Genomic DNA, 226,537 nt, shown 5'->3' with positions numbered 1-226,537 from the left:
TACATATATATATATATGTTATATATATTTACTTGCCTGAGTGACCAAGTATTTACTATAATTCGGACTTCCTGTAAGGACACGCACGTATGTACAGCGAAGTGTGCTATGTGGCTAGACGTTATAATGTGCATTATAATTATGTACACATTTATGTCCCTATAATTGCATTTATGTATAAGCCAAGTACATGCAGTTCGTCTCTGTATGTGCGTTTGCTTGAGTGGAGCAGGTTTGTTGGTTTTGGCTCATAAATAGTCAAGTCAACACCAACACATACACACACACATGCACATTCCTGCAAATTAGGCCAGCACACTGCGTATTTAAATGATAATGAGCTGCATTCAGCTGCATTTATGCCGTTTGCCGGCCTCCCGCCAGCGGGCTCCATAAGTAGGTACTTAGTTATAAATGGGCATGTGCATCTCCGAAGAGGAGGGAATGGGTGATCAACACGTACACAAGCACATACGGGTGAGCACATGGTATATGCTTTGCAATCATGTACGGAAGTACATATTTTGTCGTAAATAATCATAACCTTGAACCTCAAATGAGGATGTTACACATTCAGTGGCGTCAACGGCCGTAGTTCAAGGCCATTGAAACGATTTAAGGAGCACTTTTTCGCAACAGGTTTGATTTGGCAAAAAAGAAATATTAACTTATGGGATAAAGAAACTTGTTAAGTGGTTAAGTTGTGGTTTAGTTGGCATTTTGGTGAGGCTAAGCCATTTATATGTGCTAATATATATTCCATGAGTATCTGCTTTACATACATTTGAATAAAAACGAGGGATAATGCAGTATAGGAGATAGATTAGATGAAAGTCAATAATAACAATGTATTAGGAAGTCAATTACCGAATCCTCTAGGCTAACGAGTCGTATACGTGATTTTTAAGTAAGCGTAATTGTAACTTGTTTCCACTTTTGCTAAATATTTTAAAGATTAAATTTTTAAATTCTCTTTTTCTGCTTTTCTAGAAAATGTATTTACCGATACTAAAAGTGTCACACCTTATACAGTGCGTATACGCAATATTTCTTACGGAACAATAACGTAACGCCATAACGTAAGCAAATAACTTACAATCAATGCCTAATTAGTTATTATTCTTTGAAATTCACCTCTAAAAAGCAAAGAAAACAAAATATTTTTAAGTTTACAACTACAAAAGTTTTTCCTATATTATTTCTTGCTATTAATAAGTTAGTTTTGGTAATTTTTTAAGATTTTAGTAAAATGCATTCAGAGAGTTGATATTCGTTGATAAGAAAAGTGATCATGAACAGAAAAGTGATTCCGTTCAATTAGCTTTAAATTAACAACACAATAAGCTAATAATAAATCTACTACCAGCATTAACAGCCGATCAAAGAGATTATTACGTTAAGGTAATACACCTAACTATCCAAGTCATTGGGTGTCAAGCTCGTAAATATATGTAAATACGGTCATCTTGTGTGTAAAAACCATCATAAAATTGTTACGTCAGCTCTCGAAGTATTCGATTTTTTTTGGATGCGAAGGGTTCGCCTTGCTGACGGAAATGTTATAACCTTGTGACGTTTTAGGGCGATTTGTTCGACCTTTAAGAATCGATAAAAGAAATACATAAAAAGCCAAAATCTGTTGCTTTTTGTTGTCTGAGTTTCTATATAATATAGAGATACCTTCTTAAAGGTTTAATAATGCAGATATGTGCTGTATATGTTGTACCTTTAAGACTCAATCGTTATTTGGTTATTGATAACCTTGTTATGGAAGTCTGAAGGAACTCTTTGAGCTCCAACGCCTTTCCTTTGTCCCTGCGTCTTGGTAATTACCACCAGCAACCTAAGCAAAATAGAATTTGATGCACCATTATGCATCTTGCAGCTGGAGAAATAACGCATACTGAAATTAATTGAGGATTCGGGCAACCACAAGGAGAAGGTACATTAGACTAATTACAAACGTATTACAGATGCAAGGCAACTGGATGGGCTGGATGGATGTCCTGACCTGCAGGATTGCAAGATTGCAAGATGGCAAAGATGCGGCTGACTTCAAGCAGGCGACGTCTGCCCAAAATCTTAAATATACAACAATCAGAAAATATTAAAACTGTTCATAAGCTTGATACTGGTTGGATATATACACTCATATATATATATATATATATGTGCGGTTGGATGTGTATCGCAGTGTTCTTGCTGGCAAATTAATGTCTAAGCAAAATTTGGATATTTTATACATAGCCGAAAGGCAGAAGTAGCATCTACAACCTACTTATATACAAGATTCCAAACTTTCACAGAGCCAAACCCAAAAATACATATACATATGCGAAGAACCCTCACACTCACGTATATTGTTCACAGGTCTGTGTACATACAAACGAATACATGCATATACACATTCTTAAATTTAAGCAATAGATGACCGGACATGTGTGTTAGTGTGTGTATTTGTGTGGGAGTGTGTGCTTGTGTGTTTGTATCCCAGTAAACGTCTAATTCTCTAAAATGTGAAATTTTACAATCGCCTAGCGTACATCTTTGCGTCGTCCACTCACCACCAACCCAATCCACCCACTACCCACTGGGCAGTCAAGCATCCAAGCATCCAATCCCCCCCCCGTTCCCATCCTCTATCCACTCCGCCAAAAGCAGCTCGAGAACCGTAGCCGTTGCTCTGGAAAACCTTCGCCTCCTCCTCATCTAAACATCTCCATGCCACTCCACTCCATCTCCATTCGAACCATCAAGTCGTCTATCCCAGCCGCGTGGCTTGACCAGGCCCAATCCGCACCATCATTCTGGACTACTCTTACTCTGGCCCACCCTACATCACCGCCACCCACTCCGGTGGTCGTGGCAATTGCCCACGACGAGTCCGAGGTCCCCAAACGCGCCGTACTCCCACTCACGTATTTGCCGCCAACGTCCGCTTTCCCGTCCATCTAAATGCACGTATACATACACCGAATAGCCAACCTACCACCCACTCACACACACACACAATCTCATACACCTCCTTCCCAACACACGCATACACACCCACACACATTTACTCTTATCCTTTTCACATGTCGCAAGTCGTATGCAAACAACATTTTGCAGAAACAGTTCGTTCCTTGGTCTTCGTTTTATCTTCATGGCAGACCCTTACTTATTGTGGGGCCGGCTGACCAGCACGGTTGCTTTTGCCGTTGCTGTTGCCGTTGCCCATGCCAACCCAGTAGGCCACCCACCCATCAGCTCACCAATCCACCCAGCCCCTTTCCATCCGCTCCACTTGCCTGCCTGCCCGTCCCCGTACCAATCCCTGATAGCCATAGCCTGATGTCCATGCTGGCCAGGACCGTTGACGTAGATGCTGCATACAGTCAAGGTCGGCTTAGTAGTTCTAAGAAGGATGGATTTGATAGATTGGAATGATTAGAATGGTAAAACATTATTATATCGCTGGGAACCAACCGGTCTAGATTGAGTAAAAAACCTCACTTTATTAATCTCAAACTACCTTAATTTTGATAAAAATCTCAAACATTTACTCTAAGAAACTTAAAAATATCTTTGAATTTAGACTCAAAGTCTTTCACACTTCTAGCCATCCATCTCAGTGCTATTTATGTGGCCGCTACTGTTCGTGTGTGCTACTAGAAAGCTTGGCTCTGCCTTCAGCTCGCTGCTGTAACGTCTAAGAGAGTGTGCCAGTATGTGTGCCGGTGGGCGAATGTACGGTGGGTGGTGGAACGATGGAGTAGCGGTGGTGAGGCAGTAAGGCAGTGAGGTGGTGCGGTGGCCAAAGGATGGCTCCGTCCGCTGGCCATGTGTTTGTGTAGATGTCCGCTTCAAAATTCGCATACACAGCAGTGGTCAACTATGGAAATTATCGATCGACTTGCCTTTGGCGCCAGGTGGTTGGGTGCTATGATGGAAAAGTGGTGACGAAGGCAGCGGCAGCGCCAGCAGAAGCAATCTCCGCTGCTCTGCGCCTTCGTAGTCGTAGTCGTAGTCCGGCGATTTGCGCCGTAACGAGGGAAGGAGATGAAGAAGTTGGAGGCCACATGCCCGTACTCGTATTCGATGGCCAGTCTAAATGGCAAGAACGCAGCGGCAGCTAAGAGATGCCCAAAAAGAAATTGCGGACATTTACATTATGTGTCCATGTATGAGTATGCCCACCGACTCCAAGTGTGTCCGGGGTTTTTGGGTCTGGGCATAACAAGGATAAGGGGAAGGGAGCATCGTGTGGAGGGATTGGGGACCGGAGCCAGGAGCCCGGAGGATGGTATGTGCCGTAGAAACACACATGCAAACGGCATGCGGCGGAATATACGTGAGCTTAGGAGTTGTCGTCGTCGAGATGTCCTATGGTTGCTAGTCCAGACGTCGAGGTCCAAGCGAAGGACCTCCGCCAGCCCAGCAACCTCCTCCCGGGCAGCTTCTGCATCAAAGTGAAACGGGCTAATGGGACGGGCCCAAATTCGCAGAACAGAAACGGTGGGAGCCATAACAACAAGGCAGAGATGTGAGATGCGAGGAAACGAATGACTAACGAAGGAAATTGCTGATATTGTATGGAGCGAAAGTTGTGCATGTCTGGACGCAGGACTCAGGATTCAGAAACGCAGGACTCTGGTCTATGGTCTGTGGACTGAGGACTGAGGGCCCTGGTCTCTGGTCTCTGGCAGCGGCGCGTTTTAGTTTTGACAGGACCTGGAATGGCAGCAAGACGGAGTCGACTGACCCCACTCACTGGGATATATGCCATATATGCCCAGCGCCAGGAGAAAATTCAAATATACTCGAATATACAGAAACGCACAGGCTCACACATACACACACACACACACACTTGCGAACAATGCCAGATGTCCTGCCGTGTCCGGCATCTTTCCTTACTTCAGATTTCTATTTCCAGCTCACCATCTCATTCCGCCAGCAGGCTGCACCGTAAGCAATTATGCATCCACAGCGGTTGGAAATGAAGGAGCAGCCGGCCATCCATGTACAAGAATGTGAATGTGCGAATGTGGATGTGGATATGGCCAGGATGAAGGAAGATGCAGCATGAAGATGAAGGACCTGCGGATGCAGGTCTTTTGAGAAAATGCATTCGCAATACATGCACAACGTCTCTTTCCAATTAACACGCAGCACTTTCAAGACAATAGATAAGCTATATCACAGAATATAATAATAGTGCAGATTTGGCAAAAAACAATAAAACTTGCTATATTGCAAAAACCTGTAATTGCTATCTTATGAATATCAAATTTCACATTTGGAAACCGTTTACTCTGTCTTATATAAATGGTTAGAGTCATCAAAAATGTTGAAATTATTCATCAATAATGATTGAAACATTTCCAAATGCCCTGAAGCTCACTACCTAGATGGTAGATGTTCGGGATTCGAATTATTATTTTGTCAAGAAGATTTGAAGAAAACAAGTTATACTATTTGTCTTGAAATTTCATGTATGAAAGAACTTAAATGTGAGACGTAACTTGACTTATTATAGATCGTTCTTAAGGGCAGATTGTAATCTACATATTTATATAATCATAATCAGTAACTTTATGAAGGAAAGTACTAGGGGCAGATAATCATATTCTTAGCTAGTCAAGTTATAGTCACTTCAGTTTTTCTAGGGAAATTATGGTTTTCATAGATCAGAAAAGTAGACTGAAGCTAAGATGAATGACTGCGTGTGTTTATTAACGATTTTTGCAGCATAAGTTCTTTGTAAGTAAGTATAAGTAGGAAAACTTCACTAAGGAAAGTGAGTATTTACCAAGGCCTTTTCCATATATGTTTTACAGGAACTTGCAGGTTATCTATTTGTATATCATAAAGTTAATAAGCAAGAAAAGTAAACCTAAAGTTCAATCCTGACTTTGTATCCACATCTAATCCCTGACATTTGCCAACTAATTTCTAAAACCAGCAATCACATTTAATAAACCATTCCAAAACGACTTGTTATGACTAGTTTGTTGTTTATTTATGTCCCTCACATGAATGGAGTGTTAGGACACAATGTTCGCCAATTAAGCCATCAGAGTGCAGAAAAAGTGACCGAAAAATTGAGGTCGCGTTGGCTGGCATAAGGCAGAGCGCGAAAAAAACGCAAGCCTTGTGGAAAAAATGCGCTTTTTACGCTGCGCGTCAAAAACCAACAAACATCGAAAACACACTCCCAAAACACTTTTCCCGTCTATAGCCGCCTAATCGGCGACAGTATCGCATGGCATAGTCATGGCCATGGATGGGGATCTCCATCCCGGCGCCTTTCTACGCATCCACACAGCCAGAGGGCATAAAGAACTGCACGCCATAGTCCGAGGTTCTACATGAAGAAGTTTTGTGGCAAAAAAAACGGTCAAGTGCATCAAGCTGCATGCCACCGGGCAAACAAGCAAGCGGTTTCCAACTGACTGCCTAATCCCCTTAAACGGTGCGCGTTTTTTTCGCCGAATCACTCGGAATTCTGCACTCTGTGGAGCCTGGCCTGCACTTTGTGAGGCTTTTTGTTTTCACCGCAATTTTTGGCGCATCGTCGAAAGGTAACGCGACTAGAAACTGAAACGGTAGGTGAAAATGGCCAGGAAATGGCAGTGAAATGCCACTGGCTGACTTGACCTTTGCACACTCCGTTGCAGATTGCTTTTTTGCGCGACTTCTCGTATCTCGCAGCTCGTATCAGTGGCGTCAACGGTATCACGGCAGTTGCCAACTTAATTTCCATATGGTGCAATTTTGATGGCTCCGACCGTAATTCAATGCCGTCCGCTTTTTTTCCCGTTGTTTGCAGCTCCTCCCTTGCAACAAAAACCGGTGAAAAAATGAAACAGAAGAAACTGGTGGCCGCTAACAGCTGCCAACAACAGGAACAGCGATTTGGCCAACATCAGCACCTGCCATTCAGTCAAGATGGTCAATAAAGGAGGGTAAAGGGAGTCAGTTTTAAGGGATTTTTTTGGCAGGGATTTTCTAGAATTAAGTAAATATTTTAAATGCACTTTTATGGTTTTTTGACTTTTATATTATTATTCTTCTTATTTTATGTATTAAATTCCAAGTTTTGAATTAAAAACTCAAATTATAGACACATTTTTATTACATTTCTTTTATTTTTCTATCAACTAGGATATCATAATAAGATTAAGTGGCTTTGTTAAGCATTCCATTTAATTTTATTAACATTTCTAATCAAATTTATAAAACAAGAAGAGCTTTATCGATTGCCAGAAGGAAGGGAATAGCAAACTCCTTTTATTTCAGATAAATATTGATAATCCCTTAACTAAAACTTTCACTATATAATTGATTTTAATAAACCAATAATGAGGATAATTAAAATTAATAATTTCTTTTAACTTCCTTGCCAATTTGCCAACTCGAGGAAATCTTTTCGAGTATGCAATTGTAATGACAGGTCAAATTGACTCTTTGTCCCACTTGTTAGCCAAAGTTCTTGGCTAGACTCCTTGGCTCAATGATACTAAACTAAAGTAAAACTTTCCTCAAACGTCTGGCATCAGTTAAATTCTTTTTTAAGACCAAAGTTCACAAGGTCGCACACAAATTTCGTGACTTGGAAATTTTCTTTATGCAAGTGTTATTAAATTTGCCACCAGACAGGAAGCTATATATGTACGCTTTTCTTTTATTGAAAACAAATCGGTAAAGGAAATCAAATGTGGAATGTAGTGCAAACTGGGGGTTGTCCTTTGACTGAAATAAAGAGAGAGAACAGAAAAAACAATGGCGGAGCTATATAGATCCACATCGGACTTATATGGCCACGTGTAAGCTGTAAAATGTATAAGTATGTCAATTTTTAATTCGCCACTGAGCACTTTACGGGTAACACTACTAGCCCGATTTCGTTCTGTACGGGTACGGAGGTAACTAAACAAAAAGGTTTTTGTGGCCGGGGTAAATGGACTCACGCCTTTATCACCGGCCTCTGGTGTCCTCCGTAATAACCTTATTTTAGGACATTCGTAGGCTTGGCCAGGCATCACAAATCTGTTGACCACTACCCGGGCCGGAATATATATACAAATACAAACATATATATATATATAATAAGCAGCCATGTGTCCTGAAACTATGTAACATATATAATTTTGAATATATAACCACGATATATACGTATGTATGTACAAAAAGTAAAAGTTTACTTATATATGTAGGCTTGACTGTCGGTTGTATGTGCGCATAATATATTCGTAATAACATTTTCGAAACCCGGCGTAAGCATTTTTCAGCCGTTTCATCCCTTTTCTGGACACTTAGGGGTTAAGGCTACAAAAGGTCCTGTCCACTCGGTATAAATATCTATGTGTGTGTGTGTGTGTGTGTGTCCATGTGTTTGTGCCACACCTCGCGCCCCATCGCCCAGCCTCCGTAAACCGCATCTATCACAAATTTCAACTGCCAGCGGTCCCGGGAAGGTCCTGAATGTAAGGTCCGGTATGGTACGGTACGGTACGGGTTTCGTCCTGTCCTGTTTTAACATACCCTGTCCAGTTTTTGGGTCCGGTTAAGTCCAAAGTCCAAAGTCCGAAGTCCGTTACGGGCCTGTCCCGTACGACAGGCCTAGCGACACGGTTGACGTAGACCCATTTCGACCCCCCATCCTGCGCCCAAACCGCACGCACTCTGAGCAATTATTAAACGAGTCTCTGGAACGTTAAATTCTGTCCACTTTGGAGGCGGACTAGAGCCATCTGCGGCACCACTCGAGTAGTGAGAGTGACCGGGCCGGCGATGAAAAATAGAAATCGCAAGAGTTTGTTTAACAACAAGTGAAGGGGTTTGTTTTTTATGCCTCCGCCACCTCTTTCTCACTCCCCCCACTTATTTAGTATGCCATATAAGCCCGAAAATATATATATATAGGCTAATACATGGACCAGATATATATACTTATCCGTTTGCACATAGGTGTTTGTTTGTCTAAGTGTCTGTGTGTGTGTGTTTCGTTATTATAATAATGAATGTGGTGGAATACTATGTCGGTCGTTAAAAAGTGCCAAAACTCATTAGGTATTTCAGTTTCCTATGGACAGCGCCGAAAACTAACCCTTGAAGTGCGTTTACGTGGGTTTTATACCCTTGGATTTGTCACAGATTCCGGGAGAATCTCACTAAGGATGAACTAAGATTTTTCTGCTAGAAAATCAAAAGAAAAATATATTTTTATGAATCAGTATTCTCATCGATTTTAAGTTTATTATTTCCCTTGCAAAGTCAACTTCGTGGATATTATTTCAAACGAAAACTCAGCTAGTACCTTTAAGCAAATATCTGAAGTTAAAAACTGTTTTCCTAAACTTTATTTAACGGATACCTATCCTGACTTTTCAAGGTAGCAAACCAGAAGCGCTGCAAATTGGTCCTAGTATTAGCCAACCTGGACGGCATGTGTCATTTGTCAATGCTGCGGACCGAAAAGTTTGACACTAATACCCGCCAGATAAATACCTCTGCGTAAAAACTTTATTTGCATGTCCTGCACGGTTAACAGCGGTGACGAAGACATCAAGTCATTTGTTAAGATTAGATAAATACCCACACGGCTGCTTAATATTCATATCCGGATATCCGTGCAACGCAGCGGCGCTGGGAACCCGTTCCTCGGAACTGTTTTTTGGTCCGGACCAAGTAATTGCAGATGACGGTGTAAGACGTTGGGTATAACCGGTATTTTGATTAGAATTCCGTTGTCCTATATGTTTATGTCATTTAACCGGACATCGGGTTAGTTGGAAAAAATGGAAAAACAGCAACGCTTTGGGATATTATACGACGTTTTCTCACGAATCTGGTAGTGTCCTGTAACGGAATTTTCATCTGCCTGATTTATTGACGATGGAAGGAACGTTGACAGGACCTGAAGTCCGGCGACCTTTAATCCAGTTTTTCCCATTGAGGCGCCGCGATAAGTTCCTACTCTTACCACAGACAAGAATAAGGGTTACATAAACATAACAAATCGGACCTTGTTTTCCATTCCCAATGATTTGAATACTAAATAAAGAGTTTGCTTTCTATATACAAACACTAAATGTTTTATGCGATATATACGGGTTTTATTTTATTGTTTGTTAAAGTAAATAAGGTCAGGGTCAGCTTGTTAAGACTTTTCTGGTTACACAGCTTGCGAAGGCTTTCTTTTATTCTTTAAAATTGTAGAATGGCTTTGAGAAAATAGCAAAGTATAAATATTTTGAAGGTAACAATGATCCGTTTTGATAAAGGAATATCTAATTAATGATATATAAAAACCATAAATTTATAGAACTAATATTTTGTTGATACATTGATCTTCTTACACCTTTTAGAAAGAATCTTTTACTCATTTTCTACCTTAAACTTAAAAGATATTTAAAACCTGATCGATCTGAAGCTGATTCTTTTTGCGGTCATGGTTTGCCTTTAGGTCTTGTTCAGAGGAGAACAAAAAACCTTTGCGTGTCAGAATGTAGGCAACATAATAAGCCTCGAAAGCCAAACTGAAATCCGGTTTGAGTTTTTGAAATCAAGTAGCTGGATGTCCCTTGAAAACAATGCGAATGCCAATTCTCCTGTCTTGGGAATCCCTTTGGCCCTCTCGCCTAAGCCTCTTATCACCGCACATTCCACGTTTTGATCAACTCAACTCGTGTTAATAACGAGACAATTCTGACAATAAAGTGAAAACTTTATCGCGCACACTGACATATTCATTAGGATGTCCTTTCTCAGGATGACATCGGTCTACAGAATACAGCAAAACAGAACAGAACAGAACATCATCCTTTTTCTTACTATACACGCGCTAATCAAAGGGGATGAATGTCCTTCCGGCCTTCTATATCGTGGTTGCGATAAGTTGCTGTGGTAAATGCAGTGGCATTTCTGAAAATGCTTTCACAACATCCTTCAGGTAGCAATCAAAATATTGTCCTAATCATGATAATTTGTTAAGCAAACGAGTTGGCAAAACTTTTGCCTCATTTCGAATTTCACAGCTGACCAACGTAATCTAGATTGACGATATTGGTGGGGAAGGTTGTTTTTATTCAGTAAATTTAGTAAATAAACTTAAACTTAAAATCCTTTAATAGAAGTTTAAAATTAACGAATGCTTATAATTTTCTGATAAATCATTGCTTAAGCCTTCAGTAAGTTCTTAATTTGAACAGCTTTATCCATAGAAAACATCTTAAATAAATTCTTAATATTTCTAACTTTCCTCTATGCCAACTTTTTAAATCAGAAGAATATCGCCAGGACGCGAACCGGTTAGGAAAAACAAAAAGGCAAAGAGAAGGCTGATGACAAAGTCTCTGGTTCAGCTTTGATGTTCGCAAGGACAAAAGAGAAACAATGCAGACTAAAGGGAGCAAAAAATAACTATTGTAACGTAGAAAAAAGAAACACTTTTTTCACCAAAAGACACAATAAATTGCAATTTATATCAAAAGTTGTATTCATCATCATCAGCCCAAGCCAAAATTATGCAGTATCTGTGAAGCGCAATACTAGTACAAAAGTACACAAATCTTTGTTAGTTATCTACTCGGGTATATATTTATATATATATATGAGTATTTATATATACATATATATCATCGGAATGAAAGGACAAAAGTAATTTTTGCTGTAGAGCCTACATTTTATTCTGCGACGTAAATTAAGGGCCAAACCAATATGTACTTGACTGGACTGCAAGTTGCACTTAATAAGACGATAAGAAAGGATTAAATTTTCAATAAAAATGCAAGGTTAAGGATATGTAGAAATATTTCATTAATTATGTAGATGCAAATATAAATGTTAAGAAGTGTACTTTCCCTATGCAGCTCTTTTATAAGCATAATTGCTTGCTTTCTTTTTCAAATGCAAATTTCATATTCCAAATTATTAAAACGGATATTTCCACTCATTAACGTACTTGGGTAATTGAATTGCCAACAAATTCAATTTTCCAAAAATATGAATTATTCGAATCCAAAGATGATGACCTATAATCTAGGTAAAAGTCATTATGATTTCTGAGCCACAAAAAAACAAATAAACATCCGCATCGCGTTTTTCCATAAGCCTTTTTCGTGGTTAAATTGGGGGCAGAATTTTAATGGATCTCCAATGCATAGTGAGTCGCCTGGCCAGTCCAGTCACTACAATTGATCCCCTGGACAGTGGACGCCAATATTCGTGCGACTGAGTGCAGCCGGATGGCTGGAAAAGAATGGCCAGTCCACCGTTCAGTTCAGTTCGCGACTTAATCTGGCGCGATCGTTTTCCATCAAAGGGTTCCTGCTCACATGCAACTAATCTGATTGTAATTGAGGCATGCTAGAGAACGTGGATGTGGATGCGGATGCCAAGGAGGCTGGACACGCAAAACGCAGGAGTTTCGCTTCGATCTCGTAAAGGTAACTTGGTAGCCAATTATTCAAACGCGAGGATAAGAAACCAAATAAATTGACTTCAGCCAACATGGGCTTTAGGCGAGAATCAAAAAATCCATATGCACTCTACCCATATATGTTGATCACTTTGCTTCTGTAAAGGTTAAAGCATTATGTTTATCTTTACATCAAACAGAAGAGCCTTGCCTTAACCAGGCCCAAAAATGCTGAATGAGATCCGCATTAAGTTCACGCAAATTCCTCGCCATTTTTATGAACGCCCCAGCCATCCGCCACCGGTGCGGATGTGGTATCGATATTAGCAGCTCGATCGTTCCTTTCGTTGGCCAATTTCAGAGCCCTTTCCATTGTCAATCATATGCTTGAGGAATGTCAATCATTCGGTGTCTCATTTTGGGCTATTGAACTGGTACATTGAACTTTAGTTTGCATAAAGGGTTTAGGTTTATTATTTGGAAATACAACTTTTTGATAGAAGTTAACACTTGAATGTAATGAAGAATCTATAAAAGTTGTTTGTTTTAGTTCATGGAATCCATAAGCCATATGTACATACCCTTAGAAAGTTCACCAATGAAACCAATGATGCATATAGCAAACTCTACATCTCCTAAAGGAACACTACAACCATTCGCATAGCCACTTATTTTGGGCACTTGTATGGTGTGCCTGGTCTTAGTACCGCGCGATCTCGGCATCGATCGTGCGGGTTACGAGGCGACACAATATTGACAGCGGCTGGATCCGTCGATATGCCCAGGGGATTGGTTTTAAGTAATTTAATCCTCGCCCAGAACCAGAATGCCACGAAGATGTCCACAAAACGCTGCGCAGAATACAACGCCACACATGCAATGGCTAAAATGCGAACTGCGAAATGCGAAAATACGAAATGCGAAACATGCATACAGATCACGGCTGGCAGGCCGGATGGTCGACATGGATGCCGATGCCTGGGAGCACTGTCAGTCGCCTAATCATCGTAATAATTCGCCTCAACTTCAGCCGATGGCAGCGGCAATGGGAAGCCAAGCGGAAATTACCAACACGCGATATTTAATTTTTCCAAAAGGCGAACCAATAATTCGTCTTCATGCCGCTGCCGCTGCCGCTATTGCTGTTGTTGCCACTGCCTTGGCGGTTACTCTTTCGGTGACTGGTGCTGCTCCGGCTCCTGCTCCTACTCCAGCTCCTAGTGCTGGTGCCATTTTTTCGTGTTCAGCTTGACCGATGCCTTTGAAAAGGCTTTCCAAGGGAAAGGCAGGAGAGACTCATTAACGCTTAGCCCTGCTGCCAGGACTCCAATTCCGTCTACTGACCTCCATACACGCCAATAACAATGATCTTGGCCAGTGGCCATCTCGATGGTGTCTTCTCTTTATTTTTCTTAACAATCTGGCCAGCATAGTAATTGCTTCCAAAAATACAGATCTCAAATTTTGAATTATTCAAAAACGATTTTTTGGTAAAAATGCCCAACATTTTTGATAGTTTTTATGGTTTACCTAAAATAATTTTCCTCTTTTAAAATCGAAACGTTTCAGTGTACTTTTACGAAAAGGAATTTTTAGTAATTAAAAACTTATTTAATGTTTTTGTATCTAAGAAAGTTATGACATTCAAATATTTCTAAAATGTGGTTTCTAACTTTTTGTCAATTTGTCAAAAATGGCTTGAGAAGATTTTAAACTAAATTCTTCATAATTCAAAGAATATCCCAAAAATAGTATAAAAGAGAGTATTTTAGGATCAGTTGAGTTCAGCCAGAGTTCTATTTGTAAAACTTTTTATGGTAATCTATTACAAAATTAAAATATATTTACCATAAGTAAAAAATCAAATTTGAATTAATGAATTTAATTCATAAATTTTTTTGATAAATATCTCAAAGCCATAAACCAATACAGAACGAATTTAATGTTGTGATTCTCTCGCAAACTCGATTCTGTTTTCTCGGTGTAGAAAATCACCCCATTTCGAAATCACTGAAAATTAAAAACCCATTAAATAAGAAAATGCTGATTTTTGAATCTTGAGAGATTGACGCTTTAATTGTATTTTTGTTTTGTTAATAAATATTTTATTCGTTTCATTAGTAATTAGTTTATATGCTTATTAAGAGTTACGGAGATTACAGCAGTACGAAAACAAATCGATTGGAATGGCCGGCGAACGTGCCAAATAATTAAGCTACTTAACACAATTAGTATCTTGTTATTATTAAGTGTAGATGAATTGAGTTTGGTTTTGAAACAAGTTAGTAGTCACACAGTCGATATACCTAGTTAATACTAGCTATAGTATGCTGATACTAGATATTAATACCTGTTGCGGTGATATTAATACGTTAATTGATAAGTACAAATGGCATTTGCATTGCGAAATGATTCGTGTCTCGTAATTACTAAAGGTGGCTATTAACAATTAATTAAAAAAGTGGAGGTATTTACACTATCAACTAGAAACTAAGAACTAGAAACTAGATGGTATCTACTGCTCGGCATCGCTGGAACCAATGCTCTTGTCGGGAGTGTGGGATCTGCTGGAGGCCTTGGAGGCGCAGGATCGCACCGAAAGATCCTCCGGCTCGCTGTCACAGTAGCTTTCGTTGGAGGCCTCACTGTGGGCCAAGGGACTGAGGCGTTTCATTAGCGCCTCGTTGAAAGGATATGTCTCGAGATCGGGTTCCGAACCACCGTTGGCTATTTGGTTGGGATTGTAGGTGGGTGCACTGGGTCCACCACCACCGCCGGGTTGCATGGATGCTGCGGCCGCTGCAAAGGCCAGGAAATTCAAGCTGGCATTGAAGAGTTTGCACCAATCCAGCAGAGCTGCTCCCTGGTTATCGGTTCCGTTGGGAGTGGAACTGCTATTGGAGTTTGCTGGAGTTAGTGGTGCTATCACAGACGCCAGATCCGCAGGATTCGGGAAGGGAGCTGGCAGTAGGGGTATTGTTGTGTCCGGGAACATGGGTGTCTTCGTCTGCTCCGTGGCCAGAACTTGTTGTCCGGAACCATTGGCCTCCAGAGCATTATTGTTCTTATCATTGACTTGCTCCGGCTGATTGGATAGGGTGGCACGCTTGGCCGGATCTTTGGCCCAGTTCTTAACACTCAGCAAGGGATAATTGTTTTTGCTATAATCCTCTGATGCTGCGGGCGAATCAACCACTTTGTTGTCCTCCGATTTGGGTGCATCCACCGGAAGGACTTCGGCAGTCTGAGGGGTTAATTTGGAGTTGAGCAAGGCCAGTAAATTCAGCTGATGTAGCATGTTGTTGGAGTAATCCACCACGCCCGATTGACTTGGGTGCACTGCCTCGGGATGCAATCCGCCATTCTTTTTCACAAATTCCACTAGGCTTAGTTTTTCCAGCAGGGACTCGCCCTGCACTGGATAATCTCCGGGGGAGTAGGGCAGTGATCCAAAGCCCAGTTCTTCGTAATTTGGAGGCAGTGCCACAAATTTTGGGGGCAACTGAAGCTGCAATTCGAACTTGGCGCGTTTTTCCGGTGGACTATCGAGTCCCATGTGATCGGGACCCAACTGGCGGCACATGAAGCGCAGCTTCTGTTCATTCTTGCACCAACCACGCAACGTGGACTCTGGTACTCCGATATCCCGCGAAACACTGGCCTTTGTTTCACCATTATGGATGCGCTGAATGGCGCGCACCTTATCGTTGGGCGTGAGGTTCCTCAGCGGACGCTTGCCACGCGTGCTCATCCGGATGTTCATGTGCTGGTAGGCGGAGATATCCATGGTTCTATCGGTTTCAGTTTCGGTTACGGCAGCGACTACGATTTGAAGCGCGAACTTTACGGATGCGACCACCGGTGTGCACACCTCGAACTCGCAGAAGGATGTGATTGTGATTGCGATTCCGCGAAAGGCGAGCTGCGAAAGGCGACCGCCGATGATGAGCCGACGTTTTTGCGGCGAAGAGAACGGCGGACCGTTGGCTCGACCAATGGAGAACGGCGAGGCGCCACTCTCTCCTTTCTCTCTCTCTGTCTCTCTGCCACCACCACCAGCGCAACAACTTGTTACTCATGTCCCGCTCGCGCCTGATCTCTCTCTTGCGGATTTGCTATGCTCTGCAGGATATCGTGGCTCTCTTAACGGGACAGAGATAGTGAGAGAGAGCGATAGCATTGTCTTGGCCATCCTCCTTGGCTGCCCTCTTCACGAATTGCATGTGTGGTGGTGGTGCGGATATGCTGATATGTGCATGTGGCTTTCGATGTGGATGCACATTTCCAAATTGTCTCCTGCACGTGGCTGTGTGTATGTGTGTGTGTGTGTGTGATATTGTTCTCTTGTGTTTATATAAAAACCAGTTATTTACCTCCCATAAACATTCTCCACTGCGAGAGTGTGTTTGGCCAACCTTCTACCATCCGCATCCGCCTTCGCATGTGCGTGAACGGATCTGATACGGACGTGAACCTGGTTGCACTTTTGGGTCGCGAATCTTCCAAGAATAACACAATTTCACTCTGTTGTATTTGTTTTGGCCATCTGTGTGTTTGTACTAATTTTGTTAGTACTTTTTGCACGTTATTTATGGTAAATGTTTTTAGAGCAAAGAATTTTGCCCTCTTTGGATGAACCGCATTAGCCGTGCATAAAATATGTACAGCGTACTAACACACCTTCTAAACTTAATATAATCTTCAAATTACAAAAGTCAGCCTCGAACTGACAGAATCCGTTTGATGATACGTTAAAGAAAACTAAACAGTTTTCTAGTTTGAAAATACAAGTTTGCTAAACATATTTTGCAAGCACTGTAAATGAAATCAATAAAGAAAACAAACTAATTTTCTGCTTTGAGAAGGTAACTAAACTACTAGAGTACTATAATATATTTATACTCTATTAAAAAAAAAAAGATAGAAATCTTTATTATTATAAAATTTTGTTAGACAAACTTACCGATTACACATTTTACAAGAGGTGGAAGTTATACACTAAAAACTGTATCTTATTATAGCCCACACTCCATTTTGTGTTATTTTTTAAATCAATTAAAGATTTCTTGTATTGATAGCTTTATCACTGCACTCTTAGAGGTTGAATAAATAATTAACACTTACACAAAAATGGACTTATGATTTTGAAACACAAATAATCAAAGTCATAAATCAATTTTAATATTATCATTTCGATTAAAATTGAAGACATTTCCACAACTAATCATTTCACTGCAACTTTATGAAGAATACGTAACCCTTTGTTATAATCCAATTCTTCCAATGTGTTTATCTTATTCCAGAATAAATGATTTATTAATTAAGTTATTATTATTATATTTAATATTTTCTGTCGTGTTAACGAGTTGTCTTGTAAATTCTTTTAATTAATAAAGCGTCTGCGTGGGCAACTTATATTTGCTATTAGAAAACTAAAAAAAGCTTTTTATCTTGAGAAAAAATTGCAACAGCTGTGAGCCAAGAGGAAGAACTGCAATAAAAAGCTTTTCCCTAGATAAATATACCAAAATGTATCTAAGCTTATAAATGAATATTTTTTAGATTTTTAAGAAAAGCTGTTTTTGAAGTAAAAAATCCTTCACCAGTTAATGATAGAAAAGCGAAACACCATATCTAGTGATAAAAATATTGGTAATTTTTTTATTTAAGAAAATTGTTTTTCGTTATTGTTAACTAAACATATATAATCTTGTTCAAGCTCCAAAAAACTAAAATACTGTAAATATGTTTATGCCAAACTATGAAGCATAATTGTATTGCCTACTTTTTGGCGATCAGAACGTACAAAGATGAGTGGTAAGAAAATATATTTTGTTCATCTTCGTACACCTTTCAAAATAATTAATAAATATAATAATAATAATTAATGAATAGTAATAAATAAATAGTAAATAGTAAAATAATAATAATATTGATAAAAATATTAATTATTAAATACAAATTAATATAAATACATTGATATATCCAGAAAGTTTACCCTACTTACCACCCTATGTTATATCAAAGAGGAATCTTGTTTTTAAAAATGATTTATTCCGAGAATAAAGAAGACAACTTTTTAATTACTTTTTAATACTTTTTTTATTGTGTTATTAAAAGACACATTTTAGAAAGTAAGTAGCGTTTAGTATTTATGTTTGATTTACACATATTTAAATAAATTTTCTATTAACTATAATTTATTAGATTACACCTACATGTATTGATTAATTTTCGTGTCGCTGTATATTATAACTATATCATTATTTATTATTATTAAACAATTTTTATTTCATTTTTATTTGTCACAAAAATGTACTTTCAAATAAAATTTATAAAAAATAAAGAAAACTACCAAAGAAATTAAATTTTAGTAAAGATTTGGAAGCGGATTAAAAGGGAATCATTATTAAATAATAAATACCGCTTTTGGAATGTCTTTGCGATACACTAAATAAATATTTAAAGAAAAACATAAAATTTAGTGCAGTTAAAAGACGAAAATAAAATTTGTGTAATTTGATAATTACTTGCTGTATAAATATGAGGAAACGGTATTTATTTTAAGTCTCAATTTATACATACATACAAATTTAAATATATATACATAACCTATGTTGGCAGTCAGCCCTTACATTTTGTACATACACCTCTTTTATTGTTATTATATACATAATTTGTTTCAGTCGAAGGCTTATTAAACTAATTCTGAACGCATACGTCAAATGCACATACCCATAAATGTATATATCTTATTATATACTACATGCCTTACCTTACAGGTAAATAAAATGAGATAACTATTCGGGGGCATTATTTGTTAATTATTAATTGCTTTAACTGTAAACAATTTAATTTGAATATTTATGAGTGATCTTGTATTAAAAACAAAAACAATTTTATTGAGCAAAAAATAAATATTGGTTGGGTGCAGATTAAAATGGAATCTTGGCTTGTCATCGAATTGTATTTTAAAATTAATCACTAATTATTGGTAATCCTTTAACTTATTGTACTTGTCATGGAAATTCGAGTATTGCACTTCAATAAAATTATAAAACAAACATTAATCGTAGTAAAAGACTTAAGGTAAGATGACTGTGAATATGTTGATTCCGTTTTGCTAAAATCTGATCTGTGAGTATATTTATGGGAATTTATCAACAATCGTGAATATATGCGTGAACTTTTATTTAACACCCCTTAACTTAAATTTATTTTATCGTTAGTAACAAATGTTAATAGCTTATAGATAATGATCCCATTTGCCCAATGCAACGACCGCCCTCCTCATCGAAGGTGGCCAACGTTAATCGCGATAGCTTATTGCATAAGACTCCATTTCCATTATTTTGAATAGGATTTGGCTCTGAAATAAATAGTATTAATAAAAATTGTTAATAAACTAAGTTACCTAACAACTAACCATCATGAAAAGGTTCTTGGGTATTGCCCTCTTGCTTTTTGTTCCTTATTTGATCCGTAAAATGTGATATAAGTGCGTCTATCATGGCAGCTTGCTTGGAAAATATTTGCATCAGCTTCGATACTTGTATTCCATTCTCAACAGCATCGAACTGTAAGATAAATATTTATATACACTTGTTTATATAACAGGAAAAATCCCAAATACCTGCAAGAATATACAAGTGAGGCATTCGGGATCATCACTGGCACTTGGCTTTGCGTAATCCCAAGACAAATCCTCATAACGCAGTCCCAGGAGGAGAGTCTTTGGGAAAAATTAGTTATTCATTAGAACAAGGTGTTTTAGAAATTTAAGAAACCTATTTAAAACTTACACATTCATATGGATCTATTACAAAAACTCCCCTTTCATTAACTGCTACTAAAACTTCCATGTCCTTCTGGTTCACCAATGCCATAATTCCTCGAACAGGCTGCTCTATTTGACCATGGAAATAAGCGGCTCTGTAAGAATATATTTTTAATTAATTTTTATAAAACATCAACCTAAATTTAGAAATAAATACCCATAGAATGGTAAGGCCCAGCAAAATTCCAGGTACTTTCTCATCAACTTTCGGGTGGTAGCTGTCTGGGGAACTCTCTTGAACTGTTCCAAAAGCTTAACCTCCGCTGAGTTCTTCTGACTTATTGGTAGCCACAACCAAGTGGAGCTCTTGGCAACGTGTGGAGGCAAAAACCTAGCTTGGTTTTCCCTGAAAATTATAAATTTAAAGTTAATACTTAACTTGTTATATATATGAGATAAATGACTTACCGAAAGAATCCTATTGTATGGGTGTGGGAATTATAAGGACCCAATTCGATGCGGGCTTGAATGCCACCCAGCATGAGGGAATGTACTGGCTCCATAATATATCTACCAGTCAGCACATTATTTCTGGCCTCTTCATAAAGGAGCTCTAAGATTCGATGATCCCTGAAAGTAATTTAGTTTTTTATAAATTATATTTTAAAAGTATTTCCAAAAATTACTTTATTTTCTCTTCATCCCGCTTAGAGAAGAAAACGTTTCGTTTCAAAACTATCATCGGTTCGTCGAACTTTCGATCACTGGGACTGCTATTGCTGAACTTCTGGAGCAAGTTCGGCCACGCTACTCTCACTATATAGGGGCAGTGATGGGCCTTTAGCTGCATCTCCAGTAAAGCGCTTGTCATCCATAATCCGAAAACACTCTGGGCCAGCAATTTATTGGATATGCCAAGCTCTTCGCACCCCAAGGCAGCTGCCAACATCACTTGAGACGGACACTGGGCTGTGCCCTCGATCTCCATGTGAACCGCCACCCGAGACATAAGATATACGCATGTGGGGATTACCTAAAATTGAGGGATATCTTAAATATGTTTAAATCTTAAAGGATGTGTTAGTATTTTACATTTTGGAGAGCACGGGTTAGATTGGAAGCTGCTTTGCCAGCATTTGAGAAATTCGAAGTTGAGCTTGTGGCCATTATACGTTTTTGGATTGCGGGATTGGATTGGGTATCGTTGCCATTGTTACACTTGTGGTGTTGTGGCATGAATGAGGAATTGGTGAGCACTCCTAAAAGATTGAAAAATGTTTTGAAATTAAGAATATTTCGAAAAATTCAATTCAAATCAATTCAAACTTTTATAACAACAATCAAATTTTCAGATTGATAGAAACTAGGTTAGGAATGATCAAGCTAGCTCTTACCGGATGGGCTTCTCAGGTCGGAAAGGGGACAAAGTGCACTTGCGTTGTTCATCATGTTGGCGCCCATGTCGGAGAGTCCACCAAGGCAAGGGGCATTCCCGGAAGCGGCCATGGCTGAGGAGACCTGAGCCGGCGACAGGCAGTCGCCCTCATTCTGACCCGTGCTCACCACACTGGAAACACTGGCCGAGGAGGCAAAGGTACTGCCCACCGCCGTTTGGATTTGGGCAGTGGTGACCACTCGGTGTACGGTATACATGATCGGGGGAACGGGCATATTCACAGAGCCCAACGATACGGGAACCTGCTGGTCACACGTGACCACACTGGAGCTATTCTGATGGGTTTGAGTGGCTGCCACGCGTCCACTTCCGTTGCCATTGCCTCCGGCGTTGGGGAAGATCGCACAGTTGTCAAAGGCATCTGGTGGATCGGCCACCGAGCTCTGTAATTGGGGTAGCTGATGGATTGGTTCTGGGTGGTTTAGTTGGTGGTTATGTTGGAGCGATTGCTGAATGTGGAGAAAGTTGGCCTGTTGTTGCTGCTGCTGCTGTTGGTGCAGATGTTGTTGATGTTGCTGATGTTGTTGGTGTTGCTGATGTTGTTGGTGTTGCTGATGTTGTTGGTGTTGCTGATGCTGCTGATGTTGCTGTTGCTGTTGCTGTTGTTGTTGGTGTTGATGCTGCTGCTGGTGCAGGTGCTGCTGTTGCGGTTGATGAGCTTGGTGCTGCGGTAGTGCTGCTGTGGCATTATTGGCTATATAGTAATCATCGCGACACTTGACATCCGTGGTATTGTAATATAAATGCGATCTGAAAGATACATTTGTAAAACTAATTATATATAATTTTTAAATTAAAGTGATAATTGCACTCACTCGTAGTCTTGAGTAGATAGCTTTTTTCGATTATACTGCAAAGTTCCCAATGGAACAGTCATTATGTTGATATAGTTCCCAGCATTGGCAGTATTCTTGCTGCATTGGCCACTGTTGCTGCAGACAGATCCTCCATATGGACTTCCCATATTGCCATTGCCTCCGAGCGACTTATTGTTCCCAGTGCGTGGCACGAGATCTTTAGAGTTGTAACCCGATTGAGCTTGGCCGGAGCTACATGTCACATAATCCTGGCCAGCATTCATCCCATAGTTGAGCTTGTTCGACGAATGTTGTGGTATGGAAGTCGAGGAGTTCTGCTGCATGGCGCTCCGGCAGTAATAATGATTTGGCTCCATATTCTTTGAATACAAAGTAAGAAAAAGTAAAGAAAGTTAAGTTGTGTAAATAAATATGCTTGAAAATTAATTGTTCTTCTCGGACGTTTTGAAAGGACAAATTTGAAAGAGTCCTTAAACAAATATTAGTTTTAAACTTTTAAATATTTGAGTTTATTTACCGTTATTATAAATAGATCTGCTGCTAACAAATATGATTAATAGCTGTCGACGCCTTTTCGGGGTTCGCTTGAGCAATCAGGATGGCCCTCATTTTATCTGGCAGTTGTGAAAATTTCACAAAACTCCATCATTAACAATGTTTTAACTTTCGATTTGCATTTCTGGAATGTAAAAATAGTTAATTTAGGTTTTATTATAACCAAAACGGAAACTATTAGTCTACTGTTTACGAGTACATTAGAAGTATTAAACTAGTTTAATAATATATTTAGAACACAGAGCTAGTGGTTGATAAAAATATTTATAAATAAGAAAACAAACTTCTAAATGTTCGCTTTTTTCTTGGTTTGTATCTTCTAAAAAATCATTTAAAATAACAAACTGTTCCTTAGGCCTGATATTTGATTTTTCGAGCAGGTGCAATAGAGGGTATGCTGTATACACACATGTCCGTACATACCGACACGAACATCTGTAGGTACGGATATATGTAAATCTATGTACGTCATGCTAATTCTAGTGCAAGGAAGTATGTCAGCACGGGCATAACTTTAATTTTATAATTGGAGGCACGTAAACACTATATGTTAATTCAGTTTCACATGGCTAAGAGAGAAAAAAAAAGTGCCTCGTTCTTAATCAATACATGCCTTCATATGTATGCATATACACACACACACTTACAGACACACACGCACATATCCTTCTAACTGGGTGGGACTTTGAAGGCCATAGTTTTTCACCGAACCATCTCGCCTTTCCAATTTAATTTTATTCCTTTCAAATGGTTTCTTTCGCTCGCGAAGCACTCCGTAACTTGTTAAATGTATCTACATATCTGAGAGATCTTAGAACGCACATAGATGGATGGCTTTGAAAAAATGTGTTACACGGATTTCGTCCGAAAGATACATTTTCCGCTGTATTGTCTTTTGAAGCGGGGAGCTGCGTGATTTGCAAGCTTCGAGCTTGTTTGCTTTGGGATTAGTTTATTTTTTCATTTTCATTATTGGCCTGGCGAATGTAGATTTTTTTACTCAAGCGATTCCATGTATATCGAACGATGACGAGAAGTTCCCGAACTTTTTAGTACACAAAATGCCAAAACAGGCGACTTAGCACCAAAATATCTACTTATACAACACCACTTTTGAACACAGCCAACCGAAGTAAACAAACACATGCAAACTCGGGCTCCATATGAGGCGCATGCGCCCCACGAAATCCTGCTTAAAATTTGCCCAGCAACAAGACTATCGATAAAAAGGCAGTTTCAACCTTTAGTAAAATCAATATCTACGGCCTTTTGATAAGGAACCAAGCCAATCTGTATACATTCTCTTTTATTTAATAAACTTGCATTTCTTTTAAAAGCATTTTAAACACTTCTTATAATTATGGCTCAAAATTTTGTATACATTTTGATTTATTTATTTATTTGTGAAACTTTTGAAGTTGCGGGGCCGACAGCTTAACCTTTCCTGGAATATTTCTAGCCAGCGATTCCTCCTTTATACTTTTCAGTAAATCCTTCTCGCGAGTATTGCAGCCTTTTTCCTTTGCAAAGATATTGAGAGCTAATTTGGCAGCCTTTCCTCTTTTACCAGTTCCTGGTGTGAGCTTCACTTTGAATCTGAAAATTAAGTTTAATTTTAGTTTAAAATATAATCTATGCTAAATAATATTACTAGAACTTACTTGTAATTCTGTAAAGCCTGATATGGAGCCACCACTGGAATCGCGAAGAGCAGCTCATCTCCTTCGTGCGGCTGTCCAGTTAAACTGTTGAGAATGTCCACATCCCCACCGACAGGCACTTCATCGGCATCATCCAAGTCCACTGGGTTTTTAGGATCTGCACTTTTTTCTGGTTTCACATATTTTTTAGTGGTCTCAGTCTTCTCCACTTCTTTCTCAGTACTTGGCTGTGGTTTCTCCTTGCCAGAAGACTTGAGAATCATCATTCGAATTTCCCGCTCCTCGTCATCTTGGTCCTTGTATTTTTGTTTAATTTTCTTCAATTTTCCCTTCTGACCCCTCTTAACCTGGGATGGATTCTTGGGCTCCGTATTTACAGGAGCAATATCCTGTTTGGCGGCTTCCTGCCTTGCTCGAGCTTTGTCTTCTTTAGTCTTTTTAGCACTAACTTGCTTTTTGCGACTCGGAGCAGCCAGAATAATGGTCGTTTCCTCATCTGCGGGCTTGCTAGAAGTTTTTTCGATAACCTCTTCATTGTCATCAGTTGGCTCGTTCTCTGGGTTTAAGGAGTCGGATCGAACTGTTATGCGACCCGTATCGTGTTCAATTTTTACTTCCGTATTGGGAAAAGAATTAATTTCGGTATTGGAACTCTGTTCTGATACATTTGCATTGGGAGTGGATTCAGTATCTTCACTATCGGACAAAAGGTCATGCTCAACTTCGGGTTCTTTAACATTTTGATCTATAGCATCATCATCCAAGCTTCTAACCTTACGCTCGCCCAAATGACGTTCTATAAAACTGTCCTCCAACTTGAAAAGTAAACTCAGGCCCATGGTAAGGTGGCAGGACGGTAGGAAGTTCTTCTTTCCTCTGATCATAAAACTACCAGTTGCCAAGTACTCTCCCGTGGGTGCGGTTTTACTGACTTGATCGCTTGTCACCCAATACGAGTTTGTTACTACCTTAGCATCCCAAGCCACACTGTATGATATAGCCATAGATCCCGCCTCCAGCAACGTTTTTGGAGGTATTTCTTCGCCTGTGGGATTTTGAATAATAACACTCGAAGCACCTTGAATCTCAGCATGCACGTAAATGTCCTTTGGACGCATGTATCTAAAATAAAACTATTTAAAAAGGCAAAACTATACATTATTTTTATTTCACGTACCTTTTAACTATAAGCTCGTTCTGTTGCGCATCTCTTCCTCCAATAACCAAATAATTCTCAGAGCTTATAAACCAGTAAAACTTTTCAAACCAAAAGACTTTCCTAGCCTTTACTATGTTTGAAATGGTTCTTACTTCCTTGAGAGTTTGTTGGGTTTTGCGCTCTGCAGACTTAAGAGCTTTCTGAGAAGCATCCACCGTTTTCTTTTCCTTTTGAGCAGCCGAACGTTTCATGTCGTAATAACGGCGGGCATTGGCCCAAGCAGAGAGCGCTAAGTCGACATCCACAACGGTCACCTCCGGAGTTTTAGTATTTTCTTCATCTTCGTCATAATTATCATAAGGATCACTCAGCATAAGGGATATGTGATTTGTTTCTAGCTTTAGCTGCTTTATACAACTGGCAACCGCATCGCCATTTGCCTGTGCCTCCTTCACCAGCTCATGGATATCTGGCCAAGATAATTGACTAGCAATAGCCGACTGAACTGCACGAATGGCATTATCCACTAGACTTTGATTGGACGTTATAAGCTCTGCCTTCTTCCTGTCTACGTCCTGAACCTTTGTCAACTCCTCTAGACGCTTGGCGTGGTCATTTTTAACGTTGGACAGCTTTTTCAAAGCCTCACGCTCTTGATGGAGCGTTTTCATGTCAATCTTCTGCGATTCTTGTGTCGAGTAAAATTCATCGACAGCTTCCATAAAGGTTTCGAAAGTTGCTTTCTCAAAGTCTTTGAATTGGGCAAAAAGGTAGGGATGGAATTCAATGTTTCTGAAGAAAAATTCTACTTTTCCATTCTCGACTGGCTTCTCTTCTTTCACCTGAATTATGTATCCTTTGGTTTTTCCACTGTTTCCCTCGGTTATAAGATCTTGAGCGCACTGAAAGATTAAAGAAACAGTTTACGTTGAAAATGCTTTTATAAGGAGGTACTCACCTTTACAGCATCTTTAAGAATTGGCAGGTCATTAACCATATCAAATGGCTTTTGGTTCAGTTTAGCACCCTGCTGCTTTTTTCGTTGTTTCTTGCCACCTTTCTCTTGTTTTTCATCTGCCTCCGGAGTTTCTTCCCCTCCTTCCTTTTTTATTACGTGATTATCCAAGCCGTGTGATACGAGAATATGCTCTATAACGGCCGGACCGCAGTCCAAGTTAGGAGTTAGAATCTGACGCAAATAGTCTCCGTTCTTGGCATTTTCTAACAATTTCTCTAAAGCTTCCGGCTGCAAGGCCTCCGTTGCCTGTTTAGCTCTTTCCACTGGATATTTTTCGCGCATGGCGAAACGCAGATTCTCGCCCTCCGTATGCGGACGCAGAATATACAACGTGGTCAACTCGTAGTCGGTTAGAATCACGTTACCGCGATCGTAGAGCTCCAAAATAACATGGTAGGCGGCATCGCCGGTACCAAACTGGAAGTCCACAATACGATCGGTACCCAATTGCTGGACCTTCTCCAGACGCTTGTTCTTCAAGTGCTTCCTTAGCTTCATGCTGAATCCAGACGGGGCCATATTCTTTGGCCATTCGAACCGGGTGGTATGGAATCGAGTACCGGATTCTAACAGCAGAGTTACTTTCTCAACCGCACCGGTCCCCTGCATCCGGAAGAGATAAGTTTTGTTATCAACGTCATAGATCTGATTCACTCGCCACCCGACCAACCTGAAAGAGAAATATTACTTTGCTATTATCCCAAGTCTGGATTATAAGAACGGTTACATACTTTTGCAGCTCGGCCACTCCGCAGATTATATCAAAAGTATTGAAACGTGTCTTCATGGTTCCAAATCGAAAGTTGACGATGTCAACACGTAAAACAATAGAAATTGAATATATTTAACGATCTAACTTATCATTAAATATTCACAAGTTCGCTATCTATGCTAGATAGGTAAGAAACCTAAAACGAATTGGAATAAAAACAATTTTATTCCCTGGCGAAATTAAATATCGGTGTAAATAGTGATGGATGGAGCTCGATTAATATATTTCGATTATTTTTGACACGATGATTGGACAATTTCAATATAGGTCTCAACGAATATATTTTAATTACTATTTGATTATTCTAAACTTTATTTTAAATGTAGACTTTATTTTGATTTGAATATGTATATAATTTTAATCAGCTGTTTTTTATCCGTATGTTCCATATGTTCCATTCATTCCGTTTCAATTAAAATATCGAATGGCTAATCGAAATGTGCAACCGGACTGACATCTCCAATCTTCATTTGTAAATATGAGTGCGGATGGACCTGTTGTCAACGTACACGTGCTGTTCTTTGCTAAATCCCGTGAATTAGCAAATACTCCTCGTTCTAAAGTGGATGTACCGACCGAAGTTACTGCCTCTGATTTACTAGATCAACTAGTGTCCAGATTTGGACTGACATCTATTCGGGATAACTTGATTTTGGCCCACAACGAATCATACATTGAGAACCTGAGTGACAAGATTCTGTTTAAAGAGGGAGACGAACTGGCCGTCATTCCTCCCCTAAGTGGAGGCTAATTAATCCGCCATGGATCACGTTAAATTGGTTAATGATCCCATTGACATCGCCCATATCCATCAATTACTAGCTGACGAAGGCTGCGGAGCTTCGTCGGTTTTCGTGGGCACCACGCGCGATAATTTTCAGGGAAAAAAGGTGCGTTTGCTATCTCAATCAATTAGTGTCATTGATTCATTTGTACTTTGTGACCTTCCAGGTAGTGTCATTGGCATACGAGGCCTATGATAACATGGCCCTCAAGGAAATGAAAAAAATCTGCTCCGATCTTAGATCAAAATGGTCTGAGCTGAAGCACATAGTTATATATCACCGATTAGGAACTGTGCCCGTCTGCGAGGCCAGTGTAGTTATAGCCGCCACGTCGCCACATCGATCAGAGGCCTTAGAATCAGTATCTTTTGCAATAGACCAGCTTAAAACTCGGGTCCCCATCTGGAAAAAGGAAATATACGACGGTGATCACAACAGCGAATGGAAGGAAAACAAAGAGTCCTTCAGGCCCAGTAAGAACTTATGATTAACCACCTTGAAATGTATTCTTTTTATTTGTACACTTGTAAATATAATTAACAAACGAGCAATTACTATTCTGTGCATGTACATTGCAGAGAAGTCTCTTAGTGCCTTTAACTATGCAGCTTGTCCCTGCAAAGTTGAGGAGTCACATGACGTCCCACAAACTCTAGTGCAAATTAGAGTTAATGACTCCGAGTTAGCCAAGCGTTTAGAATGTTTTGTCAACAGAAAACGAGAAGAAATCAACTCACAAAATGTAATTGACTTCAAATCGTCTTTTGTTGACTCAGACAATGACTTGAGCGATTCCTGCGCTCGAACGCAGAGCACAATTATAAAGCAGGAGCAGTCAAATTGTCATTTAAAAGGTGGGTAAACTAATTATAATAATAGCCACTTTATTCAACAAACAACTTATCACAGTTCGCCGGGTAAACAATCGCTCTGGACCCCAGCAAATGGAGTTGCGACCCAACTACGAACTTGAACTGAATAAACTAATGGGATCGCGTGACGGCCAAACTGACCCATCCAAAGAAATGAGAAAATCGCTGCCCAATTCACGTCTACAGGCAATTGAATCATACATGGGTTTAAGTACTGATAATGAGGAAAACATTTTTAGTAGAATTAAAAAGGTGGAAAATAGAATGCTGCACCTCGAGTCGATTTCGCCAGAGTATAGACATTTTGTAGGTTCCTAACATATTCTCATTTTTCAGTTCTATAAATAATTAATGTATTTCCAGACGAACCTCCAGCCGTCTTTTATGGAACCCCCTCCGCCGAAAAAAATAAGAAAGAAATCATATTCTGCACACGAACTAAGCATGTTCATTCAAAAGATCAAGGATGGTAGCGAAATCAACGAATAATAAATCAATATTTTCAAATGAAATGAGAGCTATTATTGTTATTCCTTGGTTTATAAATGAAGTAAATTTATTTCAACATTCCAACTATTTGTAATAGTTATTTTAAATGCGTAAATGATGAGAGTGAAAAAATCAAAAATTTTTGTTTACAACTAAGGAATATGGATAAGCGTGGCTGATTTGTTTCTGTTTGTTAATCGGTCGTCAAGCTTCATAGATTACGCCCGAAAATCTAATGGTTATTCGTTAACCAAAGGAGCAGCTTACTAATTATGTAATACGTGAAATTGTTAAACCTTATTGTTGTTCTCAGCTCCTAGCACAGAGTAGGAAATTGAGCTTCATCGTCTACCTTCAAGGGCTTCTGGGCGGAGCGGCGTTTCTCCCCGAATCTGTTGTTTTCCTGTCTATTTTCATATCCATTGCTGGCTCCGTTATTAAAACGCGGGCCACGGAATCCCTCACCGCGAGGAGCGTCGTTGCGGAAGCCTTCGGCACGAGGCCCCTCGTTGCGATAGCCTTCCCCACGAGGTCCTTCATTGCGGTTACCCTCTCCGCGAGGTCCATCGTTGCGATATCCACCTTCTCCACGCGGTCCGTCATTGCGGTAGCCACCCTCACGGAATCCTTCGCCACGAGGACCAGCTCCTGGGCGAGGTCCCTTGCGGAAACCACCCTTGCGTCCATCATTGAAGTTGAACTGGATGTCTACGATGCGCTGAAGGCGGCCCACTCGCTGAGGATACAGCGAAGGATCGTACTCCAATTCGTCCTCGCTGTTGCTCTCCTTTTTCTTGCTCAAGACCACCATTTTCTTCCACTCGGCGTTGTCAGCAGCACCTTCACCAGCCTTACGCAAGTTGTAGTTGGGCTTGGCACGTTGATCCCTAAGAGCCTTCCACTCATCTAGGGTCATCTGTTTGGATTCATCCTCCTCAGCGGGGATCGCGGGATCAGCCGACTGTTCATTGGCCGAGTCCTCTTTTTCCGCCTGCGGTGACGACTCTCCAGTCTTTAAGTCTTCAATGTCCTGCTTCGGGGATCCCCAGTTATGGGCACCGCCGCCTTCGCGCTTGTCAATTGACTTGACGCCTGTAATAAGTGAATTCAGGATTAATGAATGAATTTTGTAAATTAAAATAAGAAAAAAAGGATTACAAAAAAAACTTAAAGGATACATTTCCTTGTAATCGGATAAGAAAATTTGACACTTAATATCAAATAATTGGAAATTATTAAAATTCCCAACACTCTGAGCAAATTGCGTTGTTTCGCAATAAACATGTGTTTACAAAACTCAATGTGAAACGGAGATAATAAAAAAATGTGTACTGAATATGCTTAACAGCGTTCTGACTTAATTTTAGACCATAAAATTACAAATAGAGAATTTGTAAATATTTACAAACACGTTTCGGATTGTTTTTCGTATTACTAATCCGAAAAGAATTCGTAAACATGCATATTTACAAAATACTTAAAAACACGTGAGAGACTTGCGTTGTAGTAAGCGATATGTAATCTTGTTGCCAAGGGTTTTTTTTTCTCTATTTATTTTTCAGCATGCCGCCATTGCAGGTTACCATTTTCTTCTAAGATAATCGAAAGTTTTCTTCTCTTTAGCCGACTTAAATACTAAATAGTAACGAGAACAAAGAAAATAATCTTGGTAGAATTACCGGTTTTATCGGATCCAGATTGGCGATCGAACTCGCGCTTTCCAAATTTCTCGCCGGTACGGGCGCGTGGTGGACCCCTGTTATCACGATTGTTGAACTGACGCTGCGGCAGCTCGTTTCCGAATTCTCCGGTTGATTCCTTGTTTCCGTAGCGCTGGTTGTTGTTGTAGGTCCTGCCCTGGTTACCGACTCCATTTGTGGTTGCGTTCCTTTGACGGCTCACATCTCCGCCAGCCGTTACTTTGCCTCCTTTCACAGGACTTGAGTTCTTCGCCGCAGGATTGTTGGCCTTACGGGCCGTCACAACCGGCTTATTTTCCTTTTCCTGCTTGCTCTTCGGGGCTTTTGCCGGTTCCGGTTTCTTGGTCGGCGCGATTACGGCGGGAATCTGTGGTTGGGCAGGCGCGGAAGAATCATCGTCGTCCATGAACAACAGCTCGTAGCGGTTATTTCCAGAATTGTCCATGATGTAAAATGTCTACGAATTACAAGTGAACCAGATTTTGGGATTACTTTGGTTTCGGTGGCAACAACTTGCTTTGCAGTCAACTTATTGGCACATGGCCGGCCGAGTGCTCAGTCGGTGATAATCAGTTAAAATTGCGAAAACGCGGAGCAAATTACGCACCTCGCCGGAAACGAAAGTGAAGGTAGAAACACCGATGTTTGCGCGGATGCACCGATGGTTCCTTTTCAATTGTTTTCCTCGACTATCGATTACTGTCAATGTAGTAGATACCAAAATGGTGTTTCAAGTATTTAAGTATTTAATTAAATATTACAAATAAGTAGTTTTTGTTATATCATATAAGAAGGGCAGACAACAAGAACGTTAAAATAAAATGGGAAAACATTGTAACAGTGCATACAAAGATGTAATATTAATAAGAAGATTAATATATATTTACAGTTTACATACGTACACTAAATAGCGATACATTCTAAACCTAAAATAAAATACAGCCTCACTAATATTTATATCGGTTGTGTGATTATCGATGTTTGTTTTATACATATATTTTAATTATATCGCATAAATAAAATCATTCAATATTATTTGTATTTTTAGTAACGGTTTTTCAATACTAAAACTGTTTTCTGGATACCTCTTAGTTATTTTATATCTGAAAATGTGAAACGATGGAAGAAGAAAAAAACTATAAACGTCGAAACAATTATCGATTCATAAACAAGTTTTAAACATAGTGACGTATTGATATCCCCAATGGGGTTCTGCCACCTCTAGCAGTCGGCCCATCACCAAACCTAGAATAACTTTTGGGCCCGTAGAGACAAATGTGACATTTGTTTCTTTGATGCGTTGCCATCGAAATTCTCTGTCCTCTTCGGCCTGATGCAAGTTATAAATTCAAGTAAACGCAAATTATCCTTGTAATCGTAAGAGAGTCCATCGTGAATTGTGGCTTTTGCGTGCCGAACCGCGTGAAACGCGACCAGCCCACTGAATTGGAAAATTGGTAGCAAAGAAGGAAGAGAGGAGAGGGAACTCGATCACCCTGAAAAATTTCCCATCCACAACCCACGGGCCCCAAATAAAAGCAAGTGTAACAGGGCCGCGTTTGCGTTTTGCCGGTGAGTCCAAAAAATGATAATACAATCAATTCGTATCTGTATACTGATACCCGTAAGTTATCCATAAGTTTAGGCTAAGTTCGTGTGTTTGAGTTGGTTTCCCCATTTCCTCGTGTAAAGACGGGACATGCATAAACAAAAAAATCAATACCCTGTTCGCCTGCTATATATGCATTTTTTTATTCGTGCAGCTCGGTGTTTTACGATTCTCTGTATGAATTTTACCTTGACCTCTTCAACTGCAGAGCTTCTATTGCTTTTTTCGGCATTATAAATATTTAACCCCCAAAATATATGACCAACGAAAGGTAGCAGATTGCTTTAAAAAAAAAACTGGCAATAGAAAATGTGATGTCATTTTTTAAGCCTTTTTTGGATTTTTGTCGCTTGGAAATCGAATACATTAAAATATTCGGGTCATGCAATGGGACTCCCATTCCTTTTATGCATATGTCGGCTCTTGATTTCTATCCGAGTTTATTTGGGGGTGGTTATACCCCTGCTCACAGACAATTTTGGCTCAAACTGTTGTTTTTACACCCTTAACGGGTCTGTTCCTCTAATGCAGGATATCCAAAGGAGCGAATCAAGTGATACACAACATTTTATACTCATATGTAGTCAAAATGTTAACCTGATCTTGAATTTTCCAATCAGAAGAGTGACAATGTATGCACATAATAAAAATATGTGAGTACAAATCCGTCTGGTCAGCAAAAAATGCAGATAAACACAAGTTGTTTAAAATTATTTGCGATGCGATTGTAACTGCTTGCATTTTGTCTCCTACGATGTTCTGTATTCTGTGAAAACACTTTTTAGGGACTAATGGTAGTTCAGATAAAACCTATAAGAATATCTGCAAAAAATCTACTGACGTCTTAAAGATAATTAAATGATCTTGGAATTAACATACAAAAAGTTACAGTTTTTCGTATAATATTTTACGAAATCTGGAAATGTGGTCTTAACTACGTTAATTTCGGAATAACCAAGAGCCTATTAAAATATATTCCCAATCTCAGTTATCAGTGTGAGTTTGCGAATTCCACTGTAACTATCTATCACTAAAAGCTATTGACAATTTTTAATTGTTATCAAAGTGGACGCGTTGTGCCAAGCATAATAATCAAAAATATCAATATTCACAAAAATTGGCCACTTCCGGCCATAATTCCTCTTTCAACCAATTTATTTCGTAGAAACTACTCTGCCAGTAAGCTAGATATATTCTACTTAAAACCTTAAGGGTTTCTTTAAGGAATATTCTAACATTAAGAACATTTTAGAAAGCGTGAGTATTTCCTTTGCACTTCCACTTTGTTTACGTAATTCCAGCAATTACCCCCACATCCCGCCCAGTGACTATATATATATGTATACAATGCTTCAATTAAGTCGACTGCTTTTTATATCCACATTACGGAGTGGACCTTGTTGTTTTCCAATAGTTCAGATTTAAAGCTGTATTGCTAGCTTATGATTTTAGTGCATGTGGTTCTGGAATTATATTGCTAAATTGATACAATATTATACAATTGCCAAGATGATACTGTGATGAAATTGTTGTGGCTATTAAAATGTTCGTCTTTAATTTCCATAACATATTGATACCTGTAAACGATATTTTTGGCAAATATAGCTATTTATATATAGCTAATAAGCTTAAGAAATGTAGTAATTAATAACGGTTATTAGATTAATAGAAAGACTGACTTAGTATTTTAAGAGTAATATTTGGTTATAAATAAATTAAAAATTTGATATAAAATCATTTTTTCCTTCAATTTTATAGCATCTCAATATCTCAAATCAAAAACAAAATCAAATTCCTCTCGGTTGATAACCCATAATCAAACCGAAATAACAAGTTACTTTCCGGCGAGCCACATGAACCTATAATTGATGTTTAAAGGTATTACAAACACAAGATGAATACCAAAAACATGCAAAACGCACCCATAGATGGGAAAACATTTCTCGAGTTGTTGTCAACAATATCATTGGAAAAGGTGTTACAATCTGAGTTTCGTCTCAATCCATCAAATAGGTGGGAAATGTTGATAACCCCAACCGATCCCCTTTGGAAGTATCACTGCAATATTTGCCATGTTGTTCAGTACGGCGACAAGAATTTGTTTAGCCACCTTAGTGGTAAAAAACATGGCGTAGCAATGATGGCTTCACCACAATTGCAAATAAGATTAAAACCCACAGGTGGTCCTTCACAAAAAAGCTTTAAGAACTCTGATACTACTAAAATGGGATCCAACACAAATTCAAATATTGCTAGGAACAGCCAATCCCCTGTTACAAAAAATGCCGCTGCTTTCAACCAAAATGCTGCAAACAAAAATAATATTTCTAATAATACGGCCAAACAAGCAGGTGAAAATTCGGCTGTAAAATCTAGCCCTATTCAAAAGAAAAGTCCAGCCGTTGGCGTGAACTCACAAAAAAATTTTAGTCCCAAAACGGGAGTAAATACACCCAATCAGAAGAATGTTCCAGGAAATAATTCATCCATTCCAAGGGGCGTACAGGGTACTAATCAAAGCAATCAAAGGAGTATTTCAGGAAATAATCAAACCCCTCAAAAAATTATTCCAACAAATAGTCAGCCTGTTCAAAAAAGTATTCAACGAAATAACAATAAAAATATTCCAGCAAGCAGTGACCCTGTTCAAAAGAGCAATCAGGGAAATAATAATCAAATGAATCAAAAGACAATTTCAGAAAACAATCAGAAAAATATGCAAGAAAATAATAATCAGACCAATCAGAAGAATATTCAGGGAAATAATCAAACCACTCAAAAGAATATCCCAGTAAAAAGTCCAGCAATGCAAAAGAATAATACAGGTACTACTACACTCACTCAGAACAAACCCGGGGGAAATACTGCTCCCGTTCAAAAGAATATTCCAATTATTGGTTCGAATGTACCGAAAAAGCCTCTACTGAACTTGGCCAATAATCAATTTAAAAAACCAGTTGCAAACGTGGCCAGCGCAACTATCTCTGGTATCAAAAAGGGATCACAGACTGCGGCACCAAGCACACCAGCTCCTTCTAACACTTCGAAGAGTACAGAAGGAACTGATGCTGAAAAAACTGAAAACAATGCTAACTCTCAGTCCAAACCCACAATTAAACCTGCACAAAATTCACAGACACCAGCAAGCGGTCAGAATCAAACAAAATCACCATCACAAGCAAAAGCACCAACTAAACCGCAATCACAGTCTCAAGAAAAGCCACAGACACAGCCACAGCCACAGACACAGCCAGACAAATCTGCGCAGAATGCAAAGGTCGATACTGTGGACTTGACTCGAAACAAGAGCACTAATCCAGATATAGTGAAGAATCCGCTGGCGAAAATCTCTTGTGTTCCGCTTGCCTCGCTTATCAGCACCAATAAAGAACCCGAGTCGGAACCCGATGTTATAATTATTGATGAACAACCGAATGAGATTGCCAAACTACCAAAAACTCCTTTACTCTCAATACCAGTTCAAGCAAGCAATTCAAACACCTCAAGTGGAGCCGAAAAGCCGACTCCTCCTCCTAAAAAAATGTACACTTTGCCTCCGAGGGATCATTCTCCCGTTAAATCCGCTAGTGGCACATTCGAGTCAAGAAGTCAGAGTCATGTAATGGGTCTCGTTGGAGTTGAATACGTTTTGAAAATAGTAAGGAGCTTGCACGATAAGTACGCCAGATATCAATGTTGCTTATGCGACATCGGTACTGGTGAACAGTCTATGCACAACCATTTGCTGGGTTATAACCATCGTCTTAAGTATTTTGACAAGCATTTTCCGACTGCGATGCGTCATTTCCGTCAGTATGTGTCCGAAGTGCCCGAGAGCGAGGTATGCAAAATAATGATGCCCGTATTCGATAAGCTTGCAACTGCCATTGAAACCCATCATGGTCGAAAATCACCTCATTTGTGCTACGAACATCTCTATAAAAAAGATCGCGAGGATTTGTACACTTTGGTGTTCAATAGGAAGCATTCATCCGAAAAGGTTGGACCTTCGTTCACTCATGTCGTTGACTCAAAAGAAATTAATGAGTTGATCAATAAAGCTAGAAACGGCAGTCACTCCTCGATGACCGTGGATAATCCGAATCCAATTCCGAGTTCGAATCCAATTCCAAGTTCAAATCCTCCATATGGTCTACCATATGCACCTCACGGTAATAATTATATGGGCTACCGAAATGAGCCTCAAAAAAATACATCTCAGATGATTGATGATGAAACCCATAAGAGAATGGTTGATAACTTCCTCAGGGGCAATAGACACAATTCTGGAGATAACCAGAGGTCCCGAAACCTGAAGCGACACCGTTCAAGATCGAAGTCACCGGATCAGAGGAAAAGATCTACACACAAAAGGCATTGGGATGTAGAACGCAGGTCAGTATCTCCATTGCGTGATGGGGATATTTGGCAGGCATACCGCCACATGGTTGATCTGAAGGTACGTGAGCTAAACGTGTCCTTCGACGCATACAGATCTGACCCCGAACAGCATCCGAGCTATCAGGCAGAGTGGCAAATGTTCTGGAAGCGTCGCAAGGATGAGCTTATACAGGCTGGCATCAATCATCGTTCTTATAACTTCCAGAACGAATGGATTCATTTCTTTAATGCCCGTATCGAAGAATTGTACAAGCAAGATATTGAAAATATCAAGATAAAATGCCGCGAAAGGCTGTGCCTTCCAATGACTAATAGTCATTTGGCCAATGAAAAGTATCACGTTAATTTGCCTGGAACTGCTGATGGTCCTGGTATTAACAAACTTAAAAATAATAATGGCCCAGAGAAAATGTCTGTAGATCCAGAACCACTGACTGAGGCCCCGCCGAATGTGATTCATGTCCTTCGTCTGCTAACTGCTTTGGAGGATTACCTTGGAAGCCTGGGTCCTTTTATTACCGACATGTTAGTAAAAGCCTTGCAAGCTCAGAAAATTTCCCCAGAATCAGTCCAAACACTAATTTTGAGTGATGAAAACTGTGCTCTGTTAGAGACTGTTAAAGAAAAGTTTACCGGTCTCTTGATTACCGAAATATATGATCCTGCTAAGGAAAGGGCTTTGAAAAGAGCGATTAATGACACAGAACTTTTACTTCAAGAGGCCAGTAAAATGAAGAATCTTAAAGATACCGCTCAGCGTCCTGAGCAGCCAGAACTTCAGATGGGTAACAAAAATCTGTGTAACCCTGAACCCCCATATGATAAAACTGTCCTTGCAGCTAAGCTGGCTTCTTCTTTGGTATCCCAAGGCAAGACATCTATTAACAAGGAAGAACTTCAGAAAATACTTCAAGTATATACCATGATTGAGCAGAAGAAAAGGCAGGAAATGCCCTCTGCCACATCTTTTAATTCTGGCCCCAGCTCTACCACTAATTTGATCTCGAACTCAAATAACAATGGCAACTTGTTGACACAACAATCGAATAGAAATGCAAACTTTGCAAACAACTCTTACAATGCGACCAGTATGTATACTGATCAAAGTTACTCCGGAAGTGTGGCTCGCTACAACCAACCAAACACTAACACGGCTAATACCTTAACCTCGAACGCGTATTCGACTGAACGTGGATATGGCGGAACCGGCGGATCAGGCGGTTATCAAACCGGCACCAATCAATTTGGCAACAACCAACCGGCGATCAATCCAAGCAGCGTTCTGCTAAACGACCTAACTTCGTCATCACTTTTCAACTTTAACACCAACTTGAACCCAACTTACAAGAACATTACCGCCAGGAGGAACACTAATTTTTAATATTTGTTAGTAAATAATGCAATGAATTAGACTTTTAAACGAATCTTACATGAAATCCTTATTAATGTAATCACATCATTGTCAAATTAGCTACATTCATCGAAAATATGTACGACATTTGAACAAATTAATGTAAATAAACCGATTTTACAATGGAAAAACTGATTCTTAATTATAGTAAACAAAAAAGGAAAAAAAAATTAAAGCCATATACGCTTAAAATATGTTTTCCTTTAATAACAATTTCATTGTATATTTTTTTATAAACGATAATTATAAGTAATCCAGAAACCTGTATGATTTTTAATTACATTTACTATATTGTATTGTACTTAAAATAGTTTTTTTGTAAAAATAAAACACACTTTTGTTTGTGCCATTGCAATATAAAGGATTGTCCTTTGTTTAATAGTATAATCGGAGTGGTGAATAATTCTATTCTAAAAGTAGAACTGTAAGCTAACACACAGCGCACGGATCACCTTTATTCTATTAGTCAGCATATCCAGGAGGTATGATATACCGGCATACCATGGACCATGAAGCCTACGCTTTATTAAGTTCTTGGTCTATCGTTGGGAGAACTTTGACTGGAGAGAACCGTTTCTAAGGCTATATCCAACCCTACATGGAGTTATTAGATGAAAATTAGGACTGATGACTAAGCCTCTTTGGAGCTACTCCTTTTATTACTTTTTTAATACCAATAACTTCACACACTCGACGCTGGAAAATTGCGAATAGCTGGAAAACCTTCCAAGTCTTTTGACTGACTGTGAAACTCTTTCGATACTTAATATGTACTTTTAGATCAATCTTCATTGAATGCGCCGAAAACCCTTGCGATGGGTTGGTCTACATTGTAGAAAAAGGTACGAACTAGAAAATTTATTTTAAAACATGAAAATAGTAAAACATATACTTAACCCTAAAACAGAAAAACATGAAACACTTGACACACAATTATGTTTACTTTCTTACTGAAAATCGTGAAATTTACCGTGAAAATGAGTAATCAATTTATAAACCATTCCAAAGAATTCATTTATAATGTTTCTTTTTAAAATTTTTGTTATCCATCCCCGTGCTGAGAAAATTATAATATTAGTTTGCCCTAGCACTTTTGTTATGTTTATTTAAACAAAAAACAATAATAACAACGATTTATGATGACTCAAAAATTATCATGAGGGACTTTGTCATGCTGATTCGGAAGGACTTCCTTAATACTCCCCTTATTGCGCCGAAGGATTAATATCGAAATCTTGCAAATAGGAATGATCAAAGAAATTTTTAATAAATTTCTGAAGATTTTTTCCTAATGCTAATGCGTTTGTCTGTCTGACCTTCTATCCAGAATGTTTTTGTTTTATAATTTGTTTTATTGAAACAAATTTGATAGTTTAAATACAGTTTAATCAAAACTTTATTAGCTGATCCTTAAAAAATAATAATTACTTTAGTAGTTACTTATTTTTATAAATTCTACCATTTCAGGAATCGTTATGCCTTCTTCTTTGTGTGAACCTCTCACGAACTCTTCGTAAGTCTTAAGTTTTAAAAATTATTTCAATGTCCTTAATTTTCTTAATTATTTTACAATTTGTTTTGTAGAATCAATTTTGAATATCAAAAAAATGATGATTGGATTACGAGTGGAAAGCTGGGTTCACGCGAGGCAGTTTTGGTTTTCAGGACGAATATTCTTAATCCGAAAATCCGTAAGACCTTGTCTGAGAAGTCCTCTGCACAAGCGTTATCGGAAGCAAAGGATAACGAGGAGGAGCAATCCGTTGAATGCCAAAAAGAAGTGGAGCAAAAGGAATCAACTTCTTCAACTTCGGAACCAAGTAATAAGGAAGCTGTAAGCGGTTCAACGCAGCAAAAGATTTATTTATTGAAAAACCCGCAACAATGTGATAAATCGGATAAATTAACTTTTTCTAATCCTTTTAATAAGATAGTTAACCGATATTCCTCGAGTGATACGTCCATTTCAAGTGAAGGCGAAGAGCCTGCACATAGTAGTGAAAGCAAATTGCGCGTACTTAAGACCAGTCAAAATGCCATTAATATTAAATTAGCTGCAGATATATCAAAGGAAAGTGGTTACGAATCAACAGCACCTGCCAAATCAATTTCATGTACTGAAGTAAGTGAAGAGGATCCGGAGGTGACGAGCGAGGACGATGATGAATGTGGTATCCACATGCCTGCCTTTAAACTCAAAATTACCTATAAATTCCATCAAACGGAAACCAAGTTGCTGCGAAAGCTGTTCAATGTCCATGGCCTTACAGAAATCCAGGGTGAAAATAATAACTTTAATTTACTCTGGACTGGTGTTCATATGAAATTAGATATTGTTAGAAATTTGGCGCCCTATCAAAGGGTCAATCATTTTCCAAGGTAATTTAAATAATTTTATATTTAAGTGCATATAATAATTAGATTTTATTTATTAAAGATCTTACGAGATGACCCGAAAGGATAGGTTATATAAGAACATTGAACGCATGCAACATCTTCGGGGTATGAAACACTTCGATATTGTGCCACAAACATTTGTTCTGCCAATAGAATCCCGAGACTTAGTAGTGGCCCATAACAAGCATCGCGGACCATGGATAGTCAAGCCAGCGGCATCCAGTCGAGGAAGGGGCATATTCATAGTGAATTCGGTAATGATAAATAATATTCTACGATAACGAATTATTAATTTTGTGTATCCTTTTTAGCCCGATCAAATACCTCAAGATGAGCAGGCGGTAGTATCAAAGTACATAGTGGATCCCCTATGCATTGATGGTCACAAATGTGATTTAAGGGTATATGTCCTAGTGACATCCTTTGATCCACTGATTATTTACCTATTCGAAGAGGGCATCGTGCGGTTGGCCACAGTCAAGTACGACAGGCATGCAGATAACCTGTGGAACCCGTGCATGCACCTCTGCAATTACAGCATTAACAAATACCATTCTGATTACATAAGGAGCTCCGATGCTCAGGATGAGGATGTTGGCCATAAGTGGACCTTGTCCGCTCTTTTAAGGCACCTGAAACTCCAGAGTTGTGATACAAGGCAGCTAATGCTAAATATAGAAGATTTAATTATTAAGGCAGTACTAGCCTGTGCTCAATCCATTATTTCGGCGTGCAGAATGTTTGTTCCCAATGGAAACAACTGCTTTGAGCTGTATGGATTTGATATATTAATAGACAATGCACTAAAGCCCTGGCTACTGGAAGTCAATCTATCGCCGTCAATGGGTGTAGATAGTCCGTTGGACACAAAAGTCAAGTCATGCCTAATGGCAGACCTGTTGACGTGCGTGGGTATACCAGCGTATAGTCCAGAAATGAGATCTCATTATGACCAGAAATGGTCGCGATTCCGCAGTTCAAGCTGCCAAAGGCTGGCCACCTATTCCAGTGTCTCACAAAAGACAAAGAAATCGAAGAAAAAAGGTGCTCCCATTAATCTTAATTTAACCGGGGAAGAGCAGCGCATTTTACGCAATGCCCGCCTACAGTATTCTCGTCGTGGCGGATTCGTACGAATCTTTCCCACTGATGACTCGATGCAGCGATATGGTAATTTCCTTGATTCTGCTAATGGCATTCCAATTTCAACGCCGACTGTGCAAAGTCAAACATTCCAAACGCCGATTTTGCAACACAACTACAACCAGATGCTTCACCAAAATTTATACTGCAAGGATGGCCGGCAAAAGCTGGATGATAATTCGGAAGCTGATCGTATTTGGCAATATGAAAGAGCCTTAGAGACCGATTCGGAAATTCCATTTGTCAAGAAGCCTGCGGTTGAGAAGTGCGAAGTGGAGGGCAGAAGGTTGCGGAAGGTGATGCTTAAGAAAATTTCCAATGGTTCCGAATTGACGCCGTTTCAAGCGCGTCAAACTTTCAGTATATACTTGGAATCGGTTCTACGGCGCTTAACAGAAGATCCGAAAGACAATCACGAGAAAATAATACTCAAGTTTTTAAACAAATTCGGTGGATCGGTGAAACCACCTGTGTTGTTCCGAAATATGCAAACCATTAAGGTGGCTAGCAAAGCCCGATCGGCAATGGTGGCGAAGCTGCTGGGCGACTTTCTGGAGAACTACAAACGGGACACTGAGGCCTATGTGGACTCTTTCGATCACTTTGGTATGATACCATCCAGTGCCTACAATCAGTTCTTAATGCACGCCCAGGAGTCCGATTTGGAGGCAGTGCTGACACTTCACACCAATGTTACCGGGATCATGCCCTTCCTGTACAACCGATGTGGACTGTCAGTGCCACCTACACCCCCGATTCCATCTGGTTTGCATGGCTTTCTCAGAGCCCTCCCATCCATGGTGACTTCCTCCGGTATGGCCAGGGAGCTCAGCAAGTACGATGGTTATTTTAAGAGCTACGATAAGGAGAAGATATTTCTATGAAGCCCGAAATCGCTGGGAGATTTAAAACTAAATAGCTAATTTGTCAAGCTTTTGTCCAGTCATCCTATTGTAGTAAGTCTAATTATTTTTGTATTCAAATTTTCGCATTAAGGCAGAGGCTTAAAACCAACAAAAATAAATATTTATCGATAAACAACGATTACTTAAATGTAATTTTTGAAACGCTTTATTAAAAACGAAATAGCTTTTATATATATTAATAAAAAAAAAGGTCAAATTTTTCTGCCTACACAAACTCATAGCTTTAAAAATATAATATACTTTCTACGCCAAAGATATATATGAAATCGATACTTCGAAAATATATGTGAAATGCACAAAACTATAAAATAATGGTAGTTTGTCTTTAAGGTGGGTTATTTTATGAAGTTAATATTACATTATTATCGAAAATTTGGATTCTTTATACTGCCTTGCGAATGAGTTGCGGAAAATGGCCAACAGGTGGCGATGGGGAGACTGCTGTGTAGCAATAACTTATTTTTTTTGTTTGATAAAAGAGACTTAATAGAAAGGATAATTTGAATTATTTTTAAAAGGTAAAAGTTATTAAGGATAAACTTTTGAGAATTTCGGGGTAGGGTATATGTTTTTGTGTAGGCTAATGTATTATTTTTCTTGGAGTACTTTTCCCCCACTCCTTAGTGCTCAATAATGCAAAATGGACGTAGAAATATGGGAAAGCTTTTACAGGAACCAGACATCCAACTAAAGCTTTTCCCAGAGCTTTTAAGAGAACAGCCGAGTGTTGCCAGTGGTCATTTCCTTTTTTGGCAAAAAAGTGAATTTTCTGTTCAATTAACTTAAAGGCATAAAATTTATTAATTTCCTTTGATTCTTCGACTACCTAAGGCTATTGACCATTTAAACGAGTATATAGGTCATCCGTGTACATAGATCTCTGGAGATAAATGTGAGGTGAGCAAACAATTGATATTGATTATTAACCCGTCAATAAATAAATATATATATTTTCCCAAAATCAGTGGCAGTGCATTATCTGGAAACCCCGAACACCCGCAGTACAACAAAAATATATGTAAATGCGTGATAACTTATGCCTATGAACGGGTCGCCAGAAAGTAATAAAATTTTCAGAAACAAAACCAAACAATGACAGCTGATTCCAGTGCACGTAATGTTTTTCGAAAGAACGGCGTTGCCGGCTTGGGCAACAACGGTCATGGTCGAAATCTTATTACGACCGCGAATCCATCCGGCGGGAGTAGCGCTTCCCTCCTCCAGAAGCAGTTGTCCTTTAAAACGCCCGTGGGTTCCAAGCAACTGGGCAAGTCCGATGAAATCGAAATGATTGACAGTGCTAACATCGAAAATTTCAATACCCGATATAATAAGGTGAGGATTGGCTTAGTTGAGGTATTTCGACTAGTATTTACCGCTTATTACCCGAATATGAGTTTTAGATTTATGTTAAATTTAAGGTGTAAGAATTGTTAATCCCAACGCAAGACAACACTGCGTATGAGTGATATTTAAGTATTCATTTTTCATAATGAAAACTTTTTTCTGGAAATAATATGAATATTAGCTTTAGTTTTTTGTTTAATTTAAGGTGTAACAATTGTTAAACCTTAAAATAAGGCAACACTGCGTATGAATGACATTTATATTTCATCATTATCCACAATGAAAACTTATTTCTGGTATCATAAAGACTATATTATATATTTTTAAATTTCAATTACAGAACAGCATTATAGGATGGATTTGCTGTGCCCCCTGCATTTGGCTGCGAACATCAGCGGCGGTGCACAAAATGGCCATCACATCGGCAACTTTATTGGTAACCACATTGCTGGTGGCATCACCCATCTTGTTTCTGATCAGCACGGCACCCTCTCCATTGCCCAGAGATTGTTATATGGATGGAGATCGATGTTCGCCCGCCGTTTCAACTCCACCAGAATGCTCGGATCCCATTTGCGAGGCAGTGGCAAGCAGCATCCAGGCCAGGCTCAATTGGAACAAGGATCCATGCACAGAGTTTAAGAAGTTCAGTTGTTGGCGCAACACTCGGAATAAAAATATAACAAACCTTATTGAAATGGGAAACTCCCAGAAAAGTGTCGATTCACAAATGCTGTGTAAGATTCTTGAAGAACTTCTCATATTTCATGAACTAAATCTTTGTTTCTAAACAGATCTGTTCCAGAACAAGATCATGAACGGCAGCTATAGTATATTGCACAATTTGTTCGAAAGCTGCCTGCAGCAGACAACTAACTCAACTATCATGCACAAGATATTCGATTCCTTAGGAGGATATCTACCTGTTGGTTCAGTGGGACCCTCGAGTATAGCACCTTTGATAGCTAAGATTTATGATCTCGGTCCAAGCCCGTTAGTAGACTTATATTATGACCTTAGCTATGGAAGAAGACCGCACATTCTTCTTATTATTAGTGGACCTAGCACATCCTCAACTATTTTAGAGGTATGTCTTATTCCTATATGGAAAATATAATAATTTAAACTTTTTTTATTTAGCGTAAAATACGTTGGATGAGCCCCAAAGCACCGCCCAGTCGTATTCGACAAGGGCTGCCTAAACTTTTAGCCGATCTAATCGAGAATTTTCTACCGTATTTTGTGTCATATGCTCAAAGAGTATCTGAAAAGGATACTATTTTTGAATTCATTAAGGATCTAAATAAGGTTAGTTTTTTAATTTTACAAAATATTAGGATTTTGAAAGCTTAAATCTTTTTATTTCAGCTTCAAGTCGAGCATTCTCGCCGAGGATTCTGGGACAGTACTGTTTTATATAATGTATCCAGTCTACAAGACTTGTACCCAGTTGTAGGTGTTATGGAAATATCTAATATTTATTTCTGATATAAATAAGGATATATGTTTCTATTTCTTAGCTAAATTGGACATTGTTAATCCCACAGAACTGGAGCGGACCCATCGTTGTCAGAAATAGTGATTATCTGAAAGCCTTAGAATATTTTCTTACAAAATACCCAACTAGAGTTGCACATAATTCCCTGCTATTGCTGAGCGCTTTAGAGATATTGCCAAGGGATTATCCCAGTCCCGAGGTTTGCACCCGATCTACCATGTGGGCTTTACCCGAACTGTCATCATCCTTATATATTGCTCAACACTCATCGGAAGATCTAAAGGATACCACGAAAAGAGTAAATATAAGACCAGCATAGGTAAAACCAAAGTTTAATCCTTTATATATCTTAGGCGGAGATAATTTTTAAGTCTCTGAAAGCACACTTGAAGAGAGCACCTTCCTTAAAAGGAGCTGCCCTAGTGAAATTATCAGCATTGAAGATCCAATCACAGACTTGGGAAGGATTCTCCAACACAACGGACTTATTGAAGACTCTTCAAACTTTGGATATTACGGCAGAATGCTGGTTTCAAAATATTTTGGAAATTTACAAAAAGAACAAGCTGGAACCGAATGATATAAGCTTAAACGGGGGCTCCCATGATGCGTAGGTTTCTGTACTATAAATTTGTAATCAAGTTTTTAATCTTTATTACCAAATCTCTTGCAGTTGGGCTTATCCAATCGTTTCCACCATATTCTATGACACACTGAGCCATTCAATCGGTCTGTATATTAATTAATTAAAAATTTTCAATATAAACTATAATATCTTCGTAAATACTTGCAGTTGTCCCATTATCTGTCATACTCATACCGTACTTTAATGCCGTATTGCCACCATATTTACATTATGCTTCTGTTGGTGTTTCCATTGCCAAAGAGATTTTGAGATCAATCACAAAATCGTTTGACGAAAAGGCAATGCGTTGTGTTCCACATTCTGTAAATATATTCTCGAACTATAGCCGTATGGATATACTGATACATTCGGGAGGAATGCAGATATCATACCACTCAATGCTTTCGTTAACTGGTCCTATTAAGGGAATGGCCAGACTACCTGGCCTAAATCTAACGCCGACACAAATCTTCTTTTTAGTTTCTGCTCAGGAACTATGTGCTGAGTCCAACTACTTGGGCATCGATACCAATGCTCCCGAGTTTGATAATATGTAAGTTATAGAAATTCTTTTCTATTTTTTGATTCTAATGATTTCAATTTCAGTTTGGGTTGGCTCGTTGCCCAAGGTGGGAGTGCGACTGAAGTTTTCAAATGTCCATCGGGATCTATGATCAATATACAAAAAACCTGCAATGTGCTTTAAATATTATTTGAATCGATCGTCACCTTCGACTATCTACTTTGTCTACGACCTGGAACGAGTTTAAACTGTAGTAGCTTTAGAGACCCTACCTTCTAGTATTGTTTTTTATTTGAAATGTAAAGTGTATATTTTAAATAAATATACTGTTAATAAATTGTTGGTTTATATTTAAATCATGGACTTTCAAATTGTACTAACAAAAAGGGATCAACATAGCCTGCCAAGAAGTTTCCAAAATACAAATAAAAACATATAAAATTTCTAGAAAATGCTAAAGGTAATCTTTACTTATGGATTTCTTATAAATCTTGTAGCTTCTTTAGCAGAAACTGACTTACCAGATAATATGAATGCAATTCTCATCAAATGCCCTAAAAATAATTTAAATCTAACTTGCGAAACCCACTTAATTGTTAATATCCATATGAACCCAAGCTTTGACTTGGAGAAATCGGAAAAGTTTTGGGTGGTCGATAAAGTTTTCGATCCATCTAAAGGAACAACATCAAAGATAATATCTCCTTATTTACTAGTGGTCGGCAGGGGCGAACCGGTTGTGATGTATCCTCTGCAGTTTTTTAAAGTTAGTTTATAACATTTAAATTTAATAACATTATAATTAATTAACATTAAACATAGACAATTAATCAAAATAAAATCAGCAAGAAGCCCTTAGAAAAAGAGGATAGTACTTCGGATATTGGAGTCTCTGCATCTTGTGCTAATAATGAGCAAAATCTTGAAACAAATATGAAAGGAGTTGAGCTGGAGATGAATTCATCAAGATGTAAGTAATTTATTTTTATATATTTTTATCTTATTTTTAATTTGAATTTTATTTCAGTAAAGAGAAATCAGCTTTCAGCTTTTCCCCAAAGAAAATCGTTTCTATCAAACTTATTCGGTAAGGAAAGGCTAGAAATGCCCCGCCAAATTTGGAATATGAATACGAAAAATAAAGATAATCCAAATGATATATCAAGCCTAGGACTTGTTCAAGTTATGGATACGGCTTCTACAAAAAGTAATTTAAATTTTTATTTAAATTATTTGATATTAATATTACTATTATTTATTATACAGATCCCCTAGAAATTCCTGGGGATATCTTTCAGTTACAAAAAGATTATCAGTTACTAAAGTCGATTCCAGATTTTAATCAAAAACCGAAATTCGAAGATCGCTCAAAACATAATGGAATTGAAAGCAAGCCAAGGTTCGACATTAAGAATATTAACACTCAAGACAATAGTGATATACGATATTTTAGTGAGGTAATCTAAGTTTTAGGTACTTTTCAGTTGTTATGTAAAAGTATATTTCAGGACTTGAAGCATCATGATCATCATTATACTGAGGGGAACCTTAAAAGACAGCATCACAATTTCAAGACCCCTGAAGAAGAGTCTGCCCTGGATTTAAAAAAACATGATCCACAAAATAATGAAGCCAAACCTGAGAAAGAGTATACAAATAACAAAACTCCTGAAGATGAATCAGAACCGGATTTAAATAACCAAAATCCGGAACATATTGAAAGGCATTATGAGAAAGGGTATACAAATTTCAAAACTCCTAAGGATGAATCTGGCCCAGAACATATTGAACAGCACCATGAGAAAGGGTACACAAATTTCAAAACTCATCAGGATGAATCTATGCCAGAATATATTAAAGAGCATCATGAGAAAGGGTATACAAATTTCAAAACTCCTGAGGATGAATCTGGCCCAGAACATATTGAAGGGCACCTTGGGAAAGGGTATACAAAATGCAAAACACCTGAGGATGAATCTTTGCCAGAACATATTGAACAGCACCATGAGAAAGGGTATACAAATTTCAAAACTCCTCAGGATGAATCTATGCCAGAACATATTGAAGAGCACCATGAAAAAACTCCTGAGGATGAATCTGGACCAAAACATATTGAAGGGCACCATGAGAAAGGGTATCCAAATTTCAAAAGACCTGAGGATGAATCTGTGCCTGATTTTCTCCTGTAAGTTTATAACTTTCTGTTAAAATAACCAAATGAAAATATTTCATGATTAGATTTGATCGATTCAGAGAGGAAGCTAGAAGGAAAAAAATTCAAAAAACATTTGAAAATGATTATGTGCCACCTGGTAAAACTCAGATGAAGGCAGATAATTTGTCCCATAAAAAGGAATCTGAAAGCAAGAAATTTGAAAATCCAACTAAAAGTCTATCTCATGAAAGTAAAAACGAAGACTTGAATTTGAAATCATGTTCCAATAAGAATAGTTTACCAAATGAAATAGAAAATGAAAAATATCAAAATAATTATCCACTTGAAAGTGAGAAGGAAAATAATTATATGAAAGCGCCAAGTAAGAAATTTTCCCATGCAAATGATTTTTCACGAGGACATAAGAAACAGCTTCGTAAATATAAACCACAATCGGTTAAGGAAGAAAATAATTTTGAAAATAATTTCAAAAGCCATTCTAATGTACAAGATTTAACACAGGACAGTGAAATAGACTTATATAATTTAAGGACTCCTATGGATGACCTCTACAATTTAAACCATTATGGAACTGTAAAAGAAAATAATTATTTTAAAACTTCCGATTATACTTTTCCTGACTTAGACGGAATTGATAACAATTACTTAAATTCTAAGGCAGAAGATCCTTATAAACATGACCATTATCTATCCAACGATAATGCTTTTTCAACAGATAATATTAAGCCCCATTTTGATGCTCCTATGAAAAGTCTATATAGCGAAGAGTTTTTAATGGGTACAAAATACGATTACACAAATTTACCTTCAGATAATACAAAGGACTTTTCGTGGACTCAGGGAACTATTGGTGACGAAACCTTAGATTTTATTATAAACCAACACATGAACCAAAAACTGCCAAGTAAGTTAAGAAAATATTTCATAAATATATATGTAATTTCTAATTTGAATTTTAGAAAATTTTGATTTTAATACTTTGAATACCCTAAATGATTTGACTTCAGAATATTCTATGCCAGATAATATCCTTAAATATTTAGATTTCGACTCCAACTATAAGATCAACCCATACTCAACTTACCCAAAGAAAGATTTTGCCAGATCGGTACCCTCCTTACCAAGATCTCGAAAAAGGAGTAAGCGAAGTAAAACTCCAGAGGAAGATATAGAAAATAGTGATGATTCTCAATCAGAATCTCTGGATCAGAATGAAGCTAGCGATTCTGATTCTATGAAATCTATAGAGGATAATGGTGACATTCCATGCGATACTTGTGGGGGTAAAAATAAAAAGAAAGGAGAGAAGAACCCATCAAGATATTGCAGTGCTGCTGCAGAACCAAAAAGCCAAGAAACTAAAATGGAGGATGTTATTCCCAAACTTAATGATGTCGTGCCATGCGATACTTGTGGTGGCAAAAATAAGAAACCTGATGGAAAACCAATACCACCAGACATGCCATCTGAAAGTAAGCTAAGAAAACCTAAAAACGAAGAGAACAGGCTTCCGGACGATATGATACCATGTGAAGATTGCAAGAAGGACAGTAAATGTAGAGATGGAAACCTAAAGTCTGCATCCTGTGGCTGTATAAGCAATCCAAGTGTATGTGATTGTCAGTCCTCTAAGACATCAAGAGCCTCGAATTCTAAGTAATATTGGTAATATTTTCTATATTTTTAAACAACTTTAACTTTCAGTGCAAACGACAAGGGCTATACAGTTTTTAGTTTAGAAAATCCTGTTCCATTTTTAACGACTAAACTGCGTGTTTTTAGAAGACGCCACAATACTTGGTGGAGAGTCCTTCCAATAGTTAAGTAAGTAAGATGTAGCTTTATTAGGAAAACTTACTTGATTTTAATATTCCCCCAGTCTCGATACTGTATCAGGAATATATGCAAATAAAGATCTATCTGCTGTACTAATTTCTCATGTTGATATGATAAGCTTGGAGAAATCAACAGGTTTTTCAAATCGAAAACTTGTGGTACCCAAAATAATTGATAGAACGATTGCTAAGAAAAGACATCTTAGTGTCTTGAAAGAATTGCACAATAGCATTGGCAATAGTTTTCTGCTTGATATATCCAGTAAGGATAAGGACATATCCATTGAGGATATTAAGAACTATATCAATTTAAATAGAGAAAAAGAGAAGAAAAAGGGAGGCTTAACAACAAGAAGTATCAAAGGATTGGGAAACTTTCCAGTTTCCATGAATGCCTTGGAGAATTGTCCTCATAAAGACAAGCACCTTTGCCTAAATATTCTGGAAGAAAAAGTTCCAGGTAAGAGTATTTAGGTTATCGTATATAGTTTCTATGTTTTTCCCATTAAGAATTCAGTATAAAAGTCAAGATTCCCTTTCGGGAAAATGCTCTTGTCATGCGAAACAAGCATTTTGTTAAGATATCAAGAATCATTACGGATGCCACCACAAAAGATGCTCTTCAGATTTCTATAGATGTTATAAACAAAGGATTTGAAGCTCAGGAATTTTCCATATATGTTAGTAATTGTAAACTTTCGAGTAGTACCCCAACAACAACAAGTGCCCTGAGGTTACTACAACCGGATATTAGCCAAACTGTAACCTTATTAATGCCTTTAATATTAGCATCGAAAAAGAACAAACAATTTAAGTGCGATGGTGAGTTAGATTGTAAGTTTTCTTTTACTTTTCCTTAGTTTACACCAAATTTTCCAGTGCTGGTTAAGCCCAGTGAATCGAAAGGTGATGATGAACCACCGATATATAAAGATGATCCAAAAGTTGGAGTTATTGCAAAAAGGACTATGGCGATTAAGCCCCATTCGAGGTGCTTTTGTGTTTGGCGCTGTCGCTGCCATTGCATTGGCAAGTTGGAAACTTTCATTAACTATAATGCCTGTGAGAGAATGGATGAAAAGTCGGAGAAAGAAGCTGGTCTTATATACAATTGTCCTGGTATTGAGCATAACGATGTGTGTATTAGGGACATTGACTGCGATAGAGTCGAAGAGGTTACTTGCAATCTTACTTGCCAAATCATAACCATTACAGTACTTCTCTTAATTTTACTGCTTTTGTTGGGTATAAAATATCATACTGCTGATCAAGAATTAAGATCATATAATTTCCTTATTCTACAGGAATTTTAAAAGCAATTTTCGGGATCTGCATTCAATGCATAGGTCGTTGTGGTTTCGATACTGTGCAACCTGGAAGAACATATGAATGCTCTTCCTGTATAAGGATATTCTTAGTTAACTGCTTTTTCTTCATCATATATCCCTTTGCCTGTTGGTGTAAGTTCTTCCGACCCAAGACTAAGGACTTGATGGAAGCTAGCTATGATTGGGATTGTACTTCCCAAACTGAGGCAACTCCTGAATGTTCCTGTGATGTAAATATAATAAGATATAGACTTTGATACATCATTAATAATTTATCTTTTAGACAAAGGAGTCCCACTCAAGTTGCCGACTTCATGGTGGCCAGGATCAGAATCTTAACAATAACTTGGTGCTAGCCTTTGCTCCACTCCATGAAAATGGCTTGTTTAAAGATGAGAAATCCGATGACGAGGAGAGTCATTTATTTATTTTAGAAGTTTTGGAGGAAAGCAAAAGTTCACTAACTAAAATGGTAAACTTTTAATGTAAATTTTAATCTTAAATATTAAACTATTATTTCCAGATGAGTCAAGTTTTGGTTACAGACCAGAAAGTTGAGCAATGTGAGGAAGGTGGTGCCCATGAAATAGCCGCTGAAGAACTAGTGGAAAGTCTTAAGAATTCACAGGTTGCCTACAGGACAATGAGTTCTCCAGTTGGCGGAGTAATTGACATTCCAGAGAACTGTCAATATTGTGTGAAAGGTTTCTTCTTGCAAACCCTGAACTCGACCTATGAATTCATGAGCTATCAGCCTTTAACACAGTTCGTAGGAATCTCAGAAGAGGTATTTATGAATATTCCAAAAACTATCATTCTTAGCTTTAAACATATTAAAATAATTGCTTAGAATGAAGTTAGGAAGCTTCCTCAACCTAAATATATCCACTCGAATGAGTTCTCTAAGATATACAATGATAAAATGGATGTCTACAAGGCAGCTGATCTCTCAGTGGTGCCTCCTTTGAATGTTCCTTGTATAAACATCGACCATGGAAACCATTTGGAAAACTCTTTTGTCAAACTGGCAAAGCAACAGGAACTGATAAAAGCTAATCAACCTTAAGCCTTATAATATTTATAATTTATGTTTATTAATTTTTAAATTTAATAATTTACATTCTTAAGTTATAGCTGTTTCCTAATTTAATGGGACATTGTAGGCGGAGTGTTCATTATTAGGATTGCTATCCTTAACTTGACTATCCAGAAGTATTTCTTCAATGCCCGATCTTATGTCTATTAAGCCACTGCCATCCGTAATCTCATTTGAAGAATCTTTAGGTTTCTGTGTATCAGGTGAAATTGTAGTTTTGTTATTTGCATTGCCATAATATTTAATAAAGTACACTTCCGGTGGATTTGGGCTGACTGCATCCACTTGCTGGCTTGGAACTGGTTCCCTTGTAATCATTTCCATATTTGTTTTAACTGTAGCCGCTTGTATTGGATTTTCTTCTGGCGTTATCTCGAATCCCGGATCTCTCAATTGGTAAACCGAAGTATTCTCAGATGCTTGACCCTGGTGCTCGTCCGCGGAATCGTAAAGATATTCACCATTGCCCACAGCTGAGTACAGAGGGTTGACTTGGTTTACTTCTCGATGGGCAGACTGGAGATTATTTCCATTGAAATTCGATGGTTGCAAGTCAACGGATGAATGTTTGTTTTCTGAATTAACATTATAGGCGTTGGTCTGGGATTGGGATACATAATTTATTTGTGGCTTCGGAGAAGTATTCGGTACAAGGTAATGGTAATGAATGTGCTGAACTGGTCGTGTATTCTGTATTTGCAATTGAAAATCCGTGGAATATGTTGAATGAGTGTTTACATGGGAACTGAACTGTGTTTGGGTAACTGATGGGTTTCCATTAATCTTTGGTTCTTGAGCAGCATTAATCTGAGGTATATCAGATGACGCATGTAGACAAGGGTTTCCCGGATCAACAGAGGAAGTTCGTGTAATGTCACCTACATAGGTTGATGGTGGCAAGTCAAACTGGTTACTTTCCTTGTGACTTATGCGATTTACTATGCGCGCCATTGATTGCGATTCAATGAGTGAATCATCATCTGATGAATGAAATTTATGATCTATGACAGCACAATCTCCAAGCAAATTTCCGATTATAAGTATAATAACCACAAATAGCACTCTTAGCATTAGCATTTTTTGGACAAGTGGACAAATGTATTCACAAGAGACAATCAACAACTGTCTCCGATCGGCTTGGCATTCGGACTTTATATGGATTCCCAGATTACGTAAATACTTACTGAATTGCTTGGATAATACGAATGAAACCCCAACTATGGGCTTAATCCCAAAAACCAAAGCACTCTGAATTTATTTATGTTTTTTTTTGGTGAAAGGCAAAGCGAATGCAATTATGGTGGCAACGTTAATTTGCGTGGGCTGCTTGGTTGCTCTAACTTTTAATGTCTACCAAATTGTTAAAATCATAAAACATATCTGATAATAAAAAGCTAGCTTCTGTGTTTCTCGAAACTTAAATACTCTCTGTTAGGGTATAAATTATGTAACTTTAGTGAAAGTTTTGCGGAATTTCATTACAAACTGAAGAGTATTAAAAAACACCATAAAACAAGCCATTCAATAATTATTTTCATTTAGCTCTTTATAAAGATTTTATTACTATAAAATGTATTACAACAAATATGTAAAATGACAATAAAATGAGGAAAAAATACACTATTACACACATATATATGCTTGCGAATGTAGTTAAGCCTAGAACTCAGCCCCAATGTTGGCCGGGCATTATCGTGTTACTTAATATAAATGCAAAATCACTGTAAAAATTTCAAACTTAAAGTACTACTAAAAATAGTTTTATTACTTGTTTTTTTTTATGTATTATTATTATTCATATTTAGATTCGATTGATATATAAGACATATATGTTTTTTGTGGTTTTATATTATGTTTTTTTTCTCTTTTTTTTTGTTGTATATTTTCATGACCTATGAATGAGCTATGCAGAGACACTTTAATATCGGCTTTCGGCTTCCTAGCGAATGGTTTTTAACAGGTGGTTTCTAAAAGTGGATCAGGCTTATAAGTACTCGTAAAGGGGTTTACATTATTAACAGTTGTGGTGGAATCTTTGGGGACTCGTTTTAGGGAGATGAAGTCTTCCAGGTGACTGGTACTCTGCACTGCGGCATCTCGACTCACATGAAGTTTCTCTTGTGCTTTGTGAGGGCCAACCAAATGAGTCTCAACCATGCCATCGGTTGATGGAATTTTACTAACGTTACGATCGCTGAGAGACAAAGAGATGTTTTTCTCCAAAGGCGGTTCACGGATCTGCTCAGACAGGCGTCGTATATTCAGAGGCAGTTCCTCTCTCGATTGAGTGGGAATCGATAGAGAGCTATGTCTAGAATGCAATTTTTCTACTTGAAGCAAAGATCTTGCTTGATCGTTTGGACAAAGCAAGTTACTATTGTTTTGATATACAGATTTTCTAACATGGTTCGGCAATGGACTGGAAATCTCCTTTACTTTATCCGGTAAAAAACTAGCGGACTTGCTTTGAATATTTCCTTTTAGATCGTTTGAAGGTTGATCGAGCGACCAGATCTTATGCGATGTATTACGATATTGTGGAGAAAATGGAGCAAAAAGTAGACCTGGCTCATTTAAGAATACTTGATCATCGTCCATCTCAGTTTTTGAATGCTTTAATTGCGGTTTAGCCCACTTTGATTTCTCAGTTCTTGTCGAAATTAGTTTATTGTTTATGGAAGAAAGGGATTTTTCACGATAGATATTTTTCTTGGGAAGCCGGGAAACTTCAACAGTGACATCCGTTTGTCGCTTGACCCACGGATCGTGATTGTGATGCATATTTAAATACTTTTCCGCTTTCGGTGACAAGCTATTCTTAATGTGCGAATTCTTAATCCACGGATCCGAGGGATACACTAAACAGCCCGTACTCCTGTTGTTGGTATCATAAAGAAAGTTAGCTTTATCTATCTCCACATTGTTGGGGGAAGTTTGCTCGGATTTGCTAATTTTATGAGTTAGCTGTCGATAAAATTGATTGTCTGAATTACTGGAAAGCTGTCTCGCTTTTTGGGAATCTTGTCGCGGTGATTTGGTAACTTCACTTTCGTCTGATATTATGATGGCCTGTTGAAAGCCACTCTTATGCAATGTCAGTCTCGGAGACAGGGCTCTTTTATCCTTTCCAATCGCAGTTTTTAATTGCAAGCACCCCTTGTTTGAATTATCTAATGCATTCTTCTCCGTTGTTATAGATAGTTTCGGGTCTTTGATTTTACTTATTGTGGCTAGCTTGTTACCAGTTTCTGTAATCAATTTGATTTTGATTTCCTCGTTTGTTTCCGAGTCTGACCCATTCGGCTTATGGGCCTTCTCACAGTTGCATATTATAGATGATGAAATGGATAAGACGTTTTGACTGTCCTTCAGAGATCTGTTAGATGCCACTCTTTTTATACTATCAGTATCGATTTGTTGGGACACTTTGTTATTTAAATATCGACCGGAAAGTTGGGTATGCTGGCTATTAAGATATAAGTTAGCATTCAATGGTGAATGTGGAGAGAGTACTGGAAGTGTTGGAGCAATATTTGGTTGTTTTAATCGAGAAACAAAAAAGCCATTTGACTTCATATCGGTTAATGGTGGGTCGTCTTTCCTATTTTGTTTGTTATGTCTGTTTCCGCACGATTTGCTTGATAGTTCCCTGTTTGGGAACTGTGGTGAGAAGGGTTGGGCTTTAGAATACGAGCCCGACTGTTTTTGCTAAAGAAACTTCTGCTCGAGAGCTTTAGTAGAACTCTGGCTGGAATTTGAGGCACCTGTAAAAAGACCGAACACACACACATTAGATGTAATCAAGTCAAGTGTGGGAGGCACAATTAGAGAAAAAGTTGAAAATTATGAATCGTAAAAAGTTGCATTCTTATTCCGAAAAAAGCAATTGTAGCAATAGAAAAAGGTTCACTTTCAAAGTATCAAAAAATTGCTTTATTCAAACTTTTTTTTTTTGTCCTTACATTATTAAAACCATATTACTGAAGCATATTGCTATAAGTTCATTTTTGAACTCAAATTAATTGGTTATTTGTTTGATTTTTCTACGAATATTATTAATAATTAGATGATATGACCTATGCTTATTTAATTAATACGGGGACCAGGATCACAATGCTGTAAATATGGGGGATCTTGGTGTAAAACTCCTGACAACTAACTGGTATTATATAATCTTTAAAAATGCAATTCTCGAATGTATTGATGTGAGCTATATAAATAATTACATTGCAATATTTATGATCTATTACAAACCATCGTTTTCATTCCGTTTGTTATTTGTTTCCACATTTTTTTTACTTGTTTCGCTTCCTGCTGCTGGGGCAGGATTCGGGTGCTTTGAACTTAGGGACGCACTACCGGCGGCAGGGTTTGAATTGGATATTATGCCAGATGTAGTGTCACTAACTCCTCCGTCGACATTATTCTTTAATTGTCATTTAACGAGCTCCACCGAAAGAAACTTGCGCAGTCGCTCGTAATAATGCGGATGCAGTTCAACGTCATTGTGCCCAGCACCCTGAAAATAAATACCATGAATTAGAGAACTGAACTCATGTAACATTGATATGACTGTAAATCCGATTAAAGCTAAGTTTATTATTGCAATGATGAGATCTTCCATTACTGCTTTCAATGCTTATGAAAAGCATTGAACTCGATACGAGACACTCAATCGATTTCAGTGGAAATGCTAGACTATTATAATTAATAGCGATTATTATTCTGGTTATAGAGTCGAATAACGTATGCAACAACCGGCTGTAAGCAGGTAATCAATCAAGAATAGTTAAATACAGGTAATTACCTCCACCCAAAACGGTTCGACAGTCTTAGGACACCTCTCGTAGATTCCGATGCCATGAGAAAAGTCAATGACCTCGTCGTCAGTGCCATGGATAACCAGAACGGGAGCCTTCACCTTAGCCACCTTATCAATACTGCAGGGAAATCCGATAAGATCAGAATTGGGGTTGATCGCAAATCAACAAATCAACTTACCTGGGGAAGGCATCAAAGAACCAGGTTCTCTTTGTGTTTCTAAAGACGACCCTTAGACCGGACATCAGAGGCGAGTGGAGTATCACAGCGCCGACTTCGTGTCGCGAAGCCAGGTCAACAGTGGGCACAGTGCCAATGCTCTGGCCATACAAGATGATTGTCTCCGGGCTGATGTTGAATCTGGGTGAAGGGTATCAATGGGTTAGAAAAGAGACAACAAGGAGGTAACATATAATATTATTACTCACCTGGTTCTCATCGCCTGCCAAGCTGCTTCTATATCAGCATAAAGATTCTTTTCGGAAGGTTTGCCACCGCTCATTCCATACCCGGAATAGTCGTAGCCAAAGATGTTGCAATTAATCTGTGATCCCAGGGTCAAGTAGAAGCTGCTCATCTGGCCCAGATCGACAGCGTTTCCATGGGAGAAGAGAAGCGTGTACTTGGCGTTCTTGCTGCACCTGACATAGATGCAGGTGATCAGGTTGCCACGCGATGTGCGCGTGAAAAAGGCCTCCACTTTCGATTTCTCTCGTTCGGAATACTGCCACTCAGCCCGATCGAACAACTGCAAATTGTACCGGATGTTGGTGTCATCCGCCGGAGTTAATTTGTACGTAGGTTCCGGTGGCTGGAAGGCCAACTTGGCCGCAATGGGACCCGGACATGGTGGGCAGCAAAACATGCAACAGAGCTCGCTGATACTGAACATGCTCGCTCCGTGCCTCGTATAATGCCTCTACGGAATGCTAACGATTTCTTTTCTAATGCACGATTACCATCAACAAAGGACTAACGGAGCTTTGGGTTCAGAGAGACTTCGGGGCTATTCGCATCTATATCATCAATCCGTGGTACTTGCAACTGTTCAATGGGCTAGGCGTCGGGGGTGACGAGACAAACATAACATTTTTGGATTCAGTTCGCACACAATATTCAACATAATCGAACGGAACGGTTAATGGCTAAATTGTCTTACTGAAATTTGGTACACTCACATTTACAAAATGGCAATGTAGATAGGCAAACAACCACAAAGAAGTAAGGTGGCTAAAACGCCCTAAAAAACAACGGCACTTTCGGTATTTTAAGTGTGACTGTATGTGTGACGACCACAAAATGCCAGGGAATCAACAGTCTATTTTCAGGGAACGAAATGGAATAGAAACGAAAGAAATGTTGGCAAGTTTAAATTTGAAAGATAACTTTGAGCTCTGTAATGGTTAAATATAGATATTAATGTTTCCTTCTTTTGTTTATTGAACTGTTTCACTTTTTGTAATGTTTAATCAAAGTAAAGCCTAAATTTAAACTTTATCATTAGGTGTTTTATTTTTGTGAAATACTTTTAAGTAATCGTTAAATATTATTCCTATTTTAAAATTTGTTTGTGGTATAATTTTAAAAAAAATTTTACACAACTAAAAATGTAACATATGTTTATTTTATTAACAGTAAGAGAGCTCAAAGATAAATAAGAGTAAAATATTTTTATATTGACGAACTTTTCTTTTTATTAAAACATGACTTTTAAATAGATGAAATTACAATTTTTGTTTGTAATATTTTTTGTTTCATTTCGAATAATTATTAGTAAGAACTTTAAGATCAGATCTAAAGCTCAAAAATATGTTTAATGTTATAAGACACAAACCCATAACCCATTACTTAACTCATAAAATGTCTGTCATGTCATGCACAAATGTTATATAAATAACGTTTTTACTAAAATACATTTTAACGTAAAAGTACGAAATCGTCCAACAAAATAATGCAATATAAGCCTTAAACTGCCCTCAACTTATGGATCTTTAATAACAAGACTTTTAATAACAAGACCTTGTTTAGTCGGATCTTCGAGCAAAGGAAGAGCTATGTAAATTACATCCTTTTATGCAATTAATACACGTTTCTAGCAATGAAGCATATGAATTTTAATATAAGATTCGTCCTTTAACTAGTACAAGACCTACAAATTATTTCCAAGGCAAAAACCTAGTGAAACAAATTTGTTTTCCCAAGGACTACGTTAAACAAATTTTGGACTCAAACGAGATCGTATAAATTCTCTGCCCATTAATAATGTTTTTCATTTCATTTTTAATTCATTAACATTTAAAAAAATCAGTACTTTATATCTAGTGAAAATTGTTTATAAATGAATTCCAACATCTTCTTTCTTTAGAAGTAACTTTTCTTTATTCGGATAATAGTCAGATTATAGGAGTATGATTAATAAAGGTAAAATAAAAGAAACTCCAAATTATTATTTGAAAATCTTATAGAGTAGATATAGAAAATTATATTCAGAGAAGTCTAGTATTCGAGAGTATTTTTAAAATCGGCTTACAAGTCCAACCTGCCTTCCTTGTAAGACATAACAAACTACATTCCTCGCCGTATCGACCGATAACCCCGCTGCTCCTTCCTCCGGAGGAGCATGGTTTATGTATGTGGATAGACGGATGGATGGTAACGAGAGCGAAGTATCCAACTAGGGTGGAAGTCAAACATATGTAAGGATGATTGACAGCTAATGGAAACAAAGGCAATTCGAATACGTGTGGTGTGCATGTGTAAGATGCAAATGATTTGCAAAACAAGGTAGGAAGGCAGTTAACCATTGCGGCCCTATTTTCGACCTGTAATCGAATTAATCGAGGTCTATTTATGTATTTACAACCTGTAGTTTGTTTTCGGGCTATAATCATCTAAGGAAACAAACAATAGATTAGATGTTAGACAGCGGTATTACCTTCATGTGGAAAAGCCAAAGAGTTTACTGAGATAACTATTATTATTTTTGTAGGCATTCCTCTGACGGCAAACTTAAAATAATGAATATATAAGAGAAAATCTTCATTTTCTTTCTTTCTATTTGTTAATATAATATAGCAATTAGTTAACAAATATTAGATATAGTATGGGCAGTTCTTTATTGACTTTAGAGATCTTCCAAACTCAACTGTTTACAATACGGTTTTTGTTTAAATAAAATGAGTACACAAGTAAATAACATAAAATTATAATAATAATAGGACCACTAATGAGTATGCTTCAGATACGAGTATATAGTATTATTTAACTCTAGGGATAACTATAACTTTTCAGAATCAAAAGACCGGCAGCGGGCCGTTATGAAAAAGCGGCGGTGTTTTCTGGTAGCAAGGTATGTTGCCATATTGGCCGTTGTACAAAAAACTTGGAAAGTACATGTGGTACTGCGCGGCAAGTTCGTGAAAATTGAATGGCAAATTGAACGGCGGCTTTTTCAACGCGTCGGCTTCTGGAGGACTAGCGTAATCCATATGCACTAATCCCTCACTAGCCGTATTCGTTGGATCCGGAGCAATAAGACTCTCGATGGTAAAAGCACGCTTTGGCCGCACCGGAAGTTGAGTTATAGTTGATGGAAGGATCGGCGGAATGCCTTTATAAGGCGATATCTGAGCAGCTGATGGATTTCCAAGATCAAAGTTGGTGGGGATACCATGACCATTCCGCGCTGGATCAGCAAAGGCCATCTGCGTTAGCTGGTCGTCCAGGTAATGGGAGACGGCCATCTCTGTATTGGCGGCGGCTAATTTCCAGTTTGATATATCCTTTTCCAGTTGTTTGACACGGAAACGCTTCCTCCTTCTCAGTAAACTGCCATTTTCAAACATATCAAAGGCCATCGGATGGAGAGTCCAATATGATCCCTTGCCGGCTTTAGTCACATTCCGTGGCACTTTGATGAAACAATCGTTGAAACTCAGATTGTGCCGCAATGAGTTTTGCCATTTTTGCGTGTTTTTCCGGTAATACGGAAACTGCTCCATAATAAATCGATATATCTCACTGAGCGGCAGCAATCGTTGCGGCGAATGTATAATGGCCATGGCCGTTAATGATATGTACGAGTAGGGGGGCTTCTGATCACCGTAGCTCATTTTCAATGGGCGTGGCATTGCGAAGTTGTTTTCAAAATTTCACACAGTCGGTCCGCACACAGTTGGTTTTCTTTTTTGGTTTTTTGTTTTTTTCTAGAGCGATGTTTTCTCGGCGGCAGCAGCGTTAAGACTAATACGAGGGGCAGCCAAACTTCATGTTTTATGGTAGTGTGGCGGCATATAGCACAGAGCTGGAAAAGAGCAAGACCGGATCGGAGAGTTGGTTCTCTCGCGCATACATACCCGGGTGGCATATCCAGTATACCGAGGGAGAAGTTGCCCCCGAAAAACTGGTTGCAGATCTGGTTGTCCTTGTCTGATTGGCTTACCAATGGGAAGCGAAGGTGTTGTTTACAGCAAATTTTGGAATGGGTAGCTCAGGAAGTTTGGACCAATCATCGGATCTGGGATTACCTATACAACATAGCTCAACACCGGGAGCGTGGCGGAAAAGCGTTTTGTCCCAGCGACAAGGCAACGAGGCCCCATTTTTACCCTTCGCCATTTTCAATTTTCTGGCAAAAGATAGTGCATGCGTGTTGTATAAAAGCACAATTGAAGGGTTGGGGGCGATGGTGGGGAAAAGCCCTTGATTTGCAAGCTTTTGTCAATACCTGTTTATTTTATATATGAATTGTGGGCGTGCCATAACATGAAATAATAAAGGAAACGCTCGTATTTCACTTCCCATCGCATTACTCCCCTTCACAAAATGATTTAAATTGTTTTGGCTTTCGCAAGGAATTGAAAAATAAATTATAAGCACAGCGGTATTTGCTTTATGATATACGTTTACCAGCTCTTGTTAAGCATATTAGTATAAATGACTTAGGGGTGATTTCCTTAAGACTAAAAATGATGTCTATGTAGAGATAACCTGGGTTTTAAAAACATTAATTTTGAAATTGGTTGTTAGGTGGCTCTGTAAAATGAAAATGAAAATGAAATGAAATAATATAGACTACAATCGTCAATTATGGTATTGTAAATAAGTAGGGAAAAAGTTAATGGGAGCTTTTAATGTAGGTAAGTGGATTTATATTCCATTCTTAAATAAAAATGATATTCATTTAATTTCTTCAGAAACTATAGAAACTATATAGTTTAAAGATGTTTCATCCATTTTCGAAAACATCGAACCCTTTTGCCCTGTGAAGTGCTGCGCTTACGTCGTAAAATCTGTCACATTCATGCCCTGAACTTGCTTGGGATTATTTGTGTTTATTAGTTATTATTATCATTATTAATTTAGCAAAACAAAAAGAAAAATGTAATAAAAATAATGATTAACATTGGCGGTCAGCTCGGACAGAAAATGTTTGTTCCTACAATTACAATTTTTTTTACACAGAAAACGTTTAATAAATGTTAGGAAACTTATTTTAATTTTAAATTTACTTTAATTGGGACATAGAGTTTTCAACATCAATTGCACACATTATTTGTGTTAAAACAATTTTTAAAAATATTTTTTTTACTTTTGAAAATGTGTAATTTCAGAAAATATATAATACAAAATATTTTCGATAGCGAAGTACTGCGAAGTACTATTTATCAAAATTAATATTAAGACCTTTAAATTCTTAAAATAACTTAACAAAATAATGATATCATTACATTTAAGTGATCAACAATAAAAAGAGGCAAACCTACTTATATGCAAATATGGGAAAAAAAACAAAAACAAATTAATTTCCAAGCAACGCGCTACTAGCTCAAAGATCCCGACAGACTGCTAACGAGATAATAGAGGTGTGCGCATAGAGAAGAAAGGAAAAACGTTTTTCTTTCTTTCTTTTCCCTCTTTTGTTAAGTACTAAAGGTAAGTTATTAACTAGTTTCTTTGGTTAACAGCAGCGTTCAAATGTACATTTTAATTAGAATGAGCACCAAGAGCCTAAAATCTTAATTAATTTTCAAGTAATGAGATAATTTTGGTTTGGTAATGATATTAATATCTTCAAAAAATATATCTTTATCTTTAGTTTAATAAACTAATAATATTACTAGTGCACTTTATTACTTTCCCTACACTACTACAACTCGATAAAATCGCATTTCCATAAATTTAAAATGGCATAAACATAAAATTATATTTTTATTTCCAAACTCCTGGCCGGAAGAGGGCGGGCCAAAAGTTTGAAACACATAATGCCCGAGTGAATAAGTATCAGTGATAAATTGAAGCACACATACATGCATAGGAATTCCATAAAATAAACAATAAATGCACTTTAAAAAATGTTAATGATGTGTAATGACTTTTTATTGATCCTCATTGCGAGGCAGTGGTAAGAATGTGAACTAAACACGATCTTTGTGGTCTTTTTAGTGTCAAGGATGCCAGCATTTAAGCCAAGACAGATGGCCAAGATGGGCCGTTAAAGCCAACTGAAAAAATAAAGAAGAAGTTCTGAGCCATTAACGCAAAGTTGTTGAAATCGTTGTATGTGCAAAACCTTTCAGTCAAACCAACTACTCGGTAATCACCGATCGATAAGTTTTTCTCCTCTTTTTCCCTGTCGACTCTTTTTTCTTTTATTTTTTATTTAGCACACCGAAACTCGGAGCGCTAAGATGAAAGCTCTTCGACCCATAAACTAAATCAATTTAGTTATTTCCGTCTTACCACTGCTGCTCACTCGCCTTGTTAATGAAGATTAGCGCTGATGAAGATAGGGAGAGAGTTTCCAATATAACGAGATCTTTTATAGGACTATACGATGGTAGCAAGTTTAATGCGTTTAATTCCCATCAAATGTTTCCGTGGACCAAATAACATATTTAGGAATATTATATCGATTTAAAACACTGTTTCGTTCTTACAAAAAATAAAGTTAAAAAAAAAAAAAAAGGAGATCCCAAGCGAAGACAAGATCTCTGTTGGTGTCGAGGATAATAACCGTCAGTATTTATTTTTTCCTATGTGTTGGGGATTTTGCCTGCTTTGTATTGCTTTATACTCGTAAGAAATAAATGTTTGAACACAACAGGCCGCCAATTTATTGAAGGCTAACACACTAATTTGAGGAGTTGAGTTGTGTTTACCCCGAGGATGTATGCTTGTATGCCCGGCATATCTCCATGTATGTACGTATGTTCGAATGAATCTTCCCGACAAAGCTTAAGTGCAGTGTTCATGCTTCTACCTGCAATATAGGAAAGCTAAGGAGTCCTGCCCAGTTGGAATTTGGCTGGTGCTGCGTTTTTTTATTGCGGCTAATTTAGTTTTTTTTTATTATATTTTATATATATGCTGGCCATATTATAGGCTATCAGAAATGAATCTAGAAATATGTGGAATATTTTTCTGGATTTATTAAACTGCATTTAATATCAAAATAGAAATTAAAGAATATAAACACAAGACCTCTTAGTAAGAGAAACCAATATAAAATCCTACCTTGGAAGAGTTTCCTTTTTATTAAGTTTTTCTTTTATAAAAATCTCTTCTTTTTTCCTCAAACATTAATTAGTTTAATAGTAATTTAATTTGAACATACCCATTTTATAAAAACGCATATAAGCCAAGCTAATGACATTACTATTATACCTCTAATAAAGAATGTAAAACCCCAACGACAGATTAGAATACCAATAAAACTCATATTAATTTTTATAGAATTTCTTTAGCTTAATCATCTCTTAGAAAAAATGAAACCCATAAGCGGATGATTAGTTTTTCATTCCTGAGATAAAAATTTGCAAAAACATTCGACCTCAAGATGGTATGGATAGTGCACCCAGCAGCCCAGAGGCGGATTTCCTACTGCCCCTATTAAATGGGCATCGGTCGGCTCAATCGTTAGTGTCGACGAGGTGAGAATGAACATCGTCAGCTCTTTCGCTTGGGTTATATCATTCACACAACACCCATCGCTGTGAATTTAAATCATAACCTTATTCATGACAGAGGGGCTTGGACTCTAGATGGCTGGATGCTCGATATAGAGCTGGGATGGATGTGGGTAAATGATTAGGCCGCCTGGCAGGCCAGAGATTCCAGATTCCCGTGGCCGATTCCTGCTTCCTCCGCTGAAGCGTTGAATCGAAATCAAATTAAACTCGGTGGTGTTTCTCCCAGTTGCGTGTGTGTGTTTCACTGGAGCTGAGGAACTGTAGGAACTGGAGGACTGGAGGAGGAACGCATTGTATATTTTGCAATTTGAACAGCCGCTAGTTGCCGGCACACAGACGTTTATAATTCGCCGAGGTGTGCGTGGTGTGGTGGTGTGGTAAGTATAATAAGAGGTGTGCTCAGACATCAGGCTAACAAACAGGCCGCGCACAAGCAGCCACAGTAAAAATCACTTCGATGGAAGCCATAATGGGCCCGGGCCCGAGCTCCTTTCTACGAACCGAGAAACTGAGATCTGACTACCAATTTAAAAATGCCGCTTTTGACTTTGCGAGACAGAGTGGCGGTGCGGTATTCTCCCTCTGCCGGTCTTTTAGGACGGTCTTTCATTCGGTCGGTCGGTCGATCAAGAAATACCTTTAGATGATGCTGATGGTGCGATGGTAGGTTGGTGCTTTTCGCACAGTTCGTGCTTAAATACAAAGTAAGCTGTTAGAACCATTTGCTTTTCGGCTGCTCCTTATTTCCCTTTTTTTTTTTAATTTTTTGTAGCCCCCTTTTAGTTAATACAATTCTATATTTAAACACCATATAATATGGGGTTTAGGGGTCTTAGATAGTCCAGGGAGAGCGTCCTGTCATCGAAGCTTAAATTTTAATCGATCTTCTAAGGCGGAAAAGCCATCTGCTATCTAAAATCGACAATTACTTGGCCTATTTTGATATCGTGTAACCCCGTCGAGGGTATCTCCAAATTGGTCAACACTTTGCCGGCCACTTAAAAACCCTTTTCAATTTTTTAAGTATAAATATGGTTAATCAGCATCAACACCCGAGTCGAGCTCGAGTGCAAACTAGTCTGTGTGTGAAACTAGTTTTCGGTGTTGAAGCTACTTAGCCGATGCTTTGCCCACACTCCTCTCAGCTCGTGTGTTTTGCTCCACTGACGGATAAGTCGGTGCCGCAGGGGCAAGATACTTCAACATATGCCTGCCTGCAACGAGACTTGCCTGCCAGTCGACCAGATCGATCGCATGGGAATTTCAGACGATCAAAGCGGTCTGTAGGATTGCTCTAATAAAGTCAGATAAAGCCTACTTTATACATTTTCATCATGCCGCGACTCTGTTAAGCTAAAAAGGGAAAATTAAAGCTTTGGTTGTTGGGTTGTTGGGCATTTTCCTTAAAGTTTATTTTGCATTTCATTTTATTTTCACAACTCAGCCTACTGCAATTGGTAATTTTAAAATTATTATTCCCCTTAAATTGTTTTATTAAGCGTGGCCGTTGAAAAGTTGCCATGAAACGCTTTATCCGTGCTCAGCATTTTATTGCATAATAATTCAAACTCATACAAATAAGTCGGCTGTTGGTAACTCTTTATACAAAAGGAAATAGCAAATAATGCTACTAACTAAATTGCCTCAATCAAGTGGACACGTGACACTTGCGGTAATAATAAATACAAAGGCGATGGGCGCTGTTGCTCAAGTGCCATTGCGGCTCATTAGCTTTCCATGGCAAGTGGGTGCCATAAAACCAAAACCCTCTCTCTCTCTCTAGCTGTGGGCATAAGATTATCCGAAGGAATCCTTCACCATCAGGCATACCTTCCTGATTCCTGATTTCCAGCATCCCTTATCCTTAAACATTGCAGTCATTTTGTTAATGCTGGCCTACAACACCATGACGATCCTTTTAGGAAGTGATGTTTTACGCTCTGTGTTGATTTATTGTATCATTACTGTTTATGAGTTCGTGCCCCTTTCAACCGGCGATGACTTGGCCGTATTTGTGTGTGCCTTTAATGAAATCAAAATTAGTTCTAATAAATAATATATTTGTTGTGATATTTCAGATTTTTCTTGTGGGTTTAAAAATAGAGCAAAGATTGGTTATCGAAATGGTAAATGTATGTACTTAAAGGAGGTAAGGGAAGAAGGGAACTAACTTTTATATATTCTTCTGCAATATTGTGTGTTTAAAGGAATCAAAATTATTTGTAAAAAGGTACATATTTGTACTTTACTTATAGATTTAAAAATTCAACAAAATTTGGCAATCTATAAATGGTAGATGTATGTTCTTAGCGAAGGTAAACGGAAAATGAACAGCACTTCTTCTTCTGTAACATTGTGTGTTGAAAAAAGATACCAAAATAGTTTAAATAAATTAAATATTTATTAACATATTTAAAATTTTAATTGTAGATTTAAAAATCCCCAAAAAAATTGGCAATCTAAATGGTAGATGTACAAGCCTAACAGAGCTAAATGTCATAAGTTTAAAGGAAAGTCTCAAGTTTCTGGCATATATTAAGTATAGTTGTTAGTACACTTAATAAACTAACTATAGATTGTTATATTACACATTATATTTATTAAATTACAAACCTAACTTTACCATACCTACCTTAAAAACTCCACAAAGCACATGCATTCCAAGTGTTAAATGTTAATCTTTAACACAGACAAACGAAACATTAAGAAAGTCCATAACCTCTGGCATCCCCCTTAAAAAAAAAATACAAAACCATCTTTCTTTTGAAGTCCGTTGCGCTGTTTAATAATTATGTTTTACCCTTTTATTTGAAGAAACAAATTAATATCCGCTTAAATGCTACAAATATCATTAAGCATCTTGTGCACACAAAAACACACTCGTAACAACACTAATTTGAATCGACCGAAATACAGATGGGCTCGTGACAAAGTACCGATTACTATTCGTTCCGATCACTCTAAGTATTCACAGCCTTTGCGATGCGTCTTTGATGTGCCGGCAATAACAAAAAACATGATGGTTTTGTTAATGGATTTCTATAAAGGCTTCCGACTGTTAAAAGACCCGACTGTAGGAACACCCGTGGCGATAATTTAAAGCCACTGTCTAAGCCAGCATACCTTTTTATACCCTTGCGTGGGGTATGCCACTTTTGGCCTTTTCAACTGCAAACGGTGTTAAGAAAAGTCATTTCAACTTGGGAAAGCTTATGGTTCGATTGGAATTAGCTTAGGGGGATCGTTTTTTTTTTTTTAATTTCAAGTAGGCCTAACTAACTTTTCATCATTAAAATTTAGTACTTCGTTACCACTTATGGCTACTATTTTCTTTAACGAGTTAAGGTTTAGTTGTGTTTACAAATTCCATAAGTATATATGAATATATATGCATGTGAGGACCTTATGAAAGCAAATTATGTGTATCGAATTTTATGATTTCAACGCAGAGCCTTCGTTGTACCTGTAATTTTGGTCCCAGCTTCGATCTCTTTTAGCTCGTTGAAAAATTTCAACTTCTTCAAGGGTCCCAAGCGATTATGCAAATGATTTTGGCTGGGCTCCAAACTACAAAGGATTATGAATACAAATTTTGCTGGGCCATAAAGTAAACAACCGATATTTAATCGCTGGTTAATAGGATTAGCTTTGGGAAACAAGAAAATGGTTGAGTGAGGATGGAATATAAGGTAACTGGGGTACAATTTTTGTATGCACAAAATGTTGCCTACTTATTGGCGCAAAAGTTTTCTTTAAATTTTTGGTTTATATTAACATATTTTGCACATTTTTTCTTAATATGGAATAAATACTTTTCGTGAAGATTTTCTCTATTTTTAGAGAGCTGAATGGAAGTGGCTTTATTAAAATAATATCAAATATTAAATAATTTGTGTTAATTTAAAAGGGAAAATAAACTCAAGATTGTTGAACTTAATAAGAAGACACATCATCAAAAATTTATACTCGTATACTTTCCCATACTTACTTTTCACTTTTTAAATAATATTTTTATACCATTTTTTCTAATCCACCTATACACCATAAAACATATATAAAATCCTTCATTGTGATTAAAAACAAGTATCAATTTGACCAATACCGACACTACAATTCAAAATACATTTTGCAGTAATGAAAATCTGATCTAAAAAATAACAATAACATGTCGTGTTGCCTCTGTAATTACACCAAGTTAAATATTTACATGGAATTCCCCGAACCTTCGTTTAGTTTGTGTTTATCAAAAAAAAAGGCTAAAAATCAAAATTAAAGTACAATGTTTTATGTTCAAATATTTTTAATTTCACGGTAAATATTTAGGTAAACAATAATGACAGAGCCAAGAAGTCATTTGTTACATTGAGGCATGGTGTTTTGTTTGTAACTAATTATTACAGCATAATTCTTCTCGCAGCTGGAGTTGAAAGTAAAGATTGGACTGGGCCTTTCATCTTGCCGCTAATATTCCGTTTCTACTAATTTGACTAAAGCAAATATAATTAAATCGGCTAAAACCGCTGGTTTTGTATTCACCGACGGGCGGGTACCACCATAAAGATTTGGTTTTCTGTTTATTAGTAAATGATTTGAAATTTGAAGTTCAAGAGTGAAGGGAACTGCAGATGACATACTTTTGAAGCCTTTTTAAAAAATGGCGATTAATTGAACAAAAAATTTAGTTTATTTTCTTAACTTATGGTATGTTTTTCCAAGATCTATCAAGAACAATTTTAGATATGAAGTTCAAGAGTGAAGGGAACTGCTGATGACATACTTTTAAAGCCTTTTTTAAAATCCGTCACTTTTTAAACACAAAATGTAGTGTATTTGCTTATCTCTTGGTATGTTATTTTAAGACCTATCAAGAACATTTTTTAATAAAAAATAAAAACAAATTCCTTTGTTAGCTTGGCATCTGTAATACTTATAGTTAATATAAATTACCGACCTTACTTAGCCAATTAGAATCTACTTATGGGTTCGAACTGATCGCGTTTTGAAAATGGTTTGATAAGTTAGTGTCTCGCTTAACTGACTCGGGTAAATATGTACATAATATTCGCTCAGCCTTAAGATTTTGTCACATTTAGTAAATTATTTTTTCAAAGATAAATTATATTTGTTTAAATATGTGAATTTATAAAATATAAACCTGAATACCTTAACTTAAGCAGTAATGCAATATAATAATTTAGTAATAAGTTATAGTTTGAAAATAGGAAAAGAATGAGTCAAGTCCTAAAGCTCGTTTAATTACTAATATAATTTTTAATTTAATATCAACTAAAAATTGAAACAAAATTGAACGATTACTAATTTATCTTGGCAGGTATGTAATCCTTAAACAATCGAAAAACTTTCTCCAAAAACTGACTGAATTTTGCCTTTTAAACAAGCAAGAAGATGACTTAAAAGTAGTGCCATTTCTGAAACTTAAACTACTACTACTACTATGATCTCTCAAAATGGCAATCATTTTCACATTTAAAAGGTATGGTTAAGTTAAGATTAAGTAAAATTAAGAGTATAAAATAGTTTTTACTACAATTAACTCTGTTATCCTGCAATATCACTAAGAAAAAACTCAGAACGAATGTAGATTATAGTTCGGACAAATAAGAAGGATAAAAAGGAGACTAAGAAATATTAAATAGCTTCAAGCGTTCGAGGACTTGTATCCATGTGTTTATGGCCAAATAACTCAGCTGTTGTATTCATTAGGCCTTGTTCTCTCTCCCTCTCCTTATTATTATTGCTGCCTTTATGTTAATAACCTGAAAGTGTTTTAAATTTCACGCGTCTTGCTTGTTAAATACAGACATGTGTTTATTCCAACCAGAAACAAAGGACCGACGCGTTCCGAAAAATTATTCACAAGTCCAAATTACTTTAGTGGTGATATTTTTTACATAATTAGGGTGATCTGTTAGTTAAGAGAGGCTAATAAGGGGATCTAAGAGATAGGATATGCACGATAAGTGAGGGCAGTGATCCTATTGCAGTCAATGTTGTTATTTCTATTATTGTTGTTATTATTTTACTTTAACCTTTTTTATGACAAAACAATAGTTTTGATAGGGAAAAGTTTACAACCCAAACTAAACTTTCTATATTTATTTATAAAACGGATATAAAACTTACTTTTTAACTATAGTTTTTTGAAAAAGATCGTTGAGTTGTATTGACTGGAAGGAAAGTATAACCGAACCGAAATTCGAGAATTTAAACTTCCTATCGGAAGACTTCTAAGCTTTATTTTCAATTCGCCTTTTATTTTCCGAAAAATTACTGACAAGTTGAAATACATTTTTTATATCCTGCTTCCCAAGAACTCAATTAGTACAATTTTTGCCTAATTAGAAATATATTTTATAAATTGTATAAACATTAGTTATTAACAATTTTTGTAGCAGGAAATTTTGAATGATTTTTTTAGCTTAAAATTCTTCTAAAATTCATAATCACTATACTTTTCAGATCTGTGATTATTTCACTTTTTGTATTCTATTTAATTGGAGCGATTTTAATGCGTGTTTACATATTGAAAAAAATCAGAATATGACACCTTAAAAAAATAAAATTTAAATACGAGAACAATGTTTTTATTTTTATTTTTCACATTGAAAAAACTGCTTTCTAGTATTTGGATTTGCAGTGTAGCTTTTTTGTTTTATGCTTATTATTATTACTAATCACGTTGTTGATTTAATTTCCTAAAGTTCAATATAGTTTTTATCAATTTAATTACCTCATAAACCAAATCAGATTTTTAGACTGAATATAGTAGAGCTTGTGCGCTATTTCTCTCTTAAAACTTTTCTGACTTTTACTAATTATTATAAACCATACTTTATAAGGTCGAAAAAATAACAAAAACCTCGCAAAAATATGTTTTTCTTATTGAACACACTTCATATTTTACCTAGAAATTGACACACAAAGCTAATAAGTCTGATCCTGCAGTTAGAAAAACTGGAAAACTAAGGTAAATATCGGTGATCACTGAACCTTACTTACGCTCATGATCTCAGTCATTGCCCAGTGCTAACTTTTGTAGATTTGAAAACACTTTTTTTGTTCAGTTATTTAAATGTTTATATTCTTCACAAAATGATCGATTTATGCACTAAGTTTGATACAAATAAAATAAATAATTTACTAGTACGGATATGTAATACAAGCTAATCAAATTTGTATAACAAGCTTCTATGTACATGCCATCTATGCCTAGGAAAGTATACCATATACTCGTCTATATATATATATGTTTTGGTCCTATTACAATTAATCTTAATACAAAAGGAACTACGTTTGGATGGATATACATATATCGTTCATAAATAATGCTATACATAGGTGTGTGCGTGTCTCTGGATCCGGCTATATCATATATCTATATCGTACGCATGTCGTTGTCTATTCTATTCTGGACCTCGGGTGTCCGATATTGCTGAGCCGGGGCGACGAGGGTTACGTTATTGTAGTATATATTATGCATATTGGCAATGGGCGCCGCCATCATGAAGAGCGGATGCGAGATGGCCAGTTCGTAGGTGGTGGGACTGCTGGGTATCCCCGAGGCCTGCAAACCGGCCACACTGGCACCCGTGGCGTAGTGCAGGAAGGGCACATGGGCACCGGCGTTTATTGTGTGCATCGGCGGCAGGGGATCTTCGGTCCGGCTGGATCGACTGGCGGACAAATATTCCTCCGAGGCGGCGGGCGTTGTGGGATACCGACTGATACCACTACACTCCACCACATCAATATCCACACGGTCATCCTCATCATCCTCGTCCTCCGAAGGATGTTCCGGTTTGTCCGGCGTAATCAGACTCTCTATCGTGAAGGATCTTTTAGGTCGCAGGCTCAATGGTCCCTCGATATCGGAACTGGTTAGCGCGGGCAGATTGGACAGACCCATGTCCGAGAGATTTGTGTGTTCCGCACTGGACATGGAGCCGGGCATTACGTGCGGCATAGGCACACCTTGACCCAGGGAGTTGGGCATATGATTCGTAGCCCTGGGCAAGGGATCCATTCTCATTGCGGGACTATTCATGTCCAGCGGTGACATATGCGACGCACTGCCTCCATTCCGGGTGGTAAAGAAGAATCTATTGAGGTTTGCCAGGGCAGTCAGCTCTTCGTTGAGCAGATCCTTGTCGTTCTTGTGCAACTTGAAGCGTTTCCTCCGCCGGAGCAGACTCCCGTTTTCGAACATATCAAAGGCCTGCGGATGAAGGGCCCAGTAGGCTCCTTTTCCCGGTCTGTCCGGCCGTCGGGGTACCTTTATGAAGCAATCATTGAAGCTGAGGTTGTGCCTTAGCGAATTCTGCCATCGCTGAGTGTTCTTGCGGTAATACGGAAATCGGTCTGTGATAAACTTGTATATATCGCTGAGCGGTAGCATTTTCTCCGGGGAACTCCAGATGGCCATGGCCGTTAGCGAAATGTACGAATACGGGGGCTTCTGTTCGCCGTAGGATTCTCGCGAGGGCCTGGGCATTATTACACAATAATTGGTTTTGTTTTGCTTAACACATCACAGTGTTACATATTTGTTTATGGTAAGTTATTGATTCACTATCCTTTAATACTATTCATAAGCTTATTTTCTTCACAAAAATCCTAAATGAATTTCCTTAATGAGGAGTATTTAGTAAGAGTGTGCCGAGTACCGTCGCAGGAACAGGAACAGGAACTGTAACTAAACACCCAATGGGGGCACGGTGGCGATACGACATGACGATATGATACGGGCCGAGATAGCGACGCGAAGCGACGGCAAACAAGATCGCGCCAACTGTCGGCAATAAACTCTGCGCAAGAACTACGCTCGTTATAAGCTCCGGCGACGACACTGGCTTTAACACTGGCACTGGATGTAAAAGCACTCTCACTGAGGTTTCCCCGTGCCTGCTTGCCTTCTCCAGCACCTCCTCGTACTCCACCTCGTTCCCTGGCAAATTACCATCAAAAGCTGAATACGAATACGTGAGTGGTAGTAGTAGTGGCCATAGTGGCCTATACGGGGGGGAGGTGTGGGCTATAAAGCCAGAGCGAACTTGGGGCGAAGATAGCGATAGAGCGGGAACAAAACAAACGACAACAAACGAAGAACACGGCACACAAAAAATTACTGTTTCAGCAGACTGGCAGACGACGTGCCGGTTATTGTACTAAGTGAGCAATGCCCTCCCCTTGTTGTCCGTGGGCCCGTGGCCCGGTCTCCTCCAGTGTGTTCGGTGTTCGGTCCTCAGTCCTCAGTCCTCAGTCCTCCGTTCGTACAACCAACCACAGTGAGCAATGCAATCAAAATATAATCACTCACATCATTGCCCCCGTGCTCTCTCCCAATCACCGCGATGCGAACATGCATCATCCCTCCGCCACGGCGAAACTTCAAAGCGGCGAGGAGAGCCAAAGCAAAGAGTCTGAGATTTACTAAACGAATAAACCAGTCTGACCAGACCGCACTACGCCGCTCTGGCGAAGAGCTAATGCCCCGCCGGTGGTTGCGACGGCTACACTTGGAGAAAACTACCCCCTTAAACTTGAAAAGACTTTGAAGTTTTAACGAGGGAAAGTGGGCTGAATGGTCATAAGGTAATATGAATCCCTATACCTTATGGGTTAGAAAGAGTAACCTTGTTGTCCAATCTTTCCCGTAAAGTTATGAACTATTTTTATAGCATACTTTCCGTCGGCTAATCGTGCCTATAATGAGTCAATTTCGAAAGCTATTAATATGGATTTATTTATTTGATAGATTTAATCTATTAAAAGAAATATTGAAGTACTTCTTATAGCTTAAATTCAGTTTTTTATTAAAAATTAAATTAAAAGTTTAAATATAAATTTCAGATATATTTCTTCCTGTGAGCTTTTGATAGATTCAACCCACACTCGATTTCTTTTCGTGTAAGAGGGGAGTATCTCGTCGGTTTTATTTAGCTTTGCCTTTGCCTTTGCCGTTGCCCCAGCTCAGCTCCGCTCCACTCTGCTCCGGACAAAAGAGCAGCCGCCCCGGCAGCTGGTTCTGGCCATGGCCGGGACTCTGGCCGCGACTGGGACTCTGGCTAACGGCCCAATGCGAGAGAGGTGTTGAAAAAGAAAATTACAACCACTTTACCGATTTACTGATTTTACGTTTTCATAATCTTGTTAGTTAATTTGCCTGCTTGGGACTCGGCCATGATTCCACAGAACGTAAAAGCCAAAGCACATTGCCACCGCATTCGGCGAACGTGTGGGTTTGAGCCTGGTTTTTATTTCTTGTGTTTTCTTTTTTTTTTTTTTTTGTAGTTGGCTTTTTTTTTAGGCCATGGGCTGCATCGGCTGCGATTTCGCGAGAGTCGATTTAACACTAGGATGGATAATTGTCTTTAATAGTGCGCCTGATAGACCAGCAAATCGCAAAACCCGCTGGATGGGTGTATTAAATCGCATTAGCTATTAATGAGTCTTGCATTCTTCCCATTTTCGGAGTGTAAATTAATGATATCTGGCTAACACACGAAAACTAATGAGTAGTTAAGCAATGGTAACCAAATGCTTGGGGGTTTAATTGAATTTTAATCACTTGAACTATTTAAGATCTGTTTTATACTATTTTTTTGGATATTAAACAGGGTAAAAAGATAAGAGCTGATGTTGAATTAAGAAAAATACCTTAAACTAATTACTATCTAATTTATAAATATTTTATTTCAATTATTTATTAAGTAGTTTCCTGGAGTTTAAAGTTTTTATAGAACATATTTCCTTCTAAAGCTTTCAAGTAATTAATCCCCCTTACATATACTCGACTTAATTAAGAATTTATTTATCTGTTTTTAAATAACAATCGCATTTGGCCATAATTGTGCCGTTCATAGCGATAATTAGGTGCTCGGTGAGCGAAGGTTAACAGCGATGTGCCGCACTTGAAGGGAGGCAAGCTGGCTGAAAGAGAGCGAATGGATATGGGATGTAGGTTTGGGTATGGTTCGAGTAAAGCTATATGGCTATATGACATGGAATTCCGAATGGAGTGAGCTTCTCTCGTCGGAGAGTACCGCCAAAGAGGGATGGCAAGATATGGACGTTATCTGGCATCTCGCTCGCTGGCTTTGTCTATATGAACAGAGAACAGAGAAATAAAAAAAACATAAAACCTAGGACGGGATTGGCCATTGGCTGAAATCCATTTGTTGGGGCGGAGCCATATGGGCATTGTAATAAAATTGTATATTTTAATTTAAGTGGACATATGAATATGGCCACGGTAGCACTTCTGATTAACCATTAACGAGTTTTAAATATCTACAGAAATTCAATCAGCCCGTTAAATTACATGCTATAAATAATTAAATTACCTCGACTCACATTGTCAGGCAGTTTTACAACGAAATTATATATAAATATGTGCTTTACATAATTTATATAATTATGAATACACATATTGCTAGCAATAATGGGTTTATCATTTCATTCATATTGGATTTCCTCTTTTTTTTTTTTTTGCTCATGCATGTGTGACATTAATTGAGACCACGCGGCCATACTTTATTATAATAATGGAGTGTCCTCCATTGCAGTTTCTCCTTCATGTTGGACTAAACTTCATCCCTAGTGACTAAAATAGTAAAGACATAATTTTATGAGTTTTGGCAAGCACTCTCAGCTTGGTTTTACCCAATCTTTTTCCCTTTCATTAAATTAGAATTTATTTTTCCTTTAAACCTTGAAAAATAAATCATTTTTGTGTTTGTACAAAAACAGTTTTTTAACAGTATATTAACACCTAGAACGTACTTGAACTTGAAATGGCAAATAAGAAGTGCAAGTTCTGTACTTCCATAGCTCAAAGTCTTCATAACTCAACTTTTTTTGTGACCAATGGAGGTTCTGAAGCGATTCTTGGCACTTGCAGAGTAGCAACCTAACGTCTAACTAAGATAAAGTTCTGGTCAGTTTTCATTTTCACATAGGAAAAAATCAGCTTTTTTCAAAATGCTTACTTTAACATAAATAGTTTTAAGTTTAAGCGAGTTAACAAGCTTAAATGCGAATAAATATTATGTTTTTAAACCCATGCTTATATTTAAAAAAACAAAAACTATTAAAAATTACTAAATATTTGATTTTAATTATTTATTTATCTAAGGCTAACAATTAGTTAAAACTAAGAGCTAACATTTGGCTAGGAGCAAAAACAGCTAAGGCCTTTAGCTCGGCTAAAATTAGAATATGGCTTAAATAGATTTAACTTATGCAAAATATTACTGAGGCTTATTATTTACATTATATTTAAAAAGAAATTGTGATTTACTTAAATTTGGGAGGTGATTCAAGAGATGTCTAGGAACTTAAGAATCTTTAAGGAGTTTGTTCTTTATAATCTTATTGTTTTTATGCGTATTTGTATATCAAATTTGGTTTAAAAACATGTATTTTTATTATCCTCCTTATATCAAAAGTGTTTCCACTTCTTTCTACTTAACAATGTTATTTAAACTGATCAACTGTATCTAGAAATTCATTTAATTTTAATATTTTTAAGACTGATCTATTTATATCGCCTGGCAATGCGTATAATCCTAGAAGTAAGAGTGTTCCTTAAGGGGTCTTAAATGTACATACAGGATTATCTCGCAGCGCGATTAAGTTAAATATAAAGAAAATTATTAATTAAAATTGTAATAAAGAAGTTGATAATATATATATGATAAATATGATTATTGCTTAGAAAATTCATTAAACTTCTTCTTTTAAAAAACCCAAAATTCCAAGATATGTAGATGGATTTCCTACATGAATCTTCAGAAATCTAGGACCTTTAAACCCATTTACCTATGCCCAAAACATAATATATGGTTTCTTAAATAGATCAAATTAATTCTGTACAAAAAACCTGATATTATTAAAATCAAAAACATGCTTAACAGTCTTGTTTGATTAAATTAAAATATTAAGTTTTCAAAATGCTAATTACCTTTAGTTTGTGATAAACTGAAATCATAAATCTCCTTTATTAATATAATTGCTATTCATTTTTCTAGTTGTGTTTGCCTGAGAACCAACACCTTTTCTCACAGCCCATAACATCCTTCTGCCCCAATTTGGTCCTGCAACACCCAATCTATTCATTTTAAGCGTGAATATAATTTAAAATTTATTTAAAAACCATTTGCTGAAACATGAATAGGCGTTGAAAATGTGCTAGCGTGACGAACGCTGAACATAAATTTACATTTTAGGCAGAACCATATTTTTAATAAAATTATAGCCGCCGAGGTTTGCTCAATCAAATGGGCAAACGTACACACACCGAGGCATGTAATGTAACAATATAACAACAGATACAATCACAACAAATTTCACGCCAAACAATTACAACGCATTATAAGAATTTTGTTGGCAGAGGGATGGTCAAGGTATTTAACCCGCAACCATAAATCTTTTCATACTCAGTTTGTGGTTGTGTTGCTTTTACTGTTGGCTACTTGGATTCAGATTCAGATACAGTCTGAGAGTCAGACTGAGAGTCAGTACCCACCCAGTGGGCTTGACATTTGCCTTGTAAATGCGTAATAATCAGGACATCCGACAAACACAAAGTTACGCTTTAACTCCATTCGCTTCGGTATACGGTTAACAGTTGTTACAATCATCCATTTAATGTCGTACAACACCGAAACGGAAACCAATGAAAATAAACACAAAAATCCGTAAAAGCAAAATATACCCTCTACCCTCTTCTGTGGTAACCCAAATTAAAAATCTATTTTTCGCCATAGCTGACAAAAATTGCTTTTACATAATCGACAATTTGGCCTGATATCTTTGCCAGCTGCACAGTGATTTTCATAATGGACTTCCAACCGATTCATTGTCAGTCTATATATTGCAAATCTCGTTTTCTCTCTCTTTATAAAGACTATTATTAAAAAGTCTGCTAGCGCTTAGGTGGGCCTTCTCCATCTTTAAACAATTAAAAGACCCAAATTGGCAAATGATTATTAATATCACACAATTTTGAAAGAAATACAATCATTAGTCGGAAATCGCAAAGATAGAACAATCATAATTTTGAAAACTTCAAGTTTATTATTAATATTGATGGATGGAACGAATCAATTTGCCTATAAGTTAGTTTTACAATTTTTTTTCCGTGTCTAAGAGAGAATTTAAATTAATTTATTGTCTATTGTTTGGAATCACCCACGAAGTTCTGAGCGCAAACTGTGGCTTAAGATTAATCTTTTAAAATTTTGGCTAAAATGAAGCTAAAAATCTGGCCTAAATAGATAAAACAAGAGATTTTTATCTTAAATGTTAAAATAAATATCCTGATTATTATTTATATCTTTTGATTCAAAAATTTCAAGTTTATTATTAATATTGATGGATGGAACTAATCATTTAGTCTATAAGTTAGTTAACATTTTGTTTTCCGTGTCTAAAAGGGAATTAAAATTAATATATTGTCTAATATTTAGGATTACCTTTCAAAATATAAACCCAAAGTCTTTTTTAAGATTAATGTTGTTGTTTTTTGTTGTTAAAACAAAAGATCTTAGTGAAAACGAATAGATTTTTAAACCATAATATTTTAAATAATATATCAATATATTTTATAATATTTGTAAAACAATTTCAATTGCAGCCCAGGATTCCAAAGAATAAGAATGGTTTTGTATTTGGCTTAAACCTTAAACCAAAAACAGAATTGATCAATAAGACCGCTTAACAATAAAGAAGTCTATAAACTCCTGTTTATTTATTTATTGAGCATCTTTTACAAATAATAAAGTATAATACTGGATCAAATTGTGTTTAATAGCGAACGTTAGGCGGCTAATGCACCACCTGTCCAACAAAGCGTAACAATGGCTTAAGAAGTAGTTTACATTAAATGAAAGCCATAAATTAAAAAAGGAAACTGCTGGGCTATGTGTCAGAACCGTAATTAGAGATATTGGCTTTAAATAATCGAGCGGCACTCATTTGTTCACTTTTTACTCGCCGACAACGCAGCGGCACGCCTGTGTTTAAGATCGAACCACAGAAAAGGTGTTAGAAAAGGGCGATCGGTAAAAAGGTAAAAAGGCACACACGAATTCTCGTTTTCTCACATGTGGATATATATATGTATATATAGGTATCTGTGTATGTCCGAGTGCTCATCCCCTTTATTGTTTCATGGGACTGGTACTGCGACTGGGATCAAGTTGTATGTGGTCCAAACGGAGCGAAATCGTATATTAGTGGACGTGGAGTTTCCATGCTCCGGCCTGCTGATCATCGGCATTACCAGTAATAGGCTGCCAGGTCTAACAGCCTGTGCAGGGCAGGCTATTTAGGAGAATGCGTTCCATCATTAACATCAGACAGCTGTTAAATGATAGACAGAATTAGTATAAACACATTTAATTATATGGTTGGTGTTGTCAGGTGTTTTACACCTTATTAGATCGTGTTAACCTTTGATCTAACTAACTGATATGGAACACCGGATGCAACTCAAAGCGTTTGTCTTAGCCGTTAACAATAGGACAATTTAGCCGTCACATTAATAATTGAAATTTGTATTTTATGAATTTTAAATTTTGGAAAATCCAATATTTTTATTATTTGAAAAATGCCTTAACCTTCAACGATAATTTAAGAATCGTTAAATCCGTACATGTCGCTTTAAAAATTAAATTTAAATAAAATACCAAAATGATCACTATTTTTATGAAGAATATTTAACAATAACAAATTCTCAAACATTTTTTTCAATTTAATCTTGAAGAATTTTATTGAGCATCCAAACTAAACTGCCACTAAAATTCGTAATCTGAAAGAGCATAAGAGGGCGTGCCCAAGACTTAAGCTTGCTGCAAGATTTTTAAAAGAATTCGTCTGTCGTTTCTCTGAGGGTATAAATTCCTTAAGAACTAGGCGGTATTCCAAAATTCTTCAGACCATTTCTTATTAAGAGCATATTTTATAAGTTGGGAAACATTTTATATCTTATATTTATTATTTAATATAACATTTTTCGCTTTCCCCGCTTTAAAAATAATCTGTGCAGTGTATCGGCAAAAGACAAGAACACGACATTTGAAATTACGTTTTACTTTAAAATTGAAAACTCCCTCTTTAAAAATGATTAATAACAGTATAAAATCATAGTTTAAAAATACAACTCTTTTATTTTTCTTAAACTTCATGGTGCCCTATTTATGTCTCATACAAAGATTCTATTCGTCAGTTTCCTTATTGATTATTCCAGGATCATTTGAGAATATAAGCCTTTTCTGCGAGGTGTTCATATACGGACGGTTGATCCATTCAGTGTCAGCTGCTTTTATGTTCTCCAACGTTCCAAGTTTAATTTGATACAACTTCAAGGCAAACCTTGGCCCCACTTCACTGAGCTCCAGTTCCTTGTTCACATATTTGTACTGATGATGTCTAAATATAATCGAATCATTGTGGTTTAAGAAGGACATTACTCTTTGCGAGTTCTCCTTCGGCACGGGAAACAAGTGTTTCAGTATCTTAACAGTTCTCAAACCAATGGGTGTTTTGAAATTATTAAAAATTAAATGCGGCTTCTGCTCGCTCATGTGTCCAATGTCGGGAATATCATGTCGCATAACCACATCGGATATGTTGAAGAAGGCAGTTGGGCCATACGGAAGATGACAGACCACAAGGCTGTCCGGAATACCACGATGCTCATGGACAATTAGGAAATCGGTTACATTATTTGCACGACAGGCATGCATTAGTGTTGTCAGCTGGTAGTTTCCTCTGTTCATCTGTTGGGCATTTGGAATGATCAGCCGAAGTTCCTTCATAAACATTTTCAATCTGGACGAGGGATTGTGCGAGGTGGTCAGCATGATTTTAGGATCCTCACATCCGGCATAATGGTATTCATCATTAACTATGCGATCGTCAACACCTGAAATAAAAATAAGTTTATTATTAGTGAATATTTTAATCAATTCAAGGATGGATAATGAAATGTATTTTTCAAAGTATAGAATTATAGATAATGTACATAACAGTACATTTTAATAATAACGTACATAGATAGAAAGCTTTTCTCTAACTTAATATAAAACACTAGTGGTCAGTTACCTATCATTATTTAGAATTTTCTTTGCTATGAAGACTGAGTATCGCCATTCAAATTATACAAATTTAAACTATGGATAATTGCAATAAAATCAACATTAAATGTTTGCTATCGCAGTCTGCCGTCTAAACACGCATAGGAAATTACTATATGATACTTGTTAGTTCTAAACAGCCATTAAAATCGCAACTTGATAATTAAGAGTCACGAATGCTCCTTGCAGTTCTTTTAAAAATACCCGCCATTGAGCTATTCCAATTGCTGTTTTTATTTGTCCCAATTTATCTATAAACATGAAGGTACACTTTTTAAATTATAAAAACACCTAAATTAACTAAACATAAGTTTTAAATATTTGATAATAATATTTACCATCATCAACATATTTCAGCGACTTGTAGGCTGTGAGACTTTTCTTCACGTTTTTGGAGCCGATCGACTTGTTTTCATTAATGGCCTGGACAACGGTCTCCTGGATTTTTTGCTTGGCTTTTAGGCGCTCGGTAAGGGCTTTATTATATAGATATTCCCTTCGTTGTCTGGCTTGTTTTCGCAACATTTTTATTTGTTATTATTTCTGCTTGCACGTGTACGGTAGAAAATAAATGAAAACAAAACTCACACCACTTAAGCAGTGCCGATAACTTATCGCCAGCTGCTGCTGGAATGGGCGGAATAGAAACACGGTGAGGAAATGTATACCTAACTTTTTTTGTATTATCAATTTTTAATATTTCATCTTTTAATATCACTGTCGATGTTTTATAGGAGTTGTAAAAAGTTTATTTAAAGAATTGACATTACTGTTAGTTAACTACCTACTTTGCACCTTCAACTGTTTTTAAGCCGCTCTTTACCTCGTTGTTATCTTGACGCACACAAAAATATTTACGACTGTTTATAAGACGTGCTTGTGCACATTGTTTGTGCAAATTATTTAAGTAAAATGCATTTACCAAGAGTTTAAATGTAGCAGAATCGCAGGACAAAGCAATATCAATTGCTTTAATGACTTAACTTAAGGGTTGTACTTAAAACTTCGCGTTGCTGTGGAAAACTATGGCATCGTCAACACAGAAGACTTAAACAAATGCGGCAAAAACGTTGCTTAAGCAAAATCTTAAAATGGTAAATAAAAAAGTCGGTAGTTTGGTCAGAAATACATTTTAACGTAAATATTCATTTTTGTAATACTTTTAGCAACATCTTCATATGTGTCTGCTTTGCTTAATTGCATTAGCGATACTTTCATATTTCGTCCATCAGCGACCTTCCTGGGTAACTGATTACAAGGGAAAGGTGTCAGTTAGCTATGAAGCGTAAGTATAAATCCATAATATTAGATCAAGATAGGTTTCTTTATATAGTTTCAGCATTTCAAAAGATTTAAGTCTTTTGCTTTCTCTTAGTGTTTTTATGACTTCTTTTATTTTGGTCATTCCGGTTGTTATAGTTCCCGCTTTGCCAAACAAAAAGTCATTTTGGTAAAACAAATATAGCTTGTTTACTTAAAAAACAGTCATAACTGAGGCACATCATTTAAAGTCTCTTACCCACATATTAAGTAGGCCGACCACTCTTGCTTTCAAATGAGTTCAACCTCATTTGAATGATTCACATTAACTTTCTCAGTTCCGACTAATCAAATAATTTTACTTTGCAGACAATCTTGGAAAACCCCGCTTTATATTGTGGTGGTCTGCTGTGGTCAAAGAGTCCAGGAGACTCTTGTTATGATCAAATCGGCCATTCTATTTAACTATGACGAAGAGTATCTTAAGTTTGTGATATTCACAGAAGATGGAAAGGGTGATGAGTTTAGAGAAAAGTTGACAGACTGGCGGGACATTAAACCATTCACATTTGACTTTGAAATTTTGCCATTAAAGTTTCCAAGTGGCAACGAAGTCGAATGGAAAAATCTCTTCAAGCCCTGTGCAGCTCAACGTTTATTTCTGCCGGTAAGTGTAAAGAAAAAATAATAAATATTTGAATTACTAATAAGCACCTTTTTTCGTAGTCATTGCTAACAAATGTGGACTCATTGCTGTACGTTGACACGGACATATTGTTTTTGTCACCCATCTCCGATATTTGGCAATTCTTTAAGAAGTTCAATGAGACTCAAATGTCCGCTTTGACGCCAGAACATGAGAACGAGAACATCGGATGGTACAATCGATTTGCACGGCATCCGTTTTACGGCCGGTTGGGTGTTAACTCCGGTGTGATGCTAATGAATCTCACACGGATGAGAGAAATGAAATGGGAACAACATATCTTGTCAATTCATAAGGAGTACAAGCTACGTATTATATGGGGGGATCAAGACATTATCAACATACTATTTTATTACCATCCCGATAAGCTGTACATCATGCCATGCGAATATAATTACCGTCCAGATCACTGCATGTATATGAGCATTTGCAATATGTCTCATGCAGGCGTCAAAGTAATCCACGGCAATCGTGGCTATTTCCACTCAGACAGGCAACCGCTGTTTAAGTCTATTTACGAGGCTATGGAAAATTATCAACTAGGATATAATGCCAACACCGATTTCTTAATGCCCTTACATGCGACATTAAGTATACCATCCGTCAACGAATCAAGCTGTGGAAAAATATCAAATGAAGTATTAAAAGTGGCGAATACAGTTTTAAGTAAAAGGTACAGGGAAGTTTAGAATTAGAATAGGTATATTTGTAATATACTACACTAGACTATTATTAGGAAATGTAGCAGTATCATCTATATCGAAATATAAACGTGTAAGTCATAGGTTTTAATGAATTTTCATGTTTTATATATATGCAATAAAAATGTATATGTTGAAAGATCAAGAAGTACTTACGCAGATAGGTTTAAGATCTAAAAAGTACTTTTAAATGAAACTTGAATTTTTATTTGTATTAAAACGGTCTTAGCTAGGCAATAAATATTCGTTTGTGTATTTGCATACAACATTGACTATGAACACAGGCATGTATTTTCTAAATTAGATTTGATCCATGGAATGAATTTGCTCACTCTTGAGTAAACACCTGGATATCCTTCGCGGCCGCATCCGACGCCCCAGGAAACAATTCCGACGATAAAATACTTAACTCCATTAGATAACAACAGCGGTCCTCCACTATCGCCTTGGCATGAGTCCATAGATGGCCTGCCGGCGCACAACATCGATGAGGTAATTCGAGTACTTTTGTATTTTTGATTACGGCATTCCGTGATGGACATAATTGGAACCTTCACTTGATTAACAATGGATGGTAGTTCTCCACCTTCGGACGTGCGTCCCCATCCCACAACAGTTCCAATTCGACCTAGAAAGATTTAAAATTCATTTTTCAATTATAATCCCCTGAGAATTCTTAAGTGAAAGTTAAGAAATAATTACCAGCGGGATCGTAGTTAAAGCGGGGCAGACAAACAGGCTTTATGATTTTTGAAAACGAAATAGGCTTGCGAAGTCTCAACAGAGCAATGTCGTTGTTGTAGGTATCTGGGTCAAAGCTTTTGTGTTTTATCACGGCTGTAACAGCCCGCTGAATGGCCTGGGACTCCGAGGTAATCTCTTGGTCATGGTCTCCGAAAATAATTCTGATTTTAGATTTTCTCAATTTTTTAACACAATGAGCGGCGGACAGGACATAATCCTTGGTCAGTAACGAGCCACCACAATGAAATTTTCCATCATAAACGATTCTAAAATAATATTAAATATAAATTAATGTTTAATTTCACTTTTTTTTAAATAAAATTTTTAACAAACCTTGCCATCCAAGGATACTGATTCACACCGGTTGGTTTGCCTCCCACAATTCGTATTTCTTCATTTGAAAATCCACAATCTATGGAAAGTAAAAGTAAAGTTAAATAGGTTAAACACATGGATTTAATTTATACAGAAATTTCTACTTTACCACAATCACAATTCTTCAGGCTGGAATTCTCTGCATATTCAACCTCGTCTTCGGTATCCGAAAGTCCAAAAGCATTTGATACACCCGAACTTATGCGAAAAATAGTGTCAAATAGAAATTTACTGGTTCGTTTACTTTGGCCCGTATGAATCGTGTTTATAACTGCGGACTCGTTAAAACCTTTTGAATATTCCAAGCACATGAGACTGGAATAATTCATCGTCAACATCCAAAATGAGAATATATATTTAAAATTCATTTTCACGAATTAGTTATCATTGTTACAATGGGTTATTTTTTTGTTTTTATGCGAAGTTGATCAAAAATTAAAAAAATTAATGCATTTTGTTTTAAATAACAAAAAATTGCAATGATTAACAAAAACAATCAACAAAGTTTCTGTAAATACGGCCTAAGAATAAATAAAACTGTGTAACTAATTAATGTAACATAAAATATGTACTAAGTCTGAGTATTATGTGGCGTACGAATCGCTTAACGTTAATACAAAATGTGGGAATTAGTCATAGTGTGGCCACATATTCAAATTTTTACCTGGTCGCTTCATTGGTCCACTTCATGGTCACCGTTGGTCAGCTGTTTTATAGAAATTTTCACTTTTAGAAAGTAAAAATACCTTTTTCGGCTTTTAACCCAGCTAAAAAAATTGTGTATGGATCGGATAAATATTTACTACACCACACAATTTATATTTTATTCACGTTCAAAAAATGTATTTTAGTTTTTATATTATATTGGTAAATTTTGTTTACGTTGGTCCTAGTAAGACTAATTTTCAAAGTGTAAAACAATATTCAAGATGCCTTTGAGGTAATTTCCTTATTATTATATTACATTTTTTATAATTTTCGTTTGTTGTATTATTAATTATTAAAACATAAAAAATACAATTTTATTTGTTTTAACAGAAACATTTTAATATAAAACGTTTTATCTATGCAAGGTTTTTGTTCTCCAGTCGAACAAATCATCCACACTGCAGTCTTCCTCACTTGAACTTAATTCCGGATCCACTTCCACTTTAGGATTAACTTTCCTTTTTTTATTCAAGAGCAGAGTTTTCTGATCATTGATTTTTATAAATCTTTTCCAATTATCAATTTGTTCGTCTATTTCTTTGATGTGCCTCTTGAGATTGATATCTTCCTGCTCGTCGGCTACTATAACACTGGATTCCGTGTCAGCCCTCTTGATCTCCTGTTGGAAACGCTGCCATTCTTCGTCTTGGAGGCGGGCTGCTTCAGATTTATTAGTCTTATCATCGTCGAAGAATTTATCCGGCAGTTTTTCGGAAATAGATTCATTGGCAGTCTTGTTACTTGGAATTGGCTGATGAGTTTTATCTTGAACAATTGGAAGACTCTTCTCTTGGGTGTTTTTGGGGATTTTCTCAGGATGTTCACTAGATTTGACTATCGGAGAAGGAACTACTGATGAAGGTGCTGATGACTCCTTTGGAGCAGTTACAGTGGAACTGGCCGGCTTATCTATCTTATTCTGCTTAGCTTGGTCCACATTCACTTTGTGTTGCTTGGAGTTGATGTGCACCTTCCAGACGTTGGGCTTGATGGGAATCCTGCAAATTATACAGGTCAAGGTTCCTGACGAGTCATACGTGTTAAAAATTTTAGTTAAGGAAACCTTGTTGAAATTTATTGAAAAACTTTATAGATAAATATTGAGACCTAAAATGTGAACATTACGTTCTTCAAACAATTAGAGCTACTATAAAAAAAATAGCAAGATTCAAAAACATATAAATAATGCTCCTAATTGATAAAAAAGAACATATTTATATATTAGACAACACAAATTGTAAATAACTTAGTTTGAAAAACGCCGGCTGAAAATATTATTCTGTGTTACTGATCTTTGAATTTGAAAAGGATATTTTGCTAATGGTGAATCCACTGTGACTGCTGGCTTTTTAGAAACGCTAAGTTTCTTTTGAAGTCGTTTAATATTTCCATTATTCATGTTAATTCTTAATATTGTTTTAATTTGTTTAGAGCATCAGATGGAAACAAGTTCACTCAACTAGTTCTTTTTATAAATATTGATTCTTTTCCTATTTAGAGATGAGCGGTGCGACGATGATTTGAAAATAATTGTTATATAGGGAATTGGAACAGAGCAATACTAAAAGAGTCAACACAATTTATAATAATAATAAGTTCGCCATTATATATATATATATCTAAAAGAACTTAATAAAACATATTGAAAAAAAATGTTGAAATGATCAATTGTTACAGTTGTATTGCCTTTACCAGTTTAAAATGCTTGTGGTCAATAAAGAACTGATAAACTTAAATATGAAAAAACTAAAATCAATCGACATATAAAAATAAAACTATAATATGACTCAAAATAAAAAATATAACATGAACAAAAAACAAACATCTTTATAACATCTCGAAAGTGATATAACTGGTCCTTCTTATCGATTGTACTATCGATAACAAACCTCCGTGCGAGTTGGCAGTCAACCCGGCAATTTTTTTAGACTACGTGTCTAAGCGAAGAATGTGTCGTTGCATTTCAGAACGGTTTTAATTTTCAAGTTAGTGGCTGGAATAAGGACATGAATCGGACGCCGAAGATGCTGAACAGCAAGGTGGCTGGCTACAGCAGCCTCATTACATTCGCCATCCTGTTAATTGCCTGGCTGGCCGGATTTTCCTCTCGCCTCTTCGCCGTAATCCGCTTCGAGTCGATTATCCATGAGTTTGATCCGTGGTTTAACTACCGGGCCACCGCCTACATGGTGCAGAATGGTTGGTACAACTTCCTTAACTGGTTCGATGAGCGGGCCTGGTATCCCCTAGGCAGAATTGTGGGTGGTACAGTATACCCCGGTCTAATGATCACCTCCGGTGGAATCCACTGGCTGCTGCATGTACTCAACATTCCGGTCCACATCCGCGACATTTGCGTGTTCTTGGCACCAGTATTCAGTGGACTGACTTCCATCTCCACCTACCTCCTGACCAAGGAACTGTGGTCCGCTGGAGCCGGCCTCTTCGCCGCCAGTTTCATCGCCATCGTGCCCGGCTATATCAGCAGATCGGTGGCTGGATCATACGATAATGAGGGCATTGCCATATTCGCACTGCAGTTTACCTACTTCCTGTGGGTGCGCTCCGTAAAGACTGGATCCGTGTTCTGGTCCGCCGCAGCTGCTTTGTCTTACTTCTACATGGTGTCCGCCTGGGGAGGCTACGTGTTCATTATCAACCTGATTCCCCTGCATGTCTTCGTGCTGCTCATCATGGGCAGGTACTCGCCCCGTCTGCTGACCAGCTACAGCACCTTCTACATCCTGGGTCTGCTGTTTTCGATGCAGATCCCCTTCGTGGGATTCCAGCCGATTCGTACCAGTGAACACATGGCTGCCTTAGGAGTGTTTGTGCTGCTGATGGCCGTGGCCACTTTGCGCCATCTCCAATCCGTACTGTCGCGTAATGAGTTCCGGAAGCTGTTCATCGTCGGCGGTTTGCTGGTGGGCGTTGGCGTCTTTGTGGCCGTTGTGGTGCTTACCATGCTGGGCGTTGTGGCACCGTGGAGCGGACGTTTCTACTCGCTGTGGGATACTGGCTACGCCAAGATACACATTCCCATCATTGCCTCCGTGTCGGAGCATCAACCCACCACTTGGTTTTCGTTCTTCTTCGATCTGCACATTCTTGTTTGCGCCTTCCCAGTTGGAGTGTGGTACTGCATTAAGCAGATCAACGACGAGCGTGTTTTTGTGGTGCTGTACGCCATCAGTGCGGTATACTTTGCCGGAGTGATGGTGCGTTTGATGCTGACACTTACACCCGTGGTGTGCATGCTGGCTGGAGTGGCATTCTCGGGATTGTTGGATGTATTCCTGCAAGAGGATTCATCGAAGCGAATGGGCACAGCCGTAACCGCAGCCGCAGAAGTTGATGAAGCGGAGGATTCCATTGAGAAGAAGACCTTATACGATAAGGTAAGTCACTATTATAGCAGACCATTTCGAAGTGGTTTTATAATCCCCAATTTGCAGGCTGGTAAACTGAAGCACCGCACTAAACATGATGCCCAGCAGGACACTGGCATCAGTTCGAACCTGAAAAGTATTGTTATTTTGGCCGTTCTAATGCTGTTGATGATGTTCGCTGTTCACTGCACCTGGGTAACCAGCAATGCCTACTCTAGCCCCTCCATTGTGCTGGCTTTCCACAACAGCCAAGATGGGTAAGCTACACATTACCTAATATTATATAGTTATATATTTAACCATTTTTACTTCTGCAGATCCCGAAACATTTTGGACGATTTCAGGGAGGCTTACTTCTGGCTTTCGCAGAACACTGCTGATGACGCTCGCGTTATGTCTTGGTGGGATTACGGGTACCAGATAGCAGGAATGGCAAACAGAACCACACTAGTGGACAATAATACGTGGAACAATAGTCACATAGCACTCGTTGGCAAGGCAATGTCTTCGACCGAGGAGAAATCCTACGAAATTATGACATCTCTTGACGTGGACTACGTTCTGGTAATCTTTGGCGGCGTGATCGGCTACTCTGGCGATGACATCAACAAGTTCCTCTGGATGGTCCGAATTGCCGAGGGCGAGCATCCCAAAGATATCAAGGAAAGTGATTACTTTACTGACCGCGGTGAATTCAGGGTGGATGCCGAAGGTGCTCCGGCTCTACTTAACTGCCTTATGTACAAATTAAGTTACTACAGATTCGGGGAATTGAAATTGGACTACAGGTAGGCGGACAAATGCATTCCAGGTAAAATGGTTTACTAATTACCCTTTTCAGAGGACCCTCGGGATACGATCGCACTCGTAACGCAGTCATTGGAAACAAGGACTTCGATCTGACCTATCTGGAAGAGGCCTATACAACAGAACACTGGCTTGTTCGTATCTATAGGGTTAAGAAACCGCACGAGTTTAACAGACCATCTCTGAAAACCAAGGAGAGAACGATTCCCTCAGCAAACTTTATCTCTAGAAAGGTAGTGTACTTTATGGTTTTAAGTAAACATCAATAACAATTTTATCTTTTTTTCAGAACTCCAAACGTCGTAAGGGCTACATAAGAAACCGACCGGTTGTTGTTAAAGGAAAACGAACCTTGAAATAAGCGCAAATAATAATTGTATTGATCTTTCACCACTATATAAAAACCTTGGTTAAACACTTTACACATAGCACGTGGTTTGGTGAAAGTGTTTCCGCCGCATCCTCATGTTGAGGGCTTGAATTGCCGCCTCAAAATCAAATTCAACATATTTCCAAACTCGTGTGACACCATTTTTATCGAGTTGCTTATTTAATGAAATCCCCGGTTCCTTCGATTTAAACAGTTTCGCGGCTCCACCATTCATTGTCTTAAGCTAGCAATTCAATAAAGCAGAGTGTACATTTTTAAACCTTAATTTTTTGTGTATATTAAAAATCATAGAATTTCCTTACTCGGAGCGCAATATTTCAGTTTAATTACGCTGCTAATTATCATTACGACGTCGTCGTTGAAGTTTTCGATCCAAGTCTCTTGACTTTTGCTTCTTGGGAGGTACGTAAACAGATGAACTGAATGCATTTTCAGGTTCACTGGGTTCATTCAGACCAGAAGACTTGGGCAGGACCAAGTTGGTGGTGTCGAAAGTGAACTCGTCATTGGAATTGGCCAGTTGCCTGCGAAATACGGCGGCACTGTTTGTAATCCGGGCTTTCGGATGGGCTGGTGGTAACCACGAAACGGTTTGAGTGGTCGAATTGTAAAAATAATATGCCTTGCAGCCCTTATCGTAAACATCTTTCCATCCCGTCTCCAAGGGATACTTCCGGAGCAGTCTCTTGTAGCGCTTCATATACTTATGACTCGGATGCGAATGCGGAGAGCTGTTGAACTTATTCACGCAGTATAAGGAGCACTTATGGTATATGTTATACTTGTTGGGACATAGCTTATATCCATGATACGACTCATTCACGCCGATTCGTTCCTTGATACGGTGCGACCAGAATTGTTCTTCATTGTTTCTACGCTTTGGTTCCGGTAATATATCCTCTTTGTATGGGTATGGACCGCTTTTGTCATCGTCGTCGTAGTTTTCGGCAATAATTTCTTCTATAGCTTCTGAAATCGGTGTGGTTCCTGACGGAAAAAAGTTGATTAGTTTACATATCCGATGTAACGTAATTACTATATTATGTTACTTACCCGTTTGTTTAGTAACAAGTCCACGTTTTTTTAAGCGTTGTAGTAATGCAGCCGGTAGGCTCATCTTGATTATTTACCAAGTATTGTTTACGTTTTGGTAAATCAAACCTAGAAAATAAACTTCATATATTATAATATGACCATAGATATATTTATGATATAATGCCTAACACAGATGATGTTTAAGTAGCGTTTTCAGAGGAAAGGGCTTTACGGTCACATTATTTTCAGCACCTCAAATAATATTTCAGGTCAGGTTATTTTAGCTGGATATACTTAAATTCTAGACAAATATGGCCGATAACGCAGAACCACTAACTTTGTCAAGAGGTAGGGATTAATAGGTACATTACTCAGATCAAGGAATCTTACTCAAATCCCTAACTTACAGATGTCAAAAGATCGATAGAGCTCTTGGAAAAGCTGCAAGCTAGTGGAGATTTCCCCACAACAAAACTGGCAGCCCTACAAAAGGTATTAAACTCCGACTTCATGACGTCCGTCCGGGAAGTATACGAACATGTTTACGAAACGGTGGATATCCAGGGATCCCACGACGTCAGGGCTTCCGCAACTGCCAAGGCCACAGTGGCTGCCTTCGCTGCCAGTGAGGGTCACGCACATCCCCGAGTGGTCGAACTGCCCAAAACGGAGGAGGGTAAGCCACGCCCTTATAATATACAAAACCTTTAAATGAAAGTTTTAATGGGATATAATGAACTACAACTAATTATAAATTCTTACATGAGAAGCTTATATTATTTAAAAATATTGCTTTCTTTAAAAATTTAAAGCACCATTAATTAGATCATAACAGAATACAGATCTTGTACTAAGCATCTTATTAAAATCCCTTAATAATTTTTTATTTTTCAGGCCTAGGTTTCAACGTAATGGGAGGCAAGGAGCAAAATTCACCCATCTATATATCCCGTATAATTCCTGGAGGAGTTGCAGACAGGCATGGAGGGCTGAAACGAGGCGATCAACTTCTCTCTGTAAATGGTGTGGTAAGTCATTACATTATTACTAAACTAATATTCGTGATTACAAATAACTTCTTGTATTTCAGTCTGTTGAAGGAGAAAATCACGAAAAGGCCGTTGAGCTGCTTAAACAGGCTGTTGGATCTGTAAAGCTGGTAGTACGCTACACTCCAAAGGTTCTTGAAGAAATGGAAATGCGTTTCGATAAACAACGCAACACACGTCGCCGCCAATAAAGCACTTGGGCAAACAACTTAAGCCATAGTAGTTTTTTGCCACTAGATCATACTATTATTCACGTGTGCGTAAATCAAACCCTATGCGAATAATATAATTTAATAGGTATACCATTTAATTATTATTTATTACAAACGATAAACTCCGAAAATAACTCTTAAATCGTAAAAAGTGAGTGTTATGTATTTTTACCTAAAGTACTGTGTTGGTTTCTGTTCCAATAAAAGTAAAAGAAAATAATTGTCAAGCAAATGTGTACTTTTTGCCTTTTTTCCCAAATTAAACACTTTTTCTTTGATTTTTAGTACGACCGCCGTAGAAAATATAAAAATTAATTTTTATTGCTTTCTTTTACAACGTAGTATTCCGATTACGTTTCACAACTTAAGAAAAGGATCGGTTTTTCAATTTTTTAAGGAAATCCTTGGCCTGTTTATCACCTAATCTGTATTCCAGGGCTCGAAGCGAATCGGAATCTAAAAATATATACATTCATTGTTTATTTGATTCTTTGGAAAACTAATAAACATACCTGTATATTCTGGTCTGGATAAATTCATCATAATTTGTTCACCTGGTGGTGTAGCCTCGAGATCTCCGAAAGATATATAGCTCTCAGCTATATACTGGCTCGACATTCCGAATAAATCTTTATCTTTGATACTGAATACAATAAGACTATTTTTTTCACTCCGCTGTTGCTCACTTAAGTTTCTGTTAAAGAAAATGATCAATACATATTTAAAAAATATTAGCATTCTGATTACTTACATACGAAACTCCTGATCGTAAAGTGGAAAACAACTTTTATTGTGGACGTTAGTCTTCACTGTTGATAGATCATTGAATCTGCTTGTGGGCATGAAACTAGCTTTAACAAATGAGTCCACTGAGCCATTCGAATCCATTGGCAGTAGGTTACGTGCGTTTAAAATAGTTAACTATAAAATATATGTATAACTTAAGCAAACAGTAAACAAGTTTGTAATGGTTTAAGACCCACCAATAATCCGGAATCAGTTAATTGAGCCGTAACAGTGAGTTGTCCGTAGGGAGATGACTCTTGACTCTTTTGGTTTTCCAGACGTTCCAGGTAATACTGATGAATAAGATCTGCCGTTTCCAGGGAATACAGTCTTAGTCTACTTTGAATTGAAGACAAAATCTTAACGTCCGAAGTTTGAATGTTTCCCATTTTAAAACAATCCATCATCGTCTGTAGAGTGTTGTTAAGGTTTTGGAAGAAAGCTGGCGGTCGGCGTTTCTGAAAGGAAAATTTCGTTTTTTTTTTAAACTGTCAGGCACTTAATAACAATTAACTTACGTCAAGGTTTGATTGAATCAAGTCATACATTATAATTGACAGCTCAGACCAAATGCCATCCAATATTCTTTGGAAGTTAATTTCGTTAAGAGTATCATAAAGTGTGGTCAACGAGGCTTCCAAGTACATCATTAATTGGTCCATGGAGTTGGAATCCTTGGCGAGCACCTCAGCCCCTTCGGCCAAATATCTTTTGATTGGCGGTGCCATTTTCCGAGCCACAATCTCTATAAGCTCAACAATCTGATTGCGTTCGGTGTCCAAAGCATTTTCAATTACCGTTTTTATGGTGCTCGCGCATCGTTCTGCCTCTAGATTTGTTCGATACTCTCCCAATTTCTTAATTATATCATCAATGCTGAGTTCCTATAATAAATTAATGATCTTAGGTTGTGTTTCATATATGTAAGTTATGAAAATATTACCTTTATAAATGAGGGTAAGGTTTGGCGAATGTAATCCATGTTGTTAATGGCTATGCACCACTCTTCCGACAAAGCTAAAAAATAGATAAGTAAATATAAAAGCAGTGGGTAAAATATATTCTATAAATTAACTTACTGAAATTCTTATTATTATCATCAGCTAGAAATATGTTTTCGACTCTGCGGGACATCTGTTGGGCATAAAATACGCAGCACCGACAAAGATCCTGTACAAAAATATAATTAGCCTCAGCAAACGCGTATTACAGTCTATCAAAAACTTACATTAACAATTTTGGCTACAAATATGTAGGAACCCTCGACTTCTGGCCAGTCAAGTTGTTGCCAAAATATCTTAATTTGATAGAATATAGAAAGTGTATCCACTGCTGAAGAACTATATTTCACAGTTTCGTCAACAGCTTTTAACTGATCTAAGTCAATCGCCTTCTGGATACGACTTAAAGCCTTAATTATTGAAATATCAAGCCAGTGAGTAACTCCTCTTTCGAACCAGGGATAGAAATTCGACAGTTCCAGGCTCTCGGAGCAAAGAGATTCTCCTAAAAACAAAATATACAATTGCTTTAATGGAATTAAAACTAAAACCCTTGAAATACTTTACCCAATTGGACGTATCGCTTGAGTATTAAGTAGACTTCGAATAATGTTGTTCCCATGTTTACATTCTCAAGGTTGGGTAAATATAAGAATTGATCGTCTGGCACATCCAATCTCTTAATGTTATTGCACACTTCTATAATAATGGATTTACAAATTTCAGCAAGTTTCGAGTCATAGAATAAATAGAGGATTGCGGAATAGTTAATCTGAATTTTGCTGAAAAAAATAATTTAGAAATTAATATTTAATTTCCTAATTATTATAAAAATTGTAAAACTTACTGGTAAAAAATTTTATCAAAGTATTCCATTGCACGTTGAAGGTCAGCGCGAACCATTTGTATGAGTTTGATAATGTATTGTAGCTTCTCATCATCTGTTTCTGTGTTTTTGGATTGCCTGCTGCCCTCCACTATATGCTCCAGCCATTCCTTTGTTCCGGTATTGATGGCATCCACTATGGCAGTGTCAATATTGCACGTTTCATCGGTGTCGTTTGTGTGAATCCAACCGTAAACTGATTTGGGGAAAATGTCCACACTTTCTGGAACTTCCAGTTCCTTGATTTTCTTTAGAATATCTAGCACTTCATTGAGTGCCCTCACTATATTTTTATCACTAGTGTTTTTGGATCTTAATTTCCGTAAGACTGCGAAGCACGAGGGAAGAAGCCGCCTCACTCCATCCCAGAATGTTTTAACATCTTCTGAATCATTCTGCATATAACTAATGACTGGCACTACTACGTCCAGAATAGAATTGAAAAGTGTGAAATTGAGTTTGTGTGTTTCATGGATGGTGCTGTAGGCATGCCATTGACTAAGGGCGCATTCGAAGGGACTAAGGCCACTCTGGGCAGCATGTTGGGATCGAATAAGTTCGGCATTTGGACTGAACTTTCCACTCCACCAGTAATTGGCCACCTGCGACGTTTCTAGCTCGTACATCAGCAAAAGTTTTAGCAAATTCTTGTGCTCCTGGACAGCTACACTTTTGTTCTTCTCTGCACTTAAAGCTAAGTTCACCAAAAGTGAACCTCGACTCCGGCCCTTGCTTCCCTTTTCCAGGTTATACCAAACGGTTAGGCCAGAAACTGGAATAGACTGAAGTTTGTATTAGAAAGGTATGTTCTTGGGAATTTTAAATGCACTTTCTTACCTTCAAAGTAATGGCAGCTCTTCCAATTAACTCATTGTCATGTTTTCCAGATGAAGCGGTAACAGCTATTTCTTTCATTAACTTACTAAGACCCTTTACACCTTTCACATCCAGGATTTTGTTGACTTTTTCTTTAACCGTCTCCGCGGCATCAAAGTCCCTGAAATTAACAAAATATTAACAAAAACCTCAAACTATTATTATAACAACTACTCTACAAAACTGCATAACCAAATAGTAAATAATACTCGTATGCCAATACAGATGTGTTTTTCAGATGCCATACCTTCTTGTTAGTTCGAGTCACACCATTTATAAATATATTTATCCGTGATAAGTGCATTTTAGAATTCAAGAAGCGTTATCAACTAGGTAACTTGAGTTTGATGAGTGCGTTTTATTGAGCAAAGGCAAACATAATTCCACTTACCAGACTTCAACGATAAGAACTTCGTCACGAGCATTATCAGTAATGGGCCTAAAATTAAACAAATTATTATTACATAGATAGAGTTATATAGCAATATAAATACTTACAGCGAGAAGTGCTCCTCCCATATAGGATTTAATGTGGCAGGCTTAACTGATGAGTTGTATCGATGGGATCCATTAGATTCTAAGTAGAGGGTTACAAATGGGTCAGACAAGCCATTAGAATCCTTAGACATTAAGTTCTCGGCCTTTATAATCTCGACATTTAATCTAACATTGGGCGGTTCCTTTAGTCGCGCCGCCTCACAAATTTCCACATGAGTTGCGTTAGGAATTTTGAATGCATCCTGAACAAACTCAATTAAACCGTTTGTGCACTCTTCGTTGTTTTCACAGCCGATATTGTTGAAAATTTCAAATAAGATCTCTTCATACAGATCTGTAACCTGCAAATAAAAAAAAGAGTAGACAATCAGTTTTATCTCAATAGCAGCTAATTAAATGCATGCGACATTTGTAAACTTCCTATTCAGTGAAGTATTTTAATTGTATTGAAATAAAAATAGAAAGAAATCAATTTTCTAAAGGTCAAAGCTAAAGAAAATATCGACAAATTCCAGAAAACGGAAATATAAACAAAAGCGTCACAATGAAATTGAAAAACCAGATCCAGCTGATGTCATTAATGGTTAGATACATTCTAGATAAATATCTAGAATAAAAGCTCTTAGTTCTAACCATAAATTAATGCAGAAGCATAAATATCGCCATAACTTAAGATACGAATCAATCAACCTATTTACTTTCTTTGTAGAAATTCCTAAAACGTATTCTTCTTAGTATGATTTTCCTTAGCTAAATTCTATACAATTCTGAAACAATTGTTCAGTTTTTGCCAAACAACAAGTACATAAATATATCCAAAAACTGAAATACTCGATACACTTATCTCGAATGACTCAACAATAATCTCAAATCAATGAACTTATACAATCGCTTTTGTTTACCGAAACGCTGTGAATAAACACATAGAACTCGAAAATTATGAATCGTTTTCCTTGGATATTCTTTTGAAAAGTATATAATAGAGGGCAGGTGCTGATAACACCTGACCCTATCCAAACTTTAAGTTCTACTTACTGTCATCGAATGGCAAACCGCCTTCGCATGGGAGTCGAGTAAATGCTTATGTACTCCCCGAAAGTGTCGACTAGATATGCTTCCATTACGATTCAATATGCTCATCCGTCGCTCAATTGGCTCTTTGAGTGACTGGGTGGAGGATGCTTTTCTCGAGAGTCTGATATCGTCGCATCCGATACGCGTACTGGATCGGGTAAGGCTATTGGTTTTTGATTTTTGGTTAGACGGGTTGTGATTTTGGGATCCGAACTTGCTCAGAACACGTGGTAACGATAGGTAACTCATGTTTAATATTCTCTAATGGATAAGTCCACTATTTTATGTTTATGTTTAGATGCAAGCGTAATTTTTGGCAAATACTTTCTTGCAAATATACAATTCAAAATAGACGCACATATTATCGGGGGTCGGTTGCGGTGGGAAAAATCACGAAAACTCTATGGACTTAAGAACACCGACTAGACCCAACCGCTTCGTAGAAGAGTCTGTATCTAAGTACAATAGCGTCCGGTCTCGAAAATCTTAGCGATATCCGAAATATCTTGACGTTGACCATGAGATAAAAAGTGTATGCGCTCAATTCGATTCAGTTTGTTTACTGTATTTGTGCATATGTACACGGCGATTTTAAAGTGTTTGTGAGCAATAATAAAGCAATCCTAAGAGAAAATGTTTTATTTTTGGATACAAAAAGGAAAAGCTCAAGGTGGTAATGAAAAGTGTATTTTATAAAGTACATTAAGCTTTTCTCTCGTTCAAAATTGACCATAGCCTGTATGTTTGCATGTTTCTCTAGTGCTTGTTTATGTTGTCAGTATACATTATTCAGTTTGTTTATACAGTCTTCGGAATATATAGGTACATAGCCCTCTGGCAAGTTCATTTGTTTATTGTTCAAACGTTTCTATGGACACGACTTAATTTTTTCTGTTCAATTAAACTACACCTTCCCAGACGGCAAACATGCGAACAGCAAAATGTTGGTATAAGATAAAACATTGCACGGACATTAAATCGTTGCGATCGTTAAGCTCTGCTGCAAACTGGAAAACTGACCTATGTCGACATTTCCTCTGCATTCAGGTCTAGGAATTATGAAATGAATGTGACCAGGCTTAAAAGGCCTCCATATTCACCAATACAAGCCATGGTGGATTGCTAGTTTGTGAGCCATGAGATTACAAAAAGTTTATGTACTGATGAAATATCAGTATCAAAAATCTACTAAATCTAAACCTATAGGTCTTTAAAACAAAAAAAGTACGTATATTTAATCCTGTAATATATTTTCTTATTTTAAATGTTGTTTAGCTTTCAGCATTTATAAGTGTCATTTTGCGTGAAACTTTCACCTTGTTGTTAATTAGGGAAACGTAATAAAACGAAGGCGAGCCCTCATAAAAACAAAAACGAATTATCCTCAAGATGAGTAACACAAATTACCGCGTAATAAAATAAAACATTAAAATACTATAAGAACAAATTATTCTAGGAAACACTTGATAAACACCTTCACATACATCTTATCACATTAATTCGGTAAACTCTTAAAACACTCTATGATGTATGGCCTACCTGATAAGACTGTTATGGTAGTAATGCTTTGAGACAGTTAGACTATTTGAAATTAGATACCAGATGGAATGTTGATTAATTATCAACATCCGTTTTGACCTTTTGTCACAATGATTCATAGCTTGGAAAACTATAAGCCTATGTGCTCTATCTCATAGTTTGCAGTTTTCCAAAGCAAACTTACATTCATTACAGGGGCCGAATCCAGAACTGCTGTACTGATATCATTTTCAGATGTCGATGCTAGGGTACTTTCTGTGGCAAAGGTATCGATACTGATGCACTCCGGATCCTGACTACATTGCAGAGTGCCATCTGGTGTTTCATCTGATTCCTCTGTCTCGGCACTACCATTTTCCTCAAACGGAGCCAGTGAACTTTTCAGGACGCATTCATCAATTTGTGATTTTTGCCGCAAAAGCGATCCAAACTTTTCGAAAAATCCATCATCGCCATCTTGTAATCTGAAGGGAAAAGTTATATTAGTTAACAATATACAAGTATTCTTAATTAGTCATCATTATAAATGCGGATTTATCTTATAAGTGTGAAAAATAATGGAGAAAGTCATTATTATTGGATTTTACATTTATGCATATGTATATTGAAAGACTGGTGGTTCCCTAAAACTGAGTCATGCTTACATTAGCGAGTAGGTAGTAAAATCGATCTGTGACTTGAATTCCCTTACATCACTTTTGTTGTCTCACGCACACACTATAAATCATCCACTTGATAATCTTTAATTTATCTGATGACACAGTTCCAGTTCTCAAAAATGTTCATATTTGTCTAAAGAAACACACATGTCTGCTAACAAATGTTCAAATGCTCATACATCCGCGAGTTTTTAGTTTTTCTACAGGTGTGCGTGAGTCTGTTTTTCGGATCGATTTATTTATTAAACTTACTGGTGTTCATGCTCTGTGGGTGGATTCATTTTCATTTCTTGCAGTTTGAAGAAAAATCCCTTCCACATTTGCTCCTCGTCCATTTTGAATATGCTGTTTATATTTATATGGAGCAGAAGCACTGAATCAGAATCCAACAAGTGTCACCGGAGTGTAAAAACATACTAACGGCTTATTTGCACCGAACAAACGATGTGATTCATTGCCAAAGCTGCTCTCCGGCGTAGATTTTTCTCAGCAGTATTCACACGCTCTTCCGTACACTATCACACATTTTAATTAGGTATGAATGTTTGTAAACCAACATTAGGCGAAAGTAAGGAAATGGGGAAGAGTATAAAAGATACACACATACCATCACTCGTTACCATGGTGATCGCTCAGTTTATCAGGCATTTTTGTTTATAATTTTAAAATCAAGAATAGACATCTTTACCATCTAAATATTTCAATTCATTAACTAAATGGTCTCTATTGAATGGTTGTAATGGCGTTATTGCCACACACACAAACACAACTACATCAGGTAGGGCTAGGCTGTTCTTGTAACCACCTTTGCAGACTTGCTCCATGGTCAACTACGCACTTCAATACACCATTTTTTAAGATGATGTAAAGAGCCAATAGGAATTTATTAATTTATCATATAATTTACCTTATTTTGTTAAAAATCCTTGCTTCTGAACGCCGGAAATAACTCTTCATCATTATTAAGTCCTTTACAAGGTTAAAATGTTGGTATTCATTAGATGGAATTAGGCAATAGGGGATTTAAATCAATTAGCTAGTTAAATTCATTACTTTAATAGCAAATTAAATTAACCAAAACGTGATAGTTATTTGCACAATTTTTAATTCTAATTATAGATTGTAAAATAAATTAAGATTAGATTAGATTTGTTTACTTTATTTGTTTGGTATTAAAAATCCCTACTAAACTACCGAATACCGCCTTTCGATAATTTACAGAATGGCAACCCTGCAGCCCGATAAACAAAACAAAGCCACGGATATAACAACAATCTGTTCGTAACTCTTGGTTTTAGCTGAAATTATTAATTAAAAAGCCATGAACTTAAAATATAAACGGCGGTATGAGAGTTTAAAACGATCCGTGAAGAGTTATCTACTGGTATGATATTATTAACATAACTAAAAATCCGTAACCACTTGTACATATACATGTATATGGTTGGAAAACGTACGACTCATATATATATATACATATTTCTATATGCTTACATTGTTTCGTAAACCATTTATCTTGATTTACTACACCTCTATTCAAATATGAATCTATTCTAGGAGAACGCAGCCCTTACAGATGAGATCTGCCGCCTTCAGGCAGAGTTATCTGTCACCAGATCTCAGAGGCTATACCTTATAGAGAGGCTTATGTTCCATGAGGGTCTGGAGAAATCCAATAATGGGCGTCCAAATGTTTCGAATGGAAAAGTAGACCCCACTGATTCCCCTGGAGGCCCGAAGAAAAACAAACCAGTTGTTTTGTCAAAGAAACCAAGCGAAGACAAACCAAAAAATGTGACTATTATACGAAAAAAGAAGCCCACGTTTCCGATGAACTTAAATAATGTATTACTGCACTCACTGGGTGAGATTATATCAGTGAATCCGAATTTCCACACCGATAGTTGGATCTATCCAGTGGGATACGTTGCCACTCGAATTTATGCACATCCCAAGGATCCGCGTAAAAAATGTGTATTCACCTGCAAAATTTTGAATAACGCTGGGATTCCCCAATTTCAAATAATACCGGACAATGATCTGGATGGAGTGTTCTTCGGAGAAAGCGCCAATACTTGTCACATGGAACTATTAAACTCCATTCAGAGATCTCCCAGTGTAAAGGTTAAAATACCCTTCGACGTGCAGGGTGAGGTCTTTTTCGGATTGTCAAACCAGAAAACCCAATCGCTTCTTATGATGGACCCGGGGTACCATCTATGTACAAATTTCAAAGGGTTCGCAGTGCAAAATGTTCAGTCATTAAATAGTGCATCATTATCGTACGAGACACTCCAAGGGTTTTTGTCTTGATATTAGTTTTACTGTAACTTAAGTATAAGATTATAAAATGATAAGAATAAAAATTATAATAAAACCTTTTTCACACATACATATATAAAGATTACATGTGTATATATTAAATATTAGGTGTCTTTTAAAATAAAGTTTGTAAGTTCCCATAAAAAAACTGCTTTAATTTCTTGACAGTTAAAATGTTTTTTTTATGTTCTGATTCCGTTTGGTTCAATACATTTACAATAATATATATTTCTTAAATGAAACTGTGTGCATTCGCGGTCAATTCGAATGGAACAAAAAGTGCAGTTAGTTTGTTGTGGTCAACTATCGACTTTTCTATAAGGGATCCAAAAACAAGTTGGCAACCTGCTACGGTAATCGGAAATACAACCCTTAGTCAGAAACATATGTACACAACACCTATCTGAAAAGTATTAATACAATATTTTTGGAAAGTTGTTTTGATTGGCTTTAACTTAATCGGCATTGCAGTAGCAGCTGAATATACAAAAAACCAACAAAATCAGTTGAGATGGGAAGCATCGAAAAGGCGTGTATATCTGGATTCCTGTGCCGACTATGTTCCGAAATGCATCGAACAGTAATACATATTTATAGTGATCATGGCCAACGTTTGTGTCTTGTAGAGAAAATCAACGGCTACCTACCAATAACAGTAAGTACTACCCGGTGCTCAGCAAAAGGAATATGCTAGGCTTTATATAAATGCGGTCATACATCATTAACCATGTTTGTATGTACATGAAAACAGCCACAGAAATATAGGTTTGCGCAAACAATTGTTTTCTCGATAGGTCAATCTATAAGCATCTAAACAGGTATATTTATTGATTTATCATGTATTTTCGTATTTCCCCAGATTTCTCCGACTGATCCCTTGCCTAAGACCATATGTAAAACGTGTCTACACCGAGTGGAACAGCATTATTCGTTACTTATGCGACTGACACGAATGCGGGAAGAGCGCAAATTTAAGTCAATCGAGTGCAAGCCTCGAAGAGAAGTAGTGAGTATTAAAATTCTACCTAAAAAAAAATGCACTATGATTATTTTATTGATTTTTCAGAGAAATCCCTCGATATCCAGCGTGGAATCGGAAGAGGAAGTGGTGAGTTTTATAGTTTTATGTTGAAAGATTCTGCATCATCTTACCCTGTACTGCTTTTCAGATAAATCAACCCTCGATTCACGAATTATTAGATGATGATGAACAAGGAGCACGAAGCAACGAGACCGGAAGAACCGTATCCGAAACTGTTCAACAACAGACCCAGGAATCCCAATCCCCCAAGTCAGCAGAGACTGTAGTGCCCACACCAAACAGCAGAGAAAGCCACGATGATAGTGGTGCTGGCCCCAGCAATAGAGATCCAATAGAGACTGGCTCCTCCACAGGCGTAGGTAGCACCACCCAGCAGAGAACCCATTTAGATTAAGGACTGCTAACCTCACTCTGGTCGGTGGAACTATATATACGAGTACTTGACTATGTATATATAGACGCGTTTGTGTGTACGTACGTTTAGATTGGAATAAAATAAGCATTTTATTTAATTATCTAGTTAATTTCGAATACAGAAGATAAGTGAACCATATGAAAAGGCCGTCTTACTTACCAGGGACTTACACTGGCAAGTTTTAGGGGTAACTGCCATTATATAGAGTATCTACATAGTTGACATCGTTTTGTCCAAAACATTTTCTGGCCCATCGGGCAACGTGGCATATCCACTTTGTTTACCCTAATCTTATCGTAATACAACTTTAGTGGCTACATTCTTTTGGCATGATAGCAGAAAGTTCTTTGTTTACCTGGGCATACAACGCTCATGTTTTCAGTTTAATATTGCTTCTCTTGCTACATATTGTATTCCCCTTAGGGTTATCGATTGAAATGGTCCAACCTCCACCGCAGAGTTGCAAGCAAAGGTCAAATATAATACAAATATACCTACGTATCTTCTTGGAATGTAGTTGGCAACGTTCAACGCACAATGCTATTTTACAGGTAATGAACGACTCTTTTGAAGTAGAAAGAAGAAGTAGTTAAACTCTTTTTACCACACCGTTCAAGTCGATCCATGTAAACTTACTTTCAACACATTACAAATAGAGTTTTTGCAGTTCAGTAAATTAAAACAAATCTTTAATTGTAATTGATTGATATGTTAACATAGGAAGTTCTTGCAACGTATTCAAAAATTAAGCAATTACATATATTTGCATTATAGACTTTAATACCAAACAGGTAATATTTAAAAATTGTTTTTTAATTTTCTTTTTTTTTATATGATAAATGTAAACCCCGTGACTCTAGTTAAAAACTCATTTAAAACCTTGTTTGTCTTATGAAATGTTCTTTTTATTGAGCCTAACAATACGCACGAATCGCTGAATACTTAAAATTGTCAATCAGAATGGTATTATGATAACTTAGTTTATCTTGCTTTTCCTATCACTAATGGTTCCCTGCCATATATATACGCAACACTGATCGAGTACGTATATAATGGGGAAAACACTTGTGCTTGCAATCGTCGTTACATCTTAAGTTAGTAAACGTATATTGTTTTAAGTTGCGGCTTCAATTCTGGAGGTATCACTGGAGTGTGTTCCACTTTTCGAGTAACTAAGCGCTTAAACCGTCCACTAAATTGCTTGCGAAATCCTTTAAAGCTGCTTTTATCACTTGAGGCCATCATGTCCTGGAAAAGGGAAAAGTAAATGATATTTAAAAACTCTAGTAAACATAATTACACACAAGGGCTTTTTTAAGATTAAGCCTGCGGCTTTTCGGTTACTCTTTTTCTCTCTCCATGTGAACCGCATTCCAATTTCGGCTTATCGCAAAAATATGTTTTAAATACTCAATATTACCAGAATGTATTGCAATGCTATTTATATAGATTAATCAACACAAAGCGTTCCTGGAATTAAGTACTCTAATTGTTTGATGGAAAGGCCCTTGCACGCGTTACAAATTTTCTTGGTAAACAACGAAGGAGAAAGTGAAAACCGGAAATGAAAAACAAAAGTAATTTAACCCTTCCTTACGGTATTTCCTCACATAACATCTCAACGATTTATTAACCCAAGCTGACCTGCGCATGTACATCACATACAGTGATGGAAAAAATAATAGAAACGATTTTTCAATTTTGGTTTGAATACGTATTTTTAATAAGGAACGTGGTGATGAGTGGATATTTTTATTTTTTTTTTGATTTATATACATCTAGCTTACATACTAAAAAACAAAAATGCATTTAACTTTATTCATTTAGCTAAAAAAATATATTTAAGTCAAATTTTATGGTTTTGACTTGAAAAAAATAAAACGAAGTGACTTATCGCCATCCAAATTGACTAGCTTAGCAAAATTAACCATGAAATGTTTCAGGTTTAATATATTGTTGTATTACCATGATTTTTCAAAAATTCCGGGACACCTACAGGCATAGACTCCACAGGATTGGAGCATATTGCTGGCTTAATGGAGTACCACCTCCTGGACTTTCTCCGACAAATGCCCTTAGTTTTTGGCCTAAAACCACTCAAACGCTTTTTAAGAATGCCCCTCAAATGCTCAATATGGTTTAAGTCGGGTGACTAAGCTGGCCAATCCATAACGCCGACTTTATTGTCCAGGATCCCCTTTTTTAGCAAGCTACGATGTATCATTGGGATCGTTATCCTTAATAATATCCCAATTCAAAGGCATTTCATCTTCAGCATATGTTAACATAACGTCCATCATTATGTTTAAAAAGTCTGTATCACAGATATTGCCCTGTATCCAAAATAATGGACCAACACCTGAAGCAGAGAAACATCCCCATAGCATTATATTGCCACCAAAAACCAAGAGACCCTCCAACTGGAAAAATCTCCTTTGGTCCGATGAGACAAAGATTGATTTGTTTGTATCTGATGGTAGACTCCATGTTAGATGCCCAAAAAACACAGTATTCGATCCCAAATACACCAAAAGGACGATCAAACATGGAGGTGGCAATATAATGCTATGGGGATGTTTCTCTGCTTCAGGTGTTGGTCCATTATTTTGGATACAGGGCAATATCTGTGATACAGACTTTTTAAACATAATGATGGACGTTATGTTAACATATGCTGAAGATGAAATGCCTTTGAATTGGGATATTATTAAGGATAACGATCCCAATGATACATCGTAGCTTGCTAAAAAAGGGGATCCTGGACAATAAAGTCGGCGTTATGGATTGGCCAGCTTAGTCACCCGACTTAAACCATATTGAGCATTTGAGGGGCATTCTTAAAAAACGTTTGAGTGGTTTTAGGCCAAAAACTAAGGAGCATTTGTCGGAGAAAGTCCAGGAGGAGTGGTACTCCATTAAGCCAGCAATATGCTCCAATCCTGTGGAGTCTATGCCTCGTAGGTGTCCCGGAATTTTTGAAAAATCATGGTAATACAACAATATATTAAACCTGAAAACATTTCATGGTTAATTTTGCTAAGCTAGTCAATTTGGATGGCGATAAGTCACTTCGTTTCTATTTTTTTTTCCAAGTCAAAACCATAAAATTTGACTTAAATATATTTTTTTAGCTAAATGAATAAAGTTAAATGGATTTTTGTTTTTTAGTATGTAAGCTAGATGTATATAAATCAAAAAAAAAATAAAAATATCCACTCATCACCACGTTCCTTATTAAAAATACGTATTCAAACCAAAATTGAAAAATCGTTTCTATTATTTTTTCCATCACTGTATATTATATGTGCGATCTCCAATCTTATCGCAAAAATGATTTCTTAAAATAGATCTATTTAATGCTGAATGCCACCAGTAAATTCCTATAATATATGACCAAATGTCGGTATGTCTGTTCATACTCCATACATACTAATGATTTAAACGCCAATTGTTGAAGTGCAAATAATTTGTTTCCTCTTTATCTTCCGCCAACACACGAGCACACAAAGACTAGGAACTATGCATACTATATATGTATATATAAACGGTCACCCGTGGAGTATCTAATAAACGTTACGTCATAATAATCTGCACCGAGAAGCAAACATGTGCGAATTGTAAAAGAACAGGAAAGGGAAACTACTTTTCAAAGAGATAGTTCCATTATTTATATCAGTTCAATAATCGTAAACTTTCTTTTTTAATTATCTACATAAGAATTAAACATATAATCTTTAATCCTATATGCTTTTTCTTTCAGTGCACACTTACGGGACTCAGGCAATTGTAGATATGCGGAGTGGGCGCTTTTGGGGGAAATGTCCACTCCGTTGGAGTCGAGTTCCCATTCCCGTTGGCGTCACAAACAGCTGGTGCATTATTGGTCCTCACGAATGTAACGCTCTGGGTTTGTTTGGCAGGTGGTGGTGGTGTTAAAGATGATGATTGGGATGAGCTCTTGCCCCTGGACTTTTCCTCGCTTGATTCCTTCATTTTTATGTGGTCGTCCCAGTAGCGCGTAAATATATTTTTGGTGTGGACTTCGGTGTTTGTGGACGATGGATGAGGGGTGTTCAAATAGTCGGATACATCACGTTGACAGCATTTACTGCGGACAAGACGCATTGTTAATTTCCCAGTGAGATACCCTCGATCGTTGCTAAGTTAGTTCATTTTGCAAAACTGTTTATTTTTTTTAGGTACACGCGTATCACAGATGGTTTGTTTTGTTTTTTTTTTTGCGGATGCTATAGCTATATCGGCATGATATGTATAGGCATTTGCTATATTAGCTAGATATGTAGACCATTAGCGGAAGAGGTTTTTCGGTATACTAATGTCTCGCCTGTCTGGGGTTTTTTTTCAGGTAGGCGCTACCCAGCGTTACAGCGTTACAGCGCGACTAGAATATCGATTTTCTGTACATGGGCTGGCGTTTTGGGTGGTGAGTTAGTCATGATGATGTGATGATGGCTGCGCACTATACTTTTTAGCTCAGCCCTACTCCAAAGTCTGGCGTTTTCGCTTGACGCCGTTCCTTTGTGGTTGTTTTGTGTGCCTTTATCTAATGCGACTTCCTTTGCCGAGGAAGTGTATTTATAGGAATGACACTTTTCATCTTTTCAATGCTAGATATAACTTACACAACAATATCAATTTTGCTTTTCACTAGGCCAAACAGAAACGGAAACAGACACAGACAAACGTGTCGAGTATTTTCTAGTCGTCGTGCAAGGGAAAAATGCGATTAATGCTAGCACTCTTCACTACATCCACACACATATATGTGTTGCTGTATGTTTGCACATTTTCCTTAACTGCTTCACACGTAAGTACGCACATTAGAGTTTAACTTATTAGGGCGAGTATCTGAATTGAACTGAACTGCATGAACAAAAGCAAAATATTAATCTGACTCATGTGCCAACCCGCAGCCAAAAAATATCAATCGAAAGTCGATGTGCTGATCTCTATATATATAAATTTATATATAGAGGTTTCGACCACCGCTAAGCTTCTAGCAAAGTTATCAACCAATTTGGTTGTGGTATATTTTTTTGCATTTCCGATCTCTCTGGTATTTACATTAGCTGTTATTATTTTTAATTAAAAAACTAATTTAGGGTAAATAATCAGTGAAGACCTTCTGACGACACCAGACCTATTTTATATATTAAGCTGTATAAAAATAGGGTATTCACCTAATATAGAATAAGTAATTTTCCTAATACGATTTCTATTTCGAAAACTGTCAAAACAATTGTGAACAATTCATGAACTGAAACGTTGTTTAAAATAATAATTTCCACACAAAACTATTATCTCACTTTATTAATTGGTTAGATTGCTGGCTGAGTTAGCCTCTGAACCCAGATGTTAAGCACACACCAGTCTCGCTCTAAATATTTGTGTTTGTTTGCACGCTAATTAATTGAAACCAATTAAGGAGTAGAATTTGTTTGCTATACAAATAAACAATAGATCTTTTCCGACATGAAGTATCTGCATGTTTCGATTCTACTATTCCTCTGAAGAGCTGCCAGCTTGTTTTGTGGCGTTAGGAATTGCAGTAGTTTAATTTTCGCGCTCACTTGTTCATGTATTTAATGATTTGAATAGTTTTTTTTTCAGATTTAAGAAACTTTTTTTTTTTAGTAAAAATATTAGTTTTATTTCGATTTGTTTTTCGTTTTCACTGGGTCTGATTTTAATATTTTGGCCACCTTTTTTGTAATAAATATGACGGCAACCAAAGCAACAATACCCAAAGTCGCCAGCGAGCTTATGTTTTCAGATTTGAAATAACCTTGCAGTGGTCCCAAAAATTCGTTTCTGAAAATTACGAAAGAATACGAGTAATTATTTATTTCTTTATAGTATAGGAAGTGTCTTATAGTTTTAAATTCGATCTTCTCAAACCAGGAACTTTTTAAACCGGGGTAATATTGATTATTATGTTTATGTACAAACTATTCACTTATGGATATTATACAACGGTTATGATTAATATTTGGTTTTATATCAATCAACAGAGTATTAACAATTTAATGCACAATGGTAAGATCATGTTGTGTTGAATACCCTCAAATCTGACGTTATTTGCAACCTTGTACCGGGTACTAATATTCATTATAGGTTAAGTTGAATAAATATAAGTATATAAACCATTAGTTTGAACTCATTAATATGTTTAAAAGATTCTCATTGGCTCACTTACTAAAGACATGTTTCAGTTTCTCACAAATCCCTATAAAAAGGTCATAATCGGACTTTGAGTTATATATTTGATCGAAGGAGATCTTGTTTTTCTTATCTTCTTATATTGTCTTTGAAGAAGATACTTACACGGCACTGGGTATTTCTGGTACTGGCTGAGGATGGCTCTGAGTTAGATAGCCCTTCTCAGCAAAATTAACAAAGGCCTCCGGAGTGTATTGCTTGGCCAAGTACTTGTACATTTTCCCCTGGCGCAAACTGTAATGATTTAAATTAGTATATATAATTTAGTAGCTCAAAGAGTACGTACAAAACAAATGCCGGCGATTCCAAAGCTCCCAGCCTCTTAGCCGTCGAGATGCCAGACTCCAAGCTGTTCATTCGGGCAATATTCAACTTTCGCTTCAGCTTTCCGCCCACAGATTCCCAGACGGCATAAAGTCGCTGACAGACGGTACACTCGGCGGAAGAACTAGATGTGGGTGTACATATATACATGTTTTATGACGTCGACCTCAACGGATGACTAATATGGCTTACAAGAAGATAAACCAGTCCCCGGTGGTGGCCCCCGATGAGGCTTGAGTCAGGTGCTCAAAGTTGTCGTCCGAAAGCTCTTTGACCGCTGGCTCCAAATTGTCATTGAAGAAGTCTAGGATTTCGTCATCGTTTATCTCGCCATGGTACAGAATGGGTATTCCTCGCCTGAAGAAGACGAGAGCCGGTTCTTTGCTTGGATCGTAGATAGAAACTAGATTACTATCCACCGACTGGACAACAATGGCCGACAAAGTGTCCTCCAGTTGGGGATGTATCTTCGTGACTACATTTTCATACTCCAAACAACGCTGGCAATTGTTTTTGTCTGCAATTAAATGAGTTTGTTAGCCAGTAACCGGTGTTCAATAGTCCATATGTACATCTTTTGTACACGTAAGCTGGATTTCTTTTTCTTTATGTGTACTATACTTACTGAATAGGACAACCACATTGCTGCTGCCGGTTAGGAGTTGAATCAACTCCGTGTCATCCACACGGCGCAACTCCTGGGCTGCCGCATTTTCCAAACTTAGGCTTATAATTGCTAAGAGCACAAGCTTCAGCATTTTGTGCTTGTGGAAGAGCTGAGTTGATCACTGGCAAATAAATCTGATCGGAACTTTCAATGCCCACTGAATGAGCCCGGCTATCGATAGTTTATTAAATGTATCGGCAATAGTGATGAGAATGATACCTTTTGGGTACGTAGGTCTGCAGGAAGGTACGAACAAGTAAGTACCTAAGTAAAGTACTAAGTAATCCAAAAAAAAATTTTGTAAGCTTTACCAGTTAATTCAATTAACCGTCCATTTTATCAAATAGCATAAAATAAAAATCTGTTTATAAATTTGTTGATATTCAAAGTCGGTTATTTAAATGAATTCCCTCTTATATTATTATCTTATTAATCTAAAATATTTAGACAGCAAGCTGTTATCTTTAAGACGAGTAGGCCAATTAATATATTATAATAATCCCAGAAGCATGATAATTAGTTTAAAATCCTAATAACTTTATCTATATTTTTAATAAAATAAATAATGAAAAGGGTTAACTTACAAAAATTCATTTACCTTAACCATTTTATAAGACAAGAACACTTTTAAGAAATAAATTTTTTTTTATTTTTAAGACAAATTTTAACAAATAAATAATAAAATGTAATACAATAAGTAACAATACATTTTAAACTACATTTGGTATAGATCTATGAGCTTCTTCCTTCGAAATTTTCTATCGAATTTATAACAAAATCGTAAAGATCTTCAATTTGTTGGGCTAATTTATCTGTAAAAAGAAAGAAATTATTATCATAGATTAACAATTTCTATTTAATATCGTTACCCTTATCTGTTTCTACAAATTTACTCTCCATTCCATCGCTCTCACCAGATCCAGACATCATATCATCCTTGAAAATATTTTTCAGCTTTGGCAAAACCAAAAGTAAGAATATTAATCCAATGAACTTGACAATTTTCTTGAATATCAAGAGCTTAAGCAATATCTTTCCAAGGGTATATAAGTTGATCTTGGACTTCAGTTTTTCTAAAAAGGAATCGTGCGAATGATAGGGCATGGGCGGAGCTGGCTTATAAAAGGGAGGAGGTGGTGGACCATAGGACGGATAACCAGGAGGTGGTCCATATTCAGGAGGAGGAGGTAGGTAGTTGTTGTTAGGGGGTGGCAGATAGTTGTTGTTTGGAGGTGGATTATATTGGTATCCATTGTTTGGCGGAGGAAGGTACTCTGGGGCAGGAGTGGCTGGAGGTAGGTAGTTGTTGTTCGGCGGTGAGCTATAGCTATAGCCTCCATTGTCATTGCCTAAGAAATACAAATTAAATGATAAACAATTTAATTTTTTTTGAGAAGTGGGTCTTATGTCTATTAAATGAATTACGCATGTACGCATTAAGAATTGTTCAATTCAAAAATATCCTTTCTTGCTTTTGTCATTTTATAGCACTTAACGACTTTTATTTCAAACACACTTTATTCATATTGTGTTAGAATATTAGGATTCTAAAGTTTATTTAACACATATTATTCCTTAAATCCTTTTTAAAAGTTCACGCACCGAAATCCAATGAATTCGAGTTTTGGATATCCCCGGAATAGCTATCCGGCACAGCGGCACATGCACAAATGCAGGAAGCGCATATCAGAACGACAAAGTATTTATTACGCATTTTTTTCGATCGCGGCGAGATATGAATTAAACGGTTCCTAAAAGTACAATAAACGGTTTTCTGGCGGTCCGGCTCTTTATAAATTTTGAGCCGCAAAACTTTGTTGCAAAGAAAATATCTGACGGACGTATGTGCAAGTATTTATAACTGCCATTGCTTTTCCCCCGAAAGGTTTGGCCCCTACTTATAGGGCATATATGCAGGTTGAAGTTGGAAGCACTTGTGTATTCTTGCAAGAAATGTAGCTACCGTCTCACGTGCTGTTCAGTATTCATGCTACGTGCAATCGCTTGGATTGTGTTGGGGATTTCGAAAGAGACGCAAAAAGTTCAATACAACTTTCACTACCCAACTTTCAAAAAGCCTGGAAATAGCAACCGCCTATACAGTATTTGCGAGTTTCAGTTCGGTTTTGGGGTTTCGACTGTTTTTTTGACATATTGTTAAACTCGTTTTGTGGGAATTAACGATTTGCATAAGTGACACAAATTGATGACATTTTAGACAAGTGTTACGAATGTTACAATTTTGTTGAATTTAATTTGAAGTCTTTAACGGTCTAGTTTTAAAAATAACTTTGACTTGGACATATTCAATTGGAAATAGGGTATATAGTGAGTATTCACCGTAGTAATTAATAGTTTTACATCGCCGGATATGCTCATAATATAGACGATGGACCTTTAATTTGGTTAATGGGCCAACACACAGCTTGAATTGTTAATTCCGGAATGCAATTATTGGTATTAAATTGTAGTCACATTGAAAAACTATTGACTAACTAAAAACTATTAATAAAGATATGTAATTATGTTTTCTGATTATTATTTTAATCTTAATCAGTTCCGGAAGTGACCTGATTTTGATTTCCAACAGATGGCTGTTGTTATTTTAAAATTTCAAATCCCTAAAGATAGGAAAATGCAAATAGAAATCAAGCTAAAAGGGAAAAATATGTTTTCCATTCGTTATCAAAAATATCAGTTTTTGAAAGTTAATATTGTAAAAAATATATTTAAATTTGAAACATTAGTTAAACGGTCACTTAAAAGCTGATAAACGAAATGGCCTAGTTTTCTACAAGCAGTACGGTCACACTGCGCCCCTTGACTCAATTAGTATTTACAAATTGGAACGCTGATAAAAAAGTGAATAAAATTGTTGCATCGCAGGCGAAAGTGTCATCAAATGGACTCAGCACAGGAAGACGGGTCCTGTACGGATATATTTCTGGTCACGGCAAACGTTGGCAGCTTGTTCGAGGACGTACGTAGAACCGTGGAGTTGATACGATGGCCATAGGGCTATAGGAAGTATACATGTTTACGTACGGCCCATACATACACGATGCGTAAATCGGATATTTATGTATGGACCCACTGACATAAATATGTATATCCGAATCCGTGTTCCCAAACAAATTGGTATTGTCTACACCCGCCCCCCAGTAATCGAATTTCCAATAAACTTTGCAGCCGGAGAGGCTTCTTCAGCTATGGCTAAACGAATTCCTCGCCAAAATATCCCACGTTCAGCCCCGTTTTCTGGCACTTCACCTCCAGGAAGTGGGCGGAAAGACGTATGAGAAGTCCATGGAATATGTCCAGGAGTTTATTAGATGCCTCTGCGATGCCCCCGAAATGGCCGACTTCACCTGCGTACACATCTTCATGGACGAGGACTTCAAGTCGGCCGAGCACTTTACGGTGGGTAAATATTTTGTTTCTAGGTCTATCGGTATATCAACAAAACAAATTCTGATAATTTAAGGCATTTAAAGCACTTATTCTTTAATTATAAGTATACGAAAATAATTGTTCTTTAAATTGTTATTAAGTTCAGTAGTCTTAGTCATGAGGGATGAGTTGATATTTCACTTATCACTTATTTTTAAATATTTTGAAATTCATACAGTTATGTTTAAAATATTAGTGCTTTTGATAAAAATGTTTTATTTTTTGTTCAAAAAATTTTCATATTTAAAGGAAAAAAAGTAACCTTTTTGTTTGTTGATATTGAAAGTAAACCTTAAAATTAATATTTCAATTTGCAGGCCCTTGGAAGTCTTTATTTTGTCCATAAGGATGTTGTATCGTTGAAAATATGGAATTTCCTAACCCACAGTTGGGAAGAAAGTCTTCAAGATATTAAAGATAAACATATCTATTCAGGAAATATTGAAACTATTGCCACCAAGGAAAAGTCTAAATTCCCACAGCATTTCTTTCCGGAGGTAAGTTTTAACCATAACTTAAGACATAAATTAATTAGTGGGCTTACTAATTGCCATCCAGTGTAAATGGTCCCGGAAAGGCTTTATGCGAACACGGTGGGAAATAAATGGCACAGTCATCGATCTAGTCAACATTCATTTATTCCATGATGCTTCTAATTTGGCTGCATGCGAAAATTTTCCTTCCGTTTATTGTAAGACGCGGAGAAGAGCCCTAGTTCATACAATTGAAAGGTAATTACGATATTAGTTATCTGAAAACAATCTTAATTGTTGCACTTGAAACAGGTTCCATTTGGACGAACAGAATGGCACTGTGCCATTTTTCCTCTTCGGGGATTTTAATTTTAGATGTGACACTGAAGGCGTTGTGAAAGTAAGATTACTAACAAAATTGTCTACCAGATGTTTAACAAATTCTTTGTAATAGGAATTAACTGAAAATTTGACGCCTCATCGCGTTCAAAATGTCAAGAATGAAAACGATAAAATCCATTATCGTAACTCAACTGGAAACAACGTACTTACCGTTGGAAAAAAAGAATTTAGTCATGCCGACCACCAACTTAAGTTTAAAGAAGATTGGGTAAATATATAATGATATTAATAAAAACAACAACTAATATTGCATTCTTTTTAGCTAAAGAAATTTGACAGAGAACTGGAGCCTCTTAAAGATGTCCTAGTCGAATATCCCATTAAGTTTGTGCCGTCATATCCCTTCGAAGAAGACCCAGAAATGCCCACCGACTATATGTCCACTCGCTGTCCGGCCTGGTGCGATAGGATTCTAATGAGTCCCCAAGTCCATGAGATTATTCGGGGTGATGATTGGACATATGGAATGATCGGTGAAGGAGTATGCATGGGTGACCACAAGGTAAATTAGCTTAGAAGGAATTAGACTTTATTTCCCTTTTTAGTAACTACAGGAGCAATCTAAAACTACTTACAAATCTTGATTGACTTCAACCTTTGCACCACTTTTGATAAATATTCTTGCTCTCCGCTATTAGAGGCTTCGTATTGTTTCCGAATGTCTTACACAAAAATAGGCTGTTTCTAATTCTGCTTCCATTCTTAACAACTGTGTTTTCCTTCGGCATGGTGTCGCTTAGTCCACTTGTAGTGCGCTTACTATATCCTCTGAAACAGATATTCAAACTGTAATAAACTAAAAACACAACTGATTACACGGAAAAGGATCTATAACAGATAAATCTGTAAGGATATTTTAAGGCTTCGGTTCATCGAAGTTAGTTTGAATACAGTTTTTAATTCCGTAGTATCGATTTTAAATCAGAATTTAGAACCTATTAAAGATGCGGATAGGAAAAATCGGAGGGATCATCATATGTATATACCATTTCTTATGGCATTTTCACTTCAATCGGTCTAATAATTATTATCTCTTCTTTTTTGTCATGTAGCCTGTTTACTTAACTGTCCGTCTTAAACCAAACAAAGGTACTTATAGATCTTGTGATTGCAACTACACGAATACTTACGCCAAACCCAACAATATATCAACATCACCTCTGCCCGCAGTCAAACTGAAATATTGTCCCTATTCGAATAAGCTCTTTGAGGATATAGCCACCAGTTCAAAGTTGATTAACGAAACGGAAGCTCACAATTTGTACAATTCAATGAAAATTAGTCAAGACGACGAGGCGGGCAAAACGACTTCCTCGAATTTCCCCAATATTAGTATTAACATTATTGATTCCGATAATATCTGCATGTGCTTGTGCGCACACCTTTCTAGTAATAGTCTACTGCAGTTCGACGATTGCACCCGAACCGGCGAAGCCATTTGTCCCATGTGCCGGAACATAATTAAAAGGCAGCCCGTTGCTCATCGATATAAACTGCTGTCAAAGCGTCTGATGCTAACGCAGGACATCATAATTAATCGCATTGATACACAACACTTGAGCACGGACTCCGAGCGACTTTACGAAGATCCCTACACTCCGGAAAGCACTGAGTCCCACTCGCCATATCCGGAAATCACTAGCTCTTGTACCTCAACCTCGAGCAGTTCGCGCAGTCCTTTAGAACGTAGACTGGCCCCGGACAGAATATCAGAGAGTAAAGCTGGCGATTCGGATATTTCGCCCTGCCCCGAAGTGGTTATTCCAGTCGCCGAGAAACCCTCCCGGGGCACCGTAACTCCTGGCCAGCTAAAATCACGGCTAGAGAACCTAAAGCGCTTATCCATCAAAGATGAAGTCAAAGACGAAGACACAGTTGATGAGGCGGGAGCGGGTGATGTTGAACCAGTTGACGCTGTTTGCCCCCCAAGCTCTGATCCAACGCGCCCAAAACGCAGCTCTAGTGTTATTCCTATGTGTTGTACTATCCACTAATTTCAGTTTTTTGTTATTTCTATTTATATTTCGTTCTTAAGAAAAGTATTTTTAAACTGGCGATTTAAATTCCGCTTGTTTAATCGCTATTCATTACCTTATACTTATTTTACGCCTGATATATAGTAATGCATGCACGGATTTACCAAAAAGTACGGCTATGCTTAAACCTTAGCTTTTAAATTTGTTGTTCTAACAAAAAATAGTTTGTTATTTATACAATTATCTTAAGTAACGGAAATCTCTAAGCTCTTTATCATTGAAACTCAAATTTCTTTATTAAATCTCGTATATATTCCCATAACTTGCAGGCAATTTGGGAGGTTAAATCTTATAAAATCTCTTATAAAAGTTTTTATTTAGTATGTGCCTTTTGTATTTACTTTGTGTAAATATACTTGTAGACCTACCGGAATCATATGTAAATATGTCGAACAGTTGTAGTTATAATTTGTAATTTGTTTGCATTTCAAAAGCCAAATCGAAATCTTAGCAATCTTATGTATTCTGTTCCTTTTCGCAGTAGCAGCGATTCAGCTTAAGCCCGTATTAAACTATTTCTTTGAATCTGTGTTTTAAATATGTATATTGTTTATGTGTTCGTCTTCTTTAAGAAAATAAATTACGTTTTTTACCTCACTTGTCTTCTTTTCTTTTTATTTGTATCTTATACTTTTTTTAAAAGCGGAAATCGCCAATCTTTTTCAGTTGTTTTGCCTAATATAAAATCTGCAAGCCGGCCAAGAAATATTTGTGACTCCAATAGCCCGGCTGGCAGACTAGTTTGTTAAAATTAGTTTATCTATAACCATCTGCTTGTGTTTTTGTAGGCCCTGCAGATCCCACTGGTATTTCCCAATTACCGGAGAGCTTGGCGAACTTGGTTAATCAAGCGCTGAACGACGATAGCTTGTGGATGGAACAATCCGTGGTGGACGATTCGAGTGCATCAAACAGTTCCGTTGCCAAATCGCGCTATATCTTGATGAAGAAGGGAACTACAAGTCCGTGCAAGGAAGACCCCGATGAAGCCGGGGCGTTGGCTATTAAGACCGAGGGTCTTGATACAGAAAGTGCAATGCTGCTGAAGGAAACTACCGTCTAAGAGCTTCAGAACTATTAACTAATGCCAGCTGAGCCAATAACTTGTACCGTGTGGTTTTGTTTTATGTACCTGTTATGTTAAACGCGTCCAATACGAGCTATTTATTTGTCACACCGCCAAGACATGTGGGAAGCAGTCGCAGTAATAAAATATACATACGTGGTAGTTGCATTTATTTCAGAAAAATGTTCAAAAGGATGAAAGGATGAAATCTAAACCAGGCATTTAAACACAGTTCCACGGATTAACACTACGGCTAGGCGATTATTCGATGAGTTTTTTTGCTTTGAAGTATCTGCGAAGGTACAGAACTTGCCACGTCGCCAAACCCAAAAGGCAGCACATACTGAAGATGCTGAAGAACAGGACCCGGCTGTTGGTTTTCTCTGTAGGAAGATAAAGAAAAAATTAGATAAGTTTATATGACATTTTGTCACAATTCTCACCATTGGTATCACGCATTTCTTCCTCTCGCTTGCGCATAAGAACGAAATCACGCACAATGGAGTCGGAAAGGTCCTCCAAACGCTTAAGATCAACTTCCAGGGGCTTCAGCTTGGAGGCCTCGCCGATCTTTTTTTTTTAGGGGTAGAAAAATACAAGCCATTAAGAGATAAGAGAAGTTGACTTAAATTAACTTACGCCTTCATAGCTCTTGGTTTCAACACCCTTTTTCGTCAAGAGCGTAACTTCCTGTACAAGGCCGCGTTGGTCTGGAAAGATAAAAAGATATATTAAATTATCAAGATACAAAGTACTCTAAAAATCTAATTGAAACCCACGAGATCGAACGTAACATCATGTATTTCTTACAAGGGGAAGATGCTGAATGATCTTACCCAATCTGTCACTTCAAGTAAATAAACATTAAAATAGTATGACGTGTGATTTTCATGGCAGGTATGCCCATCCAATGAACATTACAAAGCATATGACTTACGTGCAGGAACTTTGGATATGAAGCATATCTCGTAGGCGTCGTACACCTCTGACATGAAGCTGAATTTGCCCTTACTAATGTGCTCCTTCTGCGACAGGATGTGTCCCTTGGTATCGCGAGCCTTTTCGACAAAAATGTCTTATTAGATCCACGGGAAAAAATATACCATAAAGAAAACTTACTATGTAGTCGATGATCTGGCCGGGCACGTCGGAAACCTCGTATTCGCCCATTACCAGTTGATTTGCCTGGATGTCTTCCTTGAGGCACTTCTGGGTGTTCGGCGACAGCTTGAACATCACGGCATGGCTGCCCCAGGCACAGGCCATCAGTAGGCACATTATAAAAGCCGCCCTCGCCATAGCTCACAATTTAAATCTAATAAAATCTACGGCTGACAAAGATGAGGTGGCTACTTTTTAGAGCTGGGACAAAATCGATGTGTTCGTTATATTATCGATGTTTCAACATGTTTTCGAAAATCGACTATTTTACTGTAACAATCGATTATTTACCAGGTTACTAAAACAACATAATATATGAATGACTTTCGTTTTGGTATTTTCATCGATGAAAACTGAATGAATACTGTTGTAATGCGGCCCTGGTATGTTTGCTATCAGGTAGTGTTAAAAAAATACCACTACATATTTTTTCTTTAATATTAAGTATTTAATGGGATTTAAACAGGAATATAACGAAATTTAATTTTCACAAGTTTTATAACCTAATTTCTTCTAAACTTTGGATTCAAATCGATAGCCGTTATTTTAGTGTTGCGAACATCGCTTTTGTCTCCGCAACGCCGTTCGGTAAAATAGATGGCTTCGGAAGCGTTAAGAATTCTATCACTGTATTGGTTAATGTGCGTGTGGTGTCAGTGTATGTGGTTCTTTAAGTAAAAAATATATCGGAGTTTTTAAAAACTTTTAAGCAACAAATTCCGCCTGCCTTGTGTTTTTATATCATTTATTTTAAGAGGGGTAATAGAGCGGCAATTATCTAACCGAATCAGAACCGGAATACTTATTACATTTCCTATTTGCAGGCAAAAAGTGCAGCAAATGTCAGGCGTGGATCAGGTAATTGTATTTTGCATACACACATATGTACATATGCTCGGTTCGATTTATGTCGGGATTTCGCAGGAAGATTTTCGATAAAAACGCTGTGATTGTGTACATCGAAGTGATGTAGATGTAATACATAATACATAATAAATATAACTAACCTGCGGTGTGTTTTTGTTTCAGATGAAAATACCAGGAAACACAGGTATATAACCTACCACCACAGACAGAGAGCCGTTTTCTTATAGACAGGAACAACTACTCTACTCGATAGCCCGACTTTCGATCGTATTTCTTGCTTAATGTGCGGTTTTAATGCGATTTTCTCTGTTTTACCATGCCCCATAATGTAGCTAAATCGGTCGAGGAGCGCAATATACCATGGAGCCAGCAAGTCGATGAGGCCTCGTACGAAAATCTGTCCTCTCCCACTCACGATGAAGTCGTCTCTGGTGAGTACTTGACAATATAGCTTATATTAGATCCTTAACCATCTAACAATTTCCATCGATTGCGCTTCCAATTTTTCCACCTATCAAGTCAATGAAAACTCTATGCAATTCCAATATCCGCCGTTTAACTTTAAGGAGAATTGCAACACTCCATGGAATAATATGAACAAGGGCCGAAAAGCAAACGCCAACCATGGTATGTATAGTTGTTTTCACCCAGCAGTACTCGTACTCAGTGTGTAATCGTTCTCGCTAACTGGTTTTTCGACTCTGCGAATATGCATAAGTCGGTGCACCGGGAAGTCGATTAGTCCGATTAGCTTCCTATTGGATTTACTTGGGCCTTATATCTCTCATTTCCTACTCTCGCAGATTGTCAAGAAAAGATCAAGATCAAGAACAGCTGAACTGAGCTATTATAATTATACGAAAACATTTAATTGTTCCACTATACGTTCAAGCGTTATAGAACTTATTTTCCTGTATTTATTTACAAGCAATTAAGCTTCACATATGCTCAAATCACTAGATTTTCTTAGTAATATATTTATAGAAAAATGTATAATTTTATTTCGAAACAAATGTTTTCTAACGAGGACGCATTATTTACTATTGGCGAAGTTACTGCACACTAGAATCTGCAAATATTATATTGTAGAATAATTATCTATATATAACTGCCAAGTATCAACATTACCTTTGCCTTCAAGATATCCTCAGCCCAATCCTCAGCAGCCATAGTTTTTATAGCCGTGGTCAAAACCTTCTGAAGGTTTTCAGATTGCTTCTTGAAAATGTAGATGATTTCATGGGTGGTGGCGTTAGGCTGCTGGGCGCACCAGCACTCCATGTTGGTGACCAGACCCAAGGAGGCGTACGGGATTCCGGCCTCTTTGGCCAAAATGGCCTCGGGACAAAGGGTCATGCTCAGCAGGTCGGCGCCCCACTTACGGAACATATTGTTTTCGGCAACGGTCGAGTAACGAGGTCCTTCCAGGGTGAGAACAGTACCACTAGATCGGGTAGGAAATTCTAATTCTTTGGCAGCATTTATAAGGTGCTGCCTGGTGCGCTCGCAAAAGGTGGGATTCATGGGAACGTGGCAGACTCCCAAAGGACTTCCTACGGCACCGTCATAAAAGGTCTGGGCACGCCTTGTCGTATAATCGATCACATCTTCGGGTACCACTAAATGTCCCGGCTGGAAGGTATCCCTTAGGGAGCTAAACGTGTTGGTCACTAAGATATGGGTGCAGCCCATCTTACGCATAGCCCATACATTGGCCCGGTAGTTAATGTTACTCGGCATGATGTCGTGGCTTCGGCCATTTCGCGACAGGAGACACACATTTACGCCATCTATTTGGCCATCGATGACCACATCTGATGGTTTTCCAAACGGAGTGCAGACAGCATATTCCATGCGCTCTTCCAAATATATGGGCTTGTCCAGATTGGCCTCTCCAATTATACCAATTTTAATTGGAATAGTATCCGGTTCGAGTTCGCTGTGTAAATCATCCTCCATTTGAAAGACAAATTTTGATAATTTTCTTAAAATTTATTTGCCTAAAAGTGAAATATAATCAAATACGAAATGTAATTTCCAGTTGCTTTGTCTCCTTCAATTTTGTAGTAATCCATTTTCACCCACAGATTTCCCAAGTGTTTTGTTAAGGAATATTTTCCCAGAAATTATAATCAAATATAGGCGCGTCTTATGGCTCAGTTCATAAATAATTGTATTTCTTACTGCCGCAATATTTAAAAAATCATTCTTATTTTTGATTTAACAACACTTACAGATTCATATAAAAGACATGGACATAGTATTCCCAATAACACACGACGCGATGAACATCAAGTAAATCCTTGGAATTCCAGGAAACCAGCAGCACAGGTTTGTGTATATACATATATGTTCCAAACCTTACAATTTAATTATCTTTAAAAATAATTAACAATAGTCGATTCGAAATGAGAACGATCACCCGTCTACAAAGCTGGATAACAGAACAAGCGATGAAGCACAAAATCAAGAAGTTACTGCTGCTCCCAAGAAGACAACATGGGCCTCTATTGCCTCTCAGCCGGCAAAACTAACATCCAGAGTAAGTACCTTGCACCTTTGGCCACCGACCGAAATATCATTATAACCTGGCTATGTATACAGGCAGCGTCCACCACTTCCAACAATAAGAAAAAGGGTCCCGGCATGCCACCACCACCAATGGTTCCAGGAAAGCACAATTTAGATGTTAACGTATGGGACTTGCCGAACAATAAACCACCTCCCGTACCTTCTCCTCCCTCGCCGATCGACTTGGGATATTCTGACTTAGGTTCTGATTTTTCCATATCGGGCAACACAGCACCTCCATTGGGCGCACGAACCGAGAAGGTGCACAAGGACACAGAAAACTTCCAGAAGTACGAACATAAGGGCTTGGGCAGCAACAATAATTTCAGCAGAGCCAAGGTTTCGCCAACGGGTCCCGTCCGAAGGAATCTAGGAACCCAGCAGCCTGTTCACCATGCAGCCCCTCGTCCAGCGACTAATTCAGGTCCCTTTGGACCACCCAACGCCAGGAGACACGAGGGCGTACCACATCCAAACCGAAACTCAGAGCGATCAGGCAACTATAACAGTTTCCGGAGCAACGAGTTTGAGAATGCTTCTAAATTTGAGTACCGGGACGAGAACCAATCACGACCGGTGGAAGCCACATCTGCAACCGAAGAGGTGCCTGTCGATCCCCAACTTCTGTTGGACGAATTAAAAGACAAAAACAATTACAACCCAAAAGTGGTGGACTTGAACAAAGCTGCAGAAGCCAGGTAAATTTACTATTGATATATGTTAGATTTCACAGCTTTCTAACAACCTTATTTATCCTTTTTCAGGTTCTTCGTCATTAAATCGTATTCCGAAGATGATATCCACCGCAGTATAAAGTATGAGATTTGGTGCTCAACCGATCACGGCAACAAGAGGTTGGATGATGCCTTCAAGGAGCGACACAAAGAGGGCGGCATCATAATGCTGTTCTTCTCGGTGAATGGGTCTGGCCATTTCTGCGGCATGGCACAAATGATGACGGCGGTTGACTATAACTCAACGTCGAGCGTCTGGTCCCAGGACAAGTGGAGGGGCAAGTTTAAAGTGAAATGGATATATGTGAAAGATGTGCCTAATGTAAAACTGCGTCACATTCGACTGGAAAACAATGAAAATAAATCGGTGACGAACTCGAGGGATACCCAGGAAGTTCCCAACGATAAAGGCATCGAAGTGCTCCAGATCTTGCACTCTTACAACCATTCAACGTCCATATTCGATGACTTCTTCCACTATGAAAAGAAGCAGGAAGAAGAGGTCTCCTCCAAGCGTCCGCCAATGCACGTACCCGATGGTAACAACCAAGTACAGGCCCCACTTGCCCGCAGTTTCAATCGCCAGGCGGACGATAAGGACAGGGATCGCGATGGACGCGGCGGCATGTCACAAAAACACTTTAATGCTGGAGGAGGAGCTGGTTTCCGAAATCCAGGTCATAGGGGCGGTGCCGGCAGTGGCGGTTCACACAGCAACTACAGCGAGTATCGTCGAGGCTTCGACATTCAGAAATCGGGCGGCGACTATCAGTTCAAGGACCGAGACGGCCCGGACTTTGACAGAGAAAATGACTTTGGGTCCCACTACGGATCCAATAACCGAAAAAATGAATATCAACAGAATAATACGAACAGGGCCAGGTTAAAAACCCGTGATCGTGATTTCAGTACTGAACAAATTAAAATCGGCGTGCGCTTTAAGGTGAGTGAGTCTCAAATTGCCTTCCAAAGACTTCGCTAATCAATTTTGATTGGTTTCTTCTTGCAGGACACCGACAAGGATAAAATGCGAAGCAATGAATATTCATAAATTTACTGAGCTGCGGTAGAAATCTTTTTTAAATGATATTGAATGGACATCCACAATCCGTTGAATTGCTTAGAGACGTTAAATTATAATTTTTAGATTTTTTAACCATTGCGTGTACAAGATAAAATCCCGATTCATGAAACAAACATATAAAACAAACATGTGGGAACTAGGATTAATGATTAAAATATGATAACATTTTTACGTAATTATTTATTACAATATTTATATAAATCTATTGACGCTCACATTGAACAGTTCATAAAAAATTAATGATCGATTTTGCCGATATATACAACATTTATAAACACCAAGGAGTCTGCTTCAGCCATTCCTTGTAGTTGCACTGTAACAATTTATACAACTTATTTGAATCTAAAGTGTACACGACTTATGTATGTATAATATAATTAAAGTAACCAATCCATCATTTACTCATTGACTAAATTATCTACATCTCTTAATATAAATCAGCTATTTGTAAGAGATTGATCAAAAATTTCCTTTCCAAAATGCTTAACTTAGTATTTTCTAAATAATACTTACCACATAAAGCAATATGGGCCGAAAATGATTACTTTCACAGCGCTATCCAATAAATTTACGTTAGTGGAAGACTGAAACAGTATAATTAAAAAAAGTCATGTACGTAACAAAATTAAACCCGACAAAAGATATAAACATAAAGCGAACTCATACTCTAAAATGCAAAGACTTATTTGATTAAAAAGCTATTATTTTCAGTTTAAGGAACAGTATGAAATGTTTGGTCTAATCAAAACAAATTATTAAACGATTTTCTAGAAGAATGGAGAACTAAGTGATTAATCGGGAGTTATATAATTCCGGATTCCTGTAGTTATTTCTTTTTGATTCAATTTGACTCCAAATGGTAAGTAATTAGCCGATGATATTATCTTGTTCGCATGTTTTATAAAAAATTAAGTAAAATATAAAGTTGTTCTTGACTTCTGGCAGTTGAGAAATGATCTAAACACATTTTAAAATGCAGTGTCCCCATAAAAGATTCACTTAAAATACAAATTTGGCGCCAACAGGATGCAATTGCTAGCAGTCAATACAGCATTGAATACGACCTGGTCACACTACTACACTCTGGTTATTGGCCACACTGCCACTCTACAGATTTTTCGAGGCGTAATTTACACTCTACACATTTGACAAACTTCCAACAAAGGGATAAATGCACCAGCAAAAGCATCGCTTGAAATATGATTCGAAAGGGAACGAGAGATCAAAATGATATATCGCTGATCATTGGGACGCTGCCTAAACGTCTGCAGAATAAAATCGCGGCCAGCTGCAGCCACAGCCACGCAGCAACAACAACAGCGTTGGAGACGGAAAACGCTGAAAATGCGGAGCCAGTTGCTACGACTGCGAATGCTTCAAGGCCAGGTAAACGTATGCATGACGCATTATATATACGTATATAGCATCTTTCGATTTCACCACAGTCGCAATCCTCAGCAAGGCGGCTCCTGGGAAACCTAATCCCGACGCGGCCCATCCCGTTTTGGATACCAGCGGGAAACTAGTGCGGGAAGGTGGAATTCCTGGCATCTTGCGCGTAGCACCCTCTGTAACGGGTGGTGGAAATAAAAATGGAAATGGCAAATGCGGACACAATGCTCGTCGCAGGGGTCGTAACGCGCACATTGGCAAGGATAAGGAGCATGCTCCGCAGTCGCCAGTTACGCGCACCCGTTTGACCACTGAGCATCCGGATTGGTTTGAACCTCTATTGAACATGCCACATTCGAAAAACATTGTCCAGTTGTATGATCAGCTAATGGTTCTAAATCAAAGGAATCTTATATTAGTGGTGAGTACGTACATTGTGCCCCAGAGATCCATAATTCATTAGAGAAACCTCCCCCAGAACTGGAAGAACTTTTGCTATATTCACGACCAGCTGCAGGACGCCTTCAAGCATCTTATTTTAGAACAGCTTAAGTTTGTGTGTGAGCACAAGGTCGATGTTTTCTTTTGGAAACTACTTTTCTACAATGTGCGGGATCACCTGAAGCGACAGCAAACGGACCAGGCGCACACCCATACTCTCATTTTGATTGAGCAAGCCACCAAGTTTTACCGCTTGGTCTACGACAAGTTGATGACCAAGTGTGTAGTATCGTCGCGTTGTGAGAGCGCTCTCAAAGTGGTGGCCCAGCGACTGCTTATATGCCTGGGTGATTTGTCGCGCTACCGGGTTAATCACGTTAAAGCTACGGACTATGTAGAGGCGGCTAAATACTATCAAAAGGCGCAGGAGCTGGTGCCCGGCAATGGGGCACCTTACAATCAGCTGGCGGTCATATCCATGTATCATGTAAATCGATTTAAAGCTCAAATTAATGTTATTCTCACTAATCTGCATATATATTCTTCAGCACAAACGATTTGATGCCGTTTACTATTACGTCCGTAGTCTGTTGACATCCAACTCAATTCAAACGGCCAAGGAAAGCCTTCTCGATTTGTTTGACGAGATTCGGCGCAAGTACGAGGAGACCGAGATGAAACAATCTCCCATGCATTGTGCAGTGGCGCCGAAGAACCAAAAGTCAAAACAGATGCGGAAAGAGGTCTGGATCTATCCAGACGGAATTCGACGCCTACATCGCACCGACGATAAGGGCAATAAGGCAAAAGGCAACAAGGCGACCGTGGCCGAAGTCAACCGTTATGAGGAGATGGCACCGGAGGAGCTTCTGCCTCGCATCGTTTCGCTTTATTTATATCTAATAGGCAAACTCTATACCGGTACAGAGTAAGTATATTTTATGAAAGAGAAAGCTGAAAACCGGTGTTTAATCTAACTTTAAAATCATTCACAGCGTGGACTCGTTATATCCATTGCTTAGGAAACTGCAAATACAAATGGGCGCTGCGCTTAAGCACAACAACCTGTTGTCACGCTCCAAACTGCTGAAAATTGTGGCACTCAACTTGTTCGTCGTCGAGCACAACAAACGGAAAAGTATGAATGATAACGGCTAATCATGGGTAAAATTAATGACTTGTTTTTGTTGTATAGCGTCACGCCGGGAGATGCGTTATCACAGCTTTAATTTTGCCAACTCATTTTTTGGACTCATGCTGAAGAAAATAAACCAGTTGCTGGTCGGTTTCGTGGAGGACTCTACAAATATCCAGTGTCTTCCAGAAGAAGAGTACGAATAACCATTGCTGTTCATAAGAATTATTGTTTATTATCATTCTATTTTAGCTTTACAACAGTCAACACTTATTTGCAGTATGTAAAGGTTTATGTTCATTGGTTGAGCATCAATGTCGATGTTTGGGAACCTGTCAGAACGGAAGAGTATGTATTATATTTCTTATTCTGTATAATAAGTTTGGAGTGTATACTTATAACAATCTTTGTCCAACAGACATTCTTTCATAGATTGCTGGGCTGAGCTATTCACTCTATTCGAGTACATTGAATGCCTTTTAGGAAAGCAGAAACCGGGAAAAAAGGAAATTCTTTTGGATGAAGATATTGCCCTTAGCGGATTTAGCCCATTGGGTCGTGAATCGATGAGCAAGGATTGCCTCAAACGCGGACCAGAACGCGTTCAGTTCATCGAACGTATGCGAAGGATTGCTCAGTTCCAGGACTTTTATGGCCAGCATCAAAAGTCTTTGCAACAGCCTCTGGACTCGAGCTTCACCATTGAGGATCTAAACGCAGCTATGAAGAACGCCTTGGAAAGCTTTGACGCTGAAAGTTGTGGTCTTGCAGTAAACGTGTCAAAGGTCCAAAGTCAAGCTGTTGAGGAATTGCTATGTCCTTCCACTGACGCAGACGTATCCCAGCTGTGTAAGCTGAAGAAGGAACTTGAGGCCAAGGCTAAGGTTAAGCAGATATGCACCAGCAAGCTAGAGGAAATCCTCAAGTTCGTGGACACCAAAATTTACATTGAAGTGCGTCCGCGTTATCTTCTACCCGACACCAACTGCTTCATCGATTGTCTAGAGGACTTTGAAAAACTATCCACAGAGTTCAAGCGTTACACTCTAATTATACCATTGACAGTGGTCAAGGAACTAGATGGATTGTCCAAGGGCGTTAAGTTGGACTTATACCGCAGCTCGAAGCAAACACAGCGCATTCACCACTTTGACGAGGTGTCGTCTCGGGCAAAAAAGTCGTTGGAGTTTATCAAGTCGGCCAAGAGCAATGTCAAGTAAGCTATTGTTTTGTTTTTTGTTGGTTACTGATTTCTGATTTCGACTTAATGGGTGAAATCGAAGCCAGTTTTTTCTACGTATACATTTATATTATTTTTTGAAATGATGTCAACTTGCCTTTGCAAGTCTATAGTCATGCTTATTCATTATTAATTTCATTTTTAGATGTGCTACCACAAAAGGCTCATTTGTCAATGCTTCGGTGTTTGCCTTAGTTGAGGAAGAGTATCTATCTAACGACGACAAAATTCTGGCAACAGCCGTGGCTGTATCAAAAACGGCCAAAACCGAACAATGCACAGGTAAGCAAAATTTGATTTTCGTTTAAAAATAATACTTAATAATTTTATTTCAGATGGCAAGTGTTTCATTCAAACGGAATTAGTTCTTATTACCACCGATCGTAATCTTCGTGTCAAAGCCCTTTCTCGGAATTTAGCAGTCAGCGCATTGGATGAGTTCCTGCAATGGGCAAAGGATTGTCGTGACTCAACCTGAAGGCCCAGTTGGTTTGCAAATAGACCGGCTAACAATGTAAATGAACTCGTCCGTCGCATGATGCGGTGTGGAGCGAGCTCGAGCTAATATATTACCTACATTATACATAAATGACTATGTAAGTCGGGGTCGGCAGATGCAGACACATACGCTGGCCGCGGATACGTACACGACGTGGGTTCCAGAGGACTGGGACACGGGTACACAGGCGCGGATGTTGTGTTGTTTCCCCGGGGTGATGCTTTGTCCAAGCACATCACGTTGGTTTTCAATCATCTAATTTGTTTTTTCTCATTTCAAATTTATATTTTGTGACTTTCGGAATAATTAAATCATTTTGGATTGTTGTTCAATTAATATTCTGATTATTATTGGTTGGGTAAACTTGGAGAAAATCTAAAACCCGATTATAACAGTTCAAAAGATAATTCAATAGTTTTTAAGAGGAGAAAAATATTTGTATATTATTTATTGCATCAGTGTTTAGTTTATTTGAAACTAGTTAAACGGTGTACATTACATATAGATTGTGTTGCTTTGCACTTGGTATCCTAAATATGCTCTCTTTGATGTAGAAATATAAAATCTATGCAGTATATGCAAATCTAACAATCACATTCGATTAAAATCTAACATTACAAGCGACAGATAAAACAGACATCAACAACAACAACTAGAGCTCGTTGATTCAATAATCATTGGGCATCGGCGTCGACATCGGCATTAAATGCCCGACACGAATCGGTTTTAGTGATTTTTCAAATCAAATATTTCACGCAGCAAGGGCTCCACCTGGGATGGGTTAACATTCAAATAGACATTTATAATGAATTTGTTCAGACGCTCCACGTCTGAAATCTTTTGGATTAGCTTGATAAACGCGTCTCTCGCCTCACAGCCAGAATAAACACTCTCCAGATATCTTCGCAGAAGATAATAGTAGGAATTCTATGGAATCAAAAAGAAAGTATGCTTTTTAACTTATTTGAAAGCACATAACAAGGACACTTACTTGTTCCAATCTAATCACGTCTTTGTGAATCACTCGTGATCGTGCCGAGGTAAAGAGGACGATGGCGCACATGATCAGGATTATGTTCTCGTCCATGCGCCACTTCTCGTCGAATGTTGTGATGAACTTTTGGTGTTCCTCGTAGATATTACCTTCGGCGAACTTGAGCAGGTCAGTGCGTATGTTGCCCATGTTCTCTTTGGTGTGGGGTACCTGTAAAGCAAATAAAAATTAGTCCAATACAAAATGCATTAGATTAATTAAAGTTACCTTCCAGGCGTCTCGATCGTCGTCGTAAATCATGACAGAGCGCATTATCATCATTTCTGTGCAGCCCCCTTTGAGTAGGGCCACCTGGTCCTCCTGGCACATGTCACGGAATGCTGTAATCTTCTTGGCCATTTTGATAAGCCGCTTGATGGCCACCGCCGTCAGATTGATCAGCTGCAGTAGCTTTGGGTTGTGGCGAGTGTCGTCGGGCTGTGGTTGACAAAACAAACAAACGAAACGGAACAGAACGCACAGGTGGCCATTATTATCGCCATAATCGTAAAGGCTTCTCCCTGGAAAGTGACTCAATCGAGTGGTGGAGCACCGCTTATCATAGCGCCCAACACCTGGCTGCTCTATATATTTCGTCAAAAAATTGTATCGTTTTACCTAATTAACAATACTGAAATGTGCTAATTGCGATGAGGCGAAAACGGTAAACAATTTAAGCGACAATAAACGGCCAAATCAACGGTTAGAGACTCATGAGCGCCTGCTGGTGCTCTTGATAATGGTTGATAGTGTCACAATTGGCACGCCTAGAGGCTGATAAAGCCACTGTCTGCCCTGCTCATGGCAGACCAGACGCTCTGATTGCATGAAAGCTAGGGTGGCTCGATTTATTGGACAAAACGATTCGTGGGAGAGGTGAATCATGTATGGATAATTTTAAGTCACTTCGCCTGAGGTTTTAAAGGTTTAGTGGAACTGTTGACACATCTCAAAACATAAAGGTAAAGCTAGTTATAAAAATATGTATCTTGTTTAAACGAAAAATAACCACATTTGTTTACATACTCAGCTAGAAAGAAATAAAAGCGGTTTGTCTGTTCTAGGGTCTTAGTTTAAGGCCAATTTTCGTAATCAAAAAAACATAAGCATTTGCTTAGAAGAAGGAAACTATAATTAGAAGCAGGTGTACTACTTTAAATTGGTTTTAACCCTCTTAACTGTTTCATGGAAAAATGACTTATCATGTTCAATTAATTTCTTTTGTCTTCAAAATCCGAGCCACCCCATTGAAAATTGTGTTTACATTCGGGAGAGGTGCAATGCTGGGACTTCAGAAACTGGCTGTTGGAGACACAGCCCATAGGCCATCATTGAGATACGCACTGAATCACCGAATGACCAGAAACTGCCAGGTGCCGAATGTACATATATCGCCGCTTGCACACTCCGATTAGATAAGCCTTAGTGTTGGAGCTATAAATGAAAGAACGATAGCCTAATACCGTAGGGTGGTGGTTACCTTAATGCGATCATCGCCCATCATCAGGGCGCTTAGATCCTCGTCCACGGGATCGTAGAGAGCCTCACTGGCCAGACGCAGCTCCCGCAGTTTCATCTGTTCCGCCTCGTTTAGTTCACGATCCATCTGATGTGTGGAGGGCGCGCAAATGGGCTGCTGCAGGTGCTGGTTACTGTTTCCAGTTGAATTGCATCCGCCGTAGGATGCCTGATTGCCGCCCATGTATGACATTTCCTCCTTGACTTTCGATGCTGCGTGCTGTATGCTATTGAAGGCCTGATACTCAATGCGAATCACCTCGGAGAGCACTGACTCGATTGAGTTAATGCTAAAGTCGCTGTCAAGGCTGGGCTCGTCGTTGTAGTTGGTCTGCATAAAAGTCTTCAGATCAAAGTCCGGCGAGTTGGCTATGTAAGGCAAAGGATGGCTACTCGATGTGCTGGGCTGCTCTCCAGAGGCGGGCGAGTGGTACTGCAGATCCACGGCAGCGTCGTTCGGAGAAATCGGCGGGCTATTACCTAGCATGCTTTGGATGACGGTGTCAACTCGCTCCGCCGGCGGAGGAGGTTTCACCGCTGGCTCCTTCTCCAGCAATGGTTTGCGGTCTGTTGTCTGCTGGCCTGCGTTTGCCCCACCGCCGCTTAGGATACGGTTTAGGATGCGCAGCGCCTCTGCTGGCGTGTTCATGAATTTGTTCATTATATCAATGGCATCCTCCGGCGAATGCATCAGGTTTTGCATAAACTCAACAACATCCGCAGGTGAATCAACTATTTTTGATATAATTTCCACGCCGTCCGTAGGTGAGCTCATGAACTTGGTGAATACTGTATATTTAAGAGATTTAATATTAAAAGTAATAAAACACTAATTCTAAACACTAACCTGTCAGAGCGTTGAAGGGCGAGTTCATAAACTTGCTAATGATCTTGAGGGCGTCGCCTGCAACGATTCAAAGGGGTCTTAGGTTAGCGGAGAAGGCCACAACTACTACTTAAAGCACCCACCTGGATAGTCGATCAAGTGCGATACCAGTTTCAAGGCGTCCTTTTGTGAACTGATAACCTTCTCCATCACTGAAATAGCCTCCTTTTGGGTCCGCATCAGCCGGTTGATAGCCTGTGATGCTCGATCTGGGTCTGATACAATTTGGTCGACGATCTTTTCGGCTGTCATCTGCAGCGGGTTGACCTGTGAACCCGTGGAGCTGGCCTGGCCGCCGGAGCACCCGTTTGCACCGCTGTCTGCGGAGCCGCAGCTCTGTGAGTCCTGTGATCCGGAGTACAGGTCAAGGTTGCTACTACTGCTGTCAGCTGGGGCTTTGTGGTCATCTATATCGCCGCCATCGGCGTCGCCTCCATCTGTGCCGTTCTCCATAAGGCGTCGCTTGGCCCGGTTGGTCTCGATCTTCCGGCGCTTGATCAACTTGTCCTCCTCAGACATGATGTTCTCGCTCTTCATCCCGATGTCCAAGCACTTGCGCAGGCGGCATTTCTGACAGAACCGACGGGTGACCACGGTGATATCGCAGTTCTGGTTGAAGGGGCAGGTAAACTGCTTCTTGGCCAGAGCGTTCCTCCGGAAAAAAGCCTTGCAGCTCTCACAGGTGACAGCATTGAAGTTGTAGCCCAGCGCCTTGTCCCCGCACACCGCGCAGTTCTTCGGCGACATTTCGACGGAGGCAGCTTTCAATTAGGGCCCTCTGATTGATTTTTTAATTGCCTTTCCTAATGGTGTGGTGGAGCAGCTGCTGGTTGAGGAGGAGGAACTAGGTGGGTGTTTGGGTTGGTCGTGTGATGTGTGGCAGGAATTGCGCGAATCAAAACAAGTCTCTGTGCGGCAGCATAGTAGTTAGTACCCACGTCAAACGCACGAATTTCAGAATTCGGCAGCTCGCGTTATCACCACATATTTTAATGAATTACTGTCCGTCCGAGCGCTCCAGCCCAATCCCAATAACAACAAGCGACGTGCCCGGGCGAATGTCAAACGCAATTATGAGCACTTCTGCGGAACTGTAAGTCAAATGCACTGAGAAAAAAATTAAGAAAATCTTTTAATGTGATATGATGCTTATACAACTGTACAACTGTGCAACTGTAAACTATTAGAAAGTGCACTAAATGATTGTATTTGATTTTAAAGTTTAAATATGATATTAATCTTAGGTCGTAATAAATTATGATAAAATTGAAATCCAAATTTTAGTTCACGAACCGGTTACCGGTTCACACTTATCGCCTATCGGCACTGCCTATCGATATCGGTGTTCCTAGCAGGAGAAGTTTTTACTAAAAATTAAAAAAGAAATTAATCAATTAAAATGAACCGAGTTAAGACCACACAATCTAAGACAGGCGAAATCATCGCTTACAGCGAGGGCGCTATCCGGAACAACATATCCGCCGTGGAGTACTGTCGGACATCTATGGCTGCCATCTCCGGATGCGCTGCTGGTAATTGAGCTTAATTCATGCATTTTCAACTAAATTAACACAGCTGATTTACAGGTATTCTGGGTCTTAGTGGAACCCTTGGCTTCTTGTTCTACTTCCTGTCCGTATTCGTTCTTTGGATCCTGGTGCTCCTGAAATCAGGCACCCAGTGGCGCAAGTTCTTCATCAACCGCAGAAATCTGCTGACCAACCAGTTCATGGGCGGCCTTTGCACCTACGTGCTCTTCTGGACATTCCTTTACGGCATGGTTCACGTGTATTAGCGCATTTACAAAACAATCACATATATAGAGAAATAAACATAGGATCTTTGGTTTAACACAACCCATCAGGTTTGTACCGCAGAGGCAGCCGCTGCCGTACCGGAGCAGTCGCACCACGGCGTTTTATTAACATCACAATCGAGCAAAATATTGAGGATGGTCACCGGCACTTGGTCAATGATCATCTCGTGCACCTTAAGTATTTTATAATTGACATTGTCCAAGCCCGTCTTGTGGTCCCGCTTGCGAGTCATCTCCTTCTGGTTGAAACACTTCTGAGTGTCCCGTTTGCGATGATGACGGTTGTGGATATGGCTAAGGAATAATAATACTTATAAGAACTGCTCATTAAGAGCTAGGACAGCTGGTCTCACCTAAATGTGTCATTTGTGCCAGTCTTAATGTTTTGTGGCCGCGTCACCTGGAGTCCTGCATCTCGGATGCGCACGAAGAACTCGTCGTCCTCCAGTCCCCAGCCCCAGTACTGATTGGACATGCCGTTCATCTGCTGGAAGTGCTCCCGCCGTACCAACAAGATCCCTCCGACAAAGTTATCGTAGTGGTACTTCGGATGCAGCTTGGGTCCGGCGATGTGCAGGGGACCCAAATTGCTGGGATACTCGTAGCGCAGATTGTCGTTTAAAGGCAACAGGTCCACGTCGTGCATGGCAATATAATCATATACTTCGTTGGAAAACTGAAAGCCCACGTTTATGAGGGATGCGCGATTGAAGCGGAATCTGTCCACCTGGTTCAGCACGAAGATGTGATGCGCCACTCCCTGGCGTCGCAGGAATGCGGTCATGTGAGGCACGAACTGGAGTAGCTCCTCGAACCGATCCCGGAACGGCACCAGCAGTGCCATTTTGTGGGCGGCCCCACCGTGGTCATGTGGTTGCTCTTTCTGCACAGCCAATCCTCCCTCTCCGACGCCAGTCAGCCTGGTCAGCGGGTTTGACAGCGGACAAACACAGTCTATAAAAAGAAAGGCTCCCGGATCAGTATTAAAAGGAGGTCTTCAAATTTTGCATACGAACCTGAGCCCAGTGGCATGAAACTGAGGACCGCAATCCCGCCCACGCAAAAGGATAGGCCACAGACGAAGAGCCAATTTATGGTGGATATATTCACCATTTGGAGGAGCTTATAGTTAGAGGACCAGGGGTTTGAACGGAATTAGGCCATAAGCGGAAATTGTTATAAATTGTTTAGCTGCCGGTTGAAAGTGTGCCCGTAGCTGGATTTTTTGGAAATACCGTAAACTTGTGATATTTTTCGATTATTTGTACGATAAAAATGGAGTTAAACTTTTTTGGTGAGTTTTTATTTCAAATTCAAATTATAATACAAAATTATCGTTTTTATCTGTATATTTAAAATTAAACCATTATTTTTTAGAGAAACCCTTCATTTATCTTATGTTTAAGAAGCTTTAATTTTTAGTTATTAAAACAAATGTTTCGTTACCCTAATTGATATCTTTCCACAGTTTTATAAATTGTATCGATCATTCAAAATAACCATTTGACTTTAGGTATAATTTTGTTAAATAAAAACACGCTGATATACATTTCAATAAAAAGCGTTGTATTTATTTATTAGATTACAAAGAATAGCTGCATATAAATTATGATAAGGTATGGAAACACAAGAGCTGTTCTTAAAAGGCATATGAAATAAATAAGATCTAAATTAAAATTTATTTATTTATTTTTAAAATTAAATACTTAGGGCTACAACTATATTTAGAGATTATATAAAACTAATTGATGCTCGTATTCATTCAGCGTTATTAAAACGTTGAAGATTACAGGTTACGGTCTATTGCTAAGGCTCAAGTGACTGAAGATCCATTCGTTTCTTTTTATCCTACGACCAATAAAGTAATTACCAGCGCGGCAGCTGGTAGTTAAAAAAAATAGTTTACAAAGATAACTCCTCTTCGATCTGTTTGATTTTCAGTCAGTCGAGCAGTAGCCATATCCGACAGTGTTTTTTTTTGTTTATCTTTGCGGTTCCGTAATTAGTTTCCGTTTCAGTTTCAGTTTCAGTTGATCTAAAAATTCTATGTAGACTACGGTTTGGCCACCTCATATGCACCTGACCCTGGTGCTGGTGCAGGTGCAGCGGGCGAAGTACAAATTCAATCCGTTAAAACTATGCAATTTGTGCGTTCGTTTTGTAAAATTGCTATAAAAACTAGTTCGTTCGTTTCTCCACTCTACACGTATTTTGTATATAAAAGTATAAAAGCTTGGAATAGTTCATAGAAGATACAGTTTCTCAACTCAACTCAACTCAATTTGATTCAATTTCCCCGATCCAATCTAATCTGATCTGATTCTGATTTTGATTCTGATTTGATCGATCGAATTGATCGGGTTGTGCGCGTGTTACAGGCGGATTCCGTTGCTCTTGCAACAAAAGAAGACTAGAAGCAACAATTATACACAAAAATAATAATGTTTAAAATAAGGTGACTAAAATACTATAAAAGCGCATTGGAGAAGAGTGAGCCGCCGGATGTGGGCAAGTGTAGAATCCTGTCCGGCGGCCGAATGCCGTGGCTTCGTAACGCCATTGATTGCGATCCGTAACCGGAATATTTTCGCTATACATACATATTTTTTTTGGGGGTGCTGAGAGTCTCCTGAAAGCGATTGTATGGCGGCGGGCACAATGAACGACCTTACAAGGCACGCGCTACGTCGGCTGCTGTGGTGGCTATATGTCCTGTCACTAGGGTCACAAGCCCAAAATACTAGTACACATACAAATAAGTAATCGTTTTAAGTGAGCGCGTCTAAATTAATTGCACCTATACTATGTATACAGTACAATATCACTGGTTGCTTCGTCACCGTAACCTAATCCGAAACAAGTGGGGGGCGTAATCCAATTGAAAGTGTGCAAATGTCGGCAAACCCAAATTAACACTATTGCATCTTGTCCTGGTTCACTATTGCTTTTGGCTTTTGGCACCTATTTCTATGGTATTCCGTTTCTAGATTCTGTATCTGGTTTCTGGTTTCTGCTAGTTGTTTCTGGCTCTAGTGGTGATCTCTATTGCTATTGCTGCTAGTTGGCGAGTGGTGCTATCTGGGCTGGTTGGTTCGTCGGTTCGTGATTGTTGTCTGCAGTGCTTAAGAATTAGTTAAATTATATTTAGTGAGCATGGCTGGTGGTTCATCTCTTGCGTCCCGACGCCACGGCGGCCATCACCTGCTGCATGGTGGGTTCGGGGACGCATTGCTGGGGATCGCACTTCATCTTGCCGTCTCCACCGCAACTGAAACGGAAGAAAAACAGATTCAGGTTAATTGTTAGCCAGATAAAGAAAGAAATGGGGAGTATCTCTAACTCAGGAAATCTTCCGTATACTTACGTGCAGCTGATGCAGGGACCGCTCGTGGACTCGATTTGCTGGCCCACGCGGTAGGAACGGCCGTTGATCAGGCAGCCGGTGTGCTTTACCGCCTCACCGTGCGAATAATGCATGAAGTGGGGCGGCAGGGTGGTGCTGGTCGTGGTGGTGCTCGTGGTGATGTTCAACACAGCGGCCATGGACACTGGGCACTCGTAGCGTGGGCAGCAGAAGCCAGAGATGGGCTCCTCGTGGCAGCCGGCGATTGGCGGCGGGCACGATTGCTGCAGACAGATGATGTCGCTTCGGAAGCAGAAGCAGAAGTCGCAAGGATCGTCACGTGGTATCTGTTGGGCGGACACATACAGTTTGCCAGCGTAACGGCAAGTACCAGGTCCGAAGACTTCCTCCTCGTCGTACTCGTCCTCGTACTCAGGAGCATGGCCATAGGGTGGTGGTGTGATTGGCTGCTGCTGTTGGCTGGCCACCGTCGTTGTCGATGGAGCTGCTGTAACAGGAGCATCTGTGGTGCTGGAACTGCTCAATTTGACGGTGGTGTTCTCTTCTTGATCTTCGCCCACGCGATCATCGATGGCTGGCGCCTTGGTAGAGCTGCTTGGCAGGTGCGAGAACAGTGGGTGGGAAGTGGTGGGAATGGCCTCATCACTTGGCTGAGGAATCTCCGAAACTACGGCGGGCACCTCAGGCTCCTCTGGCACTGGTTTCTTGTCAGTTTCCTCCTCAGTCTCCTTGCTCTCATCCTCCTTGTCAGCTGCCTCCGTGACTGGAGCATGTTCCTCTTCGGACTCAACAGACTCCTCACCCTCCTCGGTGGAATCCAAGCTGGGCTTCACGACTGGCTCTGGAGTGGTCTTCTCGTCAATTGATTCTGGCTGTTCAGTGGCCTTTTCTGGTACCTCCTTCTCTAGGTCTGGTTGTTCCGTGGTCTTTTCTGGCACATCCTTCTCCGCCTCTGGAGCTGCTGTTTCTGGCACCTCCTTCTCAACCTCTGGAGCTGCAGTTTCCGGTACAATCTCAGCCTCTGTGACTGGAGATTCTGATGGGATCGCTGGTGCGGGAGTAGGTGGCTTCAGTTTAGCATCAGCTGCGGGCTCATCAGTGCTATCCTCGGCATCATGGACAGCTGGTTCGGTGCTCTCTTCACCAACATCTTCAGATACAGAAGGCTGCTCGCTGCTTGGCTCCACATCGAAAACAACTGGAGAAACTGGAGTAGGAATGTTTTCATCATCCACAGGTGCTGCTGTAGATGCAATCTTTTCGTCATCAAGAGGAGCTGCTGTAGCTGGAATCTTCTCATCATCCACAGGAGCAGCAGTAGGTGGAACTTTCTCATCAGTGCGAGGAGCCAGCGTGGATGGGATTTTGTCTTCATCTTGAGGAGCCGCTGTAACTGGAACTTCCTCACCATCCTGGGGAGAAACTGTGGCTGGGGACTCATCAGCATCCTGGGGAGAAACTGGGGCTGAAACCTTATCAGCATCCTCGGGAGCCGCGGTAACTGGAGTCTTTTCAGTGTCGACGGGAACTGCGGTAACTGGAGTCTTTTCAGCATCCTGAGGAGACACAGTAACTGGAGACTGGTCTTCATCCTCAGCGGATGTGGGCGCAGACTCATCGGCAGTATGCGGAGCAACAGTCTGGGACATGCTCTCTTCCATTGGCTTCGGTTCGATTTCCTCGGCAGACGGAACATCCATTGAAGGAGTAGAAGAATCAGCAGTGGAATCAGAGGCAGGCGATGCAGCAGTAGTGGCTGCAACTGGAGCCTCGGTTTTATCTTGTTCTTCATCCTCTTGGGCAACGGGAGAATCGGTGGATACATCAATAGATGTCTTGGTATCATCCTGGGGAGCAGCCACTTCTTTCTCATCGGCCACTGGTGATACAGTGGTGGCATCCTTAGTTTCATCGTCTTGAACAGCAGGCGAAACTGGGCTAGCAGCAGTGCTCGATTCTTCCTTGGTAGGAGCGACTGTGGAAGCTTTGTCAATGGGTCCAGATGTTGCAGAGGCAGTGTCCCCAATGGGCTTCTCGTCAGACTCTTCAGTGCTGGGCTTGGTTTCAGATTCCACTTCCTGTTCAGGTACTGTGGGTTCCTTTTCGGATGATTCAGGAATTTCAGCAGATGGTGCAAGGGTTGGTTTGATAGCTTCTCCCTCCTCTTGGACAGGCAAGGCAGTAGTGGCATCTTCCTCCTTTTCGAGGTCTCCACCAGCAATTGGGGCAGACGTAGACGAAGGAACCGCCTCCTCTGCCAGCTCAGGCACTTGAGTTGCAGTCTCAGGTTTCTCTTCTGCCACCTTCTCGTCCACGGGCTTCTTGTCTTCTTCTTCTGGTACCTTGTCAGTGGAAGAAGGCTCATCTTCAGATGGTTTCTTATCCTCTTCAGCCGCTTGCGGTGCGACAGTAGTGACTTCTGGACTCTGGTCTTCCTCACTGGAAACTGAGGGAATCTTTTCGTCCAACGGACCAGAGGTATCTTCATCGGCGGCAACAGGAGCAATGGTTGTAGGTTTCTCGGCACTTTCAACTGGCAGTTCGGTGGAGATTTCAGGAATCTTCTCAACTGGAGCTTGGGCCGTGGATGAGGGCTGCTTGTCTTCAGGCTGCTCTTCAAGACTTGCTTCAGTCGATGGCTCAATTTCCTCAGAAGATTCAGTAGGTCCCTCCTCAGGAGTTTCAGTGGAGGCAGCCTCAGTTTCAAGCTTATCTGCGGGGGTGGCGATCTTAGCAGGAACCTCAGTGGATATGTCCTGTTCTGTGGGCTTCTCTTTCTCCTCTTCCTCAGATGGCTCTTCTCCACTTGGTTTTTCTTCCTCAGTTGGCTTCTCTTCCTCAGTTGGCTTCTCTTCCACTGGTTTCTCTTCCTCAGTTGGCTTCTCATCCTTCTCAGAGATAGGAGCCACTGTGGTGACTTCTTGATCGATTTCAGTAACAGCAGGTTCCTCTTGGCCAATGCTTGGAGCAGCAGTAGTTTCACCTTCCGCCTTAATTCCGGTTTCGGTCGAAGGCTGAGGAATCTCAGCAAGAACTTCCTCGGGCAGTCTCTGGATAGGAGGCACTTCATCAGCGGTCGTTGGAACTGTGGTGACCTCAACAGCTTCCTCTTCTTTCTCTGGAGTTTCAGCAGGAGTTTCAGGTTTCTCCTCGGCCACCTGAGATGGCGTCTTAGCCGTAGATGTTTCCTTGTCCTCTTCTTCAGAAGATTCAGGAATGCCAGTGGGAGTTTCTGTGCTGGTTTCCTTCTCTACATCTTCATCAGGCTTGGCAACAGGAGCAGAAGTGGCAGAAGCTTCCTCATCGGGAGTGATGCTGCTTGTTGGAACCTTTTCATCAGCGGGGGCAACAGTTGTGGGCAATTCAGATTCAGGGGTTTCCTTGCTCTCGTCAGATGCAGGAGCTCCAGTAGATGCTTCTTCAGCGCCTTCCTTAGTAGGAGCAGCTGTGGTTGCGCGATCAGATTCAGGCTCAATCTCATTTTCAGCAGAAGCTGATGTGGAGGTCTCGTCTTCAATAGGCTTCTGTCCATCTTCGACTGGTTTCTCTTCATCTTCGACTGGTTTCTCTCCTTCTTCAACTGGTTTCTGCTCATCCTCGGCCTTCGCTGGAGCTGGGGTGGTAATGGCGGCAGGCACTTCCTCTTCAAAGATATCTTGAGGCAGCTTGGGCAAATTGGACTCCTCCTCATCGCCAACAGCTGGGGCAACTGTGGTGCCCTTTTCTTCGTCTTCAACTGTCTTTTCAGTGCTTGGGGCCTTGTCCTCATCAGCAGATACTGGAGCAGGAGCAGGAGCAGGAGTAGCATCGCCCTCGATTTCATTGTCTGACTCGGATGTCTCATCAGAGGTATCCTTCTCAACTTCAGCGCTTGGTTCAGTGCTGATTTCAGCCTCAGTGGAGCTCTCTTCCTCGACAGGCTTCTCTGGCTGTGCTGGGGCAAGTGTGGGCAGTGGTGGTCCATGCACGATTGGCTTCTGGGTGGTGATTTCAATTTCACTTTCAATGGGCACCGAGGTAGGAGGAACGATATCTTCATCGCTAGCTGGTTCCGTTTCATCAGAAGCCTTCGATGGAGCAACAGTCGTGAATTTATCAGATTCTTCGATCTCATCGCCAGCTGGAACACTAGTCTGAACTTCAGGAATCTTATCGGTCTCAGGCGCCACGGTAGCTGGAGTTGGTTCCTCAGCCTCTGGTTTCTTGTCGAGATCAGCAGCTGGCAACTCAGTTGCGGACTCAGGTGACTCCTTCTCGGGCTGAGCTGTGGTAGCTTCTGGGATGGCCTCAGCCTTAGTCGGTTTCTCTTCTGCAGCGGGTTTCTCATCTTCGACAGGCTTGGCTTCTTCCTCACTTGGAATAGGAGCAGATGTCGTGGCCAGTTTGTCTTCAGTCTCCTTCTCGGCATCGTCGGCAAACTGGGAGGGAGTGGAAGACTCGGGTTGCTCAGTGGCTGCCAAGATTTCATCTTCCGGCTTCTTCTCGTCCTCGGGCTTAGGTTCCTTGTCAAGTGGTTTCTGGGTTTCCTGTTCGATCTCATCAGCAGGTGTGACAGCAGGCGAAGGCTTCTCCTTTTCTTCTGAGTCCTCAGCTGGTTTCTTATCCTCCTCGGATTCTTCAACTGGTTTCTTATCCTCCTCGGATTCTTCAACTGGTTTCTTATCCTCCTCGGATTCTTCAACTGGCTTCTTATCCTCCTCGGATTCTTCAACTGGTTTCTTATCCTCCTCGGATTCTTCAACTGGTTTCTTATCCTCCTCGGATTCTTCAACTGGTTTCTTATCCTCAGCGGATTCATCAACTGGTTTCTTTTCGGCCTGTGCAGTGGTAGATTCCTCAGCCTGTGAGGGAACGGAGGTTACTGGTTGGATCTCTTCATCGGGCTTGACATGAGAAAGAGGACGCTCAGTAATGCCAGTGGGCATGATGACGTCCTTGGGAATTTGCTCAGTGCTGATCTCGGAGACATCCTCGTCGATCTTGTCGTCGGGCTTAGCAGTAGAGTCCTGTTCCTTTTCAGCACTTTCAGCGCTCTCATCGCAGACGTAAGTGGGACAGCAACCATCCACAAGATCGGCAGCCAGGGTACATTTCTCCAGGTTCTCGGGCAACTTGCACTCCATTTGCTGGCAAGACACGAGGCTGCTGATGCATCTGCAGGACACGTCGCAGGGAGCAGTTGCGGGCACAATAGTGTTGTTGGCATAGGTCTTGCCCTCCACCAGGCAATCACCTTCGCCTGGAATAACAGCGGGCAGATCCATGGCGGGCAAGGGCTCGGAGGAGGAGCTTTGATCCTCTCCACTTGGTGGCTGTGTTGGCTTCTCTGTTTCGAAGTCATTGCGATTGTCAACCTTGGCAGTGCTGGATGATACTTCCTGGGGCACAGGGGTGGTCTCCACAGGCTTAGATGGCTCTTCTTGGGCAGAGGGTTCAGTGGCTGATTGCTCTTCCTCCGAAGAGTCCTTTTCTCCAGCGGGAGGCAGATAGACAGAGGTTGGCTTATCTGTAGCGGTTTCATCGCTGGTCTCAGGCTGACTGGTGGAGGCTTCGGCATCGACAACGGGTGGCACAATATCGGATTTGGTTGGCAGCTCAGTGCTTGCCTGTACATCTTCCTCATCCTTCTGATCCTTGTCTGCAGGCTCACCTGCTGGGACCTCCTCTTTGTCAACGGGGGTAACAGTGGATGGCTCGATTTCAGCCTCCTCGGCTTCGGTTGAGGACTCCTCTTTGGTCTTCTCGGTAGTGGTGGTCCTGGCAGTTGTGCTCTGGACTGCATCCTCGACTGGCAAGTCTGTGGCATCCTCTTCGACCTCATCTTCGTCCTTGTCATCGGAAGTGGGTTCGGTGGCGCTGGCTTCATCCTTGTCGCCAGCTCGGGCAGGAGCCGTAGATGTCGTTTCAACTGAACCCTCCTGGACACCTTCGGTCGAGGAAGCAATTGCTGGGGCACTGGTCGAGCTTGGTAGATCACCTTCTTCCACTGGCAACTCGGTGGATTCCTCCCCAGTTTGTTGCTGCTCTCCGAGGGTCTTTGGAGTGGTGGCCTTGACAATCTCCTCTTCGGCACTGATATCTTCAGTTGGGATTGGTGTTCCGGCAATGGGTTCTTCTTCAGCCTCAGCGATTGGCGTTGTGGGCTTAACCAAGTCCTCGCCTTCTTTCTCCGGAACTTCCGTGGCAGTCTCTGGTTCTTTGATGCCCTCGAAGTCGGTCTTAGGAGCAGAAGTGGTAGCCTTGATGACTTCCTCTTCGCCTTCGCTGCTGGATTCTGGAGCAGGTGTTGTTTCCTTGACGATCTCTTCCTCGCCTTCGCTGCTGGATTCTGGAGCAGGTGTAGTTCCCTTGACGATCTCTTCCTCGCCTTCACTGCTAGGTTCTCCGGCGGGTGTGGTTTCCTTGACGATCTCCGGCTCTCCTTCACTGCTGGATTCTGAGGCGGGTGTGGTTCCCTTGACGATCTCCTCCTCCCCTTCGCTGCTGGATTCTTCGGAAGGTGTGGTTGCCTTGACGATCTCTTCTTCTCCTTCGGTACTAGCGTCTCCGGCAGGTGTGGTCTCCTTGATGATCTCCTTGTCTGCATCGCTGCTGGTTTCTCCGGCAGGTGTGGTTCCCTTGACGATCTCTTCTTCGCTGCTGGGTTCTCCGGCAGGCGTGGTTTCCTTAACGAACTCTTCTTCTCCTGCGATGCTGGGAGGCAGGGTTCCAGGGACGACCGGTTCTTCTTCTGCGATACTGGCTTCTCCAGCAGGTGTGGTTGCCTTGACAATATCTTCTCCTTCTCCGCTAGCTTCCTCTGAAGATTCAGTGGGCTTGCCTGCCTCCGAATCATCGATTGCTGATGGAGCTTCAGTGGACTTCTCTTCTTCCTGTTCTTTGCTTTCTTCAGGAGCTGATGTGGCTTCCTCTGGCACTGCATCCGCTGCTGGAGCTGAAGTGGGCTTAATTTCCTCCTCTTCCTCGCCGCTTCCTTCAGTGGGCTTGGGCTCTTGTTCCTTCTCATCACTTGCAACTGGAGCGGAGGTGGGTTTGACTTCCTCTTCAGTATCTTCTGGAGCTGGTGTGGCCTTGGCATCCTTATCTTCTTCACCGCTTTCCTCCTCCGAGGATGTGGGCTTACCCTCATCTCCTTCCTCGCTAATAGTTCCGGCACTCGTGGGCTTAACATCCTCTTCCTCTGTTGGTGCCGTGGTGGTGGCCTTGACCACTTCATCCTCAGGACTGGCCTTAGCAGGAGCAGAAGTGCTGACCTTGATGAGTTCGTCTTCAGTGATTTCCTTCTCGGGAATCTCGACAGGCTTAGACACATCCTCTTCACCGCTACCCTCAGGCTCTGGGGTGGTCTTGACAATCTCTTCCTCGGCGGCTTCGGTGGATGATTCCTTAGATTCCTCGGTGGACGATGGTACATCGATCCTGGAATCAGAGGCAATGCCAGCGGTGGATGATTCGGGCTCGAAAGAGAAGTCCTTCTCGTCCGTGACATGGACTGGAGCAACGGTAGTGGCCTTATCCTTCTCCTCTTCTTCGTCCTCAACATCGCCGCTTCCCAACTCCGCAGAAGGAATATCAGTGGCGCTCTCCTTCTCCTTATCCTGTTCCTTCTCCTCGTCATCGATGTGCTCTTGCAGATCCTGATCCTCCTTGGGGATTTCATCATGAATACCCTTGGCTGGAACCGAAGTGGCGCTCTCCTGCGTGGAAATCTCAACAATTTCGGTGGTGGCACTATCATCCTCGCAGACATAGTTGCTGGGGCAGCACTCGCCCTCGGCAGCTGGCATGGCGCGACAAGACTTTCCATTGGCCGCCATCATTGGCACCTCGCACTCCTGGACAGCGCAAACGATATCTCCACGCATACAGTAGCAATGCTCACAGGCATTCTTGCCCTTCAGGGAGGCTCCATCGGCGTAGACCTCTCCATCATGGATACAGTCTGTGGTAGTTGGCGGCGTCATGGTGCTGGCCAGGATGAAGCCAGTTGTGGGGCGTACTGTGGTGGTGGTAGTAGTGGTCGACTGGTCCACAAAGTCCAACTCGTTTTCGTGGTCTGAAAAGAGGAAAGCGGGTGATAAGTTTATGGTTACAAAGGATTACTTTTCCCATATAGCTTACCGCAACTGTAGCGCACTGGGCAACAGGAACCCTTGTTATATATGGGCAGGCAGCCGTCCACGTGGAGAGTGCACTCCTGCATGACGCACTTGGTCTGGTTGTTGATGCAGTAGCAGAGTTCGCAAGGCTTGTTGGGATTTGATGGCACCTGGGCGCCTTCGGGGTAGAACTTCTCTTCGATGCTGCAACCGAACTTCTCGGGGATGCTCAATTCGGTACCGGGTTCCGGGGTGTGATAAGGCACATCCACAGGGACTAAATCAATCGCGAAATTGGCCATTAAGCACTGCGGTCTTTTGAAGACTCCTGCAAAGACTCACCTTCTGGGCAGGTGATGATGGGACAGCACTGGTCCTCCCGCTTCTCCACGATGCAGTCGTGGCCAATGGGCTTGGTGAAGGGGCAGACGCGCAGGTAGCACATCAGCATGCGGTTGTGGCAGGTGCAGTTCAGACACGGCTCATTGGTCATGATGCGGTCGCCCTCTTGGTAATGCGCATAGTTATAGTAGCAGCCTTCTGCAAAAAGAAACCAAGATAATTCGAGAGAGTGAGCTTTAGAAATCTGGGACGCAGCCTAGAGCCTGGGAAACTGATGTTCCTACTCTCAAAACAATGCAACTTTTCTGGCTAATAAATTCTAGACATAAGTTATGCAACCGGGGCATCTTTCATATTATACCCGTATGTGATTTTCATTTGAGATTTGTGCTACTGTGTCGTTCGGGCCATAAATCGGTGGCTTAGCGCCAGTTGGCTGTCATAATACGTGAAGCTATAGACAAATTTTTATTGCTCATCAGTGTCGTTAAACAAAAGTCAACTGTCGTCGTCGTTGAGTCTTAAAATATGCGCACGTCGTGTGTCCGTAAGTCCAGTGTTTCTGACTGGCTGCCTAATTTAGTGACGTCCACCCGCAATAAATTTCACATCACATCATTAACACGTTAAGCGCGCCAGTTTAGCCGGCTACTGTGAACCGGCTAGACCATTTTTTGATTGAAATCTCTGACTCTGTGTTTGGGTAGGGGTATGGGTAGGGGTATGGGTAGGGGTTTGGGTTTGAGTTTGAGTTTGTTTCTCTCTTGGGGTTAAGGGGGTCTCTCACTGCTCACGTTTCCAGCATAACTCGTAAAAAAGGCAACGCTTGTTTCTTTATGTTTCCATTTGTCTTCGCCATGTGTCTCTTCACACCTCGGCTAATGCGGCTTTATGACGGCGATTGGCTTGATAATTGGGCACCGATTAGCGGCTTATGACAAGCGGATAGCCAATTAACCATTTATGCCACCGAAACGATCAAAATTCAATTAAAATATTGATAAAATATATAAAAAGAAAAATGTAAGAGAGGGTGAGAGAGAGATTACTCAAATGCCATAAATCTTCCACTTCCGCCTTGTCGAACCAAAATGTAATCATCATAAAAACAGAACCGATCTAAATGCACTTTTATTAGGCTCCTGTTTTCTCGATAGTTATGGCTGCCAGTTAATCAGAGTTGCGGAATTGCAGGCTCTCAGACTTACCCGAATACTGTTGGATCTCCGTGTACTCCTGAACCGGGGCTGCAATGAGAGAAGGTAGAAGGAATCTTTATTATTTAATGAAATGCCATACTTGTTGTTCCCCCATAGAGGGGGAATTTTATGATGGCCATATCCGTTAGCCATCGTCATGACCATAATAAATTAATTTATCCATTGCCGCGAATGCCAAACTCTAATTGTGCCAGCATGCAATTGAAATTGGTAGCAGGGTAGCAGGGTATCTTGATACTTGCGTAGGCCAGGCTTTTTCTTAGCCTCTTGATAGCCTTGTCCGGCGTGATAACAGGGTCTTAAAGCCAAGAGCAACACCAAATTGCAGCAGGCAACATCAGCAGCAGCTTGGCTTGCCTTGGCTTTGTATGCGTGCAACGTGTTATTACCACATAATCAAAATGCAGCCTGGCTGCAACATCCAACATCCAACAGCAGCACTAAATCCAGGAAAAATGGCACGTAGTGGCCATTCTGGCCAAGAAAGCTGGCTGCGTGTGTCCCACACTGTAAACTGCACACTGCCCCCAGAGGGAAAAAAATGGCTCAAACAAATTGTCTAAGCTGACAGTTGGCCAGCAAGGCAAAGCTGTTGCTGCTGCTGTTGTTGCTGCCACTTGTTGCTGCAGAAATGATTTGACAAATTGCTGTTTTATGAATTGTTGCTGCTGCGCTGCTGCTGGCGGCCTCAACTTTGATTAATTGCGTCTAGTTGAAGGGTTGACAATTTCTCGAATATTTCACATTTTAATTTCCGCATACTTGGGGGGGCCACAGCAGTCCCAATGACTCGACTCTTTGCCGGGATCCACATTTAAATCGAAGGCAAACGCAAAGGTAAAGGCAATGGCAAAAATACCTGGCCCATACAATTTGTGAACAAATTGCAGGCGAAACAACAATGAAAATCCTAACGGCAAGTGCTCATAAGCATGAATTTGGACGCGACTAAGGCCAGAATCGAGAATCCAGAATCCAGACTCCAGACTCCGAACGGCAGCCACAAATCAGAGTAGCAATTTCGAACCAGAGAAGATGGAGGCTCCATCTCACTCGAAGCTAACGGATGTAAATTACATTTTATGCGGTAAGAACAACAACACGACCGAGCCTGGCAACGCATAAAAATTCACACATTAACTGTTAAGGATTGTCGGCGAGGGATCGAGGGAGCCCCCCCTTAGAGGGGTAGCCTCACCACTTGACTGAACTTAAGCCTTGGCACTGCGAAGTGCAGAATTTTGGCTTCGGACTTGGCAATGGGAGTCAATCATGTGGCCAGCAGCAGCAGCAGCAGTAGTAAGCCGTAAGCCAGCAAACCAAGACAATCCCCAGTTGCCAAGAGACCGACTGCCTTGTAATGTAAACTTATGCAACAATTTTGTGCTGCGCAAGTGCAACAACTAAAACAAGCCACATATACATCATCATTACGATGGGGACGCCTGAGTTGCTAGCTGGCAAAGAAGATGATGATGATAATGATGACTATGGTACACATCAAACATGGTCGTGTCGGTCCAACAAACAGAAGTCAGTCAGTCAGTTAGTCAGCCAAGTTGCTGCCGCTGCTGCATGTTGGTGGTGTTGATGTGGATGCAACAACAGTACACTGACCGAAAGAATCCTAACTAAGTTTATGAATGGATATGTGGCCTTTATAAGTCTATAGAAGTTTGAGTTTTAAGTCAGATAGATCATGATTTATGTTTCACCTTGCTACTTGCTTAGACATTGACTTTTCTCTCAGTGCTACATCAGCAAACTTGGCTTCTTCGTGTGCTCAAGCAGCCAAGCAGCCAAGCATCGGGCCTGGCCAAAGCCAAAGTTGTTGGCGGCTCTCGGCCGAGTCGTGCATTTTGTTTATTCTAGGAAAGCGCGCGCGCACCGCCTTCGCTCCTCCTGCCTCACCTGTTCCGCCTGCATCTCCTTGATGCCCCCGTTTCCCCACCCACCTGACCATGGCCATGGATTTCTGCTACAACAAGTTGAATGACCCGGCGCGCATGTGTGCAAAAATGTGTACACAAACCATAAAATACAAGACACAAGCACTGGCAGCCTTACTTACATAAGTAGGCCTAGGTGCTCTGGCTGTGGGACTCTGGGATTCTCTGGCCAAAGTCACTAAAGTCCCATGGCCTAAACCCAAACCAAAACAGCCAAAGCCAAACTTAGGCACGCCTTTTGCTGGTTACGCTTTATTATTTAGTGCTGTAGGTGGACTTGGCCGCCTCGGGGCAGTTGCGAAAAAGTGGAAGTTTTTCCTAAATATTCCCGTTGATAGCCAACTACTTCCAACCATTCCCCTTGACTAACTTCTGGCTATGCGGAAATGGAGGCGAGTGAAAATATTTGCCATGCCACAAATATTTCAAAGATTACAAAATAAACACAAATCTTCGCCGCCTTGTTGTCCCCAAATGCGTTGTCGTTGCCTCTTTTTTCTTTTCTTTTCTTTTTTTTTGTATTTTACCGCTATTCTGCAGCTGCAACATCAACAACTTCTTGACCACACCCACCTCGAGAAAGAGTTGGAATAGGAGGAGTACGACTGTGTCTTATAGCAATTTCTCACCCAGCCTGCCTGCGTTTATCTGGCTTCTAATTAGATGCAGCCAAAAAAAGAAAAACGAAAAACGAAAAGAAAAAACAATGCCCCACGGCAGAGGAGCAATAAATCGATCTGTAATTGCCAGACTCCTCTAGGTTGCAAATTTCCATTGCAGAAACAATTTCCATTTTCCCTGGCCTTGATCACATAATTTCCATAATGCCAAGCAGATCAATATGGAGTGAGCGACAAGCTAACAACAGACTGGGCTGCTCCTTCAGAACCCAGGCCCAGACTCCAGGCCCGTATCATGTCCATGCATCAATGCTGAAAGCAGCCGCCAGGCAGCAAGCAGCAGGCAGCAACATCAGCGGGCAACTAGCAACTAGCAACATCAGCAGGCGCCCTAACAATGCAACTGCAACTGCAACTGAAAAAGCGGCGGTGGAGGCCTTACTGGCAAATGAATTTGCGAGTAATTTAACATGATTATGTCGGCGACAAGGTAGCAATGTAGACATCGAAGCTGCTGATGCTGGTGCTGGATGCTCCTCGATTGCGGCCAAATTGGACGCAGTTGCGCAAGGCTAAAAAGACTAAGAAGGCTGGCTAGGGCGCTACCTTGGCGTGACGCTGTGTTTTATTACCAAACTGGTGGTGGTGGAGGCTGTTGGTTAGAGACCATGATTCCTTCTAAGTAAATTATGCCCGATGGTCATGATGCCGGGAATGGAGATGAGGATTGAGGATGTGGATGCCATGAAATTGCACCAGTCGAAGGCTGTTCTTGCTGCTTCTGCTGCCGGCATGCATATGAAACAATTACCAAGGCTAGGGCAATATCGGCGAGGTCTAGGCCTATTCCGTTCGTCTATATGTGGACATTGTAATTGCAGGCCAGCAGCTCACGGGCGCTCATGGGCTTATGGGCTCCTCGAGCCCATCTCATATGCATATTTATGGCCGGTTGCTGGGCTGGCTGGGATGGGTTATTCGATGTCATTAGAGAGTCAGAGCTTGGTATGTTTGTCAGTTTGTCAGGTCGGTGGAACAACTAGTATTCCTGACTGCTTAATAGATAATAATGAGTCTGGCCTTGGGCGCTGTAATTAAGCAGTTAAGGGCGGAGCCGAACGAGCCAACATTCTTTCCCACAGTTCCTAGATTCCTCCTAGGTATCCTTGGTAAAACGCCCTACAGTGCTCAAGTGTCCTGCCTTTGATTTGTTTTGATGGCTTTTGCATGGCTTTAATGAAGGCTACTCCCTCCTGCCAGCAATCAATCTGTCCGGCTGTCAGTATTCCACCAGACTTTGGTTAATCACAGTTTCTGGTTTCACCAGCTCAGAATCTCAAGAGAATCTGGTTGCGATTGGTCTGGGGCAAATATATCATAATTTTGTTTGCGCAATTTTTAAGACAAATTCTTATGGCCCCAATCGGCGGATGGGAGGAGAAGTTTTCGCAACGCTCCCCATTCAATTATTACACCGCTAGCTGTTATTGATAACAGCGCATTGATTACAGCAATTGCCGAAATAATAGACTCAACCAACGGGAGATTCCGATGCAGATTCAGATACGGATGCTGGGGAAGGAGATGGAGCTGCTGTTGCTGTTGCTGTTTCACCGACAGGTGATGGATGCCTAGGCCTCCATGGACCGTCCAACCAACAACAGACCGTTCCCGGCAATCAGCTAACAACAAGTTTTCCGTCGCGCATGCGTAACTGTTTATTAATTTGCACTGGAAAAACTCTCACGATTTGGTGTCCTTCCTGGCTGTTCTTCAGCCGCGATTCAATTAAGTGCCACTCTAAGAGCTAATTGCTCGCTGACTTTACTTTCCCGGTTCCCTGCTCCCAGTTCCCGCCTCCCTTAGTCGATTTGTATCTGGCATACTAGTATCTAGTATGTAGTATCTAAAATCTAGTACCTAGTATCTCCTCCCACGCTGGCATGGCATTTAGCTAATGATCGGACACCGGAGATAGTGCAGGTTCTTTGCCTTAAGTTCTAAGTTCTTTCTGGTTGCAGAAAGCTGCGTGTTCTGTCCCACAGCCAGCCGAAAGCCATAAAACTCAATGGCCCAGCTAGCTAGCTCGCACGGGCACTCCATACATCATGTGCAGAAGATCAGCAAAGCGATAATTATACAAAGTATTAGTTCAAGCGAGAGCGTCTGACTTGGCATGACCCGTCTCGAAGTTGGAGACGTTCGGATCGGAGATCGGAGATGGAGCAATGTAGCCATATGGGTAACGCTGGTCTGTCTGTGGTTGCCATGCGTAAAGGTGCCAGTGCCAGCTTGGCGAGTTGATTGAACCCGCCCGGGCGTTAGAATAGGGCTAGTGGCAGGGTCTAGGGCTAGCACCAGCTAGGGCTAGGGTTACACAATTGAAAGAGAACGCTCCCAGGCAGCCAAGTCATTGCACCTGCGATAGAGATCACTCTTTCTTCCCATCTCTTTACCCAGCTTAGATCTTGGTCTCTATCTTTGCTAATTACCATCAGCTACCCGAGAAGCCTTTGTCTTAATAGTGTCAAAATGAATTCTAACACGCCAACGTTGTTAGTCTTGTTTGCCAACCCCCCTCCTTCTACACTCAAATTAATTCAAGTTATCAAATTAAGGCAAGTCTTTTGCTAATTTTAAGCTTTTTGGCGATTTTGAAATTTTTGTTTTTTAACTTTTTGCAGAGAAAGTTCTTAATTATTATGCATTTAAATTTTGGGTTTTTCTATTTTGATAGATTTTTGACTCTATAAATGATGTTACCTCTAGTAAAATTTCTAATAAAAAAGCTTGGCTGGGAAGTGACTCCAACACTATACTTAGACCTAACTAAGGGAAACTCTAGAAATCACATGAGAATATTCAGATTTGCCTTTCCCAGTGTAGCTTCTGGGCATCCAGCGAACCGAAAACTTTTGCACTGGCCAGGCGCTGTCGGGTGTCCGTCCATGTCCATGTCCATTTCCACGTCTCCATTACATCACCATCGGTTTGCCATCATTGTGTTGTCTTTTGGGCTTGTTAGCGTGCTGGCCATCTTAGACAGCGATTAGCAGTTGGCGCCAGGCAGAATGTCTAATTGAGTGCCGAGATGCATTCGCCGGGAAATGGCAATGAGTGGAAGGCAAGGGTCCAAATCCAGTACCGTCTGAATCCGTCCGGTTCCTGGTCAACCACGCCCGTCATAAACGGCAATTAGCAGAGACAGAATGGCAAATTGGGTCAGGGGGCTGCTGCTAATTGCCATAAATATGAATAAAAGCCAACAGCGTTAGCCGTTTAATTAACATTTCGAACACGTTTTTGGACCGACAACGTGTTATACAAATCCGAATTAGCATATTTACGCCGAGAAATTGCATAAAATGCCAAAACAGAAATAGCCAACTGGTGTTTTGCCGGCGTCCACGACAAGTTCAAGTTCAATGACATCAAACAATAATAGGGAAATAGCAGCAGCAGTAGTCGCAGCAGCAGCAGCAACAGCAACAGCAGAAACAGCATACATAATATGAGCCATGATTATGGCATCCACATCCACAACCACAACCAAAACACAAGCTATATAGACTGGTATAGCTTTGGAGAGGTGTCTGTATATCGTGCTGTATCGCCCTGAGAAATCTCAACTTGTATTGTATTACGTATGGGCCAGCTGAGCCGGCGTTTTGCTCTACTAAACAGCCTAGATATTCATTTGCATTTCGAAACTGCCATTGTGGGTTTCTCCAAGCCAAATAGAAATTACAGCAATCATTGGAAACCATTTCATTGTCAAGGTGAAAGGTGTGCACGAGGTGGTGGGCATGGAGGCGACTCCCGAGAGAGCCGAGGCGTTAATAGCCAAATTGTGTAATTGCAATTGTAATTCCATTTGGCCGTAACACCATGACTTAGACCAAAGCATTTTCGGCTATGTGATTGTGGTTGTGGACGTAGCGACGTTACCGTTACACTTCAAATTGCCGGCAGTTAACCGCAAGCTTATTTACTTAAATGAAATTAGCCCCCCGACCTTGTCGCAGGAAGTCGAGAATTTAATGCTGATAAAATCAGAAAAAACTCTGTGCCTGCCACTCTTCTGACTGCCTTCCAAGTTTCCGCCTCCAATTCTGGTTCACACGCTGCTGCTGCTGCTGGTGCTGCTGCTGTTACTGCCGGCTTCTGGCCATTTAATTGGAGAATCAAGTGCAGCGAAGCACTTGGAGCTCGGAACTCGGTGGCCCTTTGGCGGTCTGGTCATTGCCCTCGCCCCCTCAAAAATATATGCGGGAATTGCGTGGGTCGGATCAGCGCTAACTAAGTGGCTCTGTCTTTGGGCATTTAAGCCGAACAAATGCCTCTTTTATGAGTGTCTCAAGCCCATGGTCAATTTATCATATCAAATCGGAGACAGTCTTGGGAGTTACACTAAGAGAAAAGTTATAATGTAGTCTAATATTTCAAGTAACCCTCTTAATTAAGTAGCCAGAAGGTTTTTCTTAGTGTACCCCCCATCAGTCACAGCTTAGATTTGGCTTCACACCGCAACGATTTTGACAAATAGTTGGACATTTGGAGGAGGCTACGTTGGTGGGCCACGCGATGTTAAATGAAACGAAAGGAAAGCCGTCTGGCCGCTTAACATAAATGCTTATTTATGGCCAAGACGGTCAGCATGGGAGCCGAAATAGGGGGTATCCCTCGGTGGGAGGGAGCCTCTAATTGTGTCACTGTTGAAAGTTTTCTCCGCCTCCATTGGCGAATCTCACGTTTAGATGCCACCGGTAGTCTTGGGATCAAGGATTGAGTATTGGCCATTGGTTATTGGTTATTGGGGATATACCAGATGCCAGATGCCAGATCCCAAATCCCAGGCAGACCCGTTCTTTGGGGTTCGTGCGGGTTGGCCCGCAAGTTCGTGATCTTCGGCTCGCGTACTTGTTCTCTAAGTGGCTACGAAATTCCACAGCCACGCAGCCAACACATCTTCGGCATCGCCATCATCGCCATATCGGTCAATGGTCAGCGACTTTGGCCGGTTTTTTGTTTGCCCAGCAAACAGCAAACAGCAAACAGCTTGGAACTCGGACTTGGAGTCGGACAATGTATGGAATGGGATGGCCCCCGGTGTCGTAGTGTTTGCATATATGAAATATTTACGAGGAGGTGGAGTAGGAAGAAGCCGGGTAAACCGTTGCTATGGTATAGCATTCATGGTTATGGGATGGGATGAGAGTCACAGCATAACCATACGGTGCTATCAACACGATAAGCCCGATAAGCCGGATCCGCCTGGTCACTTGACATTGAACCTGGTCCGTGGCAGAAATGTTAATTATATGCGCGTGGCTAAGCCGATGACTGGATCTTGATTAACGCTTATGCTTCAGGGCCCGATGATGATGCCGCATGCTGCTGATGACATCAGCGGGTCGTGCAATTAATATCAAACCATAATGATGTGTACCTGTGTACCTGAGCCGTTTCTTGGAGGAGTCTGGCTGGAAGTTCTAACCGGCATCGAGCACCAGCCCGGCTAATACAAGCTAATTAGGCACATCATCGGCGAACATCATCGCATCAGGGCTCCCTCAAAGTTAGATGCTTCCGCAAAACCATGCCATAAAAATGAAGCCCATAAAGCGGCGATTTATATGCGCAATAAACAAAACTATTGAAGATCTTCGTGCGGCGCACTAATGCCTTTGTAATTGGTTATAAATTAAGAAATCTCAAAAAACTGGCAATGGGCCACATAAAATATATTTGAGTGGCGAAATCGGATAGCTGGTAGAACGAGCTGGAGTTGGAGCTCTAGCTGGAGGATGGCCAAGGTTCAGTGACCACCAGCATGGGTGTAGGTGTCAATTGGCAGTCCAAAGTAGAAGAAGAATCTGGAAGAATCAGAAGATTGGAAGACCCCGCGAAGAGCAGGTGTTCTTTCCCCTCCCCGAGATTCTTTAATAAGCATGAGAAAAACAAGAAACGAACTCACGTTCAAAGTTGATTGATGAAAACGCCCCAACGAGCAAAAAAAAAAAAAAGCCCGAGCCAAATTGAAATTGGCGTCTTCACTTCGTGGCTTATAAAATAATGATAATGTGTGGCGGCTACCGGTTGGGAAGATCGCTCGTTTTTATCGACCTTGAGCTTGAATTAAGGCTCGAACTTGATGGCCAGCTGAAATTGCATAACGTTGCCTCGACAAACTCTCAAAAGCAATTTGGTTATCTCCAGCTTGATGGCTGCGCAAACAATTGGCATGGATCGATGGATAGATCGATCGATCGATGGACGCTTTGGCTTTTTGTTATGACGCAAATGCCACTTGTTGTGAAGTATGTATGTATCTCAAGTTTATATATCATATCATCGCATAGGAATACTTATGGTATCTGACATTTTGCGCTAGTTCCATTGATTTATGGCTCGCAGCTGTCGGCGGCGGAGTTAGAACTACATATAGTTGGAGGAGATACAAATGTATCTGTTGAGTCATGCTCATATTTATAATGGAACAATTCAATTACCAGACCCTGCTGGGAAACTCTTCTCATGCCGCCAACCCCGAAGTTCATCAAACCCAAAGAGTCCAAAGCTGGCGGCCCCATGTCCGTCTTTGAGTCCGAGTCCATTAGGCCGTTTTGTTGGCCCGGCTTGTTAGTGTTACCGATTTGTGACTGTGTGTAATAATCAATAAGTAGGTGAGAAACCCTGGCGGGGCAATCTATGTTTAAAACACCATGGGTTCTATCCACAGCTTTCCGCCTCTTCGTTTGCCCATTCACAAAACACAAAATTCTTTTCCACTTTATTTCCCTCTTTGTCAGAGATCCATTTCCATATGCAGCTATGTCGGCTCGGACATGTGTTAATGAAAATTCCAAGAATTCTGAATACTGAATGCATGCATCGTGGTATCGTGGAGCTGAGAGCATGGAGTACCCATGAATGTGGGTCAACGAGCTGACTATTGTCGCCTATCGTTTTGACTGGGCCAAATCAGTCAGTCAGCCAGTCAGTCAGTCCATAGAGCTGAATACCCGGAGTTCTTCTCAGTTCGTTTTGGCTGTCGAACCATTGCCATTGCCTGTTTATTGAAAGCCCATTAAACAATGGCTCTGACTCTGGGCCTTCTCCGGTTATGGACCGGATGATTGGTGGGTACCCTCGAGTGGCAGTAACTACGTTTCGGTTTTGGCATTCGTTGACCGATATTCTTTAAAGCCCAGCCCGTGGAAAATGCAGTGTTCTTCTCTCTTTTTTTTGGGTTTATTTGAGTCTAAGTTCTGTTTAAACAAGTCGTTAAATCGAACACGCCCAAGAACCAGGAAGACACCGTTGCATCGCCTTTTATTGCCCGAGTAAATGTGAAAGTTAACACATTGCTCAGTTCTCTGTGTTCTTTTTTTTTTTTTTAGCCAGATGAGGTCGATGCAGATGGGCAGTTGACGGGTAATGATGGTTTAGGCCATTAGCACTTGCTTTTAATTATGGCCCAGCCGCCTCCGCTCAGTTCCACTCGATTTCAATTAAAGACATTTGGGATAACCCCGAAGAGCCGTACCTAATTAGATTTTCTCGCTCCCCATGAAAATGCAACAGACTTTCGGTCAGTGTCAGTGTCAGTTAGAATGACCCCTGACCCTGGTCAAGTGAAAACGGCAGCTGTTGCCAGCTGATGGCAATTTGCCACAATGGCTTTAATTAGTGCGAAAATCCATGGACTTGCAGGCGATTTATGGCAAAATAATCAAAATAGAAAGGACAGATGGGCGGATTGTGCAGGCAAAGTACTTAGGTACTTAGCTAGCTGGATAGCTGGGCTAAACATAATTTATGTTGACATAATAAACCACTTACCGGCTTGTGTGGGTATCAGGGCCATGGCCAGTAGGACGAGCGCCAGATACAGCAGCTCCTCGAGTCCCGGCGGACTCGAACGTCTTCTTGTCATCTTGTGGTTGTAACTGCAATGAAGATGAAAGTGGGATACGGGAGTTTAGTACGTGCTAACAAAAGGACTGGCATTGGGGGAATGGGTTTGACATTCTTGCGGACAGCCCGTTTAACCCTTAAATAACAATCAAATCGGTCGGCAATATGTTCCTTAAACGACTGGCACTTCATTAAAAAAGCATGACAAGGCGCATGCCGCATGGCCCCCTCAAACCAGCGTGTCTCAATTTATTTTCTTCTTACTTTTCCCTCTTTTTTTTTTTGAAAATTTTTCAATGGCCTTACAAAAGCAATTTACGTGCACAAACAGCAGAAAAGCAGAAATTTCGGGGCGGGTGGGAGAGTTGACATGTGAGCCGCCAAATACCAAAACCGAAAAACCACCACTGGCAGCACCCCTCCTCGTATGTCCTGTCCTGTCCCGTTTCGTTTTTGGTCCTGACTGGCTGTTTTTCTTCAATTGTTTGCGGAAATCACTTGTTTGCCGATTTGACAGATGTGCAATTTTCCCTGACATGCCCGTCCTGTCCCGCCAACTCAACCCTCCGGCAACTTCCTCATGCTCTCTTTTTCAGAGGTCAGAAATCGCTGGATTTGTATCTGTAACTCGAATGCCCAAAAGTATCCTGCCAAGTTTTTCCGCTGCTGATTGAAAATGTCACGAGCACGCAAAAGGAAAACTTCCAGAAATTGGACAACACCTCAACCCACCCCACCCAGACTGTTTCCCCCTCTCTGCTGATCCGAAGATCCGGTGATCCCATCGTTATAATTAGCAGGCGGCAACCGCCACATATCACGGCTTATCGGTTGACAACTGGCCAGGCTGGGTATATAGTTAGGTTTATTTTATTGTCGCCCTATAATGGCATCGAATGGCCGGCGACACATACGCTTCATATTTTCATTTATTAGCCCAGTTCGCTTGTCGGCTTTTATTTGCTTTATGTTACTTTAATCAAGTCCCATGAGATGCAACACGTGATTCCATTGAGGGGTTGCTCCCCCAAAAGGTTTCTTTTTTTAGAGGGGTTGGATGCTGAGTGCTGGTCTGAGTGCTTGTGTTTGTTAGGGGGCGTGGCTGTTGGGTATGTTATCCAATTTGATACATTCCATAAAGCAATAAAACTTCCACCTAAGCGCAATGGGGTCGAAAGTGCCAGAGAGTGTTGAAATTAATGTCAGGATTTTCAGCCCAAAATAAGTGTAATAGAATACACTACTAGGAGGTTTTTACGAGGAAATTTTTATTCAGGATTTTCTTTTTAAGCGATGGCTATATCACTTTCCTTCTTTGGAAACTCCTACTTTGGCACGATTATCGATCAGATTAACCCTGACTAACCATGGTATCTAGAACCTGCGACAGGATTAATACCAATACCATCTGGTTACCCCATCTTAGGGGGCCTTACATCCATCCAGCTTCCCCTTCCGCCATTCTCTTGAAATCCGAGTGGTTTCAGTTTCCCCCAGCGCCCAGGCCGCAGATTGCTTCCACTCGCTCGCTAACGAAACAGGCAAATAAAAATCGGCTAATGCTCGACTCAGGCTGGGGCTCATCATAAATGCGCGAATTGTGCTCATTAAAATGCAGGCATGGCAGGAGTCAGGGGGCAGGGGGGCTTCCCCGGGAGCCACAAATAGCATTGCTGCGTGCCGTGGCAACAGCGAAAATAACAAGGGGATATGCAACACACGAAGCCGCCTCGGCCAGGTTGAAAGATTGCTCCATGGTTGCTGGGTTGCTGTACGATGGATGTTGGATACTAGATGCTGAATGCTGAATGCTGGATGATTCCCAATGCCAAGGCAGTAGCATCAGCATCCTCGTCTGCTTTTCAGCCAGAGAAGCGGCATGTTGATGACGAGTTGACATGACGAGCGACAATAACAATAATGATAATCTCACACTGCTGCGATGGCTAAGATGATGATGATGATGATGATGCTGATGATTATGGTGATGGTGAGCCCGACTGACTGACAACGGAAGCGACACAAACTGGCTATTAGTTGCCGGCCAAAATGGCACTTGTTCTAAAGCTATTAGCAACACACACACGAGCAACATGTTGCTGCTGTGGCAGCAACTAGCAAGCATCAACATCAACATCAACATCCAGAAAGTAAGCAGCAACTTGTTGCGGTAATTATTCCGCCGTAGCTAAATGGTAAACAATTTTTATTCTTTCGTATTTCTTGAGCATTTCAGTATTTGGGTTAAGACCAAATAAAGGGGTGGTCACCAGCAGCCAGCCAGCCAGCTGGCGGAGTGGCCATGTGTGTGACACAAATTCAATTTGTGAATGAAGTGGCCAAAAGCTGCTGCACTCGGGAGATAGAAACTTTTTACCCAAAACGAGGCAGGCGCTTGTTAACTTGGCCAACTTGGCCAGGGGCGTATATCGGTCATGGGAAATTTGCAAGATTTTTCTCTTTCTATTTTTTTGTTTTTTTTTGGAAATGCTGGCAAGGGCAAGGCTAGCAATGCATCTTCATCCAACAATGGAATGGCCATGTGCGTTATGAGAAATGTATTCAGGTCCAGGAGAAGACTCCATGCGTGAAGTGGTATCTGTATTTGCATAGTGAGGGGAGGAGGAGGGGACCTGGCAACTCCTACTTCTTGGCCAGGTCGAAATGCCCACAAAGGGTAGCCAGCGGACAGGCTGGGAAATTGCCAGGGGAGCAGAGTTGCCTTTGCGCATGCGTGGAGTTGCAGTGGCAGTTGCATCTGGCAACTTGCAACTCCCAGTTCTCGTTCTCCATTTCTCATCTCTATACATATTCCCCCCAGTTGCACAAATTGCGGCCCAGCTGCAGCTGAGCTGCTTGGGGCATAGCTCTAATATAAATGTGTGGCACTCAAAGCGGCGAACAAACGAAAATTTACATTTTACCAAGGCAGACGGCCTCAATGGAGGGTGGGAAAATTTCCCAGCTAGGCCAACCATGGGCAGCATTTTGACAGTCGGGGCACGAGTTTTGGGTGAGGAGAGGAGAGGAGAGGGCATCAGGCATCAGGCATAAGGCAATGGAAATGGAAAAGCCTTCGTTAGCATATCAAAAGGTGTCTCTTGTCAGAGAGCTATCTTGTGTCGGCTGTCGTGTCCGATGTCTCTTGTCCGTGTGTCTGCACGAGATTTGTACCATGACCCACAAATACACTTTGGCGCACGCATCTAACGACGACCCATCGACATCGACTAGATCCCAGCCATAGATCGATGGCAATTTGCAATTTGCAAGCTGCAACTGTTCGGCCTGGAGCTTTAATTGGATTCTGGCCATGGTATCAAATTGACATTTAGCACACAGAGGAGTCTTTGGTTCTCGAACCCGATCCGATCTGATACATAGCGATACGATCCTGCGATCTCCCCATTCTAGGTCCCCCCCATCAGAATGCCGCAGTTTTGACCCCAACCTCACGCGTCCATCTAGAGAGGGTTCCCCTCTCTCAATTCCAGCAAGCTTATCGCATTACATTTCTTCGATTGCAATTGAAATTGCAATTGCTGTTGCAGTTGGATGTTGCTGTTGCTGTTGCAGTTGGTGTTGCTTTTGCCTGGCGTTAATTTGGTTTTGTGTTCTTCGATCGCCGCAGTGCCACACATTTAACGGTCCACCAACAGCAGCAATTGCAAATTGCATTTTTTGTTATTTTATTTTTATTTCACTGAGCCCGCTTTTGTTCTGTACACTAAGGGAAATATAAAGATTCTAGAAATTCTATAGAATAAGATCTTACTACTTCTTTTTTCTCAGTGTTCTTGCTTTTGCACGTCATCCTCATAAATCTGATGTTGCTGCTGCTGCTGCTGCCAGTAAACCCTAACACGTGTGCCTATTGCCTATCGATTCTATGGCATAGTTTTGGCCAATTGCTGGCCAAATTGTTGTGGCTTGAACTAGGGAGTACGGCCAATTTGCAGTTGGCCTTTAGGAATGTCCGACCTTGCAATTGCATCAGGCATTCAATGTCCGGTGCAATTTTGTTGCAACAATTACGGGAAAAAGAGTGTTAGAAATGAGATTGGAATCGTTGGGGGAGATTGTTAGATTTGTTAGATGCAAATCAACGACCCCATGCAAATTTGAGCTTGGCCTTAGTACCGATCGACCTTGTGTGGCACTTCGTCGGCAACATCTTCAGCGGCCAAATTGAAGGAGTTTGGCTTGAGATTAATAAAGCTCACTCCGCGAGACGAGCACGATCTGCAAACATAACGGTGCCGAGTGGCCAACAAGCAAACAAACGCGCCAAAACCGAACTTCTTTGGAGACCGACTTGTGAGTCACTTGTCGGCATGCGGAAGCTGCCCAGCACGACTCCACGGATTGCAACTCCTACACTGGCAAAAAACTGGATAGTACTGAGTCGGGATAGAAATATGTTTAAAACCAAACTAGTGAGTTCTTTTTAGTTATTTTTCTTCAAGTGATGAGTATCTAAGAGCTGCAACGCCAACGCCAACTTGCAACAGCAACATCAACTGGCAACTGGCAACAGCAACTCCTTTTCCACCGCCAGCAGCGCGACGGCAATTTGCCATTTTCGCTGTGTCGGAGTCGGCACTTGAACTGGATTAGTTGCCTGCCCGCCTTGATTTGTGACAAATCTTGATGACTCTGGCTACCGAGTGCTTGCCTGCAGCATCCAGCATGCAACCAGAAGCTACAGTTGCTAGTTGCTAGTAGCCAGTAGCCAGTAGCCATATGTGGAGTGACCCAGCAGCACAGCTTTACTAGCAACAGAAACTGTGGAAGATCGTGAGCTGATTTTGTTTTGAGCCTCATTTTTTTCGCTTGCCACAAATTTCTCTTTTTCTTGGGGTCAAGTTTGTTGCCGAAGAAGCGTTCTGATTTCCCTGACTAAAGCCAACTGCAAATGCAGCTGCATGCGATTTCTAGCTTTGCCAGTGACTAATGAGCCTCCCCTTTTGCGCGGTTCGCTTAATTAAAATCAACATCACAATTAGGCATTTCGCCTGGAGGGGCACTTTCGGGGTCAGTTTTCAGCGCGATTTTCCATACGTGATTATGAATTGGAGAGCAGCACAGCTTGTTCTGGGCCATTGGACACCGTTTGGCCCAAAAACCAAACGAAAACTTAACGACGCCTACACGTGTCTCTTGGCAGACACAGTCGACTAGGTTATACAATGTTCAAATTGATTTGCAAATTTGAGCCATAAAACCCAGAAAGAGCCGAATCAAGGTGGTCAAAAACACTCAAGGAATATAAATGCGTTTCGAGCGGAATCTATTGGCTAAGAAAATTCACTAAAAAAAACTGAACTTTATCTAAAAATATCTAATTAAAGTGAATCATTTGATCTTTAAGTTATGATTTTCGAGAGAGTTACTGCCCCATCTGAACGCCTTCTAGCCCAGCAAACTGGTTCTAATTATGCCAAAGCCGCAGTATATGCGTTCAATTTGAATAGAGCCAGTCCAAAAACAGTTAGCCAAATAAACGTAAGCGTAAAAGCTTTGTGTTTTTTTTTGTTTTTTCTTTCTTTTCATTTTGGCTACGTGATTTGGGAGTAGATTTTGCGAAAAGTGGATCAATGAGCTTGCTCGTTTTTGGCGCGTTTGTCGGATCGAGACTCGTTAATGTGATTACTCATGGCCATGTAATTTTGGCATGTGAAGTGCTGGCCAAAATTAGAGCCAGGAGGATGCTATGGCATCTACATAGCTTGGCATGGGAAAGGCCCGGATGCGACTCTATTTCGCCAGAGCCGTGATGTCATGGAGCTGTTTATTCTCATTGCTTTCGACTACCGATCTGCAAGTCAGCATCGATCATTCCCATTTGGTGACTCATTGGCCAGTTGGATAATTACAAATGCCCAGGGCGAACTGGCTTAAAGTCAATGCATCTCATACATGTACCCACCACCCCCTCTCCGATTGAGGAGCAAAAACAAAAACACAACCAAGTCTGGGTCTGGAGTTGTGGGCTCCAATGGTCTCATCCTTGGTCTTGGCCGCTTCGAGGAATTCACTTGACTTGGCCAGTCTAATGCTGCCAACCAGGAAATGCCAATCAATGAGGAATACATGCGTTGTTGTCCGCCGATAGAGAGCTGGAGTTGGACCTGAAGCTAAAGCTAGAGCTGGAGTCGAAGTCGAAGTCGCTGTCCCTGTCTCTGTCGCTGCCTCGGCAAAACAAATAAATTAAAAATTGCATTAAAATGTAGAAAATGAAAAACGTTGCCTTTTCCAGCTGATTTCAGGTAGGCAGACAGTCAGAGTGCCAGTGCCCCAGCCAGTTCCTGAGCCGCTGGCAGAGAGGATGGGCCGGCTCGGGTTAAAGGCATATAGCTGGCACATAGCTATAGCATATGGAGCCACAGCCTATAGGAGCATATAGCATATGGCATAGCTGTGCTGTCAACTTGAAATCGCACGTTTTCCTACGCGCTACAAAGTCGCGTCGCGATGCCGATCGAGGAGCTTTGGTGGCTTCGACTTGGACAGGGCAAAATGTGCTAAAATATGCGCAAACAGCCAAACAGCGAGGGAAGGCTGTGGTCTTAACCTGGCCCAGACCAGGCCAGACTGCAGCATAAAGTCATGGCACTCACACTGCAGCTGCAAACTGCAAACTGCTAAATCCAAGTTTAAACCCCTAGAAGAACCAATGCGGACGCCGCCACCGCCGCAGCCGCATATGAGTGAGTGTTTTAAATCATGCTGCCTGCCAAAGTCATGATTCATATACCGTTAGCTGCTCATTTCCACACAAATAAATCCCGAAAAGCGCATCCCATTCTGGCCAGGCCAAAAGGCGATTCCTGGCCCATTCCCACTTGAGAGTCAGACCGATCGAACGGCGCCCAAAGAGCACAGACGGCGATCTTGGGTATCTCTGCGTCCTATGACCAATTTCACAGGTGCTCCAGGCTTCAGCGAGTTTCGATTTATCAGCTTAACTACCATCATATATCGAATCAGAGGAGTAGAAGGAGGTGGAGGAGGAGGAGGTCTTAGACCCCCATCGAACCACTTAATTATGCATAAAAGTTGCCCTTTCTTTGCTGGCATTTATCCACGTGCAGGCAAATAATTAAAATGATGTTCCGTCATTAAGAGATGGACGTGAGATTTGGTCCGGCATTCCAGTTCATTGAGAAAACAAATTTACCCCAGCAATTTCACTTTTATTTGGCCAGTCCAGTTTGGGGCCAGTTTATTTGTTTGGTAATGCCCCCACCGGACAAAGGAAAGTGTTCTTCGAGCGATATAAAAACCTATTAAAAGACCGCCATGGAAAGTGGTTTACTTGGTAAAAGTTATGCAGGTGTGCTGCCTTCGGGCCTTTGCAAACAACTTTTTTTTAGTTTTTTAAGGTTCTTTATCTACTATATCTAGATCTAGAATTTTTTATATTTTCCAGTCCCTTTACAACGGTTACTGCACTTTACACTTTGGCTTTTCGGACCCCATCATAAACTAAACTAAACTAAACTAAAGTAAAGTTAAAACCTCACGCGTTGCGCACTTCCGAGAATGTTCGGAACAGAAAAAAAGATAAAAAAAAGAAGATAAATATAACCGAATGAGAGAGATGAAATGAAATGAAATTGAATTTCATGGCTAGTCAAGTTGGCTATTACGCTGGCAGAAGAATAAGCCAGTGGGGGGCTATTAAACCCCAACCAGTTTTTATTCCTATTAACAGAGGCGGGTTCTTAGAACCGACCGACGGCACTGCGAGGCATTTTTCGGGTAAGAGTTTCCGCATTATGATGCTCGTATATAAATATAAATAGTTGCCATAACACTTGACGGAATGACTGTGCCATCGAGCACACGTATACCTAATTAGAAGCGCCCACAGCGGACTCTGCCCGCTTGATAAACGATCTAAATCAGGCACTGCGAGAAAAGTCTACTAACTCTATGTTCCTTCTTTAATTATAAAAAAGAGAATTTCTAAATCATTTCCTGAGTGTTCTTGGTGGGTAATCAACTTCACCCCAAAATGAGGGTAGCCTTCATCAAGCTCACAATTTATTTTTCAAAAATTTTTAACTCAATTTATTAACGCCTGCAAATTGGCTTGGAAATTGACTTTACTTTCGCGGATGATTTCAACCCTGCAAACTCTTAGCTAATTGCATATTGAGCCAAAATAAATTGACTGCTCGATATATGGATTTTTGCCCCGCTCTCAACCATTATAAATTATGCAGCGACATTTTAAACACGAATTTCAACTTTGCCATCAATTTCATGGCCATTGTGCTCGGCCAACTGCAAGTGTCATTCATGCCACAAAAGCCGCTGACCTGTCCACTCGGAAATGGCAAAACATTTATTTTGCATTTCAATTAGAAGGCAAACGTATTGTTTTCCAACTCAATTGAAGCTCCGGCTCTGATCTCAACTCGACGTGGGCTTTAAGCTGACTACTGAAAAATGGCAAAAGAAGAAAAAAAAAAACAGAAAGGGTTGCAAAAAGCCACAGGAACGAGGGGGCTAACACTTGAAGGCAATGAAGTCAAGTGGCAAAGGCAAAACAATGCAGAAGCGTTGGAATTTGCTAACCCCAGCCAGAACAGGGATATGCCAGGATAAGGATGTGCCGGATAGTCAACCTGTGTGTGTGCCTTGCTCGGTGCCCTCTTCAATAATGAGCGCCATGTCTAAGGATGAAAGCAGCTGCATATTGCTGCTGCTCATCAGGCTCGGCTCAAAGTCCCTGTCGAGGCACGCACCTTACCGCACCTGGCCACCCGCCACCCAGGACTACACCGATAAAGGAGTTGCTCTGATTGCTTCCCTTGCTGCTGCATAAATTAGATGGCATTGTGCAGCCTCCCCATTTTTTTCCCCCTTCCTCTGATTTTATTTCATTCTTGCTTGCTTCATTTCGCGACTCAATTTGCTGACTTTTATTGTTTCAGCGCCGAACGAATGCACTGCTAAATTATTTATTTATGCAAATTGAAGCAGTTAAGCAGCGCAGCAGAACAAAAAGTGCAGCCATTTGTTTGCTGTCCAATTTATCATTGCATACTTCTCTGCGCGCCGACAGACTGACGTCTCAATTACCTTTCACCCATTCGCAGTGCTTGGCTAGAATGTCATCAGAAATGGAGTTTACATACCTAAAATGAGAGAGAGAGAGAGAGAGAATGGATTAGCAAAGTTGTGATTGATCATTAGAGCCCACAATCGATCGAAATCGGAATGTAAATCAGAAGAAAACAAGAGTCAAGACCACGAAATTGGGTCAGCTAGAAATCTACGCACACAAAACCTGATATATATGTATATATATAGTATAGCAGACCATTGAGTTCCGACTGTCGTCATCATAAGGGTGGTCAAACTGTTTATTATTCGGACACAACATTTAATTGAACTGATTTATATTTATTCGCGGGGTTTTTATTATGTGACTAAGCCGGGTGACTGAAATTCCTGTGTATGATCGTTGATTAAACAAAACACCGAAAGCTGATGACTGGGGAATTTATATAGCCATCAAACTGAATTCGGAAAGTGCCAATAAAACACCGTAGAAGCTTCCAGCTCATTATGGATTTCAGCCAGCTTCTATGTGAACCGCAATAAGAAGTCTAACATAGGCCCATAATGAGCTCAATTTTATAGTCCATTCGACCGATCAATCTCCATATCATCATCTATCGCCCGTTTCTCACATACAACCAACCAATACCTTAACCATTTGCAATATTTCGCCGCCTTAAAACTTAACTGTATTTCTTTTATGGCTTACTTATTTACTTGGCCCAATACAATGGAAATTAATTTCATTCACGAATCGTAGAAACATCTTCACCGCTCTTTTTTTTTCGTCTTTTGGGCCCGCGGGCCTCTCAACTAGTTTTTATGTTTTTATGTTTTTTTGGGATTTTGGCTTTCGGCCCCGTCGATTTCTTTTGGCCATTCAAACAGGCGACGACTTTTCGCATATTTTCTCACAAAACAAAAAAGTGGCAGAAAAAAAGAAAGAAAAGAATTTCTCGATCTCGAAGCATGGAGAAGAAACGGCCAAGTTGATTTGCCTATTTGGCTTTTTGGTTTCTGGCCTGAGGGTAATTGCAGCTGCCGGCCCGGGCGATTGAATTAATTTATTGGCTTTGGGCCCTGATATTTGCTGGCGCACCGTTGACTTAATTGTGCTGGCCCCATAACTGTTATTTTTTGGATATCTTTTAGACCCGTTTTCGGGGCCAACAACAGCAGCTGGGACAGCAGTAGTAGTCGCCGATAATAACCGGCAAAATATATTTAATTTGTGCAACAAACAAACAGAGTATTGGCCATCGTGCGCGTTGACACCTTGACCGCATTGAATGTTTGGCCCTACTTTACTCTATTGGCCTTATTGGCCATTATGCTCGCCATTTGAAATTGAATCAAATTATATTTTCTAGAGCTCTAAGAGCTCCATGCCAAAATGCCTTCCAGGGATTTTCGAGCAGGCACGAGTTAATGGACCTCGGAATGGCTTAAATGGCCAGTCCAGAGAGTTACGCCCATCCTTTACCCAAATGACTGTTAGGTTGCATTAACACTCCAGCGAATGGACCATTAAAAGGCACTTGCCAAATGCATTTTGTGGCTGATAACAGGCATTACGCATACACCAGATGGGGGCAGCTAGAGGTTTAGATTCAGCAGAGCTATAAAGAAATGGCCAATGGAATCTATGTCGCCATTTGGTTCCGCTCGTTCCGCACACTTTTTCTTTCTACCGTCTGACACTTTCTTTGGCTATTGAACTCGAAAGCATCGGTTGCAAACCAGATCGTAGCCGCAGCTCCAGCACCAGCGCAACTTCAAAAACTTCCGAGAGACATCAAGAAAGGCAACTCCAGCAGAGGCAACAACAATTTGGGTTAGAGAAATTCGCGCCCCACCACGACACACTTTAAAGTCGGAGTTCTTGCCACAAGTTCCATGGGTTCTAGACCACGATTTAACCTTGGCTGGCTGGCTACTTGGGCGTAATGCGAGACAAGTGTCGTCGCTTAGTCGTAATGTGCTTAGTTGCGCTTACTTTCTTTGCCGGAGAGCTGGGTCCATGGGGACACAGAAAGAGTCACAATGCTAATGCCGCACATAAACCGATTTACTCAATTAAACTTTAAAATCGCACACAAAAAAAAAGAGAACTAAAAACTGACTTGCGGGAATGATGTTCGCTTTGGTTTGGTTTCGTTCAAGTGTCTTTGAGTTGTGAGCAGAAAATGGACAAGGTGAAAATGGGCGAAAACCAAAAATAAAATCAAAATTTAATTTGTTAAGATTGCTTGTGTCGATCTCTTGAACATGCATCTTCGGTTATCTCAAGTTAGCCAGATAATATATCAAAACGGCTAATGGATATTGATATATATATATTTAGCAGAGGAAAACACAAAAGCCATTAGCTTGCTATACATGTGTCATTTGTCTAATTTTAAAAACAAACTAATAGCCAAAGTAAACTAACTATGGGGGGTCTGTCTTAAGTTATGATCTAAGCCATTGTTAAACAGGTGCTTTGATTTGGTTTCTGTAAGAAATTAAAGCTCATAAATCTCTATATCCTCTTTATAAGTCAAACTAAACTTACCAATTAGAAAAAGTTCATCTCTCAGAAAGGTCTGACATAATTTCAGCATATTTAAAGCCATGAAACCCTGATATTGGCCATCGACAGGGCCTGTTTTTTGTGTGTTATAGGTTCAGACATGGTCGTAATCGGATTAACTGATAACCGAGTGTGACAGTCACGCCCGGAGTGGCTTGCATCTGGCAGATACCAGATACGGCGAGATGGCAGATACGAGATGCATGACCCGGCCTCGGCTCATTAGGCTTTCGCACAGCTTTTCACTCAATTAGCGCAGCATATCATTTGCATACAGTGGGTCTAATTAAATTATGCGATGTGATGGGACGCTACTGCTCCTCCTCCTCCTCCTCTTCCGCCTCCTGTCTTTCAGGTTCTGGCTTCTGGTGGTCTCTTCACTTGCCTAACGGCAAAATGGGAGCCCAACAATGAGACATTAGCCTGGGCCAGCCTATCATTATGTAATTTGTCCGGTTCTTGGTTCTCGGCTCCTTTCTTTTTCAGATCTTATGATGTTATGTTAGTATCATGGTATCATGGTATTCTTGGTGTGCTGATGTCAGAGCTCAGGTGTGCCGGGCCCGCATCATAACTTAAAATAGTAGCTTCATGGCAGCCAATTAAATATTTTAAAGACTTTTTTTTTTTCTGCGCATTTCGGCAGAACGCGGAGGGAGCTGTCCTCCGCAGTTGCTTTAATCTTTCTTCTTCCAAGAGACGAAAATTAAAATAAATTAACATACAAGTTAAAGAGCAAGAGAGCCCAAGAAGCAGCCAAATAAACTTGGCTGCAGCTTCTTTTAATTGTTATGATAATTTTCTTAGCCAAAAGACTTTGGGCCAACTCAGTACAACCTGCTCATATATCACAAATTCACAAATCACAGAGTCACAAAGAAAGCGTCTGAACAAAAGACATGAATATTGAAAGTGACTATGGAAAGTCACGGATCTGCTACAGTTCATCAAACCCGCAGGTGGAAGGGAAGTTAAGCATACGCAGCGTGTGCCAGCGATAAGTTCGTAAAAACTTCTCCCAAGGAAACAACCAACTGTCGAACTATGCGATTTGCTCCCCTGTGACTGATGGAGTTCTAACAAAGTTTCTGCCTATCTATCTTTCTATCTCTATTCTCCTATAGGCAACGGAAGTTCGCCACATTGAGGAGACTTCACTTTTTCTTGAATCCACAACCGCAACGGTTGAAACCACATGGCTTAAAGTGCCCTAAGTCGAGGCATTTATGTCATTATTGGCACTGCCTGACTTCGACTCCATGAGAGACATTTTGAGGCATTTTTAATTAAAATGCTGCAACGGCAGATGTGGCATGGAATGTGAAAAAATGCTGAAACCACAGAAAGCAAATCGGAATGGGGCAGCCGCAGCAACTACGACTACAACTAGACTACGTTTCCGATACATGTTTCCTGTTGGCTCATCAATAAATCTGTATTCCTGCTGGCGCCGCTGCAGACAAAACCCCAATGTCAAAATTTGCCCTTCCGCCTAGCAGCTCGCAGCCCGCTTTCCCCGCTCCAAACGGATCAGAATTTTATTTATTTTATTTCCGACCACCAGGAACAGGGACACTTTTACATGGACATCCCCGAATAAAAAACTGGGAGCCACAACCAAACACCTGCTGCTGATGCTGTTGCTGTTGCTGTTACTGTGTTACTGCGGAGTCCAGTCATGGTCAGGGCCCTTTAAATGTCAGACTCTGGCCAGCTGCCAATGAAATCTCTGGCAAACCAAATAACACTCAAAGTCATTTCAGGTTGAAAATGTTTGCCAGCCAGTTGGTCGAAGGGGAAAAGCTAAAAAAAAAAAGAAAGGGAATGGGTTCGATGGTCACATATTGCGGCAGCGTTTTATTTGCATTTTTTATTGGGCCCCCGGCCAAAGGAAGCGGGAACCAGGACCAGGTCTAGGACCACGACCAGGACCTGGACCAAGAACCCATCCTCACCTCCTGCACTGGTAACCACTATAAATATATCGTTTTTGGCTTTCATTTCATGGGGCCGACCGTTTTCATGCGAGGTCTCGTCGGGCTCGTTGTTCAGAGCCATAGTTTGTATTATTTATGGCTAACTAAAAGCTTTTACATTCGGGCAATTTTAGTTTTTACGAGTTTGACAAATGTCGACGACGCTTGCCTGCTGGCCATTTAAAGCTCCGCGCCAGTTGGTGTGGGCATAAATTCTAATTAGAGCCGTTCTCTCTCTGGAAATTTTCGGCCCCGAGCACAGGCTTTTCATAAATTACGCTTAGAAAACAAGCGGGAAACTATTTGCAAAGTTTTTAAATTAGTGATAATTTACATAGAAGAAAGCTTAAGAAGAAATTCTCTGAAAAGTAAGATGAATAAAAATGTTCTAGAAAAAGAAAAGGCTTAAGAATTATTCTAGAAATTTTTAACTCAATTTTTTGCCAAACTTCCTGTAGAACTTAAAAAGGGAAATCCTGGAAAAACTGTTTTTTAAATATTAATTCCTTGGAGAACTCATTTTTGCCTGTGCATGCGGAAACTATTTGCACAATGGCCATGGCCAAGAGACCAAAAGGCCAAAAGGCAGTCTGGGCCTCGGCGCGTGGCAGTTACGTTAGCGGTGCAGTGGTGCAGTGGTGCGGTGGAGCAGTGGTGCAGCAGCTAGCAGCCAGCAGCCAGCAGCCAGTTGTGGATGAATGAGCCAGCCACCGACTGAATGGCTGCAATTTGCACCAGCAGCCGTCGAGCCGAACGGAACCTCTTTTTTTTTTTGTATTTTATTTTTATGAATGAATAACTTTGAGGCCGTTTTAACGCCTGGTTGGCTTTCGCTTTAATTTGGTTGTAAGCAAATTAATTTTTATTAATTGGCAGCCGTAAAGATTAAAGCGGCTTATGCAGGCGCTCAACAGTCAACCCCCCTTGGTCATTGCAACGTTCTGTTAAATGGCCATAATGGGAGGTCTGGTTTTTGCCCTAGAAAGAGTTGACACCCCAGTCGTTCGGGGGTATTCGCAATCGAATGGGGAAAATGTCGCGGAAATGAATAATTACTAAATCGGGCTTTAAGCAATTGCACAACCACGTCACACATGTGCATCAACACCGGTTTAAATAACCCGCAGATGAATTATCATTATTGGCAATAGAAGTTGGCGCTGAGTTGTTTCTAATTTGCTGAAGCTAGTCATGTTGGCTAGTGATTAATAATGAGTAGAGGATCTTGAATTTATAGCTTTGAAATGTTTAAGAAATAAATATGAAAAGTCTTTGACTTAAATACAGAATTTGTTAATGATTTCCTTTAACTTGAGGGAATTTATTTTTAAAAGAAAAATTACAACTTTTGGGGAATAAAATAAATTTAAAAGATTTTGAGTATAAAATTCATGAATTTTGTTTAGTTTTTTCAAAATTAGTTTAATAGAATGTGAATTAAAATAACTCTTTACAAGTTTAAAATAAAAAAGATTTATTTTGCAAATAAATTGCACTAAAAAGACAAATTTTGATTTCTTAATTATAGCCAATCTATAGCCAATTTTAATCAAGTAACTTTTTATTACAAATTATTTTGCAAATTCAGGACTCTTTTGAGTTTTAAAAAATAGAACTTAAAGAGCTCATTAAAATTTTCATTCAGCACTTTTCACACATTTGATTTCCCTTAGTAAATCTTCTTCTAACTCACAATCTCTAACCACAAACAATGTCCTGCCCAAAAAGGACACTCGCTACTTTCGAAACTCACCTTTCTCACTCGAGCAACCAAACGATTTATGTTTGTCGTTTAGAATTCTCCGAATTCTTTGGGATCACTTAGCCACTTTCTTTCTCGATTTGTATCTTTGATTTGTATCTCACAGAGTTATAGGATCCTTTAAATCGCTTTTACACGTAGCTCAACATTTCGCGCACTTTATGGGTTTGTTCAACTCGATAAATATCTTCACTTGTCAGTTTGTTTTATCTTTTTTTCTATAAATTTTTTTGTATATTTTTTTTTATTTCGTTTGTCAGGGCAAAGGTAATCCACTGGAGGTAAAAGGCAAAAGAATGGTTTTTGGCCAACTGAGATGGTTCTGTTGGCGGTTCGTTTCGGCTGCTTGGGGCACCACCAAGATACAACCGCTTCATAAAATTCAAAGAGACTCGGACCCAATAGCTTCTCGCTGCTTATTTATATAGCCTACGTAGCGCGGCGGTTTTTTTTCTTTTCTGTTTTTTTTCTTTCTTTTTTTTTTTTTGAAAATCAAAGGTATGAGCCAGCGACAGCGACGCTGGCTGTGACGCAGGCCGAAAGCAGCAAAAGCAGTAGCAACAACTTGCAGCGGAGAGAGAGCGACGTCGTCGAAAGAGAGCGTTTTAAGAACCCAAACTACAAACACACTCAAATGCTGGGTGAGCAAAGCAAAAGCAAAGGCAAAAGCAAACTGCTCATCAATTGGATCTCACTACGCTGCGGTCGACGTCGGCGTTGGCGTTGGCGTTGGCGTTGACGGCACTGCAGCAGCGGAGTTGCTGCCAACTTGAAGCCGGCTTCAGCGACGCAAACAGCGACGTCGACTGCTCAGCGAGCATGTAACTTTGGCCAAAACCAAAAGCAAAAGCAAGACTCTCGGCTCACACGCTCTTCAACTCGGCAAGTTCTTGGTCTTCGTTGGCAACTTCGTGGTCTTGGTCATGGCCAAAAGTGGAAGAAGAAGAATTGGCCAAGTCGATGATGGCGAAGACGCTGATAATGATGATGATGATGATGATGATGATGATAAAGATGATGACGATGATGCTGTAGTGGATGCTGCTCGTAGTGCTCGTACTGCTCTTGCTGCTGCTTCAGTCAGTCAGTTGGCCATCAAGCGGCTCTTTGCGGTTTGGGCCAAAAGACAAAAAGAAAGAAAAAAAAACAAAAAGAACAAAAGAGAAAAAAGAAAAGCGTCTGAAGGAACCCAGTCAAAATGCAGAGTACTGCCATTTGGAGTACAGGTGTCGACTTCTAATTAAACAAGGCGCTTCACGCACACACAAACACACACACATGACAAATATGGCTGGGGGATTTTGGATTTTTGGCTTGGCCAACTGGTTAACCGGTTCTTGGCCAACTACAGATTCCCTAAGCAAAAGTGCGTGACTCCCGTAGTCTCTGAGTATTGACCTTTCCTATAATTAAAGCCAGTTAATTGTTCCTCTTCGCTTTTGCCTTGCGAAATTCCTTTGTTCGGTTCAATTAATTATTTAATTACTCGACGCCAAGTTGGCAATTTCGCACTTGGCTTTGTCTAACCGTTTCTTATTTTTGTTGTTGTTGTTTTTTTTTTTTGGCCAATAAAAGAAATAGCAAATAGAAGTTGCAAGTCGCGCGCGCGCTCTTCTCACTCACTCACTCACTCAGTCACTTAACCACTTTACTTTACAACCGAGATGAGATGGCCAAAAGCGAGTGCTACCAACCGTTTGAACATCTAAAGATTCTTAGTATCCGGAGCCGGCACGTCCATTACACGACGCGCACGTTTCGCTAATGAACTGAACATTTCCGCTTTGCCGGCATCCTTTGGCCACTTTGTCTGAGCTCAGCTTCTTTGGTCCTTACGCTGCTTGCTGGTCCACAATGGTCCGAAAGTGGCCTTTTTTGGGCCACTGCGCCGGCGCGTGTCGAACATTTGAGCGTGGAATTTGTCGCATTGCCAGCATGGAACACCAATCACCGCAACAACAAAAACAACCAAGGGCAGCATCTGAAACTGCCATAAAGAAAAGCCGGGAATAAAAACCACCCGCTCCCAGCAGTCGAAACGCTGTCCAATACCAATAGAATTCTCGCAGCACTCGAAAGAAATGCGTTTTCAGGGGTTTAATAAAAGGTTTATATAAATCGGGGAATATATAATATATTAAATAATATTATTGCTGTCTTTTAGTTAGAGTTTCTTAGTTAGAAGAATGTTAGTAAGTCGAAGGTTAACTAACTTCTTTGGGAGTAAAATATTTATATTTCTTGTAGTAAGTTTAAGGATTATAGCTTTAAGTTTGATCATTGGTAATGTTTTACAATCAAAAGACGTTTGTTATATGATTTTTTATAGAATTTTATTTATGGCTTATGTCTATGAACTAATCTCTATGTCTTTTATTGGACTAATCTAGCTTATACCTTATACCTAAAACTTTATGCCATCCAAAAAACATTGCTTTTTATGGAGTAGAGAGTTTAAGCAGAATCTATGATTTTTATTTCCTTAGTGATTTTTAAGACTGGGAAAAATTGGAAGGTCATCTGACAATACTTTCTTATTAAACATAAATAATAAAATATTAACAATAAATTATAAAAAAATATATTATGATTATATTATGATAGAATTCCAGATAAGGTGGCTTTTAGTTTCCGAATATTTATCTAAAAATCCAGTTTTCCTTTTCTTTATATTTTTCCAAAGACCAAGTTTTTCCCCTCAGTGCACACAAGCCAATCCCGACTACGTGTTGCCAACTTTTGTCGATTGTCGCCTGATGTTGTTGTTGTTCCTGAAGCTGCTGTTGCTGCCTGGATTTTTGTTGTTGTATGTTGTGTGTGCTGTATGTTGCATGGTGTGAGTGTATGTGTGTGTGTATGTTTGCTCTGCTTGTGACTCCAAAGCTAGCTGGGATGCTGCCGCTGTTTCTGATGTTCCTGCCGCGTCTCGTTGTCGTGAAATATTTTTGGCATTTTCGCTTTATACGTGCAAATTTAATGGCAATTGGTGCGAAATGCCGGACATGCAAAGCGCTTTCGGGTGGCGAGAGAGATGAAGGAGAGCCTTGACTGGAATGACAGGCGGCGTCTGGGTAGGATGGGCAGCTATGAGGGGGGGCAATAGTCACATTGTGGGTGGCATTGCCAGAATTGTACAGGGTGCAAAGGCCAAACAAAAACTTGGTTTATTGTTCGATTTCTTTGTGTGCTCATTTCTCATCGAAATTCATCGAAAGAGCTGAAAATCTGCGAACCCAGATTGGGTTTTTTTTTCGTGTTTTTTTTTTGCATTTTGTCTGGCTGTGAATCATGATACGTATATAGAATACCTGTCGGCGAACGAGTGTCATTAAAATCATTAACCATTAAGGCTAAATGTTGTATTGGAAGAAGATTTAAATCCTCTTGCGATGAAATCACTCTTTTTTGGGGTTTCCTCGCTGGCCAGCTGCTAACCGCACCCTGTTCTTGAGTTATACTTTTTTTATAGTGGTCCATGGAACACTATCCCAACCGCAGATGCAACCCTCGCGCTAAGTGCCATCCATCAGAGGACCACTAGCGGTAGCAAAAGCAGACCAAAAAACCAGGACAACCAGTGCAAACGCTTGAGTAAATAAATAGCCGGCGACAGTTTTCGCCGGATCGGGGCTAGTGGAAGTGGAAGTGACTCGTCCGGGGCAAATGCCAAGCGACAATGTCGACTGATTTCCATTGTGTGATGTGACAGGTGTCACGGCGCGTGGACAGGTGGGTGGACAGGAGGCTACGAGGCCAGGAAGGTAAAAAAGGCGGGAAAACACAAAAAACCAAAAAAAAAAAAAAAAGGATCTGACCAGGGCCAAGACCAGTCGTTGTTGAGTTGAGAGCCGAATGTCGCGAGTCAAGAGGCTTCATGACCAATTAGCCTTGTTAGCGGGATGAGCTGCGGGCATTGGGCCATGCCATGCCATGCGATGCGGTACTAACGGTATCTGTATATATATATATCTGGCCAACACACTTGGCCTGTGAAGAATTCCAGAATTCCGCAGGACTGACACTCCACGCACGCCTGAGTTCAATTGATTTAACATGAAAGTGTAGCTCGGTAAATTGATTTCCAGAAAATGTTTAACTTTGCCATGGCCAATTTCTGGACTTTGTTGTCTTCCCAGCTATTGAAGTTTTACTGTGTTGCCAAGTGACCGGAGATGGGGGCTTCAGAGATGGTGTTGCCAGCCAACGTTTAGCTAAGTGGCTTACTGAAAATAACTAACAAGATGAAAAGCTACAATTTAAAGTAGACAGGCAGAAAGCTCTTGAAACAGAAACAAGACTTCAATTAGCCATTGGGAAAGATTTTTATAATAAATTATATAAAATTTAAAAAGTTCTTCATTAATTTAACATAAATTGATGTCTTAAAACTCTAGCAATATCTATTTGGTTCTAGAGTTTTCCGGTTCTTGACCTTTCAAACATTCCCTTTCGAGTAACTAGCCAGGCTGGCAACCCTGCTGTTCTACCCAAAACGTGTGTGTAGACATCTCTATAGTCTCTATATAGTATTCATACTCCACCCCCCTCCCCGAACACTTTGTCTTCGTCTAGTTGCTGCGTATCAGTACAAGTATCTGTAGCTGACCGTAACGAATTGCGTCTGTTTCAGTTGTTGTTTTGCCAAAAAGTATAAAGTATCTACTTTTTGGCGGATATTTTGCAGCCCGACTTGTGTTTCCCTTTTGCAACCCTCAAAAATAAATGAAAACCCAAAAGCCTCGAGAATCGAGAATGGAAAACAGAAAACCAGTCGTCGCCTTCCAGCGAGGGTGATGACTGATGATGCTGGCGCGACTACGTACTGTGCGACCTCTTTGCTCCTTTTCGTCCTGCCGAAGTTGTCTGCGAATTTCTTCTTTTTTTTGTTGTCTACTTTTCGGGGCGCTTTAAAAGTTCATTTGCACCGCCGCCCATCCCGCCCCGCTTTGGCAAATTAAATAATAGGCTTACGGTGGCTTAGTGTCGCAATTGTTGCTGCCATCGCATTTAGCATGCCATAAAGGCAAACATTTTTAATAATATTTATTGCCGGGCCATTCATGTGTCTTTAATGTGCCCCAGACAAGAACGCAGCTCGTGCATAACAAGAGGCTTGTCATTCTGGTAGCCAAAGCTAGTAAGTGGCCAAGCTCCTTTGTCGTTGTCGTCGTGTTTCTCAAACCACGCTCCATCTAACTTGGCCTACGCCAGCTGCATTGCTTATGAGCCCACCATCTAGCGCCTATGCGAATTCAATCAAGTCATCAGCCGCCTGACCCTCGCCCCCGACTATGGAGTGCCCTAAAGTCCAAGTTGCAGACCAGATTAGACCATTCTAGTCCCTTAAATATCTTTGGAAAGTCGTGATAGAGATCGTTTAACTTACAGGGAGTTTATAAATATCAAATTTGCAATATCTTTGCCGTGCAAAAGTAACAAACTAAGACAATTTCCATAGTTAACCTTGTAAGCCTCTTCAGAAATCAGAAATCTTTACGCACATGCGGCTATTATCACAAAAATGTTATCAAAAACAATCTCGAAATTAGCAATTCATACAGTTTAACACTGTATTTAAATATTTTTATAGCTTTTCGCCGATTTCTCCAAAAACGAGTTCCATTTTTTGCAATTTTATTAAAAGGCCATAAAATAAACTTTGGAATTTCTAAACTAAAATTGTTACTTTTAAGGCATTGAAATACATTTACTACCAATTATTATGTACCATAATCTCTCAAGAAATCTAAAATAAAAAGCAAGCCGAAGTTTATTAGTAAAATTTTCAGACCTTCGGTTAGTTATGGAAAATCAATCGGTGTTTTCACAATGATTTCTTGTTTTGGCGCCACGTTCCTGTGTTCCCTCTTAGCCAGCTTTTGTTGTTGGCGCCTCGAATGTGCCACGAATTAGCAAAAGTGATCGGATAAGCTTAACTACAAGCAACAAACTACAAACAGCAAATTACAAATTGCAACTGCAACAGTAACAAAAGCAGTTGCAGTAGCAAAAAACTTTCAATATGCCAGTTGCATATGCAATGAGCTAAGCCAGCTACTTGGGGTTTTTTTTTTTTTTTTAATGAATGGCCTGGCCAAGTTCGAGATCAACTGCACAGGATTTCTGGCCCTGAAGTCGGCGCCAGGAAAATCCTCCTCATGCATATGCAGGGCCATATATCATTCCGCACATATGCATATGCAAATACCATTTGTCACAGAGAACTTGGTTCTGTTTCTGTTTCTGTTTCTGACCAAATTGGGATTGGGATTGGGAGTTACTGTTGCTTTCGGGCAGTTAAAATGGCACCACGCCTCGCCCGACAAATCCGAATTTTAAGTGCCCGATTTTACTGGAGTTTAACGAAATTAAACAAGACTTTTTATGGAGCATAAATCTGGAGATTGCCGCCGGCCAAACTTGGCGATGACGACAAATTTAAGTTAAACATCAGCCAGGGCATTAGTTACAGATAAAGAAAAATAAATTTATAAATAAAGAAAATTCAATTTACTAGAATTAGTTAAAAAATTTAAAGAATTTTGGAATATATCTGAAAGTTAGTTTCTTTTCCTTAAGTTTTCTTTCCCCAATTAGCAAAATATGAAATACCAATTTTAGTTTATCAAACCCTTTATGGCCATAGTCTAAAATCAAGTTTTTAATTACATAAATTAATAATTTGCTAATTTGTTTTATAAATTTAAATTTATCTCTGTGTACTGGCTGAGTGCCGTCAAATTAGCATCTTTGATTTGAGAACATCCACTGTATACCGATGGCCGAATGTCTGTTTTGGAGTTGACCCAATTAGTTTGGGCGAGTAACTCATAAAAACGACATGCGATTGCTTATCAGCTCCACGACCCTTTGGGTCTTTGGTATTTGCTTTCTCTCGTGGATTTGGCGTGGCTTTGGATTGGACTTGAAATTGGAATTGGAATTGGAGCATTCACAGAGAGTTAAAGATGTGCCAGCATCTTCCACTGCCATGGTGTGCGAGTAGTTAGTTTTATTTCTTCTTTGGGCCCCCCCAAATAAGTTTTTGGCCATTGTTTGTTGACTGAGTTTGGACTGGGTGTGGAAGATGTGGATGACCTGGGGAGGGGTGTTAGCCATTGAAAGCCTGGAGAGAAGGGATGACAAGTGGAACAATCAGAGCTAAAACTGCGGAAATTGTTAGAACAAACAGAATAGACTGAGTCAGAACGACAAAATGAAATTATTTCGGACACTATTTGATAATCTTTAATAATATTCTCACGCTTTTTACACGGCTCGTTGACTCCCAGTGCCAGAGTTAGATGCAAAAGCTTAGATAATAACCAGCGAAGTGTTAAAGCCCATCAGTGGAGCCAAAAAAATAGATGGCAAAAAAAAAAAAAAACCAAAATTAATATAAACGCGTTTCGGCACGATTCAGCTTTAAGCCAGAAAGAGAAAAACAAAATCAAAGACAGTGTAATGAAAGCGCAACAATTACCAAATTTCGGGGTCAAATGCAAATTGCAACATATATCTGTGACAGCGGCTGCCTTTTGTGGGTGGCTTTCAGGGTCAAGTTTGGGGACCTGCAACCTAAAGCTGAAAGTGATCAAAAAAATCAAAAACCAAAAATCGAAAAGGGCCACGAAATGGTAACGGTAAACAGTGGGTATTATTTTGGGCCATGATTGATGATCGTCGCGTGTCCGCAGCGGAACACAATGCTGGTTAGCTTATTATGGGCTTGTAAATTTTGTCCCCTTTCGATTTCGACGCATTCGCCTAACGGCCAGCTTATTTCTCTTGTTGTTTTTGTTTTCAAACATTCAGCTTATTGTTGTACAATTTAACACATTTTTTCGGTGCTTTTTATACTTGCCACCTAACGCCTAGGGGCTATATATCTATCTATCTATCTATTTGCCTAACAATTAGAAGTTATTTAGCCAATTCATTGTCTGATTTCTGGCTGCAGTCGCATGAATTTTAATTTTATGCAAACATTTGTCAAAGGCCAGCAAACAATTGGCCACCAAAAATCGTGTTTAACTCCGAAATTGGCATTAATAATTGGCGGCAAAGTTGTATTTGCATTATGCATGCCACTGGAAAAGGTTCTCAAGGCCGCAAGAATGTGCGATTGAAAATAACTCTCTACCATCACCACTTATCACTTCGGTGAGAGACCATTATTCAACGGGGTATTGATGGGGCTTTATCAAGACTGCACAGTTAATTAAATTTACATTAATTTTTCAACGCTAACGATGTCCCTGGCTCATGGCTATCACAATCCCGAGGTGGGTAAACATCATTTACACTGCCATTCGGGATTGGGGATTGGAGGATTGAAATTGGGACTCGGGATTGTCTCGTTAAAGTCAACGGTTGGGCTGTGGACTCGACAAATATGTGTGCAGACAGAAGTTGACAGTTGGCAAAAAGAGCGAAAAAGATGATTATGTTCGCGGCAAACAGAACCGATTCGCTTAACAAATTTCGAAAAGGCAAATTCAATGCCAGTTGATAAATGCTCTGCAGGAATTTTTAGCCAAGGCTAAATCAAATTCTGAGAAACTTTGTTTATTTCGTAAATGCCAGTCCATGATAAAATACAAAAAATAACATTGCAGTTAAACCTCTTTACTTAAATTTATTCAATAGTCAATGTTTAATCCCAACCAACGATGACTGCCGGAATATTTGCAATGATTCGGAATTCCATTGGCAGTCATCATCTCTGACAGGCGTTACTTAAATGTTGACTATGACTTTTTACCTATCATGCCAGCTATGTAATTTCAATTAGTGACAATGACTTATAATAATTATGTTCCAATTAGGTTCACTTAATCATCGAGACTCTTGACTATAACTATTTCGAAATGGTTATATTAATAAGGCAACTTAAAGGCATATCTTCTGATCAGCCTTTGTAGGCTTAATCAACCTTGTCTTCATTAAATTTAATCAGCTTATATATCAAAATATTGGCAAACCCTCTTTGGCTAAATTTAAGAACTTAAGCAGACACTAAACCATCTTCATAATGAGGTGTGGGAATCATCTGTCTGTCTGGCCATTCAGATTATAGCCACATTAAAGCCAGTGTTCAATCGGGCAGAGTGCGTATGGCTTTAGGAAATAGAAACGATAAATAAAAGAGGTCACTCTGTCTGTGGCAAATCGCCTGCCCAAACCGTCATTCCCGTTCGGGAGTAAGCTGTCCCTGTCACTGCTGCTGTCTCACTCAATTCGCGTCCACATGAGCACGTCTGGCCGGATTCACCCGCAAACACCAAAGAGCAGACCACCCACTCATACTACATCCATCCAGCAGATAGCACAGCAACAATAATCATCGCACTCGCAAACAAAATCGCAACAACACATCGACAATGGGAAGGCAACAAATAAATTCAAACAATGTGCCGAACGAAATGTAAAGCATAAATATTTGCCAAAGGGCCCGGGACACTGCCAGCTGAGTCCGTTTCCCAACCCCCGCACTCCAACCCAATCCATTGGCCATCCCAATCCCGCCCAGAAAACGACGCGCCGTCCGACAGTCACGTTTCCACTGCACGCACATTGCGCATACGCCGTGTTTACGTCGTACATATATCTCACAAATGCCGGCAAAGTTTTTGGGGGTAAGGGCATCATTCATATTTTAGCCCTGCCAAAAACGGTTTCGATAGCAGCCAGTGAACATCATCATCATCTGGATTGCAGTCGAGATGGCCGGGTGGTTGAGGTGTTCCATGTGTGGTTGCAGGCAGCGATGGCAGCGGTTTTCATGTCATCGCAGGCGGGAATTGAATTTCGCGCCAAATGACTGGCGGCAATTTTTCAACTGCTTCATTTTGGGCCATGCCATATCTGCCAGTCTCCCATATCTATATATCTATATATCAGTATATATATATTCGTTCCCGAACTGCATCCATATATTAATGTGCGTGTGCTCTTCCCCCTTGTCTGAGCAACTTACATTTAATGCTTAAATTTTTGGCTTTTTCATGTTCACAGTCTGACGCGCCTCAAAAGCCAAACAAGGCACAAATGCACTGAAACAAAAATCTATAAATTATGATTACAAGAGATATAACTCATCTTATTTATAGGATTTTTAAGGCAACCCCTTTTTTTGCCATTCAATTTATTTTTAGACTTTTCTTCCTTCCATCCATCAAACAATTGATTTATTTTTAATGATTTTTAAATATGACTTACTCATTGACTCACATAAATCTATTCTTAGAAGGTGCCTATCCAGTTAGCCCATTGGTTTTCAAAACACTTTTATTAACCCCAACATAGACATTGGGCTTATTCATTTGGCTCATGCATATTAATGTCTAGATGGGTCTTAAAGTATTTTTATTGCCTGCCAGCAGACTTTTTCAGTTCTACCAACTTAGGTACTAATGAGCACTTAAAAAGTACTAACATAAATTAATTAATAGACGGGACATTAAGAGAAGTAGGAGAAGTGGGAGTGTTTATTACCAAGAACTTTGACCCAAAAGATATTCATTTTTTTTGGATTAGATTTTATAAGATTTTCCCTCAGTGTGCACTTCGCACACTTCACTTCACTTTACTTGGCTGCCTGGAATGGCTGAAATGACTGGAATGACGACGATGGCAGGCAGGCAGGTCCCATTAACAATTTTGGGGCTGGCTAGGATCTGTCTGCTGCTTAAGTGCGTCTCGCTTGCTGTGCGCTGCCTTTGACAGCTTTTGTTAGCTTGATTTTTGGCGCAGCTTTAACTCCACCAAACCACCAACTATAGCTTCAGGTTGAGAACCATCTCCGCCTAGCTAACTTATGATCCGATGCCCAAGTTGAGCGGAGAACTTTAATTGAAATTTCGCCGGCGATGGAGCTGGCGACAAGTTGATTTTCCACTCTGGCCGGCAGCTATTGGAGCAGCGAAACGAATTGGACATTAAACGCTACCGTTGGCCAAATTGCCAGCGGGCCAGCATCATCCAACAGCCAGTACGATTGGCGTTAACAAGCGCATTAGATTGGCCGGATCTCGGGATTCCATAGATCCCAAAGCCCATATCCAAGTCCGTCAGTTAGTCCGTCAGTCAGTGGCCAATTTGGCAAGGCTGTTTGGGGAATTGCTAGCTTGGATCAGGTCTTAACCAACTGCCAAGGCAATTTGCTTGCTGTTTGTCAAGAACGTGTCCCTGTTTTGGACTACCACCATTCGGATTGGGATTCGTACTTGCAGTGTAGTGTAGTGGGTAGCCCAGGAAGCTCTCTCGAATGTGTTGACTGCTTCTGATTTTTTGTATTTCTGTAACTAGAACCAAAACCAGACCAGTTCAAACCAGACCCAGCAGACCCAGCCACCAAAGCAACAAAGTAGCTGCCGCAGTGCAAATAAAAACTGCGCTTCAACACGCACATCAGTATCCCACCTCCCCATCCATCTCCTCCTGCTGCTCTTAGTAGAAGAAGTCTGTTTGTAGTTTGCAAATTGTAACTAGATACAATTTGTAGCGTGGCTTTGTTTGCTGCCCGCTGACTTATTGCAGGAAGGAAAGCAGCGCAGAAAGATGGAAAGATGCAAGAAGAACGATCCAGAGGGTCTTCTTCAAGAGGTCGATTCTTGAATACCCTTTAAAGTAGTGTACTTAAGGGAGATGTTCAGAAGATTCTTTAAGAACGAACTTCATATTTAATAACCTTTACCATATTTGAGTTTAACAAAATAACATTCACAGATTTAACCTGAAATATGTTTCTTACCTCCAGATACCTCATAAACTACATTCATTATATATCTCAATCTGTTATATACCCTTTGTTAGGGTACAAAAAACGCTGCCGGCAACTCGATGCAGACGGTCGCAATTGTTGGTTGCACCCAAAGTGCGTACTCGTATGTCTGGTTTTGGCCGTGGTTCTGGTTGCAGTTGCTCTTGCTCTTGCTCTGTGGCAGTGGAAACCATGAACCACTGCACCCTCTTCCGCCCGCCAGTACCACCGATTCCAGTGATTTGTTGCATTTCTAATGCGACTGCCTCGCTGTGTGCCCGCTGCACTTGTCGGCCCATGATATGTTTGTGTTTGCATTTTGGCCTGGCCAACACCCATTGCCCCCGCCTCGGTTTTTAGCCTCCCTCTCTTGTCCTGGCCAATTTTCATTCTCGCCAAGGGAACTCACTTACGCTGGGATTTCAATTTCGAGCAGGAAAGCCAGCCAGAAGTGTGCGAAGTTTCAATTGGCCCGCGGGCAGAGCAGCAGAAGGGCAACGCAAAAAAAAAAAAAAAAAAAAAAACAGCGATGTCTATCTGCCTGTTAGTGGTAAACTGGCCGCGGGTTATGAAAAAGTAGCGTTAGAAAATAAATATTCGATATGCCTTCTTAAAGGCTACGCAGAAAAGCTCAGGTAATCGTAGAGGAACTTTGGCTTTACGCTTTGAGTTTAAGCCATCAAAAGTGAAAAACTTTAAAGAAGGAAAAAGCATCTTTGGGTCATTAAAAATGTAGAAGAGGCTAAGACTAAAACTCGTTGATATTTTTATAAAGCAATCTTAATCTTAAATATAACGAAACCTCTACTAATCTGATTATTCAGATTTCCCAATAATAAATAATACTAATTGAGTTTGCAGTTTCGTGCTGGAATGGAGAGAGTGTCAATTCTGATTTCACATCCACTTATAGTGTCATCAGCCCGGCGAAGATTTAAACGCTGATTAATCCAATCCCTAATAGATGCAAATTAACGACAAATCATTTGCAGATTGCTCGCAGATAACATACTTATAGCAGCGCTCCAGGGAACGGTATGGCATGGCATGAGATGCCCCTCAATTAGCCCCCCGTCCAATTTACAATTCAATTAACTTTCCAGCAGCAAGAGCTGTCAACACAATTCCATCTAGCTGGTGAAAAAGTAAAACGCTTGCTTCATTAGCAAATTCTCGGAAAATTGCACTGACCTGCTAGAAAGCTTGAAGTCCCAAGTGCTACCCCAAAAAATCTTTCAGAGGATGCAGCTCAACCCACTTTTGGAACAGCCATCAATTGCAACCGAGTCCATGGCTGGTAGAAGGAGAGACACCCCCAAAAAAAAAAAGACACACCCACCCAGCCAAGTTGGGTGAAAGCTTTTGCACTAGCTAGCATTAACTGTGGATTACTTAAATGCTTTTTAATTGAAATTTTTCCTAATTTCACTTTGGGGGATCAAGTGCAACCAGCACACACTAAGGCTACACAAACACAGACACCCATCCTGGCCCAGACGACAACCAGGGGCAGGAATCTCAATCTCCGACAGCAGCACGCTCTGGCGCCTTGCTACCCCAAATTTGGAATGAGAATATGGGTATGGGCTATGGGCTGTGGGTATGGGAATGGGTGTGGGTCTTGACGTTGGGTGTGGGAGGTGGAGGTGGCCATAGACTGTGTAGACCAGAGAAAAGGGAAGTTTTTGCTTGTCTAGCCGGCTAACATGGAGCAACTACAACACAGCACAAAAAGTGAAAGCCATAAAAACTATACAGTATACAGTAGCGCCAGCCAACGGAGGCAGCCCGGCAGCACATCATCAATTTCAATGCCGCGCGAGAGTCGCCAACTGGCAGAGTTTTTCCTTCTGCCGACGTCGTTGTTCTCGTTGTTTTTCCAGCTTTTTTCCCCCCTTTTGCCGCTCATTTTTCACGACATTGTTGGCTCTCGGCTTTGGCTGGATATCTGTGTCTCCGTCTGGGCCTGCACTCAGGAAAAACCACCGAAAAATCTGGGGATGCCTGTAGCTGGAAAACCACTTTCAGTAGGTAAAACCGCAAAGAAGTGTTGGATTCAAAAAGAGAGGAAGGTTGTTTATTTCTTTCATTTAATGATTTAACTTAAAAGAAGAATTAATTTGCTAACAAATTGTATAACAAAAGACATTCAAGTCAAAATACAAATAAATTGAAAAAGATTTCTTAACCAAAGAAAGGCGTGTGAAATATTTTCGCAAGTGTTGTTGAGTGAGACGCCGAGACGCTTCAGTTTGAGCTGAAAATCCTTGGTAAAAGCATTTAGCACTGCACTGCATTAAGGCGGAAAGCACTTTCTTGCCAACGACTTTGCCAACAGTCGAAGGAGGGCAGAGCAGGTCGGGAATGTGTTTGCAGTGCGACTTTGGATTTCAATTTATCGCCTGATATTTGCCTATGGCACTCAACCCACAAATATGCATAACCGTAATTTGCAGCTTCGGTGGCAGTTCATCAGAAGTTTGAAGCCCTAATGGGACCAGGATCGGGATGAAGATTGAGATTGAGATACTTTTTAGCACACACTTGCCAAGTGGCCGGCTCTGCGGCTGGCTGACTAACCGAGTGCCGTCATTAGCTTATCGCCATGGTCCCATCTAGATGTGCCCAATGCAGTGCCCAAAAAAAAAAAGAAGACAACCGACCAAATTCCAAGTTCAGGGCCCCCAAAAGTGCAACGACACTTGCAGGGGGAAACCAAACCAAAACCAAAACCAAACCAAACGGTTCCTTTTGTTTGCTCATTCGTCCGTTCAACGTTCGCCGGCTTCAATTTTTCGCATCAGTTGTAATCCAAGCCGCTTCCACGAAATTTGCCGGCAAACTTGAAATTAACATGTTGCCGCTTCTTCCGCCGCTGCTGCTGTTGCAGCGATTTAGGATTTCAGAACGGTTCTTCCCTGCTTCATTTCAGCACACGTCGCCGCACTCCACTTGTGTTAAGTTCCCGTTCCCGTATTGCCCACCCTCCCTTCCCCCACTGCCTTTCATGTCCAGGCCATTCCCTTGCCCAATTCCGTTTAATTAGCATGGCCAAAGTGGCGGCCACAGCTGCTCAAGCACGATGCGGATCCCCTCTCTCTTTCTTACCCTCTAGATGACTTCTTTCTTCTGGCTGCTGTGGAACGGACTTCGCGGCTCCAGTGGCTGCGCACGCGCAATTAGCCAAAGCAAACGCCAGCCCAGGTACTTGACCGCTAGTTAGGCCTGCTTGCCCCCCCGCCTTTCCCTACTTGTACAAAAATTAGTCGCCAGACCTTAATATTGGCATAAAAGAAGTTCTTTAAAGGCAAAAGTAAGTTGAAGATGTAAAATCTCTAAGAATTCTCTACTGGAAATGTTAAACTTTTAGAAAGATTACATTTTATAAGCAAGAAAAGGTTTTCCAATTCAAGAAAAGTTTAGATATTGAAGTAAATTTTCTGTTAACTTAGAAGTCCATTCGGAACTTCCGCCTTCTTTTTGGGAAATCTGTGTTAATAACTCTCAAAACTGGGAAAAGTTGTATAAATTCAAATTTTCCTTAACCTTTTGATGGCTTCATAAATCATGCAAGTTGAACTGCACTCCCCTAAGAACGTTATTTGGCTGAATGTCAGCTCCAAGCCATCAATTTATTTATGGCCATAAGTTTATTAAAAAGACATTTCATTACTAGAAATCAAACCAAACGAAACCATTAAAATGAACATTAATCTGCAATTGAAATTGAACAATAAAACATAGATTTCTCTACGTTGAACAAGAATTTTTCACTTAAAACAAAACTAATGGGGTTCTCTCAATATTAGTTTCCATCTTTTTACGACTGCATCTTCCTAGTAAACTGCCTAGTAAGAGAGAGTTTTTAGTTTTGGATACAAGAACGCCGCCGACTGCCAGCATATTGAATGCAAATGGGAAATTCCTAAAGGCATTCGATCGCATTACCACAAATCCGCCCAGAGCCGTGGAACCAGTTGGAAGCCCAATAAAACCGCCTCGGATTGCAAGTGCCCCAACGTCAGGAGCTATATATAGATGGATGCCAACTAAAAATAGCCGCGTCTTAAATGATTTTTGCTCATTAGAGCGTGCGTGTTGCCGCGTTGCCGCGTTGCAGAATTGTTGGTCGGCCGGGAGACACCAAACAAAAAGTGACAAGAACTAAAACAAAAGTCGAGCTTGCAGCTTGCTGCCTGCAGCCTGTTGCAAGTTTTAGTTGCAGTTGGGTCCACATTTTCTACATGACGCTGCGAATGCCAGGAACATAATAAAATCATGTAATGGACTGCGCATGAAAAACAATGCAAAAAGCGTTGACAACATGACCATATTTCCCCCATACCCAACCCCAAAGCCATTCCTCTGAGGGGTGTGTGTGTATCTGTGTATCTGTGTTGTTACTATTTTGCAGAATAATGTAATAAAAATAGCATGCCAAGCATTGCCCAGCTAGCCATCTATATACACTGGGAAAAATAGGTCAAGTCAAGTAAAGTTAATAATAAGCTTAAGGATGCTTATAATGTTTGACTTTTAAGGGATAAAAGTGAACTTAAAATAACATAAAAAAGAAAGAAATATCTCAAATTAGCCATAGATTTAAGCCATATCAAATCTTTTCCTTGGAATTAGTAATAAATATGCCAGAAAATTAGTTTTCTATAAGAAACTCAAACTAGTTTAGGCTAACAAACTAATAAAGATTGAGAGGAAGATACCAAAACATCACTTTATTATGGTTTTTAGATCGTATTACAATAAATTTATTCATTTAAAGAGGTCACCACTCCTTTAACTGCCTCCAATTAACTTTAAAAATCAACAAACCTAAGATCTTCTATATTTCCATTGGATTAATTGGTCTTTCTAATTCTTCTTGCCTAAAATATAGCTTCATTTTCGTAGAAAATACATTATTAATCGCCAGTTTTCAAAGTTTAAATTGCTTTTAATATTTTCGGAAAGTGTGGCTAGGCAGCCAGCCATGATGACGATCATGCCGATCGATAGCCGGCAGACGAAGATGGCACAACAAAAGACTTTGGACACAAACTCACGCAGCCAACTGGGAACTGGCAACTAGAAGCAGCAGCAGCAACAACAGCAACAGCAACAGCCACTGCAACTGCAACTGCAACTGCCTGGAATGCCAAGTATCGTGTGTTGAATGCATGCCAAGCATAGTCTGCCCCTGCTTTTTAGACCCTAGCCCCATCATACCCAACCCCAACCCGCCCTTTGGCCTGGCTTTCCTTTTGGCCATCCTGGGAGTCGAGAGTTGGGAGTTGGCCGCCTTTAGGGCCTGCTTGGCCGGCAGCATTGAAAACGAAAACTGTTTTAGCGACATGAGCACGACAAAAGCCATGGCCTCGACTTTGGCCAGAAGAAGAGTCCCTCTCGGGATCTCTGGATGTGGGATAGGGGCAGCTGCCTAATGGCCAGAGAGCTGGGGCCAAGTATTGTGCTGCCTCGGATACGGATACCCAAGATACACGCGCCAGATACAGATACATCCATAGCTAGCTGCTGGCCCTGTTGTTGGTTTATGAGTTGCCCACTGCCTAAGTGACACAAAACGGCGGCTAAATGATGTGCAGATAGTTGGCGAAGTTCTATAAATAAACAGATGTCGAGTCACTCCCGGCCAGACGGCTAATTAAAATGAAAGTTTTACCTGAGATTTATTTCGTGTTTGCAGGAATTGTCAAACAAACTGGCCATAAAGAATATTAAAATTAAAGACTGTGAGCCAAGATTTAGATAAGGTGATCCCACGAAATTTGTTTCGTGTTACAAAATTGAGCAGTGCCTTGGCAACAGAGATACATTTTAAGCTTTGCTTGTAAGAAATAGTTAATAAACGTATCTGTTAGATACATAAATCACAGAGATTCAAATGAAAAGCATAAAAGCCAGTTTGTTTTAGCCAAAATTAAACCTTTTCGAATGACGACAGCATAGAGCTACCGTTGATTAACATAAGTGAGGAAAAAAGCCCCTAAAATTTAAAAGCAGAAAAGTTGAAGAAATATAATTAGGCAGTGCGATAGACTGTCAGCTACAATTTTTAAACTAAACAAGACATTTTAAATCCAGTTTTATAAGAAAGAGAAAAACGTAAACAAAGGTTGTTTTGACCAATCATATATCCTTTATAAGCCATTGCTAGTATCTTTTGGGCTTAAAAAAAACCCCGCTTCATGCTAATGATGACCCATCAGATAAACCCGAATAAAAATGATTTCTCGGTTTCACTGGATCAGTGATCCCCATGAAATCCGCATCACACTGATCACCGTGACACAAAAAGTAACCCTAGAACGTTGTGGCATGAAAAACCCGTGAGTAAGCCTGGTCAAAGCCAAGAACTTGGCCATTAGTCATCATCAGGTCGATCGGGGGCCGTAATCGGAATCCGAAAAGGTTCTTACCGTCGCACATTCAGACTTTCATTGGCTTCTTTCTTTCGCCCAGAGATGCCAGAGCTTTTATTTTCTTTTTGCAACGCATCCCAAGGAGAGTGGAGTGTCCGACATTTATCTTGATTATGGTTGCTGCAGACGCCGCATTTTGCGGGCCAATGTTCTGAATGCGACATAATTTATGCTGTTGATGCCGCTGCTGATGCTGCTTTTTGATGCGGGGAGAAAGTGTGATTCACCTCATTGATACGGGCACGAGCGTCAGTTTCTTGGGTCAGAAGAGTTCATCAACGGAATATACATATATGTATCTGTAACTGTGAGATATTTTAGCGCATTCGGGGCATGTATAGCAAATGCCAATTTAGAAAGTAAAAACAAATGATTAACCGAAAATGGCGCTGGGCAGCAGCATTACTTTCATTCACTTTTCGTGGCTTTATAACTGTAATAAAGCGACGACGACGACGACGACGACGACTACGACTACGACTACGATGGCTACCTGACTGAAAGCCAAAAAGCGACACGGGTTCGGGTTCAAGGTTTTCGAGCAGATCGCATAAAAGATTCTTGCGCCATTTTAAGCCATTCTTCGTGCTGGGTTCTTCAGCGGCGGCATTGTCTTTTTAGCCCCGCTGGTTATTCTTTTTATTATTTTAGTTTTATAATTTTTGTCTCTCGCACCAGGAGAGTTCATTGCACTCCCACCGGGTTCTAAAGAGAACTGGCCACAAGCCACAACTCAAAAAATAACTCTTCTCACGCAATGGGCGCAGCTTTTTGGGGTCCACACACCAGCTCATCATTAAGAAGAGATTCTGATAAATGATTAATGGACCATGTCCAAAAGAGAGTCGCGTCTAGGGTTACGGCATAAACAAATGAGAGATGATGGCTCGTAAAACTTTCTCCGATTTACGATTTACTTTCTGTTTCGCACTCTTGTAAACTGTCGACCGAATGTCTGTCGCCTGTCGTCTGTCGTCTGTCTTTTGGCTGACTTAATTTTAGATTCTGAACTTGGGCCATAAGAGTTATAGGTTTTGCCACTATTTTTGGCACTGCATTTTGCGACTTCACTTTCGCTGCATTAAAACTTTACGAACTAACCGGTGCCATCAAGCCAAGGCAAATCTGGGCAAAACCTAAAACTAAACCAAAGCCAAACAAACCAATCCATCCAACATGAGTTTATGTTTTTATTTCTATTTCAGCTATGCATATATGCAAATGACTTTCACTTCACTTTCATTCATTAGTGGGGGGTTCCTTCATTCTTATTCTAATGGGCCGCGAAAGGCAATTGGTGAAAGGTGATGGTTGCTGGATGCTAGATGTTAGATGTTAGATGTTAGATGGTTGATGGCTGATGGATGGACGTCACTCCTCCTCCTTTTTGCTAAGAAAGAGAGAGAGAGAGATTCTTTGGCAAGTGCGCAATTATTATTCAAATTAAGCAGCGCAAAAAAGAAGCGTAGTGAAAACTTGTTTGGCCCAGCAGCGGACAATTAATTTGAAATAATAAACCAAATGCCGCATAATGTTTATTACGGCTCGTTGGCCATGCAATTTGCATAACATTCAAATTGAAAAGGAAAGACTACGTCGATCCACCCAGAAACTCCTTCGCCTGAAGAGCTTGCAATTAAATGCTGACGTTGTTTCGGAGTCTATGAATACTGTCGGTTTTGGCCTGCAGCAATGCTTTCAATCAATGCCAAAATTTGCCATTTGATTTCACTTGATTGATGTGCAAACATGGTGATTCGTCGTCGCCTTTTTTTTTTTAGAAGAAGGAAGCGAATACCTATGGCCCCCATCCTGCTAATTAGCTAGATGCAGCGAAAGCCATCCTCTGAATTGGCAGCTGCGTGCTAAAATTGACACCTTTATGCAGCGCTGGCCACGCAGCTCATCAAAGTCCGCCACAGTGGACAGTGACTTGGCAGATTCTACACTTGCCACATGGAAAACATCAGGGGGCCAATATGGAAAACATAGCCAGCAGCTATACACCAACAATCACCATCGTTTGTGGTCGGTTCTAATCGATTTCTCCAACAAACACACGGCGGGAACAAACAACCGACTCAAATAGCAACTGCAACTGCAATAGTAACTGCAACATCATAACCAAATGCAATAACAACAGCAACAGCAACAGCAACACCAATACCAATACCAATACCAACCAAAGTGTTGTTGCGGGAAAATTCTAAAATTTATACGCGCTTTTTCACAGCTTTCCAGTGGGTGCAGCCCAAAGATGCGTTTTTTGTTCGTCTTTTATTAATCATTTGTTCTAGGAATTTACTGCATTTTTATTGAGGCTAAACCAAAGGCTGTGGCTCTGTGACTCCAATGGCTTGAACTTGGCCGCGGCCCCGGTATATGCTTCTCTCTTTGGGCCATGTGCTAAACTCATCGGCAAACAGGTTGCCTCCGCCCCGTTCCTGTGGTTTTTGTTTGCCAAATTCAAACAACAACAAGGTGGCAGACGGTTAAGTTGGGTGGTAAGACGAATTTAGAATACCTTAACTTGGTTAGTTTATGGAAATCTACAAAAGAATCTTATCATAGTTCAATGTTACATTCACATAATGATAGTTTGGACACCTGCTCATCACATATTGCTAATAAATTAGTCAATTATTTTTACTTCCTGAGCTAAGTTTTAGTATTTGCAATAAGCACCTAAAGTTATCTATAAAAACATACTTAATCCATGAATTCATATCAATATTCAACATAAAAATAAAGGCAGGTTTATCATTATCACTTCATGTAGCTTGCATCCATCCTTACAGATACGAGACCTCCTTCTTTTAGGGTGTCAACCTGTCCATCTTGACTGCAACTCGCCCATCGATGCAGCTGTTTGCGCTGCAATTTGGGTCATTTGAATCATATGCATAAAGTTCCCGTCGTCGGCTTCCCACAATTTCGAACACATTCGATGATGATCCGATTGGTAGGGTGGGGGGATTCCCTCTTGGCTTTGAAATCGAGAGAAAGGTTCTATTAACCATAAACCAGGCTCATCAGCATAAACAGGAAATAGAGACCATATATCAAAATGGCCGCTTCAACAAATTCGCAGCTTGTTGCTGTCAGCATATACCCGACTATCAGCTTGCAATTCTCTGGCTGGACTTCTCCAATTCTCCGGTTCTCAGCAGCAGCAGCAGCAGCATCAGCAGCTCAGCTTCTTGGTTATCAGATACGCCAGGCCGAGTAAAGAGATGTTTCTAATTTATGTGCAACAACAGCGTTACATCTTATCAACAACTAAATGACACAGCCGCTTTAAATTACAAACACGCAAAAAAGACCAAGATGGTACTCATGCTCCCAGCTCATAGCTCATAGCTCTTACCTCTTGGATACCCCAGCGAACCCCATACCAAAACCCAAAACCCAATCTGGTCTAGGAAGTGGACTTGGTGACATTGACACTGAGGCCTTCAATTGTGGCGCTCGCATATCGAATGGCAAATGCGCCGAATGGCAACTGAGCCAGCCGGTAAGACAAGTTTCGCGAATTGCATCAGAGTTTTGGCCTGGCCAGAACGTATCGGATCGTAGGACGAGGACGAGGACACGGAGGACAAGAGGATCCAATATGATGTAATAAGCGTTCAGCCAGTTGCCTGCAGAGAGTGGCGATCAAAAGCGCATTAAGAATGTGGCAAAAGTAAACAGATGCACAGACAGTGCCACGGACTTTGACTGAGAACGCAAGTTCTACACTGAGTAAAAAATCACATTTTTCGAAGTGGTTTAAGTGGTTTAGTGGTTTTAAGACGTAACTTTACTAAAATGTAACAAACTGGCTACATTTCAAAACATAAACTGCAAGTCCTTGTCATTTCTGTCAAAATATTGAAAAAAAATATTTTTGGTCAAATTTTTTATTTTTCATAAAATCACATTTATTTGCAAAAATTGGTTCAAAATAAAATTTATTGATTTTGAATGCAGATTGGGAAGATAGACGAGTATTAAAAAACAAGCCCAAAGAGGTATTGCATTCCATTTTTGGGCTATTATAGGCTTAGTTATGGACAAAACACTGTCACCTTGAGGAGGAAAATGGGAGAAACCGAATTTCGCATTTTCGGTAAGGGGTAACATCATCAAAATTTGCGAAAAATGGCAAAATTTTCACATTTTAAACTGTGAACACAGTTCGACTAGGAATTAAAAAACGAACTCATCGACGTATTGCATTCCATATTTGGGCTACTATTGGCTTAGTTATGGGAACAATACTGCCACCTTCAGTGGAAACGAATTTTCACATTTTCGATAAATTTGCAAAAAATGGCAAAATTTTAACATTTTAAACTGTGAATGCAGTTTTTATAGGAATTAAAAAACAAACTCAACGAAGTATTGCATTCCATATTTGGGCCACTATTGGCTTAGTTATGGGAACAATACTGTCACCTTGAGGTGGAAAATTGGAAGAAACCTGTTTTCGCATTATTGAAAAGGGCTACCATTATAGAAATTTGCAAAAATTGGCAAAATTTTAACATTTTAAACTGTGAACACAGTTCGACTAGGAATTTCAAAACAAACTCAACGAGATATGACTTTCCATGCTTGGACCATTTTTAGTTATGGGAACAAAAGTGTCATTCTGGGGTAAAATTAGGAAACCAATTTTTAATATTTTTTATGAAAAATGGTCAAAAATGTACTTTTCCAGATTTGAATTCAATTTGTCTGGGAATCAAAGTACAAACTCAACTGGGTATGACATTCCATTTCAGGGTGCTTTTTGATCTTGTCATCAAAACAAGAATTTTTTAGCTTAACAACAGAATCGAGAAAATTTTCTTAAGTGTAGAATTCTTGCAAAGGCAGCATAATTTGCCATTTTAATAAATGCAACAGGTAACATTCTAAAAATAGCCAAGCGAATGTGGTGAGGACTGGTTACCATGTAACTATGCTGCTATTTGCCTGTTGCCATCCGCCAGTTCCGCATCTGAATGGAAGGCAGCCAGAGCCAGCCAGGAATCCGCAGGCAATGGTGGAATGGATTCCAGATGCGGCGGAAGTATTAGAAGCAACCTGTTGCCCGCCTTTCGGACCTATGGGCAATTACTTCGATTCGAGTACGGAGAATGCTGTCTGCACTTTAGATAACGAAAATAACTGGATTTGATTTGCCAAGTGCTGGGACTCATGTTTATAAATAGCAGATGCGCTGCAGATGAATCAGAGTCGTTTGGAGCCCATTCATAGAGGCTGGGATGGGATCAAAGGTACCAGATTACTTACTACATCCGCCAGTCGAACTGAGTGGGTAATTAATGGATGGAACTTAGTGTCAGCTGAGAACTGAGAACGGGAGAGGTGATAAACCGCAGAATGAAAATAGCAAAAGCGTGATTCAATTAGTCGGCCAATTGCTGATGACCTGTTAATTGAGTTTGCTGATTTTTCGCCATTCCCCACTCGCCTGTCTGATTGTTTGCATTTAAATTGTCTCATTTGCCCAGTTTCACAGTTTCCAGACCCAATATATCTGATCTGCCCTGCTGCCGCCCGCCGGGCAAATCGAGCGGCAACAATTGACACAGAAAGCTAGCCAAAAGCCGCCTAAGCGCCACTCGAATGACCAGCTTTTGGCCACAACAATGTATGCTTTTGGCCGCTGTTTTCATACAAAAAAAAAAAACCCACAAACCAAACACTTGTCGACGCCATCGACCTGAAGAGTTTGTTGCTGACCAGTCAACCAGACGATCAGCCGGCTCATCTATTCCTCGCGTGCACTTCGCAAATGGGTCAGGCCCCGAAAATGTGTGCCGTATCTCAAACGGTTCAATTGCTCCTGACCAAAAAGAGATAACTAATGAAAATCTTTGATTATCTGGCCGGGGCACGTTGCGTGTTTTTGCCTGGCCAGCAGGCAGGTTGCACAATCCAAAACATTAATCTGTTCAAGTTTTTGGGCTAACTTTTTGGCAACAGCAAACACCCCTTCATTAGACGTGCGTGAAAAGCAAAATTATCGATCGCAAAATTTGAATCGCAAATTTTGTCCGTTAATCAATCAACATTATATTGTTTACCCATACAGTTCAAGACCCCAGCTTCCGAATGTACCCATCATCATCAGTCAACAGATCTCATTACAAGGTTGGCAATTGGATTTGAGAGATGTTTTTTGGGAGTTTTGTGAGAAAAGTTGGTACTGCGATGGGTTGGGAACTTAATCTAACACCATTAAGGCATTATCTTATTCTTTAATATTATAAATAACATTTAGATATCAAACTAAAGCTAATTTCTTTTAGGATACTTAACTTTCTGCCGCCTATATTGATCCAAATCAATCTGCAAGTTGGTCTGATTAATCGGCAAAAACGCGGCAAACCGTTATCGCGATTTAATTGCGAAAACGTTTTGCTAATTGGAGTGCACTAAATCATAAAATTCTAACGCCATTTGTTTGAAATTCTTTGGTTCTGGCCGGACAATTGCCCCAAGATATTGCCAAGGCAAAAATGTTCTTCACCACTTTGATCGCTCGATCATTTGATCATTCTCCATGGCTTGGCCACAAAAGAAATTCGACCTTCAGCCAAGCGATGGGCGAAAGCTAAGGCCGCTTTCCATGGTTTCCATGGAGCTTGAGAACTCCATGGGGTCTATAAGCCCATAAGCCTTTTAGCTTTGCAATTGTCCGCAAGCGTTTGCGCCCAATTCTTCAGACATTCTGACAAAACATTGGCAAAGCGGTCTAGAAATGAAAGGCTTTTGAATTTGGCTAAAATATGTATGTTCGTCAGCACCATTCAGGCGTTTGAGAAGAAGCTTTCACGCCGCCGCCCCAAACAAAGAGAGAACGAAAATCGCTTCACCTCCGGCTGGCTATCTAATTTATCTCAATCGCATTTTATTTAAATTGAAAAACTCAATTCGGTTTGGCAAAACGAATCACTCGGGCGGACAGCATAAACGGCTGGCACAAACGGATCGGATCGGATCGGTTTGGATTGAAATGTATGCAAATATACTCCGTTTTGATAAATTTCACGCGATTAGCATCTGAATCGGCGCGAGGCAGGCGACAACACTTGCTTTACGTCTCGCTAAATTTTTTTTGGGTATCTCCCGCAGCCTCAGCACTCAGAGAAATATTTGAAAACTAAAAGAGAAAAATGTTTAAAATTTAAACAGATTTTTAACGAAGATTTATGATTTATGTTCTTTTAAGTATCCCTTCTGTGGGCATAAAAACATAATGATTATTATAGACATCGTTAAACATATCTTGGTAATAACTTATTGAAACTAACTCTAAAGTTATCTCATAAAAAACTATTTCCCTTTGCACTTATTAAAGCCAAAACTTAGCCCTTTTTTGTACCACTTTTTTCTCTCAACCTTTGGACGGGTCATTTAATTTGTGACCCTTATCAATGTGGGCAATGATGTGAATATGTTTTCGGCTTGTTTGGTGGGCAATTTTATGCATTCATTAATTAACGCCAAGCGGCCAGTTCGTTAACCCACAAAATTGGCAGCAACAGCAGCAGCGGCAGCAGAAGTCCGAGTGGCTTCGTTAGCCATATAATTTGGTGACATTTTTAAAGGCTCTGCTTTAGGTTTTAACGTTTGTTGTTTGCTGTTAATTCGGTTTTATTGGCACTAAAAGTATGATCAGGGCATTAAGGGTGCCGTTTGATGGTTATTGGTTATTCTGGGGTGTTAAGTACTCGGCCGGGCTGTAAAAGCCTCGTTGTGAAAACAAAAACTTAGAACACGAACTTGATTTGGGGTTTTATTACCAGTGTTATGACTCACTTGGTTCTTAAAGGCGCTGCTGCCTTATCAAACGCATTAAGATTAATTTTTATTTTGGTTTTTAAAAGAATTATTTTATAAAAATAACTTTTAATTTCTAAGATTTCGATGCAGTAATTCTATCTAGAGTTAACCACTTTTTATGGCGCCTGCCAACGTTTTTGGGCAAGAAATTCCCAAACTTTTTTGCAGGTCGTTAGCCCGCCCGTCCGCTGGCGATTATCAGTAAATTGTACCCATTGGTGGGCATGGGTCTGCGGATGTGGATGTGGATCTTATGGGGCTTCTGCACAACTCGGATAAGAATCGGCAAAACGGTGCTTGGCCCGTCGATCTAACCATCGCTCAAGTCAACGACTTGCTCTCTATTCTTTCTTTTTCATTTAAGTTTTTTTTTTCAATTTTTGCTTTTGTTTTTTTGGGGCGTGTCAGCGATCTAGAAGTGTCGTTTTGGGCCTGTCCCCTGGACAGCGTTTTGTTTTGTAATGCAAATTTATACTGTAATCAGTCTATAAATAGCGACTGGATGGGAAATAAACGTAGCACGGTGCCGTTCCGCTGACTCATGAACTTGGTTACGGACGACCTGGTCCATGATCTATGCAAATCCCCCGGGTTAAAGTCGCAAATATAATTTGAGATGCGCGATAAACATAATAGCAATTAAGGAACTTTGAAAACAAATATCTTCATAAGCATCTGATAAATGGAGGCTGAAAACAAGATTCTGCGCGGCTTTTTGTATCTGGCTAAGTTCTTAGCTTGGCTTTTGGCTTACGGACGGCTTACAAGGAATTCATTAATTTCTTCTGTTTCCATATTTTGTCATCAATCAGAAATAACTTTCAACGCACGCCAATTCCAGTGCTCAATGAGCCAACCATTTGTGGATTTTTGTCTATATTTTTGGTATTTGTTTTTTTTTTAGATATTTTTGGTTTGGTCTTTGTTTGATAGCTCTTGGAACTAATGACTCGCCTGCGCTGGCTGGCTGAATGACTGACTGACTGACTGCTCTGCGAACTTCATTAATTGTTTTATAAATATGCCGAATTAATTAATTTAAAATGCCATTAATTACGTTTTAATAACGCATTCGAAGACAATGAAAGCAATAAATTCCGACAGTTAGTTGAAATTACCAAAGAAATACGCAAATAGAAAAAAAATCAAACCAAAGAGAATTGAGAAAGTTCCAGCGAAAGAATAAAATGAATTCATCGTCCAATTAATGTTGCTAATGCGGAGATTAAAGCTGAATTTATTGCAGTTTTTTACGAGCTGTCGGGAATATTTAAAATATTTAAAAGCATTGAGTAAGGATTCTAAAAGCAGAAGAAGCTATAATGGTGAAGAAGTTCTTAAGAAAATCGATGAGCAATAATCGATCTTGTGTCACAATAAAAACCACATTTTTCCAGTGACCTATGCAATTATTTACCAACATACGGTATGTAAATTAAATTTCACACTCAAACTAAGTCTACAAAATTCCCCACAAATCTCTCTCCCTTAATCATGAGAGAAATTTGTGGCCAGTTTCTGAGAACTAGCCACGAATAATCTGGGAAACAGCCGAGAAGAATGTGAATATAAATGGCTTTCATAAATATAAATTGAAACATAATTTCTTTGACAAATCCAATCCATGGTCATTCTCCACAGTCTTTACAACCAGGTGGTGGTGATCTTGGTTATTTATTTTAATTGCTTGGACCGTGTCTGGTTGCCCAGTTACGCCCACATTTGTGGGATGTTGTTGGATGCAATTCGTCTACGTCAGACAGGCACTAAAAATAAACTGCCCCCGGCTGGATTCCAAGACTCGGTTCTGTTGTTTTTCTTTGCTGTTCGAAAGGGGAATTTTCATTTGCGGAAGATGATGCGCTTCGGGGGTAAAGTGACTACGACACGCATCATTTTATGCGACGGTGGGTTAATTAAGCCCCACCATCTTGGCCAGGTGTTGGCCAGTCGATGGACAGTGTGAGTGAGTCTTGTTGCAGACCCAGAACGATCCAGGCCGACCCAGTTTCCCACTGCAGAAGACAAAGCCACGAAATGGGTTCACTGACGGCACGATGAGTACGCCCAAATTGTAAACGTGTCTGTCACTTTAAGCCCGACAAATGGATGGGTATTTTTGTTTTTGCCTGTTGCCGCCTTTTATTCCGGATTGCGGGGGAGGCGACAAATCTTGTCAAGCTTTTTGGCGAAAAATTGGCAAATAGATTCGCCAGAGCAGACAAAGCTAGAAGAAAAACAAAGAACGTTTCCAACGTTGCCAGCACACATGGCGCGTGGGTCAAGTAAAGAGTCAGCCGTAAGATATATAGATACAAATGTATCTGAGCATGCGTGGCGGCGAGTGAGCGACTGCTAGCACTTAGCCGCGTTCTAATTAGCCATGCCAGGCACAGTTTGGTATTTGCTTTGAGCCCAAGCAAAAATGTCAGCTGTGCTGTGCTTGCTTCCTCCCTCCTCCTCCTCCTCCTCCTCCTCCTCACCCCTCTGTTTTCAAGTCCAAACATACAAATTAGAGCAAATACAGACGAATACAAATAACAAATTGCTTGGCGCATGGTAACAAAAGTACCGTTACACTTGAACTTGCTCGGCCAGAGCCAGGGATCGATGGGGAGAATATTTTTGTACACTGAAAGAAAATATTATTAAAAAATATGTAATTTATTTTTAATTTTGTTAAAACTAAAAACGAAGTTTGTTCTGCTGGAAAATAACATATTTATTAGATTTTAATTTTATTATTTATTTAAAATGCATTTAAATTTTTTTTTAAATCTTTAAAAAATATATGTATTTGTTTTTTTAATATTCTTAATTTTTAAAATATATTATATTTTTTTTCAATATTTTTTTCTCTACAAAATAATAATTTTAGACATGCCTAGCATGAGAACAAAGTTGTCTATTTATTACTTAAAATGAAAAATAAATCTAAATTAGGTGATTAATAAGTATGTATGATTATTCTCCCTATCACTACAACTAATAAAGTTCTTAATTCATGCCATAATATATAGATTATATCCATGAACATATATATAAATATACAAAAAGTATCCAAAGATCTAATAAGATTACCCACCTCTCGTAAACCATTTAACCTTAAGTAGGCCAAACCCCAGCTAACTCTTCTTTTTTTTTTTGGGCGGGAAATTACTATAAGTGTATAGGGCCTATGTTTAAGGTCTAGATTCGATTTTTACGACTGTTTGAAAGTTTGTTCGACTGGGTGAAAAGTGAATGGCAGCGTGGCTGGTAACTATTTTTGGGCCTGTCCATTCTTAGCCAAGAGCGTGAGCGAATTGACAAAACCATTGAGCACAATGCAATTGGCGGCGGGGCTTGGAATGAAAATCAGAGCACTGCTTCCAACGGCTTCCAGGTAAACTAACGCGATTATTATGAAATTAATGCAATTGACCTTGAGAGGCGCAAAAATGCGAGTGCCGCCGCCTTTGGGCATGGTTATATGGATTTGATTTGATATTTTTTTTATAGATTTTTAAACGGGACTCCGTGCGTAGCAATCATGTCAATGGAAAAGCCATTAATAATTGAGGCGTGAGCCAAACTGCGAGTGTGGGTGATTTGTCCGGCATGTCCGTCATATGTCTCGGGGGTATTGAGTTTTGAGTTTGGGCCTGGGTTTGGCCAATTAGCGGCTGTCAAATGTTGTTGACTCTTGTCGCGTTTCAGTTGTTTATGTGATTCGCTTTTTTTTTTGTGTTTGTGTACTGCCAAGATCGCGACCCTGACACTGAAGATGGGCCATCATCCCGGAGCTTGACGGCGGCACTTCAGGAGGATTTGGATTTTTGCTGAGATCCTGGGAATTGGGATTGGGAGTGGGAGTGTAAGTGGAAAGATGATGCTGCCGGATCAAATGTTGAGTGCAGTTGCCTGCAGTTTACGAGTGCTTAAATTCCTTAAGCCTTTAATGACATCGAAAGGAGCTTGGAGACTCTGGATGCCAGAACATATCCATTAGGCACTCACGAGATGCGGACATTGAACCTTGAAATAGACCTTAGAGAGTTGGCGAAGAAAACACACGGCGACTGATGCGAAACAAACGAAAATAAGTTGGAAATGAAAACTGGTTTGGTTTTAGTCAAGTTAGAACCTTAAATCAGCTAAGAAAGAACAAAACAAAAAGCCAAACTCTTACTCATATTAATAACAAAACTTTTTATAAGAATTCTAAATACGCTACTGCCAATGAAAATTCCAGTAATTTCCAAAACTTGCAAAACCACCATAAAAATGAGATGTTTAGTCAGATAGCAATCGACATTCTTGATCACACAAAAGATAAACTGCGAAATAGATTTATGATCCCATTAGGAGAAAGAGCCCATCTTCACAGGCTGCGTGCCATTGATATTATAATTCACTGATTATGTTGGCCAGAAGGGGATTTATGAATGTCGAGAAAGGTTCGTTGGTCCATTCGTTGGTTGTCAAGCCAAAGTCACGAAGGTATATATTGTACTTTAACCAAAAAGCCAACTCGAGTGCCTGTGTAATCGCTCTGTGAATCACTAAAGCGGATTGCTATTTAATTCCGATTCTGATGGCGTCTTTATAGCTGGCAAACGGAAATAGCCAGACATAAACCCTTGCAACCCCTCGATTGCATAATCGAATTCGAGCAGAACTACTCTGGGCTAAGACCGCCGATGCCAAAGAAGATTTTGCAGATTGTCCATAATCGCAGATCCATGTGTGCCTGCCAAAATATTGTTTTGACTAATTGTCTGGGTGAGTCGAAAAGTCGAATGGTTTGAGAGCCGGGGGAGTCATGTTCAATCACTGATGATTATCTCGAAGCCTCTAAGACCCCACGAAGATCGACCCAACCAACCGGAGGCAGCCTTGGAGCGTTTTGCAGAAGGCGATTCCGTCGGCACAGCCACATAACAATGGCAGCCTGAAAACTTAAAATCGTCAAATTCAATTAAACTTAAATACTTGTCGAAGTAATTTGGCCAGCAATATTTTTTTTTTTTTTTCATATTTGCTTTGCATTGAGCCGGGTTTTTGTATTTATTTCAGCAATCTTTGATGGTCGATGGTCGCTGGATCGATTGGAGGCGCTGCTGCTAATTGCTTCCCCCGAATTGGCCATGTAACGATGATGTTTTGTTAGTTTGACTCCCGGGCTACGGTCAAGGCGGAAGTGCCGGAAGTGCATTGAGATATGGTTAATAGTGAAGTGGCACACCCTACATTAGCTACTGTATTTACGGTATACACCCACACTTAACTGACACTCGAGCGACATTCGCGCACGCGCAACTTTGGCAAATTTACGAGACTGCGTCAAATGGGCGACAAATTATGCCAAATGGAAAGAGGCGTGACTGTGGGTTGGCATTTATGCTCGTTTCTCTACGACCCAAACGCCCCCGCTTCCCTCCTCTCTCTCACTCTCTCCCTCTCTCTCTCTCTCTCTACCTTCAAAATACCGCCTGTAAAAATGCGCCAAAAAGCCGTAAAAACAAAAGCAGAAAAAGTTTTAGCTACAGTTAGAAAAATGCCCAAAGAAATATGTTAAAAGTTAGAAAACTGTTTATGGCCAATGCTAAAGCATTTTGTACAAAATCGTAAACGCTTAAGTAACTGTCTTTCTCTACAATTCAATTCAAAGCGGTAGAAAGTTACATTTTAGGTTTTCTTTGCAGGCGTTAACTTATTATAAATGAGCCAGGCCAATAAATCAGCCAAGATCTATTTAATAACGAACTAAAATGGGTTATCATTAGGTTGATTTTCCTCCATCCGGGTTCTAATATGCCAAACTTGGCTAACAAGGTTGAATAAATGGGTTAATGTTTACAGAGTTTGTAGAATAGAATACGGTTAAGCTGGCTTAAACAGAAGTTTTCATTGGGGTTTTCTAAGTAAAATTAGTGAAAACTCAGAAAAGGAAGAAGCTTAACTTTTAGTTCATAAATTTCTCTCGGCATGATTTTTGCTTACAATTTTCTCAAGTGTAAAACTGTTAATGCTTAGAAATGTAAATTTGAAAAGGTAGAACAGTAGTGCGATTCTCGTAACACAGAAGTGATACCTGAGAATAGAGGGGAACCACGTACGGTGGGTGTTGGGCATTTACTGGGCTTAGTTGATTTATTCGCGCGTTTTGCTGGCGTTTCTAATGCGACAATTACAGCGACCAGTCGCCGGATTCGAGGCACTCGCGGCTGATTTATGGCCACACGGGGGGAATTTGACAAACGTTATTCGGCTTTAAGCATTTTGGCATTTGGCAATTGGCACACAAATGGCTCACGCAGACGCCCAAATGATGACGACGGCGCCCCAAATCCCAAATAGCTAAAACTTTTGATTAGAACGCCTCAGGGGCGGCGCATCTTTGTGGCCTGTTGAGTAAATATGTCAGAGGGTCTAAGTAATTGAGCGTAAACGCTACCGGGCTATAGAATCTACCTGTGACTCTCTACCTGTGCCACCAACTTTTGATTAATTTCGCCTGTCGAAACTGATGCAAATTCACACACGCAAAAAAAAACGATGATCGATTGGCCGAGACTTGGGTCATTCAATGTAAATTAATGACAAGTTTATATATGGAAATACCAAAAATAGATTCGCTGATGTTAGGATGGGAAATACATTTATCATAATCCCTAAGGAAATCTTTAAAAAGTGTTAAGAATATTGTTTAAATATTTTATTTATTTTAGGAAATGATCAAAAAGTTTCTTAAGATCCAACATTTTTGTTGAGTGCCTTAGATATTTGTCTTAGTCTGTTAAGGCTTTAGGAAACCTCGGGCTGTTTGCTTTACGGTTCATTCATGAGAACGGTCTTTTAGTGTTATGTAAACACTCCACCCGGCAGCAGCATCCGAAGCACCTACCAATTCGCAAAGCATTTCCAAATGTAAAATCGAAACATATGCAAATTTATGGCCCAAACATTGGCCCGAACAAGCCCCAATAAATAGGGGAAAAACAAAGCCAGACAGACAGAAATCTGTAAATATTTTTACAGTTAGAGGCGTTATCGCCCGATTCGAGTGTTCTGTGCAGTGGATTGGTTTTTCAGACTCTTTGGTTTCTAGGTTCCATGCCTTGGGATCAGATCAGGCATGGAATTGGGATTGGAATTGGGAAAGTGGCCGGTTCAGAGATCTAAGCGCTGGCTGGTTGCCAAAAAGTTCAGTGAACCCTGGCCAAGCTCGGTGATCTTCTCAGGCCCTATTGAAAGATGCTTAGCGGTCACTGTTTGTTGTTGTTGTTGACGGCAGTGGCACTCATTAAGGAAACATAACTCTAATTCAGCCATGGACCCCAGTCCCCAATCTCGCAGTCCCCAGAGGCCGATGTCTCCTCCGCTTTTAATTATAATTCCAGTGCTGAGAACTCTTCACTCGCTGCCGGTAGTTATGTGCGGAGGGTTAGTAACCCTCCACTGCCAACTACTTACTAGATACTACCAAACACCAAATAGCTGATGCCAACAACTACCCCTCCCCTTTTAGTGGGCCTAATCCTAAGTCTGGGTCGTTCGTCGCGGTCAACGTGCGGCAATGAACACTCGGAAAAACTAGTTAAGATCGGTAGACTTGTATTAAGAGTGAAAAGTAAACAGCAGGCATGACTAACAGAGTTTGTTTAGTTTTAGGTTTTAATAGTGAATCACAGTGGATGGATTATAGCTTCCTGGACATCTATTAATGATGATTATATCTGTACTTCTAATATCTTTAAATCTGAAGTTCTATCTTATCAAAATGTGATTATTTTTACCCATATTTTGTTATAGATTTCTAGAGACTTTTCCCTCAGTGCCCTTTTATCTAATCATCAGCAAGGGGACCGCCAACCTCTCCCGGTCCCAGCACTATAAAAGTTATGAATAATCTGCTTAATTTAGAGGCCCAGTCCCGGTCGCTTCTGTTTATTGTTTTTTTCAACCCGAAATGAAGTAGCGGCAGTTAAAGCCGCCACAAGTGCCCCATCCTATTCTCCTTTATTCCGATCCGTTCTTTCTTCTAATTCTGATTCTAAATCTAATTCTAATTTCATTTCCATTTCCATTTGATACGGCTGTGATGGTGGTACGCATAATGGCAGCGGCTTTTGACATTACAATAAATCACCGACTAAACTGGAGACAATAAATCTGACCAGAGAGTGTCGGAAATTGGGATAGGCCAGCAGCAGCTGGTCTTTTATAGGAACTGTGTGAAATGAAAGCTTTTTGTGGTACTTTTATGATTTGGGAGAATGGGGAGTGGTAAAATAGTCTTGGGGAGTTAAGCAGAAGAGTTCCTTTCTTGCCGAGGCATTCCTAGCGATCTCATCGTTTACCACTTAACCCAGAGAATTGGCATTTCCTGTATCCATCATTAACAGCCACTCAGCATCTGATTAGTTGGACCGGACTAAGTTCATCTTCTTAGTCGTATGCCGGATCGTAGGTTTTATGGTTCCTGTGCGCTAAGTTAAAGGAAACGGGGTGTCTATATTGGCCATACCATTTTGGGTTTTTTCGCCAATACCAATGGCGATTCCTAGAAGGGCATGGCCGGTAATAAGAAGTGAGGAATTGCCGCTGGCTGCATTTTGAAGACACTTAAAAGGTTTTGGTTCTTGCCACATTTTGATTGCATCAATAAAAAGTCAACGTTGTCCGATCGCTGGCTCTTTAATGAGCGCTCTAAGAACGAGGGGCCTTCCGCAGATTGACAATGGAAATGAGGTACCAAGTGGCCAGCAGATACTCATAGTTTTATTTATAGCATCTCCTAAGCGTTGCCATTAAAGCCAGGTTCTCCTGCTTAGGGTTCGGAATAGGGTTTATGTATGGATCGGTATGGTATCGGTATATGGTATGGTATGGTATGGTATGGGGGCTTAGGTGCTGTTGGGTTGGGAGGCAGCCAATGCCAATTAATTGGCTGCTGTCTTTGGCCAAATGTTGAGGATGTGGCCAAGACTGAAACAAGAGGCTGGAGTGTGGAGGATGAGGCAGCTGCAGCTAGCCGATGTCTGGAAGCCTTGATGAGAGGCGCCAAAGTGCCAACACCCCATGCTAGGGATACGGCCTCGCCAGCTTACAGAGAAAGAAAAATGTAGGAAAATTTTAATTTTTTCTCAGAAAGCCTTTAAAAACGAAGCCAGAAAATATAATAAATAATTATTATGCTTTTAAGATATAGTTTAGACTCTAAAAACCTCTAAAAAGCCTTTTAAAAAATATTTCTTTAAATCTGGATCAGAGTTTATAGTTGGCCATTTAAGTTATTACTTGAATATACTTATCTTTATAACTTTTCTTAATGGTATAAAAAAAATAAAAAAAAAAACATTTTTGTAGTGCAGCATTCCTGTCAAAATTCTACACCCGGTTACGTCCTTCCACTGAGCCGTACTAATTAATAATAATAAAACAACAAACACACACCAACGGGCAGAAGCAGGAAGACACGGCTCAGGCAGTGGTTCTGGCCAAGATTCATGCTCTTAGCATGAACCGAACTAAGCCAAGTCCAAGTGGTCGGGCGTTTATTTTTAGACAATAAACTGAGGATGCTAGTTGCCGTGAACGAGGAACAGGCAACTAACTGGCAGCAGGCAACAGGCAACAGGCAACTGCGATCTGGCTAATGGTAATGAGCTGCAAGCTATTTACAGTTTGGCTGCGGCCTTGCAGCCTTTACTTGGCTATATGGCTATATATCTATATAGCCACCCAAAACCTCCCCCCTGTGTACTCGCTCTCTCCTCCTCTCTGCTGTAGCATCCATATTTATGGGCCAGCATCAATCTGACTTAATGCTTGTGCGGCTTGATTAGCATGTCGATGAGCTTGAGGAAGAAGAAGCCCCCGCAACGGTGGAGCAGGTGGCTGATGACTCCGGGGGAGGGCTAGACTAGAGTGGAGACTTCCAATGATGGGTCATTCAAGGGAAGGCATGGAATCGGTTCCGTACAACCCCCAAAACACTCGTTGAATGGCCTTCAACGTCCTTGGCTGTACATTTTATGAACTTGTGTATAATTATAATTTATTTGCTTATTATCGAGTCTCGATTTGTTGTTATTATTGTTGTTATTGCCGTTGTTGTTATGGCTCACGTTTTTGTGCTCGCCAAATATTATAATTTATGTGAATAAAGCGATGTGAATCTCTAGCCCCTAGATAGACTCGTCTCTGCCTAAGCCCCGGACTCCCTCACTCCATAAATCCAACGTCTACGCTGGCCATGTCTATTAGCAAACAATTTGTATTGTCTAAGAGTTAATCATTTATAGCGTCATCGATTTATTTTTAAACAATATTCTTAACGCCTTAGCATATTATTTCATTTATTATGTAAAAATGCGTTTTATATTAATTTCAATTGTTTATTTTCAGTTGTCTTTCAGAAGCTACTACTAAGCCTAGCGCTGGTAATGATATAAACAAAAAACAAGTTGTAGGTGCGTTTTAAGTTTATTTTTATTTAGCTTTTATTTTCGCGCCCTACTGCCTTACAAAATGTTGGTCAAATGTGTTAATTAATATGTTTTTATGAGCTGAAAGCAAAAAGAAAAAGAAAGAAAAACTTTTACTCGAAAATTGTACCTCAACCATAAGTAAAAATAGGTTTTCTTTCAAAAATCACAAAGTTTAGCCCGGGGACATGACTGATAGGCAAATCAACATGCAAAACAATGCAGCAGTTTGAAAAAAATCAAAAAAAATAAATAAATATATAAATTCAGAGAAAAGCCCGAAAAAGACTTGAAAAACACTTTGTGCTGATTATGGGCAAAACCAAAAAGTCATCATTTCGGCACGAGAAACCGAATCTGGGCAACGCGATCTGCAAGTGTGAGTGTGCCTAATGAGTATTCAATTGATGCAGAAAGCAACCGGCGGCGGCCACCACCAGAAGTAACCATAAGTAACCACCATAAATGGCCATTTGAAAGACGTTACAGTTCGATCGATCGAACGCCAGATCCGAAATTCGATTAGGAGACGAGTAGGGAGCGAAAACCTCGAAGAACTGCGGGCACTTCAGAGGAATTGGATGGGATGAATGGTGGGGGCCAACAACAAAAAAATAATAAAAAAAAAAAAAAACAGAAGAAAAATTAGAAAGAAGTGCGTCCAGGGAATCGGGGTCAATAGGAAATGAAAAGTGAAATTTTATGCCCAAAGCTCTCGGTCTTTTGTTATTTGTACTGCTCTACCCTCTAAAATTTCGACAATGTGTGTTTTGGATTTTCGTTTTTTTCTAATTTGCCAAAAGGAACTTGCAATTTAAATATCATTAAATTCTGGGTTAAGCCTTTGTGTCGGCCACTTGAAAATTGCCACCGTATAATCAGTTTTTGACAGCCATCGTTTGAGCCCCAAGCCAAATTGGCAACGGCTCTTCGATTTCGAACTCCCCTTCTCAAGTACAAAAAGGCGACACTCTGTCGACCACTCAATGGCTGTTTAATCAGACGGGACTTGTCCGGAGATCTCTTGGTAAGAAGAGAAATTACTGTCAAAAAGTTGGCCCTTTAAAAGGTTCTTAAGGTTCTAAAAATATAAGAACTATTCTTACCACATCTCAAAATGTCATGAAACCCTAAATAGGCATAACCAGCTCTTTAAATATCTAGAAGATAGATTTATAAACCCAAAACGATCATCAAAAAATCTTAAAAATTCTATTTGTGTGGCCTGAGTGAGCAACAGCATTTAATAACTATTAATTATGCATGTTTGTGTAATTTGTTAATGGAGACAAAATAAATAAATCGATAAACTACCTAAACGCTTGTCAATGGACCAGCGATATAATCAATTAGCACGACTTATGCTGCACTTGGCAACTCCACGGATCCATGTCCGAGTGGTACGGCAAGTACTTGTATTAGCCTCCAGCGTGAATCATCCGCGGATCACAGAGTTCGTGCCAAACGAGACCTTCTGCATATTGAAATGTGGCAAACAAAAGATAAAAAAAAAAAATAGCGGCTAAGGCATAAACAACTTGGGCTAAAAACTAAATGACCAAAAAAAAAAACCCCAAACCCAAAAGGTAGTAAACCCTAAGTTCGTCGCAATTAAAAGGGCGAATAGCTGAGTGCGTACCTTTGGGCCCTGGCCATTAAAATCAAAGAGCCAACTGAAAACTGACAACGGAAAACTGAGAATAACGAGCCAATAAAAGCATCCCAGCCGCAGGTGGCCGGCAAGTGATGACGCGACAACGGATTGGGTTCCGTTCCGTTCCTATCAAACAATTGGGTATTAATTTTAATAAATAATCACTCACCGAGAATGGAAAAAAATAAATAATAATTTGAGTTGTTGTTGTAGTTGCGGTTTTTGCATTGGATGTCTATGGCTAGATGACTCGGGGAGGTTATCAACACAATGCCTTGAGTCATCTCCCGACCGAATGGAACATGGAACGCGCTTAAAAACGTATTATGGAAGACGGAAATGAATGCCGGGAAAAAATTGTATACCTTCATATTACGTATATTATATAGAAATACGCAAATACAAATACAAACTTTATAAAAAAAAATGTAAAAAAAATAAGAAGCAAAACCAAGCAGATGCCGAAGAATAAATTAAATTTGCTTAGCGGCCAAAGAATCTCCAAGCAGCATCTCCGCACAAGAATCTCTTGAGCTTCGTGTGTTTAAATTTAAACCCTGAGCTAAGCTGCCCGGCATTTCCAACAAAATAGATACATAGATACAGATACAAAAGATACAGAAGATACAAAAAAGAGGGCTGCGAAAGGTGTTATCAGCCTGTTTACTTTCCACCTGGAGAAGCTCGAACTCATCTTGTCTCAAATTTGTTGGCCAAAAAAAAACAAAAACTAACCATAATAACAAACAACAACAAATACAAAGTGTGTACAGAATGGTTAAATAAATTTAGCAAACAAAAAGGCAAACATTTACTGGGCAACCGAAAAAGATGATAAATGATGCGCGTGTGCAATTCCCGGACAAATAGTTTGGCTTTGGCGATGTTTTAATAAAGCTTAACTAATTAAACAGCCACTCGAAAACACTGGGAACGTGCGTGTCTTGGTGTAATATAATAGATTTATTAAATTTGTAGTTTGTGTTATACAAAACACCTTTAAGCATTGCATTAAAGATGAAGCCGCAACTCGGGTTTTTGAACCCGCCGAAGGACGGTAATCAAACTTGGCAGAGGTTTTAATTTTTATTGACGCGGGGGGGCAAGACGTCGAACCTCAAAAGTGCTTAGTAAGATTGCTCAGGCAGGGTGAGTTATTGGTAAACAGATCGGGCAGGCTGAATATATTCAGATAGGTGGACAGGAAGGTGGCCAGCAGGCCGAAGAGGAGCACTGCCATTGTACAGGATACGTCGCATTCTAGGCGATGAAGAAATCGCACCATTCTTAGCCAGCAGCCGCGGGGGGAAATCGGTGGTGTGGTCACTAGAAGGGGTTCCATCTCAAGGTCAACAGGGTCATAGTTTAGATCCAATGGCAGGCTACCATAGCTGGCCTCTGCTGCAATCCGCTGATGCACCCGTTCCATCCGCCGGATGCGTCGATACAAAAGTGGCGGAAGAATGAAGACCAGCGGTCCGGTTATGGTTCCACCCACCACATCCATCAGAGCATCGAAACTGGGTACAAACTCCGCCACAAGGACTTCCAATGCCAGCACTGAGGAGCGGATCAGCATGCGTTTGAAGGAGAGGGCTATAAATGAAATATAAAATATATTTTAATATCTAACCTTGATTAAGATTAATGTAGTTTAAAATGTTATGACGGAAACTATTAGCAGTCTCTTTCAATAATTTAATTTATAGTCACATTTCCATTTAATTTTATAGCTATTATAGGTAGCATTTTGTTCACTTTATATAAAGTTGATTTTATTAAATTTATAAATTTAAAAGCTTTGATGGACTTACATTCCGGCAGCTTGAAGTAGTTCTCGATCTGCATGAACATGGCTGAGCTGGCCACTGTGACTGAGAAACAAAGCTGTAGGGCCATCAGGATCAGCATGACATAGAAGGGAACACTGGTGGGCAAGGTCTGCAGCAGATTATTCGCTATCATTGATCCGAATTTGTAGGCTGCTATGATAGATCCAAAGATAGCCACACTGCAAGTAACTAATCGGAAAATAGTGATATGATCAGATGGACTTGATTATGGACAACTACTCACTGGCTATTCCGATGAGGGCAGCCCAGGACACTTGCGATTTGTGCTTCATGTCGATCTGAAGTGTCAACAGGACGGGATGGATGTCAAACTGGAAGGCCAAAATGCTGTAACTGTTCAGCAAGGTAAGGAAACCAGGCAACTCTGAGGATAATAAACAAAGTAATATCCATAATTTATCCCAACATTCTAGTACCCACCCATAGAGATGCCCTCAAATGGAGTTGCAATCGCTGGAGCTGCAAAGAGGCAGTACCACAGCAGCGCCACAATAACGATCATCACACAAACAGCGATGATGGCCAGACCCCTAGGGCATTTATAAAGTGGTATTTAAATTATAAAATTTATACCAATATAAAATTTATTAGTTTTGAGTAACTTCATTAACCACATTCTGGAACCCTGTCTTACCGCATATGCTTAGGACTGCCCAGCCACATGAGCGGGCAGATGACCAAACCGACTATAATAGCCCAGTAGCAGTATGAGAAATTGTATTGACCACCGCTCATGCGCAGCACTACGCCTTCCAAGTTCTCGGCGGCCATCACCACACTGGGCACCGCCATTGCGAATATACTAAGATCAAGGAGCACTGACACCAGCAGACTCATGTAGGGGCCGTAAGCCAACTCCGCCAGCGCAGCATATGGATAGTTGCGTTTTTGCTGAATAGAAGGATCTAGCAGCTCAGCCATTGTCCAGCACTGGGACAGCAGGAAGGAGGTATATATCTGAAGGAAGATTATGGACAGCACCAGCAGCACACCGAAGTATCCCAGTTTCACCAGCATTGCTGGCAGCGTGACAAATGGAAAGATGCCGAACAAATCCACCACGTACAGGATGGCTATGAAAAGCGAAAGGTTTTCGGGCTCATCCTCATAGGCCCGGAAGTGAGGAAGTGCGCTGAATCGTGATCTCCGCAAGAAGGGCAGCTGGTCGTGCTGATGCGAAGGCGTAAGCTGGACAGGAGGTCGCCGCTTGGGAAGCGCGAAGGATGGGGCGCGCGAGGGGCGTGGCGCGGGCTTGACATTCTGGCGACGGAAAAAGAACATTCGCGATGTGGACTCTTCCAAGGGAAGTAAGCAACTGCAGTTCCTCTTCTAAGCTCAAACTAATGGTGGCCACTCTCAACAGGCAAGAATATAACCATCAACAAGTTCTGACACCGGACACCAAAGGGAAGCCCTGCAACGGCTGCAATGTCAATGCACGTTGCTTGAAGTTCAATGCCTTGCCCCTCCGCTCCGTGGAGTGACCCACAAAATCTCGGCAGCCATCAACTCGGTAACGAACGTGTTTATTTTACGTGCACATACATATAATATCAACAAATAGCTTCCAGCGCTCCTGTATCGATCCGTATGAGATTCGTCCTTCAGTCCTTCCTAAAGTTGCACTTGGGAAATCTTCTGTTTCTTCGCTTGGCTCTGGAAAAGGGATTCTTGTACTAAGATTTGTAAATATATCTAAGAAATCAGAATCAATGTACGTAGATTCTCACAACTTCTTGTTTGATTTCAATAGAAAGCAATACCCACCTCCTCTTTCTCATCCGCCTGCATAGTGATGACCTGCACCGCTTGTCCAGGACCCGATCGCAGCAGTTTGGATCCCCGTAAAGTAGCCTCTCCACAGCAGAAGACACGTGACGTGGATGTGTGCTGCAATATTGGGCTAGGAGTATCTGACTCGTCCATGTCCTGCTCCAGATGGTCGCCTATGGGGTAGGTGGTTGCGTTCTTGTTGTTGTCCGTGTAGGCGTGGTTAAAGAGCAAATGTGTGGGACGCACTGCATCCGTTATATACTTACTATAATCCACGGGTTAGGCGGGCGTGGTCAGTACAATAGCAACAAAGTTAAGGTTATTGTTTAATGGGACTACATTTTGGCAACATTTCGGTGTAAGTAAGATGATACGCACACTGACCACCGGAATAACAATAGCTAATCTTAACAGAGGTATTTACAAGGTCGAAGATTGGAAAAATATAAGCATGCATTAAAGGAATCAGCGCTAAATAGGAACTTGAACTCTGAACTGCTCTGGCTCACTCACGCTCCATGAAGAGGCGCCACGGCTCAAACAGCGGATGGTGCTGGTGTGGCAAGTGGTGCGAATTGCGGTGCTGGTGGCTTGGGCAACGGGTGGGCGACGAGTGCTTCTGTTTCGGGTGCAAAACGCGTCAGGAATCGCATTCGGGCGGAACCGGTGCATCCTGCCTGCAGTTTGAGACACAAAATAAGACTGTACAAAGAACTGATAGTGGGGCACGTTAAGTGTGATCTTTTGCTGTGTAAAATGTATCAAGGGGGTTCCTCATTCAGTGTACGTATCGTGTTAAAAATGGGTAATTGTGAGTGGGCATGCAGGTTTCAGGGGAGATAATACGAAGTCCACCTACGATTTAAAGTTAAACAAACGTTGGCGCTTGATATACTCCAACACCAGATCGTCTAGAAGATACTTGACCGACTGACCGCGTCCTAGAAGCCTCCGAATCAACGTGGAGCTTACTTCATTGGGTACCCAATTGGTGATTAGAGTTATGTTGTTCTGGAATATTTATAAATATTAATGAGGAAAAAGCTTCTGATGGTAGTTTATGTGTAACCTGATATTTGGTCAATATGTCGGAGTCAAAAATGAATTTTCCTGGGTTTGAGCCGGCACGGGTGATTACCACCAGACCATGATTAGCCACTATGTCCTCAATCTGGGGGAGATCATATTAAGAAAAAAACTAGGTAACAAATCAAAAACTAACGTCGGCTTCAGCCCACAGGCCTGGTACAGCAAAGGACTCTAACAGATCGGCGCCGCAGAGAAGCTTCAAATGAACCGGATCCCGACTGTCGTGCAGCCCCCGTGGTAACCATCCAGCCAGATGAGTGTCCGGCTCATCATCTCCTCCTGCTCCTCCGGAATTGATGTGGTTGTTGATGTAGTTCTGGTGATGTTGTAGTACCGCTTGAGTGCGCATCCACTGGTTCTGATGCACCTCCCAATCGGAAAGCCGGATCCAATTTGAGCTTTGCGTGGCCAACTTGACCATAGCACATCTGTCCAAGGCGGAGGCCAGACCCTTCTTTCCATAAGAGTCGTGCGTGGGCGAGATAATGCCGCCCACAACTCTGTGCGTGCCCTGCATTTCGAAGTGGTCTTTGGCTATCTCTGTGAGAAAAAACATGCGGCGTAATCGTATTGATTATGTACCGGGTAATTTCACCATTGAGTTTAACTTACCAAACATTCTCAAGTGCATTGGTGTAGGTGGACTAAAACATCCGCAGGCTATGAAAGCAATCCGCGGCAGCAGACTTTTTGTTTCCTCAATAAAAGCCGTCATTTTATTGGATTTTTGACGATTTTTATAATTTTTGATCCACCTGAGGGCTTTGCTTGTTATGTTGTTGTTTGGCCAGCTGATTTTTGCAATCATCTGTTCGAGCTATTGTTATTTTCCAACACTACATACCTTAGGGGGCTGTCTTTTTTATTCGATGACATATAATATATATCGACTTAAAGTAACCTTAGTTTTGGTACCAATTGGCTAAAATTTTAATATGTAGTTAATATAAAGATGGATTTTAAAATTCCCCGCAAGGAATGACAATTTTTTATAACATACATTGAATAAAATTTAGATATCACAATTACACCATATGTATCATAAATTAATTGAAGCATATAAATATTTTGCCTTAGACTAAAGAATTCAATAAGGTCATTGTGCTTTCTTTTTTTCAAGTTATTAAATATGTAAATGTTCTTTCATTAGATTTTATTTCAAACCTAGTTGATTTTTTCCGCAGTGCAGCACTCGATACATCGCTTTCGCTGCCGATAGTTGCGCAGCCAGAACGATTGGCTGGCGATACTAGTGTTATCGATTAGAAATGGCGTCCTCACTGTCTTTCTTTTAAGAAAAATTCGTGTAGTCTATTTACCATTTATTAGCATTGTGAGTGTCTGTCAATTGTGAGGACATACCGTTTCTTAAAGACGAGCGCCTGGCGAGAACGTCCAGGAAGCGGCCACCAAGAGGATCGAAGGACGAGAACGCGGAGCCGAGTGCAAAAACAACGGCCAGCAGGCAGCGACATAAAAATGCATTGGTAGCCCTAGCCCACAACACTTGAACACACACACTCTCGCGCACAGTCATACACAAGTGGAAGGAAGTACAGAAGCAGGAGGGGATTGGAAAGGACACCGCTGCATCATCATTGTCATCTGCGTCAAGTGGAGCACGAGGGACAAGAGGCGTCGTCGGGGGAGGAGCAGGAGGTGGAGCGGCGGCAGCAACAACAACAAATGGCGCTGGTGACGGTGCAGCGCTCTCCCAGTGTGGCTGGCTCCTGCTCGAATTCGGTGAGAGTGGCTCTCGCGTGTGCGTGTGTGCTTTGTTTTGGTCACCCCTCTCATCAAAGAGAGGGCCAATTAAGGAAAAGCTCTCTTTCGTGCGTGTTCCGCTTTTAGCCATGATCCTTTGTGTGTTTTCATGCCCAATGTTTATCATCCGCCAGCTTGTTGCTTACGTTTTTTGGCGTTCGCGTGTGGGCGGCCAGTCGACAACAGCCTCATCGTCATCGACAGCGCTGCTTTTGGTGTAACCCAAGCAAATCCGCAGACGTCGCGACGTCTATATTTTTCAACAGACTTTTGCATTGCCTTATTAGTCGTTTTTGTCGCTTTCCGCTTACCGCTTGTTTTTGTTTTTTTTTATTATTATTTTCTTCGCCGCCCCACCGCCCAAAAATAGTTCGCGAGACCTTGACGTCCGCCTGCACAGAGGAAAAATTAATATTATGCGATGATCAATTTAATCTTACACTTCGTTTATAAACAGATTTGTAAAATATGTCAAATTGTTGTTTTTGAGAAATTGTAATTAGTCTAAAAAAAATACAAAGTTTTCTGGAAACAGCCGTGCGATTCGAACTCGGGCTTTAGGCCTAACGGTCCGACGGAACACGACGGAATTTAAATATCTTTGAACTGCGCACTTCTAGGCGAAATTTGCCTGCTTTTATTTCTGCCCTTGAAAGTTTAATTCAGGCTATGATGAAATGTATCTTTGTTCCTTGTGTAAAGTCAATCAGTATGCGAGATTGTTTCTGGCTTGACAATATATATAGTATTCATCGCTGGGTGAGGGCTGAAGTATTAAGCCCATTTGGACTATGAGTAAACAAATGTCTCTCTTTCCACACGTCTACAGGATGGCGAGGCCGAGGACGACGAGGGCAACAGCAAAGGCAACGATCGTAGCGAGTGCTTCTTTGCCGGCAAAGGGACCGCCCTGGTCCTGGCCCTTAAGGACATCCCGCTTCAGCCGCAGAGCGAGCGCCGTCTTAGCACTGACTCCACTCGTTCTAGCAACAGCACGCAGAGCAACAACTCGGACATCCAGCTTCACCTGCAGTCCATGTTCTACCTGCTGCAGCGCGAGGACACGCTCAAGATGGTGTGTATTCGATTCGAAGTATGAGAGCAACATATTTATTTAAAAACTTTCTGTACCAAAAGGCTGTCAAGCTGGAGTCGCAGCGGTCCAACCGCACGCGCTATCTGGTGATCGCCTCTCGTAGCTGCTGTCGGAGCGCAACCAGCGAACGTCGTCGCCACCGGATCATGCGTCACAATTCCGCGAAGGTTGGAGGTACCGCAGGATCAACGTCGTCCACTGCGGCAGTCACCGCGCAGCGTCAACTGTCTGTCGAACAGACTGCCTCCGAGGCCAATAGCAAATGTGATAGATCAGCGGACAAGGAGAACGCGACGGCGGCCGGCGACAACAAAAATACCTCGGGCATGGAGGAGTCCTGCCTGCTGGGCATTGACTGCAATGAGCGGACCACAATTGGCCTTGTGGTGCCCATCCTCGCGGACACCACAATCCACCTCGATGGCGATGGGTAAGCCCGGATGAACATTAACAAATCTCTCAATTGTTCTGATCCTCCATATCTTCTTTTTGCAGCGGCTTTAGCGTCAAAGTTTACGAAAAGACGCACATCTTCAAGCCGGTCTCAGTACAGGCCATGTGGTAGGTGGCCCTGCAAGGGTTAAATCCTTTTCAGCCACGACTATAACCCCCTTTTTCCACAGGTCCGCACTGCAGACGCTGCACAAAGTGTCAAAGAAGGCTCGTGAGAACAACTTCTATGCCAGTGGACCCTCCCACGACTGGCTCTCTAGCTACGAGAAGCGCATCGAGTCGGATCAATCCTGTCTGAATGAGTGGAATGCCATGGACGCGCTCGAGAGCCGCCGACCACCTTCGCCTGATGCCATACGAAACAAGTATGTACTCGATACGATAAGTCTTTTGTTGGTTAATATCTGCCCTTGTGCATTTACAGACCCCCCGAAAAGGAGGAAACCGAAAGTGTCATTAAGATGAAGCTAAAGGCCATCATGATGTCGGTGGACCTGGACGAGGTCACCTCCAAGTATATACGCGGACGACTCGAGGAAATCCTGGACATGGATTTGGGCGAGTACAAATCGTTCATTGACGCCGAAATGCTCGTTATTCTGGGTCAGATGGATGCCCCAACTAAAATATTCGAGCACGTCTATCTAGGATCCGAGTGGAACGCCAGCAACCTTGAGGAGCTGCAGAAAAACGGGTATGCCTAAAGGATTTTACTTCAATATGTTGTCTTTGAAACCAAAAATCTCATTCTTCGTTTTTTATATTCCAGTGTTCGCCATATCCTAAACGTTACGCGGGAGATTGACAACTTCTTTCCGGGTACGTTCGAGTATTTTAACGTGCGCGTGTACGACGACGAAAAGACGAACCTGCTTAAGTATTGGGACGATACGTTCCGTTACATCTCGCGGGCGAAGGCTGAGGGTTCCAAGGTGCTAGTGCACTGCAAGATGGGCGTTAGTCGCTCTGCCTCGGTTGTCATCGCGTATGCAATGAAGGCTTATCAGTGGGAATTCCAGCAGGCACTAGAGCACGTTAAGAAACGGCGCAGCTGTATTAAGCCTAACAAGAACTTCCTTAATCAGTTGGAGACGTATAGCGGTATGTTGGACGCCATGAAGAACAAGGAGAAGCTGCAGCGCAGCAAGAGCGAGACGAACTTAAAGAGCACAAAGGACGCGCGTTTGCTGCCTGGCAGCGAGCCCACTCCACTCATACAGGCACTTAACCAGGCCAAGTCCAAGTCTACCGGTGAGACAGGTGTAACACCAGAAGGCGAGGAGGAAGAGGATGGACCACGCCTTCATCGCCGATCAAGCGCTCAAAAATTACAACGTCGCATGGTTCGACGCTCAAGCAGCACATCGCCAAAAACACAAACGGCTGTGGTAACCAAACAGCAAAGTCAGTCAATGGAGAACCTAACGCCGGAGCGAAGTGTTGCTGAGGAGCCCAAGAACATGCGCTTTCCGGGTAGCAACGGAGAGAACTACAGCGTCACCCAGAACCAGGTGCTGCACATCCAGAAGCACACGCCTCTGTCTGTTCGCACGCGGATTCACGATCTCGAGGCGCACCAGGCAGACCAACTTCCACAGCAGCGTGCTTGGACTTCGCTGACCAAGCTGGTCACACAAACTTATAACCTAGCAGGAAGTAGCGGTGGCAGCGGCAGTGGGAACAATCAACCGCGGCGGGACTCTAGTTCATCGGATGTATTCTCTTCCCAGGTGGACAGTGTTTTTGCAAAGGAGGAAGGTGAGAAGCCACAGCGTCGTAAGACGCACTCCTGGACGGAGTCTTTCGGTCCTAGTGGTGGCATCGTCCTAGACCCAATGCCACAGCCACTGAAGCAGCAATCAAGCGCCATTATATTGCGGCCTCGAGGAATTCGACAACGAGAACTGCCATCTCGGCACGCCAGCTGGGGATCGGGTGACAACCGGACCAGTTTGCCGCAAAGGACCAGTTCTTGCTCCTACTACGACAGCAACCGAAACACCACAGCTATCTTCGAGGGCGTTATCCAGGATCTAAAACGCAGCGGGAATTGTAATGTGATCGAAGGAGCGGAACCTTCAGTTGGAGTAGGCGAGGGCACCGTTAAGCGCACCAAGCAGAAACTGGAAGAGAGCACCTCTTTAAAGAAGCGTTGTCAGGAAGAAAGCAGCCAGGAGCTGCTACTTGAGGCGGTGGATGCTGGGCAAAAACGGTGCCCTAGTCTCTACAGAAGCGCCTCCTCGGCGCACAGTCCACGGCAGCGACAGCCGCTGCGCTGCAATAGTGAGGAGCTCATGCACACCAGCGACATCGAGAACAAAAATACTACGCCCGGTGACCAGGAGGCAACGGTAGTTCTTCGCGTTCAGGGTCAAACGCTGGCCGAGGATCAACGCATCTCGGGCAATGTGCAAATACTCAAGCAGAATTTTGAAGCCAAAGCGGGAGTAGTGGGCGTTGGAGGAGGCGGTGGAACGTCAACGGGAGCAGGCAGTGGCACAACCATCGCAGCGACGTTATCTGGAGGGGCTGGTGCTAGCTCAGTGAATACCGGCAAGAAGACGACCAGCCACCAATCACTGCCATCGTCACCGGTGGCGCAACATGCCAACCACGTGTCCACCGCCTCGAGCTCCAACTCCTCCGCCTCCAACTCGTCCGATTCCAGCGTAAGCGAAAATTGTGATCGTAATGTAAAAGGTCTAGTGCATAAATATCAAACCACTACTTCCTGCAGTAGCCAGGCGGCCGCCACGCACACAGTCGCCTGTGCCCCACTGCCACCCGCCGGAACCACCAGCAATGTCAGCCACGCCTGCAGCACCACTACCACTAGCTTCAAGCAACGCCCGCTTTCGTACTACGACCGTTCGCTATCAAACCGATCAACACATGACTATAGCGACAGTCGTCCACCGCCCGCGCCCGTTCGCGTCAGCCAAAACAGCGGCGTGCAACATCACCACCATCAACAACAACCGGAGCAGCAGCAGGTTCAAATCCGGCGGCTGGCGCAGCATGGAAAGACACATCCGCTGAGCAGGCTAAGTGCTCCAAAAACAGGCTTCAATACAGCCGCCTACAACACCATGTAAAGGCCACAATCTGCTTAACACCATACAAACTGCAACCTGCAACATTCACATGCCACTTGCAACTTGCAATCCATACCCTTTAGCGAATAAGGATCGTCTTCATCCTCTCACCTGCTTTACGTATTTATATATTTGCCCGCTTTCGCCCATTTTGTGTTTTTTGTCCAACAATCGAACACCACCACCTCCCCCTCCATCCCTCATGCCTTGTGTTTGTTGTCTTGTTGTGTGAGGCGTCCATGATAGCTTCTAAAGATCTTGTTCTGCAACGTGTAAATGGAACTTTTAAGATGACAAGAGAGGGCAAACAAAACAACCTATGGAAATGAAACTGTATTTGTACTTTTAAATTACTTGTAACTGTATACATATTTATTTTATATTATGCAAGAACTGCCTACGAATAAACGATTTATTGTATATACGTCATTGTCTGGTGATTGTCTCTGTGCCATCCTTGTGTCATTCACAGACTCTTTGTGATGTAAACCCAAAAGATCACTGCCCATCGTTTTTACCAGATTTGTATTTGCAGCCTAATCCACATGATCAGTTCGTTCCGCTACTCTTGGGCGGAGTACAAAAAGTGATCCGGTACATGGACCGTCACCCTGCCGAAGCCGCTGCATGAAAGTTCCCACCTTGAACACTTGTATTTTTGCTATTTATCAGACCATGTATTTATAAATAAAAATGTGTAATCCAATTTAGAGCGCAATCTGTTTTACTGTTGGCCATGAGTCATCATCTAATATGAACGGTCCCTGGCACATTATTGACACCAGATGACAAACAATTTCATTGATTAAACATTTCCCCATTTGAAACCATTACCATATAAGCATGAAATCCTATATTGATCATAAATTATTTGATCGGCTTTTTGAAGGGAATTTAAAAGCCGTTCGGCAGTGAGATTTTGATGTATTGTTAAAAAAGTTTTCTTGTAAATATTTACATTAAATTCTTCAACCGATGTCCCTCTTTTCGAAAAATTTTGGCCCACTCTTTCGTTGTCTATTTCATTCTTATGAAAGACTGATTTAACTTTAAAACTTTAATTTAAAAATATAACGGAAATCATGGATTTAAAATATGAG

At 40.4% G+C, this 226,537-nt stretch overlaps 40 protein-coding genes across 57 annotated transcripts; 16 read left to right on the top strand and 24 right to left on the bottom strand.

The window, feature by feature from the left end:
- Positions 1 to 14,494: 14,494 nt before the first annotated feature.
- LOC108113694 (protein distal antenna-related) lies at positions 14,495 to 16,282 on the bottom strand. The gene has a single exon (XM_017224371.2). The coding sequence runs from the start codon at positions 16,191 to 16,193 to the stop codon at positions 14,922 to 14,924; it is 1,272 nt and encodes a 423-aa protein (XP_017079860.1). The 5' UTR covers positions 16,194 to 16,282; the 3' UTR covers positions 14,495 to 14,921.
- A 2,207-nt stretch (positions 16,283 to 18,489) lies between these two features.
- Positions 18,490 to 24,135, bottom strand: LOC108113798. Of its 2 annotated transcripts, none has more exons than XM_017224505.2 (12): positions 23,660 to 24,135; positions 22,975 to 23,136; positions 22,455 to 22,816; positions 21,578 to 22,389; positions 21,276 to 21,442; positions 20,870 to 21,216; positions 20,652 to 20,813; positions 20,401 to 20,589; positions 20,209 to 20,338; positions 20,040 to 20,138; positions 19,833 to 19,983; positions 18,490 to 19,775 (listed from the first exon to the last, which is right to left on the bottom strand). In XM_017224505.2, exons 3-12 carry the CDS (start codon positions 22,811 to 22,813, stop codon positions 19,645 to 19,647), a joined length of 2,547 nt encoding a protein of 848 aa, XP_017079994.1. In that variant the 5' UTR covers positions 22,814 to 22,816; positions 22,975 to 23,136; positions 23,660 to 24,135; the 3' UTR covers positions 18,490 to 19,644. The 2 variants fall into 2 exon arrangements, with proteins under 2 accessions (XP_017079994.1, XP_017079995.1); XM_017224506.2 differs by having other exon boundaries at positions 23,835 to 24,135.
- A 181-nt stretch (positions 24,136 to 24,316) lies between these two features.
- Positions 24,317 to 27,817, bottom strand: LOC108113788 (nuclear export mediator factor NEMF homolog). Its single transcript, XM_017224496.2, has 5 exons — positions 27,582 to 27,817; positions 26,791 to 27,520; positions 25,851 to 26,734; positions 24,674 to 25,795; positions 24,317 to 24,608 (listed from the first exon to the last, which is right to left on the bottom strand). Exons 1-5 carry the CDS (start codon positions 27,635 to 27,637, stop codon positions 24,410 to 24,412), a joined length of 2,991 nt encoding a protein of 996 aa, XP_017079985.1. The 5' UTR covers positions 27,638 to 27,817; the 3' UTR covers positions 24,317 to 24,409.
- Positions 27,818 to 28,086: 269 nt separating this feature from the next.
- Positions 28,087 to 28,373, top strand: LOC108113764 (molybdopterin synthase sulfur carrier subunit). Its single transcript, XM_017224460.2, has one exon. It carries the CDS (start codon positions 28,101 to 28,103, stop codon positions 28,371 to 28,373), a length of 273 nt encoding a protein of 90 aa, XP_017079949.1. The 5' UTR covers positions 28,087 to 28,100.
- Positions 28,374 to 28,383: 10 nt separating this feature from the next.
- On the top strand, positions 28,384 to 29,791 carry LOC108113761 (molybdopterin synthase catalytic subunit). The gene is made up of 5 exons (XM_017224457.2): positions 28,384 to 28,512; positions 28,574 to 28,880; positions 28,986 to 29,261; positions 29,317 to 29,585; positions 29,643 to 29,791. Exons 1-5 carry the CDS (start codon positions 28,384 to 28,386, stop codon positions 29,766 to 29,768), a joined length of 1,107 nt encoding a protein of 368 aa, XP_017079946.1. The 3' UTR covers positions 29,769 to 29,791.
- Positions 29,792 to 29,813: 22 nt separating this feature from the next.
- Positions 29,814 to 32,138, bottom strand: LOC108113763 (translation initiation factor IF-2). The gene is made up of 3 exons (XM_017224459.1): positions 32,076 to 32,138; positions 31,448 to 31,925; positions 29,814 to 30,860 (listed from the first exon to the last, which is right to left on the bottom strand). Exons 2-3 carry the CDS (start codon positions 31,911 to 31,913, stop codon positions 30,085 to 30,087), a joined length of 1,242 nt encoding a protein of 413 aa, XP_017079948.1. The 5' UTR covers positions 31,914 to 31,925; positions 32,076 to 32,138; the 3' UTR covers positions 29,814 to 30,084.
- A 797-nt stretch (positions 32,139 to 32,935) lies between these two features.
- On the top strand, positions 32,936 to 39,250 carry LOC108113740. The gene is made up of 2 exons (XM_017224429.2): positions 32,936 to 33,040; positions 34,836 to 39,250. The coding sequence occupies exon 2, from the start codon at positions 34,972 to 34,974 to the stop codon at positions 38,857 to 38,859; it is 3,888 nt and encodes a 1,295-aa protein (XP_017079918.2). The 5' UTR covers positions 32,936 to 33,040; positions 34,836 to 34,971; the 3' UTR covers positions 38,860 to 39,250.
- Positions 32,960 to 43,487, top strand: LOC108113741 (tubulin polyglutamylase TTLL5). Its single transcript, XM_017224430.2, has 5 exons — positions 32,960 to 33,040; positions 40,357 to 40,402; positions 40,474 to 41,268; positions 41,327 to 41,540; positions 41,598 to 43,487. The coding sequence occupies exons 2-5, from the start codon at positions 40,365 to 40,367 to the stop codon at positions 43,311 to 43,313; spliced, it is 2,763 nt and encodes a 920-aa protein (XP_017079919.2). The 5' UTR covers positions 32,960 to 33,040; positions 40,357 to 40,364; the 3' UTR covers positions 43,314 to 43,487.
- A 607-nt stretch (positions 43,488 to 44,094) lies between these two features.
- Positions 44,095 to 47,684, top strand: LOC108113678 (neprilysin-2). Its single transcript, XM_017224354.2, has 11 exons — positions 44,095 to 44,252; positions 44,321 to 44,690; positions 45,043 to 45,439; positions 45,497 to 45,789; positions 45,843 to 46,010; positions 46,071 to 46,154; positions 46,223 to 46,498; positions 46,554 to 46,810; positions 46,874 to 46,929; positions 46,994 to 47,378; positions 47,432 to 47,684. The coding sequence occupies exons 2-11, from the start codon at positions 44,448 to 44,450 to the stop codon at positions 47,529 to 47,531; spliced, it is 2,259 nt and encodes a 752-aa protein (XP_017079843.1). The 5' UTR covers positions 44,095 to 44,252; positions 44,321 to 44,447; the 3' UTR covers positions 47,532 to 47,684.
- Positions 47,685 to 47,799: 115 nt separating this feature from the next.
- LOC108113677 lies at positions 47,800 to 53,753 on the top strand. The gene is made up of 17 exons (XM_041818690.1): positions 47,800 to 48,114; positions 48,171 to 48,318; positions 48,376 to 48,555; positions 48,615 to 48,805; positions 48,857 to 49,086; positions 49,142 to 49,516; positions 49,587 to 49,753; positions 50,240 to 50,428; positions 50,568 to 51,180; positions 51,229 to 51,348; positions 51,404 to 51,819; positions 51,870 to 52,181; positions 52,239 to 52,604; positions 52,664 to 52,917; positions 52,971 to 53,159; positions 53,211 to 53,474; positions 53,538 to 53,753. Exons 1-17 carry the CDS (start codon positions 47,800 to 47,802, stop codon positions 53,751 to 53,753), a joined length of 4,545 nt encoding a protein of 1,514 aa, XP_041674624.1.
- A 75-nt stretch (positions 53,754 to 53,828) lies between these two features.
- LOC108113710 lies at positions 53,829 to 54,885 on the bottom strand. Its single transcript, XM_017224390.2, has one exon. The coding sequence runs from the start codon at positions 54,858 to 54,860 to the stop codon at positions 53,829 to 53,831; it is 1,032 nt and encodes a 343-aa protein (XP_017079879.2). The 5' UTR covers positions 54,861 to 54,885.
- Positions 54,886 to 55,311: 426 nt separating this feature from the next.
- LOC108113773 lies at positions 55,312 to 57,360 on the bottom strand. The gene has a single exon (XM_017224470.2). The coding sequence runs from the start codon at positions 57,357 to 57,359 to the stop codon at positions 55,737 to 55,739; it is 1,623 nt and encodes a 540-aa protein (XP_017079959.2). The 5' UTR covers position 57,360; the 3' UTR covers positions 55,312 to 55,736.
- A 333-nt stretch (positions 57,361 to 57,693) lies between these two features.
- On the bottom strand, positions 57,694 to 59,873 carry LOC108113774 (alpha/beta hydrolase domain-containing protein 17B). Of its 2 annotated transcripts, XM_017224471.2 has the most exons (5): positions 59,783 to 59,873; positions 59,033 to 59,660; positions 58,785 to 58,964; positions 58,591 to 58,723; positions 58,187 to 58,302 (listed from the first exon to the last, which is right to left on the bottom strand). In XM_017224471.2, the coding sequence occupies exons 2-5, from the start codon at positions 59,494 to 59,496 to the stop codon at positions 58,219 to 58,221; spliced, it is 861 nt and encodes a 286-aa protein (XP_017079960.1). In that variant the 5' UTR covers positions 59,497 to 59,660; positions 59,783 to 59,873; the 3' UTR covers positions 58,187 to 58,218. The 2 variants fall into 2 exon arrangements, with proteins under 2 accessions (XP_041674665.1, XP_017079960.1); XM_041818731.1 differs by having other exon boundaries at positions 57,694 to 58,302; positions 59,033 to 59,841.
- A 1,153-nt stretch (positions 59,874 to 61,026) lies between these two features.
- LOC108113701 (fork head domain-containing protein FD5) lies at positions 61,027 to 63,095 on the bottom strand. Its single transcript, XM_017224378.2, has one exon. The coding sequence runs from the start codon at positions 62,732 to 62,734 to the stop codon at positions 61,898 to 61,900; it is 837 nt and encodes a 278-aa protein (XP_017079867.1). The 5' UTR covers positions 62,735 to 63,095; the 3' UTR covers positions 61,027 to 61,897.
- A 10,355-nt stretch (positions 63,096 to 73,450) lies between these two features.
- On the bottom strand, positions 73,451 to 75,548 carry LOC108113705 (fork head domain-containing protein FD4). The gene has a single exon (XM_017224384.2). The coding sequence runs from the start codon at positions 75,084 to 75,086 to the stop codon at positions 73,971 to 73,973; it is 1,116 nt and encodes a 371-aa protein (XP_017079873.2). The 5' UTR covers positions 75,087 to 75,548; the 3' UTR covers positions 73,451 to 73,970.
- Positions 75,549 to 82,741: 7,193 nt separating this feature from the next.
- Positions 82,742 to 84,322, bottom strand: LOC108113767 (U3 small nucleolar ribonucleoprotein protein IMP4). The gene is made up of 2 exons (XM_017224465.2): positions 84,072 to 84,322; positions 82,742 to 83,522 (listed from the first exon to the last, which is right to left on the bottom strand). Exons 1-2 carry the CDS (start codon positions 84,256 to 84,258, stop codon positions 82,813 to 82,815), a joined length of 897 nt encoding a protein of 298 aa, XP_017079954.1. The 5' UTR covers positions 84,259 to 84,322; the 3' UTR covers positions 82,742 to 82,812.
- Positions 84,323 to 84,573: 251 nt separating this feature from the next.
- LOC108113765 (glucoside xylosyltransferase 2) lies at positions 84,574 to 86,583 on the top strand. Its single transcript, XM_017224463.2, has 4 exons — positions 84,574 to 84,827; positions 84,900 to 85,018; positions 85,363 to 85,660; positions 85,720 to 86,583. Exons 1-4 carry the CDS (start codon positions 84,825 to 84,827, stop codon positions 86,386 to 86,388), a joined length of 1,089 nt encoding a protein of 362 aa, XP_017079952.2. The 5' UTR covers positions 84,574 to 84,824; the 3' UTR covers positions 86,389 to 86,583.
- A 1-nt stretch (position 86,584) lies between these two features.
- Positions 86,585 to 88,224, bottom strand: LOC108113766 (trypsin-1). 4 transcript variants are annotated; one of them, XM_041818685.1, is made up of 5 exons: positions 88,184 to 88,224; positions 87,629 to 87,834; positions 87,478 to 87,556; positions 87,103 to 87,410; positions 86,585 to 87,028 (listed from the first exon to the last, which is right to left on the bottom strand). In XM_041818685.1, exons 1-5 carry the CDS (start codon positions 88,207 to 88,209, stop codon positions 86,673 to 86,675), a joined length of 975 nt encoding a protein of 324 aa, XP_041674619.1. In that variant the 5' UTR covers positions 88,210 to 88,224; the 3' UTR covers positions 86,585 to 86,672. The 4 variants fall into 4 exon arrangements, with proteins under 4 accessions (XP_041674619.1, XP_041674621.1, XP_041674620.1 ...); XM_041818687.1 differs by lacking the exon at positions 88,184 to 88,224 and adding an exon at positions 88,117 to 88,146; XM_041818686.1 differs by lacking the exon at positions 88,184 to 88,224 and adding an exon at positions 88,092 to 88,110.
- An 80-nt stretch (positions 88,225 to 88,304) lies between these two features.
- On the bottom strand, positions 88,305 to 89,659 carry LOC108113692 (zinc finger protein 830). Its single transcript, XM_017224369.2, has 2 exons — positions 89,541 to 89,659; positions 88,305 to 89,264 (listed from the first exon to the last, which is right to left on the bottom strand). Exons 1-2 carry the CDS (start codon positions 89,624 to 89,626, stop codon positions 88,580 to 88,582), a joined length of 771 nt encoding a protein of 256 aa, XP_017079858.2. The 5' UTR covers positions 89,627 to 89,659; the 3' UTR covers positions 88,305 to 88,579.
- Positions 89,660 to 90,123: 464 nt separating this feature from the next.
- LOC108113770 (dolichyl-diphosphooligosaccharide--protein glycosyltransferase subunit STT3B) lies at positions 90,124 to 93,079 on the top strand. The gene is made up of 5 exons (XM_017224468.2): positions 90,124 to 91,625; positions 91,683 to 91,873; positions 91,934 to 92,404; positions 92,458 to 92,656; positions 92,713 to 93,079. Exons 1-5 carry the CDS (start codon positions 90,234 to 90,236, stop codon positions 92,782 to 92,784), a joined length of 2,325 nt encoding a protein of 774 aa, XP_017079957.1. The 5' UTR covers positions 90,124 to 90,233; the 3' UTR covers positions 92,785 to 93,079.
- LOC108113771 lies at positions 93,062 to 93,998 on the bottom strand. The gene is made up of 2 exons (XM_017224469.2): positions 93,868 to 93,998; positions 93,062 to 93,801 (listed from the first exon to the last, which is right to left on the bottom strand). The coding sequence occupies exons 1-2, from the start codon at positions 93,929 to 93,931 to the stop codon at positions 93,149 to 93,151; spliced, it is 717 nt and encodes a 238-aa protein (XP_017079958.2). The 5' UTR covers positions 93,932 to 93,998; the 3' UTR covers positions 93,062 to 93,148.
- Positions 93,999 to 94,076: 78 nt separating this feature from the next.
- Positions 94,077 to 95,330, top strand: LOC108113778 (protein lin-7 homolog C). The gene is made up of 4 exons (XM_017224479.2): positions 94,077 to 94,197; positions 94,259 to 94,525; positions 94,744 to 94,877; positions 94,940 to 95,330. Exons 1-4 carry the CDS (start codon positions 94,161 to 94,163, stop codon positions 95,087 to 95,089), a joined length of 588 nt encoding a protein of 195 aa, XP_017079968.1. The 5' UTR covers positions 94,077 to 94,160; the 3' UTR covers positions 95,090 to 95,330.
- Positions 95,185 to 103,607, bottom strand: LOC108113777 (protein unc-13 homolog 4B). 4 transcript variants are annotated; one of them, XM_017224476.2, is made up of 15 exons: positions 103,337 to 103,607; positions 101,955 to 102,234; positions 99,158 to 99,498; positions 99,051 to 99,098; positions 98,621 to 98,780; positions 97,745 to 98,565; positions 97,465 to 97,679; positions 97,125 to 97,402; positions 96,976 to 97,066; positions 96,840 to 96,913; positions 96,415 to 96,780; positions 96,094 to 96,354; positions 95,862 to 96,031; positions 95,623 to 95,804; positions 95,185 to 95,566 (listed from the first exon to the last, which is right to left on the bottom strand). In XM_017224476.2, exons 1-15 carry the CDS (start codon positions 103,387 to 103,389, stop codon positions 95,475 to 95,477), a joined length of 3,432 nt encoding a protein of 1,143 aa, XP_017079965.2. In that variant the 5' UTR covers positions 103,390 to 103,607; the 3' UTR covers positions 95,185 to 95,474. The 4 variants fall into 4 exon arrangements, with proteins under 4 accessions (XP_017079965.2, XP_041674641.1, XP_017079966.2 ...); XM_041818707.1 differs by lacking the exon at positions 103,337 to 103,607 and adding an exon at positions 102,682 to 102,873; XM_017224477.2 differs by lacking the exons at positions 101,955 to 102,234; positions 103,337 to 103,607 and adding an exon at positions 100,193 to 100,689.
- Positions 103,608 to 103,657: 50 nt separating this feature from the next.
- On the top strand, positions 103,658 to 104,821 carry LOC108113700 (transforming growth factor beta regulator 1). The gene is made up of 2 exons (XM_017224376.2): positions 103,658 to 103,813; positions 103,987 to 104,821. Exons 1-2 carry the CDS (start codon positions 103,751 to 103,753, stop codon positions 104,740 to 104,742), a joined length of 819 nt encoding a protein of 272 aa, XP_017079865.2. The 5' UTR covers positions 103,658 to 103,750; the 3' UTR covers positions 104,743 to 104,821.
- Positions 104,822 to 105,103: 282 nt separating this feature from the next.
- On the top strand, positions 105,104 to 106,300 carry LOC108113703. Of its 3 annotated transcripts, XM_017224381.2 has the most exons (5): positions 105,144 to 105,161; positions 105,223 to 105,406; positions 105,611 to 105,757; positions 105,809 to 105,859; positions 105,921 to 106,300. In XM_017224381.2, the coding sequence occupies exons 2-5, from the start codon at positions 105,263 to 105,265 to the stop codon at positions 106,185 to 106,187; spliced, it is 609 nt and encodes a 202-aa protein (XP_017079870.1). In that variant the 5' UTR covers positions 105,144 to 105,161; positions 105,223 to 105,262; the 3' UTR covers positions 106,188 to 106,300. The 3 variants fall into 3 exon arrangements, with proteins under 3 accessions (XP_017079869.1, XP_017079871.1, XP_017079870.1); XM_017224380.2 differs by having other exon boundaries at positions 105,104 to 105,406; XM_017224382.2 differs by having other exon boundaries at positions 105,107 to 105,406; positions 105,818 to 105,859.
- Positions 106,301 to 107,088: 788 nt separating this feature from the next.
- LOC108113776 lies at positions 107,089 to 111,181 on the bottom strand. Its single transcript, XM_017224475.2, has 2 exons — positions 109,980 to 111,181; positions 107,089 to 107,456 (listed from the first exon to the last, which is right to left on the bottom strand). Exons 1-2 carry the CDS (start codon positions 110,331 to 110,333, stop codon positions 107,304 to 107,306), a joined length of 507 nt encoding a protein of 168 aa, XP_017079964.1. The 5' UTR covers positions 110,334 to 111,181; the 3' UTR covers positions 107,089 to 107,303.
- A 681-nt stretch (positions 111,182 to 111,862) lies between these two features.
- Positions 111,863 to 113,608, bottom strand: LOC108113775 (thioredoxin domain-containing protein). Of its 2 annotated transcripts, XM_017224473.2 has the most exons (6): positions 113,398 to 113,608; positions 112,965 to 113,289; positions 112,735 to 112,896; positions 112,554 to 112,682; positions 112,426 to 112,455; positions 111,948 to 112,040 (listed from the first exon to the last, which is right to left on the bottom strand). In XM_017224473.2, the coding sequence occupies exons 1-5, from the start codon at positions 113,528 to 113,530 to the stop codon at positions 112,446 to 112,448; spliced, it is 759 nt and encodes a 252-aa protein (XP_017079962.1). In that variant the 5' UTR covers positions 113,531 to 113,608; the 3' UTR covers positions 111,948 to 112,040; positions 112,426 to 112,445. The 2 variants fall into 2 exon arrangements, with proteins under 2 accessions (XP_017079961.1, XP_017079962.1); XM_017224472.2 differs by lacking the exon at positions 112,426 to 112,455 and having other exon boundaries at positions 111,863 to 112,040.
- A 541-nt stretch (positions 113,609 to 114,149) lies between these two features.
- Positions 114,150 to 115,264, bottom strand: LOC108113709. The gene is made up of 3 exons (XM_017224388.2): positions 115,042 to 115,264; positions 114,309 to 114,788; positions 114,150 to 114,251 (listed from the first exon to the last, which is right to left on the bottom strand). Exons 1-3 carry the CDS (start codon positions 115,151 to 115,153, stop codon positions 114,172 to 114,174), a joined length of 672 nt encoding a protein of 223 aa, XP_017079877.1. The 5' UTR covers positions 115,154 to 115,264; the 3' UTR covers positions 114,150 to 114,171.
- Positions 115,265 to 116,250: 986 nt separating this feature from the next.
- On the top strand, positions 116,251 to 121,017 carry LOC108113732 (inositol polyphosphate-5-phosphatase A). 4 transcript variants are annotated; one of them, XM_017224418.2, is made up of 9 exons: positions 116,251 to 116,419; positions 116,629 to 116,859; positions 117,207 to 117,386; positions 117,448 to 117,620; positions 117,675 to 117,762; positions 117,817 to 117,972; positions 118,027 to 118,266; positions 118,817 to 118,853; positions 120,589 to 121,017. In XM_017224418.2, exons 1-9 carry the CDS (start codon positions 116,342 to 116,344, stop codon positions 120,861 to 120,863), a joined length of 1,458 nt encoding a protein of 485 aa, XP_017079907.2. In that variant the 5' UTR covers positions 116,251 to 116,341; the 3' UTR covers positions 120,864 to 121,017. The 4 variants fall into 4 exon arrangements, with proteins under 4 accessions (XP_017079907.2, XP_017079908.2, XP_041674709.1 ...); XM_017224419.2 differs by lacking the exon at positions 118,817 to 118,853 and having other exon boundaries at positions 120,589 to 120,764; XM_041818775.1 differs by lacking the exon at positions 120,589 to 121,017 and having other exon boundaries at positions 118,817 to 120,397.
- A 2-nt stretch (positions 121,018 to 121,019) lies between these two features.
- Positions 121,020 to 122,254, bottom strand: LOC108113735 (transmembrane emp24 domain-containing protein bai). Its single transcript, XM_017224422.2, has 5 exons — positions 121,986 to 122,254; positions 121,804 to 121,924; positions 121,506 to 121,576; positions 121,310 to 121,436; positions 121,020 to 121,249 (listed from the first exon to the last, which is right to left on the bottom strand). Exons 1-5 carry the CDS (start codon positions 122,163 to 122,165, stop codon positions 121,128 to 121,130), a joined length of 621 nt encoding a protein of 206 aa, XP_017079911.2. The 5' UTR covers positions 122,166 to 122,254; the 3' UTR covers positions 121,020 to 121,127.
- Positions 122,255 to 122,625: 371 nt separating this feature from the next.
- LOC108113730 (YTH domain-containing family protein) lies at positions 122,626 to 127,684 on the top strand. The gene is made up of 10 exons (XM_017224416.2): positions 122,626 to 122,786; positions 122,852 to 122,885; positions 123,057 to 123,078; positions 123,227 to 123,325; positions 123,414 to 123,521; positions 125,131 to 125,225; positions 125,293 to 125,436; positions 125,499 to 126,163; positions 126,230 to 127,142; positions 127,209 to 127,684. Exons 2-10 carry the CDS (start codon positions 122,868 to 122,870, stop codon positions 127,248 to 127,250), a joined length of 2,106 nt encoding a protein of 701 aa, XP_017079905.2. The 5' UTR covers positions 122,626 to 122,786; positions 122,852 to 122,867; the 3' UTR covers positions 127,251 to 127,684.
- Positions 123,780 to 125,100, bottom strand: LOC108113733 (purine nucleoside phosphorylase). Its single transcript, XM_017224421.2, has 2 exons — positions 124,023 to 125,100; positions 123,780 to 123,963 (listed from the first exon to the last, which is right to left on the bottom strand). The coding sequence occupies exons 1-2, from the start codon at positions 124,851 to 124,853 to the stop codon at positions 123,928 to 123,930; spliced, it is 867 nt and encodes a 288-aa protein (XP_017079910.1). The 5' UTR covers positions 124,854 to 125,100; the 3' UTR covers positions 123,780 to 123,927.
- Positions 127,685 to 128,362: 678 nt separating the features above from the next.
- On the top strand, positions 128,363 to 132,326 carry LOC108113728 (telomerase-binding protein EST1A). The gene is made up of 10 exons (XM_017224414.2): positions 128,363 to 128,669; positions 128,729 to 129,096; positions 129,154 to 129,603; positions 129,665 to 130,044; positions 130,112 to 130,254; positions 130,312 to 130,447; positions 130,504 to 130,599; positions 130,670 to 131,467; positions 131,637 to 131,773; positions 131,827 to 132,326. Exons 1-10 carry the CDS (start codon positions 128,483 to 128,485, stop codon positions 131,967 to 131,969), a joined length of 2,838 nt encoding a protein of 945 aa, XP_017079903.1. The 5' UTR covers positions 128,363 to 128,482; the 3' UTR covers positions 131,970 to 132,326.
- Positions 132,327 to 132,436: 110 nt separating this feature from the next.
- LOC108113729 (nuclear hormone receptor HR96) lies at positions 132,437 to 136,479 on the bottom strand. Its single transcript, XM_017224415.2, has 6 exons — positions 135,511 to 136,479; positions 135,389 to 135,445; positions 134,504 to 135,330; positions 133,252 to 133,461; positions 132,982 to 133,194; positions 132,437 to 132,917 (listed from the first exon to the last, which is right to left on the bottom strand). The coding sequence occupies exons 1-6, from the start codon at positions 136,172 to 136,174 to the stop codon at positions 132,717 to 132,719; spliced, it is 2,172 nt and encodes a 723-aa protein (XP_017079904.1). The 5' UTR covers positions 136,175 to 136,479; the 3' UTR covers positions 132,437 to 132,716.
- A 274-nt stretch (positions 136,480 to 136,753) lies between these two features.
- LOC108113737 (ER membrane protein complex subunit 6) lies at positions 136,754 to 137,283 on the top strand. Its single transcript, XM_017224424.1, has 2 exons — positions 136,754 to 136,959; positions 137,014 to 137,283. Exons 1-2 carry the CDS (start codon positions 136,827 to 136,829, stop codon positions 137,220 to 137,222), a joined length of 342 nt encoding a protein of 113 aa, XP_017079913.1. The 5' UTR covers positions 136,754 to 136,826; the 3' UTR covers positions 137,223 to 137,283.
- Positions 137,269 to 138,471, bottom strand: LOC108113736 (beta-1,4-galactosyltransferase 7). Its single transcript, XM_017224423.1, has 3 exons — positions 138,260 to 138,471; positions 137,597 to 138,197; positions 137,269 to 137,537 (listed from the first exon to the last, which is right to left on the bottom strand). Exons 1-3 carry the CDS (start codon positions 138,354 to 138,356, stop codon positions 137,288 to 137,290), a joined length of 948 nt encoding a protein of 315 aa, XP_017079912.1. The 5' UTR covers positions 138,357 to 138,471; the 3' UTR covers positions 137,269 to 137,287.
- A 317-nt stretch (positions 138,472 to 138,788) lies between these two features.
- LOC108113738 (titin) lies at positions 138,789 to 177,903 on the bottom strand. Of its 2 annotated transcripts, XM_041818780.1 has the most exons (8): positions 177,837 to 177,903; positions 176,134 to 176,417; positions 160,683 to 160,789; positions 150,257 to 150,295; positions 149,049 to 149,246; positions 148,729 to 148,983; positions 140,608 to 148,663; positions 138,789 to 140,511 (listed from the first exon to the last, which is right to left on the bottom strand). In XM_041818780.1, the coding sequence occupies exons 3-8, from the start codon at positions 160,774 to 160,776 to the stop codon at positions 140,409 to 140,411; spliced, it is 8,745 nt and encodes a 2,914-aa protein (XP_041674714.1). In that variant the 5' UTR covers positions 160,777 to 160,789; positions 176,134 to 176,417; positions 177,837 to 177,903; the 3' UTR covers positions 138,789 to 140,408. The 2 variants fall into 2 exon arrangements, with proteins under 2 accessions (XP_041674714.1, XP_041674713.1); XM_041818779.1 differs by lacking the exon at positions 177,837 to 177,903 and having other exon boundaries at positions 176,134 to 177,715.
- A 35,269-nt stretch (positions 177,904 to 213,172) lies between these two features.
- On the bottom strand, positions 213,173 to 217,509 carry LOC108113699. Its single transcript, XM_017224375.2, has 5 exons — positions 216,802 to 217,509; positions 216,588 to 216,697; positions 216,391 to 216,531; positions 216,129 to 216,335; positions 213,173 to 215,910 (listed from the first exon to the last, which is right to left on the bottom strand). The coding sequence occupies exons 1-5, from the start codon at positions 217,446 to 217,448 to the stop codon at positions 215,432 to 215,434; spliced, it is 1,584 nt and encodes a 527-aa protein (XP_017079864.1). The 5' UTR covers positions 217,449 to 217,509; the 3' UTR covers positions 213,173 to 215,431.
- A 168-nt stretch (positions 217,510 to 217,677) lies between these two features.
- On the bottom strand, positions 217,678 to 219,933 carry LOC108113816 (nicotinamide/nicotinic acid mononucleotide adenylyltransferase 3). 2 transcript variants are annotated; one of them, XM_017224525.2, is made up of 6 exons: positions 219,642 to 219,923; positions 219,163 to 219,569; positions 219,010 to 219,111; positions 218,800 to 218,951; positions 217,935 to 218,205; positions 217,678 to 217,823 (listed from the first exon to the last, which is right to left on the bottom strand). In XM_017224525.2, exons 1-6 carry the CDS (start codon positions 219,835 to 219,837, stop codon positions 217,782 to 217,784), a joined length of 1,170 nt encoding a protein of 389 aa, XP_017080014.2. In that variant the 5' UTR covers positions 219,838 to 219,923; the 3' UTR covers positions 217,678 to 217,781. The 2 variants fall into 2 exon arrangements, with proteins under 2 accessions (XP_017080014.2, XP_017080015.2); XM_017224526.2 differs by lacking the exon at positions 217,678 to 217,823 and having other exon boundaries at positions 218,106 to 218,617; positions 219,642 to 219,933.
- Positions 219,934 to 220,291: 358 nt separating this feature from the next.
- LOC108113750 (protein phosphatase Slingshot) lies at positions 220,292 to 225,859 on the top strand. 2 transcript variants are annotated; one of them, XM_017224445.2, is made up of 7 exons: positions 220,292 to 220,772; positions 221,623 to 221,868; positions 221,931 to 222,319; positions 222,385 to 222,450; positions 222,513 to 222,707; positions 222,767 to 223,036; positions 223,112 to 225,859. In XM_017224445.2, exons 1-7 carry the CDS (start codon positions 220,716 to 220,718, stop codon positions 225,435 to 225,437), a joined length of 3,549 nt encoding a protein of 1,182 aa, XP_017079934.1. In that variant the 5' UTR covers positions 220,292 to 220,715; the 3' UTR covers positions 225,438 to 225,859. The 2 variants fall into 2 exon arrangements, with proteins under 2 accessions (XP_017079934.1, XP_017079933.1); XM_017224444.2 differs by lacking the exon at positions 220,292 to 220,772 and adding an exon at positions 220,802 to 221,552.
- The last annotated feature ends 678 nt before the right edge of the window (positions 225,860 to 226,537 follow it).

Source organism: Drosophila eugracilis, unplaced genomic scaffold (assembly GCF_018153835.1).
Source record: "Drosophila eugracilis isolate 14026-0451.02 unplaced genomic scaffold, ASM1815383v1 contig_367, whole genome shotgun sequence".
Taxonomy (NCBI): Eukaryota; Metazoa; Arthropoda; class Insecta; order Diptera; family Drosophilidae; genus Drosophila; species Drosophila eugracilis.
This window is presented reverse-complemented; position numbering and strand designations above follow the sequence as displayed.

Bases quoted from the DNA above. Each gene is read 5' to 3' on its own strand.
- LOC108113710 (XM_017224390.2), bottom strand. From the start codon at position 54,860: ATGCTAATGCTAAGAGTGCTATTTGTGGTTATTATACTTATAATCGGA.
- LOC108113778 (XM_017224479.2), top strand. From the start codon at position 94,161: ATGGCCGATAACGCAGAACCACTAACTTTGTCAAGAG. The intron at 94,198-94,258 runs GTAGGGATTAAT...CCTAACTTACAG, and splicing joins ACCACTAACTTTGTCAAGAG to ATGTCAAAAGATCGATAGAG. The intron at 94,526-94,743 runs GTAAGCCACGCC...TTTATTTTTCAG, and splicing joins ACTGCCCAAAACGGAGGAGG to GCCTAGGTTTCAACGTAATG.
- LOC108113765 (XM_017224463.2), top strand. The intron at 85,019-85,362 runs GTAAGTATAAAT...TTTACTTTGCAG, and splicing joins GTGTCAGTTAGCTATGAAGC to ACAATCTTGGAAAACCCCGC. The intron at 85,661-85,719 runs GTAAGTGTAAAG...CTTTTTTCGTAG, and splicing joins CTCAACGTTTATTTCTGCCG to TCATTGCTAACAAATGTGGA.
- LOC108113728 (XM_017224414.2), top strand. From the start codon at position 128,483: ATGATTCGAAAGGGAACGAGAGATCAAAATGATATATCGCTGATCATT. The intron at 130,045-130,111 runs GTAAGTATATTT...AATCATTCACAG, and splicing joins AAACTCTATACCGGTACAGA to CGTGGACTCGTTATATCCAT. The intron at 131,774-131,826 runs GTAAGCAAAATT...ATTTTATTTCAG, and splicing joins CAAAACCGAACAATGCACAG to ATGGCAAGTGTTTCATTCAA.
- LOC108113736 (XM_017224423.1), bottom strand. From the start codon at position 138,356: ATGGTGAATATATCCACCATAAATTGGCTCTTCGTCTGTGGCCTATCC. The intron at 138,198-138,259 runs GTTCGTATGCAA...TTCTTTTTATAG, and splicing joins TTTCATGCCACTGGGCTCAG to ACTGTGTTTGTCCGCTGTCA. The intron at 137,538-137,596 runs GTGAGACCAGCT...ATTATTCCTTAG, and splicing joins GGCACAAATGACACATTTAG to CCATATCCACAACCGTCATC.
- LOC108113677 (XM_041818690.1), top strand. From the start codon at position 47,800: ATGCTAAAGGTAATCTTTACTTATGGATTTCTTATAAATCTTGTAGCT. The intron at 49,754-50,239 runs GTAAAAACGAAG...CTTTTTCAACAG, and splicing joins TAAAAGTCTATCTCATGAAA to ATAATATTAAGCCCCATTTT. The intron at 53,475-53,537 runs GTATTTATGAAT...ATAATTGCTTAG, and splicing joins TCGTAGGAATCTCAGAAGAG to AATGAAGTTAGGAAGCTTCC.
- LOC108113735 (XM_017224422.2), bottom strand. From the start codon at position 122,165: ATGGCGAGGGCGGCTTTTATAATGTGCCTACTGATGGCCTGTGCCTGG. The intron at 121,925-121,985 runs GTAAGTTTTCTT...TTTGTCGAAAAG, and splicing joins GCCAGATCATCGACTACATA to GCTCGCGATACCAAGGGACA. The intron at 121,437-121,505 runs GTAAGTTAATTT...TAAAAAAAAAAG, and splicing joins AAACCAAGAGCTATGAAGGC to ATCGGCGAGGCCTCCAAGCT.
- LOC108113692 (XM_017224369.2), bottom strand. From the start codon at position 89,626: ATGAATAATGGAAATATTAAACGACTTCAAAAGAAACTTAGCGTTTCT. The intron at 89,265-89,540 runs ATATCCTTTTCA...AATTTTTAACAC, and splicing joins GTGGATTCACCATTAGCAAA to GTATGACTCGTCAGGAACCT.
- LOC108113773 (XM_017224470.2), bottom strand. From the start codon at position 57,359: ATGAAGTCAAATGGCTTTTTTGTTTCTCGATTAAAACAACCAAATATT.
- LOC108113700 (XM_017224376.2), top strand. From the start codon at position 103,751: ATGAACTTAAAATATAAACGGCGGTATGAGAGTTTAAAACGATCCGTG. The intron at 103,814-103,986 runs GTATGATATTAT...AATCTATTCTAG, and splicing joins CCGTGAAGAGTTATCTACTG to GAGAACGCAGCCCTTACAGA.
- LOC108113737 (XM_017224424.1), top strand. From the start codon at position 136,827: ATGAACCGAGTTAAGACCACACAATCTAAGACAGGCGAAATCATCGCT. The intron at 136,960-137,013 runs GTAATTGAGCTT...GCTGATTTACAG, and splicing joins CATCTCCGGATGCGCTGCTG to GTATTCTGGGTCTTAGTGGA.
- LOC108113774 (XM_017224471.2), bottom strand. From the start codon at position 59,496: ATGTTCAGTATCAGCGAGCTCTGTTGCATGTTTTGCTGCCCACCATGT. The intron at 58,724-58,784 runs GTAAGTTGATTT...ATTTCCCTGCAG, and splicing joins TTCTTTGATGCCTTCCCCAG to TATTGATAAGGTGGCTAAGG. The intron at 58,303-58,590 runs GTAATTACCTGT...ATTTATTTTCAG, and splicing joins TCGAACCGTTTTGGGTGGAG to GGTGCTGGGCACAATGACGT.
- LOC108113709 (XM_017224388.2), bottom strand. From the start codon at position 115,153: ATGCGTAATAAATACTTTGTCGTTCTGATATGCGCTTCCTGCATTTGT. The intron at 114,789-115,041 runs GTGCGTGAACTT...TGTATTTCTTAG, and splicing joins CTCGAATTCATTGGATTTCG to GCAATGACAATGGAGGCTAT. The intron at 114,252-114,308 runs GTAACGATATTA...TTCTTTTTACAG, and splicing joins ATTTGTAGAAACAGATAAGG to ATAAATTAGCCCAACAAATT.
- LOC108113732 (XM_041818775.1), top strand. From the start codon at position 116,342: ATGGACTCAGCACAGGAAGACGGGTCCTGTACGGATATATTTCTGGTC. The intron at 116,420-116,628 runs GTACGTAGAACC...TAAACTTTGCAG, and splicing joins TTGGCAGCTTGTTCGAGGAC to CCGGAGAGGCTTCTTCAGCT. The intron at 117,387-117,447 runs GTAAGTTTTAAC...ATTGCCATCCAG, and splicing joins CACAGCATTTCTTTCCGGAG to TGTAAATGGTCCCGGAAAGG.
- LOC108113694 (XM_017224371.2), bottom strand. From the start codon at position 16,193: ATGGATATCTCCGCCTACCAGCACATGAACATCCGGATGAGCACGCGT.
- LOC108113729 (XM_017224415.2), bottom strand. From the start codon at position 136,174: ATGTCGCCGAAGAACTGCGCGGTGTGCGGGGACAAGGCGCTGGGCTAC. The intron at 133,462-134,503 runs GTAACCACCACC...TGTCAACCACAG, and splicing joins TGGGCGATGATCGCATTAAG to CCCGACGACACTCGCCACAA. The intron at 132,918-132,981 runs GTAAGTGTCCTT...TTGATTCCATAG, and splicing joins ACGTGATTAGATTGGAACAA to AATTCCTACTATTATCTTCT.
- LOC108113678 (XM_017224354.2), top strand. From the start codon at position 44,448: ATGACAGCTGATTCCAGTGCACGTAATGTTTTTCGAAAGAACGGCGTT. The intron at 45,440-45,496 runs GTAAGATTCTTG...GTTTCTAAACAG, and splicing joins TGTCGATTCACAAATGCTGT to ATCTGTTCCAGAACAAGATC. The intron at 46,011-46,070 runs GTTAGTTTTTTA...TTTTTATTTCAG, and splicing joins TCATTAAGGATCTAAATAAG to CTTCAAGTCGAGCATTCTCG.
- LOC108113798 (XM_017224505.2), bottom strand. From the start codon at position 22,813: ATGGAGCCAAATCATTATTACTGCCGGAGCGCCATGCAGCAGAACTCC. The intron at 21,217-21,275 runs GTAAAATACTAA...CCTCAATTTTAG, and splicing joins TAACCCGTGCTCTCCAAAAT to GTAATCCCCACATGCGTATA. The intron at 20,814-20,869 runs GTAATTTTTGGA...AATTACTTTCAG, and splicing joins CGGGATGAAGAGAAAATAAA to GGATCATCGAATCTTAGAGC.
- LOC108113705 (XM_017224384.2), bottom strand. From the start codon at position 75,086: ATGCCCAGGCCCTCGCGAGAATCCTACGGCGAACAGAAGCCCCCGTAT.
- LOC108113771 (XM_017224469.2), bottom strand. From the start codon at position 93,931: ATGAGCCTACCGGCTGCATTACTACAACGCTTAAAAAAACGTGGACTT. The intron at 93,802-93,867 runs GTAAGTAACATA...TTTTTCCGTCAG, and splicing joins ACTTGTTACTAAACAAACGG to GAACCACACCGATTTCAGAA.
- LOC108113741 (XM_017224430.2), top strand. From the start codon at position 40,365: ATGCCTTCTTCTTTGTGTGAACCTCTCACGAACTCTTC. The intron at 40,403-40,473 runs GTAAGTCTTAAG...TTTGTTTTGTAG, and splicing joins GAACCTCTCACGAACTCTTC to AATCAATTTTGAATATCAAA. The intron at 41,269-41,326 runs GTAATTTAAATA...TATTTATTAAAG, and splicing joins AGGGTCAATCATTTTCCAAG to ATCTTACGAGATGACCCGAA.
- LOC108113761 (XM_017224457.2), top strand. From the start codon at position 28,384: ATGGATCACGTTAAATTGGTTAATGATCCCATTGACATCGCCCATATC. The intron at 28,513-28,573 runs GTGCGTTTGCTA...GTGACCTTCCAG, and splicing joins ATAATTTTCAGGGAAAAAAG to GTAGTGTCATTGGCATACGA. The intron at 29,262-29,316 runs GTGGGTAAACTA...AACTTATCACAG, and splicing joins GTCAAATTGTCATTTAAAAG to TTCGCCGGGTAAACAATCGC.
- LOC108113703 (XM_017224380.2), top strand. From the start codon at position 105,263: ATGGGAAGCATCGAAAAGGCGTGTATATCTGGATTCCTGTGCCGACTA. The intron at 105,407-105,610 runs GTAAGTACTACC...GTATTTCCCCAG, and splicing joins ACGGCTACCTACCAATAACA to ATTTCTCCGACTGATCCCTT. The intron at 105,860-105,920 runs GTGAGTTTTATA...ACTGCTTTTCAG, and splicing joins TGGAATCGGAAGAGGAAGTG to ATAAATCAACCCTCGATTCA.
- LOC108113777 (XM_041818707.1), bottom strand. From the start codon at position 102,764: ATGGACGAGGAGCAAATGTGGAAGGGATTTTTCTTCAAACTGCAAGAA. The intron at 96,914-96,975 runs GTAAGTTAATTT...TCTATTTTTTAG, and splicing joins TGATAATAATAAGAATTTCA to CTTTGTCGGAAGAGTGGTGC. The intron at 96,355-96,414 runs GTAAGTTAATTG...TTTTCCTTTCAG, and splicing joins TGATTCAATCAAACCTTGAC to AAACGCCGACCGCCAGCTTT.
- LOC108113733 (XM_017224421.2), bottom strand. From the start codon at position 124,853: ATGGAGGATGATTTACACAGCGAACTCGAACCGGATACTATTCCAATT. The intron at 123,964-124,022 runs GTAATGTTGATA...TAATATTTGCAG, and splicing joins AGGATATCTTGAAGGCAAAG to ATTCTAGTGTGCAGTAACTT.
- LOC108113730 (XM_017224416.2), top strand. The intron at 125,437-125,498 runs GTAAGTACCTTG...CTATGTATACAG, and splicing joins CGGCAAAACTAACATCCAGA to GCAGCGTCCACCACTTCCAA. The intron at 127,143-127,208 runs GTGAGTGAGTCT...TTCTTCTTGCAG, and splicing joins AAATCGGCGTGCGCTTTAAG to GACACCGACAAGGATAAAAT.
- LOC108113701 (XM_017224378.2), bottom strand. From the start codon at position 62,734: ATGCCACGCCCATTGAAAATGAGCTACGGTGATCAGAAGCCCCCCTAC.
- LOC108113788 (XM_017224496.2), bottom strand. From the start codon at position 27,637: ATGAAGACACGTTTCAATACTTTTGATATAATCTGCGGAGTGGCCGAG. The intron at 27,521-27,581 runs GTATGTAACCGT...TTTCTCTTTCAG, and splicing joins GGAGTGGCCGAGCTGCAAAA to GTTGGTCGGGTGGCGAGTGA. The intron at 24,609-24,673 runs GTAAGTTCTAGT...CTTAATTTTCAG, and splicing joins CAGGCTTTACAGAATTACAA to ATTCAAAGTGAAGCTCACAC.
- LOC108113816 (XM_017224525.2), bottom strand. From the start codon at position 219,837: ATGATTGCAAAAATCAGCTGGCCAAACAACAACATAACAAGCAAAGCC. The intron at 219,570-219,641 runs GTAAGTTAAACT...TTTTTCTCACAG, and splicing joins AATGCACTTGAGAATGTTTG to AGATAGCCAAAGACCACTTC. The intron at 217,824-217,934 runs GTGGGTATTGCT...TCCCTTTTCCAG, and splicing joins AGGCGGATGAGAAAGAGGAG to AGCCAAGCGAAGAAACAGAA.
- LOC108113764 (XM_017224460.2), top strand. From the start codon at position 28,101: ATGAGTGCGGATGGACCTGTTGTCAACGTACACGTGCTGTTCTTTGCT.
- LOC108113770 (XM_017224468.2), top strand. From the start codon at position 90,234: ATGAATCGGACGCCGAAGATGCTGAACAGCAAGGTGGCTGGCTACAGC. The intron at 91,626-91,682 runs GTAAGTCACTAT...CCCAATTTGCAG, and splicing joins AGAAGACCTTATACGATAAG to GCTGGTAAACTGAAGCACCG. The intron at 92,657-92,712 runs GTAGTGTACTTT...TCTTTTTTTCAG, and splicing joins CAAACTTTATCTCTAGAAAG to AACTCCAAACGTCGTAAGGG.
- LOC108113699 (XM_017224375.2), bottom strand. From the start codon at position 217,448: ATGTTCTTTTTCCGTCGCCAGAATGTCAAGCCCGCGCCACGCCCCTCG. The intron at 216,336-216,390 runs GTGAGTAGTTGT...TTTTCCGATTAG, and splicing joins TGCCCTCATCGGAATAGCCA to TTACTTGCAGTGTGGCTATC. The intron at 215,911-216,128 runs GTAAGTCCATCA...TTTCATTTATAG, and splicing joins CTACTTCAAGCTGCCGGAAT to CCCTCTCCTTCAAACGCATG.
- LOC108113766 (XM_017224464.2), bottom strand. From the start codon at position 87,887: ATGAATTTTAAATATATATTCTCATTTTGGATGTTGACGATGAATTAT. The intron at 87,557-87,628 runs GTAAAGTAGAAA...TACTTTCCATAG, and splicing joins CCTGAAGAATTGTGATTGTG to ATTGTGGATTTTCAAATGAA. The intron at 87,029-87,102 runs GTAATTATTTCT...AAATCTTTCTAG, and splicing joins CTTTAACTACGATCCCGCTG to GTCGAATTGGAACTGTTGTG.
- LOC108113775 (XM_017224472.2), bottom strand. From the start codon at position 113,530: ATGCTGAAGCTTGTGCTCTTAGCAATTATAAGCCTAAGTTTGGAAAAT. The intron at 113,290-113,397 runs GTAAGTATAGTA...ATTTAATTGCAG, and splicing joins CAATGTGGTTGTCCTATTCA to ACAAAAACAATTGCCAGCGT. The intron at 112,041-112,553 runs GTAAGTATCTTC...CGTAATTTTCAG, and splicing joins CCAGAAATACCCAGTGCCGT to AAACGAATTTTTGGGACCAC.
- LOC108113740 (XM_017224429.2), top strand. From the start codon at position 34,972: ATGAATACCAAAAACATGCAAAACGCACCCATAGATGGGAAAACATTT.
- LOC108113767 (XM_017224465.2), bottom strand. From the start codon at position 84,258: ATGTTGCGAAAACAAGCCAGACAACGAAGGGAATATCTATATAATAAA. The intron at 83,523-84,071 runs GTAAATATTATT...TTTTTATTTCAG, and splicing joins GCTGAAATATGTTGATGATG to GTGTTGACGATCGCATAGTT.
- LOC108113738 (XM_041818780.1), bottom strand. From the start codon at position 160,776: ATGACAAGAAGACGTTCGAGTCCGCCGGGACTCGAGGAGCTGCTGTAT. The intron at 150,296-160,682 runs GTAAGTGGTTTA...CTCTCATTGCAG, and splicing joins CCTGATACCCACACAAGCCG to CCCCGGTTCAGGAGTACACG. The intron at 149,247-150,256 runs GTAAGTCTGAGA...TTCTTTTTGCAG, and splicing joins GGAGATCCAACAGTATTCGG to AAGGCTGCTACTATAACTAT.
- LOC108113763 (XM_017224459.1), bottom strand. From the start codon at position 31,913: ATGGACAATTCTGGAAATAACCGCTACGAGCTGTTGTTCATGGACGAC. The intron at 30,861-31,447 runs GTAATTCTACCA...CACTTATTACAG, and splicing joins ATCTGGATCCGATAAAACCG to GCGTCAAGTCAATTGACAAG.
- LOC108113750 (XM_017224444.2), top strand. From the start codon at position 221,463: ATGATGAAATGTATCTTTGTTCCTTGTGTAAAGTCAATCAGTATGCGA. The intron at 222,320-222,384 runs GTAAGCCCGGAT...TTCTTTTTGCAG, and splicing joins ATCCACCTCGATGGCGATGG to CGGCTTTAGCGTCAAAGTTT. The intron at 222,708-222,766 runs GTATGTACTCGA...GTGCATTTACAG, and splicing joins CCTGATGCCATACGAAACAA to ACCCCCCGAAAAGGAGGAAA.
- LOC108113776 (XM_017224475.2), bottom strand. From the start codon at position 110,333: ATGCGTCTTGTCCGCAGTAAATGCTGTCAACGTGATGTATCCGACTAT. The intron at 107,457-109,979 runs GTAAGTGTGCAC...TCCCTTTTCCAG, and splicing joins TCTACAATTGCCTGAGTCCC to GACATGATGGCCTCAAGTGA.